This window comes from Pezoporus occidentalis, unplaced genomic scaffold (assembly GCF_034315485.1).
Source record: "Pezoporus occidentalis ecotype Australia unplaced genomic scaffold, CSIRO_AGI_Poc_V1 ctg122, whole genome shotgun sequence".
Taxonomy (NCBI): domain Eukaryota; kingdom Metazoa; phylum Chordata; class Aves; order Psittaciformes; family Psittacidae; genus Pezoporus; species Pezoporus occidentalis.
Window position 1 is genome coordinate 123,015 of NW_026913016.1, and position 285,617 is coordinate 408,631.

General features: G+C 42.5%; 9 protein-coding genes and 2 long non-coding RNA genes across 32 annotated transcripts in view; 4 read left to right on the forward strand and 7 right to left on the reverse strand.

The window, feature by feature from the left end:
- Window positions 1-35,421: 35,421 nt before the first annotated feature.
- On the forward strand, window positions 35,422-88,499 carry KPNA3 (karyopherin subunit alpha 3). 2 transcript variants are annotated; one of them, XM_062607315.1, is made up of 17 exons: window positions 35,422-35,563; window positions 55,234-55,278; window positions 68,416-68,505; window positions 69,052-69,081; window positions 69,180-69,232; window positions 69,322-69,417; window positions 71,615-71,700; window positions 74,547-74,633; window positions 75,022-75,191; window positions 76,266-76,310; window positions 78,878-79,009; window positions 80,295-80,423; window positions 82,087-82,191; window positions 82,327-82,398; window positions 82,497-82,659; window positions 83,183-83,277; window positions 85,774-88,499. In XM_062607315.1, exons 1-17 carry the CDS (start codon window positions 35,480-35,482, stop codon window positions 85,870-85,872), a joined length of 1,581 nt encoding a protein of 526 aa, XP_062463299.1. In that variant the 5' UTR covers window positions 35,422-35,479; the 3' UTR covers window positions 85,873-88,499. The 2 variants fall into 2 exon arrangements, with proteins under 2 accessions (XP_062463299.1, XP_062463300.1); XM_062607316.1 differs by lacking the exon at window positions 78,878-79,009.
- Window positions 88,500-99,438: 10,939 nt separating this feature from the next.
- On the reverse strand, window positions 99,439-102,115 carry ARL11 (ADP ribosylation factor like GTPase 11). The gene has a single exon (XM_062607320.1). The coding sequence runs from the start codon at window positions 100,768-100,770 to the stop codon at window positions 100,165-100,167; it is 606 nt and encodes a 201-aa protein (XP_062463304.1). The 5' UTR covers window positions 100,771-102,115; the 3' UTR covers window positions 99,439-100,164.
- Window positions 102,116-105,298: 3,183 nt separating this feature from the next.
- LOC134157894 (uncharacterized) lies at window positions 105,299-108,039 on the reverse strand. Its single transcript, XR_009962515.1, has 2 exons — window positions 107,906-108,039; window positions 105,299-106,592 (listed from the first exon to the last, which is right to left on the reverse strand). It is a non-coding gene; the product is annotated as an uncharacterized LOC134157894 (long non-coding RNA).
- Window positions 107,684-133,415, forward strand: RCBTB1 (RCC1 and BTB domain containing protein 1). Of its 4 annotated transcripts, XM_062607318.1 has the most exons (12): window positions 107,686-107,793; window positions 113,362-113,532; window positions 114,358-114,508; window positions 114,987-115,153; window positions 117,091-117,249; window positions 118,205-118,312; window positions 119,231-119,373; window positions 125,283-125,473; window positions 128,167-128,293; window positions 128,780-128,931; window positions 129,632-129,762; window positions 132,471-133,415. In XM_062607318.1, the coding sequence occupies exons 2-12, from the start codon at window positions 113,389-113,391 to the stop codon at window positions 132,609-132,611; spliced, it is 1,614 nt and encodes a 537-aa protein (XP_062463302.1). In that variant the 5' UTR covers window positions 107,686-107,793; window positions 113,362-113,388; the 3' UTR covers window positions 132,612-133,415. The 4 variants fall into 4 exon arrangements, 2 of the variants coding, with proteins under 2 accessions (XP_062463303.1, XP_062463302.1); XR_009962514.1 differs by lacking the exon at window positions 128,780-128,931 and having other exon boundaries at window positions 107,685-107,793; window positions 132,471-132,608; XR_009962513.1 differs by lacking the exon at window positions 132,471-133,415 and having other exon boundaries at window positions 107,685-107,793; window positions 128,760-128,931.
- Window positions 133,416-135,063: 1,648 nt separating this feature from the next.
- PHF11 (PHD finger protein 11) lies at window positions 135,064-156,470 on the reverse strand. 3 transcript variants are annotated; one of them, XR_009962516.1, is made up of 12 exons: window positions 156,348-156,470; window positions 155,641-155,753; window positions 154,461-154,596; window positions 150,426-150,533; window positions 149,553-149,686; window positions 144,682-144,728; window positions 141,879-141,937; window positions 139,766-139,832; window positions 138,645-138,767; window positions 137,351-137,422; window positions 136,876-137,096; window positions 135,834-135,964 (listed from the first exon to the last, which is right to left on the reverse strand). XR_009962516.1 is itself a non-coding variant. In XM_062607333.1 (11 exons), the coding sequence occupies exons 3-11, from the start codon at window positions 154,566-154,568 to the stop codon at window positions 135,825-135,827; spliced, it is 858 nt and encodes a 285-aa protein (XP_062463317.1). In that variant the 5' UTR covers window positions 154,569-154,596; window positions 155,636-155,753; window positions 156,348-156,458; the 3' UTR covers window positions 135,064-135,824. The 3 variants fall into 3 exon arrangements, 2 of the variants coding, with proteins under 2 accessions (XP_062463317.1, XP_062463316.1); XM_062607333.1 differs by lacking the exon at window positions 136,876-137,096 and having other exon boundaries at window positions 135,064-135,964; window positions 155,636-155,753; window positions 156,348-156,458; XM_062607332.1 differs by lacking the exon at window positions 136,876-137,096 and having other exon boundaries at window positions 135,064-135,964; window positions 156,348-156,455.
- Window positions 156,471-160,413: 3,943 nt separating this feature from the next.
- Window positions 160,414-167,979, forward strand: LOC134157899 (uncharacterized). Its single transcript, XR_009962517.1, has 2 exons — window positions 160,414-160,543; window positions 167,812-167,979. It is a non-coding gene; the product is annotated as an uncharacterized LOC134157899 (long non-coding RNA).
- On the reverse strand, window positions 165,672-183,169 carry SETDB2 (SET domain bifurcated histone lysine methyltransferase 2). Of its 7 annotated transcripts, none has more exons than XM_062607330.1 (13): window positions 182,852-183,168; window positions 180,214-180,336; window positions 178,696-178,761; window positions 177,801-177,903; window positions 176,980-177,546; window positions 175,619-175,738; window positions 174,251-174,393; window positions 173,590-173,818; window positions 171,891-171,978; window positions 170,222-170,330; window positions 169,142-169,470; window positions 167,850-167,938; window positions 165,672-165,913 (listed from the first exon to the last, which is right to left on the reverse strand). In XM_062607330.1, exons 1-13 carry the CDS (start codon window positions 182,862-182,864, stop codon window positions 165,796-165,798), a joined length of 2,097 nt encoding a protein of 698 aa, XP_062463314.1. In that variant the 5' UTR covers window positions 182,865-183,168; the 3' UTR covers window positions 165,672-165,795. The 7 variants fall into 7 exon arrangements, with proteins under 7 accessions (XP_062463314.1, XP_062463311.1, XP_062463313.1 ...); XM_062607327.1 differs by having other exon boundaries at window positions 174,251-174,420; window positions 176,980-177,543; window positions 182,852-183,167; XM_062607329.1 differs by having other exon boundaries at window positions 171,894-171,966; window positions 174,251-174,420; window positions 182,852-183,167.
- Window positions 183,170-200,885: 17,716 nt separating this feature from the next.
- On the forward strand, window positions 200,886-247,729 carry CAB39L (calcium binding protein 39 like). The gene is made up of 10 exons (XM_062607321.1): window positions 200,886-201,090; window positions 201,296-201,527; window positions 210,186-210,328; window positions 222,333-222,497; window positions 227,114-227,232; window positions 232,836-233,004; window positions 236,602-236,661; window positions 238,187-238,252; window positions 238,914-239,057; window positions 246,243-247,729. The coding sequence occupies exons 3-10, from the start codon at window positions 210,227-210,229 to the stop codon at window positions 246,420-246,422; spliced, it is 1,005 nt and encodes a 334-aa protein (XP_062463305.1). The 5' UTR covers window positions 200,886-201,090; window positions 201,296-201,527; window positions 210,186-210,226; the 3' UTR covers window positions 246,423-247,729.
- Window positions 247,730-256,889: 9,160 nt separating this feature from the next.
- Window positions 256,890-270,061, reverse strand: CDADC1 (cytidine and dCMP deaminase domain containing 1). 2 transcript variants are annotated; one of them, XM_062607322.1, is made up of 9 exons: window positions 269,884-270,061; window positions 266,772-266,866; window positions 265,066-265,243; window positions 263,647-264,225; window positions 261,708-261,757; window positions 260,514-260,683; window positions 259,792-259,981; window positions 259,096-259,156; window positions 256,890-257,819 (listed from the first exon to the last, which is right to left on the reverse strand). In XM_062607322.1, exons 1-9 carry the CDS (start codon window positions 270,059-270,061, stop codon window positions 257,746-257,748), a joined length of 1,575 nt encoding a protein of 524 aa, XP_062463306.1. In that variant the 3' UTR covers window positions 256,890-257,745. The 2 variants fall into 2 exon arrangements, with proteins under 2 accessions (XP_062463306.1, XP_062463307.1); XM_062607323.1 differs by having other exon boundaries at window positions 266,772-266,820; window positions 269,884-269,982.
- Window positions 270,062-277,624: 7,563 nt separating this feature from the next.
- On the reverse strand, window positions 277,625-279,779 carry LOC134157932 (motilin receptor-like). The gene is given in 7 exon segments (XM_062607404.1): window positions 277,625-278,598; window positions 278,601-278,666; window positions 278,669-278,728; window positions 278,731-278,807; window positions 278,809-278,878; window positions 278,881-278,973; window positions 279,725-279,779. Coding segments are annotated over 7 exon segments (702 nt in total). The 3' UTR covers window positions 277,625-278,317.
- FNDC3A (fibronectin type III domain containing 3A) overlaps window positions 279,185-285,617 on the reverse strand; it is a 125,514-nt gene continuing 119,081 nt past the window's right edge. For all 9 annotated transcript variants that reach the window (XM_062607337.1, XM_062607336.1, XM_062607338.1 and 6 more), the window contains 3 exons: window positions 285,091-285,257; window positions 284,379-284,506; window positions 279,185-281,681 (listed from right to left, as the gene is read on the reverse strand). In XM_062607337.1, coding sequence (XP_062463321.1) covers window positions 281,370-281,681; window positions 284,379-284,506; window positions 285,091-285,257 — 607 coding nt within the window. In that variant the 3' untranslated portion in view covers window positions 279,185-281,369. The remainder of the gene's footprint in view (window positions 281,682-284,378; window positions 284,507-285,090; window positions 285,258-285,617) is intronic.

The window sequence follows — 285,617 nt, forward strand, 5'->3', positions numbered from 1 at the left end:
CAATTCCCTATTTAGCCACGCAGGTCTCCTGGCCCTCTTCCTTGACTTCCTACGTGTCTGGGTGCTCCGATCTTGAGCTCGGAAAAAGCAGTCCTTGAATGTCAACCAACTATCTTGGGCCCCTTTACCTTCAAACAGCCTTGCCCATGGGATTTCCCCTAGCAATTGCCCTGCTAAAGTCCAGGGTTGCAATTCTACCTGGTATTCTACTGGTCCTACCACACAAGATCCTGAAGTCCACCATCTCGTGGTCGCTGCAACCAAGGCAGCCCTCAACCCTTACTGCTTCGACCAGACCCTCCTTGTTAGTGAGGATGAGATCCAGCAGCGCTCCTCTCCTGGTCGGCTCATCCACCATTTGCAGGAGGAAGTTATCATCCACACACTGGAGGAACCTCCTGGACTGTGGCTGGGTTGCTGAGTGGTCCTTCCAGCAAACATCAGGGAAGTTAAAATCCCCCACGACGACCACGGCCTGTGACTGTGAGGCCGCTCTCAGCTGCCTGTAGAAGGCCTTGTCAACTTCCTCACCCTGATCTGGTGGTCTGTAACAGACACCCACAACAGTATCGCCCCTGCCAGCCTGCCCCTTAATTCTCACCCACAGACTCTCAACTCGCTCATCATCTGTCCCCAGACAGAACTCAGTGCATTGCGGCTGCTCCCGCACATAAAGAGCAACCCCACCACCCCTCCTGGCTGGCCTGTCTTTCCTGAAAAGGACATAGCCCTCCATGACTATATTCCAGTCATGTGAGCTGTCCCACCACGTCTCTGTAATTGCCACCAGATCATAGTCTCCTGACTTAACACAGGTTTCCAACTCCTGTTTATTTCCCATGCTGCGCGCATTGGTGTACAGACATTCCAGGGAGCGAGCTGAGCACACCGATTTCACCCTAGGATTATAGGAGGCCTCCCAGTCTTCACCAATTCTGGAGTGCTGCCCCACTGGGGCAAGCCCAGCAACAACCCCATCCCCCTTCGAATCTAGTTTAAAGCTCTCCAAATGAGCCCTGCTAATTTGTGCCCCAGCATCCTTTTGCCTCTGTGAGACAAACCTTTCTCACTTGTCATTGTCCAGACTGGTGCCCTATAAAACCAGCTGTTATCAAAGAATCCAAAGCCCTGCCTGTAGCACCAGTCTCTAAGCCAATCGTTTATGAACTGAATCTTCCCATTCCTTCCCACATCATCAGTGGAAGATGGAAGGAGTGAGGAGAAGATCACTTGAGCCCCAGACTCTTTCACCATCCGCCCCAAGGCCCTGTAGTCTTTCTTCATCCCCCTCAGACTGCGGGAAGCAGCTTCCCCCTCACCTGTCTGGAAGACCAGCAGCGGGTAGTAGTCTGTCGGGTGCACCAGGTTGGGGAGCGCCCTAGTGATATCCCTGATCCGGGCTCCAGGCAGACTACACACTTCCCTATGATGAGGGTCAACTCTGCATATTGGGCCCTCTGTTCCTCTAAGGGAATCCCCTACTACAATGACCTTTCTTTCTTATCAGAGGCAGTCTTGAGGTGCAAAGTCGACTGCCTTTTCCTATGTGGCCTTGTGGGCTGGCCTTGCCCCACATTCTCACCTACCTCTCCTTCAAGATCCAGGGCCTCGAACCTATTACGGAGGGACACCTGGGGAAGCAGGGCAGGAAGGGGGGAGGGTTTCCCATGATGCTGAACTGGAACTCGCTTCCAACCCTCGTCGTCTTTTTGGTCCCCTACCTCTGCGCAACAGCTACAGGGCAGGGGGTGTCTCGGGCCATCCCCCTCTGAGAGGGCAGGGGGTCCTTCCCCTTTCGGGGGGTATCTCCCTGGAGCCGTTCCGACTGGCACGCCAGGGAGTTGCTCCACCAGTCGATCTCCCTTTCACACTCCCTGATAGTCCTCAGCGTTTCAACCTCCTCCTTAAGTCTTGCCACCAGGCTAAGCAGATCTTCTACCTGCTCACACCTCACACAGGTGGAATGCTGTCCTCCCTCCCCCGGCAGCAGCAGGCTCTGGCACTCCCTGCACCCAGAGACCTGAACAGCCACGGTTTGGGACGGGGTCTCCGTCTGAGTTGCTGCAGTCACCTTACTGCAAGCTCTCTTTCTGGAGACAACCATATTGGTTTGCAGTCTGGGACACCACCAACACGTCCTACTTGTTCCTCCCTGCGCCTGGCGGGCAGTGACACGGCGCTGCCCTCTCAGAGGCTCTTTCAAGGCAAGGGGCAGGGGGGTGGTCACCGTCACCGTGGGAACGCCCCCCGCCACGTGAGCCTCTCTCTCGCAAGGGCTGCTGTGGCTTCGGGGATCGGGAGATGTCGGGAATCGCGATGACTCCGCGCTATCCCCTCTGATTTTCCTCATCTCCGTTGACGCTCGCGGTCGCTGAGGCGTGCCGGCTGCGGCTCTAGCTGGGCTAGCTCCCATCAGCTCACTGACTCTGATCACCTTACAGTTTTCTGCATCCGTCTTTTCATTGGAGTGGTCCATGTTTTCCTTGCCTTTAGCCTTTATATCAAATGACGGTGTTGGGTAGAACTTTTTGGCCTGAAAGGAATGATGCCCTTGTCAGCATTATGGTATAAAGCTCAGCTGTATATAAAGTGCAGTTTTATCATCTCCCCTTCAAATCTGCTCTGCTTTGCTGCGGTTGGATACATAATCTAAGTTAAATGAAAATTCCTGTGTTTTGCTTCAGTTTCCCCAGAGGACAGTTTTGAGCGATTTTCCTGGTAGATATTGCTAGGGCAAAAGCTTCTGTGGTAGGCTGGACACTGGGTACCCACCAAAGCCACTCTGTTACTCCTCTCCTTGGCTGGATAGAGGAGAGAAAATACAATGAAAGGCTCATGGGTCAAGATAAAGAGAGAGAGAGTTCACCAATTACAGTGATGGGTAAAACAGATTCAACTTGGGGAATTCGGTTCAATGTATTGCCAATTAAATCAGAGTAAGATAATGAGAAATAAAGCCAGATCCTAAAATACCTTCCCCACACCCCTCCCTTCTTCCTAGGCTTAACATCTAAATTTTGTTACCTCTTCCCCCCCAGCAGCAGTGCAGGGGGATGGAGAATGGGGGTTATGGTCCGTTTGTCACACATTGTCTCTGTTGCTCCATTCTCCTGACGGGAGGACTCCTCACGCTCTCAAATGCTCCACTGTGGGTTCTGTCCCATAGGAGACACGAACTTCTCTAGCATGAGTCCTTCCCATGGCTTCTTCACCAGCTGCGTCAGCATTGGCTCTATTGGACAGAAGCTTCTGGCAGCTTCTCACAGAGGCCATCCTTAGAGGCCTGCTGCTACCCAAACCTTGCCATGCAAACCCAATACAGCTTCCAGACAGACTGAGCTCCAGATGGCTGATGTAGCCCTCCAAATCCTGGTTGGCAGGGAGTGGCTGGGACTGCTCTGTGGGGCCAGGAATGATGTCCCTCTGCTCTTCAGTAGGGGTGCTGTCCTGGAGAAGCTGTACTGCCAAATGTAGGAATTGCAGAATGCAGTGAGCAGCCTGCACTGCATCAGAGAAGATGAAATAGAGATGGGGAGGATTTTCTCTGAAACTTAACAGCTTGAAGAGCTTCAGATCCCATCTGCAGCAAGGAAGCAGGCAGTGTCTTACCTTGCACTATTAAGGTAAGCAAAACCTCTGGAGAAGGGGAAGGATGGAAGCCAGGGACTTATGGCAGCAAGAAGGTTCCTGCCCCACTTAACACAACTGCAAAATAGGCTCACTGCTCTCAGAGTTGATGAGGAGCTATACGTGTCTTCAAGCAAAGAACATGGTCCACTTAACTCCAAACAATGCAAGACTTACCAGGAATAAACAGTGAGTCATTGTAATGAGTGACTCCCAGCTGCAGGGGACAGAGGTGCCCATCTGTCAACCCAACCAATTGTCCAGACAGGTTTGCTGCCTTCTGGGAGCCAAGATGTGGGGTGCTGTGGAGGAACTACTGAAGCTCATCCAGCCCTCTGACTATGACCTCCTACTGTTACTCCATGTGGGCGCAAATGATACTGCCAGGGGCATGGGAGCCCAGGTGGTGGTTTCAGGCCTGCTGGTGAGGGGAGAGGGAGTGAGAAGGAGGGCACTAACAGGGCAAGCCAATAATTAGCCGCAGAACTGGTGTTGGCAACAGGGTTTTGGGTTTTATGTTTGTTTGCACATAAGCGTCTGCTTGGGAGAGGTGTAGGATAAAGCTATTTTTGCCAATAGGATGGCTGATTTCATCAGGAGAGCTTTAAGCCAAGAATGACAGAGGAGGGACAGAGGGATGGGGTGGCAGGTTAGCTGAGCAAAGGGCATGGGTGGTGTGATGGAAAGGGATCACAAAATCAGCAAAATAGGGTTTAGGATGTTACTTTCAGCACTTGCATGTAAGCAAGAAAGTGCCTACAAGTCACCATTATGGAGAAATCCCCAAGCTGTTTCTAGGAAGTCAGCAGGCTGAGATGCCTCTCTGAAGTATCTGGAGAAGGGTGATTAAAGATGGTGAAGGTATCAGAGCATCTCTCCTATGATGAAGAGGCTGGGAGAGCTGAGCCTATTTAGCCTGGAGAAGAGAAGGCTCAGGGGAGTCCGATCAATGTATATAGATACCTGAAGGGAGGGTGCAAAGAGGACAGCGCCAGGCACATTTCAGTGATTCCCAGTGACAGGACCAGAGGCAATGGGCCCAAACTGAAACACAGGAGGTTCCCTCTGAACATCAGGAAACACCCTTTTACAGTGAGGGTGACTGAGCACACTGGCACTCCAGTCCAGACTAGTTGTGGAGTCTCCATCCTTGGAGATACTCAAAAGCCATCTGGACATGGTCTTGGGCAACTGGCTTTAGGAGGCCCTGCTTGAACAGGGCAGTTGGCCCAGATGACTTTTGGAGACCCCTTCCAACTTCAGCCATTCTGTGATTATTCCTTGAGGTGATGCTGTACTAGTTGACACATACCATAATGTTTCTGTCATCAAGTTTGTCAGCTCTTCAAACTTGAACTGATTATATATGAATACAGAGATATACATACATAAAAGGAATGGGAAGGCGTGTGTCCTTTTTCCTTTTGATAGCTTTCAACAATGCCTTCAACAGTGGTTCTTTGCCATGAAAGACTACTGAGATGAAAGTGCTTCTTGTGGAATGATACTTCCCATGTTTGTGGGCAAAGGAGGAAGTATCTAAAGAGATTGTTATCACTTTATCTAACTGCACCCAGAAAACAACTTGGTTTTTTCAAGTCTGCTGTGTTTAAAAGTATTTAACAGTAGAAGCTGCTACCTTGAGCTTAATGTAGACTTCCTTTAAAATTCAGAGATGACTCCTTCAAGGCTGGTGTTTGAAATGGAAAATATTTTGATAAATGTAAACCATTCAAAATAGCAGCTAAATTCACAAAAAATATGAAAAGGGCTTGCTTTTATAGCTCACAGTGGTTAATTTTTCATCTTAGACAGAGATACGCATTTGTAATACCACACAATGTAACTACCCCTCTTGTGTAAGAACAGAAAACTTCTGGTTTTATAACTGGTGACACAGGGAAACTCTATAAAATAAAGGGTATGTGTGTGAATAAAAGATTACTACCATCTATTTATCAAAACGGGAAAGAGAGCACCGCTTTCACCTGAAAGTCAGTTTTGTGGTGATAGTTCATGAGAGAAGCAAGGGTCCATTGCACAGATCAGAAGATGGGCCACAGAAATAGAATGTGAATTAACCTGTCTCTCAGCATATCATTTCAGTATCTGGCAATAAACCCAGATGTTTTCCCAGGTGTGTTCCAAGTTCCATCTTTGCCCAGAGGAATCAGCTGCAATTCCTGTTTCTAGAAGTTGCACTAGAAAGTAGCTTTCAGGTAAGTTTTAGCAATATATTTACTAGTAGCAAATTCTTTTTAATACGAATGAATCATGCTTCCCAGTGAAATGGTTGAGGTATTTCCATTAATAGTTTATACCCAAGTATCTTCTTCATCTTTGAATGTTACAATTCAGACACTATTTCTTGGAGTGCAAAACTTTGTATTGAAAAATCCTGTATGTTTTCTGAGTGCTTTTGAGATTATACTGTGGCAGCAAGATACAAAGTCTTTCTTTGTGCATCCACAACAGAACTGACAGGGCACGTAATACAGGTTGCATATAGATCAGTTGAGTTGTTATTTTTTGTAATACTGAAACAGTTTATGGTGCTTTGGGGATAGATGAAATCGGGTAGTACTATTCCAACAAGCTTAAAATCCTACTTAGATAATATAAACCTAGAAATACTGTAAAAATTGCCTGGAAAGGTACTACTTCACAAAAGAATCATGCCAGGATATGGCAACGTAGAAGACCTGCAAAGAGAAACTTTGTGATGTGCACTGGGTCCTTTAAATCCCATTGAGAGAAGTTCTACTCCTAGGCCTACAGAAAGCATTCAGAGATGGCAGGATCTGCTATTCAGGTGCAAATGTTCCTGAGAATACAGACTTCCATGAGCATTCTTGCTGGTTTTCCTTTTCTTGGGAACGTACTGCCATGCATACAGCTGTGTGCAAAAACAATAGAAAGAACAGGGTCCTAGTAGTTGATGTGGATTTCTTAACTTTATCTGAGTAAGTTCTTAGTTTATTTCTGTAGTACTTACTCATCTTTGTTATCATTTTGTGTTGGTGTTGCTTTGTATACTGACTGTCAAGCTCATGGCTGAGATAAGGTTTCACAAAGGTCTATGATCAGATTAGCAAAACAGATTTTTACATGTCTTTCTGAATCCAGGCTTTACAGTCTAAGGATCCAGCCCCCCCAAGATACCTAATGTGTTAAGAGTCAACATGGCTTTTGGAAACAGTTAACTATTACCTCTTGCTGTAGTGAGAGACCTGGTTGCATAAATAGATCCAGAACTGTGCCACTAAGATATTTGCAGGAAGCCTGTGATAGAAGATTTGGTATACATCTAAGTACCTCTTCACTGCTCCTTTCTTTGCCTAGTTCCACAATAAAATACTTCTCAGGTTATTGACATTTTGGATATGGATTTCAAGGCAAAAGCTCAAAGGGCCAGAGATTGTTCTCAGATGCACAGTGTCTGACCTTTGTTTTTCTTGAGTCCTTCATGTAAGCTGTCTGATGTGGCAAATCTTGGTGTCTTAAATGTTGAATTTCTGCATGTTGAACATTTGCAAGAACAAATAGTAGGACCAGTTCCTTCCTGAACTGGCTTCTGTGAGAGCCCTGGTTTTCTCCCCTTTCCTCCCTCCCCCTTTAGCTTTTCCTAGCCCCTTTTCTAGCCCTGTGTTGGACCTAAGGAAACCCACCTGATCAGGCTGCCAAATGAGTCAGCAGAAGAGCTCTTTATCTCCCCATGTGGCCCCAAATGTCTGACACTTCCAGGGAAGAGGAATAGTTGCTTAGACACTGGAATTTCCTTTGCTGCAGTCAGGAGAGGTGGGCTGGGGATTGAATGAAAGAACATTCTTGTGGGGAGTCATCTGCTAAAATGCCAGAAATTCAGTGTGAAAAGAAGTGCATAAATAAAACTAAGGTCACTTTCCCTAATTCCATAACATGCCAAGAAGAAAATTATATCTTTGTGTATATGTATTTAGGTTGCATTGTGCCTGCAATCTAATTCAAGATAATGCAGGGAGAGCAAAAATAGCAGCCAAGTCACATCCATGGAAAACTCTGGCATGTTTAGCAGACAAGACAGTTCCTAGCTTCAAGAAACATGAAGACTTGAGTCATATTTCTTGGATGCGCTCATTAAATTGGCAAGCAGTACATGTTAAAATCCCCATTGTTGAGAAATCTAAATTCCCTTTTGCCTTAAAATATCTGCACTTATCAGTATAAGATGGCTTATGACCTTTCCATAAGTGAAAAAGAATTACACTGAATAATGCTTGCAGTAGTTCAGTGAGGATTTTGTGTGGAAAAAGGGCAGCTCTGGGCCAAAGTAAATTCTGGCAAAATCGAGATAAGCTGGTGGAAGCAGCTTGTTGGTAGCGTGCTCCAGACAAAGGCATCTTTTCCTGTCTGTGGATGGAAATGGTGCTTCCCACTCCGGGGGTGGGGGGGGTGTCAGGAGAACACATCTAGGGAGTGTGAGGCCATGTTCAGGCTGCTCATACCCTAATGCCTGTCACAGCTCCATCTCCATTGTCTGAGGAATCCTGTCTGAACAGTCTGAATCACTCATGACTAATTTGAATGTAGTAGTTATAACTCCTAAACTAAGCTCTCCTAGTAGGGGGTGTGAGCACACCTTCAGACATTACAGTAAAGGGAGGGCCATCTAATTATCCAAAGAGTCTGTATTTTGCTAGAGATTTCTTTAGGAAATTATTGAACTGCCTGTAACCTGTTTCCTCTCTTCTTACCTAATTCATAATCTTTTCTTCATCTGCTGTAAAAAGGCCCATTTTCCCACTGGTATTAAAACAAGTGAAGTGCCAGTGATTTATTTGTCGCAGGCTAACAATTCCCAAATTTTGGGAAACTTAGTCTCTTCTTAAAAAGTAATGGTCAACATAATCCTGTTGGCTAAAGCCCCTGCGGGAGATGTATGTCGCACAGCAAAAGAGCTCTGCTGATGCTGCTCGAATGATTTTCTCAGAGTGAGCAGTTGTGACAGATGGCCTTTTTTTCCCTTTTTCCATGTATTGCTGGAGCTTTTCCTTGCAGAGCCATGCTAGTTGGGATAAGGAGGCAAACTGAGCTGCCTGGAGGCTTCTCAGCAGGATCAGCACAATGAAAGTTGGGGCTTCAGGGACAGGAGCCAGAGCTGGACCAAATGGTGAGGGCAAAGCCAAAATCCTCTGCATTTGCTGAGTTTGCTGCTGTCCGGGTAAGGTGAGAAGGGAAGAGTCAGTGACTAACTGGTGGGAAAGCACACCTCTCCCGCTCCAGCAGCACTCTGGTAGAGCACTCCCCTAAATATTTTATCCCAGGTCACACAAAAAGTCTGAATCAGGTGAACCAATCCAGCTCTATTGGTGAGGAGAGGGAAGGGCTGCTATCCCCAGCTAACACAGTGTGCAAGTGGGGAGGAGCTTCTGGGCTAGTGAGTGTTAAACTGTCAAAAGCATTGCTTGTGGCTGCATCACTCCTTACTGCGTTCAGGAGGGTGTTGCCCTGCTTACAAAAAATATTCCAGTTTTACTGAAATAGCTCTGTCTTCGCTAGACGTGCTTCGCAGGATAGCACGCTGCTATTCCGGTACTGATAAAGCTGTCCTGTTGTGCAGATAGCCTTAACACCACTGCTATTTCTTCTCCTCTGTAGAATGGCAATCATAATATTTCTGTTCCCTCATCCTTTGTCTTCATCCCAAGAGCCAGGGATGTCAGATCCATCCCAGGGAAACGGGCAGATCCCCCAGGTTTTGCTGTCAATTCGGCTCTGCATCTGTTGCTCCACAATGAGCCTCCCACTGAGGGTGGTTGTGGGGGAAGGTAGACTGTGACCTTCTGTAGCAGTGATCTGCTTAGCTGTGCTTTATTGTTTAGTACCTTATTGTTGCTTTCAGGATTGCTCTGTAAGTAAGTAAGTTCCCCTTTAGGGCCATCTCTGTTTCTGCCCTTTGTTTCTCTTCCTTCCATATTTTCCTGTCTCTGAATGCACCGACACACAGTATTTATACCAGTGCAACCCCTGTTGCACTGATATAGAAGGATCTGCAGTTGCTGGTGTTAGCTTGACTGGTAAATTTCTTGGTGGCTTGGGCTGCTCTTAAGAGCCTGGAATCATTTTGCACCACAGTAACTTACACTGCAGCAGTTTCTGTGTGGTTCCTCTCTCAGTCTGTGTGATCTTGTCTTTGTGTGGAGTTGTGCTGGCCTGCAGCCAGGCTCCACTTGTTTGTGTCCATGCGCTCCAGAAACTATAACACATTCTCCTAGTTAGCTCGATGCCCTGCCTAGTCACAGTGCTTCCACCTGGTCCTGGTTTCCTTATCCTCTGAGGAGAGAAATAAGCACAAGTCCTGATTTCTCAGCAGAACTGCTTTGACCATACACAAAGATGCTACTATTGCAGTGGCAGAGCAGAGCTACAAGCAGGGTGGCACTTTGTGAAGAACAAACAGGAAGAGTTAAAACTGGCCTGCAAGAAGGCTGAAAAGCAAAGCCTGATCCAGGCACAGTGCATCTCCCAGCCAGTTAGCCACTTGCCTGGTGTGGGCTCCCTTTCCCTGTGCCACACATGTTCCCAGCCACAGCAGGTTAAAATAAGGGCAGCTTGCTCTAGAAATGTGGTTGTGCAAATCCCAGCATACCATGTCTGCATTACGAAGCACATGATGTATTCTGATCCCATGAAGGGTGCATTTAGACAATAGTGTAAATCACTAATTAATAAAAATTCTAGACACAGATTCTGTTCAGTATGTCTTGTCAAGGCCTTTTGTTGTTGTTTTAATTGGGAGACCTTTAGCAAGGCTTTTTATTTTCAGTCTGTATGTGTTTGAAAAGGTGCCTTTTATCAGCCACCGTTATCTGTGCTCTCTCACAGTTTGTTACCAAAACCCATCCAGTAGCAATATTCAAAGTCCTGAAAGCAGTGTCTTGCACAGCATAATGTTTAGGTGCTAAAAATGAGCTTGAAAGTTGCCTAAATGCTTTTCAAACTAGCACTGGAGAGGGACTCTTCATCAGGGCCTGTAGCGATAGGACAAAGTGTAACAGGTTTAAACTTAAATGGGAAGTTCAGGTTAGGTATAAGCAAGAAATTCTTTACTGTGATGGTGGTGAGGCACTGGAATGGGTTGTCCAAGGAAGTTGTGAATGCTCCATCCCTGGCGGTGTTCAAGACCAGGTTGGACAGAGCCTCGGGTGGCATGGTTTAGTGTGAGGTGTCCCTGCCCATGGCAGGGGGTTGGATCTTAAGGTCCTTTCCAACCCTAACCATTCTATGATTCTATGATTTTATGATTCTATAATTCTATGATTAATTGCTTATTCAACCTGGATGGTGCCATTAGGCAATGGTTAGTTGATGCCAGCTAGAGTCAGTAGCAAACAGCTGGCAGCAAGACTGCTTTTTCCCCTTTCCCAAGTTGGCCCATTCCCAGGGGAGTCTTTGGAAAGTTACTCAATAATAGCAGAGGGAATAACTGTTTCAATCCCAGTTCCTGGAAAACAGGCAAGGGCATATAGCACTTGTGCAGTTAGTTTCACACAAATTAACTTGAATCTTTTGTAACACTCAAGAAATATTTACATAACTGACTTCAAAGTCCACACTGGCACCAATAAGGGTGTCCATGTTCATCCTCTCCCTCATGCTGGCATTAGGCTTCCATAAAATCTCACAAGCTGTCCAGACCAGGGAACAGACTAATTTTTGAAACACTGGGGAAAAAAGCATGAACAGCAGCTATGTCAGCTCTGAGGAGAATAAGGGAAGAAAGAAAACGTCTTTTTTTTCCTAGGCAGAAGCCTGAAGTCCAGTCTGTGCACCACTTCTCTGCTGTTCAAGAAAAAGGCTACAGGAGAGGGGTGGAATTTCCCTCAGAAACACACACAGAGGTGTAAGAGGTGTAATTCTGGGCGCCATACACAGGTACTTTCGCATAATAACACATTTCACCCTTTTTCATGGATGCAAGTTACACTGCTAATACTTTTTGGCTGGAATATCTGCTTCCACACTCAGCAACAAGAAAAGGAGGCATGGGGATTATATAGTGGTAGAAGAAAGAAAGTAAAACTTTTGTGTTTGAACGGGGCCTGAGTGTCAGGAGCAGCACTACAATCTGGGAACAGTTTTGCAGAGCCGCATGTTTCAGACTAATTCTAGGCTGTCAGTCTGTGGCAGAGAGAGCTTTTGTTACTTTGGGTAATTCCTTTTCTCATGCAGTTTGAGGGAGCAGCGTCCTACAATTGAAAGCAGTTTGCTTTTCAATCTATTGAGAAACTAAAAGGTTCCTAATTCCAGTTCCAAGAAGCTTAGCTCTATGGCCACATGTTTCTTCTCAAAAAGGAGCATGGGCAAGCCACCTGCCTTACAGATTTTCAGGACGACTGTGGTAGGTCATGTAATGCATCCATCTGACTTGTAAGCCATGTAAAACTATCTCTTCTTAGTTGAGAAATACCTGTTTTCTTCAATGCATAAGTGCAAATAAATGCACACAAAAACCAAGGGACTCCAATGGAGGTGCAATTGCATCCTTTTAAAGATATTAATTAGTTAAAGCTAAAAGCTTGTTAAAACTTGGAACCAAAAGTGCTTATAAATTTTTTCAGTGCAGTCTGAACACTGGGGCTGTGCAGGATAAGGGAGGCTCCAACTCTGCGGAGCACCTTCAGTCCTGTAGCTAGGAAAGAGCTGATCTTGGTAACAGGTTTCTGGACCCAACATAGAGAATGGTCCTTCTCCCGTCCTCAGGAGTCACCTGTACGATGACACTGAGCTTTCCTCCTGCTGTGCAGGCAGAGAGCCTGGGAGTTACCTGGAAGTACAAGTCCTCCTGCCAACTTCACAAGGGGATGGGGAGTGACAGCAGCATGCAGGGACTTACTCCTCCAGCACTTTGCTACTACACAAGGCTGCAGCAGCCAAGTCGTGTAAGGCCCCAGCTTCATCCATTCCCCAAGTACGGCTCCTCCAGTGTACAGCTCCCTCTGCAGCACCTCCCTGTGGGAGGCCACCAACATGCCCTACCACGCACAAAGACATTGTTCTAATTAATATCTAATAGTCATAAATGGGATTGTGTATAGGTCTGTGGTACCATTTGAATATGTTGCTGTTGAAATCTGATTTCTAATGACATCAGTGATGTTAACAAAGAAGGAAAACTGTTTCTTTTTAGTTGCAGGAAACAAACAGCAATCGTGTCTGCTTTCAGATAAGTCATAAGATCTGGAAAAATATCTACTAGCAACATTATTTGCATTTGCAAGAAACATTGCTGCTTTGTCCCAGTATATTCTAATGAATTCTTTTAGTCATGGTAATCCCTTCGTAAATATTGAGAGTGACAGAGCACTGGAACAGGTTGCCCAGGGGGGTTGTGGAGTCTCCTATATTGGAGATATTCAAGGCCCGCCTGGACAAGTTCCTGTGTGGTGTACTCTAGGTTACCCTGCTCTTGCAGGAGGGTTGGACTAGATGATCTTTTGAGGTCCCTTCCAACCCTTAGGATTCTGTGATTCTGTGATCCCACAGTGTGGTAGTGGCATTTTAATCAGCAAGCTTTGTGGAAGGTGAAATGTCCGAAGTAAGTGATAAATTTGAGTTTCAAGTGTTCTGGGAAATAGGCTGTTTTGGGAGGGGGCGACCTTCACAACCACTTTTGAGATGAGCCCCATAAAAACCTCCTAAAAAGCCTCTGGAAATGAAATGAGCTAATGTAGCAGTCCCCATGAGAGGACAGACTTGCAGTCAGATGGGAACAAAGGCCACATGAGAGGAAATACAATTTAGTGGATGTTAATTCACACCTATAAACTACTGTGTATAAAAGCAGCTGGGATTCAACTCCCCAGTCCTTTTTCCAAGTTAAAGTCATGACAAAACATTTGCAGCAATAATGACTTAATCACCCTTTGAGAAAGGCTCCTGGGGGGAACTGAACAGGGGCAGGATTTAAGTCTGGCAGCAGCACCACAAGTCTGGCTACAGATGCCCAGAAAGGTGTTACTACTTCTGCTTCTGCTCCCACTGATACTGTAGTAGTGCAGCTGCATTGTGGAGTACACTTCTGTTTCAGCAATGAAATGGCACATAATCACTAAGGAGTCTTATCCTAACAAATTATTATTATTATTATTGTTATTATGGTTGCTCTCTGAGAAACCTATCTTAAGCATGCCAACGTCTCCAGTTTGCATGCCCTGAGTATGTACTCAATGTTAATCTTAAGTGATACATTCCTGGGTGTCCTTCAAATTTTCACACTAGTTTTTTTGCTTGGGAAGGGGTGGGACACTTGAGAGGGTTGAGCTGCAGCCTGCCCCAACCTTTCACAAAGTTCAGAGAGCCTGTGGTGCTGGGGTTCTTACCTGTGACGTGCTCAGCTCACCAGCTCCTCTTCCCTCCTGAAATCTGGCTCATCTTGGGCAATAATCAGTCCTTTCCATTTTTCCTTGTGAAACTCCCTGTAATGGCTTCAGAGCTTGGATGCAAACACCTCTGTTCAAAATGCAAAACGATAGGAGCAGATGCCTTTATAGCCAGCAAAAGGCTTGAAGAAGGGCAGATTAAAGAAACAGCAAAAATTGAATATATAACATTGCCACACAGAGAGGAGCTCTCTCTTCGAAATGAAGCAATTAACATGTATGGACTCATTCTGCCGGGCTGGGAGGAAGCAAGAGGCACGTTATTTAAACGAATTTCCATGTAGCCCATGATTATCATTAGGATTCATTCAAACACAGGCATTCAGTAAAGCTCCTGCTCTGTGGCTGGCTCTGTGCTGCCTCTCTATCAGTACCTATTGTTTCATAATCTCACCATACTCGACGCTTTTTTTATCCCAACCAAGTCTGCCTTGTTTATTACCATCCCCACTCACTAAGCCGAAGCGTGATAACAATGCACGGATTCATTCCCCTCTTTTCCTCATGTTAGCTGAAAGAGTGATGTCTTCTCCCCTAATTGCAGAGGATCTCTTCAACTTTGCGATTTCTGTATGGAAAGCTTGTTTAGGGGAAGGCGTGGGGATATACATAAACCTGAAAACTCCCTGACAGAGGAGATAATTGCTCAGAACCCTCCTAAACAGCTCTGCACAAGCAAGCTTCCACATGACAGACGGGAACCCTGCATATGCTCAGCAGCCATGGGCTCTTTTCCTCTGTCCCAGCCAAATGGCTTCCCTCTGCTAATAGCAGTGCAGCTCATGTGGGCTCTCTGTGGCCAGATCTGGCTGTTCCTGGCTACACACTGTCCAGCTAGATCCCATGTTGGCCTGCAGTCGAATGGGATAGGGATGCACTGCCAGGGGCAGAGCTTCTGCCTGCACAAGCACCAAGGCACCAGCACAGCATGTTTCCTGCAGGCAAGGAATCATCTGGGGGCAATTCCCCTCTCCTTCACAAGACGATGGAGCTTGTCACAAATACACAATATGCAACAGGGCAAGGGTTAACGGTTTCAAACTAAAAGAGGAGAGATTCAGGATGGATGTGGGGAAAAAAGTTTTTACAATGAGGGTGGTGAAACACTCTCAGGTTGCCCAGAGAGGTGGTGGATGCACCATCCCTGGAGGCATTCAAGGCCAGGCTGGGTGTGATTCTGGGCAACCTGACCTAGTGGAAGGTGTCGCTGCTCACTGCAAGTGGTTGGACCTTTGAGGTCCCTTCCAACCCAAACTATTCTATGATTCTGATCTCACAGTTTTTAAATTATTCTCTCCCTCTGTTCTGATTCAGAACAAAGCCAGGGTCTTTCTGTTGTTTTGGAAGCACTGACCTCACTGAGGGGGAATCTGGCTTCCCAAATGTCAGGGGAGTCCCCCTGCACTTGCAGCATCCTGTAGCAGGTGGGTTGCAGCATCAGGAATCCCATCCCTGCCCAAGCCCCAGCATGCTTACATCTCCCTTGGCACCTTCCCTTGCCCTTTGTCCTCTTCCACAAACATCTGTGTCTCCCAGCAGGGGCTGAGCACATCCAGCAACCGGGCAACCCCACTGCATGGAAACACAGACCATCACTCACCTCTTTCCTGATAGGAATATGTTGCAAAACCACCCCTCCTTCCTGCAGAAAGCTAGACCTTTGTCATCTTCCACAAAACCTCTGCATTTCTCCTATCAAAACCTTAAAACAATATTTTCAGGAGCAATTTGGTGCATCCCTCAGTGTGGATTAAGCCCACTGGAGCTGGGCTGTGTTTTACCTTTCAGCACACTGTGCTTCAAACGTGCACTCTTCACAGCGTCAAAGCCTCTCCACCCACAAGTGAAAGGAAAATGAAGCACTAGACACATAAACCACAAAATGTAACATAAACACATACATATTTCATATATAATGTGCCTATATAAACAAAAATTATTTAGCTTATATATCTATATATACACACATGTGGAGTATTTATACATGAAACATTGATACTCTATAATACAAATCTATACTTCTATACTATGTTCATGTATTTACATTTATAAAGATATAATATGGCTATGCAGTGTATTTGGGTCATTGGTGTTTGCTCAAATAAGATGTTTTTCAGACTGACCTTTTCCCACATGTCTGAGAAGAGAAGCCTGTGCCCCAAGGTGGATGTCTGTGGTTCAGGTACCGCAGGTGGGGATGGACAGAAGGTCTTGGAAGAGCTTCGACACAGTAAACAGAGAGACCTTTAGCAAGTGCCGGCCCAGAGCTTTGCTTTAGATGTCCCTTATGTGAGGGGAGAAGGTGCTTGCTCAGTTCACCCCACTTGCCTGAAGCTGTCCCTCTGCAGGTTATGGTAACCTTGTGGTATCCCAGATCTGACCAAGACAGGAGGAGGCCCATGTCCAGTGGGACAAGGAGCCGCACTCAGCACAATGAAAGGTCACCATCACCCAAAGCAGTTCTCTATGGCCCCGGCTCTCCAGCGTGGGTTTGGCTGGGCTGCAGGTTTCTGGCTCTTGCTTCTTCTGCTTTCTAAGTGTGAGGTGCATTGATACCTTGCCCTCAACTCTGAACCCTCTCCAAGCTTCAGCAGCAGCGTGAGCAGGATTTTGAGGTTCACAACTTTTGATTTAGAGTTGGGAGCTGTGGACTGAGCTAACCATAGCCACTAACTCCTCCTCTGGAGCAGGGCCTTGGAGTGTTGCACCACAAAAAGTACCTTCCACTGCAAGACAATCACTGGCTGCTATGTGACTGAAGGGATCTGGAATCATGTGTGACATGGCAGCTGGCCATGGCATCCACCTGAGGGTGCTGAGGGAGCTGGTAGCAGTTCTTACCGAGCCACTGTCAATCATTCATCAGCAGTCCTGGCTGACTGGGGAGGTCCCAGCTGACTGGAAGTTAGCAAAAATGATGCCCATGTACAAGAAGTACCAGAAGGAGGATCCAGGGAACACCAGGCGAGGTCCCGGTGCCAGGGAAGGTTATGGAGGAGATCATCTTGATGCTGTCACACAGCATGTCCAGGACAGCCAGGTGATCAGGCTCAGTCAGTGTGGGTTTGTGAAATGCAGGTGCTGCTTGACAAACCTGATCTCCTGTGATGAGGTGACCTGTTAGCAGATGAGGGCAAAGCTGTGGTGGCTGTCTACCTAGATGTCAATAAAGCCTTTGACACTGTTTCCCATGGCATCCAGCTAGCAGCTGGTCACAAGTGGTGTTTCCCAGAGCTCAGTATAGGATCCAGTTCTGTTTGATATCCCTATCAGTGATCTGGAAGAGGGGACTGAGTAGCACCCTCAGTAAGTTTGAGGATGATGCCAAGTTGGCTGGGAGTTGATGTGCTGGAGGATAGGGAGGCTCTGCAGAGAGATCTGGACAGGCTGGAGGGATGGGCTGTGGTCTATTGCGGTTCAATGAGGCAAAGTGCTGGGTCCTGCATCTGGGCCACAACACCCCCTGCAACGCTCCAGGCTTGAGGGAGAGTGGCTGGAAGGCTGCTCAGTGAAAAGGACCTGAGGTGCTGATTTGACAGAGCTGAACATGAGCCAGCTTGTGCCCAGGCAGCCAAGAAGGCTGACAGCATCCTCACCTGTACCAGCAGGTGTGGCCAGCAGGGCCAGGGCAGTGATCATCCCCCTGTACACAGCACTGATGAGGCTGCACCTCAAATCCTGTGTTCATTTCTGGCCCCCTCGCTACAAGAGAGACACTGAGGTGTTGGAGCAGGTCCACAGAAGGACAATAAAGCTGATGAAGGGCCTGGAGCACAAGTGTGATAAGGAACAGCTGAGCAAACTGGGGGAGGTTTAGTCTGGAGAAGAGAAGGCTCAGGGGGGACCTTATCACTCTCTACAACTGCCTGAAAGGAGATAGAGCAAGATGGGGGGTCTCTTTCTTCTCCCACGTAACAAGTGACAGGACAAGAGGAAATGGCCTCAAACTGTGCCATGAGAAGTTTAGACTGGGTATTAGGAAGAATTTCTTCACCAAAAGGTTTGCCAGCCATGGGATAAGGCTGCCCAGGGAAGTGGTGGAATCATCATCCCTGGAGGTAATTAAAAGATGTGTAGATGTGGTTCTCAAGGACATGGTTCAGTGGTGGACTTGGCAGTGTTGGGTTAACAGCTGGACTCAAAGATCTTAAAAGTCTTTTCTGACATAAGCAAGTCTGTGATTCTATGATTCTATGTGCTCACCTGTGTTAAAACAGCAAAAATGGAGAGTCACGAGAAACAAACCCAGGTATCTAAGAAGGGTTTTTACCTTCAGTTTGAGCCTTGAGAGCACAGCCAGCTGTGCTAAACAAGCCTTCCCATCCTAAGGCTGCTAGAGTTAATATAGGCAGACAAAACCCCTAAACAGAGCAAGAGAGGAAAATGTAAGAACCAAAATAGCAGCATTTTGCAATTTCTGTTTTCCGAAGCATGCAGACATACTCACGAGGACATCTTAACTCTGTCCTCCCTCCAGCAGAGGAAAGCCACAATAAAATACTAATGGCAGTGCCTTATTGTCACTGAGTGCTGATTTGCCCACCCCTCATTTTTTCATCCTTATCCCTTGTGAATTCTGAAGTTCATTTCCATATTTTCTGAAATTTCCATGCCTCATCTGGCACTGAATTTCACAGCAATTAACTCCCCAGGACACATCAGTTGTGGAAGGGAAGCCTGGGAAATAAGCCTGTCCGTACTTCAGGACATTCCTGAAGATGGACATTGCACAGCTAATGATTAATCATATCATGCATAATGAAAAGGATGGTGATGACTGTGCAAAGATTAACATATGGAAATGACACTGTAAATATTCTTCACTCAGCCTTTTTGCTTTTTGTCTTGATACTGCATTTGCTTCTTGGAATGTTAATATTGAGAAAGAATTAAACAGATTAAATTACAAATCCATCAGCACAGACGTATTGTGTTCCTGCATTTAGGGTGTAAAAAAGATACAAATAACTTCCTAATTATTTCAAAATATTTAAAGTAAAATAGCAAACAAGCATTAAATTAGCACTCCAGTACAGATTGATTGATGCTAGCTTATCCAGACTCAGGGAGATTTTTTGTTCCTTGGATAAAATGAGCACTGCAACGTGGCGTTGCCAAAGCATGGGCTGACTATGGATTCTTTGGCCCAGCTGATCCCACCAGAGTTCAGCTTTCAGGTTCCTAAATTACTTGTGCAATCCCAGCTCCTGTAATGGATTCACCTGCCACTCAATGTCCCAGTGTCTTGCTTGGGCCTGGCTGGCTCTTGGCATGAAATCCACAGCCCTACAAACTGCAGCGATGCTCCTCGTACCTGCACAAACCTGTCAGAGCTCACCCAACCCAGCATCTTGCAACCTGGCATGACCCAGCACATCAGCTCAGGACATCCATGTTCTCCCTTACTCCCTTACCACTTGACCTCTGCCCACCATCTCCTTTTGCAGCAGGCTACAGTAGCACCCTTGGGGAACAGGCACGAGGCACATTGCAGCCAACATGACACATCCCAGGCCATCATGCTGGCCTACAACTGGCCACCCCAGAGGGCTGCTCTCATCCCTGACACATTGCAGAGGACAGACAGCACTGAGGATGGAGGTGCCCAGCTGTGGGGCAGTACTCCGTTGCATCCAAATAACTGTGACTAGGAGGGGACAAGGGGACCAGCTGTGTGAACAAGTGAGACAGCGCAGCACTGGGTGACCCCTGTAAGCACCATCCAGGCAGCAGGTGCTCCGGGCTCCCTGTGGTGGCAGAGGCTAAAGAGACCTTCCTCCACCTTAAACCAGACTCACCTTCAGCACAAGGCTAACAGGGATGTAAGCAGTTAATCCCTGTGACTTTCTGAGTGCGATTTTACACAGCCCTGCCCCCTCCTCCTCCTTTCTACCCCACAACCTTAACATCATACAGTTTTCTTTCATTTCAACTTTATTTCAAAAAAAAAACAATTACTCTCTAGCCAATTTAAACAACTGTCAAATAACCTGCCATGACCAGGCAGAGGGGAAAAAATACCCTGCCCTCTCCTGCCAAGTTGCTTTCCGAAGCAATATCTGCTCCTCCAGCCGATTACAGGTGTCAGGTTGCTTCAGGATCCCTTGGTGTGTTTATAGGATGATCCATCAAGGAAACACATTACACAACTCTGAGCTCATAGGTTTATCCAGGCAACTGCCAGATCTGTGCCTGCAGAAATACAGCCTGGGCCATGGGCCCCCTTCCTAACATAGGGTGACTTTGATGCAGACCTGGGTTCGGATTCTTGGTCCATGTCCTGCCTGGAGACCTATACGCTGGAGCCTCTGCCTGGGCAGAGGTCCAAGTGCTCAAGGGGAGAAAACTTTAGAGGAGGAGGTAATACTGTTTAGGGCAGCACCCAAAGATGGATTTTAATTCACAGCAGTGTGGGAACCTGGAGAAGGTCCTTTTCTCTTGGGTAAGCCACAAGTTCTCAGCTTACTGAAGATAAAAGAGGTAGCATTATAGTTCTCAAAATATGGTAAAACTGTGTGATTTTGTAGAACTTCATTTCTTGTCACCCAGAAGAGGCAGTAGCTTTTCCCACTTTCTTTCCCCAACACACTGATGTTTACTGTGCACCAGAAACAGCCCTTGTGCTTCAGTGTCTTCCTTGTAAGCTCACCTAAAATCTAACACTGTCAGCAGTTTGCCATGTACATCACCACGAGACAGTCAGTACCCTGAAACAGTCATGCTGTTGCAAAACCACTTTGGCATATAATTCAGCAAGCGCTGCTGCTCATTTAACCTTTCCATCCTGCGTTGTGCCAAGAACTGCGAATGATTTTAAGAGGGTGACTCGCATCCCTCAGCAATTTCCAAGGACACTGTCTTCTGTTTAAAATAATGAATATGTGATTCATGGTCAGTAATTTCATTGTTTATATGTGCTTTTCTGCATTTAAGAAGTCCCTGTCCACGGAGGATGTGTGTTTGTGTTGAGGCTGAAGGTGATGGGTACAGCCCATACCATCCACACTTGCTCAGGCAGGCTGAAGGAGATAATCTGATAATCTTTAATCTTCCTACCTTCTCCCCAGATTAAATAGATACCAAAAGCTCTTGGGATTTGGCTTAAATCCGCTTCTGATCTGGGTAAACTGAGTTGAGATCAGGTATTTTTACACCATAGTGTGTGGTTTCTTACATATAAACCTCCTCGTATAAGGACAGCTTGGAGAAAGGAAGGGAAGGCAAATTAACGGTCCTACAATGACAAAGCTATTCCCATATTTCCTGGGGAAAGCTGCTTGAGGGCCCCATCGGAGCTGTCCAAAAAACCCCACACCAGCCAAACTCTCTGTGAAGAAACCCATGTGCAACAAAACCAGCACCAATGCCCTTTACAGGAGTTGTGCCTGCTAAAACTAAAGACAAAAGATGATGCTTGGAAAACAAATTACTTGAGCCTTAACTGGGCTCTTTTTTGCTGCAAGCAAAATACTGTAGATGAGAATGGCAAGAAGTGGGGTCTGCCAAGGTGATAAAGAAGGGTCCCTGGTGCCACCAAGTGCAGGGAAGATCATTGACCAGAGCAGGCACCAGGCCTTTAGAGCTAAAATATAGTTAAAATTCATGAAGCAGCATTTGGAAAGGCACTCACAGGGTGTTATTTTGAAGGGTATGTAGAGAAGGAAAGGTGGTGGCCAGTCTAGATCTGAAACAGTTCAACTTGCGCCCCTGCTTCATTAGCAGCAGGCATCTGCTGTGGGTCTCTTCCCCATTTTTGGCTTCTTGCAGGTGATTCCTTGAGCCATGGACAGGGCTGGTACCTTGGAAAGTCATTGCTGTATTAGACTGGTTTGGACCTACACTTGTGACAGTTATCCATATTGCTGCTGGCATTCCACATGTCTATCACTGTGGCATCTTTCATTGACATGACAGGCTTTTGCAGAGGTCTGATGATGATTTGCCAGAAATGCAACCTGGGCAGCAATTAAGGAGAGCTGAAGAAAGGCATCTGCCTTCTAATTTATTGCTTCATTTCTTGACATCCTTTTGGGGAATGAACTGAAATGTAGGTGCTAAATAATACTCACTATGAGGGATTTATTGCTATTTTAATCCTCTAAGTAACTTACAAAAACTACAGCACCAAATAACATGTGTATATTGGTCAAATATATCTAAGACGTGACATTTTAATAGCTGCATCTGTCTTCCTGAATTGCATTTCTACTGAATTTACAAAGTGTAATCGTATTTCATTCTCTCCCTACCAATATGGGTTTCTAATGATCTCCACAGAAATCTTATCATTTCTGCATTAGCTGTTAAACATAAAAGTTAAATGTAAAGTGAAGGTGAAGAGTAAGTGGCCTTCTTCCCTCCTCATAATTCACAAGGATTTCCCCGCGAGCTTCAGGACCCCATTGTATATTCCCAATGTTTGGTACCACTCAAAAATGGAACTCTAATTACTAGCAAACCACCAGCAGCACCTAACGAGAGCCTGAACAAAACCCCAAACATATTAGCTATCAAACCAGGTATTTACATCTAACTGCATCTCAGTCTTTTGAGCCTCCGTAGTAAGCACAGATGTTATTTCTGGAACTTTCCCCATAGCAACCTACCAGGTTTTGGATATAACAGCCATCGGTCACTGCAGGTTGAGCACTTTTGGAGCAGAGAGACCCCCTGTACTGCTGTCATGGCTGTAAGTTTAAATTAAAAAGCACAGTTACCTATCTTTTGTAGCCTGGAGCACTGTTACCTCTTCAGATACAAGGAAGCCGTATTCCTTTTACACTGCCAGAGCAATGCCAGGGATTCACCAAGCATTCTCTATACAACATTCAAAATATAATAATTAAAATCTGTGGCACTGACATAATTATCTGAACTCTCACTTATTACCAGTAAGGACAGAAATCCGATGGGAATTTTGGCAGAGCCGGCACTGATTTTCTGCCAGGGAAGGAATTCCCCATAGCCAGGAGGGTGGCTTTCAGTTTCAATTCCACTTGGCCTCCCTCTTGTTTTAATGCCGCCGTGCTGAGTGCTGACAAAGGACGTGGCAATGTGCAGAGCAGAGAGGCAAGAGGGAGTGCAGGGTCTGCCAAGGAGCTCTCTGAAGGGGACCCACCCGGGAGTCCCTCCCAATGGGGGCCCCTGTTGCTATCGTTTTTCAAAGGGGATGAAGAAGTCTTGCAGGGGGTTGGGGTTTACCATTGTTGGTTTTCCTCCCTGCTTGCATTTACCTTGGCAGCAGGGGAAACACTGAGTCATGTTGCTGCAGGGTCGCTGGAGGGCTTCTGGGAGGCCCTGGTGGTCTCTCATTTAGTCGCTGGCCAAGAGCAGGAAAACCAGCCTGGGAAAAGGGAAAACAAAACCCCAAACTCTCTCCCTATCGCTCTTTCCCCTGTATCAGTTCTCTGACCTGGTTCACCACCAGCCTGCCAACTGCCTCTACTGGCTCATGGTGGAGGGCTCTGGAGCAGAACCATCCCTTGAGGCTGGGCTGGCAGGAGAGGTACTGCCCAAAAGGCAGCACTCCTCTCCTCACCGAAAGAAATTGGTGTAAAATACCAGTTTCAGCTAAATTTTAGTAGCCACACGGGGATGGCTGACACCCAGTTCAACTCAGCCAGATTTTACATCGACTACATTGAATCACCATAAAACTATCTGCAAACAAATGCTTACAAAGAGCTCCCTCCCCTCAGAATTACTCCACACTCACTTTTCTTTTCATGTTATGTTGTCATCATCATGCTTTGGCTTACACAGAGCATTGCCAACACTCACAGTGTTTGAGGCTGCACTTGAAATCCACTGCAGCTTAAGACATGCAGTGAAGTGCTCCTTATTGGTTTCCTTCCTTCTTTCCTTCCTTCCTCCCCTCCTTCCTTCCTCCTTTCCTTCCTCCCTTCCTTCTTTCCTTTTCACTTCCTCTCCTCTTCTTTCTTCTCCCCTCTTCTCTCCTTGCCTGTTTTTCCTGCTTTTTATTGTCTCTGCCTGTTTCTTCATTTTCCTTGCCTTGCTCCCCCTTCCTCTTTCTTGTCTTGCTCTGCCCTCTTATTTTGCCTTGCCTTCCTGCCTTCCCCTCCTTTCTTTGCCTTGCCTTTTCCTTCCTTGCATTGCCCCTTACTTGTCCCTTTTCCTTGCACTGGGAAAGATAAATAAAAGCTGAAATATCCCTGCCAGGCTCACCCTGAAGACAAAGCCAGACTCAGGACTGGATTAGCTCAAGGCCCGCTGCTGGAAAGGAGTGGTTGGTGAGTCTGTTTCACCAGTGTGTCAGATGTCCCTGTCCATTGGTGGATGCCAGGACAGGAATGGCAGTCTGCTGCAGCGGTGCCTCTGGGCTGCAGCCAGGCACCCTGTGCAAAGCTCAGAGGTCACAGACCCCTATTTCCTTCAGCAGGGCCCTGGCAAGTCTGGTGAAGCAGCTGGCATTGCCCCATTCGTGGTTCCTTGGGTGCCTCAGCCAAGATCCATTGGGACACATCAGGGTGCCCTTGTGCCAGTTGGCCTGTGAGAGCCAAGCAAGGAACTGAAGGCACTTGCAATTAAGCAAGCTCCCTCACAGCTGGTGAGATGCCATTGTAGGAAGTGGTTGTTGTCACCCGCTCTGCTGGTAGTAATAATAATTGAGACAATTTAGAGCTGTACAGCTCCATTTGGGAGTGCTTCCCAGCTCCCGGCTCTGCATGTACCTCTCAGCCACGCTCTGGCTTTGCAGTGTGCCATGCAGAGCCTGAAGTGTGTGACACTAAGGGGTCCTATCTGCAGCTCTGCATCCTCCTCACTGCTCCCTGTCTCCCATCATGCCGCTGGCTTCTCTGAAGACACTGAGTGGTGGGCTTCCCTTGTGTCAACCTATGTTGGTTTTGTCTCATTCTCATGGCCCTGCACCTGTGAGCCCTGTTATGAGTCTCCTATGAGAAGTGATGGCCACCAGTGTGAGAACCACTTTCCTTTCCCACCTCTCTTCCTGTTCTTGAGCTGTTGCTCTCAGCTTACATTAGGGGACCTACCAAAATGCATGCACAAAGCTTCACAACCAACCTATGTGACCCATCAGCATGTGCTCCCATCAGCACTAACAGCTTTGTGAGCAGGAACAATGAAAAGGGAGCTTGAGGGGGTGAAAAAAGAAAGGATACATACAGTTATCACAGGAAATCTGCCTGCAGGGAGGGCACCCACGCCAGCAGAGAGGATGCCGAGGGGAGGACACTTCACTGGGGACCTCCTGTTCCTTCTCCTCCCAGCTGGCCATGTGGGCGAGTTTTCCTTTCCCTCTGTTTCTCTCCTTTCATTTTTATATGTTTCCCAAAAGGCAGCTATTACATTGAAGTCAATGCATGCCACCAGCTACAGACCCCATGAATAAATCTTTGTGCAGGTCCATCTAACTCAACATCCTCTGGACAACAACATGGGGGGAAGCAAATGGTCCCCATCTTCCCAAAGGACCCAGTGCACCCCCAGCCCTTGGCACTCCTGCACTGGGATCACATAGAGGGCAGGCTCCATACAGAGCTGAGCAACCAAGAGATGAGGTGCATGTGATACCTGATGGCCTTCAGGAAAAGGTCCATCCGGGAGCACCCTCACAGGACCAAATCAGGGTCTATATGAAAGGCAGAGAGCTGCGAGCAAAGAAACTGTGTAGCTGATTCTTCTTTTATCACACATTATCTTCAAACACTTAAGTTAGCATCAAAGATTAAAACCAATTCCTATTTTTAACCAAAACACCTCACAAGGCTTCCCATTTTCATTAACAGCTCCAGTCCAAAGGGGAATACATGAATATACAAAATGAGGTTAGGATCTACTTTCCTGCCTCTCCTCTTTCATGGCACAGTTTCAGCCGTGTTTCACTGGGAAGAGCAATGCCTAATGGGTTCCTGTGCACACGAACCACGTCAAGTATCATTAGAAAGCTATTCAGAAGCATGCATGCAGGCCTGTTTCAAAAAGTGATAATGTAAAAATAGCACTCCCTCCCTTGACACATCTGACCAAATAGAGCAGATCTCTACATGTGCTTGGAAAATAGCTACTTTCATGACCAAAACAAAACTCTCTCCCTGCAAGCACGCACCCATATGCTCGGCCTTACGCATGTGTGGCGTCTGGTTTATTCAGTCAAAATAGCTGCACACATTGTTATATTCAAGATTTGAGAAGCTATTGCCATGGGGACTGAAGATCCAAATAGATCCTGAGATCAGATCACAGGAGGTTTTAAAATAAAATTGCCATTTCTGCCAATAATCATGTGAAACCAGCTTCAATGTGTAAGCGTGGGGACTCGCGTTTTAGGTGACTTCTTACAAACTGAAGTTACTGAAACAAGAAGAATATTATATGTTGTTCATAACAGCCTTGTACCAAATGTATAAGTATTTAAATATGCAGAACATCTCCTCAAATGAGCAGGAGATATTGGCAGTAGACAGCTGTATTGGGTCTGTGGTGGTACCAGAAGCATAACTACACTTGAACATTTTTCCACCAAGGCATACAAAGGGAGTTGTCCCTAGTTCTAGATTCACATAGCACCGCATCTGTGAGTTTCTTACCTCTGCATAAGACAAGCTATTATATATATCTATATATATGTATATAAAATTATACCAGAGTAGAAACCAAAACTTGCTTTGCAGGACAGAAGTTATTGGAATCTGCCCTTATTTCTGCATAATCTCTGCGGTGAAGTGATCTCAGGCTGTGCTACCAGCTCTGTCAAATGAAGTGATGTCAGGGCAGATTAATACTTGGGTATGAGAACACGAAACAAAATCCACCTTTCTAAGGATGCTGTAATCAGAGCTGCATTAACCTGGGATGGAGACAGCCTGCTCTGGGTGGGCAGGGGGGGCAATGGTTGCACAATATGCTCACAGCATGGAAATGCATGTTGTGTTGGTGGACTGAGGTGAGCACGGCAAACCAGAAGCCCCCAGATGCACCTCAATAGATCTTTGCCTTGTCTGTCATAATTGTTTGTATTAAATTGTCTCTGTTTATACAAAAAAAATATTAATCTGATTTAGCAAAATCAGATCAAATACAAGTTAAGGCTTGTATGTGATAACCTTTAACAATGTGAGCACTAAAGATACTTTGGGATCACTGCAAGTCCATTTTGAGATACTTCTGCTAAAAAAACATAGGCCTATTTTCTGTAGTGCAAATGTAATCCTGCAGCTCTCAGGGACTGCATTTAGGAGAAAAAGTGTATTGCTAACAGGTGCCAAAATCTGAAACTGGTCATCATGCTTTAAGATCATGTGGTGGGTTGAACCTGGCTGGACACCAGGTGCCCACTAAGCTGCTCTATCACTCACCTCTGCAGAACTGGGGGAGAAAAAAACCAAAAGACTCCGACTACAGCAAAAGACTCATGGGTTGAGATACAGACAGGGAGATTACTTACCAATTACCATCATGGGCAAAACAGGCTTGACTTAGGGAAATTAATTTATAGCAAATAAGATCAGTAGGCTAATGAGAAATAAAACCAAATTTCAGAAAACACCTTTCCCCCACCCCTCGCTTCTTCCAGGCCTCAACTTCAAACCTGATTTGCTCTGCTCTGGCACCTGGAGAACCTCCTCCCCTCCTGCACTGACCTTGGTGCCTGCAGAGTTGCTGCTCTCATATATTCTCACTCCTCTCTCCAGCTGCAATTGCCCAGTTGCAGAGCAACTCTTCCCCTTTCTTGAATATGTTATCCCAGAGGGGATACCACCATCACTGATGGGATTGGCCTTGGCCAGCAGTGGATCCATCTTGGAACAACTGGCATTGGCCCTATTGGAAACATCTGGCAGCTTCTCACAGAAGCCACCCCTGTAGCTCCCCTGTAACCAAAACCTTGCCACCCAAACGCAATACACATGGTAATGTGCTGGCTATTCATATTTGTGCCAGCCAAATCCATCTGACTATAGTGGATCAAACCACCATTTCCCCATCCATCCATGGACATGTGTCAGTTAATGTGTATTACTCAATATCTGTTCAAAACAGCAGTGTCACAGCACCATGCTGTTTAGGAAGTTGGCAGAATGGCTTCACATTATGATTTGGAGGTGATGAAGGTCACTCCATCCACAGAGCTCCAAATCTGCAGTTAGGTTTCTCCAGAAGTGATCCTCCAAATGGATCCACCAAACCAGAGGCTACAAAAGAAGAGCCATCTTCTACCCTTGCACTGCTGAAATACAGAGAGCTTCTAATGCACTCTCATTGCCTGGGGCTGTCAGCACAAGGAGGTTTGTTAGCCTGCAAATTTGCAGACTGCTGGCATTCCAGAGACTTTACAAGTGTTCACTAAAATGAGGTTGTCTTGTCTGGATTGCCTTTGGAGACCAACTAGAGCCAACCAGGTCACTCACACATTTCATAGTCCAACTGTAGCCCTGAGATGGGCATACAGGCTGGTTTACAGGAGATTCAATACCTTTGGTGAGCACAGGCCATGGGTGTGTGTCCTGTCAGCTGGCAGGAGTGGGTGCTGACAGCACTGTCCACTGCTGAACCTCGCCAATACCAGGCCTGGCAAACACACCCAGCTCCACATTGATCATCCCATGTACACACTGTGACCACACGAGAATGTGCAGTACCATCACCCTGCTGCAAGTGATACTGGTGAGGTACAACCATAGCAGATTGCCCCAAGCACACCCACAGTCTTCAAAGAGAGTCCAGATGGTTTGTGGTAGGTGGTTCCTCCTCATGCTAGAGCTTACAGGCTGAAATATACACTGTGGCTGATGACAGTTGTCCCCATGAGCCCGGTGACCATCTCCTCATAGATGGAAAGAAACCTTCAGTCAAGCCAGGACTCTTGTAGGATGGAGTGCAGGTGGCTTTGGGTGGCTGAGGCCCAGGGCTCCAAAGGAGGCTTTTCCTCACCCACTGTGACAATATCCACCTTGCTGCAGTCTCCATAGGTCCTTTGAGGATCCTTTTTGTCTAGGGGATGCACTGAGACAGGCCTCTCCTGGCAGCAATGCCACAGCCTGGTAATGGCATAGCTAAAGAGCCTGGTTTCTTGGCCAGAAGGAACATGTTGGAAGCCATGTGTGATCATACAGCTGGCATAAGGTTATACCTGCACCATGCCCCCAAGGTTATAATACATAGGCTTGCACCATTACGGTTGTCACCCAGGAGTTCTGACTCTCCCCTCCTCTTTACCAAAGAAGAAAATCTCTCCTGATCCAGAGGGTGAGGAATGTGGCATCCCATATCTTGTGACTTGCATGTTTAAAGGAAATCTTTATTACCTCTGCAGTTTCCCAAATAGGATGACATTATTTACCTGGTTGCATACTACTTCTGCATTCATCTCTGTCCCAGACTTGCTTCCCTCTTGCCGTCTCTACTACCATATTCTATACATCCATAATGAAAAGAAGAAAATTCCCAATTATGCCAGTTAAATTATACACTTCTGTTGTATGGACAGTCACTCCCAGGTCCTCGGGGACTTTTACTGTATACTCTGCATCTCTTTGACTTCTCCTTCAGGTGCAGCATAGTCTGCACCAGGGACTTCCTGGTCCTTTTTGGCTCTGGGAATGGGCTTCAACCCATGCACCTCCAGGCTGCTTATGCTGAAAGCTCTGGGCCGTGGAGCAGACTGCCTGGAGCTGTTCCTACCACAAAAAAAAAAAAAAAAAAGCAAGCCATCAGGTTTTGCTGTTTGTGGCACAGCCCAGCCTAGCCCAGCCTCCTGAGCACCTGCAATCCAAGGCCAAAGCCTAGGAGGCTCAGCAAACAGTATCTCAGGAGCTGTGCTTGGTCTGAAGCTCTGGGCAGCAGGGCATTCTGGCTCCTGATCACCATCTGCCTTAAATGTGGGAAGGCTGTCCAGACCCTGTAAGTGTCTGTGACCCCTCTGGTTCCATGGCAGCCTGGAGCTCAGGCATCAGTACAAAGGGATGTCTTCAGCTCCAGGTGGGTGCCCGAGCCCTGAGCACATCCCCCTCCTCCTGGGGCTTGGGCTGCCTGGGCCCAGGGCCAGCTTTGACAGTGCAGCTGCCTGGCCTTGAATCAAAGAGCTGTTTGAGCACAAGCCTTGGCAGGGATTCACTCCCCTTATCTCAGGAACTGCTTTTAAGCAGGGCTCCTGCCCTTGGTTTCTGCCTGAGCTACACTGCAACTATCCCTGTAGCTGGCCATATGACTCACTGCTCTGGACCCTGACATGAGCTGGCACCTGCCTCATCACTATGGTCTTATCTGGTGATTGGGCTTTTGACTGACCTCAGCTGCTATTACTCAACCAAGCTCTTTGTCTTTGCATACTGTGACAGCAGACCCTTGTCCATGAAGCCCCCACCCCATGACCACCTTCCCATAACTCTCAACAGCAGCCCACCTTCTTGTGTGGAGCTGCCTGACAGTGGGAACCAGCAGAAGATGAGGAACCAGTGTGTACTTACTCTGGGGTTTCTTGTGAGAATAGCAGAGGAGGAAAGTGATGCTCTGTCCCAGGAGGAGCTTCCCCTAACTCTCCTTCCAATCAAACCATGGATAAAGATGCTGAGACAGCAACTTGGCTCAGACTGAACACAGAGGGCCTACAAATAACCAGGGGTTTTACAGTTCCTCCTTCACTAACAACATCCCCCAGATTCTGGAAGCACTAGCAGACCAGCCAGCTGCTCCCTCAATGCTTCTGTTCCTGGTCTGCAGATAATGAAGTATTTGTAAGTGCCAGCTCCAGGATCCTCACTGGCTCTTCCAAAGCCAGCCTCACACCAACTCCTTCACCAGCTCTTTGTGTCACCCACAGAAGTGACTTCTCCCAGCAGCAAGGGCAGCTCTCTGGGACTGATCCTAGCACAGACATCCTGAGAAGGGTCCTCATTTCCCTGAGCTCCGTACCAGTCCACCCCCCTCCTGAGAGCCCAGGGAAGCTGCCTGGATTTGCAAAGTGCCATTGACTGTGCTGTCTATGAGTAACAGGATATGGTGTACTGCTCAGAGAGGTATTTAAGAAGACTGCCGGTTCCTTGGAGACACTGTGGGAGGACTGGTGACACCCATAACCTACTGCTTTGAAGCTGGAGGACCACGCTGTACCTTGAGAGTATTCAGGTGACAAATTCATAGTGATGTAGTTCACTGAGCACTAGTTTTCTGCTGTAAGTATAAGGACTATCGCAGGTCAGACCAAAAGTCTGTCTTATTCAGTATTGTACCTCCAACACACACCAGTAAATGGATCTCTTAACGAAAACATAAGAACAGGAGAAAAAAGTGATGCTTCCCCTACCACTTTCCCAGCTTCCAACCATTTTCAGAGTAGGGGTTTCCTGACCTGGGTATATGGATCTTTGTACACAGCAACCTTCCATGGGCTTCTCTTTGGCGGACCTATCTCATCTCTCCTTGAGCGTGTGTTACCTCCTAGCATCCACAGTATTTCAGGGCAGCCTTTGACAAAGCTGGAGCCTTTACTAGGATTTACCTTGCATTCTTTATAAAGCCTTAGTTACCATGAGGTAAGAACGTAACTATTTTCCTATGAAGACAAATTTTTACGTCAGTGATAAAGAGAACTGCAAACATGCATTAACAGTCTCACCAAAATTATACATGTATCTTAAAACGAGTGTCAAAGGCATTGTTTGTAGGGGACTTTGCCTTAGTTTACATTATGAGTTACTCATCCCTTTTGTCAGAGAGCAACACCTGATGAGACTCTGCTTAGCAGGTTGCTGAAGAGCTATACAAGTGGTGGGACAGCGTGATCTGAACAGGGACCCCAGACATGCACGTGTCTGACCCTGCACTAGTCACTCTGCCTCTAACAGACACGAGAAAGCAAGGCATAGGAGTTAACATCTGCTGGCAGTTAGCACACAAACAGTGGCAAATTTTGCAGGAAAAAGCTTCCTCTCACTCTGCCGTGCCGACTGTAATACACGATTACAGCTGTCATGTCACCCAAGTCAGAGATGATCTGGGATCCCATTTTGAGATGGGCAAACAAGACACGAGACCCATGAGTGGTTAACTTAATGGGCTAAATAACAACCCTTGTACCTTTCTGTTATTACAAGTTGCATGATTTTACAGGCTATTCTTGATGGGTGGTTTGTAGCCAAGTCAGCAGCAGCAGTTTCAGATGACATTGCCAACTGCCAGTTGCCAGATGCCTTGCCAACTGCCCCACTCCTCTGCTGGGGAGGCATCCTCACCTCCTCCAACCCACAGGTCTTGGCTTCAGCTGCTCATGGCTGGGAACAGAGAGACTGAGGAGCTGACACGTTTTATTTGCCTCTCCTGCACATTCTAACACCTACTTGCAGGGTGGGACTGACAGCAGGCAGCATCTTAAAGTACTGCACCTATCTCCCCAGTCCTTCTTGGAGGGACTGCCAGTAAGAGCATGACTTGGGTTCATTACATTTCATCTACTTGCTGGTTTTCTTGCAGCTCTATTGACTGGTGGACATAGACAAAATCATTGACTGAAAAAAAAACAAGTGACTGACTAGCACAGTGGTAGTGCCCTCTGACTCTGAGCTGCAGGTGGGTTTCTGAGCTAGCCATGTGCACTTCCCAGAATATGGCAATATCACTTGCTGGGTTCATTTCATTTTGCTGAAGCCAGCCAGTCATCCCAGGAACAAGCATAGCTCAACTCTGTTCAGTAATGGGACACCCAAAGAGTTGTTATCACCCCACATCTTTGAATTATGAAAGATCTTTCCTCCCCACAGCTCTTTAAGCGATAAAATTTATGTTTTGGGGACACTGAAGGTACTCAATGACCTCAGTGGCCTAACCAGCCTCTTTTTCTCCCTTTCACTCCATCACCCACCCATTTCATCCCAGCCAGGATATCAGCCTGTGCATCTGGACCAGGGCTGCAGTAGAGCTGGAAACCAGCACTGCTGCAGCATCACTGGAGCAGGGATCTGAAGTAGAGTGCAGGGAGGCTGCTCAGGGCCAGTAAATCCTATTAATGTGTTCACAGCCCTGACATATATTTCACAGGTATTGGTGACAAAAATATGTTGATATGAAGCTCATATGGTGAGAAAGAATGGCCACCCTGAACCACACAGTTTGTTCAGTTTTAAAGTATCAAAATGTTCATTCCTTATATTTTAATACTGTCTGTTACTTACAGTGCCAAAAAGTAGTATTTGCTTAACTATATCAAAATATTTTTTTTGAGTACATGCAAGTTTAATTATCTAGTCAAGAGCTCCACCAAGAAGCTTTATTCAGGCAGTAAAACTAATCAAACTTTCATGCAGCTCTGTTTAAGAGGCATTCAATTCCTGAGTGTCTACTAAGACTAATGAAATGCGCTGCAGAAACTCTGAAAGGCTTATATCATGAATAGGAGAAAATGGGAAAGAAAAGACATTGCCACAGTTGTATCTATAAATCCTATCTAGTGGAATGGGTGTAGATTTATGGATTGGTAAATTGAGTTGTCCCAGTCTGGAGACACTTCATTTTTTTATTTGCAAGTCTTCCTTTTACCTCAGAGATTATGTTGGATGGAGCTGAACAAAGCTCTTTTGTTCAAGCAATGGGGAGCACCTCCTCCAGAGGATAACTGCAACAATCTTGCCTGGCAGGGATTGGATCGGCATTGCTCAGTTGTCCTATGAGGCCTGAGTAAGCCACAGCTGGCAGCTATGGCTACCTTCTCTGACAGGTAAACCAAAGTTCTCAGCTACTGAATCTGCTCTAGCTGCTCTCTTGAAGACAGATGGACAGCTGGATCCAATTCTCCTCCAAAAGAACAAGTGCCAGAGCCTAGAAGCCATCTCTGACATTCACAATCTTGACAAACACCAGTCACACCGGTCATGCCATTTGGGCTTTTGCTGCTTCTGGCTCCTTCTCTTCTACTGCTAGCAATAACGGTGCAGCACACCCAGACAAAGCCGTTAGGTAAAGGCATGTAGGAATGTGCACTGGAAGCTGAAACGAGAGGAATGGAAGTGCTACGTTGATCCCTCAGATAAGAACATTTGGCACACAGCTGAACGACAGTGAAGAAGAGCATTAGTCTTCCAGATTTTTATTCATCTCCATCAGGCTGCAAGCCTTGTTTTGCCAGAACTGTGAGTTACAAGTTACAGACATTTGAATGATATAAAGAGGGGCTGGGGGGAGGCAATTAAAAAGCCGAGCTGTCAATTAGAGGGAGAGACTCTGAGAGAAGTCTGTGAAAGGCTTATATATAGCTATAAGGGTCTGTTGCAGAAACTGATGTGGCATAAGATGAGCTAGATATGAACATTACATGTTTTTGTTGTTTTGTGGGTTTGGTTTTCTTGGATAATTTTCTTCCAAAGAAATAATTCTCTGCTTTGTAGAGGGTGTTAAGATCACTGCTGACCACTGTCTACAGCTACACCACCCCCACACATCCTCTTTACTAGCGGGGAAATACTTGGTGTGACTTTGACTCAATCTGCTCTGCCCAGGCTGCTATTGATCTGAAGGTCCTGAGTCTGTTTGCAGCATATACAACTACCACCACCGCCACAGTAGCAGCTTGGGGGGTTTGGATGCAGTGATTTTGACACTCTGGGGAGAATTTGTTGGACTGACAAGAGACCATTATAGCAGGTACAACACCCTAGGGAGGCACACGTCTATCGTGTGCACGCGTGGTACGGAGGGGGTGTTTGCAACGCACTGGATTTGCCTTCCACGTAGCTTGCTTGCATGGCGGGCAAGATGAAGAAAACTCAGGGCTTCACAAAACATCTGGATTTGCTGGGTGCGCGTTGTGAAGCATTTCCCAGGCGACACACAGAGATGTCAATGCGGTCATGGGACGCAGAGGGAGGTGTGTAGCAGGCGCCTGACACGCTCCTGGCAGACAGAGCTGCCAAGGACAGCTTCACAGTGAGTTGCGCCAGCGAGGTCAGCAAACGGTGCATCTGGGGGGAACAAAGCTGCAGCCAACCAGGGTGCGGGGGCTCCTGGAGGCCGGGGTTGCCCTGAGCCCGCTGCAGCCCCTGTCAGGGTTGATTCCCCAGGCCCCCTCATGCACACGAGGCCACAGAGGAGCCTTTGCGCTCCGTGGCAGGCCCTCCCCGCCGCCCTCGGAGAGCCACAACGTTCAACATTTAGCCGGATCCACTAGAGCGGAACAAGGGCCGAGGCGTGAGGCCGGCGCTGTCGCCGCCCGCTCCACGTGAGAGGCCGCCGCCGAGCCGGGACTACAGCCCCCAGGATACAGCGCGGCACCGCCGCAGTGCAGGGCGGGAAACGCAGTCCGCAGCCCTCGGCCCCGCCGGGGCCCCCTTGGGGTTGCGACGCGACGCGGGGCGGGGCGGGGCGAGGCGGAGGGGCCGCGCCGCGATTGGCGGAGCCCCGCGAGCCGCCGGGAGCCGCCTCGCAGGAGCTGGGAGCCGTCGCCGGGAGCTGCTGCCGCCGCCATGGCCGAGAACGCCGCCGCCGCTGCCGCCGGCCTGGAGAACCACCGCATCAAGAGCTTCAAGAACAAGGGCCGCGACGTGGAGGTAGGTGCGGGGCCGGCGGGGACCCGGCTGGGCCCGGCCTCCGCCTCCGGCGAGCGCGGGAGGAGGGGCCGGGGCCGGGGCCTGGCAGCGCTCAGGTCGCCGCCGGCGGGCGGCGGGAAGGCGGGGAGCAGCCGCCGGGGCCGGCGGCGGAGGGGGAGCGGCCGCGGGGATTTTTTTCCCCTTTTTTTCTTTTTTTTTTTTCCCTCCGTCATGCGGGCGCGGCCGGCGGGGGGTGGAGGAGGCGGTGGCGGGGGGAAGGGTTGGCGCTGCCGGGCCGAGCGCGGTCCCGGCGAGCGGCGTGCAGGCCTCGCCGCGCCCCCTCCACGGCTCGCCGGGATGCGGGGGGGCCCGGTGGGCCTCTCGCCGGCCGCCGTGCCTGGGCCGGGCCGGCGGGATGCACCCCCGTGAGCCCCCCCCCAGCTCCCGGCTGCCGCCTTCCTTCCCTGCCGTCCTTCCGCCCCCTTCCCCGTGCTCGGCGGGATCGGGGCTCGGATGGGGAGGACAATGGTGCCGGCTGCCTTTTGTGCCAGTCCCTCTGGGCGGTAACAGCGCTTCCGCCGGGGCGAGGGGCTTCCCTGACCGCCCGGCCGTGCCTCGCTGAGCTGCTGCCGCGGACGGGGGCCTGTGCTGGTGGTGGGAGCCGCTCTCGCTCTCCGATCGGCCTTCACAGAGTGCACTGGGCTGGCCCATTCTGCTTCCTGCACTGCCTTAGATCAACCCTTCTTTTTTTTTCCTCCTCTCTGTTTTTTAAATGCTCGTAGGCACATCAGTGATGGTGTGCTGGGTGTCTCCATCTAAATCGGGAAGGAGTGCGGTGCTTACTAAGGCTAATAGGGTAGTAGGTTACTCCTTCAAATTTGAGAGATGCTAAGTGGTTAGAAGCTTATTCCCTGGAGGTATTCCAAAGGTCTTCTGAATCTGTGTGTCATTCGCGGGGACATCTTCAGTTCTAGTCGCAATTGAAAAGGGAGGAAATCCCAAATCTTATGTTTAGGTTTCTGTAAGAGGAAAAAAAAGGAGGAGGGAGTTATTCTGAAATCAGACTAGGATTGGAATCGGATTAGGATTTGCTAGACTGAAAACCTAAATACGTGTTGGATTAGTTTGACTTCACCCCAGGGTGTTTTCCATGCTTCTGTTGATCTTATCACTTAAATTCACTTCTGTAATCAGCAGGACCGGAATTTTAGTCCTTTGAAAGCATGTTTTGTAATATAGCAGAATTCACACCTCTACTGCTATTGTTTGGGTGGGGACAATTTTATGCAGGTCAGGCTTAGCAGCAGCAGTGTCTTTAAGATGACATTCACAGCATAAAATAACCTTTATCTTAGATTTTGCTTAACTTGGTGACAGTTAATCTTTCTCACAGAAAATATTGTATGTAAAGAGTATGGTAACTTCAACACTTCGGGCTAACATTAGTAAATGTTAGAAAGGAACTAAAAATTACCCATCCTTCTGTTTAGCAGTTGCTTTTCAGGGTAAGGAGGAGGCGTGGCGGGTCTCTTTCTCCCCTTCTCATCCAGTGAGACTCTTCCTGCTGTTCCTCATTCATTTTGTCCTTGTCTCATCTCCCTGTATTGGTTACTAGCTTTGTTGCTGCTTTCTCAGTCATTGGCCTGAATCCATCAGAGCTCTAAACAGGGAAAGGTTAGGTATGTTCTTGCCTAGTGCGAACCGATCTGTCATCCATACTTGCTTATATTATAGCATGCCCGAGACTAGGGGAATTAAATATCCGCCTCTCTGGAGGCAGGGAAGAAGGAAATTGACTACCTAAGCTGGACCGAAATTAGTTATACAAGACCAGCTAAGGTAGCTTAGCTCTCATTTCCTCCTGAGGAGGAGCAATTATTTTGGAATAGGGTATTTGCTGTTACAGAGGACTATGTCCTCTGGGGTTTTCTTCCAGTGTGCTGACTGACTTCCTTTTGTGGCTGAGCCTAAAACTGGTAGGTAGGTAGTTCCAGCATGTTAATGTGGTTAAAGCTTTCACCCTTGCTTTTGAAAATGGTTAAAATCTAAGAAGCATCTTTCTTTTGTGAGCAGCAAAGAGATGAAACACAGAAATATGTTGAAGTTGGAAGCATCCTGTAATGAAATGTTGATTCATTAAAAGGATTGTAAAGTATTTGAAATGTGTCAGCATCTTTTAAAACTATTCATATCAAATATTTGAAGTTTTCTCTTACATGTTTTTGACTCTTCTGATCATGGTATTTCTTTAAAAGTTTGTTTTAGAAGTACCCTTCTAAGTAAACTGTAGCTATCTTAAGTCTGTAGAAGTAAAACAATGTAAGGTAACTGAAAGAGGTTAGATTTAGATTAGCTATTAGGAAGAAATTCTTCACTGTGAGGGTGTTGAGGCACTGGAGCAGGTTCCTCAGAGAAGCTGTGTCTGCCCCTTCTTAGCAATGTTCAAGGCCAGGTTGGGCATGGCTTTGAGCAGTCTGGTCTGGTGGAAGGTGTCCCTGCCCATGGCAGGGAGGTTGGAACCATATGATCTTTAAGGTTCCTTCCAGTCCAAACCAGTGTGATTCTGTGGTGGAGAACGGAAGAGCACAGCAATGCTATAGATGCATTACTTACTGTGCCTCTCTTTGAGATAGTGGTACACAGACTGACCTGCTGATTGGACAGTTTGTTTAGTGGAGGTTATCGGTTCTCCACAAAATGTTTCTTTTCTAAATCAAATATTATATGTAATTCCCAACTGTGAGCAATAACATACACTTGGTTTGGTCTCTGTGCTATCATAAGGAGTTTTCTGTAAAGATCCTGCCTCCAATTTTCTGTACCTAACTTTGGAAACCAGGAGGCATCATCAGTGCCATCATTGGCATTGATCTGCATCTACACATTTTGTCAAATTCCACCAAAGAGAAAATAAATGGTTGGTAAGATGGAGCAATAAATCATGGTCTGAAATCTAGATTATATTCTTTGGAAAGTCCAGAATATTGAAGCCGTAAGTTTGAAAACAGTGGCATTTGAGTCACCTTCTGCCTGGAAACAGTCACTGCCTTTGAACACATTAGGCTTGAATACATTCTTTAGTAATCTTGCTTTGGCTTCTAATAAATACTGGTGAGTTATTATTGATCCCCTCTGGGTGCATACTCTTCTGGCAGACCAAAATACTTGCTCCTTTAATTTGTAGTTAACTCATATTTTATTACTGGGTTTGCTGGGCCATATAATTATCTTTGCTTTTGGTTAGTGCAACTTTAAGGGAAGCGAAAGGTGAGTAAGTACTTTAGTTTTATGTTGACAGACCTCAGTGCCACATGCAACTTCTCGCTGTGCTTTTTCTAAGAGCAAAAAAATGGGTCTGTAGAGCAGAAGTGAAAGCTTCTGAATCCTTGACCTGCATAGCCTCACCCTACGTTTCCTAGTTTCAGATTTGGGTAGAATTTTCTTGGTTTTTTGTTGGCTTCCTCTCTTAAGGAGGCAGTGTTGGGGATATAGAACTGGAATTCTGATTTTTGACATATTAATACTTCATAAAGTATTTAGCCCCCAAAAGGGATGATAACAAAGTCAAATGCCAGAAGCTAATTGTTAATCCCTTAATGTGAGTTTTTACTCTTGCTTTTATTAGTGAGACTCTTCTATTTTTATAGGTACTGACATGTGATTAGCAGCAGACAGAGCTAACCTGAACCTGCAGAGCTGAGCGATAAGGAGCCAAGACACTAGTGGCTTCATCTGGACAAACAACTGCCAGAACAGTTTCTCCTCACAGCCTTCTCAATTTTCTATTCTCCAGGGGTGTGAAAAGGCTTTTTAGTTCCTCCCATATATCGAAGAGAAGGCTTTCCAGTGTTCCTCATAGGCATGCAGTTTTCCTAAGTCTCTGTGGGTTTCTTCTAAATGTATGGTACTGATTATTCCAATACAATTAAAGCTTTATAGGACAAGATTAAATAGGTGCAGTCAATTTGTTATGCCCCTTGTAACTACTCCATCTGTTTGTTTATCTTGACATCTAAGATAGCCTAGCTTTTAGAAAACCTAATTTGAACCTTCTGATTTTTTCTGTTTGCAGTTCTTCAGCCTAGTAACACCCTTAAACGTTTCGACTCCTGTAACTTCCTGGACTAGAAGTGTTACCTGTTTTTTATTACAGTAGCAGGTACCCATATGTTAACTCACTGGTCTGATGTTTAAAGTGACAGATCAGACAATTCAGCCTATTTATTTTTGTAATTAGTTAGCATCCCTCTCTAAAACTGAGGGAAAATTCTTGATGAATGGAGATGCTACGATTTGTAGGGCTGTCTGCATGCTTTACTTGGAGGGGTGGGGGGGTGGTGTGATACAGTGTGACTGTGGTCATGTAATTAGCAAAATGCTTACTGGATCAAAAGTAGAGCTCCATGTGCATCCATTTAGAAAAAGAATACTGAAACAAAAACCTCACCATCAAACTAGTGAGGAGTTAGTGTGTTATAACTGTTTGTCAAAACTGGGATTAATGACTGGGATTAAAATTTCATTTTTTGTTTACTTGTCATACCCTAATCACAAGTCAGAAGAACACAAATCCTTGAACTGCGTTGCTTAGACCATAGGATTAACCTCCTAAATTTGTTGAAGGCTATTTACCAAAAGGAGACATGACCACTCTGTCATCCTTCACCTACTCCTGCTCTATTTGATTTTAAGCTTCAGAGGTCTTGGCCACTGATGTCTTTTCCTCAGTTTACAGTTTCTTTTGGGGCAATTCTATCACCTTTTGCTCTGTGTCACCTGTGGGTCCAGGAACTTTCAAGGATTATTTTTATTCTGTGCCTTCAGGACCCCAACCGCAGCAGAGGCACAGGAGGAACCTGGGTTTATCCCAGATCTCCATCATCCGTTATGTCAGGTTCAGTGTAATTACTGTTGCTTCTTTGCTAACAGTGTGGATCTGGTTCTTGAGGTTGCTTGAATTTACTCACATTTTTTTTTTGTCATGCTGCTATGAATTTTTTTGCAAGCTGAGGAATATTCTGTGGAGATCAAATCTGTACAGTCTCTGGGCATCTAAGAAAGGTATAGGCTGACTTAAACCCATGTTCCTGTCAAGTGTCAAAAGCTTATTGCAGTGGAGGTACAATAGCTGCACAGTGCTAACAAATGAGCAGACATGCTGCTACCAGCTCATTTCTTGATTCTTTTATGTGCACTGACAAGTCTGTTTGCTGCCTTCCTGTACTTCCCTTCAGACATTACCTGAAACAAATAAAGCTTGTAGCAGTCCCAGAAAGCCTGTTACTCCCAGCTACTTTGGAAAAATCCAGTTTCTTTCAGGAGCTGAGTTTTGCAGATTGATCAGCTTTCTGCCTTTCACTTTGCTGGCACAGGAATGTATACCCACAAAAGGATGCCTGGGAGGCAGTAGGGCTGCAACAGCTGATTTAGGTTCGTTTAAGGTCCTGTGGACCTGCTGTCTCAATAGCCTCACTGGCTTCCTGAATCTCAGTAGGTTAAGTGAAAACACGGGTGTCAGGTAGGTTCCTGTTGAGAACTGGATTTAATATATGATCCAGTACTCTCATGCATTGTTTCTAAGCTCTGACTCCTGCAGCTTTATTACCCTTTAAAGCCAGTATATATACTCTTGGGAGAATACAGGTGTATATGTTTGTACCTTGGAAAGAATTACATGGGTAGGAAGAAGAAGGTAATGTGGGTTACTATTGCTGCAGAATGCTCCAAAGTTTAGTTTGCAAGTAAACATGCTGTGAAATGTTTGTGACTCTTGCCAGTATATCCATTTAGATATACTGTCTTAGATTTTCCCTGTCAGGTTCAAAATCAGTTGAATGCATTGCATTTTAAAATGCTTAAAGACACACACACCTTAAGAGGTTATTGTTCGTTTTGGCAATACCTGTGGAGAAAACAATTTGGAGATGACATCTCATGATAAACATAATCTTCATAAGCTGATTGGGATCTGTGCTTGCTGTACTGAGGCCAAATTATTGCTGTTTGTTTTTGCTAATCTCCCTGTAATTACAGGATTTGTTTTTCTTCGTTCTTGTGTATCTCCAACACTACAAGTAACTAAGAGTTACTGGTTCTTACACTACTTTAGAGATTGGTATCGCTAAAGCTTCTTCTATTAAACAGTTGATTTTTGAACTCACAAATTGTTGAAGTCTGGTCTAAGTTGTAGCATTAGCATACTAGCTTTAAGAGCTCTTTAACTATTTTTACATAAGTTTTTTGAGGCTTTCCTAATATTTGTGCAGTTCCAGCACAAATCTAAGCAGGACATTCTGTTCCCTAAAACTGTGTTATCTGAAAAGACAGTGATTAGGAGGCTATACCAGCTATGAGTGATCAGGTTCGTATTTATTGTGGGATTGGAAGTGAAATTAGGCATCTAATTTATAAGATTAGGCTAGAAGAAGCAATGAACTGGTTGAAGCTGGTGGGGTGTGTCATCAAGGAGTAAAGACAAATTATGAGTGAACTGACTTGAAATGAAAGAGAAATGTAAAACGCATAGATTTTCCAAGAATAGTCTGTCAATTGTCTATCAAAATACCCAGCACTGTGAAACTCTGATACTGAATTTATATTTCTGATTACTTCTGTAATAGTAGAAGCTGTGAGCTTTGCATTCCACTTCATAACATTTGACATGGGTAGTCAGAAGAGCTTGTTTCTTCCAAAAAATTAGTCCTGCATCCAAACTGTCTGTGCCTTGGACTGAACTAGTTGCAAAGCTATTTACTTTTTTATTTTACTACTCCCTTAGCTTGCTGAGCCAGCCCTTCAGATCTGGAGAAGACTAGTGGTGGCTCAAAGAGGTCAATGTGAAGGAGAGAAGGTATACCTTATCCAGTGATACTTAACTGCTGGATTGTTATCCCTTCCCAGTCAGATTGACACAATTAAATCTGCTGGGGAAGCTCTATATCATTTCTTATGGGCCAGCTGACACTTTTCTCCTTTCTCAGGTTAAGCAAATGTTACAGTCAGTTTTAAACTTGTTTTTTTGTGTGTTTAGTAAGTACAGCAACTAAAAATAGGAATATATATTGTATGAATGACTGTGGAACAGGAGACAAAATTCGTATCTTCCACATTCAAACACTTATTGAATGACTCATTTCCCTCATATTCTGCCATGTCTGACCAGCTGAGGATCTCTGGTGCATTTTTAACCTTGGTTTTGTCAGATTTATTAGCAGATGCATGTTGTGATGGAGGTGGTGATAGGTGATTAGCAGAACTGGAGGAATGGCTTCCTCATAGTTTGACTTGTTAGCCTTGATGGCGATGTATTTTAATGAGTGCTCAAACCCCATTGTGAACTCGCTGGTGTGGAACATAGTCAAAGCTTGTCTGCATGAGGAGAAAGTGGTTGGAAGGCAGTCAGACAGGGTGCTAGGGTGACTTGTGGCCAGGCTTTCAGAGATGTAGTAAGGGATTCCTGGCCAGGTGCAGTTCTCAGAACATCCCAGTCCTTTTTCTTAGTCAACTGCATTGTAAGTCAAAGTTGAAATTATGCAGAGAGACATTGTGTGTCCCTCTCGGGTAAGCAGAGGTCACCCTAACCAGCAGATACAGTCTTTGCATGCAGCTTTTTCACATCAGGGTCTTTTGCTTCTTTTCATGCCCACAAATGTTAGATGCAAAGTCAGTGGTAGTGATTTCTCTGCACCAAAAATCTGACTTGCAGCCAGATACAGAAGTGTTTCCACACCAAGAAAGAATCTTGAAATGAGAGAGCCCTGCTAGGAGTCAGCAGGATCCTGTTTACTGCTGTTCGTTCATCAGGAATGCAAGAAGAGCGTAGGCTTGTAGCAGGTAATGTTCATAATACTGAACAAACAGCAGTGAAGAGCAACATTCCAGACAAGAAGAGGTGTTTAAGGAGCTCTGACACATGCAGTCAATGTGAGGGTGTCTTTTAGCAGTTGAAAGTCTGGCAGTACCCTCTTGCCATGCGCATTGATAATAGGGGTATGGCTCACTTTATTTCTGTACTCAGAGTAATCTGTATTTTGGTGGACCCTGTAGCTGTGAGGTTCGAAGGAGTTTTGTACTGGTCCTTGTTTATTAAAATCAGACCACTTTTTGTAGTCTAAGCAACTTCTTAGGACTAGCTGATACCATTCTTATGAAAGGATGCATAAATAGGAATTCTGAGAAACTGAAGGTATCCTCAAGGAGAGATGTATGATACCCAAAATGTTCAAACGACAGAAACATGGAATTAAGGCTTATATCACATTATGAAAGTGAGGTAGAGGAATCTAAAATTCATGATACTGGAATGATTAAATCAGGAAGGTTGGTGACATGACTGGGTTCATAAAATACTGTGGGATGTTGCTGGAGTGTATTTTCTAATTCCTGATGTTCCATCTTCTTCCTGGGTTGTCAGCTGGGTTTGTTGTTTTCTCTTGCATCTTAAGCAGAACGATCTCTTCATAGGTTTAATTAGGCAGCTAGCGCATGTTTAATCTTTTTTTTTGCCTTTTGATTATATTTTTCAAAAACCAGAAAAAAATCTGATTTCATTTGGGCCATGTAATACTATACAAAAAAAACTTGCTGTGGTTGAACACAGACTAGCTCTCTAGGGACTTGATTTGTTGGGGTGTTTTTTTCATGCCACCCTGTGAATGTATGCAAATTGCAATGGGATTTTTTTTTCCTCACTTCACAGGGAGATGGTTATAAGAATACATCTTGGAATCGTAGAATGTCTGAGACTTTGATATGACAGTTGAAGACTGTTTAAGTATTTGGAAAGGGAGTGTCTTTGTTCAAACATAGATTTCACAAGAAGGTATCTGGCTACTGTTTAGCCTAGTAGGTTTTCTTGGGTTTTGTTTTTGTTTTTTTTTTTTCTTCCTAGGGGAAACTAGTATAAATATTCAGCAAACTGAAGAATGTCTGGTCTTGTGTGGCATTTGCCCCAGAAGTCTGAGGCCTTTCTGACCAAACACTTCATTTTGTAAGTAGATTCTTGAAAGTTGTTATCTACAATCTATAAAAGCTTTTACATTAACAAAAAAAAAAAAAAAAGAGGACACAAGTCTTTATGCTGATCCAGAGATCAAAATTTTAGTCTGATGTATGCACTGAGTTACTGTGAGCAGTCATCTTCATTTTGTTCTGTTTTCTGATTTCATGTCTTGTACGAAGTGAAGACAGTATTTTGCCTGTGAAGTATGACATTAAAAGTGGTGGATTTGTTTTCTGGTAACATCTATTAGAAAAAATCTGAACTTATACCTCTGAATTTGATACACAAGTGTAGACAATACTTCTTTCGCGGGCTCCTTCAGGACCACAGGTGGGTTTCATCAGGTCCCATACATTTGTGCACATTCAGGCTCCTAAGATGATCTCAAACCTGATCCTCTTCTACAGTGGGCCTGAGGTCTTCATTCTCAGTCCCTGCATATTTGCCTTCCAAGACTTGGGTGGCATGGTCATAGCATTTGCCAGTGAAGACTGAGGCAAAGAAGTCATTGAGAACCTCCACCTTCTTCATATATGGGGTAGCCAGTTCTCCCATTTCCTTCTGGGAAGAGCCCATATTATCCCTAGTCTGTCTTTCTTTGCAACATACCTATGTAAGTCCTTCCTGTTATTGATGATCTCCCTGTCCAGACTCAATTCTAACTGGGCTTTAGCTTTCCTGACCTGATCCCTAGCTTCCCAGACAGTGTCCCTGTATTCTTCCCAGGCCTCCAGGTAGCATTAAAGGTGGTGGATTTGCTTTCTGGTACATCTATTAGAAAAAAAACCTGAACCTATACCTCTGAATTGGGGTCTTCTAGGCTATAGAATAGGAATGGGACTCCTGCTCTTTTGCAATAGCAATCCAACTGTTCTGTTCTGCTTCTCTAGATAGGTCGGTGTACTTGCCCTGCTGGGTAAGGGAATAGGAGGGATGCTTAGAAATTCTAGGAGAGGACAGAGTTGTGTCGGAAGAGATCAAGCAGTCACATAGGTGATTTGCTTGTTGTCCCTCAAAGAAAGGATAAACTTTTATTTCTAGGAGATTCTAAATCATCCGCTGCACTGCGCATGCCATACAGGAAAATAACAAGTATCTTTTTAGTGTTCACACATCTGAATAGAAATTTATGTACTGACAAAAGCAGATTACTGTAACATAAAACTAAACCAAATTTCAAATCCTTATATGTGTTTAGAGTGTGTCAAGAAGCTTTAATCTTCTAACTTAAAAAGTGTGAATAGGAATCACTTGTAATTAGGCTGTCTTGGTTATCCAGTGGTTTTGGTGCTTATTTGGCATATCGCACTATTCAGGTAAGGCAGAGCTGGCATCATTGTAAAATTCAGTATGCCCTTCTGTTTTCAAAAAGTGTGGGGAAAGAAGACAGACTTGATACAGGTATCCTTCAGACCAGTAGCTTCTTTTGGTCTGTAGCATAAATGCTACACCATTAAGTTCAAGGTGGGCTCTTGTCAGACTGGGGTAGCAGTAGCTGCATTGCCACTACTCTTTGGAATACTACATGGGCAGGTTCCTTGCTGTGTTAGGACCATAGGACAAAAAGAGTACTTTAGTTGGTGATCATTGTTGCCTGCCTGTTGGTCTCCACAGACCAACTGTTGCACTGTGATGAGTTAGCTTGGGGTGCTGTGGGATTACCTGGGAGCTTAAGTTTGACTTCAAGTGGAGCCCATGTGACTGCATTATGGTCTTTGGTCTGATGTCAGTAAAGGTGTGATTAACAGTGTTAAGATCTACATCTGAATAGAAATGCTGTAAAACTTTTGACTAGGTATAGAGTCCTTAATTAATGCAAGAGCAGTAATTGGAAATCTACTAGATTCTGCCTTCCTTCCTTCCCCCATTTGAGTTTTAATATAGAAAGAGAATTCCAGCTCTTTTATATTGTATTAAATCGGCAGATAACATGTTGATTGTATTCTGGACTGCTTTGTGTCCTTCAGTATTGGTTCAATTTGTGTTGAATGCAGCCAGCTAAATTGCTTCAGGTCCAGTCTCCTGAGGGTTGTTTGATATGTCTGTACTTGTAAACTGGGTAATTGGTATATGGAAATTAAAACATGAGTGATCACATCTTGTTCCCTTGCTGGTGGTAGCTCAGTCTGCAGGTTAAACAAATGCAGAGTGGATATCGAGACCTCGAAGTATATGATTATGGAACAGCTGCTAAGAAAAAAAACTTAGCAATTGCTTTTCTGCCAAGATCTTATGGAGCAGTAGAAATATATAATGTGGATGGGCAGCTTTGTGTGCTTCCATAGAACTTTCAGGTGAGTCAGCACCATGAGCAACAGTGGTTGGAGGCTTGTGGCTTTCCACATTGGCATGTATGTCTGCCTTCAGCGAGTCATTACCCATCGCAAACTAAGGGAGTTCCTGGATGCAGTCTCATGCATCCAGTTTGCTGAGAGTAGCCAGGTTCAGATAGTTGAATTATCTTGCCACAGACTGGCTAACAAAAAGCAGCTGGTATTCATTTTAGGGGCCCCAAACTGGGGGTTAAAGAAAAATAAAATGGTGTGGCAGCTCTACTAAAATTTTCTTTCAGTGGCCTTTATTAACCCTGAGGAACATGAGTCCCAGACAGATTATGGCAGTAAAATACAGTAGCGTAAATACTGTGCTCTGCTCCTACATAAAGCCAGAAAGGAACTTTATAGTATTGATGTTCTGCAGCGCACAAAGAGTCTGGACCAAGTTCTGATACTTTCTGCAAAATAATAGAATATTTCCCTAAAAGAGGAGCAAATACGTTTCAGGTCAAATATTAATCAAACAGAGTAAAAGTCCCTTGGAGTTTTAGGTCAGGGTACAGGCATATTGTCAGCGTATTGGGATGCTTTGGTAGATCTGTTGCTTGTACTGTGGAATTCATGCCCTCTGCCTGCATTTCTAACTGGGTCAGCATCATTTAATATGGAACTTTGATAACAAAGCTGGAGGTGAAGTTGTTCTAACTTTGTAGTCTATACGACTGGGGATGGGGAAATCAGTTTTTCCTAGACAGTTTGGAGCTTTGTTGGGAATAAAGTTTTGTAATTGGGTAAAGCTTAAAATTCGGTGTGGGGAAGAAGAGTCTGCCTAGACCATAAATGGGGATGCGAGGGGGAAGGCTGGGTAATGATGTAACTAAAGGAACTAATCCATGATGTTACTAAAGGAATAAACCTAGCAAGAAAGGTTAATTTTGGCTAAATTGGTTTCACCTGGATGTAAAATCTTTTTTGCATGCCCAAAAGAAATAGAGGGGATCAGTGTACAGTGTTGTTTGGTTTTGTTCTTTCAGTTGTGATTAAGTCATTGCATTCAGACCATTGTGATGCTGTCCCAGAATTTCAGTTCAGTAGTCCCAGAATTTTTCCTTCCTGTATTGTGATTTGCTTGCAATTCTTGGAGTAAGCTGTATGCACTTTGAAAGTGTGAACAGGTAGAACATCAGTATAACCTTCTATCAGTGTCCCTTTGTCTCTTGTAGGTTTTGGCTGAGGCCAGCTGTACCAGAACAAGTAGAACAATATAATCAGCCTAAGCTTTAACTTTATATATACTAACAAATTATATTCCTGTGCAAATATGGAATATTTAACTTTGAATGTCAACCAAAGATGGGCAGCTGATGACCTTAATAATCTCTATTATTGTATACAAACAAGTACTTTTTCTGCCCACAACCAGCCCAGCTCCTGAGGCTTCAGCGTTTTCCTGTGCATTGCAGTGTTTCAAGTTTTTTAAAAGGTGTCAGAGAAAGAATAAGGAAAAAAGCCCAGTAAAGTGGTTTCTAAGGAAGAGCAGCATTTACTTCACCAGTGCAAGCACCTTCTTCTTTCACTGTACTATACCCATACCTATGTTGTAAATTATTTAAACTGTACTCTTGAGTATGTTCATATACAAGAGAGGAAGTATTATTTAAATCCAGTCCAGCTGTTGGAACTGCGCCAGATTTTTTTTTCTTTCAGTTAGGCAGGTGGAAATAGTCTGGAATTGGATTGCAAATGCCAAAGCTCTTCAGGTACTCTTTATGTTTAATCAAACTACTTTGCTATACCAGCTATGTATTCAGGGTAGCTCTTTTCCTGTAAGCATGTGTCTTCTGGTTTTCTCAGACAGGTTCCTGTAGTGTTGAGACACAAGGGCAGAAATAAAGAATTTAAATGACAGTTATTAATAAAGTTTTGTAGATGCAGAGAAGTTAGAATCAGTGAACTTGTTCTCTCTTTAATAGCTGGATTTTCAAAAGCAACTAAATGCACATCATACTAAAGCTCCTGAAAATGTATCTTTTTATATCCACAGAATAGCCAAAACTGGCATTGGTGTGTGGTGTTCATCTTGTCGAGGTGAGCCTGGCTTCTCCACTTCAGTGGGCTAGCTGGAGACTGATGGATGCTGGTTGGCTGCAGGAGAGCAGGGGCAGCCAGCTAGCTGCTTTCGGAGCAGCTGGCAGGCCAGCCATGCTGTCAGTGTCGATATGCTGGCTGGCATAAACACATCTGTTTCCTGCTTCTCTATCTCTGATGTTTTCTGGACTTGCTCCTGTTGCAGTGGAAGTGGTGTAAATGTGTTGATTAGGAGATGACACTCTTCAGGTATTGCACTTAATGGGGTGGCTAGTCTGGGTGAGCACCACACTGAGATCCAGATCCTGTTGTTAGAATAAATGGATTTTTAGTCATTAAATGATGATTATGCTTTAATCTTCCCTCTGACAGGGTTGCTATAGCTAAAAATGGTTAAGATTAATACCACTTACTCTTGCAACATTTGACTATTTTTTTCTGTACAGAGAATGTACATTATTAAACACCTTGTACGTGAAACTTAGTTTTTAATTTCATTTAAGAAGATTTTATCCTAGCATAACAAATTGAATGGAATAACCTGAGCTTCTCACTAGTTGTATCATTCGCACATTTAGATAGTTTGTGGTTTCTGATTTGTACTGTAACTGGGAATGAAGTAATCTTATCAAGTATCCAGAATTTCTTGCCTCTGAAAGTGATACACTTAAGGGAGTTTAAAGTGCTTATAATCCATTAAGATTGATTTTTAGGTACGAAGTAAAAATTTCAAATTAATAGAAACCTTAAGACTAGTTCTGCTATTTCATTGTGAATGAGATCTGATTTGCATCAAGTGGTACCAATGTTTAGATCTTTCTTTCGTAGACAGAAGGACTATTTTGAACACTTTGTCTCAGATTTGGTTTTGTCCTTTTCAGTTAGCCTGAATTTTCTTCTTGTAGTCTTGTATAAACTTTGGTAAGGTTTTGATGGGTTTGGTTGGTTGGTTTGGTTTGGTTTTCTTCATCCCAGGAAAAAAACACTATATTCTGTATTTGTTACAGAGGATTTTGGAAAGTGTTGTCTTGTTCTTATGTACATTAGATATGATTGGGTTTGGGATTCTTTGAAATTTATTTATTTATTTTTCTTTTACAGAAGCTATATGAGTTGCCTTTTCAGGTAGTTTAATGTATTATGCAGTTAAATGGGTCTTCTTATGTTAAAGGTTCAAGAGCCAGAGAAACTTGCTAGGCTTAACTCTCTCCTTAGAATCTCAGTGCTATTCAAAACTTCAAGGTAATCTTTTTGTTGTTGTTTGTTTGCCAGGAAGGTGCACATGGGCTGTCTTAAGACATCAGGTGGTAGTGTTAAAACAGTGATACTCGCTCTTTAACATGTAGCGAGCATTTTGTGTGCCTTTGTACAGGATTTCACAAATGGTTCTTGTGAAGTATGTGTGGTTGAGCCAGAGGGTCCCAAATGTTAAGTCACTTAAAATAGTTCTTTAAGTATGCTGGTGGTAAGGGCTGCTGTTATGCTGATAATTAAGAATTTCACAGGGTTATCTTTAGCCTTTGCTGTTTGATATCAAGAGGTTTGTGTACATTTTTGTGCTTTGTCATATACCAAATACAAACTGAGAAATCAGGAAAGCATTTCCCTTTCCACAGGTGGCTCTGAACTTATCTTTTAAGTTTCTTGTCAACTTCTTGTTGAAAGAGAGGTGCCAGAGCTGAAACACTGATCTGATGAGGATGGCTGTATTCCATGTTGCATCTGTCCATTGCGTGTGTCAAATGCATTTTTAGGGACTGTGGCATTTTTGAAGTCTTACTTTGGGCATTAACTTGGGGCTTTGCTTTGTTTTCAAGGTCTGGTGTCTCTTAAATATCGTCTTCTGTAAAATTAGCATTTGCGTGTTTACATTTGTGTGTATCACAAGGAAAGAAGGTTCCTTTGATGCTGGTAGCATGACAGCCCTAATGTGTGTGATGATCTTCTTTGTTGGCATTTGAAATTAATTTTGGTGTTTAACTTTGAGGGAACTTGGGAGTATTTTTCTTTCAAGTGAAGGGTGTTAGGGAGAGGTTCTTGGCATGTAACACTTTGTAACTGGCTTTGGAAAAGGATTCAGAAATTCAGGGTAGAAGTGAGAACACTAGTTTATTTAACAGCATCTCGTAGATCTTTTGGGTTTCTTTCCTGGTTTATTTTCTAAAATAACAAAATGCTGAGGAACTTGAACTTAGAAATACTTCTGAACATCTACTTTTAAATTGTAACGACTTAATGTATGTGGTGCATTACTGTGGTTATGCACAGCCTGTCAAACACACTGTTAAGTAATTGTTCTTCAGAGATGGTGAATGAGGGAGAAGAAATGCCTTGTTACAAAAGCCTTGGGAACCTGAGTTCGACTGGAGTATTGTGTAACAATTGAGATGTAGTGTTGTAGCAGAACTTCGTAAGTGTTCTGTGTTCTTGTGTCATAATAGTACATGCTGACTGTTACTCTTTTTTACTTCCTACCTTTATGTTTATGAGAAGCCTCACAGTTCAGGTTCTGCAGAAATAAGTTGCCATCATTTATAGGATTTTGCCTATGCCGAGTTTTCCTTTTCAGAGATTGGGAATGATTTTTTTTTTTTTTTTTAATTCAGTGAAACAGTTCAAATTTGTGTTAGGGGTGGTTTTGAGATGAGCCGTTTCAGTATGTTATGAAGTTACTTAAGCTTGAGTACATTAAGATGAGAAGTGACCAGTCAAATGCTGTAGGTGTAAAACAGTGTATTAGATCCATTGGTAACACCTCACCAGGCTTCAACTGTTGTTGCGGATGCAGACTTTAGCAGGTGGTTGTCCTCCCAGCTTGAAAGCTGGTAATGAATCTGTGGGGTTAAATTGCAGAAAAATTTTGTCTTTTCTCTCTGTTTTAGCTGACCTATATTAACTGGGAAAAATGTTCAGCCTTTCCACTATTGTATAAATCTCTTGTAAATGCCTATTGGTCCCTACAGGCTGGGGCTTACAGGTAGTTTAGAAGTATGGTATTCTGCTTACAGTGTTTCCTTAAAGGAAGGCTTGTAGTGATACATAAACTGCTTCTTTTAAATGCTTTTGTCTTATAATATGTTTACTGCTTCTGAAGCTTTAGGAAGGCACTGATAATCTGCTATATTTCTAAAATGTTTCATCTGAAACATAAGCTGTAAATGTATCCTCTCATATTGGGGGCATAAAGTGTCAGTGTCCTGCGGAACCCAGGACAGTCAGGTTAGAAATAACGTTAGCATACGTCTAGCTAAGAGCACTGGTCGTTATGAGACCATGGCAACCAAGTTTAACTGCCAGAATACACCATAGGCTCTTTTGGGAACTTCAGTCCCATATACTTGTAGGAAGATTCTAGTTCTAACTGTTACTGATTCTTGGATGATCCTGGTGACACCAGCATAGGCTGAGTTTTTAAAGATGCTGTGTCAGCAGGAGACTCTGCAAGACTCTGAGCCCTTAGTTCAGTGGTGGCCAGATAACACTCATCAGTTCTGTGAAGGCTAAATGATATCCCTAGTTGTCAATCTACTTGTTCTGTGAATGGAGAAGCAGCTCTGGACTTAGTAGTGAGTACTGCCTATTCTGCCTTTTGAAAGAGGAAGGAAAAAGAAAATGTACCACAGTTGTCTTGAAAGAGAAACTACATATAATAAGTTTAAAAGAAAATCTAAAAGAACAGCTGAAAGGGTAAACCCCAGGTAGTACGGAGGGTGCCTTAAGAGTATTAAAGTTCAGAAAATGTTTGCTACAAGTCAACAAAAATGTCCATGTAGTTGACAACCTTTTTTGACAACCTCCAAAGAGTGGTAGCTCTCTAAAGGAGGGGAAGGTTCTTATACATCGCATGTAAAACCATAATGGAGTAGTCGTATTTTGAAGATCAGCTTGATAAAAGCAGAAAAACTAGTAAAAAAATATTGAGACAGAACTGTAATAGGGTAGGTTCAGTGGGGCTGAAATAATGGAAGTATGAAACAAAGATAAACCCCTAGTTGAAAACCTGAATGAATTGTTAGCCTTAAGAAAGAAGCTTAGTCTTCCCAGTAGACCCCTTATAGATGGATGTCTCTGAGTAACTGTCTTTAGTCAAAGCATTGTTAGAGAAGGTTTTAGAGTGAATTGATGAAAAGAATAGTAATGTCTTGCCTGGGACTGAACTGTATTTGTTTTTTTCCTAAGCCAAAAATACTAAACTTTTGAACTGTTGAACACAAAATATGGTCATACTTTAATCTGCCTTGCTTCCAGAAGAATACTAGGTGGCGAATGTTATGGTTGACCCCCAAGAAGCTCCACATACAGTGTGATGTTTCTGCTCAACAGAAAATATCCTAGAGTCCCATCACATCAATAAATGAAAAAACGTAGGAGTATATTGTAACTAGAGAGTAAATTTAAAAGTAAGTTATGCTTTGCATCAATTAAGTCACTGGGATGCCAAATCTGGCATGTACTATACTGGATGTTAAGGAGAAAACGCTAATGGACACTTGGGTTAACTGCTTTGTAACACAGTGGAGTACCTCTTAAAGTTTAAGATAAGTAGGATTAAAGATAAGTAGGATAAAAGATTAAATTTAAGGGGGTGGTGTTACTAGTGGAAGGTCCTGTAAAGAACATCAGTGTCTAGCCCATTCAGAATGATCAAGAAAAGGAGGTATTACAGCAGAAATGTAAGGCAGCCTTGTCTTTCTTCCATTGAAATGCAGTTATTATAGGGAGGAAGTATTGAAAAACATTTTTAGCCTATTTAAGGGCATATTTAGTGCCCTTAAATTTGACACTGTTAAGATTATTAAAATATTAAATTCTAATAGAGTGGAAAGCTTGAATGACTGGTCTTGTTAGTTGCAGTGTCTGCTCAGGTTCTTCATCTGTTCATTCGCTGTCTACCCAGTGCCTTCCCATTCCCCAGCAATCCAGTCCAGTCATACTGAGCTTTTGCAGCAGGCTCAGAAGGACACAAGAACCAAATGATTTAGCAAAATAATGGAACTGGGGGAAGAAGTGTAGTTCTGGTAGATGCTGTGGTGCTAGTGTCCTCTTGCTGTGATGAGGACTTGCTTTGTTTAAGGTAGAGTATCTCGTGCTCGTAGAAGTAAAAGGAGAATATTTGTGTCTCTGCTTACTTGAGTGAATTGGTTAATCAAGCAGTGGATGGTGAACCAAGCCTTCCTGACTCTCAAATCAACCTAAGGTAATTAAGTAAATACTGCTAAGCAAACTGGTTGAGAACAGTGAAGCTAAGGTAATGTTCTAAGCACTGGAACTGTGCCCTCTCTGTAGATTCATGGTGTGAAGTCTGCTCATTTCATTTACCTGTGTTTGAGCTTCAGCATGTTCAGTATTTCCTTTGATGGCTTATGGGGAGTGCTGGTGTTTTCTGTGTACCGCTGGTCTTCACTGATACTTTTTAGCTCAGGGATGTTATTTGCCGGAACTCAGAAGGAACGTGATAGGTTGGTAGCAAGGATAGGACATAGAAAGTATTTTAAAAGGCTAATTTTAGTTGGTGTGGGTGACCTTTCTAGGCTGCCAGTGGTCATCCAGTCCTGATTTCCTCTGAATTGCATTCTGATGGTGCATGTCTTTTCCACTGACTGTAAAATGAACCAAGGAAGATTGCCTTCAGTAGGCTAAAATTGTTCTGTGTTAAACCTTGAAACCTCTCTTAACTAAGAGGCATAGCAGCATTGTAGGGAATGTGTCCTGAGTGCCCTGTATCTTTAAGGAGCTGAGGTGTTTATGGGCTGATTTTCCTTTACAATGTTCAGGCTGTAGGTCCTAAATAGACTCGGTGCCACTCTACTACTCTGTTTCCTTTTGCCACAAGCCTGATCTTGTTTGCATTCAGCTCAGTCATCTTCTGTCACTCGTGGTTGATTTTGGCCAGATAACTGGCATAGGTTATATGTTTAGGTTATGAATATGATCATATGTGAATATGAGACTATCTAACCTCTATTTACTGCTTCTTTTGATGTGCATGTATCAACAGCTGGAGAGTCATTCCGGTGAAACTCCATGGGGAAGTCAATGTTTTCTGCCCTTGGGATACTTACTGTGGTTATAACAAAGCTTTTTGTAAAATAGACAGTCTTCAAAAAAAAAACCAAAACAACAACCAAACCCACAAAAAACAATCAACCTACAAAAACCCAACTTGTGCATCTAGCCAGGAAAGATTGAGTTATAAATTATGCACAATTTTCCTTATCTTTTCTTATCTTTTAATGAATAACTGCACTTTTGACCTAGAAACAACTGATTCCAAAACAAAATAGTACTTTCATTACATACAAGTAATTTTTATTTTTTATTTACAGACTATGAGAAGACACAGAAATGAAGTTACAATTGAATTGCGGAAGGTGAGTCTGCTTTTATTTATCAGCTGTGTTACTTAGCTAAGACACCAGGGATTATTAGCAAAATCTTTTGCCATAAGCCTTATGGCCCCAAACTTACACAGAAAAGTTGTAAATTTGCAGATTGCTAACTGTGGATTCTAATGTTAGTTTTAATCTCCAACTCATTAAGCTCAGTACAGCAGAACAGTACTGCTTTACTCCAGTGAATCTCTTGGAAATAATCCATATTCAGTTTCTGTACCAATTCTCATATTATTACAGTGGAGCTGTCAGCTGTTCAAATGTTTAAAGTCTCCAAATGGGAAAAAGGGGGGGCTTAGCATTTAGAAAGAGTGGATGTTCTTTTGTTTTCTGGAAATTACTCCTTCTGTGCTATAGAGGGAGTTAATTTTAGGGTCGGATTTTGGTTATATTGGGTAAATACCAGTATAGCTGGGAAAATCACGAGCATGAGAGGTGATCTAGTTCAGTGCTCCACCTAAATACAGCATTTGTTGCACCCTCATCATTCATAACTTTTCCAACAGCCTTTCTAGGCACCTTAAAGGCTTGCTGTTGGAGGACATGTTCACAAGCTAAACTACTCTTGGCGGTTTATGTGAAGAGGAGTAAACTTTTATCTGCCTTTGGGTATCTTCATTATATTTGAGAACTGATACTGGCCCCTTCAGTTTTATCACGTTGAGACAAATACAGTTCTTTATCCTTTCCTTGAACATTCTATTTTCCTAAATTAGATTTGTTGCTTCTCCTCGGATCCAAATTGCCTGTATCTTTCTGGAAGCATGCAAGTCTGGAAGGATGCAGGCCACAGCTGAGGTTTAAGTGGGACAGTGAAAACCAGTTCTTAACACAGTATTCCTATTTATATTGAGTACATTGACAGACACAACAACATTCTATCCTGTTATATCCTTTGGCTACTTCCCACAGTACCACAAAGCAATGGTAGTTGTTTATGTTCTCCATTTGCATAGTTAAATAAATGCAGAAGTTTTAAACATGATTGCTTCTTGTCTTTTAAATTGCATCTGCTTTTCCCAAGCTTTCCTAAGTTGAATTCCCATTATGTTCCCCAATATGCTTCAAGGGCTCCTCAGCTTGGTATCACCCATGTTTTTTAATATTTTCATTAATGACTGGATGGAAGTGCTTGCTTTTGACATTCTAGATATAGGCCAACCTCCTTTGGGTCTCCTATTTGATGCACATTTCCAGTTTGCCAGTTGGATCATGGACAGTCTGAGTGGTGCTTGCTTAGAAATTCATACCCACCCAATTTCATCTCAATTTTTTTTCCATTATTTGTAAACAGAGAGAAGACAGAAGCCTTGCTAAAATCAAAGTGAAGGATTGTAAATACAAGTTATGTTGATAGAAATTAGCTCAACTTGACTTTGAGAAATGTTGTCTGCACTTAACCACATGAATGTGTAGGAGCTACCAAAAATCTTGTGCTAGTATTTTCCAGGGATCCTTCTGTTCTTTAAAAAAGAGACTTTTTCGGTTTTGTGTTGGTTTTGGGATTTTTTTCCCAGTTCTTCCAGAAAAACTTCAGTAACTCATTACAATATAAAAAGTAAGTATTAGTAAGCTTCATCCTGAGACTGTAAGAATTGGTTAAAGAAACCTAATTGGACCCAGATGACTGAAAAAAAAAAAAAAAAATCTTAGTTCTTACATGAGCATGATGTGTCACCTAAAAATTGTTCAATGCTTTCATATTTTCCTAATCAAACTAGCTGAAGATGTCTGAATGTGTTGAGTAGCTTAAGTTGGTTATGGCCTCATCAGTACTGGCAGATGCCTGGGGTGTGGAGAAACCTACTTTTGCATACACTGACAGGTACCAAGTGAAAAATGAAATTGGCCAGTTTTTGCTTAAAATGAGATTCAGGTAATGAATTTTGATAACTGAATTATCAGCAGTTGAAGATAATGCTGACATGTTAGAGGCCCTTTCTGTTCAGAACTAGTGTGTTGACTCTGTAAAACTCTATGTAACTGAAATCTGTCCTGGGAAGAGTCATTCATAACACTTAGGCTATGCCAGGTAGCAAAGCAATGCTGTAAAATATGGCTTAGCTAATGCAGCATATCCTCATTCATCTAATTAAATTGAAACCACACACGAGCATTCCAGTGCAGTCTTTGGAGAGAGTTTTGCAGTGCAAAGTGAAGATTTTAACTTTAATTCTCAATTTAATTGGGTTTTGTAAAGGCCATATAATTTTTATAAAGGCCATTTTTTATTTTTTTTATCATTGAGGATAGTCAGGGGCTGGAGCACCTCCTGTATGAAGACAGGCTGAAAAAGTTGGGCCTGTTCAGCCTTTCAAAGAGAAGGCTGCATGGAGACTTTACAGCAGCCTTCCATTATCTGAAGGGAGGCCTGCAAGGATGCTGGAGAGGGACTCTTCAGCAGGAACTGTAGTAATAGGGTGGGTTTAAACTAAAACAGGGGAGATTCAGGTTAGATATAAGGAAGAAGTTCTTTACTGTGAGAGTAGTGAGGCATTGGAACAGGTTACCCAAAGACGTGGTAAATGCTCCATCCCTGGCGGTGTTCAAGGCCAGGTTGGACAGAGCCTTGGGTGACATGCCTGGTGTGAGGCATCCCTGCCCACATCCTGGCAGGCATCCTGGCAGGGGGGTTGGAACTTGATGATCTTAAGGTCCTTTCCAATCTTAACCATTCTATGATTCTATAGCAGGTCACAGTTTCAAGGCCATTTTATTAAAGAAGCATGGTGGGCAGTGGGTCATACACATAAGGCAATGGATTGTTCAGTGTGGAAGGAATCTTATATGTGCCAGTAATGCATGGGTGAAAATGAGGAAGAGGAAGCCTGTGAGCTCCTAGTTGACTTTTCACTGAAAACTGCACATGCAAAGGTCAGTTACGTATTTAGAGGAGCCTGAGCTCTGGATCAAGAGTGATCAGCAGCTGCAGAACTCTTTAAGTGCAGGAGGTTGTGTTCTTCTGGAGTGTTTGCCGAACACTGTCTACTGCAGAGACCAGAAGAAACCTGCTATAATGAGAGATTCAGCATGTGAGTTGGTGGTTTGCAGCAACTGAACTGATGCTGGTAGGCAGCTGGTTTGCTGTGAGAACTCTGTGGCAGCTGTGAGACCATTGCTTCTGGTACGGAATTGGGACTGAAATATAAAGGGATATATTTTATTAAGCTCCAGCAGTGGAAAGGGTAAGCTGTAGTATCATTGCTTCTGTCTTCATCTCTGTAGCTAACACTGCTATTCTAGCATGAGTATGCCAAATTCAGGAAATATGTGTGGCATGACCCCAGTAATCCACCAGTGCCTCTTCAAAACAAAGGGGTAGGGGTATCTTCCCTTTTTCCCAGCTATTTACAGGCTAAGTGTACACCTGGCTTTTGAAGAAAATGAGCAAATTGAGCATATTTTTGATCTGTACAGTTGAAGCACTACATAGTCATGGGATTGTCTTTTGAATCATCGTGTGTATAAATATTAAATGAATGGATCTGATGAAGTTGCTTACATCTCTTTTGCAAGATGGAATAAATAAAATCACGGCTTTGAACAGTAGTAAACAATTTCCGCATGCATTAGTGTGAGGTGTTTATTCCTTTGAGATTAGACATCAAGGTGCATTTGCAACACATTCCGTGTTTCAAAAATGTATTGCAAATATTCTTTTATTTGCAATAGAAATATTTTTATTTATTTTTATTTTCACATCTTCACTGTGATGTGAAGATTCACTGTCTTCACATCGCATCTTTTACTCAGAGGAAAATTTACTTCTTTACTGACACCCCCCCCCCCTTTTTCTTTTCCCAATCACTTACTTGTTTAGCATTTGAGCTAATAAAGCTATCTGTGACATAAAAGGGTAGCAGTCATCTGGCATAATTCTGGCTGAGACATGGGTTGGCACTGTGAGCCAGTCAGATGACATTCCTGATGGTCAGGTGCCCTTTTCTGATTCCATATTGGCCTTGCTGAACATGTGTTTTATGTGTTTTGGGAAAGGACCTACTACATTTCTGGAAGATGGTCTTTGTCTCTGGCTGTATTGTTAGTACAGCAGAGGTTCTAAGAGCTTAAAAAGTAGGCATCTTTTGTCCTAGAGAGACAAGATAATGCAATTTTTGGTGATGGAGACTTAGGATTTAGAATTTAAAGGTCTTAATGTAGTATCTTGACAAAGCCTGGTTTAGAACGTTTATCACTAAATTTCAGCATCACAGAAACCCAAAGTCTGATGTGTTAGCAATAGGGACCCTGGAATTAACTGGCTAATTTGGCTGATAAATCTCGCTTTAAAGGGTAGTGAGGTGGATGGGTAATGGTTAGGATTCAGTTTAAGGTTTCATATCAAAGTGAAGCTTCTGCTTTAAGAAAGGTAGTCCTTTGCCAGGTCAGTGCTATGGTCATTGAGTTAGATGTCACCCTTCAAAGGAAGCTTTCATACTCCTGACCCCAGCAGAAACGGAAGATTCTGTCCACCTTTAAAGCCTGATAACTAACTGGAATCCTAAGAACTTCCAGGATTTCTCACAGGGTTTATTTTTGACTTCCTTGGCAAACTCAGCTGCCTCTGAGAGCTCATGAAAGCTCTAATTGCCAATTAAGTTTGATGCCAGGCAGAGCAAAACAAGTAGTGGATTCAAAAGCCACGGGCATATATCTTTTTTACCTGTTTCTCTGGCATACTGTACCTGTCCTTACTCTGATCTTTCTTAAATAAGATTGCTTATGCTCATAGTAGCTCCTAAATAAAGTAGTGAGTCTTGAAGAAAGGAGTCTGTGTTTATGTTGCTGGGAGAGCTAAAGTGGGGAAGAACCTTTTTCTGATTCTCAAGAAGTCTGAGAATGCAAAAGAAAACAACAAAAAAAATCCACATAAACTCGCTTTCCGTTTCACATGTTTCCAAGTTCAGTGTTATTGTATAGCTTTTCATTCACTCTGAAGTTCATTTTTCATGTGTAAATCTACCAGCTTCCAAGAAGCAGCTACAACCACAGGGAGACTGAAGGCACCATTAGCATGTTCTTCCAGAGGCTTCCCAATCCAGTGTTAGTAGTGCAGATTTTTGGGACAGAACTTGCATTTTACCCTGTCTTGACAGATCCATCTTTTTTTGATGGATCAAACAAAAAAAACCCCAACGCATTCTAGGAAGAAAATTGTATTCCTAATGTATTCTTCTGGCAACCTAGATGAAAAGGGCTATGAAGAAATTCCTTGGAGGCTTGCTTGAATCCATATTACTAAGAGCCTAACTTAACAGGCCTCAGTCTTCGCACTCTGTGCTTGGGGCTGTTGGGCCACTCACTTGGTGTACACGTACGTGTCTACTTATTTTTCAGTCAGCCTGCTCATCTTCTGAAAAAGATGTGCACTAACCAAACGGGAACATTGTGATTGCATGTGGCAGAGGAGTCAGGCACTTTGCTTGTGAGATAGAAGCAACAATAAATGGATACAACAAAATTCAGTGGTAAATGTGGCAGTGGCTTAATGTGATTTGTTGGCAAGGTTCACTTTTTTTTTTTTTACTGCATAGAGGACAAGGTTAGATAGAAGTGTCAGGTAGACCCTCCAGTTGAGTCATGAGATTCAGAGAGGACCCCCTTGCTTTCTAAACTCCTTCTCAGAGGGGAGTTTAGGTGTTACTGTATCTACTCCTAGTCCCAGATTCAGTTAAAAATTTTTGTCTATAGGAATACATATATATGCACAATCAGACTTTTATATCACTTAGTCAAGATCTCAGAGTTTAGCATGCTATTTAATCGCTATTGCAAAGGCCCACAAAACTGACTTAGGTAGGTTACAAGCCCCAGAGGAAATCTATTTAATAAAAAATCATTTAATACTCTGATAACGTCAGAAAAGTACAGTTTCTAGATACCAGGCAGAATCAAATACTACACAACCAACTTAAGCTTAAATTTCAGAGGCAATTAACCCAAAATGGTTTCCCAGTCCAGATGAGGGCTCCTGGCCTCGAGGAATTACCTCAGACAGTATCCCAACTCAGGAGTCCTTGGCTGCAGACCTGCTCCTCTGAGGAGGACTGACCCAAGCTCTTGCCCTTTGGCAGGACCCCATTTATATTCTAGTCAAATTTGATCTGTGATCAGAAATATGGTCTGAGGGTTCTTGGCGTTTGACCAAAGTGTGGGTCTAGGAATAGCAAGTTGTGCAACCCTGTTGTGACCAAAATCAGCAGATTTTGTGGTTACCTGAGCCAGACCAAAGTCAGCAGATATGTTAGACCTAGCAGATGTATTTTTATATTTCTTCAGAGACCAGAGTCAGCAGATGTATTTATTATCAAGAATGGGGGCTCGGTGGTCCTCCCATCAGGATGTGTGCAGCTGGCACACTGCTGCTTGTTGTTAGAAAGGTGAGTTAGCACAACTCAAAGGCAGAAAAGTTTGTCTTCTAACTGCATATTTAGCTATGCTGTGTATCTGAAGAACAGCCTTGGAATCTGTTTGACTGCCTTTGGGTGCAGGGGACCTAGTTCACTAAGTTTGTAGGATATAATTTTGATATCTGTAATCGCAGGATCATCAGTTGACCTGTTCAACCTTTTTACATGTTTACAGGAGTTTTCCTTAAATCTGTCTAGGTGTTAGTGAGTTCTAAGACAGTGAGTAGAGCCAACTAATAGTCCTTTCTCAACCATTAAAGAAATTAAATCTTTCCCAGGTTCATATTTAAGAGCTGTTATTAGAAATCCATTCAGGCTAGGTAGTCCTCTTAAGGAAACTTCCATTAAGAGGATATTAAGTAGAGGTTTTCAGAGGTTCCCTTGAACATGATGAGGTTGGAGTGGTAGACATTTTCTTCATGATGGACTGTGGCAGGTGCCTTCACCCCCCAAAACCAAAATTGGAGATTACATGTAAGTGAAACCTAGAAGTTCAGCTCAGTCTGTTACAGCAGTGGTATCTTAAAAGGGACATCCAAGTGACCTGAATCTGTCTCCAACACTGGTTAGTCTTTTGTAGGATATAACAGCAGAGGAAAGCTGATGTTGTTGTGTGAGTATAGCTAATGCCAGCCACCACTCCAGTTCCTAATGTTGAGATGTTCTTGACGTTCTGCTCTCTGTCCTCAGAGGACTCAAACATAAATATCTTAACTTTCATGCCAAAAGAACTTATTTCTACTAGCTGCTGAGTTCCTAAAACTTTCCCTAACCTGAAGAAACAGTTCATAATGATGTTTGTTACCTGAGGGCAAAGATTTTCGTGTTTATTTCTTTTCCCTGTTGACCTTGAAGCTTCCCAACAGAGTTGAGAGTTTTCACAGAGTTCTCCCGTGTGTCAAATGCTGAGGAGCATGTATGAATTTATATTCAGCACCTTTCACAGCTCCATTGGAGTATCCTATTGGCCATGTCATATAGTACTAGGTGTAATGCAGCACAGAGTGTTAGGGACATCCTCTTTGCCCACAAGAATTCTTCTGCTGTCGTGCTGTCTTTTGAACTTGTTTGCATTGATAGGCTTTCCTTCTTTTTTTTTTTTTTTTTTAATCCTGTGACTATCTTCTAAGAAGGTAACCAAGAATGACCAGGATCTGCAGGATTTGCATATTTACTGTTCAAGCAGTCTGACCTTCCCTCTGTCAGTGAAGCAAACAATGGGCATCGGTTATAGTGGGATCCCTGTCAGAATGTTGACATGCTTGAAACCAGTGGATAGCTGCTGTTTATAAACTATCAGGCCTTACTGTACATAGTACACATGGTTCAGGCAGTGGTTAAGGATCCTCCCTTTTGAAGATGTGCTTAGTTTCGTTGGTGGCAAGGTCTTACCTTTCATCAGGGATTCCAGCCTTTGAAAGGGCACTCCACCAAGCTTTGAACAGGATAGCTGTATACAGGTATGCTTATTTTTCTTCATTTTCACCACAGGAGCTTGCAGAAGAGGCTGGTGCTACGATTTAGGCAAAAACTTTTCAGTTTGTCACAGTAGGACAAAATGCAGACATTTTAAGGTCATGCCAAGCTGCAAATCATGTTCTTTTTACCTTATGCAGAGAGTTATTGGTCTATCAAATTACTGTTTACAGTGGTTTAGCTGTCTAGGAATTAGAAGCTTTTGCCAATGGACAGAGCTGTTTCAAATAGTCTTAGAGCCATTTTTTAGGACTGGAAGGTTTCGTAAACACTTTTGACTTTATAAGAAATGCTAGTAAGAATAGCTTTTCCTTACTAAGAAATTGTTAGTGCTTCTCAGTATTAGCCTCTCTGCTTCAGGCTGCTGTGGAAGCTCCTCTGTATATGTTCTTAACAGTTTTTCAGCCCAACCATCTGTAAACAGTGAGTAGCTACAGGAGCATTCTTGCTTTCTCTTACTTTTCCTGGCTAAGGTAATTTTCCCTGGAGCCTCTTGCACCATATGACTGGAGCAATTTCAGCATTCGCAGAAAACTGTAGCATCAGCCTGCTGTCAGTTATGACCTATGAAGTTCAGCTCTCTGTCTTAAGGAAGGTAGAATTTCTCAGCATTAATGTATACAAGCTTACTCATACTTATTTTGGTTAACTGTAACGTTAGGAAGCATTCTCTTAGGCATATTCATGTTGCTGAAGGAATTGCATAGTTATGTGCAGGTATAAAAAGCTCTCTAAGGAGCTATTAACTTGCATGCTAGAATGGGAGAGAACTAGGCTCTTGGTTAGCTTAATTGTGGTGTATATTGTGGCCTTCTTTAACACGTAGCTACAAGTGGAAGGCTTTTCATTGTTTCTCAGTCTTACCATACTAAGATTTCTAATTAGTCTGATTTAGTTTTGCTTCTGTCAAGAGACCCTGTCCTACAGTTGAACTTAAACCTAGATTATGTATGTATGATGAGCTAGAACTTGAAAGGATGTTCTTTTGTAACCATCTTCTCCATCAGTGGCCTCCCAGTGGGATATCTCCACTCCTGGTAGCTGCAGTACAGTTAGTTGGAATTACATTTAATTTTACCTCTGGGCATGCTGTCACCATTAGAACAGTCCTTCTGTGTCTGTTCATCTAGGGATTCATGGGACTCTTCTCCAGGTAAATGGAGTTTTTGGAGGTACCCACTGCATTGATGTATGCATGGACAATTGCTTTAGGAGAGAAACAAATCACTGCTTTGTTACTGTTCTTTCTAACTATGTGTTTATATACCACCTGCCCTCCTTTCCTTTTTGGCAAAGTCCCAGCAGTATTTCTGGGGAATTAGAAGAACTTAGAAGTGTTCATCATCCATTCTGTGACCACAAGCAGAGAGAATTTGTGCATGCTCCTCTAAATACTATTCAAGCAAATTATTTCAGCTAATGGTACTTTTATAGAAGCGCACTCACCATGAAGTGTGAATTGAATAAGGGTTACAGGCAGGTAGTCTTTGTGACGTTTTTCGGGTGAAGCGGCATGGAATAATCCAGTGCTTTGTCCACTGGCATGCTCTAGACTTACTGCCTGGTGTTTGTGGAAGGTGATTCTTCCAGCTGTTCGCCTGCTGAAGGCTGTGCAGCTCATTCCTGTCATTCTGTGATTATGCTGTTCAGTCACCCACTGTGGGACCCTTGCTTTGTTCCAGCTACATATTCTGCATTGTACGGGGGGGGTTAGACTAGATGAACTTTAAAGATCATTTCCAAATCAGACTATTCTGTGATTCGCTGCTGTATTCCAGCCTCTGCCATGCTGATGTTTCAGGAGGTTTGATAGAGGATCTCAAGATACATCTTAATTCTTGCTTTCAAGAATAATTGGATACCATAGCCCATAGTGGGGAGCAGTGAGGACTGACAGTGTACCAGTTTCTCTTCCGAAATACCAGGCTAGTTCTTAAAGGTCAGAGGATTCAATGGTGGGGGAATCTGCTAGTACAGGGGTGTGAATCACTTAAATGGGAGAATCTACTGTTTGAGCTCTTAAAAAGCTTTATCATTTTTACTGTCAGAAGAAACTTCAAAAAATAACAAGTGAGGTAATGTGACATTTCCTAACTAGAATTTTCTTTTCAGTAAGTGCAATAAAAATTGTTTGTTTGCTAGATTCTTGACTATTCTAGGTATTTAATCTTTTTAAATCAAAGGATCTGCAAGAGGCCTGCATCTAAAAGGCATTTTTACCTAAATTTATAAGTAAAGGTCACCTGTCCTTATTGCAGGATGTTGCAGAACACATACTTGAATGCCACTGATACTGAATCACTTTTTTGAAAAACAAGTAGATATCACCAGGTGGATTGGTGTGGACAACAATTCTTCCATCAAATATGTTTTAGAAAAAAACTCCCTGAATTTTCTGAGCATGGTAGAAAATCCAACCAGATACTTTAGAAGGAACAGAATTGGAAAAACCTTGCCTTGTAGCACAGTAGTTTGCCACTAGTGACAAGGAAACTTTACTCTTCCCAGTAAATGATTTGATTTGAAACATTTAACTTGCTTCAGCAGACAGTGGCAACAGTTCTGCACAAAGACCCTGATTCCTTCAGGGTGCATCTTGTCTGAAGTCAGGGAATATCTGCTGGACCAGTGTCTGCTACCCTTATAACTGAATATGTCTCCCTGTACATGCATATGACTTGCTCATAACCATGCTCTGTGATGACACCTCAGGGTAGGAGGAGGACGGTGTGCTGAGGACATCAGGACCTTCCTCCATCTTCAGTTCCTTCTCCCAGTATTGGCTTGTTTTACCGTAACAGCTCAACTGATCCAGAGGAGCCGTTCATCCAAGGCAGGAAGGAACTGCTTCCTCTGCAGGTGGATGTGTGTAGTAGCTTCACTAGGGAGAAAAGCCAACATAATCATGGAGAGGGTCCCTCTGGAAACTGGGTCCAGTCCCTGCAGTTGCCAAAATACAGGCTATGGTTTAGACAAACAGTAGGAAAAGGAATTGTACTTGGGCAAAACCAGATTGACTAGGGTTGGATGTTTTTTGTTCTTTGCTTAGTGCCAAGGACATGGTGTGGAAAAATAAGGGAAATACATTACATAGGTCTGTACAGTGAACCCAGCTGTCAGAGTGTACCTGCCTGATCCAATTTGTCTGCATAACACTAATTTCTCAGGGCTTAACTGCCCGCTCATTTCTGTCTTCCTTATCTCCAAAACACTTGACAACAAAATACCTCTTTAGCGCTTGTCTGTATGATGTGCTCTGAGTATGCTGCTATTACTGCACAGCTCAGGAAAGGCTGCCATAGCTGATCCAGGTGATCTTGGGCACTCTTTGAGGATTTAGTTTCTGTACTTAGACTTGACAAAAATTAAACTATGTTAAGTTTGTGGAATGTCATCTTCTGCATTCAAGGGTGTCCTGGGTTCAGCAGTAGCAATCGTTTTTCTCCTACTTAGTAGCTGGTGCAGTGCTGTGTTTTTGACTTTCAGCCTGGGAACAAATCTGATAACACCGATGTTTTTAGTTGTTGCTCAGTAATGTTTAGTCTGACCAAGGACTTTCTGAGTCTCATGCTCTGCCAGGAAGGAGGGGAAGCTATGAGGAAGCAGAGACAGGACACCTGACCCAAACTAGCCGAAGGGGTATTCCATACCACAGCACGTCATGCCCAGTGTATAAACTGGGGGCAGTTACGTGGAAGGGCTAAATCGCTGTTCGGGTCGGGCTGGGTATCAGTCAGCAGGTGGTGAGCGGTTGTATTCTCTTCCCTTGTTATTTCTCTTCTCATTATTATTATTAATGGTAGCAGTAGCGGTTTGTGTTATACCTTAGTTACTGGACTGCTCTTATCTCAACCCGTGGGAGTTACATTCTTTCAGTTCTCCTCGCCATCCCTCTGGGAGTGGGGAAAGGAAGAAGTGAGGGGGTGATCAAGCGGCTCCATGGTTCTGAGCTACCAGCTGGGCTTAAACCACAACAAAGGGTTATTTTGGTGCTTTTATATTGTTTAGCATCCTCTTATCTGGAAAAAAAAAATAACATATTGCTTGGGAGCCTTTCAAACTGGAAAAGTTGTTTTGAATTCTTTTTAAAATGTCTAAGGAACATACGGAAGTCCCAGAAATTTTGGACCTGAGGTTTCTGTTTTTTCTAACATGAAATATTGGGGACTTCTTCAAAATTTGATTCTGTTTAGAGGCTTTTTTGTATATTGCAAGCAGGGCATGATATAACACAATCTCTGTAGTCAGTACTGCTTGGTTATCAGATAATTGTTTGAAGACTGAAAAGCCTGCCTTTCCTTGGTTGTGTAATAGATTTATTTTAGGTGTTGTAGCTGTTTGTTACATCTTTTCAGTGTTTTGCTTCATTAACGATTGAAATCTTAATGTGCATATTAAAACAACAAAAATAACCAATCAAACAAAAAACACTGGAAGTTCTTCAGCTATGTATGCTGCATCATCATGTTTCATTGCCCTTACTGCTTTTTGTTGTACCTCTAGACATACCAAACAAAAGATAGTCTGAAATTTAGAAAAGACCATTTAATATTTTTGGAATACTTTTAGTGGCTTTTAGAATTTAAATTTGTCAAAAGCTGCATCTGGGTATGGTTACAATTGACGATTTTATTCCTTTCTTTCTAAATTAGGGCTTTGGATGTTCGAATGTTCTAATTATCAAGCTAGAAATGTTAAATAGGTATTTTGCCAGTGAAAAGGTATTCCTTAAAGGAGCTAGGGCTGGAGGTTGCTTTGTTTTTATTCTGAAATTAGGCTAAGGCTCACAGTGTGAGTGGGAAATACTCCATGTCTGTGTGTACATGGAGCATGCTGCTTTACACACAAGATGAAAATACATGTAACTGGGTAACTTTGAAGCAGGTTTAGCTGAAAACTAACCTTACACTGGAAAATAATTTGTTATGTATGAGTAAATGTTAGTGTCAAGAAAGATCTTTGTGTAATGTAGATGTCTGTTAGAAAATTGATCCCCAAACTGCAAGTTTTAATTCATTCAGATGTCATGGATTGTCATAGTTCTGTCTATGATTAGCAAGCTGTTAATTTTTTACACCTGTGAAATACTGCAAATTCTATTTGCATTTACAAATGCCTTAAAAAAAAAAAAAGCAATTTGATATAAACTGTTATTTAGAAAGGGGCCATTATACCATCATCCTGTACGAATAAGCGTTAAGTATCTTTATCTTTTGTTATGCCTTTCCAGAACAAAAGAGATGAGCATCTTTTGAAAAAAAGAAATGTTCCCCAAGAAGAAAGTTTAGAAGATTCTGATGTTGATGCTGACTTCAAAGCAGTAAGTTCTTTGATTCTTGACTCATTTTAAAAACTTTGGTGGTGTCTCAGAACAGTGTGTTCTGGTTTTACTTTAACACTGGAATTCTTGCAGTTATAGAATCATAGAATAGTTAGGGTTGGAAAGGACCTTAAGATTATCAAGTTCCAACCCCCCTCTGCCATGGGCAGGGACACCTCCCACTAAACCATGGCACCCCGGGGCTTTGTCCCACCTGGCCTTGAACACTGCCAGGGATGAAGCATTCACAACTTCCCTGGGCAACCCATTCCAGTGCCTCACCACCCTAACAGTAAAGAACTTCTTCCTTATATCCAATCTAAACTTCCCCTGTTTAAGTTTTAACCTGTTACCCCTTGTCCTATCACTGCAGTCCCTAGTGAAGAGTCCCTCTCCAGCGTCCTTGTAGGCCCCCTTCAGGTACTGGAAGGCTGCTAGACAAGGTTAGGAATTTATACATTGTTAAAATTAGTTTGATTGGATTCAATGTTTAAAAAGACTATAGCAACAAAATTGCTAAAACTTTTCTTTTTTTTTCTTTTCAAGCAAAATGTAACACTAGAAGCTATCCTGCAGGTATGTTACCTTTAACCTTTTTTTTTTTTTCCTTTTTTTTGGATTAGAAGTGCATGTTCAGTGCGTTTTTTGGGTTTACTGTGGTGTTTTTTTTCCAGAACGCCACAAGTGACAACCCAGTGATCCAACTGAGTGCTGTCCAAGCTGCAAGGTAAAAATAAATAAAGGCACAGAAATGTATTTCCCATGCACTTCTCATGATGAAAGTTACTTACTTTACTTTTACATCTAATTTCACAGAAAACTCCTATCCAGTGACAGAAATCCACCTATCGATGACTTAATAAAATCAGGAATTTTACCAATCCTGGTAAAATGCCTAGAAAGGGATGATAAGTAAGTATACTTTTACAAACGTTCACCTTTACCAAAAATTTGCATCCAAAACCACATCTCATTACTTCAAATTAAACTGTGGATTCATAGCACCATGTAATCTGGCATAGTCAGTCACATTCCATGATGATAAACCATAAATTGTCCAGGAGTGTTTATTCTGCCACTGAAATGTCAGTTTAATTTTTAGAGCTTGCATGAGCATATCCAACTAATGGGGAAATAACTAGATTTCTATTTATTACATTTCTCATTTGTTTTTAATATTTTGGACTTTCTTGTTAACTGTTTTTAAGAAACTTGTCTCAGACATATTGTGTGTATTTGTGTGAAGGCTGAGAATATGCCTGGTTGTGAAGAGAGCTCTTCTCTTTGCCAAAATGCACGTGTAATCTTTTTCATTAAGGTCATTAGCTTAAGTTTCCAGCTTCTTTTGTGCTCACTGCAAATTGGGTTTCCATCTGGCTCTGTGCTCCCTCATGTGATGGTAGAACAGAATGAGAATGCTGTCTGTTATGATTCTTTGTTGGAAAACAAGAGCTTTAGTAAAGGAGGTAGAGAACATTGAGCATGTAGTTGCACGGATTTAATGGCATGTAATAAAAATGCCATGTTCTACAGTCCATGAGCCTCTTCTTCAGATAAATGGGGATTAGCACATTTGAAGTAAATGTTTTAGCCTATCTTTGGTCTCAGCCAGCTATAAATATATTTGCAGTATTTAATTTTCAAGGTTATTTCTGCAGCCACAAAGGCTGGAAGCTTCAAAATTGCAAATTGGCATATTGGGTATGATTTGGTGGTTGCAAAAAAATGAAGCATGAGTATCTTTGTTTCTAGCTTGTCTAATAAAGCAGTTGCTTAGAAGGCAACTGGCAATGATGTTCAAACCAGATAGCATTTTAAAATGGATCATGAATGCCTGTCTGCTCTAGACATAGGATGTTTAGTGCTGTGAAATTTCCTCTAATTTTAATAGTTTGTCTAGTTTTTGTGTGATGTATCTTTGTAAATGTTTAATAGGCCTTTCAGAATTGAACTAAAATATTTTCTTAATCAGTTCTTTTAATTGTGATTATTATATAATATTCAGTAGAGGTAAACTCCGCAAAGACTTTCTATAACAGATTGTTAAAGCTATTGTTCATGTTATACCTGAATGCTTATCAGAAGGAGAAGAAAAGAAGGCCTGACCTAAAACTAGAATTTCAATGTGTTTGATCCTAGAATGTAAAGGTTTATAGATAGCTGCTGACTGGTACTATGTTTTTACACATTGTATTTACACATCTTGGGCCCTCCTATCAAATTCTTTCCCAATCCCATCCCTAATAAAACCTTAAAATACACAGAAAAAACTAAAAGGAAGCAGGTGCTATGACACTATATAAAACATAATTGATAAGAGACCCAGGAAAGCATGGAAATGAAAAAGTCATCAACCAGTAAATATTCTCTGCTCCTCCCAAAGCCACTTTACTGTTATGTTAACCACCGTAAGTTGTAAACTCTTTTATAGCTTCTAGAACCCTGAACCATTAACATTTGCTTGAACAACAGTTTTCATGCAAACTGTTTTACTAAACTGCTGTTTGCATAAACAACAGCTAATGGACGTCTTAGAAGAGATGTTCCCCCAGCTTTCATAATACTAGCAACTAATTTTATCTGCATTTAATAAGTCAGTTCTAATACAGGTATGATGCTGTCATTTGATACTGATACTAGATCTTTCCCCTGTCTGTGATGGAGCAGGAAAATGTCTTTATCCCAGTATACCAGCTTACACTTGATCTGGGTTGTAATGTTAGAAGGGCCAAGTTTTTATTAGTTGTGGTCAGACATGGTTAATGTATTGAGAACTAATGGCAGCAAGGCAGTTGCACTTTCTTCACTAAATATGAATGTTGTTTGGATCAGTTGGATGTGAAGAGCTCTGTTACCCAATAAAGAGGCATAAATAAATTTTATGATGAGGGATGCTAAAAACCTTTCATACAGGAGATAATTGGTTAGCTTTTTATTCTTACAGCTTTTTCCCTGCAATATCCAGGTTTAGATTTTTCTTTAACTTTTAGCCCAGTGGCACTGCTTAACTGTCTGTCTCAGAGTGAATACAGCTAGTAATCTGAAATGAACCATGAAATAATTTGCAGATCGTGTTTCAATTTATTACTATAAAATTGTTTCATTACAGTCCTTCATTACAATTTGAAGCTGCATGGGCATTGACTAACATAGCATCAGGCACTTCTGCGCAGACTCAAGCTGTCGTACAGTCTAGTAAGTATTACAATTTGTTTTGAGGGGTGGTGGATGTTGTGGAGAAAAGGGGGAATGGGATAGTTGGATAACAAATGCCATTTGTTAATCATTAAAATAATAAATGCATGTCTGTCCTCTTTCTCAAAAAATTTCTGCATTTGCTTTTAAAGATTAATCTGTTTGTCACTTACAATTAATAGTAAGGGTCCCAGACCTCATTTTCCAATAAAGAAAATAGAGAATGACAGGTTATATTGTATTATGACAAAAAACGACAGTCCTTTCTAATTCTTGTGTTGATTTCTGAAATCGTGTACCGTTAAATCCCCTATGGGATTATGCTGCGAAGTAATGCTTTCTACCTCAAAGATATGTTCATAAACCTTAATGAAGATGTTAAACATGTGTCGTTATGTAAGATTATGTAAGTTAAAATTTCCATCCTGTGCTTGACCATATGATTAGTGTCTCTTGTACACACTGAGTTTGTTGCGCTGTCTTTGTTTCTTGTTTAACCAGCCAGTGAGACTTCCATTATGAAAAGAGATAAGAAAGAAATTCTGAAGTTAATGAAAGATAAATTACTCAGATTAATTTTTCAGGATTATGTATGTAGCTTTTATGTATCAGCATCCTAATCTTAAAACAGTCACCTATATGCTAAATACAACGTTTTGTCATTAAACAGTGACACAATAGATAAGCAAATATATTAATTGTCTTGGCTCATTAATATTTGGTGGTTTTATATAGGAAAATGGTGACTTGATTATTGTGCTTTTTTTTTAGGTATATGAACTTGTGTTTCAAATCAAAATGCTGTTTTCTATATTTTAATTGCTAATATCTCACTGATTTTAAGATTCTGTATAGTTAAGCTATTGGAGCAATAAGAATGCTTATCAAAATGCGCTTTGGTTAAAATCCAAAGCCTTTAAAAAAAAAATAACGTCTAAAATTTATTTTAAAAAATCCTGATGTGATTTGCGCACCTGGTTTTAGATTGCTTTTCTGGCATCTAAATGTCTTTGAAAATCTAATCCCAAATTTTTTCATCCTTCCCTACCTGTTCATTGTTTCCTTCCAATGTTATCATATTTAAATGAATGAATCTAATGAAAAGGCTGTTTAGAGGCTTAGCTTTGCAGAAAAAAATCTAGAAAAAAATAGTAAAAACTCAAATTAGAATGAAAAAGAGCATTGCTGTCACCTGAACAATTGCTTAAAGTTCAGGCTGAGACATCTCTCTCCCAAATTCTGTTTAGCTAGTGCTTGAAAATAAGAAAATGGATAAAATGACTTTAAAGAAGCAAAAAGTATTTTGCCAGCTTTACTTCTGAAGAGAAAATGGAAGAAGTTTAGTCTAAAAGTTGCTGCTTTGGCTAGGAGATTACTAAGGGAAACAGCCTTTCCAGCTGCCATTAGGTAAGGGATGGATTGATGAAACAAAGCAATAGACCTTGCAGCTATAGAAGAGGCTAGTGCAGCCTAAATACAAAAGAAGGTGCCCTCCTGCAATCAAGAGGGACAGATGGCAGTTGGAAGGCCCAGCAAAAGAAAAATACTGTGTACACAGAATAGATCTCATCAGAAGACAGTTTGGAGCAGAAGTAATTAATTTTAAGAGAGCAGTAGATCAGATAACCTGCAGCTCCTGCTTTCTCAGACTGCCCTCCTGCCTGAGTGCTGATACGAAATAATTTCATTCCTGCTTTTGAAAGCATACCAGGTTTGCAATCTAATAAAAACTACATACTTGACCCTCTTCTCTGAAATATGTTGAATGCACATATGACTGAAGTATAATCTTGATAATCACTAAGAAAGAAGCTGGAATATTCCACTTGAGCTAATGGAAGCAGGATGATTGTTGAAAGAACAGAGAGTGTTCTTGAGCAACAGTGTGCTGCTGTCCCTCCTGACTTGTCAGTTACAGGCAATAGCTGAATTACTCAGCTAGGCTAAGGGAGGAATTTCAGGTTACCTTTATTCATCACTCTGTTTTTCAGGAAAATACATCAGGAGTTTTTGGCTTATTTTCACTTACATTTCCAACAGGATATTGATTCACAGTTGCTCACAAGTTGTGTTACAATTTCTTAAAACTTGTGAAGCTCTTCATACAAGAAGAACTTATTTCCATTCAATAGTATATAAATTGATCTGTTTACTTCACTCAGAAAGACTATAGGACAAGTATGATTATAAATAAAGTTTAAAAATTGCTGCAAGAATGGGTGTCTTGCAAGCAGTATGGCTTGTTTGAAGGGAAGTAGTCAATGGGAATAGTAGCGGGATGGTTTCTTAGCTCTATTAAATGTATTTAATTTAGCAGAGGCTGATATTTAAAATCAGTAACACTTCCTTAATCTGGTATGTTGCCTGCATTATATAAGAGCAAATTAAAACTTGTCTTAGGACTGGCAGATGGATGTAAATCTTCACTGCATATGGAAACTAACTATAGCCACCTCCTGGGAGGAAGCTATTTTCTAAAAGTCAAGCACATTTGCACAAGCAGGCCTGTCATTCTTTTACGTATGTATTGTGATATCAGGTTAACTAGGAAATCTGAATTACCAGGACATGAAACCTATCACCTACATCCCTGAGGCTCTTGCCTATCACTGAGAAATATGTGAAAATCTTTAAATGTGGAGAGCATTGTTTAATAGTGGCTTGTTCTCAAGTCTTTTTTTCCCTCTCTATAGATCTGATAGAAATGTTTAACTGAGGTTTTGTATGCTCTTCATAATAGAAACATGTATAAAGCATGGTAAGGAAAGTGGTTTTTATTAATCAATGAAAGTATTGCGCATATACCATGTTGCAGTAAAAACAAATCCAGTCTTTGCATTCTGCAGACGCAGTACCCCTCTTCTTGAGACTACTTCATTCACCACACCAGAATGTTTGCGAGCAAGCTGTCTGGGCTCTCGGAAATATTATAGGTAACTTTTGTCATTATAGTGATTTGAATTCAGGGAGCGTTTCTTTTCAGAATTTGACTTTTGAACATGGGCATTATCATATGAGACTATGTTTCCTCTGAATTCTGTGGCTTAATATAATTTTTCATGTGGCGAGAATTACTCATGTACATGTATTTTTCTAAAGAATGATATCACTTGCTACACAAATATTAACAGAATAAACTTTGTATCTTGTAAAATATACATACGTATCTATACCTATGTATATGTAATTGAACATGACCTTTTAGTAGTAGACGACTGGTGAGGAAACATAGAATTTCAGTATCCCAACATGTCATTGCATACATTTCAAGATTTTCCATTTTTAATGTAATTTATTTTACAACAATTTTCATTTCTGTAGGTGATGGTCCTCAGTGTAGAGATTATGTCATATCACTGGGAGTTGTCAAACCTCTTCTGTCCTTCATCAATCCCTCCATTCCCATCACCTTCCTTCGGAACGTCACATGGGTCATTGTAAATCTCTGCAGAAATAAGGACCCCCCACCGCCTATGGAGACAGTTCAGGAGGTAAAGAATTATGGGACAGATAATTTTTTATACTCTGGACTAGAGGCAAATGTTTTACATTGTCATACTGTAAATTTATGCATGTTTTTTGCAAGTGTTTTGTGCCATTTACCAATTGTTAAAGGAAGTAATCTGACCAATTTAATGCTTTTTACTAAGGCTGTAACAAAGGTATTTGTAACATCTGAAACAATAAGACTAAAGACTGGTAAGCCATATATTAAAATGGACACAACAAAAAAACACACTAGAAAGCGTGTTACTCAGCATTTCATGTTTTTATCATAAAAAGGCTACATGTGATTCCTTTCATAGAAATATTCTTACTGAAAATAAATTAGTGAATGTAGTGTACAGTTTGTGTTTCGACTAGCTGTGAACATGCAGCCAGTGTCAAGTCCCCCCTTGAGAAGAGAAGCATCTGAAAGTTCTTTTAAACTGGTGAACAGAGCAAATGCAGTGTTTATAGAGCAGACACAGCTAGTAAAGTGATGCTATTCGACTAGAACTAGAGTTGTAATGTACATGAAGTTCTTCTTTTTCAGATAAATTCCAATGTGTAGGTACAGTTCGTGAAGCCATGTGAACTATACTATTGTTAGCAACTAAAATTCAATGAAATTTTAGAAATGAAGCAGGGAAACTTTTACAAGTTTCACCAAATAGAAACCCCTGTTCTAAGCAGTCTTACCATGTCTCAGTTTTATGTTTTTTCCAAACATGAATACAAAAATAAAATTTTACTTTAGTCCAAGAGGGTCTTATTTATTGATATAATGGTAATGATTTTCATTATGTTCTATGGTAACAAAGCTTTTAAAATAGCAGGGGATGTCTTATCTCTATTCTTTGTTTCTTTTTCCTCTGTGTCTATGAAATACAATACTGTATTGTATTTTTACAAATTTTAAGTATATATATTTTTATACATACTTTGAGGAAATGACCTGCTGAAAGTTTGTGAATGCAATATGGTAATGCAGTCTCAAGCTAAGCTTTGTGACTGCAGTACTCGCATGTATGATTGTACAGCCAGTTTTATTCTACTGTAATGACTGATGAACTTCTTTTCAGATTTTGCCAGCATTGTGTGTTCTCATTTACCATACAGATATAAATGTAAGTAATTTTCAAAGTTTTAGCTGTCTAGATTCTTCATTTCTCTAGAGAGAGAATTCTGCAAGATTGCGTTTAAGTGGCAAACTTGGGGTTTTGTGTTAATGTATAATTAAGTAGTAAATGCACAATTTAATATGAAGAATAATATAATTGTAGTCATTCAGAGCATGAAAAGGAAAATGCAAATATAATTTCTGAAATATCTTTTCTAAAAGTGTTTTTTTTTATCCTTTACACTAGCAACTACATTTTAAGAGCCCCTGTTTTGTGGAATTGAGCACAAAAAATTTAAAGTGCCAGCTTTACCATCAGCTTCACTTCAGTTCTGACCCATTTTATAATTTTACGTAGACAGTATGTAATGCATGTGTAGAAAAAAATATATATTATTCCATTTAACAGTCCAATCAAACATTGTGATCATACAGATAAATCTGACTTTTGTAACCTGTTGGGTGCCTGACTTGCAACCTGTTTGGCTAAGGAAATCACATAGGAAAATATACTTCAATTAACAGCAATAAACTCTTGGTTTTGGCACCTTTGACAACTTTTCAGGGTTTTAATACTAAACCTTCACTACTTCCTACATTTCTGATCCATGAGTTTACATACATTTTCTGAGTAAAGTCCTAGAGGGGTGGACTTACCTCCTAAAGTCTTATATTGGGAGTTCAGGAGCAAAGATCTGTGTAAATAAGGGATACTGAGCTGCTCTTCTCGTCATCCTCCTCCTGTCAGGACTTTGTAATGTCTTTGACTCTTGCTCCTGATAATGATCCTTCAACTTAGAGAAGTAGGATTGAATCCTTGTGGCAGGTCTGGGGATAAAGCATAAGATTGGTGGAAAGGTCTTTCGTTACTTCCATGCTGTGGTAGTGGTGTTTCTGCTGCTCTTTTAATGCTGAAGTGGGCTTGGCTCCACAAAATATTTGCAAACAGTTTAATCTGGAATTTTGCCAGGGTTTTCCCAGTGTAATGTGAGTGGGAGATAGCAAATGGTGACTTTCCAATTCATAATTTGGACAAACTTGAATGGAAATTCATAGCAAAACCAAACATACATCTAACCTATATGCTTTTTTTCCCAGCCAAATTTGAAAGCTTTTGCAAGCAATGATTGTCTGAGAACTTTTTGAAGTAGATAAGAGACCATGTGATGCCAGGTTTTGACTAATCTCAATTAGGGTGCCCATCTTTCTGATCCTGAGAGTCAGGTGCTAGTTTGGAGGTACCAGTCTGGTCCCAGCCTCTCTGTACTGGAGCAGCAAACCTATCTTTGGAGATGAGTCAGTGATGCAGGTAGGTCAGCCAACAGTCCTGTGAGTGCTTCTGGCGGCTGCTGCTCTTGTCACCAGCAGGGCTGTGGGGCAGCAAATTGGTGAGGCACCATCTCTCACTGCTTCTGCTGTGATACTGGCTCCACTGCAGCACATTCTGCTGTTCCTGTGGCATTAGCAGGTGAGGGCAGCAGCAGGCTGTGTTGAGAAAGCATTAGGTCTGTACAGTCTGGTCCAACGAGCTGGGTGGAAGCAGCCTGTGGGTCAGGACTTGAAAGTCCTTCCTGCATTTCAGCACTATGGTATTTAGCTGTCTTAGTAGCTGGGAATTTTAAATGGGTATCTTGTTTTAAAAGTAGAGTAGATCTAGGTACCTCAACAGGTGATGTCCTCAGTGGGGTTCAGATTTCTCTTCCTGCAGTTCCTAACATCATCTCCAAGTGATTTGATATCCCTCTTTCTGCTGGCTTTGTTTCTGCATCGGAGACTACCTTTCAATTACTGCACCTTTTGTACCTTTCTTCTTTTTGAGGGCTCTCAAATCATCCTTATCAAGTCATCAGTGACTTAGTCTTTTTTTTTTGATATACCAAGATTGCCCTGCATGATAGTCATTTCTCTGTGGGTTTTTGCTTTGCTTGAACAGTTGTCACCTTACAGTAGCTGCTAGTCTTTTAGCTGAGATAAGAGCACTTTTCCTTTGCTGTGGATTTTAATGTTAGTACGAAGGCAGGAAAAGGCATACATCCAGAACAGTTTGCAGTTTCCCTGCAGAGCTGCACTATGGATCAGAAATACTAATGTGTAGATAGATGGATTAAGGACTAAGAGAATTTAGGTATTCTGTAATCAAAAGCACACAGTAACAAATTATAGTAATGCTAAGAGGCTGGGTTAGTATTTTCTTCAGAAAGTTACTAGCATGACTGCTTACCTGAGCTGGCTGTCTATCTTTGGAATGCAAATCAAGCCCAACAGTTTACCTTTGTGAGATGATGTATGCTGTCACTTTATGCACCAAAATATGGTACTGAATTAAAAAAAAATTGGGAGGACATATATAAATTATGGAACAAATGGCCCCTGTTTTCATCATGGTACATAATCTAACATTTTACAAGTTAGGTCTCATCGTAATCATGTTTGAGGTTTTGCTGTAAATAAATTGCATGCTCTTCCCCCTCCCCCCCCCCCCCCCATGTAGAATGTTTATCACTGAATTAAGCCTTCATTATGTGGATTTTACTGTTCAATGTGTAAACAAACCATGGTCTTTCCAATCTGTAGATTCTTGTGGACACTGTTTGGGCTTTGTCCTACTTAACAGATGGTGGAAATGAACAGATACAAATGGTGATTGATTCAGGAGTTGTACCTTTTCTAGTTCCTCTTCTGAGTCATCAGGAGGTTAAAGTTCAAGTAAGTCTGGTTCAGTTGCTATTCAATAGTCTTCTGTAAGGTACTTTCTAAGAAAGCGTGCCTTAAAGTATCTGTTAGTGAAGTACTGAGATGAACATTTATAGCTATATCTGTTACAGGTAAAACTGAACAAAAAGAGTTACCTACACTAGGGAAAAAACATTATTAAAATGAAAGACAACTTGAGCAAAACAGTTCTAATATAGTGAGTATTTTAATAACATAGTCTCATTTTAGTGAAGTGACAAGTTAAACATTAACTTGCAGTGTGTGACTATCAAGGGTGCCTTGCTTTTGTAGTCCTGAGATATTTAGCAACAACAGATTTTACATTTTCCAGAATTAAGTCACATGTGCTCTTTTCTGTTGCTGCACACATGGTTGTGCATACTCTTGTCTGAAGAGCTCATAGAAATCAGTATTTTGGGACCTGTGGAATGTTGGCAGGTGCTGAGTCCTTTTAGTAAAGTAAATTTCTAATTAGCTGTAAAAGGTAGCTTAACTGAGCTCATTTGATTGATTTCAAAGACAAAGGGAAACAAAAAATGTGTGCTTGCTTTTTATAAATGAACAGTTGCAATTGGGGGGGGGTATGTATCTGTGCATTTGTCACATTTGTTTAGTTTGTACTTTGGATGAGACTTAGCTGTCTTGAAATATGTCAGACCAGAGTTCACTCAATGAAAAGGAGTCTCTCCACTATTCTGTCACGTGTAAAGCATTTCCCTGGCAGTGTTCAAGGCAAGGATGGACAGAGCTTTGGGCAGCGTGACCTAGTGTGAGGTGTTGGAACTAGGTGATCTTAAGGTCCTTTCCAACCCTAACTATTCTGTGATTCTATATACAGTCCATTTCTGAAAGACAGCTGAGAGTCAATAAGAAGAAAAGTAGTTGTGGGGTTTTTAATTTGTAGTGGAGGGCTGAGTGGAGAAGTAAGCAACCTTAGCAGACATAGTCAAAGCATAGAAGCAGTTCATGTAATTGTAACTCAGATCAAATACATGATGAATTAACTTTCCTAATGGTTTAATATCCTTTTAATTTATAATGTTTACACTTGTTGAGTTGAGCTGCAGTGCATCTATTCAGTAAAGTGCTATACTGTGTACTTCTGTTTTGATGAAACAGTACTCATTTTGGGGATGTAGCTCAGAGGACGAAGTGCTAAATTGTATCTTGCAAAGTGTTTTTATAGAGACGTCTTCAAATGATCTTTGTTTTGGCATAAATTAACAGCAATGTCTTTAACATGCAATTTTTTTTCCTTCCCACTTTGGATATTCAGACAGCAGCACTGAGAGCAGTAGGCAACATAGTAACTGGTACTGATGAACAGACACAAGTTGTTCTCAATTGTGATGTTTTGTCTTATTTCCCAAATCTCCTGACGCATCCAAAAGAGAAGATAAACAAGGTATGATTTGTTTCTTCCTACCTTGATCTTTCTGTTTAAGACATAAAACTGTAGAATTACAGAAGGATTTCTTACAGCTGTTATTTCCAGCAGTGAACTATTTTGTGTAAAGGCACAGCCTTTGAGCCAGGTGCTTCATTAGGACTAAAGCCAAACAGCCATAGTGAGCATCCATGCATTAGTGTTGATGCCTAATGCTTTCTGAGAGGACTGATGTTTTTTTGCTTTGAAGTGTGATACTTTTTTTGTATTATAGTTGCATCATAGTTTTTCATAACTAAATATGTTACTTTTGGTTGAATCCAGTTTAATAAGACCGATCCAGTTTTTCCACTACCATTTCATAGCGGAGTTTGTTCTCTTGTCCATGTTCACATTCAAGGAAGTAGGGTGTGCCACTGTCCTTTTCTGAAGCTCTCCCTGCATTTCCTTTCCTTCCTTTTGGCGGAGGTAACTTCACTGCTGTAGGGACTGGATGGAATAGGGGGAATTTGAGGAAAGAAAATGATGAGTGACCTCTTTTCCAGAGCTGTAGTTTGTGTTACTTGCATTTGTTTATTTTTCATTGTGCCATCTTCCACTGCACAGATGGGGCTGGCTGAGGAGGAGGCTGGTTTTGTTTAGCTCATGTTGATTCCTCAGCTTAGGGTACCATTGAGGGGAAATCTGTTTGTAAGGAATTCATTTCTTCAGGCCCTGTCAAGTGTCAGGAGACCTAAAGAATTTATCTTTCAAAGTTCAAACTGCTGTGATTTGTTTCTGCCTGCCCTTGTAGCTTTCACAAAAGAAGGATGAAGGACTCTTTTGAGTGCCAAGGAATTACTTTTGTATAAGGGGAGTCTAGAAATTTTAAGTTTGTTGTGAGGTGCAAATACAAATAAAAGCAGGATGCACATCCCTAAAAATTGGAACCCATTATGTTTTTTTCATAATTGGCTATTTGCCATGTCTGGTTGTTTTTTATTTAAGATTGGAGCCTTTTTAAGATGTTCTGGATTGTTTTGACAGGTATCCCCCTTTGTAGCCAGGAGTTTGGAGCTGCTGTTAGATAGGTGCTAGCGTTATTGATGAACCACCTGAAGGAGATAACTGCTGGGTGAAGTCTCAGGACTGAGCGTCCTCTGTGATACTTGAATGAGCTTTGTGAGCTCCCCTTTGTGTTTCAGGAAGAAAATGGTAGTTGGATTTGGTGGTCTTTGTATCAGCACAGAAAGTTACTACTGAGCTGTTACTACTGACCTTTTTATGTGAGGTTTTACCAGTTTTCCTGCTTCCTTTGCAAAACTGACCGAAAGTTTAAAACATGGCTGTGACTCCAACAGTGCAAAGTGGATGTAAGGCTGAAGTCAGTATTGCTTTTGATGTATGAAGGCACTCCTTGTAAATAATAATCTGGCCCCGTAAACTAATCATGTCTATTTTAGATTAATCCTCTGCATTTTTTGTTTTCACAGTGCAATAAAAGTTTGTGTGCTAGAAATGCTATTTGAGGAGGAAACCTGTAGGTTCAGTTCAGTGATTGGTCATGGTATGATTTTAGGTTTTAAGGTTGTTTTGTATAGTTTGGTTGGGTTTGGGCTTTTTGGTATGTTGTTGGTTTTTTTTTTTTAATCTGTTGACTAGTTTCTAAAAGTGTTTTGTTTTTTGTTTTGCCCAATTGTAGGAAGCAGTTTGGTTCCTTTCCAATATCACAGCAGGAAACCAGCAACAAGTTCAGGCTGTAATAGATGCTGGGCTAATCCCTATGATCATACACCAGCTGGCTAAGGTCAGTCAAACTATCAGCTATGCAAGTTGTCATCCTCTTTTTATAAATCTGACATGAGGAGTCTGTGGTTTTTAATAATAAACTTGACAGATGTTTCCATGCTGATTTTAATGAGCTATTAATTTTATTTTTCAGGGGGACTTTGGAACACAAAAGGAGGCTGCTTGGGCAATTAGCAATTTGACAATAAGTGGGAGAAAAGATCAGGTATGTGTAGTAGGATTCCGAATTGTCACTAAAACATTGCACATGCAGCCATTTGTAAGAAACACAATGTTGAAAGCACTTTTTTGTTTATTATTTAGGTTGAATACCTTGTACAGCAAAATGTAATCCCACCATTCTGCAATCTACTCTCAGTAAAGGATTCTCAAGTGGTACAGGTGGTGCTGGATGGTCTGAAAAACATCCTGATAATGGCTGGCGATGAGGCCAGCACAATAGCTGAAATTATAGAAGAGTGTGGAGGTTAGTACTTATTAGGCTTTCAAAAAATTTAATTTGGCGGATGTTATTCTGTCTTCCCTTTGCTGCTGGTCATGTTTACTACAGCATTTTTTTACCATGGCTATTTGAACAAGTAAGTGAGACTGGTTTGGGGTTTTGTTACCTTGCTGCTTTAAACTCTTATGCAATACACAAAAGTAGCCATTTTCTTTTGATGATATACAGAAAGCACAATGACTGAAACAAAAGCTATGTAGTACGCATGAGTCTTAAATACGGAGAGTTTTACCTGAAAAGAGAGAAGATTCCATTATCCCTTCTTCATAAAATGGGATATTCCATGGTATACAAAAGTTCCCAAACTACTTCTCTTTTCTCTTAAGAGATAAAGATAGCTACTTTGTAGATAGTATTTGCAAACTGGCCTACATATTTTCTAGTATGTTTCAGTAGTAATGTTTTATTATTTTTCTTATTTTTTTCAAAGTAGTCAGTAACTCCAGTTTAAACTTATAAAACTCTTTTCCATTTTCTTTTTATTCAGGGTTAGAGAAAATTGAAGCCTTGCAACAGCATGAGAATGAAGACATTTATAAACTAGCATTTGAAATCATAGATCAGTATTTCTCTGGTGATGATGTAAGTATGCTAAAGACTGACGAGTATATGCGCTGTGCTGTTAGCTTAGTAAGTACATTGTCATTGTTCCTCAGTTCCGATTGCTGTGAACATAGGGAAGTCAGTTTTCCTGCTCCTTTTTCAGTACAGCTTCCCTTAATTGCAAGTCTTTGAAGTTTCTCGATACCAAGAATTTTCTTTAACAACATCAAGATGACTGCTCTGGTTTTGCCTAATAAATCAATTGACAGTGACCTAATTTTGTCACACTGACATATAAATTTACATGTAATTTCTTGAGATTAGAATCTAAACAGTTCTTTGGCTCTCTTTTTTACTTTCTCATACATCAGTCTGGAGGGAGGGGCGGATCCTTAGTTTCAGGTAGATTAGTGTATTTCATGTCTGTAATTGTTCAGTCTGGTTTCTGCATTGAAAAGAGTCATCAAAACTGTTAACAAAACTGTTAACACTTTCTGCAACTGATTGATCTAGACCATCTGATATTTTGTTGCACCCTGGTTAGGTATTTTGAGGCTTTGGGTTCTGGCTCTCCCTGCTACTGGCTGGCTGTGAGTGCCTCAGAAGCATTTCAACAAGCAATTTGAAGACAAATAATAATTATAAAGGCCTTCCAGGGTGTCTGTTGTTCTGCAGCCTAGCAGAGCTATGCCTTCAGTTCCTCTTAAATTGAACTCTCCAGATACCAGCTCTAACTTTAGGACTTGTTAATTTTCAATTCTTGGGCCCACAATGGGATTGCAAAGTTAGTCACCAGAAGCTGAGATATGCGAAAAGCTCCCTATGCTTGTAATGATTCTGTGAGCAGTGTCTAATAGTCTCCAGAATAACTCCAAGACTTCCGTAGCTAAAACCAAAGAGTCTAGTGGGGAGGGTCGAAAAATATCTCTTTTAAACACTAAAGGGAGTTAGTGCTCCCTTTTGTGCATTTCCTTCTTACTTAAATGCAATTTAGTTTGTGCTTGATCTGCTGAATTTAGCTCCTTTACTCAGGAGCAGGACTTTACTTCAGATTATTGTTTATACTTCTACCATGTTGGCTTTTAAAACTTAAAATGGTAGAAATTCCATGACTGGAAGATAGGAGTTCAAACATAAAACCAGACAAATTTTCAGGTGGTAATTACAAGTAGGAAAATAACCCATCTCATTTGAGGATTAGTGAAAAGACAAGGGAAAAAAAAAAAGAAAATCCAAATTGGTGGTAAGAGCCTGGTTATGTTATCCTGCTTGGCAGTGTCAAGATTGACTGCCCATGAGAATTCCTGCCTTCTGTCACTTCGGGATCTTCTGTATTCTCATGGGATTTTGCTGGCTACTAGATATCCCTTCACTTTTAATCTCATCTGCTCCTTTGCTGAGCCCTGTAAAGTGCACAGCTTTTTAAAGGACCAGCAATAATGGCTTCCTGACTTCAGTTTATTGTGTTAAAGGCCTGTGAATTTAGGTTATTTTGTAGTATTCCTGCAGAAGGCAGAAGTGCTGGTTTATCAACTGGCAAACATTTTGCAAAGCATTCTGAAACCAGATTTGATCTTCATTTGGGCATGACATGCCCCACCCTTGCTCATGCAGATTGTTGCTGTCACCAAAGGCCTTAATTTCACCCTCCAATTTAGGTATTGTCTCCCAAAATAAAGAGAAACAAAGATTTTTAGATGAGTAGTTTCTGACTCTGGACTGCTACAATGTCAGATCTCAGAAAGTGTGGCCCCCCCACAAAAAGGCTCTTAACCTTCTTCAGAATGACACACAAGTGGTTCCTGCAGCCTGGTTTGTAGAGGGGGCATGTTTGGAGGGTAGATGCAGCTGGTGATTGGAGGAGGATGGGTAGCGTTTTAAGTCCTGCATATTGATAATACTGATCATGTTATTTGCTGTTCTAGAGGTGGTAAATACCTGCATTCTAACAGCTCTGAGGAAGTTGGGTGAAGTTGGATACTGATGCCTTTCATTCTGTATGCATAGAGTAATGATGTACTTTTGGATTCTAAAAAATCAGATTGGCTATATAAAACTTCTCTGAAATGTGTAAGAATCCATCAGATTCTTACAGGAGATACTGAGTACTCTTTTAAGCTTTATATAAGTATTTCTGTCAGGTGCTGACAGAGATTATCTTCATGTTGAAAAAAAAATAACGGGAGAAGGTACAAAACCGATTTTGGAATTCACAACCAGTGATCAGCCAACTCCAGAAGTACTAAAAATTGGCATTGAAAATTGACTCGCACAGCTAAAATAGTAACTGTTTTGACCAAGCAGCAACCTAGTCTCTAACCATTACAATTTTTTGTTTCCCTAATAATATTAGAACAGATTTGATGTGTTGTTCTTTTTCAACATACCTGAGAAATGGGATTTGAAAAACTGATCTAATTTTATTGCAATAATATTTAAAAAAGAAAAAAAAAGTTTGGCATTTGTGAATCTCTTCTACACGTACTGAACTGTGCAGGGAATTGGCCTCTCATGTGTTTTTGTTGTATTTTATAGATCGACGAAGATCCGAGTCTCATTCCTGAAGCCACTCAAGGAGGTACTTACAACTTTGACCCAACAGCCAACCTTCAAACAAAAGAATTTAATTTTTAAGTCGAAAAAAGTGCAGCTTCTCTGTCCCACACCAGAATGAAGCACCACCAGATGGCTACCAAGTGAAGAAACAAAAGGCTCCAAGACACACATGCCTCTTCGTTTTGATGCTTCTAAAGCAAGCCATGTATCGGTCACTTTGCAGTTGCCAAACATCACTATCACATGGACTGTAAATGCATATGCATGATCTCTTAAACTGTTCCAGAATTCTTTTTAACAGTCCCAACCACCTTTTTTTGCCTTTCTCCTGGTGCCACATGCTGAAAACCGCAATCTGCAGTTTTGTTAAGAATATTCCATAGTGGTGGCACATTGGCTTTCCACGGAAAAGTAGCTTCTTTGGAAAACGGTGCGCTGTGGATCAAGACACTTTGGTATGATGCATACATTTTGGAAGACTTTACAGGGGCCCAGTTTCTCTGAGCCTCCATCATTGTCCTCCACAAACATATTTTCATATACTTTATGTGGAAGAATAGATTCAAAAATGCAAGCCAAATGAATTTCATTGGTGAAACTGAAATAAAAGTAACTTAAACAAAAACAAACACTTGGCAATTGATTAAACACTTAAGTTTAAAACAAAAAAACTACTTCAGCTATCAGTAATTGATGTGTGTTCATTAACTGCCTCAGAAACCAGGGTTGGAGAATGAACTGTAGATTTGGACTGGTAAAGCTTTTGCCATTATACCTAATTTTTGAGAACAGCGAGCCCTATTTGACCACTCACTTCAGCCTGTGTGTTCCTGCTGTTTTGAAGTAATCAAATGCTGTGCATGGTATTTTACCTGAGTTACAACCTGTTATGGACTTGAACTTCTGTTTAAGCTGAAAGCAAGAGTCCCAGACTGTAGAAAAAGAAAAAAATACTGTCCAAAAATGTATTAGTTAAAAAGAATCTTGCTTTCAACTTTCAGTAGTCAGTATATTTTGTTTTAAATTGATAATTGGATATGGTTGATTTATATTGGGTTTAAACTGTGGAGCTTTCATGTTTACTGTAATTTAGTCTTAAACTATTTTTTACTTAGTAATCAGTGCTTATGATGATGTGGTTGGCAACAAACCAGCAACTACTTAGAAGCGTCATAAAAGCTTCATTCTTGGAGTATTGGAAGAGTAATTCAGAAGTTAGTCTCAAATCTTATTCACATGATTAGAAAAAGATACAAACTGGTTGACGTGTGAGGCTGTATGGAAGCTGCCGCTATTCAGCATCAACCTGATGTGCAGCGCACATTAAATAACTTTACATAAGGTATGTAAGGTCATTGCTTTTGGAAAATTGTCTGACCCAGTCATTTTCAAAGGGATTTTGGTATTGCTGGGGTGAAGATTGGTAACTTTGAAATTCTGTAAGCTGTCACACAAACTGGTTTTGTTGCTGTTGTTTACTGGGTGTAATTTCCCAATGCATTGATGTGAAGGGATAGAAAAATCTAAACTAATTTAGTTATTGGATGTGGGTTGTATTTACTGTGATGAAGATAAGGACAGATGCCATCAGAGCTTTGTGGATCAGCTGTTTTTCCACTGATGAACAACGCATAGCAGGTGTGCATTCATTAAATATATATCTGCCAAGGTGGAGCCACTTTAAAGAGTGAGTTGTCTTGTATCTCAACTGGATACAAGCGTATGTTTAAACTGCAAGATTTTTACTTGCTAGATAATCTGTTTTAATATAGTGGTTTGGCCTCTGATTATTTATAGGTTTTATAAATTTTAGAATCAATTTCTCTTTAAGGTGGCTCAGATTTTTCAACTCTTGTGCACATAAAATTGAGTTGAAGTTCATTGTGCCTTTTTTCTTTTCCCAAAAGTTGAGTTGAAGCTTCATATGGTAACTGCATCCTATTCACACACTATAGTCTAAAAATCTTGAAACTGTGTGGTGTTCGCTAAAAAACTAAACAATAAAAAGTCAAAGTTAGGTAAGGTCACAAAGTTTTTGTGAAATTAGAGTTCCAGCAGTTGTTAACATGAACAAATATTTCCCCCCTTCTAATTCAATTTAGTCTCCCTGTATGCCATATAGACTGACGGATACCCTGTTCCGCCTGCACTAGCTTATTATCCTGGAGATGACATACAAATTGATACTGAAACAACAGTTTTCCACTACTGTGAAGATTTGATCCTTTTCTTGCACTCAATGCATTACATTAAAAGTGAACATCAGAGAACTGGGTAAGGCAGGACAAAGCATTTGCTCAGTTCTTTCTGTTGTGACCTTATCAGCTTTTGATTGGGATTGCACCATTTCATAGTTAATAAAGGAAACAAAGTATATTGCTGCACTTTTACGTTTTCAGAACAGTGTTTAAAATTGCATTGTTTTTATTATTTTTTTAAACTATCAGTTAAAATAGACTAAAACGTTCTTTCAAAGAGGCATCTAAATGTGTTCCTAATTTTGTATATGGGCTTAGGTTTTGTAACCAATAAAAAGCTGCTATCAAATACTATAAAAAATTCAAGAACTTATTTTGAAGATTCTGAAACTGCGTAGTCTTCACAGATTGACTTAGGAGTTTTTGTCTTTGACTAGGTATTAGTTAGCAGAACTCCGCATCAAAGTTTGAAGTATGTTATACAAGAATGAATAAAGTACACTAATGTAGTCATCTCTGAAACTTTGGATACTGTTCCAGTATGGAGTTTCATACTTTTTTAGAAGACATTTCCCAATCACATATACAAGGCTGTGGTAAGTGGGCTGCAGCTGATTCGTGTAACTATTAAATAGCAACTTCACTTTAAAGCTTTCACAGTCCTTTTCTACCTCCAGAAATGTCCTTTCCAGGCTCCCAGTGCTGATTCAACACTGATTTTAAGCTCAGGATGGTGTACAAGCAAGCCCAACTCCTGCTCAGCGTGTGTTGGGAGGTGTGCATCAAGAACAGCCTTAGGCAGGAGACTGGTCTTCCATGGTACTCCTTAGCTGGAAGGGATGGACAGCATCCCTCACCTCAGGCATGAGTGACCCCGTAAAGGGGGATGCTCAGAGACAGATCAGAGGTTTCAGCCTTGCACTGTCCAGCAGCCCCCTAATTAGTACTGCTTTAATTATACGAGAGCTGCACTGGAAGAAAACCTCTTGAACTGCTTGAAGGTGGGTGCCTGTGATTCTGTAGCTATGGCTTTGCCATCCTTGCTGTGTGTCAGTCGTGTGAATCACCCTCTCTCCATGGGTACGTTGATGGTGGAGATGAGCTTCCAGGGCTGTATTTAAATCTTTGCAAATGGTCTTCCAGGGGTGTATAAAGGATAAAGATTTCAGAAGAACCCAACTCCCATTTCCAAAAGCAGTTCAATCTCTTCCATTTTCCATCAGCTTTCAGTTGACAAAATGAATGGTCGTGGTTTTTGGCAACCTGTTAATCATCCAGTTAATCCACCTAGATGGTTTGACAGGCACTACCTTGGAATAAAGAATTTTAAGAGACATCTCATGTCCACTGATAGGCGTATTGTTTAAAAACCTTTAAAAATATCAGTGGACTGAATGGTAGTTCAGGCCCATTTTGTCACTCTAATCTGAACCATTACTCCCTCTAGATTCTGAGGGTGTTTCAAACCAGTTATTTCTACCAAAGCAGCCTAGTTGCCTTGTGTTCAAACGTCTACTTTACGGTGTAAAAAGTACTCCCTTTTGTGTCATAATTACGCTTCTATTCAAGCGTATATAGGACAACAAATTATGCCAAGCTGTTAGAAAGCACTTTTCATGATGAAAAGGAAAAAGAATAGAAAACTCTGGGCTCCAGCAGGCAAAGCCTTGGGAGATTTTGCCGCAGGGATTTGTGACGATTGCCACCATCAACTCGACAGCAGCATGGGTAGGGTTGAGCTGGGACTGCCTGAGCTGCCCAGGTCTGCTTTGGGTGGTGCGTTAGTTCAGACTGCTCAGGAAAACTACCTCGTGTTAAGATGTGGGTTACAAACTAGAGCAGCTTTGCACTGCCCTGATTGTGGTTTGTGCTGCAGAAGCAGTAACGGGCAGATAATGATCCATGCTGCTGGCCTCGACCCAGAGGTGTCCAGCTGCTGTTGCAGCACCAGCAGCTTCCTTTTTAAATGCATTCATGATACAGCTTGCTTGAGCAGCATCAATTTTATAAAGGAGCATAGGAGTTACTTTTCTCAACCTCAGTTTTTAAAATACTTGTTGGGGACATTACAGCCTTGTGTATTGCACCTAAAAATACTAACCCCATGATTCTTATGTTTTAAAATGAAGGCTAAAGTCTTCACGGCTCTCTGCCTTCACCTGCAGCAGTAACATAGGGTCAATGTCACTATGCAAGCTCAGGAGAAATGGCAAGATTCATGGAGGATTAAGACACCCTGTAGGAAGGCTCTACCCTGGACACAGCAAGGAAGCTGCAGGAGGAGGAGGTTAGCCTTCAGTCTGCTCAATGTGCATTAATCAGGGCTAAGGATGCATGAAGATGCGGAGGATGAATTAGCTGTCCTCTTTGCTAGATGGAGTCCTGAGGAAAACTGATGTTGGGTTTTTGTAATGTGCAGAAATGGAGCATGAGGAGCTCATGCCTGCATCTTGGTTATTTGCAAGGTGATCACCTGCAGTGGGTTTTTTTTTTCCCTTTTGGTGTTTTTTTTAACCCTACCTCATGAAGACACATGATCCCTCACACAGATTCTGTACAGGAAAAGGGAGGGTGAAATTGAAATATTTGCCAGTGGCTTCAGCAAGTTCAGTTCTAGGTTTGTGCAGGGAAATACTTATGGAAGCTGGTACCTCTTGCCCTAGGATTAGGGTTAAATAATATACTGCCTACATTGAAACTAAGAGATAAAGTCCTTCTGTTCTCCTTGCCATGGTGACCTTAGGTTACAAGGGAAGGACTGCAGTGAGGTCAGGCCCCATTCCTGTAATTGTGAGAGTATTTGACATTAGCTCTCTGGGAATGGTTTTGCATGGTCTCAGGCTTTGTCACTGTAAGCCCAGCAGCACGCAGGAAATCTGTGGATGAAATGTGGGCAGGAGTTGTCTTTGGACTTGTCAAATTCTCATGTTTAAATAAAATATATACAAAATTCCCAAAAAGCGTGTAGTTTCATCAAGAAAGGTTTTTGCATCCCTCAATCTCTGTCATGTTCCACACCTCTGAGCCGTTGCCTTCACTGCTTTAGAATAAATATTAAAAAATAAGAGGTTAGAAACCTATCTTTTTTCTGCATGTTTGGAAGCAAACAAAAATGGTTTCAACTGCTGCTAAAACACAAGCTGATGCCTGTGTCTCACATGGAATAATTTCTGTCCAAAGAGCTCGTTTGTGAACACTTACAAGAAGCTGGATGTGCAGACATGGTTGGACACGTAGCAATAACACTCACTTCCAGCTCTGTAATCTCAGCGTTTCAGAGCTCTGTGCTGAAATGTTTAACCCTTTGCTGAGAAAAGGACACAGTCCAAGGGGAGTATGTAGTGAGGTGGCATCTTGCTTCTGCAGCAGGGGCATGTTCCTGGCCACCCTGTAGATCAAACTGCTGGGGTTTTAAACCTGACCTCCCTGTCAGCAGCACAGAGCCGTGTCTGCACTGAGCTCTGCATGGCTATTGCTATCCAGGGAGGTGGCTTAGGGGAGCTCAGTCAGAGATCTGTGCTTGAAATACTAAAAACTGATGGAAAGGGGGGAAATCACTGCTTGTAATAGTCACTGTTTTTTCTGTATTTGGTATTTTAGTTAACATCTGAGCTCTTAGGAGTTTTCCTGACTGAAGCAGTTGCATATTTATAAATATATATATATTTATCCTATATGTATTTCTGTATATTTGTAGATCTCTTGTAAGCCTCCTGTAGATATTGGAAGATTGTCACAAGAAGAGGCTCTGGGGAGACCTTAGAACAGTCATCCAATACCTGAAGGAAGCCTACTAAAAAAGCTGTAGAGGGACAAGGGCATGTAGTAACAGGACAAAGAGTATTGGCTTTAGACTGAAACAGGGTAGGTTTAGGTTAGATATTGAGAAAACTTTCTTCACTGTGAGGGTGTGGCGGCACTGGCACAGGTTGCCGAGAGAAACTGTGGCTGCCCCATCCTTGGCAGTGTTCAAGGCCAGGTTGTATGGGGCTTTAAGCAACCTGGTCTAGTGGAAGGTGAACCTCCAGACCTGACCGGCATGTTCTCCTCTGCCTGCACCCCTGCCTGCCTTTCTATAGTTGGACCAGAAGCATAAATCTCTGCTCCAACCCAGTCTGACACTTGTCACCTCCAAAGCTCTAATGCTTTAAATCAGTCTGTTAGCATCAATGTCCTGTCTACTTGTTGCCGTGAGGAACAATCGCTCCCAGAGTGGATGAAGTGTTCTTACATTTCCCCTTAGGCCTTGGATTTTCATTACTTATTTTTTTTTGCCTGTGCTGGCTAACCACATTTGGATGTGGCAATATAGCTGTTTTCAATAGGCCACAACCACTTACACAGACAAAAACCACTTGGCGCCTCTGCAGTAATGCTCCACTTCTTTGCCTTGGAAGTAGGAGCAATATGTGCTGCTTAACCGAACCACTGGGTTCTGCAGTGAGTGGACAAGCTCATACAGGCCCATGTGAGGTTTGAAAATGGAGGGAAAAGACGTGGAAAGAACAAACTGGAGGTTTCCTCATTAACAAAAATACCAGCTGAGAGCAGAGCTGGGGCCGTCATTTTCCAGGGACATAGGATCAGGAGAGGGTCTGTTCTCCTCATAAGGACACGCACTTTACACCTCATTATTTTCTGGCTTTTGACAGTACTTAACAGTAGTCATTTTCTTTGGTAACAGTGTAAATGAAGACCAATGCTAAAAGTCCATCCCCCAACACAGGCAGTAGTTCCAGAGGTTTGGGTTAGTACGGAGTCCAGCACTGCACCAGCTGTAAGGTACCTGCATGGCACACCTCAGGGTGGAGCTTTCACAAGGATGCAAAAGCGGCTTCCCCCTCTCCCTGGGGGAAGGTCAATACCAAGGCAAAATATGACAGAGCATTCTCAAGGATGCCACATTATTTTTGCAAGATGGCATGGACCCGTCACTGGCAAAGCAAGGGAAGCTCAGCAGAGAAGAGCAGGAAAGTGGTCCTGAGCCTCCAGAGCTGCCCCAGGAGGGATGGGAACAATATCCACGCTGCCCCTGAGGAAAAATCTCTTCAAAGACTGCGCATGGGAATGACTGGGAGGGTTGGGGACATGAACTGGTGGAGATGGCTGCATGCAACACTAGGGCTTTGGGCAATACAGGCACCACAGCCTGGCAGGAGGGTGCTGTTTCAGTCCCTTGTTTCCTTCTGAGCTTTCCCCCTTAGAGAGACCTCTATTCTCCTGAATCTTCACCCTGGATGAAGCACTTGTGACTGCCTTCTATCAGATGCTGCTCTGTCTTCAATACAGAAAACAGCCTCAATGTTTTTGCTGCTCTTTTCTGTGCTCTACCTTAATCCCACAGTAAAAAAAAATGCCTCGCATTGCTATTTATCCCCCCAGCACCATCAGCAGAAGTAACAAATGACCTTGCTGTTCCCTCCCCTTGCAGAGCTGAAGATCCCATTAGGCACTTCTACCACTGCATGGCAGCTCATGTGCTGCTGCTGACAAGAAAATACTAATGCAGGAAAATTGTTGAGGAACAGGACCTTAGAGTCTTAACTCTCTGGGAAAGATCAGGGCCTTGGCCAGAGGGACAAGCCAAAAATGCCACAGATTGGCTTATGGCAGGCTACGCCCTATGTGTCCTCAGGGCTGCTCTGGCTTGCCTTGCTTCTGCCTGTCACTTTGATCTCATCACCAGCAAGCAGCAGTCTGTGAGATTGGGTCCTCCTGCCACCCAGTTCATGGCCACCAGTGTTCCAGCCACACAGCCCCTGTCGTCTTCCTCATGGGAGATGCATCCTAAATAAATGATTTCAGATTCATTTTGGTGCTGGAACGTAATGGAGCTTCTTGCCATTTTCTTGAAGGTGACGTCCCCCAGGAAAGAAAACAGGCACAAGGAAGGAGCTTTTGAGAACATAACTTACTGTGAATTTCACATCAGCACGTTGTACCCATGCTGCTGGTACAAGTCCTGCACTGAAAGTCATGTCAACCTTTTAAAAAGGGGGAAAAAAAAGTAAAGAGCAATGCAAATAACACACCTGTAAAAAAAAAAAAAAAAGCCCAGCCAAGCAACCCCTCCAGACCACATAAACCAAGGGCAGTGCAGGAAGTTTCAGCTGCAAAATTAAAGCTAGACCCAAATCAGGCTTCCTCATTCAAGTCATCAACTACTGACTCAAGAAAAAGAGGAACTTGGTGTCAGACTGTTTGGTTTCATCATGTCCTGCCTGGATTTAGGTTTATTTATACTTAGTATAACTAGCATTATGCATTCCCAGCACTGCACATCTCTGTATTCAGCAACTGAACCCAGCACATACAGTGCTTGGAAATAAGCCGCAGCCAATATAGCAGTACATGTTCCATGCTGTAGTTTCAGGACAAAGATTTTCCCAGTAATGGAAACGATCAGTGCTCCATGCAGCCACCCACTTCACAACCCTGAGCAACCACACTCTGAGTAAGTCAGGAGGAAGTTACGCACACACTAAGTTTCTCGCGTGTAACAGAGGTGAATAGCCTGACCTGGGATGTCAGCCCAATGCAGCTGGCAGTGAAACCTGCCAGCGAGGAACTTTTGCCTCTCTGCTGCCATGTTTAGCTCTCACACAAACTTAGCTTGGAAGGACCACTGACATTGATGCAGTACAGCAATCGGTTCTTTTGATGGTTTCTGAGAGGGGAGAATAAAAGAGCCCCCAAGTCCTCAGTGTTAACACTTCGACGCTTACAGCGTTTCTCCTTGTTTAGGTGATTGGGGTTGAGGTTAAGAGCCAAAAACTGATAGGCTCAAGGGCTCTGAGGAACACCTGTAACATGAGAAGCAGTCCCCAGGTTCCATCAAGAAGAATCATAGAGTTTAACAAACTTCCATTTCTAAACCTGTAGGATTCACATTTTCAAATTTCTCTCCTATCTTTAAGGCGAATCTTTCTTCTGTTAAATTTAGGCTGATATCATAGAACCACAGAATGGTTTGGGTTAGCTGGGACCTTAGAGATCATGCAGTTCCAACGAACCATCAGGCTGGCGTCACCTTTCACAGCAGTTGGCTGATTTAGCTTTCTTCTTCCCTTTTGTGTGAAGTACGAGGTGTGGGGATGACATGCTCCCAGCCACACACACATCGCTGAGGTCCTCGCCCAGACATCAGCCTTCACCTGGTGTTTTTAACAATACTTCAGGGGCGTAAGTCAAGCAAGTGCACCATGAGAAAATCAAGTGTTGGAAAGTTTAGATGAAGGCCGGTTAATTAACCTGTGGAAGGGTGCAGTGTCTCAAACAGTTCATCATTTGTCATAGTCATAATCACATGACTGGTTTTTAATACCATTTGACAACACTAATAATGTTATTTAAGATGTGGTGTCACATGTGGCTTTGCTCCTTGTTGTGTCTTAGTGAGTTACATGTTATAGGTGGTATTTCAGGGTTTCTCTAAGAGGAGGAAATTAATTTACAGCTGTTAGGTGCACTAAAGCGATAATTAAGACATTCCACTGCATTGTACAGCCTGACCCCTAACTAAAGGTTTGTATTTTCAATCTTTTTCATGTTGTGTTTGAAAAGAGAGCACTTCTTAGGGTTTTTCTTTAAGTTCTTATTGCCCTTTCTTCCACAGCTGTTTCCCAGGTCTCTGGCTGCTGCCCTAGCACTCTTTTCCCAGCATTACAGCAGGTCACAGCTCACTCTCACTGCCTGTTCCCTCTTTAAAGAGCTCACTGTCACCCATTTGTGCCTTCACCCTGCAGCCCTGGCATCACGTGGCTCCCCTCTGATCTCAGACCCCTCCGCAAGACCACGGTGAAACCCATCAGAGAAGCTCCATCAGTAAGTGAAGGTCAGGTGCCAGGTAGGTCCATCCACGAACAAAGAAATGGTGCCAAGAGCAGAAATCAGCTAATGTGCAAAGAGAAACCGCTTCGTGTCATAGAATAGCTGAAACACGGAAGTTGTGAAGAGGGGAAAGGTGAATCATCCTTCCTGTACTGGTGAAGGGAAGGGGAAGAGGTGAATTGTCCTTCCTGTGCTGGTTTTAACACTGGTTGTTGTTTTGTTGGGTTTTTTTCCAGCTTGCTGTCCCCTTCTCTCTGGGAGCAAATGGAAAACTTCTTGCCAAAAATTCAAACAGAAATCTGTGCTGGCTTTATAGTCATGATAAGGGTTTGTTGAAGCTGCTTTGAAAAGCAGCTCCTCAGAAAGGCTAGTAAATCAGTGGGTAATTAGCTATGCCCTTTCATAGGAGAAGCTGCAGCTGCCCAGTTCCTGGCAATGTTCGAGGCCGAGCTGGACAGGGCTTGGAGCAACCTGGTCTAGTGTGTGGTGTCCCTGCCCATGGCAGGGGGTTGAGAACTGGATGAGCTTTAAGGTGCCTCCCAACCCAAGCCAGTCTGGGGTTGTATGTGTCCATAAACAGTGTGAAAGATGGCTGAAGTGTCTTCCTTCAAAGAGGCAGCAGGCCGCAACGGCAGCTCCCACTGCAGTGATCCCCACAACACAGAAGAGGTCCCAGGACTAGAGGAGCTGATGGGCCTGGGCAATGGAGACTGCTCTGAGAGCTCCAAAGAAAGGCAGATACTTTCCAGTATGGCTCTTCTCAGTGGAGTGATGGCTGGAAAGAGTGATGCAGTTATGGATTCCAGTTATGTTACTGTAAAGGTTAATATATACCAAAGTGCCTCTGAAAGTGTTGGGTTGTTGAGCCTCTGTCCTTGGAGACACTCAAGACCGCTGCACCAGGCACTTAAATCAGGTAACCTGATTTAAGCAGGGCTTTGGACCAGATGTTTTTTCCAAACCTTGCTATCTTGGGAGCTGGCCATTTTGCCAATACATTTAGCTCATAGCCACCAGGTTCATGATCACAGAAAAGCAGACCACATTAACACTAAAAACTGACCAGCTCCATTAAAGAGAGCTGATGCAGCTGTAGGAAGCTACTAGCAGAGTCTGGAGGTGGGATGTCAGTTACAACAAGGGGGTGGGGGGGAAACAGCAGTGAAACTATTCCCAAGCAAATATTTGTTGCTGGGGTGGTGGGGCCAAAAGAACAAAAAACAGAAGGAAAAATAGAAGGAAATAAAAGAGAAGCAGGCTGCTTTTCTAAAGGTCTCCCTTTGGCTTTGAAATAGCCAACATCAGGGATAGCAAGTGGATGTAGTTAGCATCCAGAAAAGCCACTAAAGGGAGATCCTGAGCAACCAGAGTGGGTTCTGGGGCCAATAACCCAAAGGATGCTTCAAATTTGTGTGGAACCTGAAACAAGGAAGTCTCTGAAGGATTTTTCTTTTCCTGCTACTAAGAGAGAAACTGTGTTATTTTGGAAACTAGCGCAGAAGCTATGACATCTATCACATGGAAGATGGAGACTGTCTAAGGGTGCCCTCCTGGCTGGGGTCTGTAAGCACAGATGTTTAAGGGATTAATACTGCTCTGTGTGGCAGAGGTTCTCCTGCAGAATTGCCAGGAAAAAGGGGTAACAAACGTCCCTCCCCAGAGCTGGCTTCTTCCTGCAAATCTCCATGCTGCTCCCTTTCAACCAGGCAGCGGTATTTGAAACTGAAGCATTTAAGTACTGCTGCAGAGCGTCCCACAAGCTGTTGATTAGAGCAGTGCAGGGCTCATTAGATTGACTTGTTTTAACACGCTTTCAACGCAGGAGAAAAAAGAAAATAATTAGAAGTAAACTCTGCGTTGCTGTTTCAGATATTATGACCCATCATCGTTTTGACAGTCTCCAACAATGGCATAAATGAACTGAGTAATGAGACTGGGTGTCCAGAAAAGCCTCATTCCAGAAAACAAGGATGGTAAATCACATGACGCCCCATGAGACGGCATATTTTGCCAAATTACTGTTTCAGGGGAAGTGACCATTTTCAGTAACCAGGATGTTCCTTCATCAGTTTCAGGCATTCAGGGTTCCAGCGCCAAGAACAACCCCTTCTTCCCCACCTCCTACCTTGTTATTTTGATTTTTAATTGGTGGTGTCTACCAAAGACTGGTGGTTACCTCTATTAGCTGCTAGAAGGCCCTATTTTTTCTCTTTAAAGGGCTTAAAAAACACTCATGGGATAATGGGAAGGCTTCAGTGCCTTTTTAAATCACCATCAGACAGTCCTGTAGAGTCAAATGGTCAAACCTCATTAAGAGTAAAACATCATCAGGACAACTCAGTCTGAGTTTAAACTATTGCTGATCCCCCATGCTAATGCACAATACTCTGCCTTGTACCAGTGAGACACAAGACCAAAATACCATGAATTCAGCAAGATTTCTTTTTGGCATGACAATGCAACACAAAGAGTATTTTGTCTTGTGCCTCTGGGACTGGTGTTCAAAATAGCCAGATGGGCCACCAAGAAGATGCGGCTTTTTCATGTACCAGCAACCAGGCTGCACAGATGACCTGAGTTTGTTCATCTATGTATAGGTATTACCACTTGGTTTGTCTCACAAAAACTGCTTGGTCTGGCTCTGACAGTCAAACGCTCAACATGTGTGTTGGAGACTTGTGTGTTACAAATGAGCACCTACAGCAAGCCAAAGGCAGATCAACCTGCTGATGTTAACTGCAAAGATTTAAAGACGTGATTTTGTCCTTAGCATGCACACAGGTTTGTCATATAATGAATTATATGATTCAGTGCTAAGTATACTCATAACCATGATCACTTTGGCCAGATCAACATAGGAGCACTATTTTATAGCATATACTAGTTCTACATTAATACAGTTAAAAAAAAAAAAACAAGACTTTTTCCATTGTAAAGGATTACTTTTATTGAGATCATCCTATAAATGTCAGATTCTATTTCTTCATGACCATTTGAGCTCTCTTATTCCAGCTGCTGCCTTCTACAAAATGAGGCTAATAACAGCAGCAGTAACAGCTGGGTGATTAACTCCTTAACAACTGTAGAATGCTCTGGTATGAACAGAAGATTTTGTGTGTATTTCTCCTTGGTGTTTCTAGGTTGAATATGTTCTTCCTTGAAAGAAGATGACTTCTGCTGTCTGAAAACGTTGCGTCCTTTCTCCCCTTCCCCCCCGCCCTTCCATTCATTTCATAATGAAGTAGGGAATACTGTGACATTTCTTAATTTAAAAATGAAAAACCAGCATTTTGGGTACAGGGAGCCCTCAGGCGCATATTCTATGCAGGCTGAGCAGGGTTGGACAAAGACCACTACTGCAGTAAGGGACCCACCTAGCCCCACTGTGAGCTGCCAGGGGCATTTCAGCTACCCTGATGCAGCTGCGTGTGGAGGTCCCTTTGGTTGCCAACCTGCCTGTGCCCATAAATGCCCATGGTTATCAGTCATTGCATGTAGAGTGGTCTTGTCCAGTTCAAAAAGTCTGAGAGATGGGATTTCATCTTGGCTGTTCAGACCACCATGAGGATATTTAGAGGTTGACGGGCCATGCAGATGTGTTTCCAACATCTGGAAGTCAGGTTTAATTTCTTCATATTTAAATAAAATACAAGGAAGATGAGGTACCATTTTCATTAAATCAGTTTGGATAAAAGCAGCGAGTAGAAAAGAAAGACCCAGAACAAGAAATGCAGAAATTACATACACATCCTCAAACCGCATTACACCATCAAATCCTTACTTGCTTCCATGCCTTGAAGTTTATACCTGCAGATGCTGCACTAACATCAATTAGCTTAACATTTCAAGTCCTGCGCTTCTGCTGCTCCCATTTAGCCATTTCTTTTAGAGGCTGTTTGCTTTTCCAGCCAATGAACATGTGTTTCAAGCAAAGACAGAAGCAGCGTGGGACACATTCAAACACCCCCCTGTGGGGATCACCCCATCAGGATATCTGCATCTGGGCTGGGAGCCACAGAAAGAATAAAACTTCTTCTGTCTGTTGTGCACATCTCTGTTACAGTTTATATCGATCTGACAAAAAGCATCCCCACTGAAGCACTGGACATGCACACAATGGATGAACAGAGCCTGGCAAAAGCAGACAAACTGCAGCCGGTGATGAGAGTCCAAGCGACGGGGCCAAGAATGCTCCATGATGGGAGTTCTGCTCAGAGGTTGTCTTGGGTTTCAGTGGTGAGTGGCTGGGCATTCCATGGTGTGTACCAGCTGCAGATCTGCTCAGGTTAGGGGGTATCCAGCGGCTGGGATCCTCCATGATTGGGAAAGATGGTTCCGAGGTTCAGGTTTGCTCTGGAGCTTGCCTGCTCCCCACTGGCCCTGTGAAGGGCTGCTCTTGGGACGGGAAGCTCTGCTCCAGACCCCTCAGCAGCAATCCCAGGATGGCCAGGACTTCCTGCAGGCCCTGCCCAGTGTGGGCACTGCATCCCTGGAGCACCCAGCGGCGCCTGGCCAGCTGCCCCCAGCACAGCTTCTCCTCCAGCTCGGCTGGAGCCAGCACTCCCGGCACATCCTGCTTGTTGGCCAGCAGGAGGACGGGGATGCCAGCCATGCTGGGGTGGCTCAGGGCATCCTCCAGCGCTGCCGCCGCCTCAGGCAGCCGTGCTGTGTCTGTGCTGTCGAGCACGAAGATGAGGGTGTTGGTGTCCTCCAGGTAGTCAGGCCAGCTTGCCCGCAGGCTGTCTTGTCCGCCAATGTCCCAGAGGGTGAAGGATACACCACAGGGTGTCTGCAGAGACTCCACGTTGAAGCCAACCGTTGGGCAGGTCTCCACAGCCTGGCCGCTCTTGAGTTTGTACAGAAGGGTGGATTTGCCAGCCAAGTCGAGCCCCAGCATGACAACTCGAGCATCTCTTTTGCGCCGGTCTTTAGAGATCAGCTTCCCCATCAAGATGCTGCCGCAACTGTAGCACAAAAATTGCAGCCAAAAGAAGCAAGCAAGCGTATTTCCTCAATAATGTCAGTTAATAAGAGTGCTCAGTCCTGCCTCTCTGAGAGAGCACTTAGGTTTGCTGAAGACAGACACAGGCAGCTTGCTTTTGCTTGTCTTTGTAGCTAAAATGAGGTGAGAGCTATTATTTATGAAGTGTAGAACACAGCCAGGGAGCACGGTTTGAAACAGTTTTTATACCCCAGCTCTGCTGCTACTCACTTCTATTTTCATTCATGACCTGATCAGTGCAAAAGAGACCTAGCACTCTGCAGGAAGAGGTGGAGAGATGCTGGAGCAAGTTTCCCCTTCACCACGTCCAGAAATAAATAAGCTTTTGTTCATTGGCTTCTCAAGAGGAAATCCACCCCCGGCAGGACAGGAGAAGGAGGAACCCGGGTTTCAAACCAGGGTTACTCTGGGAATTTGCTGAATCACAGCTTAAGGGCGTGGATTTAAACATGAGCAACAAGAGAACTGACCATTTTTCTGTCAGTCTCGTGTTAAAAGTACAATACCAACCTCTGCAGCATCAGCTTTTGCTGCCTGTCGTGCAGAGAGAAATGACAGCAATTTAAAAAATGCACACAAGCATGTTTTTTAACGTCTTATTGAAATACAACCAGTAAAAACGCTTTCCCTGAGGTGAAAATCTAGAAGGTATTTACTACATTTTAACTTTTGTAAGTGAAGCCATGTCAGTCAGTGGCTGAGGGGGTAAAAGAATTCTTTAAAATAAGGAAAAAATGTTTTAACAAGGCAGCACACTTGAACTTTACATGCCAGAAGCAAAAATGTGCTGCTGAAACAGCTCCCAGAGTCACTTCTGCAAGAGCAGCACCAGGCAGAGTCCCAGCAAAGCTGGTATTTACCTTCTCTATTGGTTGGGGTTTGTTCCTAAAAGGCTGCTCAGAGTCATGCAGAACTGAAAGCAGCTGCAGATCTCATGTCATAGCGTTAACACAGAGCTGTTCTCCAGCCTCCTTTGAAAGGACCTCGAGTTAGAATGGATTCAGCTGAAAGGGAACTTAAAGCTCATATAGTTCAAACCCCTCTGCCACAGGCAGAGACACTTCCACTACACCAGATTGCTCAAAGCCCCATCCAACATGGTCTTGTGATCACTGGCAAACTTCATCAGGGTTCATTTGATCCTATCACCCACATCACTTACGTTACCATTGTCAGGCTTTTGGTTAGTTCAAAAGCTAATGTTCATTTACAGCAGTTGTTGCAAAGTAAGCTAACAGCATAAATGCACCACCACACATGTGATACATCATGCACTGTTCGTTTGCATGTGATCTTTTCTAAAACCAGTCTGTAAGTGCAAAAAGGGCAGGAGACTCTCTAAATAGGAGTAAAAAACAATAACTGCAGTGCATAGCACATCGTAGCCCTTCAGAGGACTCCTTGTATATTCTGAAGTGTGCGCTTCTGCTCAAGGGTTACCCACTTGTCCGTGTTTTCATTTTTTACATTAAGTTACATTGTCTGGCTCCTTAACCTGCTTGTTTTCCATTCTGGGAAAACCTGCCTGCCCATACTGCATTGTACTATAAGCTTAACACAGTTGGTATTTTTTATGTACCAATAGACCAAGTGAATTGTCTCTTGGTCTTTTCATGTTTCTCCTGCCTTTGCTACTTCTCATCTTCTCTGAGGCTTGACAGGTGGCTGTGTAACCAGTGTTACACCTGACCCAACATTCTTAGCACTGTAATTTCTTTTAAGTAAATGAAAACATAGATACAGGAAGCAAGGTTGGAGATTCTACCATCTGATAAATAATTGAGTATTTGAAATATGATGTGATGGAGTCTTTATTGCATCATTCTCTAACAGGCTACAGAAGCATGCTGCTTCTGTTAAAAAGATATAAAATAAAAAGAAGAAATAAAGACAGAATAAAGATTGCAACCAGGGTACAGTTTTACTGAAATTTGCTTTTCGGTTTTCTATGGCACAGAATAGAGAAATTCATGGGAAAATAGAGGCAACTCTATAGTCTTTGAGTTTTTTTTACATTCTCATACTCCATGTGTTGAATTGCAGCCTATTTTCTTTCTTCCTGAAAATTATCCCGAATATCAGGTGCAATTTGTGCCTACAGACTCTGCTCCACCCACAGCTATGTTATAAAAGCATAGTACTCCCAGTAAATAATACACAGGAACAATTACAAGTCTGTTTAAGAAAGAACAAAAGAAAAGAAAGTAAAAGCAGCCAAGATGAGCTCTGAGTGAGTCTCTTGCTGGAGCAGAAAGACCATATGCTAAATAATTCAGAAACTGTGTTCAGAGACGAGGACAGCCCCTACCCTAGCAGTGTCTTACATGGGTGGAACTAATGTTCTTGCCTCGTGTTTCATGTCTCTGAATTTACAGGAGCAAAGCCAGTGGTTGCTAACGTTCACAGTTCATAGAATTACAGGCAATTTATTTGTTTCTGTTTGTTAGGCATGCATCTCCCTGTATCCTCGATATTCATCACAAAGAGCAATAACCAGGACTAGTACTGAATCTCCCTCCTCCCCATGCCCTAATTATTCCAGTAACTGGAATTTTGTCTTGATCACTATATTCATTGTCAAAGCACTCTGCCCTCACACCAGAGGCACAGACGGGAGAAAGGAAGAGACTTTAAACTGCGAGAAGTTTCTACTGGATATAAAGAAGACATTTTTTATTATGAAGATGGTGAGGCCCTGGCACAGGTTGCCCAGAGAAGCTGCGGCTGTCCCATCCCTGGTAGTGTTCAAGGCCAGGTTGGATGGGGCTTTGAGCAACCTGGTCCAGTGGGAGGTGTCCCTGCCCGTGGCAGGGAGGTTGGAACTATGCTCAATACTGCATACATGCTGTTTTCACGTTAGAAACTAGTTAAGATACAGCTCTGACTATCTTGAAATGCCTTAATTACAATTCTACCATTATTCTTAATGTTTCTAGTTGAAAAGCAAAATAAGAGCAAAAAATGGGTACATCTACAAAAGTTATGTGTGCCAAAACCATCCTCTCACATATCTTAGTATTCACTCCTCCACCTGTTGAATGCAAGAGATATGAACCAACAACTGTTTTTTTTCATTTTCTTTTACTATTCCTTCAGTTGCAATCAAGAAGAACACCTACAGGGGCTATTGAATGGTGCTTAACCACACTGCCTACCTGCACTATGTATAGTACAGGTAATATCTGTTACTTCTACGGGAAGTAAAAATTATAGCTTGGAGGTATACTGAAAAAGCTCCCCTCTCCAGATTAGACTGGAGGAAATTGCAATACACAAATCCAGCTCCCCTTAAGGGGCCTTCCTTCATTCCAGTTCCACAGGAAAACAAAATATGTGATTAAAATGACAGGGATGTAAGCATGGACCTGAAAATGCACTTCCTACAACTTGCTAAGTTCCAAAACAACAGTGGAGTCTCACTGAGCGCTCCTCAGACTCAGGGATTCCGGATACAAGGTTTAATCATTTGTTTCTAGTTTTTATCTTAGCTTACATGTTTAGGACATTTTTATAATAATAAAGAGTTATTGAAAAGATACTGGAAATTATCAACAAGAATGAAAGCTACAAACTGATCTTTACTACATGGTGAAATGGATGAAAGCAAAAAAACCTGTGAAAATCCAGAGACTGCATTTTATCTGGCTGGCCACAGAGTGTCAATGTTACCCCACACATTTCTCAATGGAGAGACTATCAGTGGAATCAGCTCCTGCCAAACGGAGTCCCTCTTTTGATTAGGGGAGAACTTAAGAGCCCTGACGCCTTTGGCACCGTTTTGCAGCAGTATCACTTTGAAAGAGGTTTTGCTGAATAACAGCTGTTTGTGTAGCTTGGGTACCTGTTCTTACACATCCACAGAAAGTTGATGGTGAGGAATGCAGAACAGAGTTGGATTAAGATGCCAGCTCCATGCAGGTGACATTTAGCTCCAGATAGCTTATATATGAGATTTAGCTGGCACCATACCCTAGGGCTCTGCAGTTTGAGTGAAAACAGTTAATCAACTGGTGGAAAAAATAATGCTGAATGAGAGAAACACTTTGAATAATGTTCTTCTTCCAATATCCTTTAACGGATCACTGACAGTTGCCATCATCACTCTTCATTGTGGTCACTTATAGAGCTGCAGATACAGAACAGAGCTTTTAATCTACAACTGACAAGATTATAAATCCTCCTAAACTTGGATTTATCTATGACTACACACACTTTTGTGATATTCAGCCTGGACAATGGATAGTTAGGAATGAAACTACTGATTTAAGGTGCATTAAGGTTTGGGGTGTAATTCCATGCTGTGCTATTGTCCATTTTCAATCTCCAGTGTTCCCAGTTTGGTCACTTGAGAAAAGCACATCAAAGTCACCTGCTACTGTTACCAAGGGAGATGTTAGCTGAGACTATCAATATAAGAGAGAGGGTAAGGCCAGCATCTCAGCTGACCCACCAAAGTCAGCAAGAGTTACACACATTGTCTGTATACTGTCTTTAGCAATATTTCCTTTTATTCCACAAAACTTGTCTCTGAATATCATGGTTTTGTCTAGTTGGCGTATTTAATGCTTTCATAACATTTCCAGTTTGTCATAACTTTTCCAAGACGGATATAAGGTTTCATATCCCTTTCCTTTAAGAAAAAATGGTTGGGGGATGGTTGCTTTTTGTTATCATTGGCTTTTAAAAAAAGCCAAACTGAAAGACAAAGAACTGAAACTAGTTATTTGAGAGATTATAAAATTACTTCTGCTCCATACAGAGCAATTTTTTTAGCTGTTTCAGCCAATTGTAAAGTTCTGGCACAGTATAAACTGTCAACAACCACTGTTTAAGGACCTACTGCACACAGTAAAAACTGATTAGTGATAATTAATAACAACAAACTTAAACCCACATGAATAAAAAAACCTGACTGGAGGTTTGTGTTCCAGTACTTGCTAGAACAACCAGGTTTCTTGTGTATCGTAACTAAGCAGGTCTGTTCTACAGGTACTAAATAGGATCAAAGTTCTGTTTACAGAGCTCCACCTTCAACACCACTCCCTAGCACTGTCAGGAAAGGCAGCTGTTCTTGATCGATGATTCCTCTGTGGAGCTACAAACACAAGCTGAAAATAAGCATTGTGTATGTTCCCATTCTGGCCCTTCTAGGGCTTCCTGTGGAGGCTCTGATGACACTGTTCAACATATCTCCTTATTTATGCCTTCTCTTTCTGTTGCTCCAGAATTTGCACAGCCAATTCAGCACTGCTTTGCTGATGCCAGCTAAGGTCACACAAGAGCACAGCAAGCAGGAACTTAGCAGGGAACATCTCTTTTTGCCCCAGACCTACTGCTGTGCTTTCCTCGCTTCATATTCCAGGGCAGAATTTGCTCAGCATCACTGACTTCCTCTCAGAGGGATCCATCCAAACTTCATTCCTGGGTAGTGAACTTGATTTTTCTTTTCCCCTTTTTAAATCACAATTTCTTCTTTAAACAGTTTCCTCCTAATCTGACCAGCCCTAAACTGATACTTCCAGTGGGCCCTCCCCTACTGCTTTATGTTTCAGACTGATCAGTTCCTCTCCTGCTGCAAACTCCAGCTGCCTCCTGACCCTGTGCACTGTCAGGAAAATAAAGAAATCTTGAGAAAAGTGGAAGGCATTTCCTGGTAACAACTTTGTGTAGCAAAAGAGCTCTCTTGGGATGGCTAGTCTCCAATCTTCCCTTTCCTGGATACTCCCCCAGCTTTGTCTCCTACTTGATCCACAGGTGTAGACACAGAACTGTAACAAGACAAAATTACAGAATCATAGAATAGTCAGGGTTGGAAAGGACCTTGAGATCATCTAGTTCTAACCCCTCTGCCATGGGCAAAGACACCTTCCACTACACCAGGTTGCTCCAAGCCCCATCCAACCTGGCCTTGAACACTTCCAGGGATGAGGCATCCACAGCTTCTCTGGGCAACCAGTGCCAGTGTCTCACCAACACTCACTGTAAATAGCTTCTTCCTTACATCTAACCTGAATCCCCCCTATTTAAGCTTTAACCCATTACCCCTTGTATTATGTTAATGCTAAGTTGTAATAGGCACTTATGTACTGGCTAAGTATCTTTGAATGGAGACAAGCCTTTAAGTGCCTGTGTCAGAAGACAGTCAACACAGTCTATGGGATGCAGCTGGTTTCAGACACTACAGACCTGCAGCAGAACCGGCACATACCCCATCACAGCCCTGCTCGGCTCTGTCCGCGGAAGGAGGCCTGGGCTGCTTGCGACCTCATCTCATTCTCTCCTCGCCCTCACGCCAGTGAAGGTGTGGAGGCAGAAAGGTGCCATTCAGCCTCACCGCTAAAGGGAGCGGTGGCCGTGCCCGCCGGCCTGCCCCTGCCGCGGACCCAGCTACCGAGAGCAAAGACAAGCTCCCGGGCCCTCATGAGCGCCCTCAGAGCGATGCCTGCGCAGGGGGGATACCGGCCAGGCCAGGCCAGGCCAGGCCAGGCCAGGCCAGGCCAGGAGCCGCAGCTGAGGTACCGAGAGGACGGGACGGGACCGCCAGGGGCAGGCCCCAAACAGCGACAGCCAAACCCGCGGAGGTTGAGCGGAGACGTCACGTGGTCGCGCTTACCGCGTCCAATAGGCGGTGAGAGGAGGGAGGAACTGCTCATCGTCGGACACGTGACGGCGAGCGCGAACGGTCAAGCGGGAGGGGTCCCTCCCGAGGCTTGCCGTCACGTGACACGCCCCCCAGCCGCCCTCGGCCCCAGCCCGCCCCGCCGCTGTCACGTGCGTGGTGCAGGCTCCCACGCTGCGCGCCCAGTCGTGCCCGCTTAGCTCGCGCTGGGGCTGGCGCCGAACGGCCGTAACGGTTCCAACGGCCGGTAACGGTTCCAACGGCCGGTAACACAGCGGCTCTGGCGGGGGCGCCTCAGAGGCAGCGGGAGCGGCCGCGGGGAGTCCGCCGGGGAATGCCGCAGGGACCGGGTGAGAAGCGCTGGGCGCTGTGAGGGCCGCGGGTGGGCGGGCGCGGTGGGTCCTCGGTGAGGGGCGGCAGGGCCCGTGGAACCCGTCTGGAGGAGGAAAGGGTCCCGCTTACGTAAACAGGGCTCGGTTGGGGGTCATGATGCGAGTGACTTGGCGAAGCTTTCCTTCGGTCCGCCTGTGACTTCTCCCACACAGCTGTCTGAAAGGCTCTCTTCCTGCTTCACATAGCTCACAATATGTGCTCACAGTATGTTTTGGTTTGTTTTTTTTTTTTTTTTTTCTGTTTCGTGGTGTTTCAGTTTATCCTTCCCTTTGTTGTCTGCTTCCTGAAGGCTCAACATCTCTTCCCCCTCGCTGGGCTCGTGAAAAAACACGAATAGTGTTTTTTCAGTTATTAATACAGTTCTTCTAAATTTAATATTGAATTAATATTTACTTTATAAAAGGAACATTCAGAGTTCTGATGTACAAAGTTTAACTGACCTCGTTCGGAAAGCATGTTGTCATCTACTGATGAAAGGTAAAATCGTATTGAGTCATTTAAACTAGGGGTGGTCTTATGACAGAAATAAATGGAAATGTGTTTGAAACGCGAAGGTTTTTAGGAAAAACAGCGTTTGGAAGATGAAGTAGTTCTTTAGAGCCTTAATGTGAATGTTTTCCTTTGAATGCTCTCTCTATGCATTGGTTCGGAATACAGGTATTGCTTTAGAAGATGTCTTGTCCTGAGTGAATAGTTCAGTAAGTTGCAGTGATGGCTCAGCTTAAAAAAAAAAAAAATAAAAAGAAGGCACATTGTGATTGTAACTACAGTTTTGTTATGGTGTGTGGATGATTGCTATCTTACTAAGGGTTTTTTCCTATGGCTAGAACAGTCTTATGTTCAGTAGTATTTATTTGCGTAGTGTTTTTTACTTGTATCTCTTTCAGATGGTTACTCAAAGCAAATAGGAGGTTTACTTGTCAGATCAGAAGGTTTTTCGTTCCCTTGCTTGCTCATAAGAAGCATCCAAAAATAAATCGTGCAGAGGTTTGAACACACAGATTTTGTCATAGAAATCTTGCCTTATGTAAGGTCTAAGGAAAGTGAACTGAGGCATGTGATTTCAGGGAGTGCAATATCCTTGTGTCAGTAGGGAGAAAACCTCAATAATATGACTTGGGTCACACATCTAATTAATGTCAGTCGTATGTATTCTTTCCAAATTCTGTCTCAATACTGAAATATGAGATTAAAACACCAGACATAAACTGGAGAAAACATGGAGAAGATTAGTGTTACATCTAGGATTTTACTCTTTCTTGGTTGATGTGTACTTAAAAAGGTCAAGTGTGCCAGTTCTTTCGTGTTGATCTAAAGCCAGATATCCCAGCTTTTGTGTTCTCACTTCTGTTTATAATTCCTGTAGACAATTAGGAGAAATGAAGGCCTGACCCTGCAGTTTCTTTCTGTACTGGAGAGAATCTGCCCAGCCAGAATAAACTGCAGCACTGGAGGGGCTGAGGAAAGAGTGAGGCAAACAAACATGCAATTGTGTTGAAATAGTCTTTACAAATTAGGGGATAATCTTTGAGGAGTTATAGTTTTTTTTGTTGCAATGACAATGGGTACTGTTTAGCTGGTAGGATATTGTGGTAGGCTGTTGTTATCTTCAGTGTGGATTTGCGTAGCTGAATATAAACTCTTTAAAACTTCGTGTAAAATCATTTAACAAAACATTTTGTAACTACTGGTGGGTTTTCTAGTTTTGTTTTGTGTTGTTTTTTTTTTTTTTCTTTAAGGCAGGGATGCATGTTTGCCTGAATGTATTGTTGAGAATCAGCCTGAATGCCTTTTCTTTAAAAGGCAAACTAGTGAGAAGTTGAATGCATAGGAAGCAATTTAATACCAAATTTTTGAAGGGCTTATGTGTCTGAAACCATGTGGGTTTTTTAAATCTCGAGCAAATCTAGATTTTTTTTTCCCTAACCTTGTTGACTGCTCTGAGTTCAATTTCTTTTTATCCCACTGTACAGCCAGTTCAGTTTCCTTCTCAACAAGTCATCCTTTCTTGCTTTTTTTAGCCTCACTGAAATTCAAACAATCATCTTTGTTCCTGTTTGTATACCAAGATTGTTGGATAATTTTAAAGATGTCAAAGTAGTTAGAAGAGGGATTGCTGATATAAGTGCCCTCTGCTGGTTAGCTCTGCATTAGAGTAAAGGTACATGGTGTGTAGTTGTTTATCACTGGATCATGCAGTAGAAATGAAAAGACAGTTAAAGGCAGTGACATACAGTATTTCTGAAAGCAGCTAACTACCAGAGCACCAAATTTAAGCTTTTGAGTTTTGTACTCGTAAGGCTTTCAACTGCAGTTAACTTAAAATCTAGATGTTGATGTGTGACAGGTATGCCTCAGAGCTGCTGCTGCCGTGTTGCATATGGAATCTAAACAATAGCTTGAGAGTTAATACATTGAAACAGCTATTTGCTTACAGTTTAAAATAACCATTACTTTGGACTAAATCTAGTGCATTTGCTACTACATTTGCACATACAAACTTTCAGTTAGGATGCAGACAGTGCATAATATGTAATGTGGCAGGGTCCAGGCCTCTATGTGATTATCAGGAGACATAAATAATAACCTTAGCTCTCTTACTGATGCAGTACACAAATGGTGAGTGAAGGATGCTGTGTTTCTTTGTGCCACTGCTTGCAATGACCTGACTGAAGTCTCCTAGATCAGCCCTTCATAGCAAACGTTTGCCCAGAAGAAACTCTGCAGACACCTTTCCCCTTGTATCTAGGCAAACGTTGTGCAAGGGTGGAGTTTGAGTGTGATTGGTGTGAGAAGTTAATCACTGTATTGCAGAGTGTCTGCCCTTTTGGAAAGCATGCAGTATGTCTTAGAGGATGCTACAATTAATTAGATTTCTGTTTTGGTGGTGCTTATGCCTAGGTTGGGCACGCACTTTCTGTGGAAATGGAGAATAAGTAGTTAAAGCAGTGTTCCATGCACAGTTAAAGCTCAGGAACAGTAAGTCCCAGAACTTTCAGGTTTATGTGTAATTTCACTCATTTAGATATAAGCAGGAACAAAAATAGCTGCTGTTCCTAGTGTAAAAATGTTGCAACTGAATAATGACAGGTACTCTAACAAATGGCAGCATGTAAGGGCAACATTTAATAGTTGTAGAGGAAGGGGAAAGGGTCTGTGTTTAGGAGAAACAGTGAGTATTATATAAAAGGCAAGAGATGTCTTCTGTTTGTTTAAAGATTTTTGTGCTAAAGTTGGAGAGGTTTTAGGCTTGAGATCTATTAAAGAAACTAGGTTGGCAGTGACAGATGAGTTGCCATTAAAAGCCTTTTAAGGAAAACCTTTGAAATAACTTTGTAGGGTTGTAGTAATAGTTGAAATTGGAAATATACAGCACTGTTTTAGATAAAGCAGTATTACATAAGTCAGAATGAACTTCTGTGGATGAACATCTGTGGATGGAGTTCATTGCTCATGTCTTCAATCTGGAAATTCTTGTGTGCTTGAAAGCTTTTCTTTTATCTACGGGTATTAATTTGTCTGACAAGATACCCAGTTGAGCTTTGAGGCATAAAAAATGCAGTGTGACTTGGACAGGTTTGAGAAGTGCTTGGAAATGTTTTGTTGAAGAGGAGTGATTAACTGAGTCGTACAGTAGTGGAAAATAAGCCAAGCCGATTAAAGACCTAGTGCAGAGATCATTAAGAGGAGCACATTTTAAACTGGATATTAAGGATAGAATATATTCTCAGGGTGCTTTAGAAGTTGTTAATTTACTAGGACATTCTCCATCAAAATAAGATTTTTGTCTTCGTATCTTAAATTGATAGGATATGTTGAAAAGAACTTCTGTGAAGAAAATAGTGTTTTGTAATGTCCAATTTATGACAGTCTTGCACATTGCTAATTGTACATTATACAAGGCAAAATAAATAGGGAAAGTCAGAAGGAACAATTACTTGGTCTGCGCAAATGAGCAAGTCAGCACTGTCTCCTTTTAACTGATTGACAGTGTCATGTTAAGAGATTTGCCAAAGCAAGGTAACAGATCTTGGCACCTGGCGGCCTGAGTTTGTAACGTGACTAGAAATTAAGAAGGCTTAAGCGCATTGAGATCTGTTTAGCTGCACAGAACGTGCTGTGGTCTCGATATCACATAGACTTTTAAAAGCTGTTCTACAAATATAATTAGTATGAATGTGCCATCTGGAGACTTCAGGTGTTTTCAAGACCTGCTTCAAATCTGAAATGTAGCATGAAGGCAGGCTCTTAGTGGGAGAAGTGCCTGTAGAGTAGAGCTGGGTTTGTTGGAGCAAGGTTACAAAATCTAATCAGGAGACAAGTCTGGGTTTTGTTTGTGTTGGTTTCTTTTTGCATACAAATTTCCAATGTGACCCCAGTGTTTCTCAAACTTCTTAAAAATATAACAAGCCCCCTCCTTCCACTAAACATCTGCACTGAAAGACCTGTGCTTTGGGATTGACTGCTGGTTTTGAATAGCTTTCTGAAGCCGTGTCTTGGTGTCAGCAGTTTTGAAAATCATCAGAACCAAATGATTTATCTTTTTTTTTTTTTATGATTTACTGTAATTTCTTTCATGTCACTGACATTCTGTGGCATTCTCTATCTAGTGCTTTTAAGATCTCACAAAATTTGCTGATACTCTTGAGCATGGATCATAGGTTGGCAGTGGCAGAATCCCTTCAGGTTATGAGCAGTGTTACAGTTTTTATGTGCAGGATTGGAGACCTAGATAAGCTCTGTGTGCTTGTGTTGACTGTCAGCTTTATTCTTGACCTGGTGCAATTGTCCTAGGGAGACTGGGAAGATGGGGCATTGTGGAAGGATGGTTTGTATAGTCTGTGTTCATTGACAGATAATGTCTATACCCAGTTCATATTTCCAGCTTTTCATGTTGTCAGCTTGTTTTTAATAGATTATGACAATTTTACTTGATCAGTTCTCTCTGTCACTGCTTAATTGTACAAACTTGTGAGTTTATCTCATGCTTTTGTGCTCTCACAAATAGTTTTTGATCATAAGAAAAGATTTTGATTATGCAAGAGATGGCAGATTTATGTCATGTGCTCAACAGCTGCTTTATTTTTATTTGCAGATTTGACATACACATCAACAGCTCACTTATATGGCATATATAAGTTGTAAGACTACAATAAAATTCGTGAGTGAAAATTTTATAAATAGGAATCCCAGCTGAAATGCTCTCTGAAAATTCCCTCAGAAGTCCCCTATGCCACAGGGGGTGTCACAAAGTTTGTATGTTTGATTGTAGAACAGCAGATGTTCAGTTGTACCAATTACAATTTACTCATTCTGTTAAGAAAAGGCCTGTTCTTCGAGCATCCTACCAGTGACTTGCTATTTGTCCACCTTCATACATACATGATTACCTATTTCTTGCAGAACAGAATGTTATACTTTCAAAGCTGCAACACGTGTTTTCTCCCACTTAAAGGAAGTTTTCTTACTGCCTGCTGATTGAAGTGCAGAATACACTTTCTAATAAGTTTCTGTTTTTATTACAGCAGTGTCGTCTTACTTGTAGAAACATTATGACACACAGCAGCATCATGGTGGATGTAAGCAAGTGGCCAATATTTACCTTACTGTCACCTCAAGAAATAGCATCTATTCGGAAAGCGTGTGTATTTGGTACGTCAGCCAATGAAGCTATATACGTAACGCACAATGATGAGGTAAGGCTGTGATAAACTGGAACATATACCCTACAATTAGTTGTTTTCATAGTCCACTGAATACTTGTAAATGGCTTATCAAAAGCATTGTGTGAAATTTGTGTATTTCAAAATATGTTGGATGTAACTTTTAATTTCTTTTTTAGTCCTGTATGGGGACAATATAGATGGAGTATTTAGAAAACTTGCAAATGGCAAAGGCCAGGATGGATTACGTGCACTTTTGAAGACAGTCAGAATTCAAAAGAAGTTGTTGTAGCTTGAAATTAAGTGCAAGCGCTCCAGGTATGAAGATACGTAATTAGGTTATGGCTTGCTAAATAACAGTACAGCAGAAGATTATCTGTGGATTTTAATGATTCTGAAACAATGCGAGTTAGCATTGTGCTGCTGAAAGAGAACAAGCCAGGTGTTTTGGGGTGTATTAATGGGAAGGTTTCTTGTAAGAGTGGGTAGAGTAGGACTTCATTTTTTTTTTTCCCCTAAGTCCTGTCAAAGCTGCCTGAAGGATGAGCCTCTCACAGTACAACTGTGGCTGCTCTTTGCAAACTGCTTTTAAAAGAAGGGGCTGTCTTCCACTTTCACAGTTTAATACTTCTTATAGTACAGTTCCCACAAATGAGAGGCCTTCATGGATGTGAAGAATTTAATTTCATCATTTAACTTCCAAAGTGTCTCCATGCTGGCTCTTGAGCTTGTTAACTTCCGTGAGTGAAGTCTCTAGCCCTCGAGAGTCCATAGTTTCATGAAGAACTGGATATTGCCACATCTGTCCATACCTGAGTATAAATCACTTGAAATCAGTATTCCTCTTTTTTTTTTCAGGTATTTGTTTTTGGACTGAATTGCAGTAATTGTTTGGGAACTGGAGATAACCAGAGCACAATAGTACCAAAGAAATTAGAAGCCTTATGTGGAAAGAAGATTTCCAGTCTCAGTTATGGAAGTGGACCCCATGTTGTACTTAGCACTGAAGGTAGAAAATTAACATTTAGTATTGAAACATCAGTTACGGATTTTAAGTTCCACTTGCATTTAACAAGAGTGGGTTAACGTGTAATTGTATTTTGTTAATTAGGTAATGCACACTAAGGGTTTCTTATTGTTCTTAAGTGGAGCTAAAGGTACTCAGGAATAGGTAGAGCAAGTTTCCATTTCCATTATGTTGCAACTATAAAGCTTTACTCTTATCATTTATGACATACTTAGTCTTACCTGTGCACTTCCATGTGTTTCCACAATAAACCTAGAGGTTTATTTTGTGATATGTGTATAAAATAGTTGCATATGAAGTACACAGTTTTTTAGTATACAGATGATTTTTGCAATAGTTTTGCTCTTTGTTAATACCCTTTCACTTTCTTGTTGATGTTTTTAATCTCTTAGAATTCTGTCTATCTCAATTTCCTTGGAATTTTTGGTGGTTTTTATCACAAATGTCAATATTTTTGCAGATGGTGAAGTATATGCTTGGGGACATAATGGTTACAGCCAACTCGGGAATGGCACAACTAATCAGGGCATTACTCCTGTTCAAGTTTGCACAAATCTGTTAGTAAAGAAAGTGGTGGAAGTAGCTTGTGGCTCTCATCATTCCATGGCTCTGTCATTTGATGGGGATGTAAGTTGAAACCTGTTCAAATCTCTTAATCTCCTTCTTGATGTGAGTAGTGCAAGGGACCTTGCAGTCTGACATTTCTCTTTCTCTGTAGTGTAGTTACAACATAACTTTTTTTTTCTACTGTCTTAAACTAGGGTGTCCTTCTCTTCAGACCAGATTTGAAAACAACTCAAAGAAACACCCACCCACAAACCCCAACAAAAAAAACCCGTCCAACCACAAAAAAAAAATGGGATAAAAGCTTAATAAACTATTGTGTCTTGCATTTGTGGTGTGTCCTACAGGGACAAGACCAGAAAGCTGTGTCACAGGTGAAATAATAGTTTATAAAGTGCAAAATGTAACGCTGATTTACTTACAGTTCTGTTGTTTAAGAGGTATTATTGTGTTGTTTGTATTCACTGCTTACTTTGGTCTGTTTCTTGTAGTCTTCATGATTTCCAGGTTTTTACTGTGAAAGAATATTGCGCTACACACCTCTGAATACCTTTGTGTGTAGCTAATGAAAGAGAACCTGGTTTATAACCAAGTTTGCTTTGTTCTATTCGTTTACATGGCTTAAGGCTAGATGTCACGGGAAACACATAAAATTAGTTTCCAGTTAGTCAGATTTGAGCAATCTGTGCATATCTGATTTGAGTTGCATGTTACTGCACAGCGGAAAGCCTCGTTTCAGCTCTGCTTTAGCAAAAGAAGAGTTCTAATTTTAAAATCTTCCTAAAAATGAAAATGTAAACTACAGGTTTTTTTCATCCTGGTAATCTGAGCATGCCTCTATTATGGTTCAGTAGAGTCATAATGTAACAGTAATACAAAGTAGCAAATCAGTATTTGAGGGTAGGAAAGATGTGTTGGGTTAATTTAAGTGTTGTATTTGGAAGGAGAGCCTATTCTTAGGGAAGATCTTCATGCCATCACGTTTGACTTGGTTAAACCATAAAATCTGGTGTGTGTGCAAGAGGGAGAGGGTGTTCATGCATTAGTTAAACTAGTGGTGCCAGCTACTGTAAGTGACTGCTGTGGTGGCCATGCTGTCTCTTGTAATGAATGTCAGATGCTTGAAATGTCTGTGGAAGCAGGGAAGTTTCTTTGTATTTACCATGGAGTTGGGATTTACAGCTTGCTTGCCATTGTGGCTAGCTAATGTGCTATAAAACTGTCCTTAGCATACCTTTCAGTAGTTTAGTCTGTTTGTGCTCTGAGGTTTAATCTCTACCAGAACTGATTATACAGAAAGCAGCAAAATATGTTAAGTAGAGTTTTTCTTATAGAAAGATTTGGCTGCAGAAGCCCTTGTGTCTTGGTACATCTGGAGGGTCATTGAAGTCGTAAGTATTCATGGGAATACTTGTCATAATGTGCTGGTTTTGACTGGTATGGAATTAATTTTTTATTATAGAATCATAGAATGGTTAGGGTTGGAAAGGACCTTCAAATCATTTAGTACCAACTCCTCTGCCATGGGCAAGAGCACCTCACCCTAGACTGTGTCACTGAAGGCTCTGTCCAGCCTGGCCTTGAGCACTGCCAGGGATGGAGCATTTATCTCTTCTTTGGGCAACCTGTTCCAGTGTCTACAGTAAAGAATGTCTTCCTTATGCTTCCTTGTTCATAGTAGCTGTTATGGGGACAGTCCACTAACTATGTTCTCTGTCTTGTAATCTGACATATGTTTAATACAGAAATATGTTCCTTTGTTTTCCTGTTGTAGTCAGATACTCCAGTTCTGTAGCAAGAAGCTGAAAAAAGTCCTATGTTCATATTTGCTAGTTCAGTCATATTGCTGTTTATAATTTTCAGCTGTTGAAATTTGATTTTAAGCATTTTAGCTTGTTCAGTAGGATAATTTACTCTGTCTGATAATAACTACAGTAAGATTATAATTTATTACTATCATTACAGCTTAAATTGCATTTTTTGTTTGTTTTTATGGACAGCTGTATGCTTGGGGCTATAATAACTGTGGTCAAGTTGGATCTGGATCTACAGCAAACCAGCCAACTCCTCGTAGAGTTTCAAACTGTTTACAGGGTAAAGTGATAGTTGGCATTGCTTGTGGTCAGACCTCCTCCATGGCTATAGTAAACAATGGCGAGGTAAGCATTGCTGTGTTCTCATGGTCTCTGTTACCTGAACAGAGGTTAACCTTTGAACATGGAGAGATGCTGACATAGAGTGCTGAAGTTACAGAGTTGTATTGATAGAGTTATATTGATAACTTCTGTGAGATAAATTTAAGGAAAATACTGCTATTAACTGGAAATACTGTCTTCAACAGATTCTTTAACAGATGTCTTAATTACATTGATTTTTGAAAGTGTGCAGAGTTAAATAGTTAATCTTGCTGCAAGAATACATTGATATATCCTGATTCTTAAGCACATGGCTTGACTGCCAGCAATAAAACTGAACCCAGTGTTTGCACATTGCCCTAGTATTCTGCAACTGTTCTGTTTCACAAAGGTTTATGGCGCTATCTTGCTTCTAGGTATGAACTGTAACCTCAATCTTACTACATTTCATCAAACTTGGAGTGTAGCATTTCTTTATGGCTGGAGGGACTGTAAAAGTCCTGGGGTTGAGATAAGCTTTCATTGTACATATTTTTGTCTTGATATGTCCACTGTAACAAAACTAAAGTAAAAAACAGAGCCAAGCTGGGAACTTCAGTTTAAACTAATCCAGTAGCTAACCAGCTGATCAGAGTAACTAATTCCTTTTTTTATTTAAAAAATAAAGTAATAATGAGAAAGGAAGGTGTAGAAGTCCACTGAAATGTTGACGCTGTGGCAGAGACTTTGGTGTACTGCAAAATTTCTAGTGCTTTAATGACAAATATATTTTAAACACAGGATGCAAAAGTTGAGTGCAGTCAATCGTAGTATATTTAATGTCTTTCAGCCTTCTCAATACTACTCTTGAAATAATGTACAGTGTTTTTTTTTCTAAGATGTACTTTTCTGACTTGTGTTCGATACTAAGTCTTAAATGTTCTGTACTTCTGCTGAGGAGTGGCTTTATTTAATTTTTTCATTTTCCTTTTGCAACCAGGTGTATGGCTGGGGTTACAATGGTAATGGTCAGCTAGGTCTTGGAAACAACGGCAATCAACTAACACCATGCAGAGTGGCAGCGTTACATGGTGTGTGTATACTCCAGGTATGTCTAATGTGGGAATGAAAATGCATTCACGTTACTAGCATCTGCTAAAACAGTATTTTTGGAATCATATGCCTGCTTCTAGATATCACAGTTCAAATACTGATTTTTTTTTTTTTATCTCCTGTGAATTTTTTTAGGCTTATGAAAAGTGCAAGTAAGCTCTAAAATACTTGCTTTTGTAAGTGTTCTGAATGATTTAAAGTTAGCTAGTGTAACTATGAGTAAATTATGCTATGGATACATATTGCATTTTTGTTATAAACCTGAACGAAATGCACTAGGCAAAGACAAGAAAAGAAGGGGAGCAAGGTATTCAAATTATATTCTACATGAATAGTCTAATTAGTCCTTCAGAAGTGAGAGGGAAAAGGAAAATGAGTTGTGGTGTGGGTTTGGTTGTTTGTCGGTGAGTTGTTTTTGTTTTCCCCAGCTAAAGAATTAAACTAAAATTTGGGACTTCCCAGGGTTTTAGTAAGGTTCTGTGGAGCCTCATGTGATAACTTGGGTTGAATGGTTGTTGGCTGTTGACCTGCAGCTCTCGTAGTTTGTACTGTATTAAAAATATCAAATTCTGAATATATTTCAGAGTTACAAGACATAATGATAGAGTTCACCATTTGTGTGACGATTCTGCAACTGAAAGCAGCTAAAAGCAAGTAAAAGGGAGACTTTGCAAAAGTGTAGTAAATAATTTAGGAGTAACCAATGAACATTAATGAATTTGGGACTTTTCTGGTATTTACAGTTAATGTATTTTGTTAGCTTTAAATACCGAGAAATAATGCATAGTAGCGCTAAGTGAAGAATGCCTGAGAAATTTAACATCAGCTAGACAAAGGCAGTGCGTGCTATAATTGTATTTCTCATTTCTGATTTTTTTTTTTTTAGTAGTAATGCTTATATATTTACTTACAGATTGCCTGTGGCTATGCGCACACACTAGCACTAACAGATGAGGGCTTGCTCTATGCCTGGGGAGCTAACACTTATGGGCAGCTGGGAACTGGCAATAAAAGTAACCAGCTAAGCCCGGTGCAGATCATGATGGAAAAAGAAAGGTAATCTTGCTGATGCTGTTTCTGGATTGGTAAATCTGAGCATGTGTTATGCAGACTCTAGCACTTGAAGCATGCTAGTGTAGGGCATGGTTGATTGTTTTTCTATGGCAAATGTTAAAAGCATAGGAAAGAATGGTAATTTGTTGTTTACTATAGACTGAAAGCTTTTTACTATCTGTAATGATTATTGAAAGTAAACATGCTTTTTATTTACCTCATACTGAAAGATAACGAATGACTGTTAGGCTATTCTAAATATGGTTGCTTTGGTTAAAAATATGCAGTTATGAAATCAACAAGCCAAGCTTTTAAGCTATATTGAGGCCTATGTTTAACAAATAAAAAGAGGGGGGGGAGAAGCACTGTCTTTGTAAGAAGTGATATGAGGAAAAAACAGTTTTCTGAAAGACTGACAAACCATGTAAACACAACTCAATTTGCAAGGTTGCTAGAGCCAAGGACTGATAACAGTACTTTTATCAGTGGTACCAGTTAGTAGTTTATAGTTTCCTAGTTTTCTAGACTCGTAAAAGAATTGCCCTTACCCTTGTACTTCTTCTTCCAGCACCCTTGTCATCCTCATATTTAGGATGGCTTTTGTTCACTACAAGCTTGGACCTCAATCTCATTCTCTGGGCCCATGTGTATACCTATAGATTAATGTACCTCAATTTGGAAACCTCTTAATCCATAAATTCCTTAACCTGTAAATCTCTTAACTTGTAATCTCCACTTAACTAAGAAGCATTTGTGGTTGGTTTTTGTCCTCCATGTCTGAACTGTCCTTCTGGGAAGTCATTCCTATTTTTCCTGTTTCTCACACTTAAAAGCTGCACAGAACTGAGATGGTTTAAGAGCTTAAAAAGGGGTGGAGGTGGGAAAGAAGAAAGGAACCATTGCAATAGAAACCACTGACGTTAGGCTGGCTTGTCTGTGAAGGAACTGACACTAGCATAGCAAAATAGAATCATAGAATAATTAGGGTTGGAAAGGAACCTTAAGATGATCTAGTTCCAACCCCCTGCCGTGGGCAGGGACACCTTATGCTAAATCATATCACCCAAGGCCTCGTCCAACCTGGTCTTGAACACTGCCAGGGATGGAGCATTCACAACCTCCCTGGGCAACCTATTCCAGTGCCTCACCAAACTCACAGGAAAGAATTTCCTCCTTATATCCAATCTAAACTTCCCCTGTTTAAATTTTAACCCGTTACCCCTTGTCCTGTCACTACAGTCCCTAATGAAGAGTCCCTCCCCAGCATCCGTATAGGTCCCCTTCAGATACTGGAAGGCTGCTATGAGGTCTTCACGCAGCCTTCTCTTCTCCAGGCTGAACAGCCCCAACTTCCTCAGCCTGTCTTCATACAGGAGGTGCTCCAGTCCCCTGATCATCCTCGTGGCCCTCCTCTGAACTTGTTCCAACAGTTCCATGTCCTTTTTATGTTGAGGACACCAGAACTGCACACAATACTCCAGGTGAGGTCTCACAAGAGCAGAGTAGAGGGGCAGGATCACCTCCTCTGACCTGCTGGTCACGCTCCTTTTGATGCAGCCCAGGATACGGTTGGCTTTCTGGGCTGTGAGCGCACACTGCAGCTGGCTCATGTTCATTTTCTCATCAACCAACACCCCCAAATCCTTCTCCACAGGGCTGCTCTGAATCTCTTCTCTGCCCAACCTGTAGCTGTGCCTGGGATTGCTCCGACCCAGGTGTAGGACCTTGCACTTGTCATGGTTAAACTTCATGAGGTTGGCATCAGCCCACCTCACAAGCATGTCAAGGTCCCTCTGGATGGCATTCCTTCCCTCCAATGTATCAACCGAACCACACAGCTTGGTGTCATCAGTAAACTTGCTGAGGGCGCACTCAATCCCACTGTCCATGTCAGCGACAAAGATGTTAAACAAGACCGGTCCCAACACCGATCCCTGAGGGACGCCACTCGTTACTGGCCTCCAGCTGGACATTGAGCCATTGACCACAACTCTTTGTGTGCAGCCATCCAGCCAGTTCTTTATCCACCGAGTGGTCCATCCATCAAATTGTTGTCTCTCCAATTTAGAGACAAGGATGTCATGTGGGACAGTGTTGAACACTTTGCACAAGTCCAGGTAGATGACATCAACTGCTCTACCCCTGTCCATCAGTTCTGCAGCCCCATCATAGAAGACCACCACATTGGTCAGGCAGGATTTCCCCTTAATGAAGCCATGCTGGCTGTCACCAAGCACCTTGTTGCTTTTCATGTGCCTTAGCACGCCTTCCAGGAGAATCTGCTCCAAGATTTTGCCAGGCACAGAGGTGAGACTGACTGGTCTGTAATTCCCCGGGTCATCCATTTTCCCCTTCTTGAAAATGGGGGTTATATTTCCCTTTTTCCAGTCATCGGGAACTTCACCTGACTGCCATGATTTTTCAAATATGATGGACAGTGGCTTAGCAACTTCATTCACCAGCTCCTTCAGGACCCACGGATGGATTTCATCAGGTCCCATGGACTTGTGCACGTTCAGATTTTTAAGATGGTCTTGAACCAGTTCCTCTCCTACAGTGGGCGCAAGGTCTTCATTCTCACAGTCCCTGCATCTTTCTTCCAAGACTTGGGTGGTTTGGTCAGAGCCTTTGCCAGTGAAGACCGAGGCAAAGAAGTCATTCAGAACCTCAGCCTTCTCCAAATCCTGTGTAGCCAGTTCTCCTGAGAGCTTCCTGAGGGGGTTCTCCCTAGTCTGTTTTTTATTTGCTATGTACTTGTAGAATCCCTTCCTGTTATCTTTAATACCTCTAGCTAAGTTTAATTCTGACTGGGCCTTAGCTTTCCTAACCTGGTCCCTAGCTTCCCGGACCACATCCCTGTACTCTTCCCAGGCCACCTGCCCTTGCTTCCACTTTTTATAAGCCTCTTTTTTCCTTTGAATTTTCCTCAGGAGCTCCTCAGGGTCTCCTGGCCCTCCTGCTGCACTTCCTTCTAGTTGGGATGCAACACTCCTGAGCTTCCAGCAGGTGATTCTTGAATATCATCCAACAGTCTTGGGCCCCCCTGCCCTCTAGGGCTGTATCCCATGGAACCTTCCTAAGCAGGTTCCTGAAGAGGCCAAAGTCTGCTCTTTTGAAGTCCAGGGCAGTGAGCTTGCTGCACGCTCTTCTCACTGTCCTGAGGATCTCGAATTTGACCATCTCATGATCGCTGCATCCAAGGCTGCCCTGGAGCGTCACATTTCCAATGAGCCCTTCCCTGTTGGTGAGCACAAGATCAAGCATGGCACCTCTCCTTGTCAGCTCCTCTATTACTTACAGAAGGAAGTTGTCTTCCACACAATTGAGGAACCTCCTGGATTGCTTGTGCTGGGCCGTACCGTCCTTCCAACTGATGTCAGGGTGGTTGAACCCATGAGAACAAGGGCCTGTGAGCGTGAGGCTTTTCCTATCTGTCTATGGAGTGCTTCATCCGCAGGTTCTCCTTGATCAGGTGGTCTGTAACAGATCCCCACAGTAATGTCTCCCATAGCCGTTCTCCCTTTAACCCTGACCCACAGACTCTCTGTGGACTGCTCACCTGTCCCCAGACAGAGTTCCATACTCTCCAGCCTACCCCTAACATAAAGGGCAACTCCCCCTCCCCGCCTGCCAGGCCTGTCTTTCCCAAAGAGCCTGTAACTTTTCACTCCAACACTCAAGTCACAGGAGCCATCCCACCATGTTTCTGCGATGCCTGTTATATCATACCCCTGTAGACGTGCACACATCTCTAATTCCTCTTGTTTGTTCCCTATGCTATGGGCGTTTGTATAGAGGCATCTGAGCCGAGCTCCAGATGAAGCCGGCTCATTGGCTGGAGCCAATGAAATATTATTTTTAAAAGCACTGAAACAGAAATATGTATGTTTGCAAATAGAGCAGCTTTGTTTTCTTGGCAGTTTATTTCTCAAGTGAACTAAGGGGAGCTGTTGCATTTAGTGTTGTGTATGTGAACTCAAGCATGGAACTGTAATAATGCTGGCATTTGTTCAGGGACTCAAGGAGGGGGAAAATACAAAATTTCTGCTTGGCATCTAAGGGCGATGTAAGTCACTTGAACTTACTCATCTTGCTTGATGCAGCTCCCTTGGAAACAGTGCTGTAAGTGGGTGAGCTGTCATTTCCCATGAAGCATGTTACTGCTGCTTCTCCTGGTCTTTTCATTTATAGCACTCTTTTGTCATTTATATGTAATGCTGGTGACAGTTCCTTAGGAAGTGGCATATGATGCCATCTCGAAGAATATTGCACATATAGCTTGTAAAGAACTTTTAGACTTTGTGTTAGCTTGGAGGAGCAGTTATGAAGGTCAGCTTCCTGAATTCTGATGTGAAGTGTTTGCTTAACATGTTATCCTGTGCATGTACTGTAAGTATTCAGTACATGTACTATGTATGTGTTACAATACATGTTCTACTATACTTTTTAAGTATAGCATAGTTTGCCTTGGAAATAAGAATCTGTTCTGCTAAGGGAAGAAAGTTTGGGAAGGAAGTAGTTTAGGTGGACACTTAAGATGAAAAGTTGTCCCTGAAATAATTGCTTTATGATGTCTCTTGCAGAGATGCTGAAATACCATAATGTTGCAAACAAGTTCTGAAGTTGATAATGGTTTAAAATAACCTGTTAGTCTGTTATCTGCCATAAATAACTGATACATACACTGAAAGTTGTTGGAGATTCTTCCTGTGTTTTATCTTGAAAAAGATTTTGCACTTAAAATGTGGGCTTTGTGCTAAAAAACCTTTTCACCAAAAAGCCAACTCTCCATGTTATTGTTCTGTAAAGGAACAAACATTTTGATATGTACATCCGTAGATTGCTTGGAAAGACATTTATTTGTCCCAGTTGATCTGTTTCTGGCACAAAAGCATGAAATCCTCTGATGCAGTTTTAGCATGGAATAAAACCAGGAAAGTGTAACTTTTATTTTGAACTAACACTGGAACTTCCCCTGGTTTTTTGCTTATTGTGTAAACAGAGACACTGGAAACATCCTTGCAGTCCTTTTTAACGGAAGTGTGGTTCTTCTCAGTTCTTGTAATGTTTCAGATGGCAAGGTAGGGATTGCCTGAGCAGTGGGAGAACAGAATAGATAAGTGTGCATCAGCAGCTCTACTATTTTAAGGAACTATGTGAGGTGGGTGAAAATACTATATAGACTTCATTTGAAAAACAGCCATAGCTCTCAAGAATATGAAGTGTGTGTGTGTTCGCCTCTCCTCACATGAAGCATTGTCCATGTTCCCTGCTGAACTTCAGTGTTGAGGAAAGGAAACTAGCAGCAAAATAAGGAGGCAGAAATACAAGCAGTAGGTCACATCTCTGTCTAAATAAAAATAAGAAAAAAAAAAGGGGGAGGGGTTAAAAAGAGGGAGGTAGAAGGGTTTCTTAATAAAGCATTTATTGAAAAACACCAAAGAACTTAATGTGAGATGATTTTTACATCTGTTTGAGAGATGTTCTGAAAAGTGTTCTGTAAAAATCTTAGTACTAAAACTTTTCTGCTTATTCCGGAACTGGAAGTTTCATCAGCTCCATAAGCATTTCTTTTTGAGAAAAAGTGATGTGCATTGGTTTTAAAGGGGAAACCAGAACTTTGTTTTTTTTTCGTCTCTTTCCCATCTTTATGGAAGAAAAGGAGGAATGTCAGATGATGAGAATGACATCATTGAAGCAATACATAAGTATAGTAAAATCTACCAGCAAGCTGAAAATGTCATTGCAGTTTCAAAATATCTATTCTAACAGTATCACATTCATGCAGGGCAAAGAAAGATAGTACAGGAGTCTAGATGCATAGTTTGGTTGGCTGTTATTTTGGTGAGGTATTTGGAAAGTCACTTGATTCTGTACCTGTAAGTATCTTACAAGGGTTCTTCTGTTCACAGGGTTGTGGAGATTGCTGCCTGCCACTCTGCTCACACATCAGCTGCCAAGACCCAGAGTGGCCAAGTGTACATGTGGGGCCAGTGCCGTGGGCAGTCCGTGATCCTTCCCCACCTCACGCACTTTGCCTGCACTGATGATGTGTTTGCTTGCTTTGCTACCCCGGCTGTTATGTGGCGTCTTCTGTCAGTAGGTGAGAATAAACTCTAACATGGCAGCCAGTGCTGTAATCTCTTGTGTACATTAGTAGTGATTAGTACAGGATACCACTCCTGTTTTAAGGAGAACTGGCAACATGAAGGATTGAATCTCTCTCTTATGTTTCACGTTAGGAAAGTAAAGTAACAGAATTCCAGGTTTTCTTTTTTTGAGATGATTTCTCTCAACATGGTTTAATTTGACTTTTATTCAAAGACAGGCAGATTTATAAATAAAAGTCCCTCTAAAACAAGACCCTAATAGTTTCCTCTGTCGGAACTCTCTTTTTATGCTACCTCGGATTGCACTTTAGGATACAGTCTCTGTGACCAACAGATAAGCCCAGTCCTTTCTTCTTGATTATCTTTGATTCACATTCTGCTAATTCTTTTTTGACCCCAAATATGCTATAAAGTGCTTAGCTTGTTTTTCCACTTCCTTGAAAACATGACGTCTTCATGCCCAAAACGTTAAGATGTTTTCATTTTAGACCTGCTGCTTCAGTTCTTAAGATCATTTAGGAGCTCTAATCTGATTTCATATTGACAACAGATCCTAATTTTGTTAGTTCCTGTACAAAATTGTTTTTGTGGACAGATCACATCCTGAGTGACCTTTCTGCAGTCTCAGTCTTTAACCTTGCATGTGATTTGTCCTAACCCTGGTTCTCTACCTTTTCTAACTTTTCAGTTAGCCGTGTTATCACATTCATAGAGGTCCAGATAACAGCATCTCGTGTATAGACAAAAACTGAATAGTTTTACTAGAGAGAAAAGATTAGCTTGGAGTGATCTGCTTCTGGGTAAATCCAAGTCTTGTTTTATCCTACTCTTGCTTTCTTCATTTTCTAATCCTCTGTGATAGGTGTTAGTCTTGTCCTCTGTAGAGGTCTGATGGTTGTCCAGTCTGTTGCCTATTGCTGATAGTGAAGACTGTTTAAATGAATAAATCTCCCCATTTTCACTACCTTTCAAGTTCTTGGTTTTTATGAAGTATTCCCAGACTGAGTATAACAACATGTTTTAACTTTTGTATCTGCTTTTTAACTCCTCTCACCTGTTGGGGGTTATTCCCTTCTTATTCTGATAATCCTACTTATTGAATATTTAAACCAAAAGCATTAATTGTGGGTGTATTTTTAATCTCCATCTTCCCCGCCTTTTTATTCATACAAGTTAAAAAAAAAACTCTTTTCTTTCTATGTTTGGGGTTTTTTTGTTAGTGAGAGCTAACTCTGCATAAAGTTTGTTGTTCTGCTTCCAGTTATGATTGCTCTGCCAAAAAAATGAATCAGTCACTCAGGATTGGCTGTGGTGAAGTACGAATCTGCAGCCTTTTTTGAGGAATGAACTTAAGATATTTGGAGTGAAAGTTGATCTGCTGCATAGCTTAAGCTAAGATGATGACCTGGGAATTAAAATTACATGAGCAAATGGAGAGGGATTGGAGCATGGTTTAGTTAGCCCTGGTGAGCTGCAGGTTCTGTGGGTGATCTATGTAAATTGTAGAAGTGTGTGGTCTTTGTGGCACAAACATGACTTGTCTGTTACAGCAATTTGTTACAGCAGTATTCCTTTCAAAATGACAACTAATTCAGCTGTCCCGAATGGTGAAAGGTAATTTGTGGATTGTATATGGATGAATAATCTGCAGTCCTGTGGGACACAGGAGGTAGACCACATCCCATTATAGTGGAAATCCACTTATTTTTCTTTTCCATACTTTGCCTCTTAGAGGCCATATGTTTTGAAACACACTTTTAAGATGCATCAGTGTAAGCTTCAAATAGTGGCTTAAATTAGTTTTTCTAGAACTTCAGAGATCTTGTTTTAACCACAAGTCTGAGCTATCTTATGCTGCAACTCTTGTATGATTTCTAGAGACATAGAATGGGACCCCTGTGGGACCAGTGCCATGGGCCTTAATATGAAGGACTGTCAAAGAGCTGGGAGCTTTAATCCACTTCCAAAATTGCCAAAGTCCTATGTCCTTGGTTGTACCAAGCACACAGTATCTACTGTCACTCTTCTTCAACAGCACTGCTATTAGGTTTTGTGTTGCCATAATTGACTAAGAACCTGAGTATAATGGTGTCAGTGATAATTCATGCTCTTGAGCCTTGGCAAAGACCTTGACAGACAACCTGCAGGCTATATCCGGTCTGCCAGCACAAACAAGTGGCAACTGGTAACACATTTTCTTACTGTTTAGGCCACACCATGTCAATGCAGCTGACGTACTGTACACTGTGTCTCAAGTTGCAGGTGATGCTGTAGACTCCCATTGAGAGCAGTGTGCAGCTGCAGAGGTAGTTTGCAGGTTGTGGATCTGAGCTGACTAGCATGAGCACTAGCAGTGCGCTGTGAGGAGGCTGGCAACCTCATGAGTGGTGTCCAGGAGGAGAAAGTTCTCCAGGTGCTTTCCATGGTGTTTTGCTACCTCTGTGCAATGAGCTGGAACGGGAATTGCTGACCCCTGCTGCCTGTAGCTGCCTTGTAGCAGCCCTTGCCAACAGGAAATAGTACTGGATTAATTCATTCCTCCCATTTCAGCATTTAAGCCAGTGGAGCTCTAATACTGACCTATTTTCCTTAACATGCTCTTAGTTGAGCTTCTAGCATTAGTTAGTGATGTGTATGTTCTAAGAAGCTTAACATGTTTTTGTTTGTTTTCAAATTGTTTCTGTAGAGCATGAGGACTTTTTAACAGTAGCAGAGTCTCTGAAGAAAGAGTTTGACAGCCCAGAAACCTCAGACCTAAAGTTCCGTGTGGATGGAAAGTACATCCATGTCCACAAAGCTGTTCTGAAAATCAGGTAGTGGTCATGTTTCACAGCTCTTGGTTATTCTGTATAAACTCTTAGTATCACATCTAAGGTGGGGGGAAGTAAAGGATAGGGAGGGACTCCTAAACCTGTAATATATAATATCTATGTATTCGTAATCACTTTAAATGAAGTAATTGTGAAAAGAGTTGAATCAAAACTCTTGTCTTAAAATGGTCCATAGTCAATTTTCACTAAGCCCATCTGTTGTTCCCAGGATAATGAATTCTGTTAAGTTGGTCTGATTGCAAGGAATACATAGACATTTCTGTATCATAGATCAAATAAGAGTTTTATCTTGATGCATAACAATGCCCACAGTATTAGGAACCAAAATGTGGACCACTGGCTGTGATAGAGTATGGTAAAATATTTGTGAATATTGCAGAGTGCCCCAAATATGTATTTCAGGGGGACTGTAATGTAATGTTCATGTGTTCATGTAATAGTGTTCCAGATTATGTCTTTGTCTCTTAGGTGTGAACACTTCAGAACCATGTTCCAGTCATACTGGAATGAGGATATGAAGGAAGTGATAGAAATAGACCAGTTTTCTTATCCTGTGTATCGTGCCTTTCTTGAGTACTTGTATACAGACAGTGTGGACCTTCCGCCTGAAGATGCAATAGGTATTGCTTATGGTCCAATTATGTTAGAAAGCAGCATCCAGAAAAACTGAGGCAGGGAATGCAGTATGTATATATTAATACAAGCTTCTGGTCTGGTCTGGCCTATAATGCATTTTACTGGTGATTAATTAGCCTGTCTTAAAAATACTGTTGTAGCAAATGTTCCGTGGCAAAATTGGTGCATATTTAGAAATAATCTGTGAGCATTTTTTTCAAGTTTGGGAGAGAAATTGTTTGGGTTAAAATAGTTGAATATTTTACTAAATTGAGTCAGTTATTGTTCAGGGTAATATCAAAGAATCTCAGTAGATCCAACATAGAGGAAACTTGGACAGCAGTGCAAAGAGCAAGCTGTAATTCAGGCACAGATTTTTGTGATGGTAGCTTTTTGCTCATGTTGTGCTGCTTGTTCTGTGATATTTCCACTCTCATAAGCAGTTAGGTGTGCAAAGCAGGAGAACAGCTTGTGTATTTGGAGAGATTAACAGGATTATGGCATGAGGGAATAAAAGGCCTTTCTTCTTGTGTAACGGTAAAATTAATTTTCCTGAGTAGTGGCCCACTTGCAAAAAGCATCTTTCAGAGCCATAGAACATTGCACATGGAGTGCAGATGCAGTCTGTGCCCAGGAACATAAGCTGCTGTTCAAAGAGCAGAGATTGTTACAACGGACTAATGTACAATGGTGTTTTAATTGCAGGGCTTTTGGATTTGGCTACTTCTTACTGTGAAAATAGACTGAAAAAACTGTGTCAGCATATTATCAAGAGAGGAATTACTGTGGAAAATGCATTTTCATTGCTCTCTGCTGCTGTCAGATATGATGCAGAGGTAAACTTCTAAACTTCAGTCTCTTAAATAGGTGGCTGCTTTCTGACTTAAACTATGGAGAAAAGCTGCCAGTTATTTTTTCATTAAGCTTATTCCTTTACTATCTCAGATAATACTGTTTCCCATTGTCAGAATTTGAGAATGTTGAACTTAAAAAAACCCTGTATTTGCCATGAGAGATGTATCTTCCTCCACCCCCATAAACCAGTACTGAGAAGGTGGACTAGTACACAGATAGCTAAAGATGACTGAAGTTCCAGGCTGAGACTCGTTATCTGTAAACGTTTGCATTGTGTAATTTCATGGTAAAGGGTTATGATGCTGTGCCAAACTTCATGAATTACTGTTCGGGGGGGGGAGATGAAGATGACTAAACATTCGAAAACACTAACTCTGAAACAGGGGAGGGGTTTAAATACAAAACAAAACCACTAACATTGAGAAAAGCGTCTTGTAAGCCTGAAGTTACTAAGGTGTAAGGTTATGTGTTGTGTGTGTTGCCATATGGTGGTGGGTTTGGGGACTGAGTGCATTTAGGTTTCTTTTGTTGGCTTGTTTTGTTTTAGCTACCATTAAATACACTTTCAGTCTTCACAGTATGACAAAATGGCAGGATAAGAACTCCTTTGTGGGCCTGATAAATGCTGAGGACAGAGAACAAGTGTGTGAAAAGGGGGGAAGGCTAGAGAAACTTCTCTATTGCACCATGTCTGACTTCATTACTACATCGCTAACATGCTGCTTTGTGGACTAACCAGGATGTATTCCTGGTCTTGCTGTGGCTATTTGTGTTCAGCGTAGTATCTGTACATCATGTTTGCAACTTTGGTTGGCTTGCTACTTATGCTTATAAAGCAGTTTTGGTACTCAGTGTATCAGCTCATTGCGTTTTCTTGTACTTAATACCCAGTGATTGGCGTGAAAGTGCCCTAACTTATTTCAGAGCCTTGTGTGTTGCTTTTTTGATAACACCTTACCTAAAGGGCTGTGTTCGTGTCTGAATTGTAGCTTCAGCTCTACTGTGAATAACAATTTCTTTGGTGAGATTTCATGGAAAATAGGAAAATTTCCACATTTTAGCCTCAAAAGATTGTTTAAGGGATGGGTGTTCAGTGTGTGATTGATTCTGCTTTTAAAGTGTAGGAGAAATCCAGTTACTGTGCCTTGGCTGTACCTCACTAGCAAAATGAAGTTAGAACCATAGGCTTAAATGATACATCAAGGAGAGAATGGGTGACACCTAGGGTTTGTTTTTTAAACAAAAAGTGGTTTTTACGTGCAGTAATGCTGGATGGGAGCTTGAAATTGCTTGGGTGATGTAGTGCATTCAAGGAACTGCATCTGGAAGACCACAGTTAAAAGAAGCTGCTTCGCTAATTTGAAATACCTCTATGACACAAAACTCTCCTGTACTTTCTTTTGGTGACTGAGTTGAAGTGGCTAGAATTACATCATGTGTGGCTGCTTGTAGTAGCTCTTAAAATAATCCTTGGATGTACCTCGTGCCTTTACTCATTTAAGCCTATATTTCAAGGATAATTTGCTGGGAGTGCATCCATCTGCAAATGAAATTCAGCCTTTTTTTTCAATACAGAACTTTTAAATATTCCAGAATTACTACTATTACAATATGTTTATTGTATGCTTTTGTTACATTGACTTGGATATGATTTTTTTTAAATAAAGCAGTGCAAAATATTGTAATGTGTATGATGCAATTTTGTTACAAATGCTAGCTCATTCTGCTCTTTAAAACCAAGAAAACCATCGGTGTTCAGTTCTAATAAGCTTGTCTTTTTTCATTGCACAGATGCCACACAAGCCAGGATCTGCAGCTTCAGAATGCCTGGGTTTAGGCCAGGATATATTTTTGTATTGTTGTTGTGTCAAGAACTCTCACTGGCACACAGTTGCTGTAGTGTTCAGTATTGTGAATATTAATCAGTGGCTTAAAGAGCTCTGCAAATGTATTGTGCCTTCCTGCAGCGCCCCAGGTGCTGAGCAGCTGAGGAAGGGAGAGTTCTCACATGTGAAGTACTAGTTCTACAAACTTAAAACACAATAGAGGAATTAGAACAGGGTGGGGAGTTGCTATTTTGTAATTCTCCTTATAACAAGAGTCTGTTTCTAAGGCACAGAGAGGCCTTCTGCCTAAACTTAGCTTTAAAACTATCCAGTTAGTATATGCTTGCAGTGATCCTGGGGGACATGTAACTTCAAGGCTTTAGTTAAGCCCTTAACTAAGCAAGAAGCCAAGCAACCTTACAGATAGATAGATTTCAGTTACGGAACAAAAGAGCTGAATTTGCTAAATCCACAGTCTTGGTTATATATCATTACCCTGAGGTCTCCTGTTTGTATTGTGTTTTAGTAAATGTCAGTGAGTGCAGGTGAAACTCTTAAAGTGGGGAAACTTTTAAAATACATATTGCTCGTAACAGCTGATTTTTGTGACTGCAGCTACATAGTGAGAACAAGTTATGGCTACTGTGCCCCTTGTAACCATGATACATGGATAGAATTATTATTTCTGTTGCATTTACATAGTGACTGTTTGGGGGAAAAGCATTGGGAGCCACTGGGTTAATGTGTTGGGCTCATCTGTAAAAATAAAGCATATACAGGTGTTTGTGCCTAAATGTCATTTTCTGTGCTGGAGAAAGTAAAGATAATGAGATTTTTTTTCTTCTTTTCTTTTTTCTGTTTAGGACTTAGAGGAATTCTGCTTTAAGTTTTGTGTCAATCACTTGACAGAAGTGACACAAACCACAGCGTTTTGGCAAATGGATGGTCCTCTGCTAAAGGAATTCATTGCTAAAGCCAGTAAATGTGGAGCCTTTAAGAACTGAAATGAGGCTGTAAGTTATGGCTGTTTGCAGGGATTTTCTGCAGTTATAACAGCATGTTGTAACTGTACAGGTAAAATTGAGTGTTGCCTGGCTCTCATACCAGAAGACGTGAAAAGCCACAGTGGAAACAAAAATTTTCCATGCTCAAGAGTGAACTGTTATAAAAATGTCAAGCAAAATATTCACTTGCATTTAGCAAACCTGGATAGTGGAACGAGTTCAAGATTTCAGCTGGAGAGAGGACACATGGTGGTGTGCAGAAGCTACTAGCCAGCATTGAGGATGCCTCTTTAGCCTGGGAAATCAGAGTTCTAGCACTGCCTCTCAAGACTTCCAATTTCTTTGGGAGTTGGAGACTAGTCTGACTGTCACTTAAATAATTAACTCCCTGGGATTATAGAGAAGCAAATGGCATGGAAATCTCGTACTGCATTTGCATGATTGTGAATGACTTTGCCATTTGCTGCGTGTAATTAACCAAGCATCTGGTGCTTAGAAAAGTGTGCACAAATAATCCATCCGCAAAGCCTACACGAGTGACTTTGAAGAAAGGGGTAACTAGCAAATCTAATCAGAAGTCAGTCTCTGTATTTGAGTATACCTTAATATAAGCTGCAATGTATACTTCACATAATCTGTTCAAGCAATATTTATAATGGCTAATGGAAAAAATTTCCTCTTGAATGACTCCAGATTGCATCAGTTCCCTTGAAAGGGAAGGAATACAGTCTTCTGAAAGCAGGGGGTTTGCATTTAAGTGTTGTCTAAATGTAAGCTACATGTAATAAAATTAACTTTTTTTTATACCTGTCACTCGTGAACTTATTTAGCCTTTGAAGAAACTGGCAAGCTTTTTGTGTTACCTACAGCATAGAAGTTGCTTTACCTGAAAGAAGTTTGCCCAACCCCACAGCCTAGGTATGAATGACTGAGGCTTACCAGTTTCACTGTGCTTGACAAATACCTGTAATCTCAACTTCAGAAAAGGGTAGCTTTATTTGTAGACACCAGTGCTGACAAACTATGGCTCTTCCGTATGTGACTTCAACCTTACAGCACATATGTATGGACACAGCCTCCTATTTTTACTGAATACTTTTAAGGTGCTACATCTGCACCAACTACAGAGTAAAGCAGAGGATTTGGAACGTCAGAGTTGAAGTTCAGGTTAACTGCAGGTCTAAGTCTGGGGTTGTGACTGTGCAGAGCCTAGAAATTTGGGTGGTTGAGAGAGGCCAGGGAGCTTCTACAGCATGATGGAGTTCAGCCTAGGACAGGCTGACAGAATGCTTCAAAATGTGTCAGAAATGTTTCCAATAAACAACTTGTTTTGGATTGCAAATTCTAGGCTAAAGGTTGAGCTTGGCAGGGGGTGGAACACAAGAGTCCAGGACTTGTCCTCTAAGATGCTCTGAAGCTCATCAGTAAATAGTGAAAAAGAGCTCATGTGAGCTTTTAAGTCTTTTACTAAAAATTTGTATCTTTGCCCCCCAACAGCAGATAAATCCAAGCTCCATGTGTTGTGGTTTAAGCCCAGCCATAAATCAGAACCATGCAGTCATTCTCTCACTCCCCTTGTGTCCTCCCCACCAACTCCTGGAGGGACAGGAAGGAGAGTCGAAAGAATGTTAACTCCCACGGGTTGAGATAAGAACAGTCCAGTAACTAAGGTATAACACAGACTGCTACTGTTACCACCAATAATGATAAGGGAAATAACAAGGGAAGAGAATACAACCTCTCACCACCTGCCGACCAATAGCCAGCCCAACCCGAGCAGTGAACTCACCCTTCTGGGTAACTGTCACCAGTTTATATAGTGGGCATGACGTGCTGTGGTATGGAATACCTCTTTGGCTAGTTTGGGTCAGGTGTCCTGTCTCTGCCTCCTCCAGGCTTCCCCTCCTCCCTGGGAGAGCATGAGCCTCGGATAGTCCTAAAGTCCTTGGTCAGAGTAAACATTACTGAGCAACAACTAAAAACATCGGTGTTGTCAGCGCTGTTCCCAGGCTGAAAGTCAAAACCACAGCACTGCACCAGCCACTAAGAAGAAAAACGACTGCTACTGCTGAACTCAGGACACCATGTTAATAAGACTCCTGTAGGTGGGAGTTGCTAGTGAATCCTTGGTGCAAGCAGAAGGTTGTATTTCTAGCCCTGCACAGCCAGCAGGCCTGACTGTGTAAGCAAGTAAAAATACTGGTATTTTGTTGGGGCCATGGCCTCATAGTTCTACTTCAGGAGCTTAAGTTGTGAAAGTTGTTACTTTCCATCACCACCTTCATACAGAGCAGGACTTTTTACCAGTCACACAGAGAGTATAAGTGTTTAACAACCAACAGCTCACTCTGGATCTGCGACTGAGAGGCAAGGTGCTGCTGAACCATGGTGAGAAAACACACCCCTTCCTCTGGTGTGTCCCGTGGGGCAGGGGAGTATGACTAAACACAGCTTTCTTATAAAGATTTTATTTTGTTAACTTACCCTTTTGTAGCTAAACAGTGCTTTTTTGTATTCAAAACATTTTTTTTAAAGACAAAACAGATGGAAGTCGTATCCTTTCTTATTAGTGAAAGGAAGACAGTTTGTTCCTTGACCCATTTTACATGTTGTTTAGAGTATGACGCCCAACTGTTTTGGGTCTGCTTGCAAACACTGTTACAGCAGAACTAGTTATATGTTGAGCAGTCAATCAAGAATCACTGAATTAAAAAAACTCCTGTTTATAATTCAGAAGGCTTCTTTGAGTGCAAGTTCTGCTAATTTTATCTTCTTTGGAAAGCCGAAGCAGCAATATGATCCTTAAACCATCACTGTCCTGCAGACAGTGAAGCAGCTACAGCACAGTCAGAAGAGGGCTCCCACAGCTGAAGTGACTTTAACAAGTGTTGTTCTGTGGCAGCTGGTGGTCCCTTGTCTGAGAGGAAACCAAAGTCTTCACTGGAGGGTTTCACTGAGCTTTAGAAAAAGCTAACATTTGGTGTGTAATGCTCATTGCTGCAGGGGAAAATTTAAAGAAAGGGACAACTTAAAATTACCGCAAATTTATGTGAGGTATAAAAATGAGTAGAACACCCACTTCTTGCCTGTATCCCTATCTTGGGGTAGGGGTGAGGGCCAGAGGGAATTACTCAGACACTGACAAGATGGGCTCTATGGTTTCTACCATTAGAAAATCCTAAATATTAACACCAATACAGACAGACTTGGGGGTTATTCAGACATTGTACTAGATGTACTCGCAGTGTTCTCTTGGGTAAGAAGGTCAACTTCTTTCAAGTCCTGCAGTAGCTCAATCTTAGCATCCAGTTTTTTTCTGCTTTCCAGAAGTTCCTGGATTTTTTCCTCTGTTCCTATTACAAAAAAGAGTGTTAAAAGCTTTCATTTGTATGTAACTATTATTAATTAAAAATACATGCTATATATGCATTAACATTCAAAGGCTTAGTCTAACTGTCTTTCTGCAGCAGAAGCTGTAGTCTAACACCCCGTATGCCTCGTCTCTTCACAAAAAGATGGACTCTGTCCTGTACACAAGGACTAGCTGAAGTATCGGTATGTCAGAAGAAAACACAAAGCAGGACAGTCACCACTTTGTCACCCGTATACTGTAAGCTCACTGGTTCATTTTAAGAGCTCTTCTTGGATCAGTTTTGGAATCAACTTGATGTGTGTTTCCATTTTTGACCTTCAAATTAAAAGTAGGCTGGCAGTATCAGAAAAGAAGATTGTGAAGTACAGGAAGAACTGAGCCACTCATGTAGCAGGGAACTGGAGAGGGGCAACTTTTATGCACAAGAATCACAGGGTTGTGTGTATGTAGGTGCCAATATCAAGAATTTCTCCTGTAAGCTTAGAAAAGGATGAAATAATTGATGCAGCTGTGACAGAACCAAATGTCATCCACAGCTGCATCACACAAGAAGTTCTGAGCAGAGATGTGTTAATGCCCTCAGATGATGCACTGGTGGAACTGTCTCCAGTAACTGCAACACCGATTGCTCCTGTTTCCAGAAGGAGAATTTAAATGTGAGAACAGGAGGCAAGAGAGGAGCCTGGCTTTTTCCAGTCAAGTGAAAGTGAAACTGCAAACATCACCAAACATCACCTTCATGCACTGAACCTCAGCTCATTAAAGCCCATTTCCCTTTTCACAGAGATAAATTAAAGCAGAAGTTAGAAGAAGGCTGCTAACTGTCAGAGGGAAACGGAGTAAGAGACTTGACTTGCCTATCTGAAAAACAGTTTTAACCTTGGTGCTTACAAGAGCTGAGAGCAGAATCCACAACCCAGAGTTCCCTTCCACACTGGTGGTCCCGAGCAACTGCTCCTGCCCTTGTTTTCATTTCACTCCAACCACTCGGTCAAAACTGCCATCAGGTCCACATCAGTTCTGCTCAAAGCGTTTTAACACTCTGAACTGTGTTTAACACAACTGTGGAGGAGGAAGGGCAATAACCTGTAGATGCAGGATGGGTGAGCACCCTGCAGGAGAGGGAGATCTTTGAGAGCTCTGGAACTGTGACTTGCCTCCCCCTTCAGGTCAGCCAGCCACCTCTAGCACTGCTTCTAAAGATTCCGGTACCAGTGGCTTTTTTACAGTTGTTTAGATAAATGTCGGAAAAAAGTTCCTTGGAATTTTCATTTTCAATGGTCATTTTATCAAAACGCCCAGACAACCAGCCTCAGTGCCAAACCCCAGAGCAACTGCTGCTGCTCTGACAGCTGCGCTCACGTACCCGAATGAATATTTGTCAGTATATTTTCAAACAGTCCACAGTCAAAGAGTGACATTACTGTCTCTTCATACTCTACGGAAAGAGAGAATTTGATTTAGTATTATCAAGTAAAGGTTTACAGAACCCTCATGCTAATGCAGAGCCCTATGTTAGATGTAGCACAAACCAGTAATTACTTCATACTGACTGCTCAAGGTTTTAAGATCTCTTCCTTCTCATATAATCCATCTTAAGAAAGAAGGATCAATTTGTCAATTCTTTTTTCTTTTTTTTGTGTAGTTTCCATACAGAGAATAGGAAAGGGGACCTGCCTGTAATTCCCTTTTGGGTGTGCACCACCTGAACAGTCCATTTAAAAATGAGGAACAAGTATACACTTCAGTTATGTTTCATTCAGGACTGCATGAGTAATCGCAGGGCTGCCCCCACCAGCTCCTCCTGACAGACTGTGCAACGTGCAGGACAGCACTAGCATTGCTCAGTGTTAAAACACAGCCCAGGATGATGCCTCCATTTCATAGCTGGGGTTTTCATCAGAACACAACACAAAACACCTACAGAGTTTGCATGACTATTAAGACATTCTTAATGTGAAGACTGTGAGCCCCTAAACGTGTCCTGGACCTCACTGCTGCTTCCAGCAGCTGCTGTCATGTTACACACAAGCTGCTCATGATGAAGATTTAGCCAGGTAGGACTAATGCTCAGACATGCGTGCACTTTGCATTAATCAGCATTCTTTATCCCATGGTATTATTCATAACTTTGTAAAGCTGGGAGGACAACAGGAAAGGAAGGTTTCAAATGTTCTTTTTAGCTGTTGTGGACAGCGCAACACTGGAGTGGAATCCTCCAAGAACAAAGTCTTCATACAAGCTAATACTTAAAAGGATGAAACCGTGAAATACACATTAAGAGTTGACAATAAAGTTCTAACTAATCATTCAAAGACTTAAAATGTACATACTCAGGGATTTTTCTCTCAAAAGGAAGTGCTGATATTTACAGATACCTGGTGCCTCTCGTGAAGCTGTAAGAACGACACAGACTTACAACCCAAAGAAAACCTTCCAGTTTCTCCTCAGGACTTCTAAGTGCCTGGGAGAAGTGGCCTGGCTAAACCTCCCTATGCTTATGCCAATGGGCAAAAAGTGGCTTCAAAAATTCAAGTTGGAAGGCCTTGCTAGAGCATGCTGAATTATGATTTAATGCTGTGGAAGTATCCCTGGGAAGGTGACCCAGGGCCTGGCTGGAGTTCTGCTCTGAGAGCAGATTCTCCCCTGGGTCTCCATACCTGTTTCTGAAGTGTTGTCATCCATCAGTTTTTCCTGTGCCAGGTGAAGTGTGTCCAGCATTTCTTCAAATATGTCATCCAGGAGCCCAGCTTGCTTACATTTCCTAAGAAAGTCTACTCGCACTGTTGAAACACAAAAACACTTGTCAGAAGTGATCTCTATAGTGGCTTTTACTTGCTCACTTCAGAAACTAGAACTTTGGCTAAAGTCCCACTCCCAGAAACAACCATTTTGACAAATCTCTGGCTCCTTCATCTATCCACTCAGCCTTTTCCAGTGGGAACAAAAATGTGGTCAGACAAATGCAAGCATTGCACTGGGGGTAAAATTTCGCAAGCACCAGATTTAGCTTTGTTCATCCAAAGCAAGTATCCCCACAGACCTACAGGCACCATTCGCAAAGCTTCCCACTATCCACAGTATAGGAAACCAAGTGATTTGTCTTGCTTTTTTTTTTTCCTTCCAACGCTCAGGACCACCCTGTGGATTGAAAGACAGATAGAAAACAATGCAAGAAGTGAATCAGTCTTAGACTTGGTAAGAAAATTGAGGCTACTTCTACTCCAGGTGATCCAGGCATGAAACTCATTTATCACAGCCCACTTTAGAGGCCTGCTTTGTCAGATGTGGATTGTTAGGGAAATAACCACCTATTTTGTCTTCATCTCAAAGCAGCAGGTCAGTGACAGGTTTCGGTAAGATCCATCCAATGGGCTGTTCAAACAGAAAGTGCTGTGGGACAGCTCAGGGAAGTCTGCCAGTCTCTATTAGACTGGTACATTTTACTGGAGACTGTTGTGAGAAAAGAAACGTCATTTCACTTACACCAGATGCCCCATAAGTATTCCAGGATTCTTGACATGTTCCCTGTTCTTTATGGGGGTAATAAAGATTCAGAACAAAACCTGAGGCAGCACGTACTGTTCCAATACATGCCCATGCACTAAGCACAGCCATGGGAAGGTGAATAATCTCCACTGAAGCCTCCCAAGCAGCAGCATAATCCCAACATGCAATGGAGATACTTTTGCAGCATAGCTGCTATCACCCAGCTCCAAGCTCTGAACTACAATACAGCCCATCACAGTATCTCCCAGTTGTTCTATAAAGCAAGTCACACCTTTATGCCTGTTGTTTTTTCTTTTTAGTATTCGTAAACTGTTTTCTTCTGCTGTCTCTTGTGTGCTCTGCAAGAAAATCAAAATTACATATTTTTACATCATACTGACATTTACTGCTTTGTTTTTCATTACCCTGCCTCTACAATTGGCAGGGAGATAAAAAGCAGCCCGTATACCTGTGAATACAGTCAGCTTCTCTGCAAAGCTGGTGATACTCCTCTCCAGACATTGTTTTTAAAAAGGAAAGCAAAAATTGCTTCAAAGCAAAATCTCTTTCAGAAAAGCCCAACACCTGGGACACCAGCCCCCAGAATTATTGCATTGGCAAATAGCACAGACATGAGCAAATGCCTACTGCTGCCTCCTGGTGCAAACAATGTTTAGCTCCCTCAACCACTGGAATACCAGCAACCATACCCTGGGCTGCATCAAAAGCAGCATGACCAGCAGGTCAGAAGGTGATTCTTCCCCTCTGCTCTCATGAGACCCCCACCTGCAGTGCTGTGTTCAGCTCTGGGGCCCCCAACATATGAGGGACATGGACCTGTTGCAGCAAGTCCAGAGGAGGCTATGAAGATGATGAGAGGGCTGGAGCACCTCTCCTATCGAGACGGGCTGAGAGAGTTGCGCTTGTTCAGCACTGAGAAGGGAAGGCTCTGGAGAGACGTTACAGCAGCTTCCAGTGCCTAAAGGGCCTACAAGATATCTGGAGAGGGACTTCTTAGAAGGTCATGTAGAGTAGGACAAGGAGGAATGGCTTTAAACTGACAAAGGGGAGATTTAGATTACATATTAAGAAAAAATTCTTCCCTGTGAGGGTGGTGGAGTCCTAGCACAGGTTGCTCAGAGAAGCTGTGGCTGCCCCATCCCTGGCAGTGTTCAAGGCCAGGTTGGACAGGGCTTGGAAGCAACATGGTCTAGTGGAAGGTGTCCCTGCCCATGGCAGGGGCGTTGGAACTAAATGATCTTTTAAGATCCCTTCCAACTCAAACCAGTCTGTGACTCTGTAATTCACAAAAGGGGAATATTTTTCCTTCTTTTGGACAGGATGCAGTCATTCTCGGTTGTTTCATGTCATATTGCAGGACTACAAACAACCCTTAAGCTCTGCACAGAACTCCACCAGTGCAAACATGCACTGCTTACACAATGGTAAACAGTATATCCTGCAGGTATAAATCCTGAAGCCACTAAGCTTCTTATTTGCAGTGTTTGTATTGATTTCTGAGATTGCTAGCACTGGAGAGCAGCAGAAACAGCACATTACTGTGGGCAACTGGTGAGATGGATCTGTTATACCACTGGGAATGTATGTGGATTTACAGCTGAGAAATTCCTGGAGACAAATAACCTACCCTCAAGAGAGTACTATGTAAAAGTTGTCAAGATTGCCCACATCCCCTCACACAATCTCCCTTTAATCTCAAGCCCTGGGAAAGACATTTTTTTACCCCACGGAAAGCTTGATGGCAATTCCTCTAGAAAGGAGAAAGTCCCTAGAGTCAATGGAGTTCCCCATGCATACTGCTGTGGAGACAGGCCAAACAACAGCCTCTAAAACAACTACCCCTGCAACCAGATAGATGCTCTGCTTCACAGCTCCCGAACCCATAGAGGGCTGTCTTCACCAGCAGAGCTGAGAACAGTCTGATGGGCACTGAGAACATTCTAGCTACCCTGAGCACAGGCTTACAAACCACTAAATGTTGGTTCAAAAGGCCAAGTGTCTCATGAAAAGCAGGTGTTCATGCAGACTGTGTCAAGCTCTAAGCACATCTGAGGGGCACAGTACTTCCCAAGAAAAGTAGCCCCCAAAGGGAAGCTCTCTCCAGTCACTTCACGACCACAGCCACTGAGCCAGCCTGGTTCAGAGGCTTCTACTGCATTTACACAAAGTTACCCGAGGGCAGCACTGGCTCTGCCTGAAGCAGCTCCAAATGCAAATGTGTTTGACAGAATGACAACATGAGAACAAGGCAGCTGTAAAGGAAAATTTACTGCTTCTGTGAGGACATCTGTCTCTGAGCACACTGTCAAAACACTTCACTGAAGAAGCCCTTTGCTGTAGCAAAAGCGGGTTCCTGGTTTAGAACTACTTAAATTCAGAATTACCATTTGTTCCGCCATGGTGCAAGATTTCAGTGTATGTCTTCTCCTCTTATTAGCTGTATCTAGAAATCAAGAAACAACAAAGCAACAAACGTGTCAACCTCAGACTGATGACTTCCCATCATTCAAACTCTCTCTTTTCCCAAAAAGCTACAGAAGTCAGGCACTTCAGGTGGCAAGGCAAGAGTATGCTTCAGCTTCCCCAAATACCCAACATTTTCAGTGGAATTCACATCATTTCTATGTAAGAAAAATAACAAGCCTGAACCATTAAGGAGAAATGCCAGTACTGTTGCATTAGGTTATCACTTTGCCTTTTAAACTCAGTATAAAGCAAACCCCAGTTTTTAACATACCAGTTTCGATTGTGGCACAGTGAACACCGCAGCAGCACTACCACTAAGAGGTAAAAACTTCAGGTAAATTTATTAAAGATGACTCGTTTTTTCCCCAGTCAATTGTTGTTTAAGTTAATACACCCTCAAAACTGAGACTACATAAATAATTAAGTCAGGTGTCCCAAAGACATGCAAATGGCCTTAAGTTTCCCACTGATATAATGACTCTCCCAGAAGCCTTGTCAGTTTAGTAGTATTTATGCTACAATGTGTTTTCAGTGACGTGGCATGAGAACTCTGCAAAACCACTTGCTTTCACTCTGCCCTTTCTGTCAGCATGCACCAGCCTCTCTCCAACATCTTAGCTGGCAGTTGCTAGTAACAGCTACAGCATCACAAGCAGAGAGAGGTAACTGCAAGGAAGACATGGCAGGAGCAGAGAAAGCCAAAGAAGGAAGGGTTTAACCACCTACCAAAACTTGAAGGTTTTACATGCCCCTCTCCCATTTAACTATATCCTTTAGGCAGCACTTAGGTTTTTTTCCTGTTCCTGATTTGTAACAGGAAAAGAGGCGTGAGGAGTTAGTACAGGAAGGCTGTTGAAACAGGTTTGGGTTCTAGGTACTAGTGCCGTACATTTGCTTTTTTCATGGTCTGAAAGGAAATCTGCCTCTCGCTTCATCCAAAATAAAGCTGAACTATTTTGGAGCAGTCTAGGAGATGCTAGTGCAGGCACAAAGTGTTCCTTGCTGCACAGCATGACATCGTTGACATGTGGCAGGATTCTCCCGATGTTTGCTTTAGGGATGTCTTATAAAACAAAAGGAGCACAGTCGAAAGAGCAGCCCAACTCCTGATGCCCACAGTATTCTCCACTCTTCCACCTTTGTCAGCCTTTACTCTAGGTACATCCAACACTCCCAGTTAAGCAGAAGTTGGAGCCCATTTCAAAGTCCAAATTGCCCTCCCATTCTTGCTACAGAGATGCAAGGAAACTTCTCAGCCCCTAAGGCACCCTGTCCCCTTTCAACTACACAGCAGCGCCTCAACATTTCAGCACAGAAATGTGCGTCTGAACCAAGAACCAGGGGATGTTCCCTCACCCCATTTTCTCCAAGCTACCAGGGAAAACAAGACTGGAGAGGCAGCCCTTTTGTACAGCTCCTCCTCCCACACAACCCTCCCCCAGAGAAATGTCTGAGCTGCTTCACCCAAGTTGGATCCTGAAAGTCAAAACACTATCATGGAGCCACAGCGCTCACACATGAGCCAGGACAGCTACTACCAGCAGAATCCATTTACCCCTCATAAAACAAAAGGTCTCCAAATTAAGTGCCTCTGGAAGATCTCCTCTAGAGGATCCCTCTTCCAAATGAACAGCCCATGCACTATACAGACAGCACTTGCAGACACAAAGACCTTCAACTTCATGAGATTTATGCCTTCCTTCTGAAGGAGGTGGTCTAACAGGGCTGGACCTAATGCCCGGATCTCATCTTACACTGGACAGGCAGCAATCCTGGCTCTGTCCAGTAGTCAGGCAGGAGACCAGCCTGGACAGATCCAGCAGAGTGACAATCCTAAACCCAAAGGAATCAAATTCATTTTAAAAAGGGAGGGAATGTCAGGCCTCAGAACTACAGATAAATAAAAAGCAAAACTACTGAGTGAAATAAAGCTGCATTTGGTTAGTGAGCCACAGCAGTGTCAGGTGTTAAATGGACTGTATGGCTGGCAAAGCAGCCCCAGACCTGTGACTACAAGTTTAAATGACGATCACCTAACCCACCCCGAATGGCATGAGGGTGAAGCCAGGCCTTATCATGATTAGCCAAAGTCTGCTCCATTTCAGTGTGAGCACCCCACTCTTAGCATTGGTGCTCCCAGTTTGACTGAGCTTATCTTCAAAGTGAAGGCCAGGCTAGGACCCCACTCCATTTTGAGCAGGACTGTGTGCTTTCGGTTAACAAAGTCACCACTTCAGCTGGTTAATTCACTGCGATTCCCGACTACCTGTGAATCAGCAAGTACCAGGACTGCCCAATTCAGCGGCATTTCTGTAGCAAAGGAAGCAATCCTTAAACAGGGGTTGTATAACCCTTTTGTTACACTTAGAAAGCTGTTTGGGATCCTTCAGAATGAAAGGCCCTATTTAAAAAACCTACTGCAGTGAATAGAGAAGATGCAAATGTGAATATGTGAATGTAAATACACATTAAAAATCCCAAGGTGACCTCTCCTGTAGCAGCCCCTCTTTGCTAATCAAGTGCAAGCTTGTGCATCATTCATCAGCGTAACTCTCATGTCACACATGGATTTTACAAGCTGCTTGAGCCTACCTGCCTGAACAAGTCAGAATAATTCAATATAAAGGTGGAACAACATTTATTTTGTTCAAATAAGTAACTGACTTTAGGATGCAAACTTTTAAAACAAATTAAATCAATGAAGCCATTAAAGAAACTCACCATAGTGATTGGTCCTATTGCCTGGGTCATGTTTTGGGCAGAACACTCTAAAATTTAAGTTTAATTTTAAGAAAAAGAGAAAAAGTATTAATAAATATGTAAACAGAGTCATGCTGACTGATTTTAACAGATATTTTCCCCTCTTTTCATTGGAAGATGCTTAAAAAAGAATGATCAGGATTTTTGTTCCACATTGCCCACCTAGGAAAAGACCTGCCTTGAAATCCCACACATGCACAAGCTTGTATTTGTACTTTTAGAACCTCAGTGGACTCCGAGCACTGAAGCTTTGAATCATCAGTTCCATTATCCCACTCTGTGTGGACCTCCTTCGTGTTCCAATCCCGAGTCTGCCACAGTGATCGCCACACCAGGTGAAATGTGTCTGAGGTGCTCTTGTTCAAATGCCTTATTAAAATGAGATGGATGTTGTCAAGATGAAATACCATAGTACTGATACTGCTCAATTTTAGCTACTGCGGTTCTGCCCCTTTGCCCTGTCTGGCTCAGGCCAGGTCCAGAACCTCTTTAGATACATCTGCTTCCCAGTCAGCTTGAACTGGTAAGCCCTGCATGACATGCTGGCACTGCCACACTTGGAGATCTCAATGCCGTTCCCTTTCCCCTGCCTACGATGTGCTCCCCAGTCCTGTGGCAGTAGGGCACCCTGTTTGAGATCCAGTAGCTTAAAACTGATCAATCTATTTGTTCCTTAAAGACTTTGGTAATATATGAGATGGGAATGTTTTTTCTGGTTCTAGGAGAGCAAGGTGAACTCCTTTGAAGAGGAAAAATGCAACAAATACAGCTAGAAATATTCTTTATCTTCTGAATACAATAATAAACCAGCTTCTATAATATGCCTTTCTTACAGAAGGATCCCAAATCATTTTTTAAGCAAAACTGCTTTGTCAATAGTGTGATTTAGCTGATCTCTTCAATACAGATGTATTTGCCCAGACTAATGCTCAAGTGCTTGGAAGCAGTTTTTAAAGGAAACTGCTTTTACTAGGATATTTCTAATTATTGTAATTCCTTTAACAAAACAGAAGCAGCGACTTAAGAAACGCAGCCTGATTCCTTGAGGGGCCAGTTGTTTGGCATTAAATTCATTCTGGTGCACAAAAAAACCCAGATCTATGCATGCCTAACAATTCAGTCAGACAGCTGAGTATAGAAGACACCTTATTTACATCGCTGAATTTCCAATATTGCCTTTTGGAGGTTGTTTTTTTCCTCCCACCCTTTAACTCTATTCTTCTCAGTTAAAAACAGTCTTCCTAAGTACAAGAACATCTTTGGAAGGGTAGTATGTTTTAGTACTCCGGCCACTTTACTTGGAAGCACATCCCTACTACCATTTCTGCAGGATGGCAGTAAAAACAACAGTTATTTCCCACCTCTCGTTTTAGTAGCCACTTCTACAGCACTGAATGCCTCCTGGTTTTGATAATCACTGCTGCTCATCACAACAACAGCAACTCAGAATTTAAAACCACCATCTCTCTCGACGGAACTCTCTCTTTGGATACGTTTTTCATCAGCTCAGAAACCCACTAGACCAAACCATGTATTCAACCACTCCTTTACCAGTTAGTATCTAGACTGTTATCAGTCCCATTCATTTTCAACATCATAAGAAGTTCAGTCTTCTTTGGCCTGAGGCATCCTTTCCAAAGCTGCATGATGACAGCATTTATTTTGCGATCACAGAAGTTTCCCTCTCCCCAGCTATACTCTTTCATGAGCTTTGCAGGCTCCCAAAGACTTTAAGCATAAACTAACCATATAATCTTCTCTAAGGCTGGGCTTACAGCTTACCAGAAAGACCTATTTATTTTGGACTGAGAGCCCTAGTGAAGCAGCCAGGAGCACAAAAAGACCCATCTTCCACTGCTGCTGACTGCACTAGTCCACATCCTCCTGAAACAAGTACTGGTTAGATGGTCTACCAGATTAGTCTAGGACAAACATGGTGTCCTGGGTTCAGCAGTAGCAGTCATTTTTCCCCTTCTTGGTAGCTGGTGCAGTGCTGTGTTTTGACTTTCAGCTTGGGAACAGAGCTGATAGTGATGTTTTGGTTTGGCCAAGGACTTTGTGAGCCTCATGCTCTGCCAGGGAGGAGGGGAAGCCAGGAGGAAGCAGAGACAGGACACCTGACCCAAACTGACCAAAGAGGTATTCCATACCACAGCACGTCATGCCCAGGATGCAACTGGGAGTTAGCCGGAAGGGCTGGGAGACTGCAGGGTTGGAGGAGGTATCGGTCAGAGCTTGGTCGGGCTGGGGGGTGAGTTATCGGTCGGCTGGTGGTGAGATGATGTATTCTCTTCCCTTGTTATTTCCTTTATCATTATTATCATTGGTGGTAGCAGTAGTGATCTGTGTTATACCTTAGTTACTAAACTGTTCTTATCTCAACCCGTGGGAGTTGCATTCTTTTCGATTCTCCTCTCCGTCCCTCCGAGAGCAGGGGGAGGGCAAGAAAGGGGGGGAAGTGAGCGAACGAATTACCTGACTGGGTTTAAACCACGACAGTTCTTTTTTGGCGCCCAACGTGGGGCACGAAGGGTTGAGATAAGAACAGATCTGACTGGATTGATAGTCACTCGTCACAATGCTGATTTATTGGCTCTCAAGGTTGTTCCTCTTGATCTCACAGTTTCAGTATATGATATCTTACGTCCATCCGGTACTTGCTGTATTAGTGTTTTTCAAGTGTGGGGCTTGGGCTAAGGTTTTTATCCCATTGTACTTTATGGTAATGAGTTGTAATACAATAGAATCATTGATCATGAAACTGATCTGGCTTATGTTCCCAGTGTGGTCACCACCTTTATACTTTGGGAGGTATATGATGGAGGTGCTTAGCAATTACACATCTTTTTTCTCCTTCTCAGGTGCTCAACCTGGGAAGGAGACATCCTTTTACCCTCCTAGTCGTCCCCCCAGACCATTTACATTTGAGAGTTTTGAATTTTTTGAATGGCCTTTTAATGCTGTTGAGACTTGTTTGCTGATGGTGATGGGAATCACCATGCTAACACGCATACAGAGTGTGTTTTACCCACTACTGATTTCAAGAGTTAAGCAGATTCAGGTTTGGGTCTTGTCTGGGGTCAGACGACGATGTAGGAGGACTGAGAGATTTTCCCTGAGGCTGGACAGCCATGAGTGGCAGGGTGTGTGGGATAGTATGGGCAAGTATCTAGGTCAGTGGGCCCCTCCAGTACTTTGGAATTTCACTACCGAACAACTGCTTAAGGGGACAGTGAATTATTTTAAGCCTGGTGGGCCCAATGCACTTCAGGCCATCAGAGCAGAGATGCAACACAGAGATGGACTCATGATCGAGGGGTGGATTTAGCAATGGACACTATTGCCCAGGTTATTCACAAGTGTGAACACTGCACACAGTCTCTCCTGCTCTGGAAGACTGTTACAAGAGATGGAGCCTGACATCATGGACCAGATGGACTCAGCAGCTTTATAGGGGTATAGCTTTATAGTCCATGCACTTAGATAAGAGTGGAGTGATGGGTGTATTGAAAATGTGGGATCTGAGCATGACGTGAATGGTATGGAATAAGGGGTGGATAATGTCCTGGGTTCAGCAGTAGCAGTCATTTTTCCCCTTCTTGGTAGCTGGTGCAGTGCTGTGTTTTGACTTTCAGCTTGGGAACAGAGCTGATAGTGATGTTTTGGTTTGGCCAAGGACTTTGTGAGCCTCATGCTCTGCCAGGGAGGAGGGGAAGCCAGGAGGAAGCAGAGACAGGACACCTGACCCAAACTGACCAAAGAGGTATTCCATACCACAGCACGTCATGCCCAGGATGTAACTGGGAGTTAGCCGGAAGGGCTGGGAGACTGCAGGGTTGGAGGAGGTATCGGTCAGAGCTTGGTCGGGCTGGGGGGGTTAGTTATCGGTCGGCTGGTGGTGAGATGATGTATTCTCTTCCCTTGTTATTTCCTTTATCATTATTATCATTGGTGGTAGCAGTAGTGATCTGTGTTATACCTTAGTTACTAAACTGTTCTTATCTCAACCCGTGGGAGTTGCATTCTTTTCGATTCTCCTCTCCGTCCCTCCGAGAGCAGGGGGAGGGCAAGAAAGGGGGGGAAGTGAGCGAACGAATTACCTGACTGGGTTTAAACCACGACACATGGCCTGTGATCTCTCTTGCCTTGCACAGAGTCGGACATTAGGGTTTTGGTTTTTTTACCTCAGACTTTACTATAACTTCAGCTCTTTAAAAAGTCAAACTCGCAGTTCCTCAACCCCTTCACCTACAGCCTCCAAACAACTTGTTCCATCTAACAGCAACACAGGCAGTGCAAGGGAAGCAGAGACCAGGGCTCGCGTAGTCAGGACAAAAATATTTACTCGAGGTCTGATTAGTTGTGCTAATACTAACAATGTATTTGAAACAGAAGGTGGTGTTTGATGGGCATACAAAATTCTCTATCAGAATTTTCCTAATGTGAACAGACAAAGAAGTGCTCTGTGCTCAGAGCACATTTAATTAAGCTTCTGAGCCAACAGAAATTGAGAATTTGAGTGACATTAGTAAAAATCTTGGTCCTTGAAGACGGGCTAGCTAGCCAGTAAGGACTGACCTTCCTCAGTTTCGGCCTACTGATCATTCAGGTGTGTTGCAGGCTCAAACACTGAACAGATTCCCTCCCACTACTGTGATGTTTTCCTTTGAAAGGAAAACATTTCCCCTATTGCTTGTGAACAGAGGATCAAGCATCACTTCAAGAGAAGATAACATATTTCCTTTTAAAACAACACAATTTGTAAGTCTCTCCTCCTGACACCACCAGCAAACCCTTGACAATCATTTGTTAGAAAACACTTGGTTAAATACCGGTAGACTCCATTTACTTCATCTGTTTCTATGGCTGCATCGTCACAGAGTGCACAGAAGTAGTGGTAGCTTCTGCGACAGGCTCTTTCCTCACAGCCCACAGTGGCTCCTTTCTTGCGGCAGAAGTTGCACACCTAGAACAGGATGAGGTTCCACAGGTAAGCATTGCACACAGCTCCTGATAATCTTGCCACACAAGGCAAATGCTATCCTGCGGGAAAAAAATCAAATCTTTCATTGCAGTCGCCTCTGTGTAACTCGTGCAAGTTCACTCCTGCAACCTCCTATCCTGGTCATTATTTCAACCACCTTTTTGCTATCTTATCTCTATTTCATACTGATGAATTTCTAAACCGCTGCAAACGTGACTGTACTGGGCAATTTTTCCCCTCCCCTAAATCTTGCCCAAGGTTTTTTGTGCTTTCAGTGTGCTAGTGTATTTATGTTTTCCAGGCTAACTTTGCAATGGAAAGACTTCTACCCAGGATGTAAGGGAGGAGGACAGCTGAAGACAAAGCCAGTAAGAAAACCTCATACAAATAACCTTCCTTCTGCTAAAACCAGAAGGTGTTTCCCCTTATACTCATGGATTGCATAATTTAGTTCAGGCACTGCCTTAGTCCTTTACAAAATCTCTTAGGAAACTTAGACTAAGGACTTGAAGGCCAGGTATCCAACACAAATTTAATATAAAATTAACTAAATTTTGCCAAATACAATGTCAAATCAATGTTTCTAACTCTTAAATCTGCGATTTCCCCAATTTTAGTAGACCAAGTAAGTACTTTTCTGCATTTTTTTTTTCAAACATAAACTGACTAGACAACCTTCAGTACTTGGAGACAGGACTAAGTGTAGAGAGAAACTCCTTACCAGCCGCTTTCCTCTCTTGAGTTCTTTCAACACTGATGCCACATCAAACCTTAGATCCAGGTTATCTGGGTTATATTCTTCAGATTCCACAAATCCTGAAGAAAATAACTAAAAACAAAAGAGATTATATTAAAATTTAATAGAGGGATTCAGTCACCAGTGAAGAAAAGGGAGGAAGGGCACATCTTTTCTTCTTGAACTTGCCGTAACTGAGGCTGATTTTTCTGTTTTAAAAAGGCTTCACCTACACTGAACAAGGTGCTTAAACCTTTTACTAGTTAAAAGTAGCTCTTCTGTACATATAGGAGATTTCAAAGGAACTGAAAGCAAGCTAAGAAAAGATAACAAGATGAGGAAGTGAACTTAGCAAAAAGCGTGAATGAAGGAAGTCTGCAAGTCCAGGCTGGCCAGAGTAAGGAGAAGCTAGTCACCTGAAGGACCTCCACACCTTGAACATCTTGTTGTCTACCCAGCTGCTCCACCTTACAGCTGGGTGCAGTATTGCTCTGCAATAAGATTTTCATGCAGTCCAATGCTGACAACAGTTGACTGTAGGAGAAACCTAGGAACATTGTATAAAGCCTGGGAGAAACCCACAGAAAATGTATACATGTATATCTGGGCCACTTTCATTCCCACAGAAGTGCTGAGCCATGACAGTAAGAGAGGAAAGGGAAGTTCTTAGCAACGTTTTTCCTAATCATAGAATAGGCTAGGTTGGAAAAAGACCTTTAAGGTCATCAAGTCCAACCGTTAGGCCATTATAGAAATATATATATATATATATATATATACACCTATCCCGGCTTCAGCTGTAGCAGTCATTTTTCTCCTTCTTCGTAGCTGGCACAGTGCTGTGGTTTTGACTTTAGCCTGAGAACAATGCTGATAACACTGATGTTTATAGTTGTTGCTAAGTAATGTTTACTCTGACCAAGGATTTTTCAGTCTCATGCTCTGCCAGGGAGGAGGGGCACAGGAAGCTGGGAGGAAGCAGAGACAGGACACCTGAACCAAACTAGCCAAAGAGGTATTTCATGTCACAGCACATTGTGCCCAGTATGGCAACTGGGGGAAGTTACCTGGAAGGGCTAGATCGCTGCTTGGGTTGGGCTGGGTATCGGTCAGCAGGTGGTGAGCAGTTGTATTCTCTTCCCTTGTTATATCCCTCATCATTATTATTGGTGGTAGCAGTAGTGGTTTGTGTTATACCTTAGTTACTGGACTGTTCTTATCTCAACTGTGGGAGTTACATTCTTTCAATTCTCCTCCCCATCCCTCCAGGAGCAGGGGGGGGAAGAAAAGGGGCAGTGAGCGAGCAGCCGCATGGCTCCGAGTTACCAGCTGGGCTTAAACCATGACAATACCCTACGTATTATAGCACTGTAGAGCTAATTCCAAACAAAATTGAACTGCCCTTACATCAACAGGCAGGCATAGTCTGTCTGCTCAGAAGGTGATAGCTAACTGCAAAATCCCAAACAGCACAGAGAAGCCCAAAGCAGAGAAATTGGTACAATTGGGGTGGGGGGAGGGAGGGGAAGAGAAGAAGACAGAAAGAAAATGTTTCAATACTGGAGCAACATTATAGCCCTAACTAAACCCGTTGCAAAGAAAACATCCAAGTAACACTGTAAAACAGTGTATCAAATGTTCTCAAACATTCTGCTAAAAAAAAAAATACCCAAAGCAAGACAACGGTAGTAGAAAAAATGAGGAAAGCCAGAAAGCTGTTCCAGCAGCAATCACATCTCCTGCACAGAGTGACTCCCACAGCAGGAAAAATACGGCATCTATAACGGATTCTGCACAACAAGAACCAGCCCCACTGAGACCCTGGAATAAAGGGGAGACATACTTGCTGCAAGAAGAATGAACACATTCCAGATCACAGCATGCTTAGAGCTTGACAGCTATTTTTATACAATCAGTTTCTGGTACTTTTATCCCTTATTTTAAATAAGGCACAGACTGGGAAGTTTTTTACCTAGGTATATCAAGTGATATGAGTATTTTCCTGCAAAGGTATAAGTGTGGGAAAATCACTTGTGGAGCATGCGGTGGAGCTAGCGTGTCATGGTTTAAGCCCAGCCGGTAACTCAGAACCATGCAGCTGCTTGCTCACTCCCCACACTTCTTCCTCCTCCTGCTCCTGGAGACATGGGGAGGAGAACTGAAAGAATGTAACTCCCACGGGTGAGATAAGAGCAGTCCAGTAACGAAGGTATAACACAAATCACTGCTGCTACCACCAATAATAATAATGATAAGGGAAATAACAAGGGAAGAGAACACAACCACTCACCGCTCACTGACCAATACCTAGCACAACCCAAGCAGCAATCTAGGCCTCCTGGGTAACTGCCTCCAGTTGCTATACTGGGCATGACGTGCTGTGGAAGGGAATACCCCTTTGGCTAGTCTGGGTGTCCTGTCTCTGCTTCCTCCCAGCTTCCCCTCCTTCCTGGCAGAGCATGAGACTCAGAAAGTCCTTGGTCAGACTAAACATTACTGAGCAACAACTAAAAACATCGGTGTTATCAGTGCTGTTCCCAGGCTGAAAGTCAAAAACACAGCACTGCACCAGCTACTAAGGAGAAAAATGACTACTACTGCTGAACCCAGGACACAGAGAAAACTGGGGTCTAACAGAAGTTGCAGTAATACAGAAAACTTTTTAGTGTAAAATACAGTTGCCACTTTCAGGACTGTTGTAATGCATGGAATCTGCTCCACCATGGCTCCCTGGGTAATACAACCTGCTATCTTATAGGAGCAAGGGAGGGTGGAGAGGAGTGGAGACACTGTGGCCAGGCTTTGTTGTGCTCCCAGCAGGACTAGGAACATGATGGTACCATACAGATGATAAACTGCATAGCAGCTGTCAAACGGGAAATACTAGAGATGTCCATAGCTGAGCCAGCAACTGTGGCAAAAAAAAAAAAAAAAAAAAAAAAAATCACTTGCCTTAGGTAAATCTTGCTCATTATACCTCATTGTAATACCAAAGCACACTTCCATCCCAAAGTTCCCCACCTCCAAGGTACAACCACCCCTCACTCAGCATGAGCTTTGTATTTTTTATTGGCTGTATCTTTAAGTGAAAAGCATTTTACACGAATCGGTAACAACAGTATGTATGACTGGAATCACATCTAAACATAAAGAAATCATGTAGAAGCAAGCTGAAGATGGAGGAAAAGTCAGGGAAGACTCCAACATAACTGCTGGGATGAGACTATGGGCTGAACCTGTCTCCTCACCCATAAGGACACCCACTGGGTAAGATTTACACTCCATGCGGACTTAACACTTTTATTGGAGATTAGAGCTTGTCTGTGTAATGCTTTAAATCTGTTTTTGCAGTCAGGTATTATAACCTGCAATCCATGAACCTGAATTTGTCAGGATTTGATACCAAGAGTGTTATTTTGCAGTGTTAATACTTCATGGGAGCCAGCAGTCGCTGGCAGTGGGTAACACATTCATATGGGCAGACCCGCTGAGGGGTTGCCCTGATGCTGTTGGCACATTTTCCTCAACAGGCCAGTGGAATCACCCTCTGATCCACAGCAGGACAGGATCAGAGGTGAAGGGTCACTATAATGGGATGCTGACAGACTGGTCGGGCATGAGGGTCTTGGCTTTCCTGGAGCACTGACTGACAGAGCAAACACTAGGGATCGAGAAAATCTCCCCTTTCTCATGACTTTTAAGTAAGCACACAACTTTCTGTGGGCTGAGAAGTATCTCAAGAAGGCCTATTCCTACCGCTAGACTAGATGTGTGTCTAGAAACACTGACCAGGAACAGACACACATGAAAATGCCGCAAATCACTATGCAGCAGTGTCCTCCCTCTCTCCAACATTCCAGCCAAACCTGTTGCTTTCAATCTAATACAAGCTTGCTGATTTGGATAACCAACTTTTTCACTCAGACACCACTGCAGAGTTAAAAATGGACAAGCAGTGGAAACTACCACTTTAGTTCTTTTCCATTCCTCTTAGGTACCAACCAGCTCAAAGCCACTCACCAGACAATCCTGATGAGCTGCAATATTTCGCTCTTTGGCAATATACATCACAGAACCAGCCTCCCCATCTGAGCAAAACGCACATGTTCTTCTCACCATCTTCTCCATTATGCACAAAACACCTGGAGCAGGAAAACTGGGACAAAACACAAAGCAAACTGAGGCCAAGCAGGACAGAGGACAGCAGAGCTTGCTAGCACTTGTTCTCCAACTGCTCCTTCACCTGCATCCCCTGAACCTTGGTGCTTTGCTCATCCAGCAACAACTATGAGTAGAAAAGGCAAAGCCTGCTCTTAGGATAGCAGTGGGATGGAAACCAGCGCCCAGGAGCTTCAACAGTTACAGGCAGGAGGAAAACCAGCTTACTTCCTCTTGGAAAGCCACACACAAGTCATAAGGGGTAACACAAGAATTTTCAAGGTTGCTCAGCAAATACCTGATCCAACAACAGGTCCAAGGGCGGGCCAGCAAGTCACACCCTACGTGTTAAACCCTTTTTATTTGGAGGAGGACAATCATTCATAGCAGTGTCTTCCTTAAGCTAGTTCTGCTACATGAGACTGCAAGTTAACAGAGGAGAGAAAAACAGCTGTCCCCAAATTTCTCCAGTGCCCTCCATGAACTCACAAGGAGGAAACACTAATTCCTTCCTGTCCTCCACAGAAACAAGTAAACACCAATTCCTTACTGAAAAAAAAAGATGTAGCAAAGAAGCATGGAGAGGTTTGCAAGTAAAAGAGGGCCAAAGACAGAGTCAGAAACAGAAGATTTTAATATTCTCTCTCAATGAGGACTCACATGAGCCACATCATTTTCTCTGTGTGCTGGGATATCCCCCATGGACATCTGTTCTCTTTTTCTGGCCATATCACAGAATAGTTCAGGCTGAAAAGGACCTTAAGATCATCTAGTTCAAACCCCCCTGCCATGGGCAGGGACACCTCACTCTAGACCATGTCACCCAAGGCTCTGTCCAACCTGGACTTTAACGCTACCAACCCAAATCTTAATAATTCTTCTTCACACAGCCTCTCTTTTCCACCAGCAGCTGAAAAATGGTAAGGCCAGCTACTTATTTCACAAAACAGTCTAACTGCTTCTAAATAAGCCTTTACTCCTTCCCCCCTCCCCTCCCCCAGAAGCTGAGTGTCACTCAGTAGTAGCAAAAATTTTACTTTACCTGTGGTTTCTATGCAAGTCCACTGCAGAAATCTTCAACAACTTCCCACTATTACTAGGTGTGATACTCCAACCTGCCCTTTGCTGGAGACGTCACCTCTGACAGCACAAACTCTTGTAGGATAACGTAAGAAAAGTTTGCTTTTACTTTCAAAAAGTAAGAAGACTTGAAGTTAAATTATTCTAGTGAGAGAGGAAGCAAGGCCCAAGTACAAAACAGGCAGGAAATGACAAAGTCCAACACATGTCGTAACCTTTCTGTGGCTTTTAACAGCCAACCACTATTTTCATTAGTTCCCATCTCCCTTCCATAAAACAGAGAAGGTAGTCTCAAGTAAGAATATTAGAGTAGAAGAGGATTTATTTGGGGGGTTTTGGGTTTGTTTTGTTTTTTTTCCTTTAACTCTGTCATTGAGAATTTGCTTAATCTTAAAGTTACAGCAAGTGACTTAGCCTCCACACACATCTGTTTTTTTTTCCCTTGTCCTCCTGTCCTTTGTAAGCAAGACAGGATAGTAGCCAATTTCCAATACCCATTATGTCATCTCAGAACATAAGCACAAAATAAATACCACAGAAATAAACAGAAATGTATAGAAATGTTAGAAACAGAACAGAAAACAAAGACAGAAATAAATTAGAAAGCGGAACAAGCTAGAGTTTGAATGCTCTAGAACTCAGAAGTTGTTCTCTGCAGCAAGCTAATACCTGAAATTCATGCAGATACATAGGTCCTGCTCAGGCCCAGTCAGAGGATCCAGCTCCAGAGGCTCTGGGAATTTCGTGAAGAAGAGGCTGAAGGTTGAGTCTACTGTCCCTGGTGCTCCCACAGGCTCAGAAGAAATCCTGGTGCTGCAGAACAGAGCATGCTCAGTCAAGGTCAGCCTTGGGGTGGTTCCATCACCTCTGCAGGAATCTCGAGGCAGTGGAAAGACCATTCTTCACTAAGGAAGCAGCCAGCCTTCATGTGCTGCCCTGCTGAGCTCAGTGTCATGTCCCCCACAGGACCACTGCTTTAGCCCTGTCCCTTCCCCAGCTTTCTGCTACAGAGGGAGAGGTTACCAGGAGCTAAATGGGGCAGTGGATCCAGCTGGCTGCTCTCAAATGAGGAGGAAGAGCACATGGTTCCAGCTCCACACTCCACATTTCGCCTAAACAACACCCTTCTTTTGCAGGTCTTAAGTCTGCTCTTGAATTCTATTTGAGACCTTTCATTTGAGGATCTGTCTGAAAAGGTGAGAAACTGTTCCTTATTGAGCTCCTGCAGTAATGCTTGTGACAACACAGATCTGTTATACTTTTATTCTTTCTCCTGCTGCCTCTGTTTCAAGTTGAAGAATCTGAAACTACTTAGTTTTTCCTTGTACAGAAGAGGTTCCACCCCTGTCATTCCCAATCTCTTCTCTACTCCTGCTATGCTCTAAGAGGAAAAGAAAAATCTTCAAAAATGGTGGGCTACCATTTGCAGTATAAAGTCACAATGCATTCTGTATTTTTCAATTCTCTTCTTAATAAATCTTCATTTTCTATCACAGTTTAGACTGTGTTTCTGAGCACAGAACTAATGCTTTAGCAGTGTAGATCTCTTTCTGTGCAGAGATATAGCGTTTCAGATCTCTTTCCTAAGTGGTACTAGATAGTATGGAGGGCACCAGTGTTATGACTGTTGCTCCTGCATCATTTACCACTTGTCAGTGCTGGATTATTACCTGGTATTTTAATAGTCAAATCACTGGCTGTAACAAAGTCCTTCTGCAGCTCTTCAGAGCAGCTTCTGCTTTGACTGACACAGAAGCAGATTGTGGGAACCAAAGGAGACTAATTCATATGCAAGAGGTGGAGACCCTTCCACTACCCCCCACTAACAACCAAGCAAATGAAGCTGCAAAACAGAAGACAGGAGAAGCAGCTGATGGATAGCACAAGTCACAGCTTCTGGCTGCTCCTCTGGTACTGTGCCATTTCCTAGAAGGAGTTTAGGTTTTGTTTTGAACCCAGGACAAAATGGAACAAGAAATGAAACAGAAAGTAAAAAGAGACACAACCATCACTGCCAAGTGTGCAGGGACAGTGCCACTTCCAAATAGACCTTGCTAAACATTACCAGTTTGTCTAAGTATTTCTGCTCCAGAAGCAATCCTGAAAGCATTTGTGTACATAATACATTTTACACAGAAGGAAACTAAGGCACAGAATGTCACTTGGCATATCATAGTATTCCTGGAGTAAGGAAAAGAACCCCAGTCCTCCAGCTTCCAGTATGCTACTGAAACCCACTGCCCTATCTCCTGCCCTGTTCTGCTCTCCTCTTCGCCCCAGTGTGGTCGAGGATTTGATGTACCAGAGTATGGAGAAAGGAAGTCACACCCCCCTTACCTTCACTGCATTCTCCATTTGCATTTTGTGGGAACAGAAGCACAGAAGGTCATAACCTACACAAGCCCCCTCCCTGTTCTCCCTAAATGATTAGCAGCACAAACACATCCAGTTTTGCAAGGCTTCCAGAACTTACTATAGTGTCACTACAAGACCAAGACAGCCAACGGTCACTAGTGGTCACTCACCGGTCATTGTAGTCACTTACCCATTTCCATATATTCTCACCTTAACTAGGAGGGTTAGGGGGTCTTCACCGTAACCCCCTATAGGCACCTCTCAAGTGCTCACCATAACCCCCAGACACCCACCACTCACACTACAACCTTCATGTCTCACAGTGTTTCAGCTATCAGTGAGGCACGATCAGCCACAGTATAACATGGCTGTGTCTCAAAATGAAGTCACATAAACTCCTTATTCGTATAACATATTGCATTCAGATGTTCCTGTCACTGACTGCAAACTCCCTTGGCTGGGGTTTACATCCTGGAACCCATGCCCTACAGACTTTCTGTTGCATCTATAACAAAACTTCCTATATTTTTGTCACACTGTACCTTCGCTGCAACACCAAGATAGCCAATGGTCACTAGTCAGAACAAAACCAAAGAAATCTTTGTTATCGCCTTTCGCCCGTTAAAGGGGAAGTATTTTAAATACTATATATAACTTTTTAGAAAGGTATATGTCAACATATCTGATCCAAGTGATGAGTGACTGAAGAGTTCCTCATTAGATACAAACCCTTACCTTTTCACAAGATGACAGAATCATGGCTTGGATTGGAAAAGACCTTAAAGCTCACCCAGTTCCAACCCTCTGCCACGGGCAGGGGTACTTCCTACTAGACCAGGTTGCTAAAAGCCCCGTCCAATCTGGCCTCGAACACTTCCAGCGTCAACTAGTCGGGCCTGCCCCGGGCCCGAGCCTCCCGGGGCTGCTGCTCATTATATTTCCCATCCCGGGAGACTCATGGCCGGGCCGGGCCGGGCCAGACCTAGGCGTGGGGCACCTCCAAGACAACATCCACGGCCGCTGAGGTAAACCCGGGGTCGCGCTCACAGTCCCGCTCTCCCCCAGCTCCAGCAGGGCCCATTCACTGACACGCGTCGGGAAATGGGTAAGCCACCGAGGGGGCACCGTCCACCGTGTTCTCCAGTCCCCCCGTCCCGCTCCCGCAGCAGACTCACCGCGGGCAGACGAGAACCGTGCACACCGCTCGCAGCTCGGCCTGCACACACCAGATCGCTTCCCCACCTCGGCCCCTCTGCCGCGGAAGTGGGTGTGCTGAACGGCGGGGACGAGCATGCGCAGCAGAAGCGCGGAGCCAAGTGCGCCCAGCCAGGGCTGATGGGCTGAGGCTCCAGCGGGGGAAGGAAAGGAAAGGACCGGAGCTAGAGGAGCGCAGCCGCTCCACCGATGACGTGCTGAGGGAGGGGGCCCTCGGCCCATCCCCCGCTCCTTCGGGCGTGCCGGGATTCTAGGTTCGAGACCCGCGCCCGCCGCTGTCGGTGGCCGCCGTCGGGCAGCCATTTCCCGAGAGACTTCCCCCTCGAGGAAACGGGCATCCTACATCCTCCCATCGCCACCCGTTTGTTTTTGCACGTCTCTTAACCAGGGGAGGTAGGAATGAGTGAGGAGCTGGGTGTAATGGGGAGGTCACGATCAGTGCCCAGTGTGGGGCTCTCAGGGTGACATCTGTTCAAGCAGCTGATCCAGAGGATGCATAGGAAAGGCTGGGACAGGGCGCAGTGCCTTCCGCAGCCATCAGGCCTTTGGCTTAGTCTCCTCCACTGTGCTGGCTTCATACCTGGCCAGCACGCTAAGGACAGGACCATGACAGTGCCACCAGTCAGCACTTCCCTTTGTGCAGGAGGTCAAAGACGGGCTTGTCCCCAGGTGGCAGATATAAGACTACCGATCATGACAGGTCCTTGGTGCAGGGCGTTGCTGGTGCTTCCTTGCTGGTAAACCTGACAGCTCATGTATGGGCTGATCCTCTCCCGCTGCCTGTGGTGGCAGATGTCAAATGGACACCATGTAATGCAAAGCATAGGCAATAGTGGGAGCAGCTTGTGGCTCTGCAGGTCTCCACACACACCACTGGGAGATTCCCTCTTCCTGCTTCTCACAGGTTCTTCTGGAGTCATCCTCATGGCAATGGCTCCCTTTTGTGATTAACTTTTCCCCCTTTTATAAGGAGTTGGTGGGAGTACCTCTGTTCTTTATGTCATGTATTACACATTTTCAGCCTGGAGAAGAGAAGGCTGCATGGAGACCTCATAGCAGCCTTTCAGGATCTGAAGACGGCCTATAAGGATGCTGGGGAGGGACTCTTCATTAGGGACTGTAGGAATAGGACAACACACACACCACTGGGAGATTTCCTCTGTTTCTCACAGGTGCAATGATTCTGCAAGCTCTTTGAACAGCAGTGGCTTCAGGCAAAATCAGAACCACAGTATGTCAAACAGGGCCATGGGAGAGGAGAACTGAGGTTTCATTGTAAGCAGAATGGTTTACAGGTCTGTTGTCTCTGTTGAAGGTCCACTTTTAACAAGCTTAAACTATCCTCATGCATGGCGAGACTGTTGAGAAATTTGAGAGCATTGTATGTTGCAGCACAAGTCCATGTTTTTTAAACTTGAAGCATCCAAAACAAACGCAAAAACCAGCTTAGGGCCACAGGTATCACATTTTTCCACAGTTATGCAGCAAAGATGCAGCCCAATTAAAAGAGGAGTAACCCAAAGCCACATAGACATAAGTCATCTGTTGCCTCTTGGCCTCAGGGCCAAGCACTTGTTCTTGCTTCTCTTTCAGTTTGCCATATAGCTAGAGGCTTGAAATCTCTACTCCAAGGCTATGTTTTACAGATAGATAGGAACCAGCCTCAAGCTTGCAGGCCCTTGTCCTTATGGGGGACTTCAACTACCCTGATATCTGTTGGAGCAACGGTACGGCCCAGCACAAGCAATCCAGGAGGTTCCTCGATTGTGTAGAAGACAGCTTCCTTCTGCAAGTAATAGAGGAGCCAACAAGGAGAGGTGCCATGCTTGACCTCGTGCTCACCAACAGGGAAGGGCTGGTTGGAAATGTGATGCTCCAGGGCAGCCTTGGATGCAGCGATCATGAGATGCTCGAATTTGAGATCCTCAGGACAGTGAGAAGAGCGTGCAGCAAGCTCACTGCCCTGGACTTCAACAGAGCAGACTTTGGCCTCTTCAGGAACCTGCTTAGGAAGGTTCCATGGGATATAGCCCTAGAGGGCAGGGGGACCCAAGACTGTTGGATGATATTCAAGAATCACCTACTGCAAGCTCAGGAGTGTTGCATCCCAACTAGAAGGAAGTGCAGCAGGAGGGCCAGGAGACCTCCTTGGATGGATAAGGAGCTCCTGAGGAAACTCCGAAGGAAAGAGCCTTGGGTGAAATGGTTTAGTGTGAGGTGTCCTTGCCCATGGCATGGGGGGTGGAACTAGATGATCTTAAGGTCCTTTCCAATGCTAACTGTTCTATGATTCTATGACTCCTGGTGGACCAGTTTCCCTGGTCTTGCAGCCAGCTCTTCAACGGCAGCAGTTCTTGGGAAAACAGGCAGCAATTCCTCATACCAATCCTCTATGTAATGTACAGAAGAGTCTTAGCACTTTCCTACTCTTTCCTCAGGCAATGGACCGTGGAGTCCCAGCTCAGCTCCTCACACCCTTCTCCCAGGCAATGGATATTGGAGTCTTAACACAATTCCTCCCACATATCTCTGAAACAAAAGATAGGTGGAATTCCATCTCAGCTTCTCATACCAATCTTCGAGACAATGGACAGTGAAGTCTGATTTCAGATCAGTCTCCCACACATCCCTCTCCATGTTTATGACACAAAGAGAAGTCCTTGAGAAATCCAGTGTGCCTCATTTCAGTGTCGTGTTGTGCAGTCTGGGACAGAGATCCTTGCAGTGTGGTATGAGAGAGAAAAAAGCTACGTAAGGTAACACTTAGTGCAGATGTAGGAGGTGGCTCTGAAACGGAACAACAGATGGGTGTGCAAATATGTGGTGTTGGATCCTTGTGCAAAGAAGGTGATGTTGCAGACTGCTTGAAGAACCAGCACCAAAGATGTCAGCAAAAGTGGTTTAATTGAAGTAAGATCTTGTGAAAGTGAGATAAGACAAAGTTTGATAGCAAGGTTCACTCTGTTACTGCAGAGAGAGGATATAATAATGATTCAAAGTTACCAACACAAAAAACAGTGCAGTATAATACGAGGTTGTGTGTGATACAGGTCATGTACCAAAGATCTGCAGTTGGTAAGGGGTCTCTCAGCCTCAAGGAGTAACCTTGAGAGGTGTTCCAGTTCAAGGGGAGATCACCAGCATGCAGTCAGCTGCTTAGCAGAGAGAGCTCAAAGAAGGCTCACTTCAGGCTGTTGTGTTCATGGAATAAAGTGGTTGGCTTGCAGTCAAATTACATAATATGGAAAAGGTAAGCATGAGACTCCTTGTACTCACAACATTCTTTGCTCCTTGATAAGTGAGTCTTGGAAGAACCACCTGCTATTCACATGTTAATTGCACAGCTGGTGTTCGGTTTCCAAGCCCATATGCATCAGTGCTCACCATGACACCCTGTTCCTGTGCGGAGTTTCAGAGAACAGGCTGGAACTAGGGAAGTTTTTGGCTTGGTTATAGCTGAAGTGTTTGCTTCCTTCGGACACTGAACCAGAAGACCTCAACTTTGGTCAAGAGTTGAGAGGACCCATCACAGATGGATTTAAAGCTGACCCTGCAGTTCACCTTACCTTCACTTCCTGAATTTGTGGGAGGTCGTGCGCAGCAGATCACGCAGAACTGTGTGTTGGAATTTGCTAAGGCATTAGCAGGTTTTGTCATTGGATTTCCTGTTTTACAGAACTGAAAGAACTGCTGTTTGCAAGAGTTAGTGATGACTCAGATAATTGTATATGGGACAGAAAACTGCCTGTGAGAGACTGGCATAGAATCACAGAATAGTTAGGATTGGAAAGGACCTTAAGATCATCTAGTTCCAAACCCCTGCCATGGGCAGGGACACCTCACACTAAACCATGCTACCCAAGGCTCTGTCCAGCCTGGCCTTGAACACCGCTTGCCACAGCCTCCCTGGGCAACCCATTCCAGTGCCTCACCACCCTTACAGTAAAGAACTTACTCCTTATATCCAATCTAAACTTCCCCTGTTTAAGTCTGAACCCATTACTCCTTGTCCTATCACTACAGTCCCTAATGAAGAGTCCCTCCGCAGCATTCTAACTGGGCCTTAGCTTTCCTAACCTGGTCCCTAGCTTTCCAGACAACATTCCTGTATTCTTCCCAGGCTGCCTGTCCTTCCTTCCACCTTTTATAAGCCTCTTTTTCCCTTCGGAGTTTCCTCAGGAGCTCCTTATCCATCCAAGGAGGTCTCCTGGCCCTCCTGCTGCACTTCCTTCTAGTTGGGATGCAACACTCCTGAGCTTGCAGTAGGTGATTCTTGAATATCATCCAACAGTCTTGGGTCCCCCTGCCCTCTAGGGCTATATCCCATGGAACCTTCCTAAGCAGGTTCCTGAAGAGGCCAAAGTCTGCTCTGTTGAAGTCCAGGGCAGTGAGCTTGCTGCACGCTCTTCTCACTGTCCTGAGGATCTCAAATTCGAGCATCTCATGATCGCTGCATCCAAGGCTGCCCTGGAGCATCACATTTCCAACCAGCCCTTCCCTGTTGGTGAGCACGAGGTCAAGCATGGCACCTCTCCTTGTTGGCTCCTCTATTACTTGCAGAAGGAAGCTGTCTTCTACACAATCGAGGAACCTCCTGGATTGCTTGTGCTGGGCCGTACCGTTGCTCCAACAGATATCAGGGTAGTTGAAGTCCCCCATAAGGACAAGGGCCTGCAAGCTTGAGGCTGGTTCCTATCTATCTGTAAAACATAGCCTTGGAGTAGAGATTTCAAGCCTCTAGCTATATGGCAAACTGAAAGAGAAGCAAGAACAAGTGCTTGGCCCTGAGGCCAAGAGGCAACAGATGACTTATGTCTATGTGGCTTTGGGTTACTCCTCTTTTAATTGGGCTGCATCTTTGCTGCGTAACTGTGGAAAAATGTGATACCTGTGGCCCTAAGCTGGTTTTTGCGTTTGTTTTGGATGCTTCAAGTTTAAAAAACATGGACTTGTGCTGCAACATACAATGCTCTCAAATTTCTCAACAGTCTCGCCATGCATGAGGATAGTTTAAGCTTGTTAAAAGTGGACCTTCAACAGAGACAACAGACCTGTAAACCATTCTGCTTACAATGAAACCTCAGTTCTCCTCTCCCATGGCCCTGTTTGACATACTGTGGTTCTGATTTTGCCTGAAGCCACTGCTGTTCAAAGAGCTTGCAGAATCATTGCACCTGTGAGAAACAGAGGAAATCTCCCAGTGGTGTGTGTGTTGTCCTATTCCTACAGTCCCTAATGAAGAGTCCCTCCCCAGCATCCTTATAGGCCGTCTTCAGATCCTGAAAGGCTGCTATGAGGTCTCCATGCAGCCTTCTCTTCTCCAGGCTGAAAATGTGTAATACATGACATAAAGAACAGAGGTACTCCCACCAACTCCTTATAAAAGGGGGAAAAGTTAATCACAAAAGGGAGCCATTGCCATGGGGATGACACCAGAAGGACACCTCTGTAAGGACACTCTCCACCGATGACTATTGCAGGTTCTGAGGGACACCCTCCATAAGACATTGCCATGAGGGCAATTCCACCAGGACACCTCCAAGGGTACCTTCAAGGGGTGACTCCACCAGGACACCCACCTCCAACGACTACTACCGGCTCTTGGGGACACTGTTCCAATACCGACTACGAACACTGAAGGACTCCCACCAGCAACGCCGACAGATCCCCGGGACACCACTGGATCCACAGTGGTGACTCTCTCTCTGTCTCCCTCTGCAACCCAAATCCTTGCTTCATCTCCATCCGTTCTTCAATCTTTCCTGTCGCTATCCTCTTTATTACAATAATTTCCCTTTTTTTTAATAAAAATTTTCTTTTTGTAGTAAACCAACTGGTCGATTACAGTACTTGACCTCGTTTGTGCCTTAATTTCACTCGTGGGATCATGAACAAAACAGGGTCTGACACTGGGTTTTTCTCCAATTGGACTCTGACAGGATGCAGCCCCCAAAACCCCAGTTGTTTCCCTCCTGCAGCAGCAGGACTTGCCCAGCTCACTATGTAGCACAAAGCTCTGAAAATCTGTTCTGATTAATCTCATCCCTGCTCAAAACTATCTGTCCCGCTGCATCCATCAGGCTTAGGTATATTCTAATAATTCTTGGCCCCCAAATAGGCAGACTTCCATTTATAATGAGTGTCAGAAACCTGAGCTTTGCTGACTCACCCTTGTGGAAGGGCACAGAAAACATCAACCAACCGTTGCTTTACATCAGGCATGTCTCTGATTTTGGTGACAACGTGGCACAGCAGCCCGAGCTCCTCCACTGCGCTGAGAACTCTATTTGTGAATGGAAAGGGGGGGGGGGGGGAATGACAAGACTAGGAGCATAGGAAAATTTTGATGCCTGTTGTTATGACAAACAGTTCAAATACCGTAAACTAGAAAAGTGTCATTTAAATATAAATTTTAAAAAACGATCAGGTGAAGGGCATTTTAATTGAATGTAATTAGCTCCACAGACTGAATTGTACTGTTCACTGTGCAGTAGTCCTTCGAGCATATTGATCTCCAGTACATGTGTTGGCAGTAATAAAGCTTTGCCTATAGGGTTTTTTTCCTGCACTTCTGAACTCCACACTCACAGGAAATCTCTATCTCTGGCATGCTTCCAGCTTCATAACCATAATCCCATGTGAGTTCAGTTCCAGCTTTCACATGCCTAAGAAATAAAACAGTCAATTTGTTTGAACCAAGTGAACAATGCCATGCTTGCAATTTGTCACCAGCCCCTCACGTGCAACCCCTAAAATCATAGGGGCAGGAGCTTGTTGGGAAAGAGCCAAGAGATAAAAGGAATCTCTGGGACATGCATGCTGCTTTGCCCACCAGAGCTATGCAGTGTGCAAATAGCCACACCTAGGAGAAACAAATTTATCAAGCAGTGCAATAAGGTCAGAGCCTAAACAGCCTGGTTTAGCCTGCTCTAGCTTAGAGACAAATTCTGGGAAACAAAAGTAACAAAAACAAAACAACAAAACCTCCAAACGAAAAAAAAAAAAAAAAAAAGAGGAAAAACCAGAAGTGAATAAATCTAAATGAGAACACAAACAGTTTTGTTATTTTTACTTCGTACAGTGCATCACTAAGATTCAAACAGATCTCTAGATACACTGATGAGGAAGACTATCATCTCTGGTCTGACAAGCCAGGTTTTAATGCAATTGCACTATCTATATGCAGGAAGCCTAAGACTCAGAATTAAGCACATGCTACTCATGAACCAGCCACTCTGACACAGTACATGAAAGAGAAGAAATTTCTCAGGTAGGCAACTCGTTGCCCCATATGAATGCCGAATTAAATACCTCAGTCTAAGATGCTGAGTGATAAGTGAGGAAAACAACAATTAAATAGAAGTATTACAAAGAGTAATTCTCCAATATAAGGAACATTCAGTGAATTACAGGCAGCAGGCTGAGAACAAAGAACGAGGACTTTTCAAATATCACATAATTGCAACCTGGAACTTATTGCCTTAGGATGTTCTGGAGGCCAGAAACATCAAACAAATTAAAAGGTGACTGAGCAAGTTCGCAATTAAGCTAAATGATCCAGATTCAATCCTTAATGTAGAAAAGCTGCAAAAGGGTGATTGCCAGAAAGCAGGAGGCCCAGCCAGGGGAACTTTCCTTCAACAATCTTCCCTAAGTGTCTTTTGCTGACCACTGTTACCTCTCTCCACTGGCTTCAGTCCCCATTAAACAATTTTTTACCGAGTACCCGAGCAAGAAAGACTCTCGCTAAACAAAAGCTTTTTCTGGTACATCTCAAAACATTGTCTTCACAGTTCTTGGAAGCCCTCCTCACAGCGCAGTCCACAGCATCTGTGCTGATATGGACCATGGCTGCAAGACTCCACAGAGGATCAGTGCTCCCTGGGGTTTGTTTGGAATGAATTCTCTCCTCTATTGTAAGTTTTCACCTAGCACACCTGCTGTCACATGCATCAGCTAGCTTAATTCACACAATCTTTTCCCTCCTGGGTTTAGCTGCTGCCTTCTCATGTCTCAATGGTACCAGTTCTCTGTACCTCACTTCCTGTCATCCACTAAGGGAAGACGCACATCTTCTGCTTTCAGAGGAAGTTTTCACCATCATAATGCCACCTCCCCAGGACACATGTGGCTACACAAAGTCCTGCTTCTTTTGGCAGCTGCAAGGAGAAGAGCTGGAACCAGCTTGTTTGGCCCACAAAATGTCTCAGCCTTAAGACCCTGTAAGATCTAATCCTGCCCTACAGGACACAGATCTGCTGACCATTCCTTGAGACACAACACTGGAATCAGTGAATCCTGGCTTTTGTATGACCATACTGAATTAAACTTATTTTACCACTGAAAATTATCACTGAAATGGACCCATCAAAAAATCAAGCTTTCGTCTTTATATTTCAGTGCAAAACTGAATAATAACTCATTAGTGATAAACAGCTGTATTTTTTCAATGTTTAATGCTCAATAATAAGTCACCAATAAAAAGGTAGTTTTACGGTTTCATGATCCAAACATCTATTTGTTGTTATTATTTCCTAGTACCTAAGCACTGCTTTTTTCCTAGTGCCTTGAATGGACAGCATTCAACTTCCAAAAACTCACCTGTTTGTGAAGAACGCCACCCATGGGAAACTTCTGTTGTGAGTCTCTACAAAAATGCACTGTGCAAAGAGATTTGGGGAGCAGCTGTGCTGTAAAACAGAATATCTGAATTAGAAGCAGGGCAATACCTCATCATAGGCCAAAGAACTTATTTTGTATCAGATACCTGTCACTAGTAAAGGTAGTTTCTTCCTTCCCTTCTCCAGGCCACACAGAATCTCAATTACTCAGTGCCACTGCCACTAATGTTTGCAGAAACTATGCCTCTTTCAAATATTATTTCCATCATATTATGAAAGTATTTTTGCCTAGGAAAACCAAGTTATTTTATCAAGCTGTCCTCCAGAAATTTATGGATAGAATTCATCTTAGATTTAGGATGCACCACAAATACTCAGTACATGACAGATGCTCTTGCTGGCAGCCAGGGGAGCAGTACTAGTATCAGGGAGCAAGGAACAGATTAAATAATTGTGTATATTGGCAAAGAGATACAAGATGTGAAAGGTCATTCAGGTGCCCATAGAAACACGTGTATGTTCCTGGATGCAGAAGAAAGGTTTCAGCAAGATGTGCTACTAATCTTAACACCATATTATCTCTGCAAGGTGGAACACCTTAAATATATGCAAAGATTTTGCTGTAACACACATATTCATGCCAATGAAGAGAAACAAGTTACTTGCAGAGTACATGCAAACGTGTCTATGAACTATTTGTCTTAGTTGCTGTACTTGGCAATTCATTACTTTTTCTTGGCAAGTCAAAACTGAGAGTTATTTACCAGATATGTACACAATATGACAGACTACTTTCTGAACATACGATGGAACAGTAGGGAAATTTCCTACAATATCACAACACTTACCCTAAATCAGCAGAAGCTAGAATATACAATGGCTGGGAACAAAAACCAACAAGGCTGGGAGAAACCTTGTGGTTCAACAAGATGTGCCATTTGATCTCTGGACCCCCCAAAAAGGCTGTTCAAAAATTTGGGAGAAAGATGTCATTCACTATTGGGGAATATTTCACTCGGGTAACTAGTGGTGCTAAGAATGACAGCTAGTATGTAGTATGCATCATCTTAGGGAGGCACTAACAGCCGGTGTGACCTAGCCTGTTGTTCTGTCAGTTCAGAATGCAAGGAGCACCACACACTCTGCCTTGTCATGCACCTACCACATGTATATGTTTGCATTTATGTGCAAAAGTTTTCCTGTTTATGCAGGTGCATGATTTATTTATTTAAGCTAAGACAACCAAGAAAGAACATGCAACTTTTTACTTACATTAAGAAAACGACCCACGTTTCCTTCTTTTGTGGCATCCAGTACATAAATATTTCCTTCATTAGCATTTTTCAGATGCATCCTGTCACCATCAGCCTCCTCACAAAATGGGTCTTTCGACTGCCTGTGATTTTCCTTTTTGCAGTCAGCCTTTAGTGGTACGTTTTTGAATGGCCTCATAACACACATGTCATCCAGCACACCTGACTTGCCACAATCAGCACCCTGCAGAGACACATTCTTTCTTTTGCATTCTGCACTGTCCACATCAGCAGACTCAGTCTGTCCAATTTCCACTGGATGTGCTTCCTTTTGCTGTTGAGTGGATTCTGTCAATGGACACGCAAGTTATTTTTCAGTGACAGCCTAAACCTTTGCCTGGTTTGTCCCAGGACTACTACCCACCCAACCTTTGTTCTCCAAAATGTACACAGCTTCCTTTCTATTTACAAGTCTATAACACAGCTACCCTTTTCCATGTCCCTCATCAATCCTCCCACAAATAACTGATTCCTGCTGCAGTGCCTAAAGCACTTGCTCACATGAGTAAGCTAGTCTCTCATTCTTAAATCCCACTCCAGACTGACTTCTTCCACATAGCATTTTATCTTAATTTTATCTCCACCGTAATTTCTGAGAGAATCACAAACTGTTACTAAGACAGAGACAAGATGCAAGTAGTTTCAAACTGTCTTCCCAGCTTGAGGTCTCTCCACCCCTGAATTATACCCTCTTAGTTTTTTTTTTTTTTGTACTAGGTGTAACAGTAAGATTCACAAGACTGCCTCTCCCACAGTTGCACTGGATTTGAGAAGTTGCTGTCAGGACTGTTTGACATGACCCAAGATCAATTTTGCAGGCAAAAGACTGCCCTGTACCAGTTAATGCAATGTATCATGCAAAGCAGCAATACCTCCTGTACCACTGAGGTCTCTTAAGATAGCCTAAGCATTATGCAGACAACATCATTCTAGTCTGAGAAGAGGCCTGCCCATATCCAAACATAGCTTTCTACATTTCTACATCTACATGGGGCACAAATGTACTAAGACTGCAGTATTTATAGCTCTGCAAACCTACTTTCTTTTCCTGTCTTTGATCCACTGGTTAGTTTTGTTTTGCTTGACTGATGAATCTGAGAACTATTATCTTCATCTGAGGTGGCACTGTGCACCATTGTATCAATTTCCTTTAAACAGAATAAAAGATAATGAATAGGTTGTGATGTATTGTTGCTGTATGCAACTCTGGATCAACACAGGATAGCAAGTGGCTTTTAGGACTCCAGGGCTGAAGTTTCAAACCTACTGTAATGGCTATGGCTATGTTTCAAAAGTTACTGCAATCCAACATTTATCTTCATTTCAAATTATCATTCAGAATAACCTGGAAAGCACTTGCTGCTCAATAAAATATTCGAGTAAGTGCTTAGGTCCCACAGTCTCACCACAATTTAAATACATTTGTGTAAGTTGCTGAGCCAGAGCCCAAACAAACTTTTTACACCATTTCGATAAAATGAACAGATGTGACAGCATTTCTTGTCTCCCACCACAAAAAGGCAGTTAGTTACATGAGCTTGAGAATGGACAGTGCTGCCAAATGTTAGTGTGAAAATCCCACATGCATTTCTTAAGTGCAATGAAACCAATGACACCTACAGAGTAAGTTTCCCCAGATTCCCTCCTTTGCAAGTATTAGCAGGCAACACTTCACACCCATCAAAAAAACTCTCCCAGCTGCTGCACTGTATCACAAAACTGTGTCCAGCTCCTGAGATTTTCCTTCTCTCCCTTCTGTGTCATTTGTTGGGGAGACATCGCAAGAATATTATAACTCTGCAGTTAATTACAGGAGGCAGTGGAGGGGGAGTGTTTTAACACCAGCCAGCAACAAAACACCACACAGCCACTGTCCACCCCTGGTGGGATGGGGGAGGAGAACTGGAAAACTGTAAAACAGTTAATAATAATTTTAACTTTTTTCAGTTATTAAGAGTAACAATAATAATAGTAGTAGTAGTAGTAATGAAAAGGGAGATGACAGAGAGAGGAATAAAACCCAAGTCAGACAAGTGATGCACAATACAATCACTCACCACCTGCTGACCAGTGCCCAGCCTGTCCCTGAGCAGTCCCTCCTAGCTAACTCCCCCACTTTATATACTGAGCATGATGTTCTGTGGCAAGGGGGTTGGAACAAGATGATCTTTAAGGTCCCTTCCAACCCAAACCATTCCATGATTCTATGAATATCCCTTCCACTAGTTCAGGTGTCCTGCCTCTGCTTCCTCCCAGCTTCTTGTGCCCCTCCTCACTGGCAGAGCATGAGACTGAAAAGTCCTTGATTAGGGTAACTGCTACTTAAAACTAAAACATTGGTGTGTTATCAGCACTGTTCTCAGACTAACGCCAAAACACAGCACTGCACCTGCACAGGAAGAAAATTAACTCTAATCCAGATGAAGCAGGACAGGGAGAATGATTTAAGACTCTCAAGGCTGGAGTGTAAGTGAAGGGTGGGGAAGGGAAGGCTGTGAGAGTAGTTAATGCTGGTCTCAGGGAACATATTGAAAGATTGGTAATGGAGAAGGGATGGGTTATAGCTTCCAGCACACCAGTTTAACTCACAGTGTGATACAGTTCCACGAAGAAAGATCATTAGAACTATTTAAATGTGTAAAATGAAAAGGTCAAAATTAACATACATACTCAGCACAGTGAAAAATTAATCTATTAAAGCCTCTTACCACCTTTTTTTGCCTGTGATTATGAAAAATAACTGTTCTAGTTCCAGGCCTTCTTGCAGTGTCAAGGCTTAAATTCCTTGGATGAACCCTGTACAGAAAGGTCAAAAGGAAATTATAAAGACAAAAAGAGCCATAAGTATCTTTTACACATACATTTCTCTAACAATCTCTAGTTCATAAAGAACAGACTATGGCAGAGCCTGCTGTCTGGCCTTGGCCCAAGTTCTGTGACTATTTTGCCTTTAAGAACTGAGGACACAGATTAGATTATCAATAGCATTTGCAAAAAATCCCCATTTTTTCATACTTTTTTGAGAGATGAGCGACTGCTTTTACATCTTTTCCCAGTTCTCCTGCTGAGAACCTACAGACAAGAGTTTTTCCTTTTTTCTGCTACCACTTGCAATAGTTTTGACAGTGCAGCTTTCAAACAAGAAAGCAAAGATGTTGTGGGCACAAGGATAGAGAGGAAGACAGAGGGGGAGATGGGCAATATATACCAGATGTAGAAAATACTCTCCCACAGAACCTCACTCCACATCAGGAGAAGGTTGAGGAAGGATGGGAAGCAGTGTTTGGCATATACATTTAAAAACATCTAAAATCATATTAATTTGGATTACATTCAGAGTGCAGCAGAAAACACCACTTTCAAAACTAATCTTAGTCACGGTGCAATGTCTAGCAAAAAGTAACAGCTCTTATTTAAGAAAAGTTTCAATGTAAAACATTTAGATGTGTTTTCTTGCCACAAAAAAACAACATGGTACTTCTTTGGGCTACTGATAATGGCAACAAATGCTACTCTCTGAGGCTTTCTTAAGATTTCAACTCCTTTATAAATTGAAGAGGTGCAGTAGCTGCAAGAAGTTGTGACAATATTACATAACATTGTTTGTCCTTCTAAAGGCAATCTGTTTGAGTGAATGACATGTCAAGCTTAGCACACTGTCCTGAGTTCTACAATATTATCTACAATAATCATCTACTATGAAATAAGCAAGAATTTGCAGTCATTTATGAGCAGTACAGTTTTTACAAAGCAGTGTGGCAGAGCAAGGAACAAAGTCTAACAAAACAAGCTCCTGACTTCCCTCTGAAAAGGCTATTCACAAAAGCATGTGGTTATTTTGCAATAATTCAATTTTAAGAACCCTGATAGTCTATGAAACCCTGACTGTAAAATGAACACAGGATCAGAACTTTTGCATAAATCACTGCAAAAGTGAGGTGGTGTCATACACCTTAAAGGAAAGGTGAAGGCTCCCAGCAGGAAAGATTAAGTCACAAAGAACAAGAGGTTTAGAGACTGGGAGCAAAGGACATGACAATTGGTGGCTCATTTGTTATCAAATTCTTCAGTGATATCAAGTATCTTTAAATCATTTATCTCAAGTATTTTTTATTAATTCTTTCAAATCAGCACAGTTATGAATGCCCTGAACAGACCAAGTACACCCAGGAAAGAAACTGGAATTCTAAAAATGCCAAGTAGTGCACACAGTAAGTGAAACTAATATAGAGGAAAAACTGTCCCATTAAAAGAAACAATCAGGAATTAACAAAAAAGTTGAGAAAAAAATTCCAACAAACCACCCTCAGGTGAGGACTTTCAGCTGTACTTTAAGTTTTACAAAGGACTTTCTAGAACAGCAGAATATTAGTCTTGTTGTGCCTAAGTTTGGTTTGGTAAACTTACATGGTTGATTTATTTTCATTATCCACAATCTGAGACAAAGATCCTTGCTTCTCAGGAATGTCATTTTTGCCAGTCTGCACTAGTTCAATCACAGAGTTTGAACAATCAGTGTCAAGTTTTCTTTTTTTGGAAAAAAAGCCATGGCCTCTGTTATTCACAGCATTCTTTTCTTTCAGCTCTTGACCAGCATCTCCCAGTACTTGAACTTCAGCTCTGCTCATTAATCTGCCTGGGGAGAAAGGAGAGGGGGGAAGATAGATACATTTTAAATTGTTTGGTTGCTAAGATGGGTCACGCTTGCTATTGCAGCTCAAACTTACATAAGAACAACCAGCAACCACAAACATTATTTGGGAAAGCAAAATATGAATGAATTTATACTGAAGAAAAACTAGCCCTGGCACACAATATGCACAGACCTGTGAGGCAAAAATCAACAGTCTGAGATAGCCCTTGCTCCGGAATGTTTTTGATTGCCTTGCATCATCGCACTGCAGAGTTCTTCAAGGTTCTTCATCCATCTAACCATCTTACAAGTTAAGACTGTTGAGTCACTTCTCTTCCAACCCTGTACTTCCCTGTTCTCAAAAAAATTCCAGGGCACAGGCCACAGGATAGGGAGTATTACACTCTACATATTCTATGGGCCACCGTCTGTTACCTGAGTAAGTACAGACAAAAGTCCCCTTGTCGATATCATCTAGGCAGCGGACGCCCCAGCCTTTCTTCTCCGTGTTGAACACTTGCAACCTGACTTGAATGCCATGCTGTACAACTCTGTTCTGACACATCATCTTGTCACACCTGCACAACACACTACACTCATAAATTCTGTCAAGAGGAAGCAAAACAAAACAGTGTCAAAGAATGCATTACCAAAACAAAGTCATTACTATTAATTTCCCTCCTAAGCATTAACAAAGCAGTTGACTAAAACTGATTGTGGAGCAGTGCTCTGAAGCCTGTAAATTTCTTGATGGCTGATTCATCAATTTTAATAGTCTGTCAGCCAGATTTTGGTATAAGTAGACAAGAAAAGTAAATGCTACCTTTTTATTTTATAGGATTTAATCACACAGAAGCAGAAAACCCTGTGAAGCACCTTTGTTCTATGGTGGAACAGATTATAGCAGAGCCAACCTGTCACCTGTCTGGTGACTGTACCTGTCATAGGTTTTAGAATTTAATGAAACATTTGTAAAAAAATTCACAATTGTGTTTTGTTTGGTTGAGGTTTTTTTTCATTTGTTTCTAGGCTTACTGGCAGCTTTAATTCTGCACACCAACCATAAACTAACATCACAGCAACAAAGGACTGAAAGAGCTCCTTAAGCTTATGGGTTCAGCCCTTAGCTATTGCAGCAAGCTAGTTTGCACAATTCCTCTCCTAAACATCTGAGTTCCTGGCACCTTCCCTAGGCCATATATTAATAATCCATGGGACCTGAATAAGAGAAAGGGCAAATACTTGCAGCACTGGGATGGCTTTAGAGACTCTTGGAAGAGTCACATATAACCAAGTCTGGCAACAGCAGCTGGCTCATATTTCTTTAGGACTCTGGTCCCACTGAGCAAATGGGTAGACAAGACACAGGGCAAAAAACAAGGGTGGCTACTGCTTCCTACATCTTTGGCTGACACATGCCGTAATGCTCTTGTGATAGACCTCCTTCCCTTGTGGAAAGTTTCCCTCCTGTCTCCCTCCTCCCCTTGCCATGCCTGAATGAACCAGCGTATGTGCCAGATATTGCCTGAGCTCCTGGACCAGGTAATACTTCATCCTTTTCTTGGACCTTGAGCTAAGCTGTGAAAATTGTAGTTCCTGCAGTACGAAAGAGTTTTATTGCTTCCATTACTCAAGTCACATTAATTATTTTTCTATCATCCTGATCTGTCAGTAAATTGTAACAAAAATGGAAGGTTTCAGTAATCTAGACATCTAGACACTGCAGATATTTTAGTACAGTAACACACTACAGGAGGACAGTAAGAGCAAATGAAATAACAGTTAATAGTTGGTCTTTCTTACCCACTAGGAACAGGTCGCTCTAGTCTTTTGTAACTGTATCCATAGGATGTTTTACCACTTGGAGATAAAGAAGTTTTACTACAGCCTCTTGCAGTTAGCTGTAGGCATGCACATTTTGACCTTAAAAAAAAAAAAAAAAAAAAAAAAAAAAATCAGTAAAACATCCCAGAATATATTTGGAGCAGCGTAAATCAAACATACATCTAGACAATTTAAAAAGTACTTGACTGTACACACCCCTTTATATATACCTGTTTTCCCTCTCACCCTTGCCCCAAGGAAGTGAAGAATTTCACACTGTGGATTGGAGAACGCAGGCAACAATGCTGGTCTTCACCATCTCATGTCATGACAACTCCAAAGACCCGATGGATCAAATCCTGGACCCCAAAACTGCATATCAAAAGCATCTCAGCTCTTGGGAAAATTAAGTGCAAAGAATCATCATGCTATGTGTTTGCTGTTCCTCACTGCTCAGCTGAAACTAAGTAATTTTAATTACCGAATCTTCATTATACTCGACTGTGATTTCAAGCTTTATTTGGCTTATGGGCAATTATACTGCACACCAGCACATGCAACTGCCCTAGCTATCAATAATACAAAATGGATTCAACACCAAATAACACCTACAGGCATAGATCACACAAACACCCTTCAAGAAAGCAGACAAAATTATCAACAAACTCACATTTGCTAACTGTGGGAAGTTCCTACTGAGTATTATGTAGCCCAGAGTTACTGAGCTTTAGAAAAAGGCAGCAATGAGCAACAGAACATTATGTGTTCTGCGACCCCTAGTTTCTGTTTAGACAAGGGGAAGGATGAGATGCAGAGGGTGTGAATGGGGATGTTTCCTACTCTGTCCTCAGTAACCTGCTAAGTTCCAAACGATCTGGTCTCTCCAGCTGTCCCATTCATCTATAGGATAACATCCCAGCAGGAGCTGAAGCAGAAGTTGTCATGCAGGATCTTTCCCTGCCTGCTAGGAAAATGAGCTTTCCTCTGCTGGCACAAGACTGTCCCTCTCCCACTCCTTTCCCAAAGTTGAGAAATCTGCCTCCCAGCTCTATCAGAAGGAGTAGCACTGTTAATTTAGGAAGAAAGGGAAAGGAACACAGTAATCCACCTGCTGATCACCTCCTCCCCTACAACAGAGGCTGCATGGGTAGGAGCACCCAAGTTCTGCAGAAGACAAAGACACAGTGGTGTCAGTCAACACAGAACATGGCACAAGACAACTACCAGCAGTGTTGATCCTATGTTATTCAGCACTGTTTGGTACTGTATGCCTCCACACTTACACCACTACCCTACCATTGAGCCATCATGCACCACTTGACTGGAATTTTTCTACCTACCTATCAATGCAGCCATCTGTGCAGCCACATGAATCAACAAACATGCTGGATAAGTTGTTGAGGTAATATCCACGTGGCCACGATGCCCTCCGATATTTGAAATAAGGTAACCTTGCACAGTCAATATCGTTGCAGAAGGAAACAGGCACAGACTCGGCTCCATGGCTAATATCAGAATCAAACACAAGGGGTTCTGGATTTACAGTGTTCCTGCCCAACAGTACATATGTGTTGAAGGAGAAATAATCAACAAATAAGAAATTGCACTCAGTTTCAAACAAATAATTTTGTACATCTTGAAAGCTTCTTAGACTCCGACCACATGGAGCTTTGTAATTCACATCCAGTGATTTGGAAAGGCAGTCTGCTTTTGCATGGCGTCTTTGGAAGCGAAACAGGATCGGTATCTTAAGAGGATTTTCCCCCTTGTAGAAGCCTGCTGCTCTGTTGGCAAGACATGCACTAGAGCACTTGTGGTTCTGATACTGCAGGTGCGAAGGTAAATCTTGAATTTTACTAGATGCTTCTTTACTCCCTGAACCTGTTTTTTCCACCTCCTTCTTTCTGCTATTTGGAATAAAAAAGAAAGAAAGAAAGAAAGAAAGAAAAAAAAAAGCAGCAGCTTAGAAAACAAAACTACTCAAAATCTCGGGTTTTTCATGTAGGCCAAATTAAAAATACTTTCACTTTGAAAACTGGCAGTATTCAAAACTGAGTTGAAAATGATGAATTTAGAAATAAAAGAAAGAGATTAAAATTTCTCAAATGCGCTAAAGAATATGGTAAATAAGGAACTGGAATAAATGAATAAATACACTGACCTTTGAGAACCTTCTACAGACTTTGCAGTGTTGTCATCTGTAAGACGAGGCTGCAGTTTGGGTTTGGTTTCCTGTATGCCATCTCTGTCAAACACATCACTTACTGCAAAAATTTGAATGCAAGCAAAACCTTCATCAATCCACATTTCTAGTTATAATAAAACTTACTTTAGACACTGAAGAGATAGTTGCCAAAATACATTAAAACCAATACATTGCTATGAACTACAGCTAACAAAGAGCATGCTAGCAAGTGCCCTACAAAAAAGCCCTACTGCTTTTTATAATTTATACAAAAGTAATGTGTTTACATATCGATTCGCAAGTGAGTGACTAGCTGACACGAGACATACTCTTATACCTTCTGTCCTGCTCCTCCTCTCCCTCTCTTTCTCTTTTCTTTTCCCCCAAAGGGTAAAACTTAGGTGTGCACTGATAAACCTGAGGCAGAAATATATCATGAAAATATACCCCCTTTCACAGATGACCACGTGATTTGCTCATTTTGCTTTCAAAGTTCACGGAGACAACATGCATACGAAACACATATACATATTTCTTTTCATTATTTGAGGTGAAAGGCTGCTAGGGTATTACACCTAGTGGAGCCATGCACAAGATGAATCCCAGCTGTCTACAAGCAGAGTTATCAGGCTTACTAACTCAAACTCTCTTCACTTGGTACCAGCCATATACACATACACACAAACCACAAAAGTACAAACCCAGGTCCAGTACCTGAGGAAACTAATAATTACATTTTTTTCCCCTTGTAATGTTAGCAGGCTTCTCAGAATTATTTTACTGATTTCAACAAAGGGATATAAGCTCCTAGTGAGTAAAACAAGACAAATTAAATCCACACACCAAATAAATGTAATTGAGATGCACATACCATTTGTCAAGGTTAAGAGATCACCTACATTAGCTTCATTCACCAGTGCCCAAGCTTGCCAGCATTCTGTGCAAACCCCAAAACAAAACAGATATTAAATGCAATTTACGTAATGATAACAGGGACAATGATAATAGGGAAAACAAGGTGCAAGTCCTTTAGAGACACTTGTTTCCTCACAATAATAAAATAGAGTATTGCAAGACTGATACTATTAGAAACTTTTTGCACCACAGTCTTTAATTACTACAAAATTACAGCTCATATTAGTAGTTGTGAATCAGCACTGAGTATCTTCTGGCTTTTGGAAACCTGCTGGAATGTTTCCAAGCACACACAAAACAGTAGCAGTAATGGCTATAAGCACAATTTAGTGCAAGTTTTTCTCTTTACTTCGTCATCAGACTAGTCATCTTCTGGATAAGAAGAGCTAGATCTTGGCAGACTTACTACTAAATTGATGGAAATGGCCTTCAGATAGTAAGAACACAAAGAGACCAGTTCTGTCTCAACCTCTTACCCCATGCAATAAATATTACAAGGTAGCAGACAAATGGCAGCAAAATCCATGTTAATATTTTAGTTTGAAATTTTTACAGAAGAAAGCATAGAAAAAATGAGATTTCACTATGTTATAAATTCATTGTGTCATCTGGGGATTTCAGTTCAACTTTTATCTATGCACTGCTGTAACATTTTGTCACAAAAATCACAATGTGGCAGCTCAAATACAGAAAAAAAATGTGCTCCCAATTTAGAGCAAGCACTACAATGCAGAGTGTGTGGCTATACCTGTTTAAAAGCATATTACACTATCGCACATTTTCTTGCACAAAAAAAAAGTGTAATAAGATCCATATAATACATGTACATGGGCAACTTCATAAAAAAAAAAAGTTTTTTTTCACTTAAATAAGCCAGTAAAAAGAAACTTGTGTAATGCTCCAAGCTTATCAGACTTCTGATTTTGACGTAGATAAAGGAAATTTATTTCCCTGGAAATCACAAAGAATCTTTAATGAATCGCTCTCACATTTTTCTACTAATGTTTCAAGTTACAATGGTGTCTCTGACAGGAAATAACCCATGATCCCACCCCAAACCCATTCCATTCACCAAGATCAACTTGAAAGTCTAAACCTTCTGATGATAGACAAAACACAAGGCAGTTCAGACATTTCATTATTTCTCAAGAATTAATCTTCACTTGGTACAAGCCATACCAAGAATAAACATTATCATAAGTGTTTCTCAATAATAAACATTTCAGTTTTAGATGCCTAAGAGCCACATGTTTGAAAAAGTATACAGGCAAAAATGAGAAAACTGCAAAATGCACCTGAAATTATTAGTATTTTTTTCAAAGAAAGAAGGTATTTTTTAAAGTTCTTAAAAATGCCACCTAGCGAGTAATTTAAATTCAGATATATCTGAATTCTCACGGATAACACACAGCCCTAGACAGAGCAGGCCACAGCTCCCCAGCAGTCCAGCTTAACCGTCACAAGGATTTCAAACCTTGGTTTGTGGCAGTTCCATTCTTGATCTTTTCCTTTAGCAAAAGCAGCACATTTTGCACCTGCTCAAATATGGCATCCACTCTTCTACCTCCCAACTGTGTCCAAAAGGTCTTCAAATCACCTGAAATGCAAATTCCCATTTACAAGTCTGTACAGCTCCTGAGACGTCTAAAACCATCAGTAGCTGCTAGTAGACTTCTGAAAGGCTCACGCTCATTTAATTGGGAGGCACTTCTGAAAAAACAGGCAGGACAACTATCTTCTTCAGTAGGCTTAAACTTTCAGAAGTCTATTCCTAAACCTAGTAATGAAAGTGAAACAGAAGCCAAGTGACAAACTAGAACAGCTTCCAATGGCCCATGATGATTTTTCAAGTAATTTTCAAGGACATCTACAAAAGGTGCTCTGGAAGCCTTTCTCCAAACACCAGCAAATTAGTACCACTATAAATTAATCACCACTGAAACTCATAGAAGTAACACATGAACTGAACATATTATTAAATAAAAGACATCTGGATTTTGTTAACAGCTGTAACTCCCTTAGCTACACAAGCTATCCTGCCCCATCGATATTTTTGTTATGGTTTCTAGGGAAAAAAGGTTCAAAATGTTTTCATATAAAAGCAGTTTGATAAATTTTGTTGACCAAGTGATATCAGTTGCAGTAATTCAAGCAACCCTAATATCGTGCCTCCTTCCTCCACTAGAAATATTTGTAAAGAACATTTCGTTTAAAGAAGTGTTTTTTAAGCTACTGGTTCAGAAGCTCTTCTCTTCCAAGTGGCTGTACCTTTGAAGGTGGGGCAAGGAAGGCCGGGGCAGGGCAAGGCAAGGCAAGGCAGAGCACAGCAAAGCAAGGCAGAGCACAGCAAAGCAAGGCAGAGCACAGCAAAGCAAGGCAGAGCACAGCAAAGCAAGGCAGAGCACAGCAAAGCAAAGCAAGGCAGAGCACAGCAAAGCAAAGCAAGGCAGAGCACAGCAAAGCAAAGCAAGGCAGAGCACAGCAAAGCAAAGCAAGGCAGAGCACAGCAAAGCAAGGCAGAGCACAGCAAAGCAAGGCAGAGCACAGCAAAGCAAGGCAGAGCACAGCAAAGCAAGGCAGAGCACAGCAAAGCAAGGCAGAGCACAGCAAAGCAAGGCAGAGCACAGCAAAGCAAGGCAGAGCACAGCAAAGCAAGGCAGAGCACAGCAAAGCAAGGCAGAGCACAGCAAAGCAAGGCAGAGCACAGCAAAGCAAGGCAGAGCACAGCAAAGCAAGGCAGAGCACAGCAAAGCAAGGCAGAGCACAGCAAAGCAAGGCAGAGCACAGCAAAGCAAGGCAGAGCACAGCAAAGCAAGGCAGAGCACAGCAAAGCAAGGCAGAGCACAGCAAAGCAAGGCAGAGCACAGCAAAGCAAGGCAGAGCACAGCAAAGCAAGGCAGAGCACAGCAAAGCAAGGCAGAGCACAGCAAAGCAAGGCAAGTGAAGGTGGGGTGGGGCAAAGCAAGGCCTGTTTTCAGTTCTGGGCCCCTCACTACATGAGAGACATTGAGGTGCTAGAGCCAGTAGAGAGAAGGGCAACAGAGCTGGTGAAGGGCCTGGAGCACAGGTGCGATAAGGAACAGCTAGAGCAAGAAAAAAAACCCAGCCAACGGCATGGCTACTCATGCCAGCTACTGGAAAAAATACTTGGGTGCGTGTTTCCTCTACAAGACCTGTAGTGCTGCTAACCGACATCTTATACACTACAGAAGACAAAACTATTATTTTCTGGTTATCATTTTCACACCAGAAGTGGTGCCAAATATATACTACTTTCCCCTTCCCCTCCACAAATTCAAATTATCCTACATTCAAGTCTCTCCTCCCCAGAACTGGTAAGGTTCTCCACTTCAAGGAAGTCACTCAGTGATGCGAGAGGTGCAGAATGAACAAGAGATCAGGTAAGAAATTAAAATGGTTGTAGCTACTTAGTTTTCTAAAATTTGTACCAGTAGATACTACAGCAGGCATCAGTGGGAGGACTGTGTGGTGAAATAGCCATTCCACTTTCAAATAGCTATCCCACGTCTTGTCAGGACTTAGCTGACACTCAGATGAAACAAGCTCTGGGAGGAAATTCTTTTTTACTTAGGTAACTTCTTATCCCTCCAGCATGAAGCTGTCATGGGATGACCCATACTTTTCAGCACACTCAGCTGAGCCTACATAATCCCCACTGCCTCTTAGCTCTCATATTTATCTCTTTTTTAAATTAATGCTGCCAGAACAGCAGTATTGCAACTAAATAGATTTATTTAGGAAAAAAATAAGGTAAAAAAAAAACCTAAACGAATCCACTTCTCAACTGATAAAGTGAGATATCTGCAGTGTAATACCACTAGGGAGAAGTAAAGCAGCATTCTGCAACCAAACTGAAGAAACCAAATTTCTATCACCTTTAACAACACAGAGAACATAAAATGCACCTTACTTGTAAGTTAGCTACTTAATCTCTTCTATAACTGAAAAAAAAAACAAACCCCAAAACATATCCGTTCATTCTGGCACAGAAATTTCATTTCGTTGACAGGGAAAAGACTGCCCATTCCTAGACAGGTTTCTCACATGATCTGTCCATTGACTATTCAAAACATATCTGTTTTAAGGCTTACTTTTGTCTTCCATCTTCTGGGGCGGCTGTCTGGAGGGCTGTCACACTCTTTGTGGTATCACCCAGCACTGAGCCCAGCTCAGGCAGGAGAGCCCTGTGTTGATCTCGCTGTCCTCCAGCACCGTTGCGGCGGCCTGCTGACACGAGCTGCTCTGCCAGTCAGGCTGGAAAAGCTGGGCCAGCACTTGCCCTGGGCTGACATGGGGTGAGCCTGTGGTAGGGCCAGCCTCCGGTCAAGGCCCAAGCTGGGTCGGTCCTGGGATACTCGTGCACCACTCGGGGCCTTGCTCCAGCACCTCCTCTGGCCAACGCCTCTCAGCTCGTCTGGGGACTAAGCAGAGAAAAGGATGAAAGCCATGGGGTGCCACGCTGAGGCACAGGGGTACCCACACCCCGCTGCTCCTCCCGGGATGCGTTTCTCGCCGTCTGAGAACAGGCTGCGGCCTGGGAAGGGCCGTACCAGGCCGATCCCCCCCGGCGACTGACAGGCCCCATGTACCGCAGTGCTGCGCCCACAGGGGCAGCCTCCCCCGGGGCTTTGCTGCGTGTTAGCACGGTGCCGACCAGCTGGCCGGGGAGGGTGAGGGGAGGAGGGCCGGCTCAGTGAACGCTAGGCTGAAGGGATGGACTCGGACGTTTATTTGGGCTTGGTGGGGCCTGCGTGGCCTGAGGTGTTGGGGAATGAGCTCAGCGGTGGTTACGGGGCGCGGCAGCTTGCTGTGCTCTCCCAGTGCCTCTGGATCTTCCCACAGCTAGTGTGGAGTCCGGACAGTCACTAGACTCTTGTGAGAAGTTGTCTTATTCAAAGAGTCAAGAGAGGGCTGGAGCACCTCTCCTATGAAGAAAGGCTGAGGGACTTTTTACAAGGGTATGTAGGGACAAGAATAGTGGCTTTAAATTGAAACTGAAAGAGGGTAGACCTAGATTAGATATTAGGAAGAAATTTTTCCTTGAGGGTGGTGAGGTTGCCCAGAGAAGCTGTGGCTGCCCCGTCCCTGGAAGTGTTCTAGACCACGTTGGACAGGGCTTTGAGCAACATGCTCTAGTGGAAGGAGTCCCTGCCTGTGGCAGGGGGGTTGGAACTACATGATGTTAAAGGTCGCTTCTAACCCTAGCCACTCCATGATAGCAGTCGTAGCAGCTACCTGAGCTCATTGTCACACAGGTGGGGAGCATGGGAGAATAAAGGCAAGTTACTGAAGGGTGTTTGGGTCTTTGATTCCAGTTAAGAATATTTAGAAGGTAAATCTGTTACATAACTTCACTGCTGGCCCACCTGTTTGCCTTTGCTGCTTGCAGCTGTACCCTCTGAAGTGCCAAATTATGAGTGCCTTTTTGACTCAAAATGTGAAAAGGTTTACATTACCCTTATTTTTTTGAGCACCATTGCTATACAAGTGTTTGCTCTGTGGCTGTATAAAGTCTATATTGTTTAGGGTGGCAAAAATTAACCAGGTTTTTCAAGGTGGTTTGTCATTGCTTTATGTCACTTCTTTACCACCAGTGCATGGTGTTATCCTGCAGCTCTGAGCAAGCTGCTGGAGCATATTCTACCTCCCACAGTGGGGTCTTGTCAGAGAACACGCACCACTATGCTCCATGGTGGTCATGGAGATACAGGCTCCAGAGAACAGAGCGTGGGAGTGCTGACTCTGTCCTTGGGAGGCCAGCTCAAGGAATCTGCTGAAACGAAATTTATGACTGATTGAAATCAGACCTTTTCATTCATGCATCTATAAATGTACTTTATGTCAGTGTGACTGGAAATACAGTTTATTTTAGCAAGTGAATGTAGAGGACATGTAGTGGAGAGGTTAACACTGGTGTAGTCTGTGTTATTCCCTGTAAAGTAGCACTCAGAAGCTTTTATAAGCAACTGGGAATGGTGGAAGAAGCTGGGAGCACATGACTACATGTCTCAGAAAAAAGAAAAATCAGTAATATATTTTGCTTGTTATTTGAAGCAAAAGAAATGGGAAATGAGTCTTAAAATTAAGGACTATGAGGAGACAGTTTTGAAGCATACCTGAGTTTCCTTGGTTTTGCATTCATCTACAACAGTGAAATAGGCTTTCTGCAACACAGCAGCAAATTCTGCCAGTGAGCTCAGTTCTTTCAGACTTGTTAGGTGGCAGAAGCTCACAAGTGATGTTGATCTGGTATTGCAGTAACCTGCCCACAGCATTCCTTCAGCAGTGGTTTGAACTTCCTGGGGCTCTGCAGTCTAGACCTGGAGTGACTAACTGCACCAAAGGTGCGGCCAGCCCATTCCACATGATTATGGGTTTGCTAGCACCTTCGTTAGGGTGACACTGAAAGGGCTGACTATCCTGTGAATGGTGCTCTTGATGGAGTTGCTGAATTATGCTTGTGTCTGGTTGTATTTAGAGACTTCAAGTGAACAACTTCATAGGTGGGCAGACCACAAATGGCTCCTTTGAGTGGGAGGAGATGAAGCTGGTCCAAAAGGAGCTGTCTTGTCCAGTTCTATTCTCCAGTGATATTTTTATCGTCTTGAATGTGGTGGGGATTTGGGTGTTTCTTCATATGGCCACATAGGCTTGGGTGAGGTGCAGAGACACCAGTTGCACTCCAGAAAACAGTAAAGCAGTCTAAACCGTAGACTTTGGAAAGCCAAGGGCATTCAGAAAATGTTTCATAATTCTCATTTGGCTTATTGTCCTTTTGTGATGAGATTTGCTCTTTGTTTTATTGTGTCTTCTTAAATCATTAAATCATCAGTTGAGTACTTCTCTGTCACAGCCTTCCTCTTACCCTTCTTGGTGAGTTAACTTGCTCCCTTATAGATTAAGCGCCCACACCTTATTCTTTCAAAATACAACTTTAACATAATACTCTCTTTTATGACATTGATTAGTTTAAATATGGTCTATATGTAGTCTCTTGTTTTCATGCATGTGATCAAAATGCATGAAAAGATAACAGGTCAGAGAAAAGGCAATTTTATACGCATCATACATCATTGCTTCTTTACAGATGTGTTCAGTGAGGTATCCTTTGGTTTATCTTAGACATGATGTAACACATTGTTATTTATGAAGTCAGATTAATATTCCCTATAGGTACCTTGCTTACTAATTGGACTTACCACAGACTATTTACACGCCCTCAGTATCTTTTGTTACTCTGTTCTGCGATTCTATTGCTATTGTAGATGTGGTAGGTTTCAATCAGGTTATTTGGATGTTAATTTTTCCCAGACATTAGATCAAAGAAAGGGAAGATTTAGGGTTTCCAAAAAGCCTGTAGAATGATTTTATTCTACCTGTGGTGTAAGCATGTTTGCATTCCTGGCAATTTAAAGTCAAACGTCAGTTTGAGAAGTTGAGCTTCTAAAATCATACTGTTATGGTCCTAAGGGAATCTTAAAACACAGGCAGAGACCAGCAATGAAAAGGAAAGGGAAAATTTGTGTCACTGTTTAAACAATAGACTTCTTTCATGTGGAGGACCTAGATGTCTGTTAATTACCAGCTGGCTTGAGGGTTTTGGACTCTGGCCTAATACGATGAAACTCGTAACCATCCACTAGCTGGCTTATCCTTCAAGGCCAGCATTTGGAAACTGGTAATGCAATGGATTTAATATTTATAGACTGTTATGTAGCAGAAACGTTTTAATTTTTAGCGACATTTCTGTCTTACTATCTCAGTATTCATTGCCAGCGTAAGTTTCAGGCAGTTGCGTGAACACATAAAGTAAGGACTGGTTTAAATGTTAGATAATGTCAGACCAAGCAGAGCAGCATGCATAGTCTTTGCTGTGCCACAGCCCCACCACAATACACTGGTCAGGACCTAAAACTGTGTCCTCTAATTTTGGGTAATTTGGATGAATTAACAAGATCTGAAAGCCTGTGATTACAGTTGCACTTGAAAGAGCCTGAGGTCTCTGGACACCAGGCAGTGGATGTATGTGATGAAAGGAACCCAAAATAAATGGATGCCTAAAAACCTTTTTATCTTTATTTTTCCATGTGAACATAACTATATATTTATCTGAAATAAATTTTCACTTAAGCTAGTGGTTGCAATGTATTCTGATCAATTTGATGGGCTCTGTGGGTTTGCATGCAGAATGAAGTATGTGCACAAAGTATTTTCATTAAATGAAGATGTAGCAGGCAGAATTTTCTAAGCAATATTCAAGATTTAGTGAATTTGCACTGTTAGCACTCTTAAGAGATGTTCCGTGGAGTGCTCCACAACTTTTTGATTTGCTTTTTGTTTAAATCAAAGCACGGCTGAAGCTGTCCTTGTGATGCCAGCTGGTGTAAGCTTGATGGCTTAGTGCTGCTCTTGGTAGCAGCTGTACAAAGGCAAGGGAGGCAGTGCCTGGCATAGAATTGGACCTGACCTAACAAAAGCTGTCAAAAGGAGGCCCATGACAAAAGCTTGAAGTCATTACTGTAGATGAAATAGCTGGTTTCAAATAAAACCAAAATCTCTAAGGTTTCAAATATACTGAAAAGAATTGACTACAACCATAGAAAACAGGATAAATACATGTCATGGTGTAGAGGGTCAACAATAGGGAACTGCTCAGGGAATAATGGGTTATTTGGCTCAGCTAATTTTAGCTGAATAACTTTCATAATCTAATTTGCTGTGCAGCCACTTGGTATTTCTGCTTCTCTCAGGGAACTGGGGTAGCCCAGGTGCAAAACGAGCATCTGGAGATAGATGGATTGCTTCCTTATTTTATTGTCAGTGCCATTTATCCCAGTTTAAAGTGTTTGTGCCACTGCTGCTTTAATACGAGCAAAGTGGTGGTATAGGCAGAAGAACATTTACTGTATCTAGGTTACTGTGTATGGTCATCACTGCATGGCAGGGAGCCGACCTTACAGCTGCACTGAATAAGCAAAATGGAACTGTGGGCCCAAACCTTTGCAGCCCTTTTTCATAAGAAATGTCACGTAAGTGACCCTAATGTATGAATTTGGCACTTCTTTCACAGCAGTGGATACATATGCTGTTTGTTACAAAGTAATACCAAACCAGTTTAGGTTGCATGCAGACTCACATTAAAAAAAAAAAAACAAACCAAAACCCAGCTTTAGTAAGCTTAACTGCTGCTAAACAAATCGATTTCATGTGTATCTGCCCACCTTCCCCCCAAGAAATGTCCACCAAATACTGCTGGTTAGCTTACTTTAGTGTGCAGATATGGTTTCTGCCAAAGTTTATGATGAGCCAGTTACGTGAGTTGTGGTTTGGTAGTATAAATTTTAAGTGAAGGATTGTTTTTATGATGAATTGATTTTGTTGATGAACTCATAGCAAGGTGCTATAACCTTTGCATTAGGATATCATAATGCATGATTGCAGGCAGGGTATAGGAATGAGGAAGAAGGGACAGGATATTTTTTGTTGTTTACTGGTTTTGCTACAATGTATTGTAGGAATACTTTAAAATTGCATTCCCTCCTCCTCCAAAACAGTGTTCATGGGTGATGGATTTTTTTCTTTTCCTTTGTTCTTTTAGTACTGTAGCCTGATTGTCCACTTTAGAAATGAATAATAAAGGTAGTTCCAGAAATTTCACACCAGTTATGTTTAGCAAGTCCCTCCACAGTTCCTCTTTCTTCTTCAAAAACTGCATTTTTATGGGAAATGAGAGATTTAGTTTTTTCCAGCTGTTAAATGTTCAGGGTGCCCAGCATGCTGATCTGTCCCCCTCTGCAGTCTTGCCATTCCTAGAACTGATGTAAGAGAGGTGATGGCATTAAGGGCTAGACTTCCCTTTTTGGCAGCAATGTACTCTTTGAGCAACTTAATTGTGAAAAAACATCTATAAATTATTTTGTAGCATGACTTTAAGAAAACCTGATATCTCAGTAATGTTTGTGTCTTGTGCTTCCTGTTGCAAGAGGTAATAATTAAGATGGAAGGAAGAACCATTGGGTAATTGGGTTTTGAAATGTGGGGACAGTTGAATGGTCTTTGTTAAAGACCCCATGTCAATCTAGCATAAAGGTACTTGAACAAATTCATATGTACAAATTTATTGCAGCAAAGAATATAGTTCACTTGTGCTTAAGTGTGGGAAGAAGGTTGTGTGGGGCTTTTTAAATAAGAGAACTGGAGATCATTGCATAGGGAGAGATTAAAATTATGTGGAGAGTTCACTTCCAGAAGCTGTAGTGTTTAGAGCAACGTGTAACCTTCAGATCTTCGTTACACCTTTTTTTCATGTGTCAGCAGGGAGGCATGGCGATATCAGCTTTACCTCCTCAAGTGTACCTTTTCATTGTGTACTCTCTGCAGTACATTGGCAGCGAGGCAGCTGTCATTCACTTCTGCAGATAAGCAAAGACCGATTTGTGATCATTCACTACCTGTTGCTTTTGGATGCATGAGAAGCTGTCTGCAGTGTATGATTTATTTGTTGTAAGAAAGAAGGCACGAAATTGAACTTTATATAGTGAAGGCAGATTGGAGGATGGTTGAAGTCTTTTGTTAAGGCAAATATTGGGTATATCACAATCTGTGGGAAAAGTCTGTGGGGTTTGGGATTCTTTTTTATAATTTTAGTTTTGTTTGCTTTTTGAGTTTTTCTTTGACAGATTGGTTTAAGAAATGAGCTTAAGTAGGGCTGAACCTTCTAAATGCAAGTTTATGACACAGAAGTTGTGCTGACCTTTGGTCCTGCTCCTCATCTGCAGGCCATTAATGTCTTGTCTTTTACATTGCAATCCATGTGTAGGTCTGTAACTGCCTGAGACATCTGTGCTGCTCTGTTGCGAGTGTCACACACATCCTTGGGCAAAGTATAAAAGTAAAAGACAAAAGTGTTTTTGGTCAAAGGCAAGTTTGAATGAAGACAGGTTTGAATGAACTCCAAGGTGAAATTGGCTTGGTAGTCTGTAGGTTGTGCGTTATTTGGAAAAGGTTTTTCCCTTCAAAAGCCAGCATTAATCCAAGGAGATACATGCCCCTGTGATTCATCTGTGTTCCACCCTTTAGTCAGGGAAAGGAAGATGTTGCCAGAGGATTTCTTGAGTATCCTCATGCTATTCTAGTTCTTAGGCAACAGTTAAATGCTAAGAAACTCCATACACAGAGACGTTACACATATTTTTTCATCTCTCACTGAACTCTCTCCACCCTGTAAACTGAGTCTCTCCTCATCACTGCTCATAAAGTCTCATCACAATTCATAAGGTTATGGGAGAAGATGGCTGCAAAACTATGTGATGTTCCCATCTTTGAGGAGGAAAAACATGAGGGACTTGCAAGTCTTCTGTTATGCATGATGTGACATGCTATTACATCACTAATATACTTCTAACATCACTTACAAGAGTATCTCTCAAATTTAGGAGGGGGGATGTGAGAACATGAGAATATGCATAGCTAAATACAAAAAGATGTTTAAACAAAGGAAGAGTCCTGTCTTGATTTAGAAGTGGTTCAAGGGCAGGAGCCAATATATAGGAAGAAGTAATTTTTTATAAGGGTGATTAAAAAAAACTGTCCAGATTTTCTTTAGGATCTAGGGGTAATGAGAAGTTCTAAAAACACCAGGAACAAAAAGAACAGTGATCAGACATGTGTCTGATGGCTGAGCTAAAGCTGTCAACAACAATGCTGAACAGACAAAACTGTTATGTACATCTGTAGTGAGAATGAACCTGAATAAGACAAAAAACGGTATAACTACGAACAAGTCCATCATATTACAGCAGTAAATAAAGACTGAAAGAACACTTCTGAAAATGTGTTACAAATTTAATGGAGGCTGAGGAATTATTATTTTTTTTTGTTAATGGCTGTTGTAAAACTATCCAAAATTTTAAGTATTTTCATGTAGCAAATGCTATTCAAGATGGCCAATAGAAAACAGGTATTATAAAATGTCTAGTGTATCAGTTGGATTAAGGGTTTGATCTAGTCTGTCTGGAAACTGACTCCTAAAAATGTTACACTCGAAGAATCATTGAAACAAGATATGATTTTGTGAAGTTTGTTTGCAAAAAAGCCCCTGGCCCCAAATGAACACACAGTTGGATATTAATGCAAAATCCTTCCTGACAGTTTTCATCTAGGACAGGTAGAGTAGAAGAATGACAAATGGTGCCATAGCCTCCTGATTTTGAATTACAGAGCACGTTAGCTGACTTTTTTGAAAGATGGACTTACAGCTTTGGGATGTCAGTCACCATGGAAAAAGGCTGGATGCACCCTGGAAGGTGAGGAACAGTATTCAAAAAAGCCCCAGTACTGCAAGGTATCGAGGCTTACAGGCAAAAGGCAGTGGACAGGACACACGACACACTGTGGATGTAAGTGGTAGCCAACAGCTGATTGTAGTTGAATACAGTGAACACAGAATGGGAGATTTCCTTTCTGATATTCCTCACCTCACTTCTGAATTCACTTCAAGACATATTTTAAATTTAAAGACAGTACCGGTTGTAGGTGTTGGAAAAACGTGCCTGTATACTTAATGTAGATAGTGATGAAGAAGTAAATCCTAAGTTTGTTGAAAGCATTTGATCATGTACCTATGCATGAACAAAATGGAGAACAAATACAAAAGCTACAGTGGCACAAGGCAGAAAGTAAAAAATATGAACTTGCATAAAAGGAAAAATCATTTAGAGTGGCAACTAGATAAACTATTGCACTGGCTTGTTGATGAATGCCATAGGTTCTCCAGCACTTGAAATTGGTATCAAGATACAAGATCTTTTAAAAAGCTGCTCTTGTTCAAGAAGCTATTGTGCTAAGTCATATAATAATTCATGCTTTGTGAGAACCAGAGTAGATCTTTCAGTTTTTTAAATCCTTTTGGTAGTAACAATATTAATTTCTCGTTTTGAGAAGAGGAAAAAATCTCTTTCAAACTTTTATTTTCCAAATAAGATCTTATTTCTCAAGTCTATAGGAAGCCTATAGAATTTCAATTTTCATAGAATCATAGTTATGGTTGGAAAGTCCTTAAGATCATCTAGTTCCAACCCCCCTGCCATGTGCAGGGACATCTCACACTAAGCCGTGTCACCCAAGGCTCTGTCCAGCCTGGCCTTGAATACTGCAAGGGATGAAGCATTCACAACTTGGGCAACCTATGCCTCGCCACCCTCACAGTAAAGAACTTCTTCCTTATATCCAGTCTAAACTTCCCCTGTTTAAGTTTGAACCCGTTATCCCTTGTCCTATCACTACAGTCCCTAATGAAGAGTTCCTCCCCAGCATCCTTATATATATATATCATATATATATATGTCATTTGATATGTGTATCAAAATACATAATTTTGAAAAAAAAAAAAGCCAGTTCTGTGTAAACTGCCACAGCTTCTTACTACTTGTTACTTTTAAACTTCCTAACCATGTTATCTGTGTTTTTCTTTAAATAGAAAAACATAAAAATAGGTAGTGTGGTTGTTGGGTTAAAAGATGAAGTATTAAATATTAAATAGCTTAGGTTTACGACTTCGGTTGCTTGACTGATACGCAGCTTTTTGGAGACAGGTCTTTGTGTGCTGAAGTCTTTCAATGGAAGTTCTTACGCTTGTGAAAGTAATTCCATCCCATGATGACAGCTGGTAGAGACCGTCTTGCTGTGGTCATGGAAAATTGAACTGATCTGACTCTCACTAGGTGACCTTCTCACAGGATTCTCCCTGCCCTAAGAAAGCAAGCCTTTTCTTCTCTCTGGCACTGGGGTGGAAACTCCAAAACTGGAAATTATGCCAGACATCATTTTATGTCCTCATGAGCACTGCTCTTTTGAAAGAAATTATGTGGGGAGTTCTCTCTCTCTTATTTCCTCTCTCAGGCCTACAGCTCTTGACTACTTGAGTATAGGAATCTCTGCTGGATTTAAGAGATACGAGATTTTGTCTCCTTGTGATGTTAGGCTTGGACATGACTTTGGGGAATGTCATACAAGAGAAAGAATACCGATCCTGAATATATATCTATGATACTAGAAAATGTATTCTGCTAGTGTTCAGCTGACTCAGATAGCTTCTGACTAGGATATAAGAGGTATTGTTTTGCAAAGATACTAGATAACTTCTTGTGCCTGAGCTGATACAGCTTGAGTCTCCTTTTCCATTTGTGAAGCGGTACACCTCACTTTCAGTGCTAATTGTGATCTTTTGGGTTTTTTCTATTGGACAGTAGCAGTGTTTTACTCTTTAGAAGTACAGATTTTGGTGGCAGATAAAGTTATTTTATGAATGCAAAAGCACATGGGAAAAATTGTCAGTCACTTCCCCCAGGAAGAGAGCCAGTGTGTAAGAAAACTGTCCTGTTTCCAGAGGGGATGACAATGTTTGTAAGTATAGATCTGTATGCTGTGCAATAAAGGAGCTGTCAGATTTCATTCAGAGATTTGTAGCAAGTGATGTTTGCCAAGATTTCTGTCAGTATGTTTGACCTGACACAACGTATATATCTAGAGCTTGCCATTTATGTTATGTGCTGAGTTATTTTCTTCCAGGTATCCAGAGAGTGTCAGGGATCTTCACTGTTGAGGCTACCCAGAAGTAGAGTTTAATCAAAGCATACCCAGGTGCCTCAGCTGCTCTCTGAAACAGAGATTGTCCTGAAGAAATGCACGCTGCTGTGTGTTGGTCCTTATTCAGGACAGACTTCCTGCGCTAAAACAAACACCATAGTATCACCAAATGGTTTGTGTTGGAAGGGACCTTAAAGATCATCCACTTCCAAACCGCTGCCACAGACAGGGACACCTTCCACCAGACCAGGTTGCTCGAAGTCTCGTCCAACCTAGCCTTGAGCACGGCCAGGGATGGGGCATCAACAGCTTCTGTGGGCAACCTGTGCCAGCGCCTCACCACCCTCGCAGTAGAGAACTTCTTAATACCTAATCTAAATCTACTCTCTTTCAGTTTAAAACTATTATTATGTGTTCTGTCACTGCTTGCTCTTATAAAAAAATCCTTTTGCAGCTTTCTTGTAGGCTCCCTTTAGGTATTGGAAGGCTGCTGTAAAGTCTCTTCAGAGCCTTCTCTTCTCCAAATGCCAGCCTGCTGCCATTTAAGGAATTTAAGGAATGACCCTGGTTTATTAACTGAAACAAAAGAAATTCAGCCCTTAATTGGACACTTTGTAGTTGTATGTGTCTGACATAATTAATTTGTAATGTCAGTTGTTGGGCAACACAGATGGGGAGAACAGTGGATGGCATTTTAGTAGGCTGGGAAATGTGTGTGGTTAGATTTTCCATGTTGTGAAGTAACAATGTCAGACTTCATAGAATGCTGTACAGGGTCATTGGTTCAGGATAGTCAACTTTTGGCCAGCTTTTTAGGTAGACCCTGGAGGCCCCACTATGGGATGAGAAGAATATATGACCAAAAATCTGTGACAGGGGATTTAAGACAGCAGGTACCATTTATCACCTAAGATGTAGGGTGATTAAATTAAAGTAATGGTCCTTATTGTGGGCCAGAAGTAAAGCAGTGTTGTATTGTCTAGTGTTGCATTGACTGACCATGTATCTAGCGCATGAAGGCAAATGTGTTTGCAATCTGTCAGGTGGTGAATATACTTCATTGTTTGTCAGGAGGAATGACTTTGGGGTACTTGTGAAGACAATGTCTCCATGTGCAACTTGATGAATTATCAAGGTTCTCTATCCTGATCCTGTATGTTAAGCTAACAATGTTGCAGGACAAAGACTGATGAAGAGCAACCCATGAGGAGATCTGGGTTGTCTTTCTGCAGGGGAGCAGTGTAGATTGCCAGAGATTTCCTTGAGTGACTTTGGGCAAGTCGGTTTAGAGCTGTACTTGATTAAATATATAAGCCATTTATTGTGAAATGTGATAATGCATAGATTTCATTGTTTGACACTGGAAAAAAACTGTAGTTCTGAAAGCAGATGTTTAGGCTCTTGTAGCCTAATATAATTCTGATTTTTGGTTCAACTGCTCTGCTTTAATATAATTCTTAACTTGAATAAGAGTCTCAGAAGTTTGTTTTGTCTGTGGTACAGTTTCTGGAGATGTACAGAAAGAAAAGGACGCAGCAAGCTGGGCACTGCCTAGTATGTTTCTTTGGGTTCCATCACTAGTGTCAAAGCACCTTGTGGTGCTAACTGCATTCATTTTCCCACGGGGAGACTTAAGTGGCTTTTCCAAGATCATGCAGAAGTGTATGACACAAATAGGAACTGACTCTTGGTTTCTTTGGTCTGAACTCATCTCTTCATCTGTATGACACCCTACCTCTGTTATGGGACTTCGTGGTAATAGTTGTTCTGTCTGGGCAGTCAGTTGAAAAATACAACGGTTCTGCAGGTAAATTCTGGTCTTTGCTGCCCTGAAGAAGTAACTAACTGGAATGCAGTAAATCACTGATGATGCTGATTTCTTGTTTGATTCCCCATTGAGAGAAAACATCAGTGTCTGAGCTCTCTTGGCTGCTCAGTCTTGATAGTCAGAAGCAATGCGGAATGATCTGTTACATCTGAGTTTTGCAGATACAATTTCAAAGTCCCCAGAAAGAAGAATAGTTGCTCTTTTTAGGATCTTTAAAGTGAACAGGTGTGGAGCCATTTCTGTCTGTTTAGCATGATGATTTTGGATGACACTTCAGGAAACCTCAAAGGTGCTAATTGCCAGAAGCAGAAAAAGATTAGTCTTTCTTCTGGTATATATATTTCTTTTCTATTTTGCACTTGGTGTCAGCTGCTCTTGGGGATGGGATTTGATGGAGCTTTGGCTGATCTGAAATGGCAGTTCTGTCTACTGACATTCTTTGACAGTACATTTTAGAGTGCACATCTTTGGGTGTTTGCTTGGTGCCACCTCAGTTTCCTCATGCTAAAATGGGTGTTGTGGTGAGTGCCTTACAGGAGCGTTTAATTTGCATTTCAGAGTAAACTTAATTTTGTTTGTTTACAAGTTGTCTTGAGAGTATTTGATGAAAAATGCTTTAGTTTTCTATAGTAGCAGTCAACAGAGGAAAAAGCTTTTTTGTGTATATGAGCATGTTGGAAGGGCATGTCTTGACATGTAGTACTCCATGCTGTGTTGCTAACCTGTGCCTAACAGTAAGAAAATTGCTTGCTGAAGTTACGTGGAAACCAGCTACTAAACTCAGTATTTGCAAGAAGACGAAACAGTATCGGTATTGTTTGAATATTTCAGAAATGGGAGATGGCAGATAAATGCTCTTATACACATGAAAGGATTTTTCAATCTAATTGAGGAAAGTGCTAGCAGTGGTGCAAGGATTATCTTCCGGCATACGAGACAGCGAGGGTTTATTTGTATAAGTTCTGTTTGTTACTACTGTGAACAAATTTTTTTGGTTTTAGTATGCTGTGATACAAACTGTAAGATTTGTTCACATGGGATGAGAGGTTAAATTTTAGATCTTCAGCAAAGCTCTTTTTGTTGTTCCACATTTTTAATTCTGTGAATGGACCTTAAACACACACAGCCACTGAAGTGGTTGACTCTACAGAGCTGGGATAGAAACAGTTTGAAGAGGTGAAAGCTTTAATTATATTAAAAATACCTGCTTAGCTCTTCAGGGAGTTACTGAATTTGGAGGACTAGTTTCTGTTTGCGTATGTCTGCAGGCAAAAAGCATGGTGATGTCAGGAGTTCGCTGTTCCTCCACGCATGAAAGTGGGAGTACAAGTATGGTTCTTAATTGTGTTTTATATTGGGACACAGTAGATAAGGGGTGTGATTAACATGTTAGTAAGTAACTCTTCAGGCATAAAATTTTAATCTGTTTTATTTTTCATCTGTTGGGCTTTAGTAATCTTCTGGTTAGATGTAATTCCTGTTTAGGCATGGAAATTAGCATGGAAATGGATCAATTTTAGCTGATTTTCTCTAACAATGGAGCTGATGGATACCTTTAAAATACACTAGCCTGTAAATAAACTATTTATTACATATAGGTTTCTGGTAGAAAGGCCAGTGTCGATGTGTGATTGGTGGAATGATGTGCAAGTGGATAATATGTTCCTTAAAAACTCCTGAGCACTCTATAAAAGCTAGTCCAACTCTAAAAGAACCTACAAAACCTAAAACATCTTAGCAACTGTTTATTATTTGCGTTAATTAAAACTGGAAGGCAAAGGCAGTATATGCAGAAAAACGCTAGAGGGAGCCAGGAAGAAGAGGGAAAAACCACTGAAGATACGTTTGCATTTTTAGGAATAGCTTATAAAAAGCATCCATTTAAATCCTTCTGCTTACTTCAGCTAAAATGCAGATACAGGTCTGCTGCTGCCTCTGGCTGCTCACTGTTGCAACACGCTTCACTAAAGAAATGTCAGTTTTCTATTCCTGAGAGAGGCCGGAAGCTTTGCTTCTTTTTAAATGGCCATAGGGAAAACCACCTGCCCTTCCATGCATTGTACTCCCCTTTTTTTGCCTTGTTTTGTAGTTGGATGCACAGCCAAATGCTAATTTGCCTTCAGGTACTGGTGACTGTTTTGGGGGGACTGCTGTATAGATTCAGTTCTAAGTTTGTCTTTCTCTGTGATTCTGTGGGGAAAAAAATAGTGAGGGTGTTGGTGTTTGCCTGTTTAGGGATTGATTAGATGAAAAAGAGTTTTGACAGCATTAATTTGGAGTGGCCACATGGCTCTTGCAGGGGACCTGAGGAAAATGAATACCTGAGGTTGCAGAATAACACAGAAACACAAAGTTATTATAAAGTTGGTCTTATTTTACAAGGTTTTAGAAGTGCTGTTGGGCACACTTTTTATATCACTTTGTCATAAAGCTAAATGGCTTGAGTTAAAGTGAAGCAGTTTATGATGTAGATAATAGAAGTAGTTTGGTTTTAGTTCCCCTCCACCCTGATAAACTGCCATAATGTTGATATCTTGGGATCTGCAAGAGTAGGATGAAATCATGGGTAGGAGGAAGTGTCTTCAGTTTTCAGGTTTTGGAGGATGGGGGAACTTTTTAGTATTCTGAAGTTTCTACACTTGATATCCAGTATTACACAACTAAACCTCTTGCCATAGAAAACTGAGTTTTGATGGCCTGGGTCTTTGGCACTGACCAGTTTTGGGTTAAGGAAGGATGGATGATGATGATTATTATCATTTATTTATTGTTAGTATCTGAGCCTGCTTAGGGTTTTAGAATCATGGAAGTCATCTCAGAGGAGGTAGACAGACTTGAAGTGGGTGATTAAATGAGGAGAATTAATATATATGAACTATGTGTTTATCGCCTGCTGCTGTAATTTACTGCTATAACACTCATTCAGTTCCCTAATTTCTCTTTTCTAGTTTTAGAAAATAAATGGAAAGGGCAGGAATAATGGACTGACGTTTTCTTCGTCTTTATTAGATGGCATGATTTTAAGTTACAAAGACAAGGACGAGCATTTCTCAGAAGTACTCTGACTTAGCCTGAGGACTCTGCTCACTTTAAAGGAAAGAAATATAATGGAATTCAAATATGTGGAGGTTGGAGTCCTTTAGCAGTGCGCAGATTTTTTTTTTTTTTTTTTTTAGGGCACTTTGAGACTATAAAGACTTGTTGGCTGTTTATAATTACAACATTCCAGATTTGAGATGGCTACAAATTAAGAATTGAATAAAACATTTCTTTTGAAATATTTAGTAACATCTTGGCAGCAAAAAAATAAATAAATAAAAAAGACCAAACAGGTAAGAGCACTAAGTAATTACAGCTTAATTCCTTTTGGATAGTTCAGGGCTTTTTCCTGTCATCTGAGAATTAACTGCACTGGAGATGAAACGGAATATTGGAATAGCAGAGAAATGCTTTTTCCTGCCCCTTTAGCTGCTCTGCTTTGCACTGTTTCTCCTGCTGCAATGCAGGGGTGGGGGCAGGCATGTTTCTTGCTCTCTCGGTGTGTAGATGGCTACTGTTAAAGCCCAAAAGTATTTCCCCAGGTGGAAGACTGGCAGAGTTGAACTGTAAACGGAGCGCATATTCAATGTATTCCTCAGAACCTGGAAAACAGGCATATTTAGTCCAATACAGAGGATAGTAATTTTCTAGATAAATTTCTTACATTTCCAAAGGACTGCTTACTCAGAATGGCATGTGAATACTTCAGGGAACTCAGTGACACACAGATTATCCAGTAGGGCCCCATAATGTGCAACTGAAGCAGCCTTTTAGTGATTATTCAGTCTTTTTTTTGTGATTATTCAGCTTCAGGGTAGGACCCACCAGTGCTGAACTCCATGGGGCAGCAGAGGGGTGTTCTTTTTACCTGTTGAAGTGGTGGATGCTTTATGGAAAGGAAATAATTTCCCTCAGGAGAGTTAGAGGGAAGAAAGCTATTTGCTTTAAAATACACAGTAGAAATTAATGACATGGTGTGCTTCTTTTTGTTGCCTTAGGAAAAGCTGGTTCCTTCAGTAGTTGCCCAAGGGCACAGTTTTTATCATTTGACTTTTGCCATGACGTTTACCCAAAGGCCGTGGTACCCGATAAACAAGAAAGGCCCAACTGAGCGGGGGCAGAGCAAGGCGCCCAAGAAACAGAGCCCGGCACCAGGTTTTCTCCCTAAGTCCTTCACATCATGAAATGTCAGCCTGCGCTGGTTGTGCATGTGCCTGCTAAGCTTTGTGGAGAAAGATGGTGTTTTAGAGGGTGGCTCATCCTGCTCTGAGCTTGGCATCCACAGCATCCTTCACTGAGCTTTCTCTGGTGGTGGCCTAGAGAGGAAACCTGGCTGGGGGTGTCTGACATGAAGGCTTTAACTGTTTGCTGGAGAAATATTTCACTACTGGTTTGGAGCTGAAATAGCCACTTGGTGTCACTTGTTGCAGCGCATTTGGGCGCAGCGGGAGTAGTGCTTGTGCATCTTCCCAGTGCTGCTGAGGGCAGTCCAAAAACACAGGGCTGAAGTATCTTGATGATGTGAGGTAAAGCATAAGCACAAATGGTGGTGTGCTTCACAGATAAATCAAGAGCACAAATCTGCTAATCTGAAGTTGGCTTGGCACCTCCTGTGCAAACGCAGGAGCAGATGCAGGGAGGTTGAGGGAGCAGGGACTTCTGCCTCTGAGACCAGAAGGGTTGGGCAAATTGTTGATTCTTGTACCTTCAGAATGAGGATTTTGGATACTCCTGTTTGCCTTAATTGCTGGGATCACTAGCAAAGGATGATAGCCCTTTAAAAGGTGGCTGTTTTGTCAGTATTTCTCAGAAATGAGGTTTCTCATGCTCTTTTTGGTTGCTTGTAATGAAGGGCTGTGAGTAGCTGCTGCAGGTGAGCCCTAAATCAAGATATGATGCAACTATAGCGCTGCTATGCGTCGGGGGCTGAGATGAGCTCCTCAGGCAAATGTAGCATGCAGAATTCTTTTTAATAATGTAGGACTCTGACTGGGATTTGCCCTGAAGAAGCAGGGATGAGAGGTGAAATCACTCCTCAAACTGGTGAGCTCAGCAGAAATACATGCTGGGCTCTCATTCCTGCTGGGGCTCAGCCGAGATCCCATGAGGATGGGATTTAAATCCCGTCACCAGTACCCACGGTAACTGGTAAAGCATCCTCCTTTCCCTGCTCTCAGTGCCTCTTAGACAGCTGGAGGGGAGTAGAAGGCACTTGCCACTCCTTTGGGAATATATGGCATTTGCTGAGCAGTAGTTGCCAAGAGAGAAAAGTGAAGCATTAAAAATTCCTTTAATTGCATTCTGCTGTATTTGTGTGCTTGGTTTCAGAATACTCTTAATTGTATGATTCCCCCCCCAACCCCCAATACAATACCCTTTAAAGACATACTTTAGGCTAATGTTTTTCTTCAGTGGGATTTAAATTTTGCTTAGAGTATCCTGTAAATTTATCTGTGCCCCTCCAGTATTATCGTGGTAAAGTGTATGGATCTTTCTGTTACAATATATAGTCAGGCAGCTCAACTTGAGCTTCTCTGGGCAGGACTCCAGTGGAAGATGTGGTGCATGAGCATGTTGATTTTATTATTATCTTGTAACAACAACCCTCCGCTGGGCTCCCTTATTTGCATTTTCAGCAGGACGGCAAGGTGAATAATTTAATTCCAGCAGCCTCCGCCACGTGATGGTGCGGGGACCCGTCAGCGATGCCTTCCCTGTACCGGCGGACTTCGGAGGGGAATGGAAACTTACAGAAGTGATGCGAAATCATCGCATCTCCTCCCTTAACACTGGGGAAATCTCTCAGCAGAACAGTCGCATCTTCCTTTGCTGTGCCATGCGTTCCTCTGACGTGGAGGTTGGGGGGTGTGCGAGCCTGTGAGCAAGACGAGTGAGGGAGTGAGAAGCGGGGAGGGCAGTGGGGGAAAATGCACACCCAGCCACGGAGCTAGTTGGAGCAGGAACGGCGGGGAGCCGGAGCGAGGCCGGGACTCCGGCCGCAGGCAGCGGGGAGTGGAAATTTACAGCTGCTTCTGAGCGCCTGTGCATGCTCAAGCGATCCTTTCTGCTCACACTTTTCCAGAGGCTGACGGCCGCTTGGCAGAAGAGGAGCGGGAGGCTGAGGAGCGGGATCCCTTGTCTCTGCCACGTGTTGGTAATCAGCGTGGGGGAATAAAGAGAAATTAAATGGGAGATAACTGAAAGCGGCTGCCGGCGGCGTGGATTGCGGAGAGGTGGCAGAGCTGTCTTCAGCACCTGGCCATGGGGCTGCACAGGGCTGCCTAGAAGCCCCCACCTTCCCTCACACGGTAAGTGTCGGATGAGATTGTGTCCTCTGAGTGACAGAAAGTTAAGGGATTTAATAAAACTTTTCTTTTTCCAGTTAGCACCAACCTTTTCGTAACAAGCCTCTTGCCTGCTGGTTCTCGATAGTCACGCTGTTAGCTTTTTATAGCTTTGTAAACTGTGTTACCAGGAGTGGCTTTTTAAAGCAGGCAACCCTAAACAATGCTCCTCCTGTTACATAAGGCGCTGGCTCCGCGACCAAGCACTCTGTGTCCATGGAATATCTCTGGAAATGGCTTTATTTACAGTGCAGTTTCCAAAAATAAAATATCTGCAATATATCATTTCTCCTGCTCCTCTCTGCTGGCTGCCTGCAGCTGCAGACTGGCTCTTGAGATGCAGAGGAATGAGAGCGTGGCCACTTGCATAAGACAGTGGGAAGCAGTTAGAGATGAAGATGAACGTGTGTGTGAGCTCTTACAAGAAGCGGCGTATGTAAATTAACCATCTTACACGCATTAGGTCTTGTCAACCTGAAATGCGAATTTTGTGCAATGGGCGATTCACAAAGTTATTATCAGGCAGAGCTTTAAGTGACCTTAAAGGAAGTTTGTTTTTTTTTTCTGAGCAAATACTCTTTCTTGGGCTAATATTAGTAGTAAAGTGAAATTATTGCTATAGAAAATGATGCTAATGTGCTATGAAGCTATTGAAAGTAACACAGCAGGCTTGCTGAGAACATGGTCAAGTAATGCTGTGTAGAGAAGTAACTTTCAGTAATACCCAACAAAAAGCAAAACCAGTATTCACGTTCCTCCTGATGGGTTTAAAGGAAGTCCTATTCACTCTTGGCTGCTGATTATGTTATTTAAATTATATTACCAGTTTCCATTATTTCTACTGTTATTGTTACTACTAGAAATGGAAATTTAACTTGTTTTCCCTTTTACTTAAGTAAATGAAAAGCTGTTAAGTGCTGTTCTGTTAGAACTGTGTGTACTTCATAGACATTAGTTAAGAGACCTCTTTCTGCATGACTGAGGTTGTGGGAGTTTTGCTATGGACTACACTTAGGCATGGAATTTAATTCTTAATCTTTTAGGTTTGAAAGACCTCCATGGTGACAAATGGAAATAGGAATCCCAAATATTCTTGACTCTTGAATCCTGCAAACTTGGTGGTGTAAAGCCACTGGTTTCTTACATTTACAGTTTTATTCAACATAAAGTATTAATTTACTCCTTCTAGCTTCTTCATTAGCATAAGTGGGAGACTTGTGTAATCCTGTGATAGAGATGATTAATTCTGGTGTGAGTATGGTGCCACAGAATGCCACTTCTGCAAGGGTTTAGAGTATGAATGCTGCCTGGCATTGCAGTGTGCAAATGCTGTTTTGTAATAAATATTTTATAATAATAGATGTGGTAGCACAGGACTTGCTGCAATAAAAGAACACTAGGCATCAAAATCAAGCACTCAAAGATTTCCTAACTTTGTCATTTATCTGTACCAATGTACAGATACAGAGTGGATTATCTCTGTACCCCACTTGGGATACTTTCTTTATGTTTGTATCATCACAGATTTACACCCCCTTTTCTCATCATCACCGTCTTCTCATTCTGGGTTTGGCTGATGAATGCCTGAACAGTAGCAACAGCTCCAGCAGCCCTGTCCCTCTACCTTCCTTCAGTCCTCTTCTGACTCTCTTGTGTTGGCCCAGCTCTTTGTAAGACTGTGGGGAGAACTGGACTGGAAACCCTTGTCATCTTTTATTTCCCCACCAGGCCCCATGTGGCACTCCAAACTCCTGTACCATTCTAACAGAGGCTGTGGGGATGTGAGTAGATACGGAGCAGGATGTCACCATCACAGAACACAGCCTTTATCAGACTGTTGCCTCTGTGCCAGATTGCTGTTCAGTGTTTCATTCTACCCCTGTGTTTGCTGAAAGGCAAAGGTTTTTTTATTGAATGGTCATTCAAACACTCAATTAAAAATAAAATTATTAATTTCTTTGAGTGCCTCCACCACAGCATTTGAGTGGAGCATCACTATGAATGCCTTCAGTTTCATGATGGTATTGAACAACTATGTGATACAGGTATTCTCATTCTGTAGATGTGATCAGATTAAGGGCAGAGCTTTCTACATATTTTTCACGTCTGATCTTCGGGATGCTTGCCATCTGGTAAAAAAAAGACATTTGTGGTAATGGCAGGCATTGCTGCAATGTTTTATGTGTTCAGGTGAAGTTTCAGCCAATATCTACCTTCATTCCAGGTAATGCAACAAGTAGCCAACAGCAAGGCTTATGATGAGTAAATTCTTGACCTTTTGAAATAATCTTGTTGCCAGGCAGAGATGGCATTCATTCCCCTTAACCATAAAATTGCCCTTTCTTCTGTTAATCTTGTGTCTTATTTGCAATGTGCCTTCCAAAATCTGCAATTTGTTGAGGATTTGCAGAGAAGTTATTTGTTGTGTAGCCTTGATTCTTTTTGCATATCAGATGAAGCATGGGTTGTATGAGGGGACTGCATGGGAGAGGATGGATTGAGCTTCTCCAGGTGATCAGCACACATGGGAGCTTCCATACCCTGGTTTGAGTTTGTGATCTGTGATTGCAACAACTTCCCCAAATATAGCAGGATTAAGAAATGAGGAGGGAATAAAGTGTCTCTTCTATTATGTAGAAGCTGAATCAGGCAAAATTACGGAGAAAGTGTGCTAATTCAAATATATGGGTCTTGGGTAGATTGGGGTGAATGGGAAATTAAAGTGTCTTTTTCCATTCAAGAAGCTCTCACCCAATCCGAGTTATTGTTTTGATTCTGATCAGTAGGTCACTGAAGGTTGGGAGCTCAGACAAGACAGATGTCTGATACGTGACGGGAAGGAAATTTTTTTGCTTATTCATTTTTGAAGACCAAATGCTTGTCCAGAGGAACGTCTGCGGAGAGTGCATGGATGGGCTCACATGCTCTCCCATTCTTGCCTTCGTGGGCAGCAGGAAGCAGTTGTTACTGAGGTGCTTAACTGAGTCACTTTGTAGTGGGATGGGCTGGTGAGTAAAGTGATGTTGCTGTCTGCATTTTTCCTTCATGATGCTTACTAGCTCAGTTGCACTGTAATCTTTTGGGGAAGTATGAGATCAAAAGCAAAGACGTTGGGGACGATGTCTATAAGCAGAACTAGATCTCTTACTGTACTTTATAGTTGTATTAAAGAGCTCAAGTTACACTGTTGTTTTTTGGTTTTAATGCTTTCCCTTTATGAACAGATCAACTGGCAGAAGAGTTATTTTGAAAACTGATGAAGCACAGGTTTTGGTGTCAGATGATCTAGGTTTCATTCCTGACACAGCAACTGATTTGTCATTTTTTAATGTGGCCTTGGGTGTGTCTTCTAATCTTTCTGTGCTTCAGCTTCTCCCTTTGCGGACAGCAGGGTAACAGCAGGTATATGGGTTTTTTTTTTTTTTTTTTTGGAAATGTGATTTACTCTCAGTTAAATGTTTGCAGAGTTGGAGACCTCTGAGGGAAAGCATGCTCTGACTATGAAGGAATGTTAGGTTACCTTTGACAGTTTACTGAATACACTAATACTCATGTCTTGTTAATCTTGTCCACCTCTGGATTCAACTTGCTGCTTTAGTCTGTGAGATTATTTTCCTTTTTTTTCTGGCACACAGAAACAACCAAACATTTATAAAGTGGTGGTTTTTTGTGTGTTTCTGTAACCTAGAATAAAGCTAGTGCCATTTTTTTTTTTTTCACCCAAACAAACATGGCGTTGTAAAAGTAGGGCTTATAAAATATGCTGGACACTCCAGGTCTGATGGCTGAAACATACTGTTCATACTGATGGCAACAGCAGGCTTTGGAAACCATCGTTCCTCCTACAGTGTTGCCAGGGCCTTTTCCCCATGACCAGGAGAGAAAACCTCTGAGGCCAGGAGAGTCACTCTGGTATGGTACATCTACAGCTGTTTCCCTCCTTGGTCTCATAAGCTCCTCACAAAAGCACCAGTAAAAGAACATCATCACAACTAAATGTTTCAGAAGTTGGCTGGTATCCGTTACAAATTCAGGAGTGTCCACAATGCGTTTTTTGATGTTATAAAAACACATACTGAATAACCATTAAATGAAAAAAATTTTCCTAGAAAGTAGGAAAGAAAGGGGCTCATTCAGCCCTGTTCCTCACTGCCAGATGGCAGTGTCAAAAACTTATGAACAGATGCTCTGTAGTGTGCCTGGTAGAGTTGGTGATTTCAAAATCTCAAAGCTCCAGTGGTTGGAAGCATTTACATTTTCAGCATAAGTTTATTCATCAGCAGTTTATAGCCTTTTGCTTCTGCATAAATAAAGTGTTATTGTTATTTGAGGTGAGATAACTTCTTTGACTTCCCTGTATTTTTATTCTAAGCTTATTAAGGTGAGCACTTTTAGCCTCTTAGACATGCTGGTCTTCCTGTTTTTTTGGCCAGTCTAGGGTCCTTGTCTGCACCCTCTCTAATCTCTGTTGATTTTACTTGACTGTGGGTGTTCAGGGTTGCGTGCAATTTTCTGTATGAAGTTTCATCAGGACTTTGTACAAAGAGATGAATGCCTTTGTGTTTTTACTGGCAATTACTTTCTTAATTCATCACAGACTAGTATGTGTCTTTCTCCTGTGTGTAAAATCTGGGTGTAATCACCAGGTGTCTATCATTTCTCATAGTAAGTCCTCAGCTTGAAGCAGATACGCACAGAGTCATAGAATGGGTTGGAAGGGACCTTTAAAGGTCATCTTGTCCAACCCTCTGCCAGGGGCAAGGATGTCTTTAACCGGATCAGGTTGCTCAGAGGTCTGTCCAACCTGACCTTGAATGTTTCTAGGGATGGGGCATCTGCAGACTCTCCAGCCCTTCTGCTATTCAGCATTATCTAGTACATTCTACTCTTATTTTTTAATCCTATTTTTATTATCTCAGTCCTTGAGGCAATCCAGAGTCTCAGGTAATGATATTCTGGTCCTCTTCTGTGTTGATAATATCTTCCTGTTTTGAGTCACCACAATTTTGGGGTAGGTTCTTCATTCTTGTGCCTTTCTAAATACAATCCTGTCCTCAAATTGCTCTTACCTTCTCAGACAATCAGTTTCCTGTAACATGATAATTTTCCTTCAACCAGTTTATTTTCTACTATATTTAATTTGGTGTATTTCCATGTTACATGCATGGGTTCTACTGTGTTTTCTCTGTCTAAAAATATATTCATAAGGGACTGTAGTGCGAGCTACCTTTGGTAAGCCTGTGTTACATTCTTTTCACTCATCTCTCATCTTTGTGTTTCAGTTATTTTTAGACTGATTTCTTGAGAAAACAAAGCTTATGTGGTCAAACTGTCTGTCTCTCATCGTACTTCTCTTTCCATGTTAACTTTTGAACTTCCTGGCCAATTTCAGGCAACCTTGACAGAGAACTAGGCACTTGGGAAACATGGAGTTCCAAAAAGTGGACTGAAAATAAGCGATGAAAGGAATAGGGAATTTAAACCAAATTAGTGCCTCTACCAAAGAGAAGACCTTCCAAGTAAAGCTTAGAGAGCAGAGACTAATACAAGGAGGAGGATGGGGCAGAAATGCCCAGCTGTGGTAAGAACTTTAGCAAGACCTTGTGCTTCTTTGGTAAAGAATGCAGTCATGAGAAGCAAAGCGGGAGGAGAGGAGTTCTTGTTTTGCCATGTGCCTCATAGGACAACCAGCCACAAGACTGTGGAGTAGAGCTCCCAAATGTCAGCAAAGTGACTTTACTTCCATTTGCATCTACCTGTAATTATGAATAGCACATGTCCCCCTAGATTCCTGAAGCAAAAGGGACTGTAACCTGCAGCTGCCAGTATGTATTTTCTGAAGTGATGCATCATCTTCAGCCACATGTTGATGGGTTAAAACTGTGTCCAGAAAAGGGGTAAATCCAAAAACATTCTTGGATGTACATCTGGGGCTCTTCCCCTTTTTCCTGTGTCACTCCACTTGCATACAGCGGATGCTTCGCTTTGTATGTAAGACTGATAAATGAAGTGAAACAGAGACTTGGCTCTCTTCAGTGCAGGGATGACCTAAACAGTCTCTTGAGTCCCTTCCTGTCCTATTATTGTTGATTTTGCTGTTCTGATTAGGACACTGGTAGATTATGAAGAGAAAAGAAATGATATTTTAGCACTGAGCAGTGCTGTGGTGACTTGGTGGTGGGATGGGAGCTATCAGTGGAAAAGTGCTGGCCTGCCTGTTGGAGTTTTATAGCAAAATTTGTGACTATTTAACTACAGACACCATACTTTAGACAGCTACAGAATTTACTTTGGGGAGGAAAATGTGTTTATAATTTAAAGTCAGCATTTCAGTTAGAAATGTGGACTTCATTTTTTTAAAATCTCAGAACCTCTAGCTCATGTGTACTTCAATTTAAAAATCAAACTGTCTCCCTCTTTATTTTTTCTTGTCTGAGACTTCTAAAAGGGGAAGTTAGAAATACTTCTTTTTCTGAAATGCAACATGCCTGTTCAGCTCCTGCTCTCTGACTCTCTTCCATCTTCACATCCTCATGACATTTCTTCACAGATAATAAAATCATGGAGGATCAGTTTCTTCCTAAAGTGTGTTGTGTATTATTAATCTTCTAACTAGCAGCATGTGTGGGATTAGGGAATGCTTCGTGCTTCCTAGCAGCGTTGAAATGAATTTCTTTTATAATACTGGCATCCCAGTCTTTTCCAGTGGTTGTATGTAGCTGAACATGGCCAAAGGAGTTAGTTGTTAGTATACCCAGTCTTCAGTCTTGCACATTGTCAGGTTGAGGTGTGACTCTGCTCTGTTGCTAGCTGGATGGTACTGCCAAAGCTTGCAGTTGTGAGCTCCATGGGAGCAAGATTCCACAGGAGCCAAGGAGTGGAAGTTACATAGCCAAAACTGCAGGAATAAAAATGAGTTTGAACTGAACTGTGAGGAGTTTGAAAATGGAAATTTGAAAGCCATGAGCTTTCAGACAGTGAGCATGAACATATTCCTGTAAAACTGACCTAGCAACAAATGAGAAGCTATATACAAATTCCCCTGCTCTGGATGCTATAAAGGAACTTCTAGTTTAAATAAGACATTGAAAAATATTTCCTGTGTGTCATAGAAACTGTTCTTACGAAGATGATCTGCAAAAATATTTTTAAGTGTTTTTAATAAGATGTTAGATCAGACTGTATGGATTTTTTTTGTTTTTTTTAAAGTACTCATCTATGGTTTGAATTTTGTACTTGATTGGTTTATATGGCTGCTCTTTATAGTTGTAATAGACGGTATATCTAATCTGGGTATTTATTAATTCCATAGAACATTTGGGAATTAGTAACACATGGATGTATGGCATAAATGAGGCCATACTGCCTGATGGACTCTGTAGTGTGTCAATAGTAAAAACAAAGCATGAAAGGATTGGGATTTTTGGGACCACTGGGTTTTCTTCTTTATACTGTGTGTATTGTGCTCATTTAATACTTGCCTTTAAAAGCTCCTGTATAAAGCTCTTTTTTTTTAATTTATTTTTTTTTTATTTATTATTTAATTGTAAAAGTTGAAGAAGTATAAGGAGATTGAAGTGGTTTGTGTATATATGCACAACTAAGCTTGCAAATGTGTGCGTGGAGAGATGGTGATGGTTGTCTTTTGTTGTGGACAGGGATAAAGGTTTTTTCCCATCCCTTCTTTGTTAGTGTACAAACTAGAGTGCAGCCAAAATGGTGCTGTGCTCCCTGGAAGCCGCCTTAACCAGAGCATATTCCCATCTGTAGTATGTCCATTGACTTCAGCATATTTTTGTATTGGACCCTGAGCAAAACCCTTGAGAATTCACAACTTTATGCTCTGTAGAATCAGCAACTAAGCTATTTGTTTTTTTTTGTGTATAAATACAGTGATGTGGTATTTGCCTTTCCAGACATAAAGAGAAAGAATGTTTTAAACTAAACAAACAGAACCGTTTTCATTAAAATGCTTAATCTTTCATTTAAATGTCACACAAACATTTGTGTCTGTATTTGGGCCTGATTCTTTGTTTTTCATTTAATTCAGGCACTGTTTTACACAAGTGAGATCTGACCCACAGATTCTTGAAGTCTGTCAGGCTTAGGGGATAGCTTAAACTGCTTCCTCTTGAGAAGCTTTAGGCTGAAAAAGAAAAGCAGCTGAAGAAGGAGCAGTGGTGGAGAAGCTGGGGCCTTATCTTGTGGTGCCCTAAACAGAGGATGCTTTTGATATGCTGGTGTTACCTGCATCATGTGGAAGCTGGTGAAGTTTAGCAGAAACCTCTATCAGAAATCTAGTGGAGCCTGCCAGATACTCAGTGTCCAAAAAATGTTGGACATAGGCATAGACTCACTGGGGTGCTGACCTGTAGGTGAGCAGTTTCAGGAAACATTCAGCTCCTGCACTGGTGCTGAGTAGTAGATTTCCACTTGATAATGGTGGCTTGTGAATCCTGGATGAACTTGCAGTAACTGTACATGAGGAATTTTACTCCTCTACTGAGAAGCTGAAGCAAAATACAGTGCCTGAGGCATAAGCTTTTCTTGTTCACTATGTTTTTGTGTTTTTTATTTCATTTTCATATAAACTTTAAAAGCTATTCTTGTTTCTTGTTTGATTTAAAGCAGAACTCTTCTGAAGGAAGAAATCCAGGTGAAGAAAAACCATGCCTTTGTTTAGTAAATCGCACAAAAATCCTGCCGAGATTGTGAAAATTCTGAAAGAAAACATGGCCATATTGGAAAAACAAGAAAAAAAGGCAGACAAGGTATGAAATAATGTTGTTGAAGACCAGTAAGGTTGTTATGCTAGTGATAAAATTGTGTTCGCTCACTGCCGTGATTCTGCAAGCACTTGCACATGAATAGTTTTGTGTTTGAATGGTTCTGCTGAAATCAGGGGGCTTTTGCATAAGTAAAGTACACCAGATATGGGGTCAGACAGAAAATCTTGAGATCCAGGAGCCTTAGCCAGAATGAAGAGTGATCTACTACTACTTCAAACAGTACTGCATCTAATGAAACAGCTTGGAAGGCTATTTGAAAACTACAATACTGTTAATTGTTTTATTAGGATACCAAATGAGGCTGCCAGTTAATGTGTAAGTACACACTACCAATGAACCCTGTTTGCTTGCATAAAATGCCAAACCTGTATGTATTCAGGTATATATAAAAGAGATCTCACTCTGTCAATACTTTCCAACCTTCTGGGTGCTAGTGCTTCCTAAATGACCAGTGTGATCAGCAGGTCAGAGAAGATGATTCTGCCCTCTACTCTGCTCTCATGAGACCCTACTTGGAGTACTGTGTATATTTTTGGGTGTCCCCAACAGAAGAAGAATGTGGAACTGTTGGAGTAAGTCCAGAGGAAAGCCATGAGGATAATAAGGGAGCTGGAGCGCCTCCCATGCAAAGATAGGCTAAGAAAATTGGTGCTGTTCAGCATGGAGAGGAGATTGCATGGAGACCTCAGAGCAGCCTTCCAGAATCGGAAGAGTGCCTGCAAGGATGCTGGAGAGGGACTCTTCATCAGGGACTGTAGGCATAGGACAAGGGGTGATGGCTTTAAACTGATAGAGGGGAGATTTAAATTAGATAGCAATTCTTTACTGTGAGGGTGGTGGTGGGGAACTGGAGCAGGTTGCCAGAGGACGTTGCGAATGTCCCATCCCTGGCAGTGTTCAAGGCCAGGTTGGACAGGGTTTTGAGCAGCCTGGTCTAGCATGAGGTGTCCCTGCCCATGGTATAGGGGTTGGAACTAGATGGTATTAAGGTCCTTTCCAACCCAAACCATTCTGTGATTCTATGAGCTGTACTGTTCATGTTCTAATCACAGTGCTAAGTTTCTGCTGATAATATTGCTCTCCTCCAAGTCTGTGACACAGACTTGAGTAACTTTAGCCACTTTTCCAGTAACCAGTTGAGAAGATGCACCCCAGCGTACAAAATGCTCCCAGTTAGGAATTTGTGCTTACATAAAATCAAATAATTTTTTTTTTTTTTCCTGGCACCTGAGACTCCAGCCTTCTGTAGTATTACTGTAGCAGAATTATATGATTTTAATTAACAACAAACTAATTTTAGGTTAAAACTGAATGTCAGTGGAAACAGAAATAGCTGCTAAGCTAAGTGACATTAACACTGTTTTTGTGCAGCTGCTGTTTGTGTGTGCATGTTGTGCTTCCCCCACCTTGCGAATGAGGCAGTATTAAAACAAGCCCAACCCAAAAGGTAGGCATGGAGTCCTTCACACTATGAGTGAAATCCTCTTGAAACTTTTTGGTTCAAAGCAAATAGCTCAGTGTGTGTTAATTATGTAAGATCAGTCACACGGATTTCAGGGAGCCCTCTGGTATTTGATGTATCATGCTGAAATATCTTCAGTTAACTGAAAGCACTGAGGGAATTTGACTCTGAACTAAAACTTAAAATAAGTAACTAAATAAACCAACAGAAACTTCTCTCTGCAGAATTCATCTTTCGAAGCCTGATTAAAGAAGACATTCAAAGCAGAAGCTTTAGACTAGGGTTTCTTTTCTGTTTGCTCTGCAGCGTGACTCCTCTTGGTTGTGGTTTGGAGGATTTTTAGCTTTCAGCTGGTTTGTTTATTTGGGTGTCAGTGACAAAAGAGGAGAAATTCAGACTTAGAAAATCAAGAACTCAATGTGAATTTTTCATAAAAGTCAGAACAGCTGGTGTGTGTTTTCCTCACAAAGCAAAAGAGATGGAAGCATTCCCCTGGCATCCCTATTAGGGATGGAAACAGCTCATGAATTTAATGATGACACTTATTTTACAAGAGGAGGTTAGTTTTCAGTATTTTCTGCCATACTTTATCAGTATGGGATGGAGGCTGTTCCTGACAAGGAGAAAGGAGGAAGCGGGGGACAAGTCAGTTGCTTCAGCAGCAAGGCAGAAAATCAGCCTGTTCTATGATGGTATTCACAGATACGCTTTATGTGGCTTGTTGACCTGGGACTTTGCTTTGCAATGTAGAGGAAGCACACAGAAGGGAAGATGTTAGAGTCCTCAGCAATGCTACCTTTCATTGAAAGTGTTGCACTGAGCCTGTCCAGAAATACCTATTGAAAATAGATGTATTCATTCTCTTGAGTTTAGGGAAGTGAATGGTAAGAAGCATCTTTGGTGCAGTGGCAACAATAAACTTTAAAACTGGCAGGAAAAATAACTCTTGCAAAAAACAATCACCCCATTGCATCTCTTACTATCCATACAGTTTTGTTAGCTTAGTAAAACCATTTTTAAGGGTTGCTTGTGTTTTGAGAAGAAAAGGCAAGGAGGAGACTTTCAATGGCACACAGGTTTTCAAACCTTACTTAGTAAAACTGATGAATAACGTCTTTTCATGAGTATGACTAGAGAAATTTAAGTGAAACAAAAGCAAAGCAAAACAAAGCACAGTGCTGTACTCTGTGCTCTTCAAAACCTGGCAAGGTTCTAAAATTTACCTCCGGTTTGATTTCCAGAGGGAGAGGAAACGTGTCAAATTTTCATAAAAGGGCCCAGAAGTTTGGCTCCCTGCAAGAGCCAGAGACCCTGGATATCCCAGGGCTTGTTTTGGACCCTGTGGGCCTGTGAATGCAGAAGTTTGGGAATTGGGGCTCTCCAAGTTTTCGGGTTTCTGGCTTTTTGTCTGCTGCGGGAACTGGAGGGTTACTGTTGTGCCTGACCATAAACCCGAGGTTCCCAGGACTTCTAGGAGCATTCCTGATTCTGCTTCTGTGCAGAATAGCTTCCAACAAGGACTTGCCTCGGGTACTTAAACAGGAAGATTTATCCTGTGACAATTGAGCTGTTATTGTAGTACAGCCAATGTGGTATGTGGGCTGAGAGAGCTAAAAGTTGCTAATACAGCCAGAATTGGCAGAGAAGTGTGGCAAAGCCTGAATTAACTGCAGGGCTGGTGAAGAACCTCCTCATTTCCTTTCCCAGCTGAGAAATTCTAAGTTTGAGGTGAAAATGCTCTGGGCAGCTGCGGAGGCGCAAGGTTGGACAGGGAGGGGTTTGATGCTTCTAGCAGAACTTTGTGGGACTTTCAGCAGGAACCATCTGTGCCTTGGAGGGGCTGTTTTTAAATAGTATGTTATTTAAAATGATCATTCCTACCAAGTTATGCAGTATGCAGGTAGAAGGAGCTTTACAGCAGATCAGTTAAGGCTCTATGAGCAATGGGAGAAGGGGGAGGGACACAACTTGGTAAATAGGATGCAGAGAAGCCGATTTTAAGTGTAAAGGCAATCCTGCATATTTTCTGAGGCTCCTTGCCATGTGCACACATCATATACAGATGTTTGCACCCTTTCTTAATGATACTTTTTGTTATTGAATAGGACCCATTCAGATTTTGACTGAGCTCTCTTGACTGGACTAGCATCTATCTTCTTAGATAAAGATTGAATTTAACCGAGTTCCTCCATGTATCTTTTTTTTAACTATGAATGCATGTAGTGTTGCCACAATGCTTTTTTAAAACTCTCAGCTGAAAAATAGGCTAAGTTTGAATGTTTGGTTCTTTCATTTTATGGGGTTTTTTTTTGTTTGTTTGCTTGCATGGATATATGTGTACCTAAAGCTTTGACATTTTCTCAGCTACATTCTGATGGTTCATAGAGCTCAGGTTGAAAAGTGCCACCACACATGGATCCTTTCCTCTGAAGTGCTCTTCCTAATATCTTGGTTTTAATTTTTTTTAATGACATCTATTTTAAAGAAGATATTGCAGCACTGTCAAATCTAATATCTGGGAGATCAAGTAGGATAAGACAGAACTGAAAAAGTGGACTAAAGCTGCCTTGTCTTCTTTATCAGACGTCCTCATTCCTTCCAACATTTGAAATATATAAGGTGTTCTTGTAGCACGTACAATTGCTGTCATCCTGTTCAGGCTTGATGTGGTGAAGAACAATTAATTACATTTTATTATAGAATTCTATAAATGCTATAAAAAGTTAATCTCTGTCATGCAGAAGCAAGATGTGCTTGGATTTAATGAGAAATACCCATTCTGGAATGAACTAGAAAAACAGGGACATATTTAAATACCTAGGAGATGAAGCCTTCAGAGCTTAGACTCTGTTCCTTCTTTCTGCCATGAACTCCGGTAGTGTTTGGAGGATGCACTTAAATAGGGAGCAAGAGAGGAGAAATCCAGGTATCAAGCAGACAGATCTGCTTGAACCTGAGGAAGAACAGACAGCATGTGACGTGCTGGCCATGCCACTGCATTTATTACTGATATGGTGCCATGTCCTTTGTTAATGGATGTTGTAAAAAAGCACATTAATAGAAATGATGCCGGACCCATGTCACGAGAAAAGGGGAGTGACAACGTGACTTCTCCACATCTTGTGTTCATTGCTAAGTCTGGTCTGCACAATGCGTTGCAGATGGCATCTAGTATGTCATCGAAGGGTGTCCTTAAACACATCACTCTCACTGCTAACTAGACACCCTTGGGTGCGGCAGCTGTAACTCAGTGCCATCTGCAGTTCCTACAGGTTTGGTAACATTTTCTGAACCTGCCCTGCAGCAGAAGCCTGCAGAGTGGCACAGGCTTTTTAATTTAGTACAGCAAACAGATCTGGAGTCCATTGAAACTTGGCCCGATCTCTGTGCTTGGCCTAGGTGGGCTGAAAGTTTTACAGTTTCTAGCATAGCTGGTCTAAGACTTGGGTTTGTGGCAGAAGATGAACCCAAGTGAGTTAGAGCTGGTTTAGGTCACTGTGCTGTTTTCCCTGGCAGGCAGAACTGTAGGCTGCAGCACCTTTAGTCAGTGTTCAGAAACGTAGTGAAGCTAGATGTAAAATAACCTGAAGTGTCTAGCTTCTGCCTCTTTCACTTGCATATATCTAACAAGACTGCTTGCTCAGGTAGGTCACTGCAATCTGTCTTTTGTTTCATCTCTATCTACTGTAACAAATTTGATGCTGTTCAAAAGGGTCAGGAAGGCAGCACTTTATTAAGGCTACAGTTGAAAGACTGTAAGATTTCCAGACAAATTTTTATGTCAATAAATCCTGCCCTTTTACCTCACAATAATGAAGCCATTATCAGCTCCTGTTCACCTTGCTAGCTCCTGTTTTGATAAAATGACTGGGGACCAGGGTGCAGGATGAGGTGCGTGCGGAGGATGTGATGTGCATTTTCATGGAAGAATGGTTGTGAGACTACTGTGAACATGGATAATCATGGATGTGATTCTGCAGCTGCCAAAGTCAGTTGTAAAATTGCCTTCAACTTCATTGCTGCACACAGAAACTGAGAGAATGAGATAAGAAGGGCTTGGCCTTCCTTCCAGCTCTGCATGTCCTGAGGTTTTGTGGGGCATTTCATGTTTCAGCTTCTCTGTTCTGCTGAAGCCTGTTAGTGCTCTAGAGTTGGGAGAAACTCCAGATACAATTAGGTACTGGTGCTGAGAGTTAAAAGTCTCATCTGTTGCCTTTTTTTATAAGTATTTTTAAGGATTTTACAACCTCCAGTCCTGTGTTAAGTGCAGGATTACAGGATTAACAGTGGGAAAGGAATTTATGTTCAGGTGGGGCAAACCTGTCTTATTAATTTAATTATACGTCTTTTTACAAGGCGTTTCCCTGTTGTGCTTGCTTGGCCAAATTGTCTTTGCCAGCTTCCTTGAGTTCTATTATTTTGCTAAATGGCAGAGTTCATGCTTCCTGACCCAAAAAGTCCACAATTTGTTCCTGTATATCTGTTAAGCATGAAATTCTACCAAGAATAAGTCAGTTGGGATGACCCTGAAGCTACATAGATGTTGGATTTGCATTCTGCTAATGGCTCTTAAAGGGAGTCCTAACAGTTGCATGTAGAGAGAGTTGTATTGGCACTATTCTTTTAGGAGGAAAATTGGTTTGAATCACACAGAATATTTTTAAGCAAGATAAAGCCAAACCAAGGAGCTTTTTGCTTTTGGTTGTAATATATAGCATGGAATACTGGCAGGTCACTGAATCACGCATTGGAGTATTTAACATCACACTGGCAGGCATCTGTGTGTGTTACTTTCTGCTGCTGTGCAAGTAAGCAAGAGCTTAGAAGGAGATTTTTGCCCTGGAAATATACAAGGTGCATAAACAGAAGCTATACGATCCTATTTGCCATATTCTTATGAACAGCTGAGGATTTCTTGATCACTATGCAGATGACAGATGTCAGACATCCTATATTTTTCTTATGTATATTTGGTATCTGAGTTTGGAAAGGTGGAAAAAGTTCATGCAGTCTGCTTTTTTCTTCACTGTTATAGTTGGTCATAAATGTTATATTAAGTTCCTGGATGAGTAGAAGTAAGAATAAGCCCTTCTGACCTGTAACGTATGTACATATGTGTGAAACCTCTAACCTGTTGGTGAAACAGAGGTAAAATAGAGACAAGCCACTGAAAGCTTTGAAAAGTTGCAGTTCAGGTGTAGGAGCTTAGATTGTTGATTATTCAAGGCCTGATACTTTTCCCATTACCATTTCTGTAATCTTCTTTGGAGAGGCATAAAAAGATGCAATGCAGCTACATGGCATAACAGGAGATCCATCTGTCTCTGACAAGCATAACAGGTATGGACTGTGAGCACTTACTATGACCCTTTTAAAATAAACGTGAAACTGCCCTAAGTGGCTAAGGAGGGGAAGGTCAGGGTTGGTCAACAGAGGTAATTTTTATTAAGCTAGTTGAAATAGCTGAAAAATTTAAGTTGCTGAAATTGAGGACTGTTGGTAAAGTATCTCTGTTTTTAAAAGCCTGACTTTATGAAGTTTTGATTTCTGAAGCCAAAGCTCTGCTTTTTGTTTTTTTTTTGCTTTATCATGCACAAACAGTGTTGCAAATAAAACAACTTAGCCTTTGAGTATAGAAAGTCCCAACTCATGTGATTATGGAAATAAAAATTCAGCTTTCTGTATGAAAAACAGGTAAGACCTTTGTTTTAGCCTTCCATGCTCCTCTTTAAAATCTCTCTGGAAGATTTTAGAAGAACAGAAAAAAAGACTTGTAGGATTTCTTTGTAATCCCTTTGTGAAAAAAAAAATAAGAAATTGTGGAATACAGAGAAAAAAATTAACCATTATTTAGCATTCTTTAATAATGCTAAATTACTGCCCTAAGAATGTTGTCATGCACTTTGCCCCCCCTGTAAAGATTAGTCAAAAAAAAAAATAGATAAAATTCAAAAATTGCCTTCTAGGTCTGGCAAAGCAAGTTAAACTGAAGAACCTGGTATTAACACTGTGGGAAAGAAAGCTCAGCCCTGGAGTATGGAAATATTCCAGTGTAGGCATAGTAGTGCTACCCGTTCTGTATAATAAAGGCTGGACCTTTGGAACCAAATGGGCTGGTCTTCACATGCATGGTAGCTACAGAAAGGAGAGTCCTGATGTCTTTCAGGGAAGATTTGTTGTTTTTTCTTCATATAGAATTTCAGGGAATGATCTCTTCATAAGATCCTTTCTTTGTGTTATGGTCCCATTAAATCAACAATTATAAGACTTGAATCTATGAGGAAAACAAGCTTGAGAAAAGTATGCTTAAGTCAAGGTTTCCAGGTCTTGTTGTTGGTAGGTTTGAAAAGACACATTGATGCTCACAAAAAATCAACTTTATAAGGGGAAGTTGAACAACCTTATAATTTGACTTGGAGAACTTATATAGGCTTATCTATGTTGTCAGTTTTCCAGCTCCAAGTCTATTGTACATCATCTAGTCTAGCAGGGTTAGCAGAGTAATCCAAGGATTATTAGATTTCAACATTTACACAAAACATTTTATTTCAAAATAGATCCAGAAACCTCTTGCCGGTCACTATAAACAATGCTTTGTGGATAAAAAGTTACTTCTTGTTCAAATTAACTTGTTAGTCCTGTGTTGGGTGAAAGCAGAGAAGAAATGGCCAGTATTGATAAAACTGCCTTCACTGTGCAGGTCAGTATAGGTAGTGCTCTCCTTTACTGCCCTTACACAGCTATTGCAAATCAGCCTTGTAACTCGAGACTTAGCCATATACCCACCCTGAATTTTAGTGTTCTGTGGTGGTAACTGGATCATCCCAAGTTTGAGTGTTGTGAACTGAGATGCCTGTAGGCTATAAACCTGCAAGTTTCTTCACTGGAAGGATGAATAAGGCTGCCCAGGAAAGTGGTGGAATCATTGTCCCTGGAAGTGTTCAAAGACCATGTAGATGTGACCCTTAGTGACATGGTTTAATGGTTGACTTGGCAGAACTGGGGTAATACTTGGACTTGATGATCTTAAAGGTCTTTTCCATCCTAAGTTGTTTTTGGAGGTCAAGATCCTGACATCTGTGCAGTGACAGCAATGCAAACACTAAATTGATCTGTGTGCTGGGAATCAGCTTGCGTTTCATCTTGTGCTCTGTTGTTCCTGTTTGCAACTTTAACTGTCCAAAGTTCGGCATATCTCATTTTTGACATTTGCATGTAATATATATAAGCTGTTCTGTTCAGGATTCTTTGTTTAGTATTTTCCTCTCCCTGTTTTTTTTTCTCCTCTGTTCACACCAGCTTCTCTAAATATAATGGCATACATTTAGTCATAATGTAAAAGACTCATGTCTAGAAGCCAAAAGGAAAATCTGCTAGAAATAAGATTGTGCTTAATTGCAAGATTGAGGCAAATGGCTTAAAGTGCTTTGATATTTCATGAAACCTTTTCTTTTGCTCTGTAATTTCTGCTGAAGTGGCAGTTGCAGCGCTTTGCTATTGTTGCTTATGGAAAATAAAAAGTAGCATGGAAGTCGTGATAGGCTTTGGAATTTCTAGCAAATCTTTTTTTCCTGTTGTTACTGCAGTTCTGCTTGTGGCATTGCTGAAGGAAGGGTGCCTTGCTGAGGCTTTTGTTAGTTTTTGCACATTCTCCTAAAGAGGATAAGAATGAGTCTGGCTTCTTATGACAAAGCTGTTCTGCAGCTATGTTTCTGTCATTTGTATTATTTGTTGTTTGTTTTGGACAGATCTTGGGTCTTTGGATCTTGGAATGTCTTTTTGTTTTACTTTTTTTTTTTTTTTCTTCTGAGTCTTGGACAAGTTTCCATCCCAGAACCAGTGCTTATGTACTAGGATATTATTGTAAAAATGCTGTGAGATTAAGTGGGAATGTCAAAATGGAGGGTAGAAGTGGCTGTTATTTTAAGAATCTGTGTTTGGGATTACAGTTTTCCTCTGGACAGATTATGAAGGATAGGCACCAACAAGCTGTCCTTAAATTTGACCAGGAATGGCTTTTGGTGATGAGTTGAATGACAAACCAGACTATCCAGTGGATGTGAATGAGGAGGAAGTTAAACATGAAATGCAATTTGCATGAAGAAAAGCTGAGAAGATGAGCGGGTGGGATGGCAGATGATTAGAGAAATACAGCTGTGGTGCTCAGTTGTGCCCATCAACACCACAGTGTTCTGTAGTTTTGTTTTCTCTTTCATTTTGCTTTTTGCCCTCCTTTTTGAAAATTAAACCTAAAGTTGAGTCTTGCAGAGATTTTTCTATATATCGGGACTACTTATACTTGAAAGGAAAGGAATTAATGTGTTGTTTACCACAGAATGCCAGAGATTCACACCCTGCCCAGAATGGATGAAAAGCCAAAAATCTATGGGTTTTTCCTTTGATCTGAAAATATTTGCACAGCTCTTATAAAGATTTAGAGCTTTAGTTTCCAAGATAGCACCCCTGTTGTTAATCCCATCTGTACTCTGTGGGATATCTCTAGTGACATACCACTGACATTTGAGGTAAAAATAGGCTCTTTTGCTGAGTGATGGTAAGAAATAAGACTTTGCTGTGGTTAAAGTTATCACATAGTCATATTCATTTACACAGTGCTCATCATGACCTATCTCAACTAGCAGAAAACTGAGAGTAGGTACAAACAGATTGGGGGAGAGCATTTCTTTATTGTGTGCAAAATCAATCTTTGAATCTTCCAGGTAGGTGTAATGTGAAAGTGGCTTTTTATTGGGGTTTTGGTTTTGCTTTTTTTTTTTGTTTGTTTTTAAGGATTTCTAGGCTTTTTCTAGGATTTTTATTCACTGGTGTACCTGTGACTTAAATCTGTATTAAAGTGTTGGGAGATCAGCAGCACTTGAGAGATACCTCTCTGGAGCACTGTGGTTTTATTTTATGGAGATTAGTGGGGTGGTATGAAAGTATGACATTTTTCCTTTGAGTTTATGTGAGAGAGATACCGAAATTGCTGATCTGGCTTTGCATATCCTTTAATGTCCAGTTAGCTTTTATAGACGACTCCTGGGTTTTCTGTCCATGTCTTTATGTTTATTTTTTTCCCCTGCTAAACTAATGAAACACTAATTTCAAATAAAGGTTTTGCAATATCGGTGTGAAATGCTGTCCTGTCTTCAGCATCTTTAACCATCTTGGCTGGCACTTAGTTGTCATTCTCAGCTTTGCTTTCAAACCTGTCCATTACTTCCTTCTTACTCCCTGCCAAAAAATCTAACACAGGTTTGCTGTGGGTCATGCATGTATTAAATATACCCCTGCCCAGGAAGAGCTATTGCCTCCATAGCCCCATGGTTGAGGGTGGTGGGATTTAAAGCATGTACACATGTGAAAAAGTAACACCTTTGCTCCAGAGAATCTTTATTTATATGAAGTGGAACAAACCTGGGAGGAGAGTGTGGGCCAGACCATTTGGGAAATGGGCTGTTGTTGTTCTCTTTTAAACCTGCTGACTGCCACAAACACTAAGCTGTTACCTGTTTATATGTATTTCTCTTTCATTTTCCTGTTATAATCTTTCTGGTCAAGACATTCTGCAAGGTGATTCATGATTTGTCCTTTACATTAGATACCTGAAACTTTGTACAGAATTAGCATACAGTAGATGGGAGCAAAAGATTAAAGACTTATTTTAGTTCATTTGGAGGCAGCTGTGAGCTTTACTAAAGCAAATTAGAATCATAGAATGGTTTGGGTTGCAAAGGACCTTAAGAGCATCTAGTTCCAACCCCCACTCCCATGGGCAGGGACACTTCACAGTAGATCAGGTTGCTCAATTGTTTCACTTAATGAATTCACCAACCTGAGACTGAAGGGTCTGCGTGCTCAGGAGGCAAATCGCTTGTGGATGATGGTAGCTCAAACCACACTTGATGAGGAGAGATAGGTGGTGGCAGTACAAAGCTGGCAGGGTGTCCTGGTTTCAGCTGAGATAAAGTTAATTTTCTTCCTAGTAGCTGGTACAGTGCTGTGTTTTGGATTGAAGATGAAAGTGATGTTGATAATTCATGGATGTTTTAGTTGCTGCTGAGCAGTGCTTACACAGAGCTGAGGCGTTTTCTGCTCCTTACCTTACGCCACCAGCGAGCAGGCTCGGGGTACACAAGAGGCTGAAGGAGACACAGCCAGGCTAGGTGACTCAGCTAACCAAATGGGTATTCCAGACCATATGATGTCATGCTTGCTATATAAACTAGGGGAAAAGCTGGTCGAGGGCTGCTGCTCAGGAACTGCCCGTTTTATGCCTGTGGTCTGTAAGTGGTGGCATGCTGTGTTTAAATTGAAAGTAACTGTGCTTGTGTAGGACCTGCAGAATCCAGTGTGAATCCTCCAGCCTCAGGAATTACATAAAGTTGTTAAACCATTTTACAACAGATAACAGTCATTGTCGTTTAGAAGCTTTGGTTTTGAACTGCTTGTCTTTTAAAGTAAAATGCTTTTTTTCTTCTTCCATTTTTTTTTTTTAAACAAAACCTGTGTGCTGGCAAACAGGCATCAGAGGAAGTGTCAAAATCTCTGCAAGCAATGAAGGAAATTCTGTGTGGGACCGCAGACAAGGAGCCACCTACAGAAATTGTGGCTCAGCTGGCACAAGAGCTGTACAACAGTGGCCTTCTAGTGACACTTATTGCCAACCTGCAGCTGATAGATTTTGAGGTAGGTCAGCATCCAGAAACCTTTTCACCTCCTTGGTCTCAGTGTTGTCAGTGAGTAGAGCTGTATTTTTCTGAAGTCTAAATAATTTCATTGCATTCAAAACTGGTTTTCATGTGCTGTAGAAAGCAGCTGCTGTAGATTGGTCAGTGTCCTGATAGATACACTCAAATACTGGAAGTAAATGCAATGCATCTGATTTTTTTTATTAAAAAAAAAAAAAAGAGATTGCCATGTGTATCCAAACAAGATAGGAAATGATGCTGAGAATACTATTTATGACCGATGTTGTAAACTGTGGTGAACCTCCTTGGGATTGTGAACTAGAGACAGCCACTGTCTTTGAAGAGAATGTCCAATTTCGAAAGGGGCAGGCACAGGGAATAAAAATAATTGAAATCATGGGAAAATCTCATGTGACAAACACTGCAAAAAATTTGTGTGCTTTATTGAGAGAAAGGGAGGTAAAAAAGGTGTTGAAAACTGACTTTGACAGCAGCTGGCAAGGTAAATTGGGTTGCCCCCACTTAATGATTTGATTAAAAGAAGAAAGTAATATAACTTTTTTTTGAAATATTAAAATGAATATGTATGGGTATATAATTTAATTTCATGTAGTTATATAAAAAAATATACATTCCATAGAACTTTGCCAGTATTCTTGTTAAAGCCAAAAACTATGTAGAGAACTACAAAGACCACTGAACTTGCTTATAAATAGTGAGAAGAATTATGGTAGAAAATATTGCAGTGATTCAGGATAATTATAAACACTTTTAACTGACCTTTGACTGGTAAGGACTGGGAAGAAACTTTGTCACTGACAGGTCATTACAGTGTTCCTGTGGTCTATGGTCATCTGGGATAACGGTCCACAGGGACTGCTGAGTCCCATGATTTCTGTGTTTCCCAGATGCAGTGATTCATCACAAATGTCCCAGAGTTTCCGAACAGTGAGAAATCCCCAGCTCCCAGGAGTCAGACCCTCACTGCTGAGGTCTGAAGCAGGAGCAGTAGCCAATGTATAGGGCATGGCAGCTGCTGAATTTAAAAATCGGTTCCCTAGAGAGATCGTCTGTTGCTCCCAGGGCCGCTTCTTGTGGGAGTTACTTTCTTCTGAAAGTTTTCTTCTATTACTGAAGTTTTTGTTGTTTCATTTTCTTTCCATATTGTAAATGAATGAAAGGGAGACGTGGTAGGAAAGTTATGGTTTCTTTTTCCCCTCTCTTCCTCATGCCCCTAGTAAAGCCAGGGTGCCCTATCCCTGCCAGTGTGCAAGGCCAGGTTGGAGAGGGTTTGAGCAACATGGTCTAGTGGGAGGTGTTCCTGCCCATGGCAGGGGGTTGGAGCTACGTGATCATTAAGGTCCCTTCCACCCCAAACCATGCTATGATTCTATTTATTTTGTATTGTTTTTTGCAAGTTGTGTTAGTGGAGATCTCTTACTTTTCCTCAGGTCAGGAAGTTTGTTGGTTTGGGGTTTCTTTTTTTAATGTTAGAATTTATTGAGGTCCTTTAAATTGTCTTCTCCTGCTACCCCTGGTTACCGTTAAATGTCTTAATTACAAAAACAAACCCAAACCTCCAAAATCCAGTAGTTTATTTATTTAAGAAAAAAAGGGGGGGGGGAGAAAGGAGAGGAGATACTGTTAGCAAATATACCACAGAAGGGAAGCTACTGCATTTTTTTAGTTATGTGACAGTCTGTATTGCTTTTGTCAGGCAAAATATTCTGTATGGACATATTGAACCCACAGTCTTCAAATACCAGCACAGAATGAAATACCTGATGTGTTGCTGAATTACTTTTATTACAATCAATTCTAATAACTCTTACCGCAAAATAGATTTTTCCGTGATACAACCTTTCAGTCATTTAGCAGAGCTGATGTACATACTTTTTTTTGGCACAACAGTGGAAACTAAATGCCGTCGAACAAGAGGAAAGTAAGAGCATGTGTTTCTTTGTCTTAATATCCCCATGGACTTTTTCAGTGTATAAACTTTTCTGCTTTCATTTTGTTATGTTGATGGCCACAGTTGGTATTTAGGTTTCTTTGTCAAACAAGAGTTTCCTCACTTTAGAACATGCACATTATTTTTTTTATCTGTGTGTAATAGTAGAAAGCAAAATCATAGATTACTTGAAAATATGATTTCTGAAGGGAATGTTCATGTAGGTTACTTTGTTTTGTCCTGACTCCCTGCCTCCTCCTCACCAACCCTGCTGCTTGCTTTGATCCCAGTTTTGCACAGCTGTACTTCCCTTTGAAGATGTGCTTTCAAAGACCTCATGAAACCTGATGGCTGTTTAGAGGAGTGAGACCAGAGTTAGCACCCACACAAAGAAACAGGCACAAGCACAGACCTGACTCCTGTCCCATTTATGTTTCACCTGCCGGTATACTTACAGCATGTGTCTCTGGGGGCAGGTGCGCGTACACGTCCATTGCATGTCTGTGGAAGAAATGGGTTTATTGCTTCTACCACTCAAGAAACAAGATATAATTTTGGTGATGATATTATTATGAAGCACTAATGCTGGGTTTGGGCAGGAGATCAGAATCAAGATCAGCCTGGGATTTCTGAAATTTAAAGGATGAAATTTATTGTTGAACTTTGAAGAACTGAGGGAAGTGGGCATACAGAAAATGTCAACTAAAAAAATAGGTGTTGGTAACTGTGTGTAAGCCTAAAGGTTCACAAGCTGTAAAGCCACCAAAAGAAGCAGTAAATAGCCACAAGCTCAGGACTGGTGACATTAGAAACTTTCCCTTACTTTCTCTTGAAACATGAGCTAAATTATGATATAGGGATAATGCAATTCATTACTTATATAATGACATCCTTTGCAGGTTTTTTGTTCTTGTCTAGCCACTTTATCTCCATGATGCCTTATCTTGTGCTTCAGTAGCCATATGTATTTCATTATAAGGCAAAATTATACCGCAGATCCAAGTAGAAGTTTTCCTACAACCTTTATAGATGTCTGATGTTGAGGGAAATCTGCCTTGGTTCCATCCTATCTGCCTCCATTTTCTCTAGAAGAACCCAGAGAGACCAACTTCTTTGGCTTTCACCATCGCTGGTCTCTAGAAAACTTGGTATAATTGTGTGTGTGTATATATATATATATATATGTTTATATATATATATGTGTGTGTGTGTGTGTGCATGTGTCCTCTCTGAGATGTATAAAGAGATCATAGAATCACAGAATGGTTTGGCTTGGAAGGGACCTTAAAGATCATATAGTTCCAACCCCCCTACCTCTGCTATTGCACAGAATGCTGCAGTGTACCTAATATTAAGTAACAGATATAAAACTTGGCATAGCAGAGGGGATCACTTAATTTCTGGCCATTTTCACCTCACCCTTTCAATAGCTCTTCTCTGGGTTGATTTTGTCTTGGACTAACTGCTGAAGCCGCTGGGGATCACAGGATTCCAGGCAGACGTTACGGGTGTTGCAAAGGTAGGGGAGAATGGGATGACTTTATAAAGAATTAGCCTAATTAAGAGAATGTCCAAGGGTCAGAAGTGTTTCAGACAAAGGCATTTGAGCTGGCCTGCTCTGACTTGATTCTCCTATTTAATTCCTCGTGTCCTCGAGTCTCCAAGCCAGTTGGGTTGGAACCAGTAGGAAAGCAGAATATTTTGTGTTTCTCAGCAGTGATTTGTTTGTGGAGGTGAAACCTGGGATTTTCCCTCTGTGTGAAACTGTCTGCTTCTTGGCTTCAAACATTCAATAAGTTCTTTGCCATGGAATGTTTCTCCTCTTGAGGCAGATGAATGATCATGTACAACTTATAAGTAACCTTTTGCTTTAGCTTGTCCTGCGCATAGTGACCTGCTGTTGACTCAGTGGCTTGGTTACTGGTCGTTAGTAACTGGTCTCCCCCTCCCTGCATTTCATACATCAATTTGTCTCCTGTGGCTGTGGGAGAAAGCAGTGGGGGAGGAAGAGGACTTCTAATGCAAGATGTATTGGCAAACCCTGTGGCTGAATAGAACATAATTTGGAAAGACCTTCTGAAAAGCTGTTTGCACAGGAAAGCAAAACATGATTGTGTAGATACACGTATTCAGGGAAAAATTATGACAAAGTGAAGGATCTTACTTGTGACTAAAGCAGAGACATGTATGTGATGCAGCTGTTTTATTGGTAGTAATTATTTTATTTTTCATGGTGAAATAGTGGGCACACCTTTAAATTTAACCCTGTAACCCTCAAATTTGGAGGCTGCAGGAGCAATAATTATGCACCACAAAAGCATGTTTGACTTCAGTCAGCAGCTTGCTTTTTTGGTACTTTAATGCTGCTATTTAAGATAGCCAGTGACTTGTTTGACAGAAAAAAGAGGATGCACATCTTCATTTAGAAAAAGAAAGGTGTACATGGGAGTGGCAGGATAAGTAGTCTTCAGACCCACCCCAACAGAGGAAGCCTTCTTGTGGCATTGAAGACTTCCTTCAATGCCACAAGAGTATGAGGTGGAGAACCGCCCCCAAAGAAACTGACTTGTTTTCATTTTCATTTCTACTTTAAATAGAGGTTATAGTAAATGATTATTTTTTTATGTTTTTCCAGTTGAAGATATATTTTGCTTCTTTAACAGGGCAAAAAGGACGTTTCCCAGATATTTAACAACATCTTGAGAAGACAAATTGGCACACGCAGCCCTACTGTGGAATACATTAGTGCCCATCCACATATCCTATTCATGCTTCTAAAAGGGTGGGTGTTTTAATTTGATTTTCATTAAACAGCATTGCCTGGAACATGCTGGCACTGCAGCTGATATGCTTTGTCACTTTTAGTTAACAAAAAAAAAGAGATGTTGTTCCAGTTTTCTTACTTTGTTTCATACTGACTTTATTTCTATTTAACTGTCTACTTTTAATAACTGGATTTTTTTTATTTGGCCGTTATTTCTTCACCAAACTTCATGTTGGAATAATTATGTGCTGGTTGTTCTTGACTGCTCCCCACATGACTGTTCTTCAGTTCTTGCCCTAAACTCTTCTGTGGCATTGTTGATGACTGCTGAGTTTCATTTAGACCGTTTAGCATTGCAGGAGTGACTTACAGCAGTGTCTGTAAATAACTGGAGTCAAACTGGACGACTATGTTATAGAAGCAAAAATGCATGAAAAGAATAGTTGTGTTTGGGGGACAGGCTTCTCCAGCCCTTGTAGCCACATGTGAACTTCAAATTAATTCTGTAATGAACTCCACAACTTTCAGCATTAACCTTTGAGGGAGTCAGTGCTCAGCTGTAACCTGGTGGTTCCCAAGGTAAGTTGGCCAAGGAGGGCTGTAGTTCCATTCAGCTGTAGTTGCATTCAGGAGTGCCCAAGTGTTGGCCTAAAAATCCTGAGGTTTCTGTCGCCTTTACTTTTGACTAAAAGCACCTTCCATTCAGTGAGAAGCTTTGCTTTTCAAACCCTTGAAATCTACTGTTTTCTGTTCCATTTTCTTTTACCTTTAGGATTTTGGTTGATTTTTTTTTCCTAAATAAATGAGAATACATGTGATTGGGATTAAATAACTGATGTAGAAATAAGTTCATTTGTTAGCTGATCAGTATGAAACAGCATGGATTCTCATAATAGTTGTATGGTCACACTAGCAACAGCCTATCAACAGCATATCAAAAAGATGATATAAGAATGATTTTTTTCTTGCTTTTCTTGCTCCTGAGGTTGAAGATATTCGTGTTTACTATTTGCTCCACAGTCAGAGTTAGGAAAACACCTAATCACCATCTAAGGTTTGTGCATGACAGTTACAGCCCCAAGGGCAAAATTCTTTTCAGCCAGCCTCTCTCAGGGGCAGACCTGAGCCAGGAGAGGGATAGGCACGGGAGTTCTCTAAAATAGTTATTTCCTTCAAAATTGGTCACATTCCAGCACAGCTTAGTAGGGAAAAAAGTAATGGAGGGATCTAGTTAGTACCAGGGATTTCAAGAACTGTGAGCTCATGGTTGAACATGGTGGCAAAGCTCTTGGTTGCTGCAATAGGAGGTGTGGACTTGCTGCCTTCCTCACAGGCAGGGTAGTGGAGAGCCTAGGCAGGCGACCGGGCTGAGCTGGGCTTTGCTCTTACAAGTATAGTGATTTAGCTTTAATTTTGAAACTCTTTATTTGTTTTATGTTACTAATTGCTAGCTTCCTCAGAGAGGAAACCACTCTGCCAGTTAAATTCATTCTGGTTTCATTTGTTCATTAAAATTGACCATTTATATAAACCTCAAACTACTAGTCTCAGGACGGTGATTTTAATTCTCTCCATCTTCGTTAACTTGTACAACTGTTTTCAATTTCATAGATAGGTACAATCATTTTTTCCCTTTTCTCTGTCTTTGCTGTTTCGATTTTTCACTGATTTTGTTTTTGCACGTTGTGTATCGCTGCCATATGTCTGGGCTTTACTTAAAACTAAAAAATATTTTTGGATCTTGTCCCAGATCTTCTTTGGCATCTGTAAGAACTGAGAATATTAAGATGATAGTAAAGATTTTATGTTCTGCATATATGCTGCTGACAGACATTTTGCTGTAGGTGACCTGAGTCACTGGAAGGATTTAAATGGCATCACTTGGGTGCTGTTTTGGAAATTCCTGCTGAGTTGAGCAGTATGTCCATGTTAGTTTGGTCCTTGGACTCCTTGTTAATGATTTCTTGGCTATCTCTCCGCAGCACTGTGCTGTATCAGAATTGCCATTTCTGGAGTTTCTTGTTAGAAAGTGCTGTTGAATTAATGAGTAGTAGTTCAGAAGACAGACCTGAACAGCCTGGTGGTACCTGAGCAGCTGCTGCAGAACAGTGTAATGATGTCAAATGTGGTGCTGCATTACCTGCCTGTGTCCTGCTGCTGGGACTCTCTATAAATGATACTTAAAACATGTACCTACAGCAAGGCTGAGCCCTGAACACACAGCTTGCTGCATGCTGGTGGTGTGCAGTGCTTGTGTGCAGTCAACTGTGAGACTGGGAAACCCACACTTCATGGTAGACACTACCTCTTGAAAATGTGACTTGAGGATATGTTTTAATATTTATTTAGTCCTAAATGAAATATGTGAAATGAGAATCTTCTGAAAGAAAAGTGGCTTGTATGTTCAGTGTTACATGACATGCAAGAAATCTGGACAGAGACTTTTTACAAGGGCATGCAGTGACAGGACAACAGGGAATGGCTTTAAGATCGAAGAAGGTAGATGTAGGTCAGGTATTAGGAAGGAATTCTTCCCTGTGAGGGTGGTGAGGCACTGGCACAGGTTGCCCAGAGAAGCTGTGGCTGCCTCAACCCTGGCAGTGTTCAAGGCCAAGTTGGACACGTCTTTGAGCAAACTGGTTTAGTGGAAGGTGTCCCTGCCCGTGGCAGGGGGGTTGGAACTGGATGATCTTTCAGGCTCCAACCCAAACCATTCTGTTGATGATTCTATGATTCTATGACATTATCTGGAGAGAAACAAAAAATACCAATTCTACCATGACAATAAAAGAAACGGCACAAGACTATTGCGAAAGTTTGTCATTGTTCTACTTTTATTGGATACAAAATTTCCTCTGCCCGTTGAGAGTCAATTTCCAACACCATCAACAAAGGGTTGCTTTTTTGTTGCATAATGTGAGTGCTGTTGAGCGGGAAGGATCCTGAATCAGAGCTCCCGCCCAATGTTTCCTGCCTAATACTCCAGCGGCACTGCCAGCTTGAGATAACTAACTGTTCTTAGCTTTTAGAATTCATTCTACACCGGCTACTTCCTTCCAGCTTCTCAGCTTCAGAAAAACATAGGTCACTACTTTTTTATTTTTTCACTTTTTTGGTAGGTTAATTTACCTTCCTGCTGCATGAGGACTTACATTAATAGTATCTTATTTTCTCTGTGTGCAGGCTTTGTGTTCGAGTAAGATTTCAGATGGATACAGTGATTGATGTATATAGCGCACTCAGTAGATTTGAGAGAGTTTTTTTTTCTCTGGTGTCAGTGTATTGCATTAACCCAGAAATAACTTTGCTATTTTATATTTTAAAATACTTTAGGACAATGGCTGTAAAGGGCTTGAAATTTGTGGCATTTGCATTGTTTCTCTCAAGTGACAGATTGATAAGCTCCTTTGTGAATATGTATCATGCCACATGCTATCTCTAATGTACTTAGTCACTGTCTCGATCTATTCTGTGATGACCTCTTCATACCATAGTGCAGTTAAAGCTTTAGTGGTATTGTGGCTGAAGTTGCAGAATTGCCCTTGAGTTTATCCAGGCTTTAGAAGTTAGTGTAAAATCAGATTAGAATATAGCTATTTGTCAAGACCTTGTGACTCCCAGGCTTGATGCCTTCCAAATCTCCTGCCTGTGCTCCTTACCTTGTACCATCTTCTGCACTAGCCATGCAAGTGTGGTTCCCTTTGCACTGAGATACATCTCTGCTCTGTGTTGCTTCTTTCAGCCTCCATAGTAAGAGTTTTTAAATCTTTCAAGTCCATTATTTTATTTTCTGGTTGCCCCTACTAGTCAGTAAGTGGGGGTCTCTTTAGGTTGTAAGGTCATCTGAATAGAGCTCCTCAATATTTTCTTCTGCTTTGGGAATGTGTCAGTATAGAGCACTAATTGCTCATTAGCAGTGATTCTGGAATACATTTCGGTCATTCCTGCCTGGTGGGTTTGCATGTAAGTGTGGGTGCAGAGAACATGCCAGTTATGACTGGGCAGCTTGTAAACTTCTTCCAGGCATATTCCAGGAGCCAAACCCAACTTCCCTTGCTTATGTGAACAGCCAAAGGTCCATAACCCACTTCCAGATAATGGAGCATTTGACTAAGAATGATTCTGTTGATACTTATGTTTTAAGACGTTATTGTGCTGGAAACAATGTAATTTGCTTTTTTTTTCCAATCAAAATATTCCTTAGCCAACTATTAAATATTTTCCTGGCTGCACTCCTAAGAGCAACTCCTCCTCTTTTTCCTTAAAAATTAGTATTCCTGTTAATGGAGTTGAGGAGAGGTATGCCTCAATGCGAGACACCCGCGAATTTCCGTTGTCTAAAGAGTTACAAATTCATGTTTGCAAATGTTTCCCAAAGGGAAACAAACAGGGACTCGAGTGCCTGTATTTCCTTGAGGGTGGGAAGTTCCATTTGCCTGTTCAGAATAGTAGTTCATTTTTCATTAAGCCAGCTATTGTTGACATCAGGTTGAGTATGCAGCTCTGGTATGCCTGCAAAACACTACCATTCTTTTAAATTGCAAGCTGGTGGTAAATTTGAGGGCCCACTCACTTACAGCACAGATGGCATTTTGTGTTTTTTCTTCTTTTTTTTCTCTTTTGGCCTGGTGATAGGAATTAATTGTGCAAAGGAAAAACAATGCTGATAAGCTCTGGGCGATAATACACAGTTCTGATATAGTATAACCAGTTTATTGAAACAGAGCATGCTTTCTGTCCCCTTGGACTTCACCACTTTCACATGACTGAAGATTGCTGGAAGAAGTTCATTTTAAGTCCTTTCTTATTGTTGGATTTCGTCTTTTCTTTTTTTTTTAAATATGTTTCTAACAGTTTTGTTTGAGGTTAATTTCAGCTTTAAAGAAATCAGGGCTTTATAGAAATAGAAGATAATCTGAATTACCTACCCCTCTCTCTCCAAGACGGAGAAGTGTGCTGGCTCCTGGCTATAGCAATGCATGTGCCATAACAGAATTGTAACTTGAGGAATGAGTGCTTGTATACTGAACAAAGTCAAAGCCTTTGCAGGGGAGGGATTGGACAGAATTCCTTATGAACTGAAAAAAAAGTCTTCAGAGCTACAGAAAGCTTAATCCTATGTAGATTGCCTGGATAAACTCCTTCTACCTTCCCTGTTAGGTATTAATATTCTAGAGCGACATCCTCTATAAGAGAAGTGGGAGGTGATGTATGGTCATGAGGTGTTATATTTTTTTTCAGATGAACTGAGGAGCTCAGCATTAAATCTGAAAAGGGAAATTGTTATGTTGTATTGATGAAGAAGCTCTGCTGAAACATTATGCACTCTACATGGTCTTTCCACAGAGAGGACGTGAAATGCACATTTACACCAAAATGTGATTTGGCTTGGGAAGACAGACGTTTGTGGTGGAAAATGCTGGCAGCCTTATCCACCCCTCAGCTTTGGGCTGAGGTCCTGAAGCTGGGTGCAGTGCTGTGGCTGTGAGCTGCCACCCGTTTGTTGTGTCCCTTCTGGTGCACGCATTCCCTGTGCTACGAGGTTCCCTGTTGCTAGAAAAGTGCCTGTTAATCCTCGTTCTTCTATATTTTGATCTTTTCTGTTTCTTTTCATTCTTCAGATATGAATCCCCAAGTATTGCCTTACGATGTGGAATTATGCTGAGAGAGTGTATCCGGCATGAACCCTTGGCCAAAATCATACTTTTTTCGGAACAGTTCAGAGACTTTTTTAAATATGTGGAAATGTCAACATTTGATATAGCTTCTGATGCCTTTGCTACATTCAAGGTAAATTGTTTGATACCTGCTTCATAGTGTTAGTGTCAAAAATGACACTCTATCAGTAGTCATTGCTGGGTGGTGTGTTGCCTTTAAACTGGGTGTCTTTTTTATTGTTCAGTAAAGGATATAATTACTGCTTGGTGTGGTTGTAACAGGATTCACAACAGTGATCAAGCTAGCAGAGAATCTTTAATTCAGTACAGATTTACATTTCACTGCTGTTCTTCATCTTGACAATCAAAGATGCTTTATGCAACCATTTAAATGTATTACATACAGTTCTTGTAAAATACATGACCTTTTCTCTCCCTACCTTGCCCCAGAGACAAAATCACTGCCCATCGTGACCAGTAAATTGAAGAAATCATTTAAAATTCACTTGTGAAATCCTTGTAATTTTTGCTGTCCCTTCTGAGAGCAGCAGTCAGTTTTAGATTAATGCCATGCCTGTGGATTATTTTACAAAGTATTTGTGTGCTTACTTTTGTGACCCATGGTTCAGTGTAAGGACTGTACTGCTACAAGCTGAGTAGGTGGAAGCACTGTGTAGAGCCTGCGGTGTGCTGAAAATAAAGTTGGGTGAAGCCTGCCAGTTTTCTTGGAGTTTGTATGTGACCATCATCTTTCCTACATGGTGCCAATATGGTCTTTGAGCAAAACTGGTTGCTTAATGTACAGGGAAAATGAATTTTGTTCTGAAAAATAATTTAAGAAAGCTGGGAAAATTCATTTTAGGTAAAGGTTCTTCTAAATATAGATGCAACTCCTTTTTTCTGCTATCCTTGGGTTCTTTGCTGTCATAGAAACACATTGTTTAGTCTTTTCTCTCAAAGCTAATTAGAAACATGATTCAATAGATTTTAGGAATAACTGTAAGGGGAGTCATTGCTGAAATCTGGCCTTGGTTCTCACTAACCTACTGAATGGGGTAAAGATCTGCAGAATGGAGATAACGTTGCATTCTTCAGTAATGAGATGAGAAGAACCACCCATTTGTTAAGTGATAGCAGCATCTTTCAGTTATTTTGAGTTGTGCTGTTGTGGTGTTCATAAATGTTATGAAAATGGAAGGAGCATGGAAACAGGTAAAAATGCAGTGCAGGGCTGTATAAAAATGCAACATAACTGGGATTAAATCTGTCTCTGGCATTTTACCCTATTTTTGGAAAGTGTTTTGTCTGTGGTCAGAAAAAGTGCCCCTGCACTTTGTTCCCAGCCTGACAGAAAAGATTTGCATCCTTCCCCCAGGTCCTGCTTTAAGCAGGACAGTAGTGTGTGTTGGCGGTGATTGACAGTCATCATCCCAACCAGGAGGCAGGACTGGGACAAGGGTCATTTAAACTGCAGCAAGGACCACACACTGCTGCAACCCTCCCTACAAAAGAGAGGGATTGATGTCGTACATAGATCTCCAGCTGCAGAACTAACTTCTGTCCCCTGTGAACCCAGTGTATTTTTAGCAGGATTTAAAAATAGGATTCTACATCCTCACGTGTGCTGGAAAGAGAGGAGTGTGAGGGCAGTTCATCCTCAGACGTGGATCAGAGATCACTTTTTAAAATGCTTGAGGAAAAGCTATAAACTGCCCTTTTTTTAAAGAAACCTGCCCTTTAGCACCTGATACACGGTCAGTTCTGGAAATAAACCAGCTCTCAGCTCACCTCCTATTTGTCTGTTACTCTGAATAGCTGGAGCAGCAAGAAGTGATGTACAAGTGATTGAATTGTCAAATATGGGGCTACTTCATTTCTAATACTGTAAAAACAAGTGCTATAGTTACCCACAGAAGCTGTGGCTGCCCCATTCCCTGGCAGTGTTCAAGGCCAGGTTGGATGGGGCTTGGAGCAACCTGGTCCAGTGGAAGGTATCCCTGCCCATGGCAGGGGGTTTCGAACTGGATGAGCTTTAAGGTCCCTTCCAACCCAGACCATTCTATGATTCTGTGATTGCTCTCCTGCTGGATTACTGAGCTCATGTTTTCAGTTCTGTTGCCTCTGTGTTGTGTTGTGCCCCTGTGGTAGTGTTGCTACCGGGGTGTCTGGTTCAGAGCTGAAAGCCATGGATACTCTATGCACCAGAGGAGAGCTTAATTACATGTGCTTTAAAGTCTGAGGATATTTATAGTAGGGACATACTGGATTTTTTGATGATCTGGAGATGTACTTCTTAATTAAATTCAGCCAGGTGTGCTGCAGAGAGGAAAAAGAGCTGTTAAAAATGCAGAGGAATTCAGCTTGTGTTTAGAGATATAGTTAGCTGTGGAGGGTACAAGCAGCAGTTGCAAAGAGGGCTGATAGAATGCTGCTGCTCCACGCTTTCTCCTGATTTTCTATGAAAAACTCATTTTGGATTATATTCCATTTGTGCCCCCTATTGAAAACTGTTGTACTTGCCTCCAAAGTGCCCTGCGTAGATGCTCATGAATCATATATGTTGCACTCAGCCTTTTAAACTGCTGTCACTGCAGTCCTGCTGCATAAAGGAATGTATTAAAAAAGCATACTGGCTTTTATAGCACTCTACTTTCCCCTTACAATTGATGGCAAAAATAAATTAAAGGACTAGTATGTAAAGGATTTTTTTTTATTTGTGATGCTGTAGAGGATGTGTCTGTGCATCTGCTTCAGCTACTCATCAGCTTCAGTCTCTGGGTAGGGAAACCAAGGAAAACTGATAAAAAGATAGCAGAAACTGATCCACCAGAAAAACAGTGACTTGAATGGACTTCATCAGGCATTTATTGTGATCAATGTTATGTTTTGAAAGAGGCAATAAGATAAAAATTAAATGCCACAAACTGGCCACTTCATTTTTAGCTATTCATCCAGTAAAGAGGCTTGATTTCTTCTGTAGCTGAACACTTGCATCTCTGTCACTGAGCACCAGCATTCCCATTCTGTGGGGAAGGCTGCTTTAATTTAAATTTGAATTAGTTGGCCTTTTAGCATGGGAGGCATCCAATCCAGATGTCTAATATGCTACTGCTTGTATCAGGAAGCCCACCTTGGGCAGAAAAAGAGCTGCAAATAGGATTCATCCCACTTCCCTGAGAAGCTTTTCTGGGGAGGGAAAGCCTGGATGGCTAGCTTATATTGGCGCCCAGTTTTTAGGCTTTAAATAAATAAATGTATTTATACAGTAGTTGAATTTAAATCTTCCTTGTATTCTTGGAGATGAGCAATAGCAGTTGATTCAGCTTAGCGTAATTTCCGGCTATGGGATAGCATAGCCATATCACTTTTGGCTTTGGGACCATAGCTGGTCCCTCCATAAGAGGTGTCGCCATACTTTCTTCCTTTCCCCTACCCCAATTTATTGTAAGTATTGTGCTCAATGAGCAATGACCCTAAGAAAAAGTGGAAGGAAAAAGGAGTATAAAGAAAGAGTGTTATATTGATTCTGTTAGCATTAACTGAGTTCTCCTTAAAATCCTACTAGACACACAATGCAGTATTAGTTTTAAATGCTTTCTGACTATAGAAATCATATTGTAAATATCTTCTAAAAGGGGATCTAGTAAAAAGTTGCTAACACGGATTGGAGACTCAAGGAACAATTAAATGAGCACGCTCGCTCAGGTAACCTTTCTCTGTTCTTCCCCAGGACCTGTTGACACGACACAAATTGTTGGTAGCAGAATTTCTGGAACAAAATTATGATGCAGTAAGTACAAAGGCTACAAGAATTTTTTCTGTTCATGCTTAGCTGGAAAAAGTGCCCCTTCAATAGCAGGGGGGTTCATTCTTCAGGTAAAATAGTCACATAGGGCTGCAGAACTAAACACTGTTTTTACTAAAGCAGAATCCTCACAAGGCATTTGAAATATCCCCCTCTGCCCACACCTGGGGACATGCAGCAAGGTTTCAGGAGAACTTGCAGTTTAAAAGCAAGGTTTATTCCTCTCTGCATGCTTCATATCTCCTCATATGTAAATGGAACTGTAAACTTTGTATATAAATAGATCATGGGAGAAAAAAAAAACAACAAAACAAAATGTTTTTAAACAGTTTTGTGATATTCCAGCACTGGGAGGGCCGTACTGGTGTTATTTACAATACTTTGGGACACAGGGAAAGAGTTACTGGAAGAAGTTTTAGCATAGCTGGAAATGACAGGTACCTAAGTGGGGGACTGAGGTGACTGTGCCTCTTGCCATCCTAAGGCACTTAGCCCCTTGGTTAGCTGCTGTTTTTTACTTTGATTTTTTTGCCTCAGTTTTGAACCAGATGTAGGTCAGAAAAATTCCATTGGAATCAAGCAAAACTGGACTGATATGGATCATGCAATTACACTGTGGGTTATACTCTCATGTTACCCGAGTTATTCTTTATTTCATTGCCAAAGTGAAAGAGCCAAAGACTATCTCTTTCATTTTGGTTACCAAAAAGTTTAAACAAAGATCAGGCTTATTATTGCTGAGTCACAAATGCAGCTTAACTGGAGCAAAATTACTGTCTCTGCCAATCTTTCCTCTTAATACTGAAGCACTGCATTGGAACAGTCCCCATTCTGCATTTATTTAATGTTGAACTTTCTAAATATAAATTGTGGAAGGGAGCATATTTATTAGATGATCTTGGACAGCAGTGTTGGGGTTTTTTTGGTTGTTTGTTAGATGGTTTGAACATATTGTAGACTTCTCTCTCGGTTTTCTGGACCACAAGATTGCCTTGTCCCAGTCCTGCAAAGCCAGCCTGTGTTCAGCTCCTGGTGACCCTCATTGGGCAAGCAATTTTAATCAGTGGCACCTCACCAAAGGAGCTTTTGGCATATGCCGGTATGAGCTGCACCATCACCTGTTTTGAGTTCACAGGGCAAGTCATGAGTGCAGTATGAGTAGACATTATGTGCTGGACCCACATGTCCTGACGGCATTCACCCTCCTGTAAGAGAAGGCTGTACAGGCACTGACTTACTTCTGTCCTAGTTGGCTCACGCCAGCTCCTTTTACATCCAGTCCATATGCGGTATCCCTCTCTGTGGTATTTGGAAGAGGAGTGTTCCTGAGCATTAATTCACTTCATGATAACCAGCCAAGACAAAAAGGCCACGAGAGCTGGGCCTGGCATGGCAGTCATGTGTTAGATGGTGGCACTACTGCGACCTCTGCTGCTGCTCTGGGGTGGGAAGGAGCAGGAGAGAGGTTGGACATGAATCAGATGCATTTTGTGTTTTCTTGTTATTCTAGATCTTTGAGGATTATGAAAAACTCCTTCATTCTGAGAATTACGTAACAAAGAGACAATCTCTAAAGGTAAAGTCAAGTTTCTCAGCACTTTCCTTCTAAGTTTGAACTCCATGTTATGCAGGATGCATGTATGGCAATGGAGCAGCCATGTGGTCTCTAACAAAAGAAGAGATAAGTGCTCAAGTGCTCTTCTTACAATACACAAGAGCTCACTGTGTCTTTTCTTTCCTGGATCTCTGGTGAAGCATTGGGCCATTTCTATGGAATAAACACTGTCGTTTCTCCTCTGACCTCAAATCTGCACTTTGGTTTAGAACGTAGGTTAAAATGAACTTGAGAGTAATGTGATAGTCTCTGTTTGTCTGGTGCTGCTTGCTGCTACAGCAACCACGTCTGACGTGACCTGCAGATGGGATCAGATAGGCGTGTTAATGTAACTTTTGAATGAAGTGAGGGTGTCTTTGTGGGACAGCTGCACTGCGCTTACTTCTGTCCTAGCTGGCTCTCACCAGCTCCTCTTACACCAGTTGATACGTGGGATCCCTCTGTAGTATTTAGAAGATGAACATTACTGGGCATAAAGTAACTCACTCCATGGTAACAGGTTTAGTTACTTTTTCTTAAAGGTAGTGACATTGAAACCTCCTAGGCAAGCATTAAAATTCTTTGCATTCAAAAATAAAGTGTTAAACCTAAAAAACTGTTCTGTTTTTAATTGTGTCTATAGTTGCTGGGTGAATTGATTCTGGACCGACACAATTTCGCCATCATGACAAAATACATCAGCAAACCAGAAAATCTGAAGCTGATGATGAACTTGCTGCGAGATAAAAGCCCCAACATTCAGTTTGAAGCATTCCACGTGTTTAAGGTGAGCTAGTATGAGCTGCAGAGGTGGCAGACTTTCCCTTTTCCTCATAAAAATGTCTTTCAAGGTGGGCAAGAGAGAGCCCAGAGAAAATTAAGGCAAAGGTTGGGGTTTACAGTAACTTCCAGCATTTGAGAATGTCTTCATTGGAAGCCTTTTTATCACTCAGCCTCTGATTTTTGTTTGCCTTCCTTCAAGTGAGATCAAAGTAGCATCATTTTGGTTTGGGCTGAGGGTGGTCAGTCAAGTAACAATGAGGTGGATGCTACAGGTAACAAAATACACAGCTTCTAGGTAGTGTCCAGGGTACCTTCCCCAAATTCTTAGCTCATTTTATCTGGGCAAAGATTAAAAGCCAAAGTCTTAAAACTCTTCATTAAGACTAACAGTGCTGTGCATCAGTGGGAACACAGTTTGCTTTTAAAGGTATTAAAAAGATTTGGTAAATCTGAGCTTGAAATCAGTTTAATCCTTCCGTACTTTTGCAGTGATCATTAATGCACTCTCAACTACCAGACCCAACCAGTGTCCTTTTTTATGGTGATTAATGTTTAAGTGAAATAAGTGAAAAGTTTACCATTTTCCTATCAAAAAAGTCCTCTGCTCTGAGACACAGGATGAGTTGGATTGTTGTTATGCAAAACTACCTTTAATTTGGAATGAACACATTCATTTCAGACTATATAAACAGAGTTGTTAATGATTTTCAGTAGAGGACTATTAATCTATAAGGATATCCTTCCCCAAGATGGTTAAGAAAGATACCAGATCCCACCAAAAGGCATGCTACTGGAAAAAGGTTACATCACCCTCCACAAATACAGGGTGACTTGTTGGGTTTTGTACTTCTGCCATTTCTGATTTGGAGAAAAGCTTTCAGATCCTCAGTGAGGAGGCTTAGATGATGTGCAGCTTCTCCAAAAAGCTTTTAGTTTCCAAGAAAACAAGCTTCAAGGAGGATTAAAAAACCAAAATCCCTTCCTGAAATAAGCAGCTTGGTAAGCTGTTCCCTTGCTGACTTCCTCCATAGTCAGCTGAACTACTGTAACTTCTACTCCTTATCAGAAGGTATGTGGCTCCAAGATAAGTGAGAAGTCAAGCTCCAAACACTTGCAGCCTTTGAGATGCCTGTGAAGGGAAGAGATCAGAGGATTGGACTCTCAAAGCCACTCTGTGAATAAATGCCAGATTTTTATGTATGAAACCCATGAGTTGCTGTTCCTGAATTAATGATGGGCCTTGGGAACAGCTGACGTTGCTTAGTTTAAGAGGCATTTGAAAGGATTTGGAATAACTTGAAAGGACTCCAGTGTGCAACCATGTCACGCATTGCTGTTGCTTCCACTCTGCCTTCCCATTCCTCCTTTCCTATCCTTTTCCAGTATTTTGCGTCTCATTTCCAGTTAGAGTGGAGATATTGTAGACTCAGCCTTGCTTGACCACTTGAAATTGCTATCATGTGGACATAATGCTGAAGCCTTGGGATGCCCAGCAAAATGAACATTGTGTGGTGGTAATGTTGCGTGTCTTCAGTTCAAAGGGCCAGACTGTGGCTGGATACTAACCTTCATGGGTTTTTCCCATGTGCTACCCATCAGCAACGTTTAAGCAGTGCCATGGCATTCCTCATGCTATGTTACATGCATAGTGCTTGTGGGGAGATTGCAGACTCAGAGCAGAATCCAATCAGCTGGAAACTGCTCATTTATACCTACCAGCAGCACACTAGAGTAACTCTAGAGGTGCAGCAGGGCTCCCCTCTGGGGTCCTCAGGATCTGGGTTAGCAGGATGTAGCATTCAGCTTCTCTCCAGTGGGCAGAGTAGTTAAAGGGTATGTTATGGAAAACAGTTGTGAATTAGCTTTGTAGAGCATGTTAGAGAAGGCAGCTTTCCTCCAATTTCACTTCTTAAATTGAATTCTAACTCCTTGAGAACTACTGAAGGAAATCCTTAAATATTTAAGAGAATGAAGGGAAACAATTTTGGCTGGCTGTGCCCTGCTTTGTGGTGTCTCTGCCTCCTGTTTCTGGGTTAGTGTCTCTCAGCCCGGTCCTCTTGTCAGCTGTAATAACTCTGTGCTAATGTAACTGGAGGAGGAATCTTGCCCTCAGCTTTTAATCTCATAAATTTTAAACTATGCCTGCCTTTTAAAATTGTGCTTGCAAAATACCTGTGTGGTGCTGGTTGAAATTACAGTAGACTGACCTCAAAGATTTGAAATTAATGGTCTGCTGAGAAGTGGATACTTGTTGCTCTGTCTGAGCTGCCAAAAGATTTGGGTTTAAATTACCTGATTTAGATGTATCACCAGTTAGACAAAGTTGAAATGAAAAAGGGCTTGTTCTGTAAGCATCTAGATTCCAACACTCCCATGCCCCAGATGAACCCCCTCCAAAAAAGGCATGTGATTCTTACCTCCCTGAGGCAATTTCCAAGTATTAAAGATTCAAAAGTGTGAGCTAGAGATGAAAATGATGAGCACCTCTAGCACAGAAATATTTTGCAGGAACATTTTGTGGCTAGAAATGCCATTATTCCTTCAAGCTCTGAGGATATTTTAATTATCCAGGATGCTTTGAGTGGGAAATTGAAGACAGTGTCCACTTGCAGTGCCTCCTTCTGTTCTCCACTGAGGAGATGCTTGATCTTCCTCCTAGCTCCAGCTCCTGTTTTTTTTGCCTAAGCGAAATGGAGCTTATGCCTTGCAGCACCATCCTAAAGGCCTATGGCTGCTTTGTAAAGCTGGGTGTCCCAGACAGTGTATGCATGAGGATTAGCCAGTATTTAATCATCAGGAAAAGCTAACACATCTCACCCCTTTCCTCCTCCTCCATAAACTATCCACTGGGATCACCTAGAGCTGTAGGCTTTTGAGAGTCACCAGTTCTTGTCTGCATTGATTTCATTGGAGAGGTCTCGAGCTTGCACACTTTGAGGACTAAATATTGGGAAGGGCTCTCCAGTTCTTACAGTGGATTTGTGACAGTTTTTACTGAAGCCTGCTTTGAGTTTGCCTCCTGTAGGGGAGACCAGATCTTTCAGACATAACGTGAATGTGGTGCAGGTGTTCCCTTGACCTTACACATTTACAACTACAGGCTGGTCACAAGCTCTCTTGGCTTTCACGTAAACAATTAGATTATTTTGAGGAAAACACCCTGTAGCAGTGAATTAGGATTATGCAATTTACTTGTTCTTAAGCAGACATTTAGCAAGATACATTTTATTAAGATCTAAAAATAGAATGGGTACACTATGTTTTGTGACCTTAGTTTTGTGTTTCCATTCTCTTCTATGCCCATTACAGAACTACCTCCTGCAGCTTGCTCTGCAAATGGTCTCACATAATTGAACCATACTGACAGTTCCCTCTTGGTAGGAGGCTGGAACCACATTTGCGGGATGTGTCCTCTCTGTTTCTTAGCTGGAGAGTTCAAAGGGCAAGAAGTGTTATGTGAATCATTGTCCTATAAGTAACATGAACCATAAGGCACTTCTGTGTGCAGTTTCCTGACACAGTAAGACTGTGTGTGACCCCAGGAGTAAGTCTTAAAATACCCACTCCAGGGTATCCAACCTCTGTAATTACTTCTCCTCTGCTATAATCCCAGAGGGTGGTGGTGCCTGGTTATGAGTTGTACAGCAACAAGGTTGGATTCTGCAGTCAAGTGATTTTGACGTTTGAAGAAATACAGTATATGACTTGACAGAGAAGAGGGCAACAGTCCCACTTTGGACCACTATTGAAGCTTCAGAGTTGATTTTCCTTCTAGCCCTTTTTCAGATATTCACAAGATGGAACTGTACTGAAGCAGCTATTTTTAGAGTTGGGATTATGAGTACCCTATACTGTGTCTCTGTCTCATCTATCTGAATTAAATGCGCTGGTACATCCAACCTTTCATAATAAAACCATAGGTGAAACAAAATTCTCTGAAGTGTTTTAACTTCAGTTAAACTTCATTTTAGTAGAAATATCCCAGATAGCATTAATAATGATTTCTGTTGTCAGGGATTTATCTCCTCCTCTGTGACAATAGAGAGTTCTGAATGAGGAAGGCTCTTTTAAAAGTGAAGTCTCATGGTGGTCCTGCTCCTGAGCTTTGTGAAGCTGATGAGTTGATACTGGCAGAATTGATTTTGTTTGCTTAACTGAAGTATTGAATAACATTTCAGGAATTTTTTTGTGCTTTAACATTGTCTCTTCACAAGTCCCTGTCAACCCTGAGCAAGACTGGCAGTCAAGATGATCTTTGTTTGCATGGGCAGTTTTGACAGTTTTGCAAGAAGATTATAAATAATAAAGCAGGAAGATAAACAGGATACGATGTATTGAACTAAGTTCTTTAGTTTTACTATAGTCATACCAGTTGAGTGGCCTGTGTGAAATGCTGGTATTTACTAGGTTTACCAGTAGACCTTTCCAGTTCTCTTTGCAGACCAGGTAGCTTTTACAAGAGGAATGATTTCTTCATTTTGAGAGTCAGCCTCCACCTGTCCTTATAAGGAAGTCTAATATTCATTGAAGGGAGATGTTCAGAACTTCAAGGTCAGGCCTTCTTTAGAGGATTCCATTTGCATCACAATCAGACTGTTTCTGAAGATGTTGATCCTGCCAGCATAGGTGATGGTTTCCTCCTGGTCACAAGGGGGAAACTGTCTGAACTCCAAATTAAAACCTTTTAATGCAGATGTGTAATGGTTACTTTCCTCATCCCTGCCTGCAGGCTTACATACTGCTTTTCTCAAAGGAAGTTTGTCCAGACAGCTGGGAGGCTTATCACAGTCTGAATCCTGGAAGTACCCAGCCTCTATCAGTGTGGGGCATCAGTAGGTCAGCGCATGAGGAGCTGCAACATGGGGCTGCTTGAGCTGACACCATGAACTACCACAGTGTCAGCCAAAGCCAAACATTCGTACCCATACAATTTCAAGAATTGGGTTTCCTAGATAAGGCACAGGCTGGAAAGCTTTAAAGAACATTCAGCAGTGATTTACATCCCAGACCCCTTTTATTCCCCAGTCTAAGGGGAACCGATGCATCAATACCAGTATGTATTGCGTAGGAGGGGTATTGCTTTCGGATGCTGCAGGCAGCAACAGAATGATCAGCTACTGACAGTCCATCAAGTGTAGTGAGAGCTGTGAACTGGCTGTCTGACCCGCTGATAGATGTGTTCCTGGTAAGATGCTACACTTAGTGCTTGGAGTGTCACGCAGGAAAGCTGTTACTTTAAAGTGGCTCTCTGAAGGGATCATTGGGAGTTTGGGCTGTTGGTGCTATTTTAGAGAAGTTTTCAGTGGCAAGTAAGCATAAAAAGAAATCACATGAGATTAGCAATCAGATAATCAAGGAAAGGTGATGTGGAGGCCTGTGCAAAGACAGTGTGGATAATGGTAGATACTGTACGTCAAATACCATGGACTGGCCACTAGATCAGGGGAAACTCTGGAGAAGACTTGGGGCCTGGGAGCATTCACCCAGTGTGGCAGAGGTTGCAGCTCCTTCCCCAGAGCAGAGCGAAAAGCACCTTGAAGCAAGGACTCCTAGGAGTGATGTGAGCAGGAGGAATCCAGAGGAGACAAAAGCATAGGCTCCTGTGTCATCAGGATGCTAGGGTTTAAGAGTAGATGCATTACCTCATCTTTATGGAATAAAACAAAATAAATGTTTCGGCCCAGTCTGGGCAGAAGTATTTAGTGTGGCACTGTTGATGTGTGCCCAGCCCCATTCTTTCCACACATTCCCCACATGGGACATTTTCCAAACCATTTGTATAACATCCCCTAATCGGGGGGCATGAAGCTTAACAATAGGTCCAGTCTGAATCCTGTCCCTATCTGTAGCGGGTGTTATTTCTGAGGGCACGTGGCTGTAACACAGCTCCCAGGGATGGTGTGTGCATGTTCCTCATCATGTAACACAGCTCCTCCCTGCACAGCTGGACCTGGCCCAGGTTTTCATGTGGGCACAATCTCCACAGAAATAGAGGAACCTGCAGAAGAGCTGTAGGCGGGCGGTGGTGCTGCCTATGCTCGGCCAGACAACATGCCATTCTGTACTGTCAGCAGACGCTTGTTTTCATTCTGGTTTGGAGAGGCATGGAGGGAAACTGGACGTTTTCCAGTCCTGTCCATCCTTAATTTCTTCTTGTTGAGTAGAGAGTAACTGGAGTTATTTATGTTGTTGCACAAGCACTGGGGTGGTGTTTTGTTGTCCAGCCATGAAAACCTCAGCGCAAGGCAGACACAGGAGCCCCTCCTGGGGTGGCCAGGGCTGTGCTGTGCCTGTTCCCACCGCCAGACCTGCATCCTGGCTGCCAATCCTGCATCCCTGCAGCATCCCGAGGTCCCTGCGAAGAGCTTGTCACTGCTGGCCTTTACAACTGGCCTGAAGTTTCCTGTCGTCAGCAGGTGCGGTGCGTAAGGCAGAGACAATGTTAAAGAAACAGTGTTGTGGCATAGGGAGTTGTCTTCAGAGCTGGGAAACCCTGTGGCTTTAGGCATTTGTGGAGGAGAAATGAGAACATGGCTAGATTTATCCCTAAAACCCGCCTGTTTGAGAAGACCAGTAAGCCCACAGTCCTGGGCTGGCTGTACCAGGTGAGTATCTGTGTCTGTGTCTCCCTGCCTTGCCACCCTCCTCTGCTTGGCGAGGGCAGTGAAGGTGCCTGGTGCACCACGGTGCTCCTGCTGCTGGAAATTTCCACGCTCCCATGAATGGATTAAGCAGAGGGAAGCAGAGCCTCTGACATACTTTTCCAAACCAAAACAAAGCTGGCAAGTCTAATTTTAGGCCTGGTTTAGTATGGAAATCATATCAGTACTGACACAAAGCTTTTCTGTTCTGGTAATTAATTTCTGTGTATTTAAGTCTTGCATGTGGAAGAGGCTGAGAATTGATGGCTCACTCTCAGCAGCTGGGTTTACAATCAAACGCTTTCATCAACAAAGAGCAAAATTAAAGGGAAGCGATACCACACACAGGCACAGCTTTGCTTCAGCGTGCTGTTGAGCCAACATGTTTGTAACTCCTCTCTCTCTGCCTTGGGAAAAGGTGTGTAGCAGCAGAGTATCTGCCTGCCAGCGCTCAGCTGACTTGTTAGGACATAACTGACGGGGATGTTGTGACTGATGTTGCTCTCTCTCTCTGAGTCTCACTGTGCCTGGTTTTGTTTTCGTGTTAGGTTTTTGTGGCCAGTCCAAACAAAACGCAGCCTATTGTGGAGATCCTGTTGAAAAACCAACCTAAGCTAATTGAGTTTCTGAGCAACTTCCAGAAAGAGAGGACGGATGACGAACAGTTCACCGACGAGAAGAACTACCTGATTAAGCAAATCCGAGACTTGAAAAAGCCAACGGCATGAAGAACTCCTCTCATTTTCCACTGTAGGCATTAATCTTGTTTGTTAATTTCCTCTGTGTCCCTTAAATGCCACAATAGTGCTTGAGAAGGCACAGCAAGTGCCTGTTTTTTATTTTGTCTTTGTTCCTAGATGTAGGGGTTTTACATGAAAACTAAAAAACCAAAAATCTAGAATAATATATTCTTTTTAATCGAGACTATAATTATTTATGTCAATTTAGAATCTTGCTGTAATAGAAGCTGGTTTGATGGGTTTTCATTTGTGCTAGAGAAGAATGAACCTCTTTGCTTAACTTTATCAGCAAACTCAAGCTGTTGGTGAGTGCACAGAGTAGGTCTTCTGAGGACTGTAACATTGTTCCTTTGCACCTGTAATTGTGACTTTGTTCTAGTGCTGCACACACACAAGACTGTGAAAGAGTATGTTTGTCTCTGGAGTTAGCTGCACTTCTAGATCAGGTTCTATAGTCAAAACAGCGGTAGGTAAAAAAGCAGTAAAGGTCACGTTTTTGCTTTATTTTTTTGTGTTCTTTCATCTTTAAGGTTTTCTTTTCCCTTAGATCAGAGGCTCTCTATTCAGTGCCAGGGAATGGGGGAAGGCATCAGCCAGGTGAGCTGTTTCTGCCTGCCTCCAACCTTCCTGTATGCCATCTACCTTGTGCTATCCTCTCAGCTCCCAGGCAGTCTGATGGGGAGCAGCTCCAGGTACACGGTGCTGTTGTGGAGCACCAGTGAGGGAGGCTGTTTAGCACCAAAGGCCACTTGTATTCTGGTGTTTGCTGTCCTTGTTCACGCTGATGTGAATTCAGGTTCTGTGTTGAAGTTGTAAAAGATGAAACTGTTGCACTGTTAGTGAGTTAAGTTTAATAAGCTCTGTGGTCCAGTGTTTCCCAGGTGTGTCTGAAGAGTTTTTTGGATCTTGAAATGAAAATGTTACACTGATGATTTATTAGGAAGTGGAGTTTGAGAGCAGGGAGTGGAAATTTCTTGACTTTTTCTGGACAGCTTAAGTTCCGAGTTTTCCTATTCGTTGTGAGACAGTTATCGAGCTAAACCTCTAGCTAATGCTTCAGATAAAAAGGTGACCTGAACTGTAAAAACAGAACAAGACCTTTTCATTGTTGTGTATTGCGGTGAGTGATACATCAATTTATGTGCTTTAGAAAAGGGATGAAACGGAGCAGGTTGTTGACTCATGTTGGTTTTTTTTGGGATCTCGGATACACACAACAAATTTACATCCTAGTTGCCTGGAATTTAAAAAGAATAATAATATTTACAAGCTATTAAAAGCATGATTACTGATCACCTTTCTGTCTCTGTTTTTTCTCCTCTTGCTTTTCTGGATAGCCAGACTGCACAGTACTAAATTCATTCTCTCCTTTGCCAACCAGTGTCAGCAGATGGAGAGAGGGAGATGAGCACTGCCTTCAGAGCTACGGCACTCTGCAAGCATCACATCTGCAGCCCTGACTGGCAGGGGGCCTGCAACCCAGGCTGCAGTCCAGCTTAGCCTAACTGCGGTCCTCTCCCAGCCCCCTGGGCAGTGCTCACTATCAGCAGGTTGATAAAGGACCATCTCCAGAGTCACAGACCTCAGAGTAGTCATTTAAGTCTGATCCTCTGGGATTTGGAGCCTGAAAGTGAAGGGCGCTTGGCTGCGCTCTGAGCTCCTGGGGTGGAGCTGGTCTCCAGGGCTGGATTAACGCAGAGACAAGTGTCCATTGCCTCAGCCTCTGGAGTCACATGAGAACATCAGGCTTCCAGCCCGCACTTGGAAAAAACGTCTAATGGTGTATTGTTGGGGAATTCCTGCCCTTGAGAATGTGAGTGTGACCCATACAGAGGTGCCCAATGGATTTATGAGGGTGGTCAGCACTGTGAGCTGCTCTTGTCTGCGTGGTCTGGGCACAGAAGAGCGCTTGAAGACATCAAAACCTGGCTGTAATATGGGGAGGGAGGTTACACCCACACCCCAGTGTTTGATGCGGCCAGCAGGGAACAGAGCAACAGGCTCCATTCCTGCAGCCTTTCCCAGTGTTGAGCAGTCATCAGACTCACACTGGAGTAAGTGGCAAGGAGGGCTTCTGAAAAAGGGGTCTGTGTGCATGAAAGAGGAGTGGTTTTACAGTAAAGTGGCATGGGCCAGGCCCCTTGCAGCTAGCTTATCATGCAAGAAGCCAGTCCTGCATTAGGTATTGCCAACACACCTCAAAGTAATTGAATCTTCCCCAGGCTGAACTTGCTTAGCTCCTTGCAAGAAGAAAAAGAAATGGTAAAGATGACATTAAGCACAATAATAATACTTCACAGCAGGTGGGGATGCATCCATAATTATATGAAAATGAGGTCTTTTCTAATGCAACTTTGGAATAATGACAGAACTCTGAATTTCCTTTGGTGTATTCAATCATGGTGGTTCTGCCTAAGTGACTGCTCCCACCAGGAACTCATGATTCCCCTGAAATTAATACCTACGGGATCTGCAGCTCATCAGAGTGAGGACAGGGAAGAAGACTGTAGTCCCCAGAGAGAAAGAAGCCAGAGGATGCTTGGGCTGCAGTCTCTCCATTCCAGTCCCCACCCTGTATTCAGGAAGGTTTGGGTCATATGAATGAATCTCTGCCAACACGCTATGTACAATCCTGCTCGTAAAACCTTGATTGATACAGCAGAGTGCCAGGAATCATTGAACCATAAGCTTCTGTCCTGGGATTCGGGCAGCTTGTGCTGAAAAGAGAAAAATGTGATTAGAAGCAGTAGCAGCCTCCCCTTGTCCGTAATGGCATGTACACCAGCAGCGGTGAACCTGGCGGAAAGGTGCAGGACTCTGGCCTTCAAGAAATGTGGATGCCAAGACTGCTTGAGCCTCTTAATCTGCATATTCTGGGCATGAGATCAGCTGAGAAGGAAAGAATGGTTTGGGCCTCGTAATCTAATGATAGAAGCACTCCCATGAGGGAGGGGAGATCAGGATCCCATTTGTTCTCTAGTGCATGCTTTGCTCTTGTCTGTGAAATCGGAGCAGGGCTCGGAGAACCCAGGCCTCTTTCCAAAGTGTGCAGTGATGTTTGGTCAGAAGAGAGGCTTTTGCTCTGGGCCAGTGAATGCTTTATTTTTCCATCTGAAGTGGAAGCACTTTAACGTTTTGGCTGGAAGCACCTTCCTGCAGAATGTCTGCCTGGGGATGAAGGCTGTTATGAGGCAGAGGGGATATGTGTTTTGGTCTCCATGACAGGAAAAGGAATTGTATTTAGCCCTTCCGTTCTTCACTAAGCACTCTAGCCTAAAAACATGACCTTCCACTAGTTTTGGACTTGCATTTTGGTACCTGCCATTTCACCTGTGTGGAATTCATCTGTGTTTGCCTTGAACATCACCCACTGGACTTGTACACACTGCCTGCAGCTGAACAGCATTGAGCAGAGGGATTACGTAGACTGTGGGGATTTGTTGCATTTACTGCCAAGCAGTGAAAGCCTGTTTCATATCTCTTGTGCTGATGGAGCTGAAATGGCCACTTGCTTTCCTGTCAGAGCAGGTAGGTGGTGAGAATTCCATACATGTGCACCAAGTGGAGCAGCACAAGCTGTTAAGACTAGGCCTAAGGTGTCCCAGAGCCTCTAGTGAGAGGCTCAACCCCGTAGTCAGAGAGGCAACCACAGCTGTGGCCTGGGGAAGAGAAGGAGCTGAAGTCCCTGCCACCCAGCCCATGCTGAAGGGGAGCCTTGTCCCCAGCAAAGATTTCCACCCCTAAGCCCATGGTGTGTCAGGCCATGAGGCAACAGTGGTCCAAGCCAGCTCTGAGCACAGTTGGTGCTGGGCAGGCAACGTGGGACAAGGCTAAGGGGAAAGCCAGGAGAAGGTTAACAGTTGTGAGTGCGTGATTCATCTCTAAGGCAAGCACCTCACAGGGCTGTGACTTGGCCAAGCTCCCTGAGAGCCCCAGGGGGCGAGCCCAGCCCTCCTGACTCACAGCGCCTGCCTCTAGCTGGCCCTTCTTTCCAGGAATGTGAAAGGAGGAAAAACTATCAGACAACCACCCTTTTTCCCCTGGCATTAGCTGTGAGTGGCTCGGCAAAGCCCTGGTCAAAACAACTTTTTCCACCTCAGGCATCATGCAGCTGAAGGCTGTAATTCACCAGTGCTAGAGGGGCTCCATGCCTGGCTTTTGTCACCGTATGGCACTGGCAAGAGCTGGGATGGCTTTGCTGCTGAGCCTTACCCCCAGGAAACATCGCACTGCCCTGGCTGTCGGTGAGACTGCAGGTACCTGCTGTGGTGCAGCACATGAGGTATGGCCCGGTGCGTGTCCTGCTGTATCTCTCTTGTACGGAGGGGCCCAGAACTGAACACAGGATTTGAGGTGAGGCCTCGTTAGGGTTTTGAGAGTTGTTGGACACAAGCAGCACCTGACCACTAAGGTGACAGGTATGAACAAAGTCTTTTGGCTACATGACAGGCACCAGTCCAGTCACGGCACCAGAGCCCTCATAGTTAAAGCAGCAAAACCTACCCAAGTCCCCAGTGCATCTCTTCTGGAAAGCGCTGCCAGTCTGCTAATGAATGGAGTTATTTCTTCCAAGGGCACAGAGAACACAGGACCTCTGAGGCCTTGCCCACCTCTTATAGGCCCTTTCTTTCCAAATTGCAGGGTACATTACCTCCACTAACACACAGCTTTGGAGATGCCCTTCTCCTCGCTGGTACAACAGCTGCCTTGGCGAGGGGCTGGAGCAGATTTAAGAGTACCCCTGTTACAGCAGAGCTGCATCTGTCCTGAGCCTTATGCAAGCACACAGCCAGGGCTGGCCCCTCAGGGGTGGCACACCCAGGCACGGCCCTGCCCAGCAGCTAGCCTGCAGCACACAAACCTGGCCTGTGCTCATGGTCAGGTGCCCAGGGGACTCTGTGTGTGTGGGACAAGCAGGAGCCTGCAGGGAGCAGAGCTCCCAGACTGCCATGTGGGAAGCAGGGAAAGGCCTTCTGCCCATGTTAAAGCTGGGTGTGTGGGGAAAATGATATTCACAGCTGGACATACCTTGTTTCCAAAGGATTGTCAAGGGCAGAGCCGCAATTAGCTCATGGGATAGAGCAGGTTCTCCCTGTGGGCTGGCAGCAGTGGCTCATGCTTCCTGCCAGAGGCTCAAAGGAAAGTGCTACTAGGCCTGGCCCTGTGTCAGGCAAGAACACAGGATGTCCCCGGGCACAGCAGGCACTGCAGGGGGAGGAGTGACAGATGTTCATTCCAGCCAAAGACACAGCTCTCCTGCTATGACTCCTAGCCATGCAGCTATGCTCCTCTGCTTCTACAGGGCTTGTTTGCTCTAGCTAAATCTGTTTTGTCCAGTGACGGCAATGAATTCACTCTGCAGGTGAATTCATTGTATGTAAAGCATTCATACTGACTTATACACATAGTTCAGGTGTTTCTGAAAGGACACTGCGGAGGAGGGGATGTGTCTGTGCTGGCATTTGAATGGTAATGTCCTTTAGGCCTGTACAGATGCTTCATGGTTTCCCAGGTTGTTTCAATCCCTTATTTTTCCTCCAAGTTGGAAATCCAGCTGCCCTGGGGTAAAACTCACTGGCAAAGCTGTGAGGTGACCTCACCACAAAGTAAAGAGAGTTGAGCAACGAAGGTGAAGGAGGAGAAAACAAACACAGGCAGACTGCAAAGGCTTCGTTGTTCATGCACCTCTCTAGTGCCAGTGATCACCATGTTGCAGAAGTACCATCTCCATTAAAGTTGGAACAAGCCCATCCCTTCAGCAGTGCTGGGAATGCAGTGTCCTGTAGCTTCAGGAAGATCCCCAGTGCTAGGCCTGGCACCTCAGGAAAGCGAGGTGGAAAATTCAGGTACAAACAGACGATACTTGGAGCAGTGGAGATGATAAATGTCACAATGCAGAATACCCCAGGGGAAAAGCCGTGCTCAGCGCTTTCCTCTGCGTGCCCGTTCCTCCCGGAGGCTCGGTCAGGTTGCGCCGTGACGGATCAGGAGCTGCCGCTCCCCACACGGTCTCTCACCAGCCCCGCTCCTCTCCTGGTCATGCTCGGCGCTGCCTGCCGCGCTGGCACGCACACAGCGCATCAGCACAGCCGCCCTTCTGCTGCCCGCAGCCGCAGCAGGTCCCCGGTACAGCTGCGGTGAAACGCACGGGGCTGGGGCAGAGCCCCCCGGCACCGGCAACGCCCGCCCCCGGTAACAGCGCCCCCTCGCGGCGGCGCTCGTCGTTCCCGCTGGGCGGGAGGGAGAAGGGCTGAAACAGACCAGCCCCGGCTCACAGCCACGGAGAAACCCAGGAGCCCTCCCTGGCTCGGGGCTGTTGAGTCAGCCACAGGCTCGGCACGGCAGGGCAATGCCTCTTCTCACCAAGCGGCTGCAGGGTCAGCCGCCAGCTGCCAATGGCACGGCATGGCGCTGGGACACATCAGAAGAGGGCTCCTCACACGCTTCCCCTGCTCCGACCTCCTCACCCCCCTTCTGACTGAGATTGGTGTCTGCAGAGCTGCTGCTCTCACATATCCTCACTCCTCTTTCCAGCTGCAATTGCTCCTGTGCAGTAACTTTCCCCTCTTCTCAAGTACATACGCTACTGTCATCACTGATGGGCTCAGCCTTGGCCAGCGGTGGGTCCCTGCTGGGGCCAGCTAGCACTGGCTCTATGGGGCATGGGGGAAGCTTCTGGCAGCTTCTCAGAGAAGCCACACCTGTATGCCCACTGCTACTAAAACCTTCCCATGCAGACCCAATACAGCACTTACCCAGATCTATTAGAAATCAGCACACACTGTCTCCCTTCTGTTTTTCAGTCTTCTTTTCTTCAGCATCTCCAGGTAACTTCACTTACTAGATCTAGCAAAGCCAAACAGGTATTTGAAGTCTGGTTTGCAGGCAGAAAGGCCAAACCAAAAGAATCTTTTTAGAGGACTGCAAAGCTTTTAAGAGTAGTCCCCCCATTAAACATGGCTCTGGGAAGCCTGTCCCATTGCCAGCCCACCTGACTACATCCCACTGACTGCTGTCTGTTTACAATGACATTTCAGTTCAAGAGCACTCCTGAAATGCAGCTTCCATCTGTCCTTGCTTACTGCATGTGGCTCAGTGACATGAACCAGTCTTGGGGTGCACTGACTGGATTCATTTGAGATGCAGTTAAACAGGAAAACAAACTGTAGCAATAGCCCCAATGCACTCCGCTGGCTAACAGGCCTCCAGTTTGCATGCCTGGGCTAGAGCTACATGGATCTGAAACTATTTATGGGCCAGGCCTTCAGCATCACCTGCTTCATGCTACACTTGCTCCCCTTCAGCCACACTGCTGACCAGTGTAGTAGCTGCCTACGATCACTACCACGATCCCCCTCTATGGTGACTATGAATCAAGGTGCTGCGCATGCAGATGCAGTGATCCAGGGCAGCAAGGCAGGAGGTGCAGCAGGATGGATGTGCTGCTGCATGGTCAAAGCTCTACCCACTTCCGTCCTTTCAACCAAGAAATAGGCTGTGGAGGTGGTAGCTCACACAATGCTCCCTAAGGCAGCTCTGACTCTCCTGAGGAAGAGGGAACTGATGATCATTAATGCTCTCAGGACTAAGGAGGGAATCACAGCCCTTCCTCAGGGCTGGCAGGAGGCACAGTCTCATGTCGAAACACATTCTTCAGGCAGAGCAGGAGTTGATGCCACTTAGCAAACAACTGGGACTGCCAGAGCAAGGACAGCACCAGGCAGGTAAAGGGAGTGAGCATTTCAAAGCACTGTTTCAGTTACGCTTCTTCTAATAACCAAAAGCACTTAAAAATGCATGTCAGTACTTATTGTCACATTAATTTATTAGCAGAAAACGTGTTTTGCTGTAAGGCAGACAATTAACAGAAAATTTCTGTTCTGTCAGGAGGCCAAATTATTACTGATAGTTAATACGTACAATTAAAATGACTGCTCTGAAAGGAATGGAATAGATCCAAAATGCATATGGGAATTTCATACAATATATAAAATATATAACTTTTACATTTCATGATTTTAAGTGCATTGTAGTTTTAATGTAAGAAAGAAGCAAACATCTTAAGAGTTCATTTGCAAAATATGCACTGCAGGAGATGTCCCATCTCTGATGGCTCTCCCTGCTAAGCAGGCAACAGGCACAGTAGCGCCTACAGAGTCCAGGGGCTGGGAGAGAAACCCCACTCACATTGTTCCTGCTGGCCAGGATAAAGACCCTGCTTTGTAACCCCATTAAGAATTAAAGCAGGGTTATACTGATTATAGGAGCCTAGAGAAACTTGTGAGTCTCTGGAGGAACCTGCAGAAGTGTAGCAAGACAGAAATAAAGCCGGACTTGCAAGCCTTCAGCTGTACAAGCAGTTCTGAGTTTCACAGAAAGTTTTGTACAAAACCCCCTCTTTTTAACAAACAATAAAAAATAAAAGTTGAATCTTCACTCCTCATGAAGCACAGGTTCCAGCAGCATTCACTGCAGTGTAGTTATTTAATGTGTGTGATATTTGACTTGTATCTCAATTTACTTATCCATACCTAGGCCACTTGTGATGTTTCAGGGAGTTTTTATTTTCAGCTGTTCCTATAAAGACACAGACTTCTTTACCAGTTTTGACACCAGCTGACAGATCACTATAAAATCTGAAGGGATCTTAAACCTGCCCCTGTTTTTTCCCCTGCCTCTACCTCAAGTAGAAGAGCACTGCCAATAAATTACGAAAACAAGGTTTCAGTGGGTGGAGGGGGAGGACTTTTTACTCTAACCTGGACAGTGTTCTACTCCGTAGAAAAAGCCAAGAGTAATTATTCTAACAAAAGATGCTTACAAGAAGTGGGGAGCAAATATGCCAAAATAAAATATTTATGATTTAAAAATAGATTATAATCTTGCTTCTGAAACACCAGCATTTGACTCATATGGAAGTTACAAACAATGACACTATATAATTCTTGATGAGGGAAAAAAACTGTTCTTCTGAGGTTTGTACAGCATACAAACCAGTAACTTAACCCCCACGCCCTGAACTCTAAAGCTGACAGGTAAGGCATGGAGCTCTTGCAGCTGATCTACTGGTCCTAAATTCAGGACCTGGGTTCCTCCACAATAGATTACAAGACCTAATCAAGTGGCAGCTCAGCAATTTCTTCATGAGCTATTGTTAAAGAGCACTCTTTTGAGGTGTGATGTAAAAATGGATTTCAGCATCCTTCCCTTAGTTGACAAACAGGGTCGGATTTTTCTCCTCTACCCTCTCCCTGGTCCTGGGAAATGAAGCTGTATGCACCCTCCTTAGCAAGACTACAGTGGGGCCAGAGGTCATCCTGATGAGACTTCTGCTGCTAACCGCATGCACCACACTCAACCAGCAGCTCCAGAGTAGCTCTCAATCTAACTAGGCTCAGAGAAACAGCAGCTTCTCCAGCTCCAGTGAGACTGAATCCTCATGGTGGTAAGACAATATAAGCATTCCCCAGTTCTAAGGTCCAGGTACCCAAGAATGAAGTTAGACCACAAGCCTTAGGGAATCACAGCTCTTTGTTGCACATTAGAACTGTACATTAAATTACAGGACCAGTAGCCAAACTAAGTGAGAACAGACTCCATATAATTAATGCCACACTATGGATGCTTTGCACACTATCTGATCACAGCTTTGCTATCTAGTTCCAACCTTTTCCAAAGCCTAAAAGAAACAAACAGAATCTTCAGCAGCATCTTAAAACATTATTCCACTTCCTGGACTTTAAGGAGGGCAGCGAAGACACCTTGTGTGAAAGAACTGGGAAAAGGCCATTTATATATTCTACCAGCGGCAGCAGCAGAAGGTTTTAGGTGTTTGCACTCGAGGGCTCAGGGCAGGAGTGAAAAGAAAGTCTTGGAACATCTGCTAAAACAAACAGCTAGAGGTCATATTCAAGGCAGCATATTCAAAACAGATGGGAGTAAGGGCAGGGACCTCTCAAAGGATGCTGGGTACAAATGTCCTGGTTACCCATTACCCACCCAGCACCCCCTCAAAAGTGGCAACCACATTAGAATGAAGTTTCACTGGCTGTTTTTATGTCACCCTTGCTCCACAGATCATCAACAGTCATAGAATCGTAGAATAGTCAGGGTTGGAAAGGACCTAAAGATCATCAAGTTCCACCCCCCTGCCATGGGCAGGGACACCTCACACTAAACCATGCCACCCAAGGCTTTGTCCAGCCTGGCCTTGAACACTGCCACGGATTGAGCCTTCACAGCTTCCCTGGGCAACCTATTCCAGTGCCTCACCACCCTCACAGGGAAGAATTTCTTCCTAATACCTGACCTACATCTAGAACTTCTTCCTTATATCCAATCTAAACTTCCCCTGTTTAAGTTTGAACCCGTTACCCCTTGTCCTATCATTACAGTCCCTAATGAAGAGTCCACCCCCAGCATCCTTATCAGGCAATTCTGCTGGTATAGATCATCCTCTGTAAGAAATAACAGGACATTGGGTGCTTTATTAGCTTTTGTAGTCCTACAAGCCTGTTAATGAAGATGATTAACAAAACCTAAACTCTCAAAATCTTCACACTGTATGTAGGGGCCAGTGAGACGCACACAGCTGAGTTCTTTTAGGCCTGCATCCAGAAGCTGAGAAAAGCAAAGCTAATCTTTGCCTGCATCAATTCAGATGGGCTGCACTTCCGGAAGCAAACAGAGCAGCAATGCAGGTGCCACAAAACAAAATAGTTCTGCTGCTGTGGTAGTTGGAACAGTGTGAATGAGAGAGAAGCTTGATATTCAAACCACTTACTCAAAAATGATGGCCATTCCCATGGCTTCGTCTCCTTTATACAAGCAGACTGAGAAGTAAAAGCCACTTTCAGGAACAGTAATAACTGCTAGTGATTATTTATCTACCATTTCCTAAAAGATTCCCTTGATGATTGTACTTGAAAAACTAGGGCTTATTTCTGCATTCTGCTAGCCCAGAACTCGGAAATCCGTTCCCTCAGTCTGTACACCAAGCAAAAAGGTACCATTTTATTATTACTGTGATCTGCCAGCAACAAAGTTTCAGTCCTTTTTATGTTTTAATGTGTTAATAATGATCAGCCACCCAGTTACTTTCACAGAAAATACAAGCAGCAGGTTTTGGCCAAGAAGAACTTCTAAATTAAAAATACCTTCAGGTAATGCCATAAAACATTAAAGACATCATAAATAAACTTATTCTAAAATTCACTTTCCAAACAATAAATAAAACTCTTTCTATTTGAAAGTGCAAACAGGCTGCATTATAAAAAAAACACAGAGCAAGACTGCAGAAGTGCTTAATTATTCAATAGTGACCAAGACACAGTTTCTTGCTTTGGTGCTGCTGGTCATCTAGTGACTTTGTTTTCTGAACCCCATCTAAAGAGAAAAAATATTTTTAAAACATTAATACAGTAGTAAGTATAGCCTAAATACTCAACACATAATGGCCCACTGGAATAACACTGGGGATGGGGAGAGGGACAGAGATTGTCTTCTTCCGCTTACAAAGGAGCATGCAGTAATCATAGCAAGAGAAACACATCAAGGAAAGAAAGCAACTTGTACCAGTTCAGTATTGAAATGGAAGCATGCCATCTTGAAGAAAACACTCTTAGAGAAATGAGCCCTATCAAAGGTGAATCTTTCTCTAGCTAGGCCTAAAAACCATTAGCAGAGAGAGGGATAAACACGCTCTAACATTTTGCAGTGACTACTAATGCCACACACACTACTCTGAGCCCTTCCCTCGCCCCTTTTCCTGAGCCCATGAGGAAATTGCTAACAAAGAGAAGTCTCTGCTGATCTCTAGTTCACATTAGGAATTAGCTTGTAGTATGTGGTTATTCATGTGCTACAGACCCCACCTTCAGTCTTTCTTATGCTCCTAGCCTGGTACTCAATTCTTTGAGTAACTGCCAGGTCGCTATCTTTACACTCCGTATCTTTGTGCTTGAGGCACAAAAATTATTTAGCTTCTTTTTCCGCATTATTTTCCCCTCTGGATGAGAAACATTTTAAGGATTGGTAGCTGACAGTAGATGCCATTGGTGGGTCCCTTCTGTAGCACAAAAAGGCTTCAAGATAAGACTCGTCCAAACTCTATTTCAGAGGATGACAGCTTCCTTGCTACAGGAGTGCAGGTCAACAAGGATTTTGTGGCCTTTATATTATATATGTGTATATAAACACACAAAAACAAATGCTGATTGAAAAGCACTGGCATAGATTCCACTTCATAAAAGAAACACTCAAATGTTCTACAAAATGTGTTTAAATGACTTGGAGGAGTCCAATTTCTCTTGAAAAAGAATGGCACTCTTTATAGAGCACAGTATAAAAAGTCTTTACAAAACAAAATCTAAAACCCTATACAGTAGTCTGAAATTATCTGTGTCAAACAGCATATTGTTGACCTTGATAACAGCATTACTAGGTTTTGTAATGTGTGTACCAGTGCCAAGCATTTGTTAAAACAAACTTGTTTTCAACTTACCATTAGTTCATCTATTCAAAAAGCTCAGAGAAGTTTTCACAGCAAAATTTAACTAACTGAAATCAAGATGAATTAAGACTAATCAATTCAAGTTTGTTTAAAACGGGATCTCACTTACTGACTTCAGTCATGACATGAATTAATGAAAAAATTACTTACTTTCCCTGGCTGTGGGGTCATGGAATTCAAGGGCATTGGTGTGCAGTGGATTTAGTTGCCACTGGTAAAAGAAGAAGAAAATGTTTACTTATTCCAGAAGACAGAAAAAAGAGCAAAGGGAGAAGGATAAAGTACCCCATTGTTCTTCACTGTAAGGCATGACTAGGGGTGAGGCAGGGAATAAAGGACTCCACCTCCAACACACACTTACTTTGCAAATAAAAACCTATTAAGGGATGTGTGGTCATTTACTCCCTTGAGAAGGAGAAATGAGCTTGCTCAAACCACCAGTGCTGTTGTTTGCCATGGTGAGCACCCTGAGTGCAAGGACACTTAGCCACCTTCAAAACCCACTGCAGCTCTTTTGGGAGCTACTGGAAGGGCCTATGTAGTCACACAGTGATCTCCCACATCAGCTGCTGTACTGTGACAGGGAAGCTTGGAGAGAACCTCAGCGTGACGAGGCACTCGAACAACAGCAGTGAGTTAGAGGGAAATCTGCAAGGCAGTTAAACAGATACACTTGGCAGCACCCTCTGGCATATGGCACAGCACTTCTCCCCAGTGTTGTAACAGAGCAACCTCTCAATTCTACTCACTTGACCAAACAACACAAGAAAACACACCTCTTGCGCCCACTCCACCCTCCCCACAGTGCAGCCCAGTTTTTAGACTATAGTACATTTAGACACTTACTGTAAATTTGCTTACACCCTCAACTTCACCAAACTTCATATAGGATATGTCTGCTTTCTTTTTTCCAGCATCAACATCTCCTGCATAGATTTGCTTGATACCAGCGCCTTTGATTAAAGGGACACATTCATCACATGGACATTTTGTCACAAATATCATGCTTCTCTCATCTGGCTTTATTTCTTGACACCTACAGGCAGTCAAAAAACAGAATTTCAGATATCTTGATAGTTTTTAATAGTGACAAAATTAATACCTCACAAGAGCAAGCAAAGAAGTGTTACGTGATTCTATGATCTACTCTCAGAAGCCACTTATTCCTAACGAAGTGCACAAGTACACAACGATATCTAGTTTGGTTTTACTCTCTGTGAACAAAACACCCATCCCACCTCTCCACATACATCATTGTTGAAGCCTCAACAATTGCCACTCTTCCTTATTTCAGGTTTCCTGCTAGGACACCATGGTCCTGGCAGGAAACAGAGGCAGTGGCTTGTATCTGAAGGAGCTGCTATGCATCGGAGTGAATACCCTTTAAAAACCAATTCACTTAAGAAGTCTGAAGAAATCCTAGAAGCTGTGCCCATGCGCATCCAAGTTCTGCATTACAGGCATAAGCAAGACTGTGACTGCAATCCATACTTCATCACACATTCATTCGTCATGGCATTGTTTCTGAACCATCTCATTCTTCTCCCTGGTAAAAATAAGCCCATTACCTGAACGTTAAGGCATTCTGCTCCGCATGTATAATGTATCTGAACTTTCTGATTTCCCGATCTTTTTGTTTATCATCCATGTGTGGAAAATCAGCATATTCAGATCCAACAGGAAAGGCATTGTAACCACAGCCTACAAAATACATTGCTCCTGTTCCATCACAGCTTCTCTGCAACAGTAAGCAAACCATTAAAGTAGGAGACATTTACACTGAGTATTAAGTGAAAGTGTTGTGCAATGTATACTTTCACAGTTAATGCCAAGTTATGGCAGTTAAAAAGAGAACTAGGCTCTTGCTGATGGCTCTCTCTATGGAGCTTTTCCACTGAACACTGCACACAACACACTGCACCAGGCTTTAAGGGCTTTCCTTCTATCAGGTAGTATGGATAGCAGGAACAAAAATGAGGAAGGATTAAGTCCTTGAGCCTTTCTGCAATGTACAAAATTGGAATTAGCTCTTGATGTGCCAGAGACTGCTTCACCTGTCTCTCAACAGACCCAGTGCCCAGTGTGCTAAGTAAGCAGCAATCAGTGATTGAAATCAGGACAAAAGAGAAAACAGCAATGAGCAGCTGATGACTGAAGCGTTAAAAACCAATGAAGAGTATGTTGCAGCTGCATGAAGAATGAGGCTCCCTGGGACTGGTAACACGCATAATCAGAGACATAAAGGGATAAAAACTTTAGCTTGGATGGGAAAAAGCACTGTAACAATACCTGTAGAAAAATACCACTTTGATCCAAAATGTGCTAAAGCCACTATGGCATTTCAATGGCAACAAAAATCCTTCAGAGATTGTGAGGCTTGATTGTACTGAGAGCTCTCCAAAATAAAAGCTGCAAAGAGGGACCTGCAGAACAGGCACAGGCTGCCTGATCAGCAGCTGCGGCAAAACTCTGTAGCCAGGGCACCTGGAGTTAACTGACAAAGGCTAAGGAAGCAGGCACACTGGAAAAGTAAGCAGAGACACTGTGGTAGTTACTGAACTCATTTATACTTCCCCTTCATCTTGACAGCATTATCAAAGAAGCAGTCATTAACTTAGTTACTAAAGAATGAGGTTTCTGTAGTGCTCTCTGTGTGTGTATGAAAAACGCACGTGCAAAAACTTAAAGCAAAATAACAGCTCAAAGGAGATACAAGTGTATGAATTGTGAGTGCAAGAAAGAGGAACTTTTTCAATACTTACTGATTTTTCTTCTGCCCAAATAATAGCTCCAACTCCTGTTTTATGGTCCTCTAAAATACATAACATTTTAGCAGCAAATAATAAATAAAGCACTTCTGAATTACCTGTACATTAACATACAACATCCTAAAGTAAGGAATAATATTTATTGTTGCATCACGGACAGGAGAAAAGAAAAATTAAGAGCTTCTAAGTCATACATGTCTACTCCAAAAGCTGAGTGTACTTTAACTACAAGGCCAGCCATTCAACACTGCTACATACATTTGTTCACACCTGCTAAGGGACAACCAATACATAGACAAGTATATGTGCGCCAAGAATATATGTGGACAGGTTCACACGTGAGATGGCAAACTGATAAAAACCTTCTAGCTGTTTACAATTTAATTACTTAGTTTCTGCCATTCCTTAAGTTTATGGCTCTGTGGTCTGAACTCCTATCAAAATTAGCTGTATTTTATACCTAATTCAGAGACAAAATGTTAATAATCCTATTTTGGGGGGTGTTTCCCATCACCACCACAGGAAAAACAGAACTTCCATTATGTGACTTGGAAGATTTTCATGGAACTTGGAAATCTTCTCCAGTAGCTACTGATGAGAGTCTTGACCAGTAAAAATTGAGCATATCAAGGAGAAAAAAATGTTTCAGGTTTCCAGTGATGTAGAAGACAATTAACTGTTTCTATCATCCTTGGTCTCACTAACACATACAGTCACCTTAAAGAGGATCTTTCCTGCCAAAGATATGTTTTATGAGGGCTGACTTTATATTCTGCATACTTACTAGTCACTCATGCATATTAAGCCTGAATAGAAAACATCCTATAATCTTGCTCTCCTTATATCCACCTATATAATAATGCAAGCACCTAATATGTGTGTGTGCCGTTTATTTATTTTAATTTTATTTCAGGACTAAAGCGGAGTAAGAGTTTTCTCAAAATCCAGACCTGAACAGCACAGGTAAAACTGAATTTTGCTGCCTCAAGAATGAATAGTAAAGTTTGCTCATTCCACTGTGCTCTGTACAACAGCAGATGTACAAAAAAAAACCCCAACTGGTTCCATGAAACTTCCAAATTATTTGTAACAATTCCATCTCTTCTGCAACTTTGGGTGACCAGATTCACAGAGGGTACCAAGGGAAAAATAAAAACAAAAAAAAAAAGAAAAAGCTTTAAATATGGAATATGCTTTGTTTGCAAGGGTTTTTAAAAAGCAACTATCCTATCTAGATGAAAAAGCCAATGCTAACGAGTACTACTAAGTTTTAACTCTTCATAAGTCTTCATATTCTGTTCTCTGCAAGAAGGTACCAATTTACTGCATTGCTACCCGAACAGAATAAAGTAGCTAACAGAAGTCATCCGTATCATCAAAAGGTGGTCAATAACTATCCTTCTAGCCAAAAAGCCTGTACATCAAAATTCCAGCATCCCTGCAAAGAAACCCTCCATCAGATATAGAAGCATTTTCACTAATAAGATTAGAACTAAGAAACTTAATACAACTGTACTTAATGCCTTAGTGAAAGGCCTTTGTTTCACTCTTTTTTTCTGAAGAAGTGTACATAATCTGCTTGAAATATTGGCATGTATTTGATAACAGAAGCATCTTGTGAAGCCACAGTAAAAAGAGCCTCAGAGCAGCCTGAAGAATTCAAATGCCATTGTATTCTTTTTCTAGACAGGTGTTGGACATGTTGGCAGGGCAGGATTTCCTAAATACCTGCATTGGTTTTCTCTTGGAAAGCTTTCACTCACAATACTATGTACCCCTGTGGAGTTTTTACTATTACTGCCATTCCTGTTTCACAGATGTAGAAACAGAATTCAGCAGCTTGCTCAAGGAATTATTTGGTAGACTAAGACTGAAATGAGGAACTTGCTCTTCTCATGAGACCCATTCTTCCTGCAGTACTGTAACAACTCACCTGTCCGGTATGCAAGTAGTCTGGCTTGTATCATACAGTGCCTTGCAATTTCTTGGGGCAAACTCTGATGATCTGTTTCATTTGTTCGTTGTGATTCACTGTTGTAAAATCCAAAGCATCCAAAGACAGGGACACTGGCAGCCACTGTGGCCAAGACCAAGACAAGATCTTTCATATTTTGCCTCAGGTTGCTGAAGTATGGATTTTCACAGAGGTTCTCCAGTCCTATTGTCATCAATATTTTCTTGTGCATTTCCTCATTTGAAATTAGGAATAAACTTTCATACTCTTTTATTCTCTCTTGCCTACATGCAGTGTAAAAGTCAGCATTAGAGTCAGGCTGAGATTTTACTATTTTTTGAATAAAATCAAACTTGGTGGAAGTTTCTTCAACAAATTGCACCATGGAGCACCCCAAGGGCTGAAGCAGCACGCACACACGAGCACGACTATTTGACTTCAGTCTTTCTACTGCTTTGGCATCTAGCTTTGCATCATCCGTAGTCATGGGATTGGATGCCTCATTCTGCAAGCTGATTTCAGGATCTGCAGGCCAGTAAGAAATCCTGTTCACCCCAGCTGGAAGAGAAGATAATGCAGCAAAAGGAACCATACAAGTACAGTGGAACACAAACCGCATATTCAACACTACTGTTTAACCCTGGTTTTACTCCTTTAAGGCCCTGAATGCTGCTTGAGGGGTGTCTGGACAACAAAAATGCTACTAGATACAAGTATCAAGAGGTTATCTAACTTGTTAATCAGACTGTAGACAAAAACTGGAGTTTTCTAAATGCTAAGATCTTTGTGACAGTCTAATTTTGCATCTCAACTACACCAGATATATTAATACCACACAAAAAAGCTAGCACTAACAGAAGCTGTTTCTGAGAGTAAGAATCAATGCTTGCAGAAGGGCTGTCCTAGCAGATCCCATTTAAGGAAGTGAATAATCTGACTTGTCTTCATCTGACTTGGGAAAAGGAAAACCTTAAGTATTCCCTGTGATTCCTGCATAAAAGGCACCCTTTCTCTGGTTCCACTGACAAGCAATGGGAGGGCAAGGAAAAATGTAGCTATTTAGGCCTAATTATTAGGCTTAGGGTTGGTTGCTTTGGCAAAGTGCAACTGGATTGTCAGGATCTCAGCAGTGCATCCCAACCAAGAGACAAGCATCACCAATAGTAATAGCTGCACAGATAAATAGTGTCTCAGTAGCAAACCCTAATCTATTGATCATCAGCTCCAGGAAAATGTACATTCAATACTGTTTTCAGCCTTGTGGAAAATACCAGTGCAGGCCACACAAGTTAGGGATTTGCTTTCACAACTGGGACAGTCCAAAGAGAAAACGAGCTTTCAGATACTACCAGTCACAAGTGTCACATTTACCCCAAATCTACCGCAGTCATTGCTTACCGTTTACAATCATTTTTAAACAGGTTGAACACGGTTTTCTGGAGAAATAAAGGTCACAGTTTTTAAGTCTCGATCCATGTTTTATGAGTGCAATCTGGCCAGCATGCAAGTCTGTACTGGAACAATGAAGACCAACAATCTTCATATTTTTCACCACAACTAGGCCACTCTTCTTCACCTACAGAAAAATGCATTTCTATTATTTTACTTTTTTTCAACATCAGGTCCATAGCAATGTTACAGCTCCTCCTTAGGGAACACTGACCAACCAGGATCAGAGCATATGGCTCTTCATTACCAATTGTGATATGAATCATTAAGCAATCTCTGTTAACACTTCCCAAAGCAGTATTTTTGTGTGCATGTGTAGTTTCTACATGTGCTTTTTAATATCAGCATGCTGTGCCCCTGTCAAGCTTCAAACAGGGACTTGTAGCAAATTCATGATTTTGGTCATTGCTTTGCACATACCAAATTCCAGGCACAGCACAGAAAATTCTGTCAATTATAGCTGAAAAACCCTCTGAATCATCCAGCATCTGGAAATGCTATGAATTTAATTTCAATTTCTGTTTTAGCTTAATTTCTGTTTTAAGCTTAACAATAGCTTCTTTAGCTTTACTTCTGTCTCTTCATTTATAGAAATGAATCCAGATTCTAAAGAATATTCCATGGAAAAAGTCTACGAACCATAGACAAAAGCGCTTACACATGGATTCCCATGTATTGTAAGGAAACTGGACACAAGCTAGTTTGATGAAGCCAGTGAAACACATCTCATTATGCAGTTCAGCTGTTACCAGAACACTGTCACCTTGGATCTGTAAATTACCCGATTTCTTCATGGTTTCAGAAATGAGTCTGTACTAAAACCCTACAAGATAATCCAAGTCCCATTCCTAACTGAATTACTAAATTTGAACCTGCTTCTGAAGTCTGTATAGTGGCAGACTTAACCTATAGATACAGGTATATACTATAGGTATAGACTCATCTATACCTCTTTCAGACATACCAAACTCTGAAAATTAGGCCTGTCACTCAAATTCTTTTCCTGTCTTTTTGTGTCCTGGGTGATCCATGTGCCATGGATCTTAGCACATGGTTGTGCTCTGCACAAAGTAAGACCAGTTAAGAACTCTGATCACAGAACAAAACATGCTGCTCCAGGACACTCTGAAGTGTAACTGGCTACTATTTAGCAGATCCATTGTCAAGGACGGTTTCTTTTCACTGTAACCAAGGTAGTTATCTACAAGTTCTTGATCAACAAACATTTCAGATAGTTCTGTGCACCTCCACTCTATAACAGAACTCATCTACAATCATGAATATTTTAATTCTAAACGAGTACCTCTATACCATCAACCACGCTGTTTTTAAAGTTACAATCAGCATATGCTAAGAAGTGCCCAGTATACACCATGCCTCTTTTGTTAGGCTCTTCAAAATAGTCCCCATTTTTTAGCATTTGCTTCAGCTGTCAGGGGTACAGTTTTTCAGAAGCAGCTATTTAACCAGTCTGCTATTTTTCTCCCACCACTGGATTTTTTTCTCCTCCTAATAAATAACTGAAAAAAACTATTATCAGCAGATTTGTTTGGTTTGGATTTTTTTTCCTCTGAACTATCTGTCGTGTAAACAGCAGTTGTTACATGCACTGCAGGAACTGTTCAGAAAGACCAATTAACACTAAGCAGATTTACCTGTGATTTCTTTTGTTGCTCAGTCGAAGGAAAGAGCTCCATCCAGAGGCTGAACAAAGTAAAAAGATTGACTTTAGAAAGTCTTGGCATTTGACCTGTCATTTGAAGAAGAAAAAAAAATTATTAAAGAATATTTATGAAGATACCCCACATTGTTGTTGTACACCACAGCTGCTACAGAAGCTGGTTCATCTACCACTTCTGCTATTTACAGCAGCTAAACCCACACTGTATTCGTCAGGGCAGTAACTGTCAACTCAGAATGCTCACATCTGGATGCAGAGCTCAGATCTGTGCAACAAGAGAAAGTGATGAAACTTTCACTGAAATTATGTGAGTTAATTCGGCTCAGAGGTGAAGAACAGAAATCAAAGATCAGGTCCCACAGAACTTAAAGTGCTTAAAAGACTCAGAAATGCTTACAGAAACCTGAGACACAGCTTCTGATTCAGCTTCAGGCTCACCACAGATGCAAGCAAAAACATCCAGGCATGCATCATGATCTTACACTGACACCCGCAGCAAGAGTGGATGAGCCATTGTGAAACCTTCCAGTTACATCTGTTCTGCAGAAACCTACTTTTGGATTTTTAGTCTGCTTAAACTTTAGTTAGAGTTTTACAAAAAGTTAAACCTATTTTTCATGCTGTTACTTCTGACTAAATAATCAAAGCGGTAGCAAAGAATCCTTTCTCCACCCACTGCCTTGTGCTGTGTTGTTCTTCTGCTAAAAAACTGGACATGCTGAGAACCAGTGCTCAACATTACCGAGTATCCCACAAATGAAAATGGATGAAGTACTGCACCAGTGCTTGCACCATCCCAGAAGTAAAGCTGTCTTGACTCACACTTGGCAAGAAGTTTAATTATGTCTTCGAAAAGTTCCAGTCCCTACTTCAGGGGTGCTTAAAGAGAGCTGTAAAACCACATATTCTTCTGCAGGTCTCAAGTGTGCTCAGTAGTTTTATTTCCGTTTTTATCCCTTCCAACGAATGTTAAAGTTTGTGCAAAAGAGGAAGAGGCAGAGGTAAGAACAGAACAGAGAAAAACATTTGTTTAAGCAGTCCCACCAGTTTGGAAGAAACATAATCAGATACTAAGATTCCTTTGGTGGGGAAGAAGGTTAATTTAATGACATGTCTGTGAACCCAAACAATTAGGACAGCAGATAAACATGCAACCCATGACTGAAATACCATTTTCAGGCAGCATTTTAGCAGGCTTTTTTTCATGCAAAAGTGTGATTTTGGAAAGCAGCTATAGACCTCTCAGCAGCACCAGCTGATGCCACACTGCCCACTACTCCTTAGGCTGCCCAGCTACGCTTTCCCACTGTACACAAGCACTGCAAGGGGCACTGGTCAGCACAATCAGATGCGTGTGCTAGAAATGTACAAGGCAAGTGGCACACATGAAGATTTGTTGTCACTTGTCCTAATAATAAACTGTAAAAGTAAGTCTACAAGCCACATCTAAACAAGCAGATTTTTTTTGTCTTAGTCATTCTCATTATGGCCTCTGCTCATTCCTGCTGTAGCACACACATGCACACTTCCTAAATGGCAAGCTAAAATAAACAGTGGCACTGATACCAAGTCACATGTATACCATCATGTTTTCTAAAAGGGATTACGACTTGGCATAAGGAGTAGATTTAAAACAGAATACACCAGAAACAAGTTTGAATTACTGTTTGTTTTCTTGGACCTAATCTGAATGTGACCTGTCAAACACACAGGAAACAAACTGAAGAATGTGCCTGTTGTGAATAGACCTGAATTTATAATGAAGCAAAATATTATGATGAAAAAAGAAAGACCTGTGGTCACAGTTACTGTATCTATGTATCCACACCTTTATCAACTTAGTTAAAGGGTCCTGTAAATTCAACAGAGTGAAGAGAATACTGATTAAAGTGGCCTGGAAATAAGGTAGAAGACATCATACAGAATTTAAGCAAAACTGTCTATAAAAAGAGCACTCTTTCAATGTGCACTGAGTCTTCACAGCTTCCCTACTTTACACAGCTTCTCTGCTTCATACAAAGGTATGATTTTATTCCTCCAGGTTAGGGATCTCACCCAGTGAGAGGCAGGTTCAAGGGAGAGTGGTCTGTGAAGGCCAGCATCAAAAACCCTGCTATGCCTGCACCTGAAGGCTAAAAGGAGCAGGGCACTGTTCATCCGGACACGGTTCAGATACAGGATTATGCCATGGTTGCAACATAGGAGTCCCTAGTGCAAAGTCCGAAAGAAGTCATGTTCCAAGCACGGAACTAGTACTGTGCTTTGACATCATCGAGGAGGAAATCAGTGACGTCACACTCCTGTCTGGGGAAAGTAGATGAGAAACCGTTTCCTTTGCTCACTTGGAAATAGGATTTTCATTAAACTAGAATGAACACCACCCCCACCCCCAACCCCCTTTACCTATCAAGGAGACCTGGCAACCCTGTTGTGGTCCTCAGTCTGAGAGCTATATATACAGCCCATGGGTGATCTGTATGTATACCCCACTCTGCTAGGCCTGCAGCGATGGAATACATGGAATCTATCAAAATCTGCATTATTTTGACATCCCCTGCGCTGTGACTAAGTTGCTCTCTACTAAAATTCATGGGCACTGCTACGGGGTTAGTACAGACACCCCGCAGAAGGAAAGCATTTTAATGCAGACTGCATTTCATACACATTAAAAATACACGGTGTAGAGCTGGGAATAACTTTGGCAGAGGAGGAAACAAAACACAAGCACGTATGATCAGAAGGCCCTATGACTAAGAGCACAGGCAAGTAGGGGCGGGGATACTCTTACTGCCCTGTCTGTAACGGGCAGGAGCACCCTATGAAATAGCAGTTGAGGGGGGGGCCGCACGGCGCCGGGGAGGGCAGAGCCTCACAGCGCCCCGAGGAGAGGACACACCGCACGGTGCCGGGCGTTCCGAAACACCCGGCAGGCAAGAAGCGACCCGCGAGAGGCCTGCCAGCACCCCTGCCTCCGCCAGCCGTTACTGCCAGCTCCCCACCGCGGCGGGATCGCAGCTCTCTCCCGGCCGGGGAGGCCCCAGGCCCCCGCTCCGCAACCGGCCCCCCCCGCGGCGGGCACCACTCACCGGTCATGCTGTCGGTCTGTGTGCTCGCCGCGCTCACCCGCGGCCCCTCCGCCGCCTCCTCTGCGCCGTGCATCGGTGTCTGTACCGGTGGCGGTGGCGGTACCGCCCGCTGCCCCGCCCCGCCCCATGGTGACCCCGCTCCTCCCTCAGGGCGTCGCGGCGGCGGGGCCGTCAGCATGGCAACCGCCGCTGACGGGCGGGCCCCTCTGCCAATAGACACCGGGAGGGAGAGAGGAGGCGGGGCTTGTGTGATGGGCGGAGCGGCGGCTCCGGGGCCCCGGGGAGCGCGGCTCTGTCCGGCGCGGTCTGCTCTGTGCTGCGGTCGGAGTCGCCCGCCTGCACCGCAGCTCCGGTCTGGCCCTTGGTGGCCTCCCCGAGAAAATCCAAGGCCGCGGGCAAAAGAGGGATCCGAGGAACAGGCGGTCAGCTGCACGGCGCAGAAGGGGCTTCTGCATCCAGTTTGGGGAGCAGGGAGCTGGCAGCGTGAGGGTTTCTGTTCGAGGGGGTCATTTCTTTTGTACCCTGCTAATCGTCTCGCTGGTGTAACTAGCTTGGTGGAGTGTGGGGAGTCGTGTTCCTTTCTGCCGTTGCTGCGGCACGACTGTTCTTCAGCAGAGATGTTACACTGGCAAATCCCATCCTTTCATCTGTGCTATGTGCTTCCTCTGGGGAAGGAGAGCGTAGCTTCCCCAGGCTGGTTTGGTTTTGTTGGTAGTAACTTTCCAGTGCAGGGTTACTACAGTAATTACACCTCAGTAGGAAAGTGAGCAAGGAACTTAGCGCTGTAGAGTGAGTCTGAAGATGGGTCTCCTTTTCCTCTTTTAACATGTATGTTATGGGTGCTGTGATGAGACCAAAACTCTTCATTATGTATGAATTGATGTTTGGACTCTGCAAGACTGGCACTGGGATTGCTGCTTTTCCAAGGCCATGGTGAGGGAAAGGTTGGAAGAGAGCAGGATAGGAGCTGGTTGGTTGGTTTCTTTGGTTCCGTTGCTTTTCTTGGTTTGGGTGCTTTGTTTGCCTTTTTTTTTTTTTTAACCATCTTTGTCTTCATTTGCATAAATAATTGAGGCTGCACCTGGACATGGGGCTCCTGGGAATAAATCAGACGGGGCTCTTCTATTTTCATTGACAGCATTCGTCCTTACACTGTCACCAGAGGCAGCCGTGCCAGGCCTGGAAGCTCCCCAGACTCCATCCCTTTCCTAAGCGTCTGACCTGATGGTGACTGAGCACTAACAAAAAAGCATGGCAAGCTCATGAATGCAGTTTGCTGCGCTGATATTGTACTAAGTATGCAAAAGGAGTATTTATAAGAGGGATTCAAATGACTCTGCCAGGAAACCAGACCATTTCCATGGTCTGCCGCTGGGAGAAGAAGTCTTCTGCTGCAGCGCCTGAGGCTGAGCAGGAGCAGCCCAAGCCTGAAGCTCCTGGCAGAAACATGGTCACGCCATGAGTAGTGAGACAGGGTCCCAGCCACAAGGAACCTGTACAAGGCCCTGCCTGAACACCCAGCAGGCTTAGGGAGCAGGTGGGTGCCTGGGTGATCTTCCCTGGGAAAGGGCATTTCCTTCCCTCCTACTGCTACACCTCCTGTTTGCGGTACCTATGGAAATATCTGCCTGGCAAATGTTTACCTCCCAGCGCAATTCGTAGCCGGTGATAAAGGAAGTCATTATCAGGACACCACAGGCCTGTAGAAGAAGCTTCATGGCTGCATGTAAACGTGACAAAGCTTTTTTCCTCCCCAGTCTACATACATTTACTAGGATTGCTGTTAAAAGTAACTTGCTCAAACAGAAAATACCAGCTCTTCTTTCATTGTAACATTTTAATGACACTCTCCTCCCCAGCAAACACATCCCAAGCCAAGCCCTGCAGACAGCTGGTCTTGCCCAGTACGAAGCCAACAGAAGAAGAAAACTTAATGTGTGTGCAGTGAGCTACGGGTTTTTCTGTCTTCTTTTTTGTATCCAGTGACTCAGAGCTGTGGATTGTTAAATGGAGAAATGGTGGGGTTTCTAAAGCCCAGAGAAGGCTCAGATTCAACTTTGCATTGAGATGTCTGAGCTGGATGCCGAGTTCTGCCTTCCCGTGGCAGCAAACACCATTGCAGGGAGCTCCAGCATAGAGTAACCACCATGGTTACATCTTTGAAGCACAGACATGCTAATTAACAAGGGTTAACAGAGGGCAAGCACAGACATACCACCAGTGTTGCTCCTGTAAGGACAGCCCAGACCATGAGGCAGTGGAGACAAGCTGCTAACATTTACCAGACATTGCGGTGATGAGGAAGTGATAGGAATAGCTGAACTCTTACAGATATGGGGGATTAGTTGCTGGTATATAAATAAGAGACCTTATTTGATATGTGTGTTTCTGCTGGAAAACCGTGTCCCTACTCCAGTGTAAATACTCAACTACCTTAGCAAAATGTACTCTCTCGAGCTTATTAGAATCATAGAATCATAGAATCGTTAGGGTTGGAAAGGACCTTAAGATCATCAAGTTCCAACCCCCCTGCCATGGGCAGGGACACCTTACACTAAATCATATCACCCAAGGCTTTGTCCAACCTGACCTTGAACACTGCCAGGGATGGAGCATTCACAACCTCCCTGGGCAACCCATTCCAGTGCCTCACCACCCTAACAGGAAAGAATTTCTTCCTTATATCCAATCTAAACTTCCCGTTTAAGTTTTAACCCGTTACCCCTTGTCCTGTCACTGCAGTCCCTCATGAAGAGTCCCTCTCCATCATCCCTATAGGCCCCCTTCAGATACTAGAAGGCTGCTATGAGGTCTCCAAGCAGCCTTCTCTTCTCCAGGGTGAACACCCCCAACTTTCTCAGCCTATCTTCATACGGGAGGTGCTCCAGTCCCCTGATTATCCTCGTGGCCCTCCTCTGAACTTGTTCCAACAGTTCCATGTTCTTTTTATGTTGAGGACACCAGAACTGCACACAATACTCCAGGTGAGGTCTCACAAGAGCAGAGTAGAGGGGCAGGATCATCTCCTTCGACCTGCTGGTCATGCTCCTTTTGATGCAGCCCAGCTGCAAGCGCACACTGAAGGCGGCTCATGTTCCTTTTCTCATCAACCAACACCCCAAGTCCTTCTCCGCAGGGCTGCTCTGAATCTCTTCTCTGCCCAACCTGTAGCTGTGCCTGGGATTGCTCTGACCCAGGTGTAGGACCTTGCACTTGTCATGGTTAAACTTCATGAGGTTGGCATCAGCCCACCTCACAAGCGTGTCAAGGTCCCTCTGGATGGCATTCCTTCCCTCCAGGGTATCAACCGAACCACACAGCTTGGTGTCATCGGCAAACTTGCTGAGGGCGCACTCAATCCCACTGCCCATGTCAGCGATGAAGAAGTTGAACAAGATCGGTCCCAACACCGATCCCTGAGGGACACCACTCATTACTGGTCTCCAGCTGGACATTGAGCCATTGACCACAACTCTTTGCATGCAGCCATCCAGCCAGTTCTTTATCCACCGAGTGGTCCATCCATCCAATTGATGTCTCTCCAATTTAGAGACAAGGATGTCGTGTGGGACAGTGTCGAACGCTTTGCACAAGTCCAGGTAGATGACATCAACTGCTCTACCCCTGTCCATCAGTTCTGCAGCCCCATCATAGAAGGCCACCAAATTGGTCAGGCAGGATTTCCCCTTAGTGAAGCCATGCTGGCTGTCACCAAGCACCTTGTTGCTTTTCATGTGCCTTAGCACGCCTTCCAGGAGAATCTGCTCCAAGATTTTGCCAGGCACAGAGGTGAGACTGACTGGTCTGTAATTCCCCGAGTCATCCATTTTCCCCTTCTTGAAAATGGGGGTTATATTTCCCTTTTTCCAGTCGTCGGGAACTTCACCTGACTGCCATGATTTCTCAAATATGATGGACAGTGGCTTAGCAACTTCATTCACCAGCTCCTTCAGGACCCACAGATGGATCTCATCAGGACCCATGGACTTGTGCATGTTCAGGTTTTTAAGATGGTCTCGAACCAGTTCCTCTCCTACAGTGGGCACAAGGTCTTCATTCTCACAGTTCCTGCGTCTGCCTTCCAAGACTTGGGTGGTTTGGTCAGAGCCTTTGCCAGTGAAGACCGAGGCAAAGAAGTGATTCAGAACCTCAGCCTTCTCCAAATCCTGTGTAGCCAGTTCTCCCAAGAGCTTTCTGAGGGGGCCTACGTTCTCCGTAGTCTGTTTTTTATTTGCTATGTACTTGTAGAATCCCTTTCTGTTATCTTTAATACCTCTTGCTAAGTTTAATTTTAATAGGCCTTAGCTTTCCTAACCTGGTCCCTAGCTTCACGGACAACATCCTTGTATTCTTTCCAGGCCGCCTGTCCTTGCTTCCACTTTTTATAAGCCTCTTTTTTCAATTGAATTTTCCTCAGCAGCTCCTTATCCATCCAAGGAGGTCTCCTGGCCCTCCTGCTGCACTTCCTTCTAGTTGGGATGCAGCACTCCTGAGCTTGTAGCAGGTGATCCTTGAATATCAACCAGGAGTCTTGGGCCCCCCTGCTCTCTAGGGCTGTATCCCATGGAACCTTCCAAAGCAGGTTCCTGAAGAGGCCAAAGTCTGCTCTTTTGAAGTCCAGGACAGTGAGCTTGCTGCACGCTCTTCTCACTGTCCTGAGGATCTTAAATTCGAGCATCTCATGATTGCTGCATCCAAGGCTGCCCTGGAACATCACATTTCCAACGAGCCCTTCCCTGTTGGTGAGCACGAGGTCAAGCATGGCACCTCTCCTTGTCGGCTCCTCTATTACTTGCAGAAGGAAGTTGTCTTCCACACGATCGAGGAACCTCCTGGATTGCTTGTGCCGGGCCGTACCGTCCTTCCAACAGATGTCAGGGTGGTTGAAGTCACCCATGAGAACAAGGGCCTGCGAGCGTGAGGCTTTTCCTATCTATGGAGTGCTTCATCCGCAGGTTCTCCTTGATCAGGCGGTCTGTAACAGATCCCCACAGTAATGTCTCCCATAGCTATATTCCCTTTAACCCTGACCCACAAACTCTCTGTTAACTGCTCATCTGTCCCCAGAGTTCCATACTCTCCAGCCTATCCCTAACATAAAGGGCAACTCCCCCTCCCTGCCTGCCAGGCCTGTCTTTTCTAAAGAGCCTGTAACCTTTCACTCCAACACTCCAGTCATAGGAGCCATCCCACCATGTTTCTGTGATGCCTGTTATATCATACCCCCGTAGACGTGCACACACCTCTAATTCCTCGTTTGTTCCCCATGCTACGGGCCAATACAAGACCTCTAATAATAAGCTGAATAAGAAGGAGAGAGATATAAAACTAAAGAGGAAAAGGAAAAAAAACAATAAGCACAAGTGATGCACAAGTCAATTTCTCACCACCCCGCTTACCATACCTAGCCTGACCTGATTGGTTCCTTCTGCGTAACCTACCATTTTATATACTGTTCACAGCATGCTGTAGTATGAAATAGTAGTTAATACTAGCAATTAGTAGTTAACTAGTAATAGGATGGCTCGTTCAGGTCAGCTGCTCTGTCTCTGCTCCCTCCTGGCTTCTTCTGCCCCTGTTAAAGGTAATGGAAAGTCCTGGACTCTTCCAAAATTGATATGGAACAGCACTGAAGGCTCCACTCTGTTCTTTTTTCCTATGCACGGAGCTTAAAACTACATTGAAATTTTGGGACTTGAGAACATTTCCCAGAAACCAGTGCACACTTTGCTAATGTTGCTGTTTCATGGTAGGAGGAGGCTCTGGGATGCAGACCTCATTTCTCTTTCCCTAACACAGATAATGGAGGTGAAGCCAGGTTGCGAGGCACGCAGAGAGTCGTAGTGTGAGGTTGCAGATATTGGAGACTAGTCAGTCATGGAGCCAGGACTGAGGAGTGAATTGGACTGAATGATGATCCCACAGCCTGAAATCTCTGAAACTCAGCAATATGAATAGTCGTCACCTGTCGTGGTTTAAAACCAGGCAGGGGGCTCGTTCACTCACTCCCCTCCCCCCCTTCTTGCCCTCCCCCTACTCCCGGAGGGATGGAGAGGAGAATCGAAAAGAATGCAACTCCCATGGGTTGAGATAAGAACAGTTTAGTAACTAAGGTATAACACAGATCACTACTGCTACCACCAATAATAATAGTGATAAAGGAAATAACAAGGGAAGAGAATACAACACCTCAGCACCAGCCGACTGATATTTTGCCCCCCCCAGCCTGACCAAGCTCTGACCGATACCTCCTCCAAGCCGGCAGTCCCAGCCCTTCCGGCTAACTCCCAGTTACATCCTGGGCATGACGTGCTGTGGTATGGAATACCTCTTTGGTCAGTTTGGGTCAGGTGTCCTGTCTCTGCTTCCTCCTGGCTTCCCCTCCTCTCTGGCAGAGCATGAGGCTCACAAAGTCCTTGGCCAAACCAAAACATCATTGTTATCGGTTCTGTTCCCAGGCTGAAAGTCAAAACACTGCACTGCACCAGCTACCAAGAAGGACAAAAATGACTGCTACTGCTGAACCCAGGACATTGCCCTAAATTTAAGTAATTAGTCCATTTCCTAGAGCAAATGAAAAAAACAAATGTGCATGTGCGTAGCACCACTCGTCATACAGATTTTTCTAACATTCCAGGTTAAAAGTCTTAAATTTCAAGAAAAGGTTTAGTAGAATTTGGCTTGTCTTTTGGTACCAACTTATCAGCTGTTATTTTAAGTAACAATTACGGATTAACTGTTTTCAACATTTTCGTATCAAAGCAGACACTTAAGGGACCATAATCTTAATTTATAATTTGAAACATTCAGTTCAGTGGTAAATGAATGGAGCTGATATTCAGCATTTGGATAAATGGCTTCAAATTTCTCCTCTAAATACCATTATTGCTTCACAATTTTCAATTTGTCGATGCTGTTTAATTTTGATTCTTCGGGAACACCATGTCTTCTTTACGCTTTACACTTCCTGTATTGTTTATAAGGTAGAGACACTCCCTGAGAGAATAACGTGCAGATTAAAATCTGAAGTGCTTGGGGAAAATGTATCTAATGATCGGCATGGGATTTAATCACTCTTCTGAAGAACAGGGGATTCTCGTCTGTCATTGCTTTTAGGGACTGGAGATTTTAAGATGGCAACTGAAAAGTAGACATGGGTTAAAAGTTCACTTTTCAGTAACTTTGGTGTCCTTGCCAAGTTTGGTATGCTACCTGATTCAGGAATTCCAAGCTATATCTACATTAATAACAGCAGCAAATCCTTAGGAGAGCTTGATGTCATTCTGCTTGAGGGTTTCCAGTCTGAAGTGGGCAACCACATGAATTTCACCTGATGACAACCAGGAATTTCTTAATTTGTCTTTTAAGAATATTGCATCACTTATTCGACACATAGTGACAAAAAACCAAACAAAACCCACACCTAGATACCATTTCTTCAGCATACAGTGTAACTGCACATTGAGTAATATTTACAGAGATAGTTCCTGTGTCCTTTTACAAACTAGGCTGAAGGACTGCTCAGTTATGTTCAGGAAAGCTAACATCAGCTCTGGTTATTAGTCCCAGGTCTAATCAAGTGCATCAGTCTGCTCCTTCTGATGAAAGTTTTCCTGGAAAAATTAATCTCTGGGTCTTACCACAGTTTGACCATGAGCAGTTGTAGCAGTATTTTCTTTGAGCTCTTATCCTAGTCTCACGAGTAAGCAAGGTGAGAATTTCTTTATTTCCTACACTGATGTTAAGCTGATTACATCCTTGGTAAAAGAAGTTTCCCATGTAGCATGTAAAACCTTCATGAATGGCAGGGAAAAGAAATGACCAGGGCATTTTGTTGTATGCTTATTAATCAATAGTTGGATTTCTTTGTTCGTTTCTTCTCTTTCCTTTTTTCTTCCAATTGGTCCCTGTTTACAAAGTTTAAAGCCCCAGATCAGGCTATGATCTCCAACCTCCCAGAGCCTGACGTTATGTTAATGAACTTAGGACTAAGAAAATGAACTAAAAATTAACAGCATCCTACATCAGCAGGAAGTGCTTTGGTATTGGGTGATTTTTCTGCCAACGGCTCATAAGGGTTAAGCTGTTGGTTTTCAACCTGCATGGGCAACCAGTGGATTTACTCCTTGGAGAGCTACGAAAGCCACTAAGAAAATCAACCTTTTTCAGCAGCAGAAGTGTAATGCCTAGAGGCGCCCACTGGAGGAGGTGGTTGATATTACCTCAGTCTCTCTGAAGTTGCAGGCTACCTCATGCTCAGTTCTGCCTGGTGAAGTTCAGAAAGGGCTGTTTCTGTGACGGCAGTCACACTGCTGATGTGCAGCGCTACACCAGCTGAAGCCTTAGCTGTGAGGGAGCAAAATCCCTGCCACAGCGGTCCCTCAGAGCACTGGAAGGCTTGGTAGCATGGCTGGGATGTTCCCCTGCACCATCCCTACCCTGTGCAGGAGTGTGGGCTTCTCCACCACAGCTCCTGGCTGATGGAACCATAGAGGAGGACACTGAGGCAGATGTGACTGCCCCAGAACATGGTGGCCAGCAGGCTGGGATCTATGGCCTGTGGCGTGAGATCGCAGTCATGGCTGAAGTCAGTATGGTTGTCAGGCTGCTCCACACTGACCAGAAGAAAGGGGCTGGTAGAGAGGAAGGTGAAGGCCCAGAGGATGGCAATGGTGGCCTTTACCTGGTGGTTGGTGACAACCACCTTGGCCTTGAGGGGAAGCAGATGGTGAGGTAATGCTCCACGGTGATGGCAGTGATGTGGAAGATGCAGGTGCAGCCCCACAGAGGTAGTGGGTGAGGCAGCACAGCAGCTGCATGAAGGGCCAGGGCCAGAGGCCATGGAATCCATGGACAGCCCCAGGAGGGTGAGCAGGTCTGAGACAGCCATGCTGCTCAGGCAGACGTTGGTGGTGTCTTCATGTTGTGACAACATGGATGCCCGGCACTGCGGGGACATTACCCACCATGCCTACCATGAGGAGCCCCAGGCAGCCATGATGGGGATGAGCACCCACACCGACAGTGCCAAACACAGCCGCTCCTTGTGGCTCACCCTCACTGCTGCTCCCACCACCGCCCCACACACCACTAGGGGACATGGCCACCTCAGTCCCCACCAACACCCAAGGGGCAGCGTTGCCCCTCAGGCCTCAGCCCCTGCGCCCGCCACCCCTCCCTGTGGTCCCACTGCCCCGGGAGCTGTCACCATCAGCCCTGGCCCAGCCAAGGGCAGCTGCTGCAGAACGAGAGCGTGCTTCAGCGGTGGCGATACACGCCAAAGCACAGACCAACCACCACAAAAAAGAATGATACTTTTATTTTCCACAGATTTTTAAAGATACTTTGCTACATAGTTTATGTTATTTTCTATCAGACTATACAGGTTCGTCTTCATGGAGTCCGACGTTGTACAATTGTAAAGTGATATGTTTGGTAGTGTATCTATAACATTTTAAAAAGTTTAGAGTTTTTCTCTTTTTCTCTTATTTTTGGAATGTACAGTTTATGAGGTAAAATTAAGATTACATTAAAAACTGTCTTCAATGCAGTAATATGCACTGAGGCTCAAATGGCAAATACACTATTAAATGACTATCAAAAATAGGAGCTCATTTGAATTTTACTATGAAAAACAGAAGTCACTGCAGATTAACTGTAGTAACAAATCTTACCGTTTTAGACATTCAACCGTAAGAAATCTCTGGGCTGTTACACGCAACCTCATTTGCACTGCCAAACATGGCACTTTGAAGAAGGTTCTAGAAAACATCAGTTATCCTGTGGGAAGGTATCAGCCTATACGTACAAATGACAGCTTGGAAATTAAGTGTAAACATACAGTACATCTTAAAGACAGAACACTCTCGCCACGTGGAGGCCGAGTTCTTCGCCATTTCTTCTCTTTTGTTGTTTTAAAGGCAACGAAGCTCGGCAACATTATTCTACAGCACAGATCATTGGACGTAGAAACAATTACAATACATGCCCGTTCTAATATAAGAGAAATTCTTCAGAGATCTTCAAAGCACAAGACAGAGGTTCCTTTTTTTATTATTATTAAGACCAACAGAAGTGTTTAATACCATTAAAAATGCTAAACTGAACACAACTAGAAGTCTTTAATGATCCACTATCTTGTAACTCAAATAAATTAAGAGTAGCTAATTACAAAGTGTATAACAAATAATGTAAGTGTGATGAGACAAGGAATTTTTTTTTTTCTTTTAAAGATAGTTTCACTACAAGCTTTGTGTCACTGGCAATCATCGACATCCAGCGAGATGTTCAATGGGATACTTGATAAAATTCAGTCTGGTCATTCAAGAACTCACAAACGCAAGCTCACAAAACAATGATGAGTTATGCAATTGCAAAGTGCTCTAATGCAACATTAACTACATGCAACCAACAATTTGGTACAGTATCCAAAGAGACATTACATTAAACATTAGGATCTCAAGAAAAAAGCAGCTTTTAAGTTTTCTGGTGCAAATTACTATGCTTCATCTTCTGATTTGGTGCCCCAAAGAAAGAGAGAAAGAAAGAAAGAGAAAACAAAAAATAAAAGGCAGTGCTTGATTCTGGTGGATACGGCAAGTGGATGTTGGGGAAACAGCAAAAGTTCAGTGATGAATTTTATCTCAAAAACCTATTAACTAGCCAAAATCAGAGGGCACAGACAGCTGTATAAACTGCATCCAATCAAAGGTCAACTTTGGAAATGTGTTTTTCAATTAAAGTAGGAAGTCTAAGAAGTTCTCTCACACTCTCCCTTCTCTATTTTTGAGAAGTAAAAGAGGCATTTTTGTAAGTAAACATCAAATCCTGGGGGCAAGATAAACCACTTGTGCCATCCCCTTGTAGTCTTTCGAAAACATCTACTTGCAGTGAAGAACTCCACATTTATCAGTAAGAAGCTTCCTTCATGCATACTCTTCCATCCAGTTTATTATTTGCTGCCTGAGAAAAGCCCCTTCTGTTTTTCAGCATAAATCTTGCTTCCCAAATAATTAAGACAAATGAGGAGGTAGAAATACAGCGCTAAATTGCTTTCACAGCATCAGATTAATATTGTATACAGCACAAGTTTGTTAGTGTAAGTTTTCAATGCGATTACACATTCTTCCCTGTGACGGTAGCAACCCTTACAACAAGTGTGGGTCAGGAAACCATTCTTACACTGATGTTTACTGGTCAAACCCTTGTCATTAAACACACCTTGCCTGCCCCATACAGAGTTTGTACTGCAAGAAGGCATATTAAAGAAAAGATTGTATTTCTGTGGCTTGCATTCTAATAACATGTGTCAGCCTATACCTACCGGTAAGCATTTAAAAGTGGCCAAAAAGGTTTGCATCAGTCCCAATGCCGGTGCTAAATGCCTGTTTGTTTTTTCTTTTTTGTAAAAGCAAGAGAACAGAATTACTTTAGATTATGAGAAAGTAAAATGTAATGGGCAGTGTCCTAAAATAAACCTCTCTTCTTCACTTTATTACAAAGTATTGAATGATAACAGCAATCAGAATGGAAAAGATAGCAAAAAGTGCAAGGATGACAGCAGCGCACACTTGGTCGCTCTGTGACCATTGTGTCCTTGTGGTTTGCACAGTGTCCTTGGTGCTTGCCGGTGGTTCAGTCCTCTGAGAGATGAATAGCACTGGGGCACTGTAGGGGCCTGTCAGGTCCTGGTGACCTCCTGTCTCTTGGCACTGGCGAATGGCACACGCGCGGAAACGGTATTCACAGTTCAGCTGGAGGCCCGTGTATCGGAACGACCAGTCCGGACCCTTATAAATCTGGCATTAAAGATAAAACAGATACATCTAATAAAAACATCCTACGTACACATCTCTCTATGGTTTATTTATGGGGGAAGTAACTGTAAAAAGGGGGACTCCTCACCAGGGTTTTCACCCATGCAAAAGAAAACAGACAAAAAGCTCACAAGTGCAATTTAAATGCCAGGTAAAGGCTCCAGTCCCTTTGCTGAAACCCAGGAGAAGTACTACAAGAGCTTCTACAGCATGGTGAGAACTTGCTGAATTAACTGTTAGAAGACCCGGTGTTGGTTTACTGACCACTTCCAGTGTAAATACTACACCGTGGGATGTAACGTACAATATTCCATCAGAGGATTTTAGGTAATTAACTGTATCAAGCTACTACATTAAGTCTAACCCAATGCAACATACTTTATTGTAGCTACAGTATCCTGTGTTCAAAATACTATTAATTTATCCCAGTAAACACTGTTCCAGGAAAGCTCTAAGGAGTCCTCTCTGTGATTCTCAATTTCATCAGATCCTAAGACATAGATGACTTGTCAGGGTGTTCTCCAAGGGTTTCCCAGTCATCTGGTTAATGTGAGCTCACACTGAATGCCTAATTCAATGAAATCCAAATGCTGTTTTATCAAATTTGTTAATTTGCAGCTACATAAAGTCCTGTAGAAGCCAATGAAATGCCATCCCCATGCAGGTGCAATTTTCCATTTACAGGTGTATCAGTAGGTACCGAGCTCTTAGGTGGGTAGTGCATTAATTTCTTTCTTTAAATCCCTTCACACCTCATTATCAGGATACAGAAATACCACATCATGCAGAAGTTTTCCTTGCAGTTATCATCCTTTAGACAGTATTTTGCAAATGCAAACTACCAACCATTCAATGAAAGAAGCAGGAAATCTCTTCTGATTTTGTTGTTTGAAGAGCTCTTGCTGTGCCTGTGGCTCCTCACAGACTTAGAAAGCCCTCTGACAGCCAAGGCAGCTGAGCTTTACTGGAACCTACAACCTAGAGATTTCCCTTTCTCTCAGGAAATGGCTCTCACCCTGAGACAGGGCAGGTCATTGGGAGTGCAGCTTTCTCTAATTCTGCTCATTTGTATCATGTGTTTGGTAGCGAGCAAACAGGGCACAGACACACACAGCCTATTTAGAGTAGGCAGGGGTGACTGGCCACAGCTAGTTGTCCCCAGTGCCTTGCCAGAAATTGCCCTCCCCTCAAATGTGTTTGCTATAGTTTTTATAGGGTCACTTCCTAACCCCCTGAAAAGCTTGACTGATGTATATGGCTCAAACAGCAGATTACTAACTTATTTTGCCTTAATCACGTAGGGAGCAACTCATGAGCAACTTGGCTGATGGATCAGCAGGGAGACGACAGTGAAGTTTAGGCAGGGAAGTGGTAGTAAACATCTCAGAGCGAACTTCCAGGACTTTTTTATTTGTTCACATCGAAGAAAACTGTTACCATCATGTCTAAGTATCTTAAAGGCCACTTACATGGTGTTTACTTCTTGACTGTTCCAATTTTAAGTTTTGCAAACTTGTCTCCTCATTTTATTTTAATGTACTGTGCTGAGCTGCTCTGGAGAGCCAAAAGGACTCATGCACCTCAGTCTACTCTGTTATTTCCAGGCTTAAAGCGTAACCTTTAATTTCTTGCCCAGCTCATCTGGCAATGCACACTGCTGATCACAGGCTAATTTGACTCCATGTCCAGAAGCAGCACTGACCATACCTCTATTACAGATTTCATACTGCATTTTCAATTTTAAGGTTATGATAAAGAATATCCACATGTCAAGGTAACAAATACCTTGCAGTATGGTTCATTTTTTACTGAAAAATTTAACAAAGGGACACAACAGACATAGCACTGCACTAGGAGTTATGAATTATGAAAATATTAAGGCATATAATCTACCAAAGCACAGGTAAAACTTAGTACTGACCTGTAATAAAATTATAATAAACTAGAACTGTGTTTCCTTTCTGGAAGGAAACCTGATTGCTTAACAGTGTAAAACAGTTTCCAAGCCTGATTTCACGTCAATTATCAGGCAGTTTATAGGGAAGCAAAATTAGCACTGCCCATCCTCTTTTAAATACAGACATAATTGTAGCGTGGGTTCCCAGCTGTATCTTTGGATAATATCAAATGTGAAATTAAAACACACTCACCACTGCTTGACCCTTATAGTAACACAGCATGCCCTACTACTGAAATGGTCCTATGGTAAAAAAATAATCACTGAATTACATTAAAAGTTTCCCTACAGCTGAATGTCTACATTGCATAAGTAGGGGGTCTTTCTTACCTGCAGTTCTCTGTACAGAAGTATGACTCTGTCAAAGTCAAAACTTCTATAATACTGCTTACTGCCTTCAGACAGCTCTTGGTGCAAAGAGAGCCCTTTGACCTTTTTCTCACAAGTCTCATTTTGGTACCATTGGGTGGATGTTTTCTTTTTTTTCAGTTTCCTGAAATTCCTTCACCACCTGAGGTGAGGTGCAATTTAGTGCAATGTTTATATTCCTTACATCTTTTTTCTCTATGACAATGGTTTTAGGAGATACTACCTTTTATTACTTAGTAACAAAAAGTTAGCATGGTGCCGAAAACCATATTGTCAACACAACAATCTATAATCTAAACTAGTTACCACAAATATTAATGGAATTAAAATACAGTAACTGAAGCACATCATACCTGTTTGAATTCTGAGTCTTTTCCCACCATGACCTGAAGACAGTAGATAACGGGATCACCCTTCATGGGCTGCAGAACCTCCCATGTGATCTCACAAGTGTGATCATTTATCCTCTCTATTCTTGGCGCTGAAGGGAGCAAACAGAGGTGAAAGTGAGCTCCGCTTTCCCAATCACCTAACACTGTTATGTTCTGACCACTTGTGAAATCCTGTATTCTATCTGCTATCTTGTCTCAGAGAAACAAAAGATTCAGATCCAAACATGTTATTCCTGCAACATTTTCTGGAACTACAACTAACAATTCACACAGGTCTCTATTGCTTGTTTACGTATCACCCAACAGAAAGCACTGCACGTGTGTATCATATGCAAAAGAACCCCAACCAACCCATAGCTGCTATGCTTAAAATTATACTAAACATGGTAGGAAGAATTTTCACATCACCTTACTATAACAGCCTGGTCACTCTCTTCTGCTAAGCAAGGATTCTAACAAAAAACCTTCTTCTGTCAAAGAACTCATTAAGTTCCAAGTCTCCCATTTTTCGAGTGAATATTTTAGAAGTTTTAGGCAATGAAGGAACATTTCCTTACTGTCCCTATCTGCATCTGGAAAAGGGCTTAGCATCTTAAATACCCCACATACAACACAACACTAAAACCAACTTGTCATGCCCTCATCCCCCAAATGAAGAAAGAAGCACCTTTACCTTTCAAGGCAGCTGGAACAGATCTGGGAGTAGTGAAAACGTATTCTTGAGAAAGGGGACCTTCACCAGCTTCATTACATGCCTGAATACAAAATTTGTATGATGTTGACTCACTGAGCCTTTGTACTTTGTATGTATGACATGGTCCTCTGTATAAGGATACAAACCTGGAAACAGAAAGAGCAGCTTATTTTAAACACAGAAAGGACTTCCAAAAAAGCTACAGTTTAGTCTTGAAATCTATTCCCCCAGTTTCCCAGAATCTAATGAGAAGCACAGAAATTTATTGCAGAATTAAATGGTGTTCTGGCATTACTACACAACAATAAGCTGGTTTTCCAGGGCCAAGTTTTTATTTCTCATGTCTTTGAAATAAAAATCTCTTTTACACAAAGAGTACTACAGACTGTGTCTGGGCAAAAATGATCCTGAGCATCTTCAGAAACCCTTCCACACCTGAACCAATGGGAAAGGATAGCAGCTCTCTCTTTCAGCAAGCTGCGTACACTGCTTTTTTTTTTTTTTTT

What these genes read in the sequence shown, in the direction of transcription:
- KPNA3 (XM_062607315.1), top strand. Translation starts at nt 35,480, where the DNA reads ATGGCCGAGAACGCCGCCGCCGCTGCCGCCGGCCTGGAGAACCACCGC. An exon ending in CACTAGAAGCTATCCTGCAG is followed by an intron (nt 69,082 to 69,179) that starts GTATGTTACCTT and finishes TTTTTTTTCCAG; the next exon opens with AACGCCACAAGTGACAACCC. An exon ending in AGTGCTGTCCAAGCTGCAAG is followed by an intron (nt 69,233 to 69,321) that starts GTAAAAATAAAT and finishes CTAATTTCACAG; the next exon opens with AAAACTCCTATCCAGTGACA.
- ARL11 (XM_062607320.1), bottom strand. Translation starts at nt 100,770, where the DNA reads ATGGGGAAGCTGATCTCTAAAGACCGGCGCAAAAGAGATGCTCGAGTT.
- RCBTB1 (XM_062607318.1), top strand. Translation starts at nt 113,389, where the DNA reads ATGACACACAGCAGCATCATGGTGGATGTAAGCAAGTGGCCAATATTT. An exon ending in CTCTGTCATTTGATGGGGAT is followed by an intron (nt 115,154 to 117,090) that starts GTAAGTTGAAAC and finishes TTTTATGGACAG; the next exon opens with CTGTATGCTTGGGGCTATAA. An exon ending in ATGGTGTGTGTATACTCCAG is followed by an intron (nt 118,313 to 119,230) that starts GTATGTCTAATG and finishes ATTTACTTACAG; the next exon opens with ATTGCCTGTGGCTATGCGCA.
- PHF11 (XM_062607333.1), bottom strand. Translation starts at nt 154,568, where the DNA reads ATGGAGAAGATGGTGAGAAGAACATGTGCGTTTTGCTCAGATGGGGAG. An exon ending in GAAGTAAATGGAGTCTACCG is followed by an intron (nt 144,729 to 149,552) that starts GTATTTAACCAA and finishes CTTAAATTTTAG; the next exon opens with AGTGTTCTGCCCAAAACATG. An exon ending in ACTGACAAATATTCATTCGG is followed by an intron (nt 135,965 to 137,350) that starts GTACGTGAGCGC and finishes TTTTTGTAATAG; the next exon opens with GAACAGAGGAAAAAATCCAG.
- SETDB2 (XM_062607325.1), bottom strand. An exon ending in ACAGATGGCTGCATTGATAG is followed by an intron (nt 175,739 to 176,979) that starts GTAGGTAGAAAA and finishes TTTTTTTTTAAG; the next exon opens with GTCAAAATGTGCATGCCTAC. An exon ending in AATGAAAATAAATCAACCAT is followed by an intron (nt 171,979 to 173,589) that starts GTAAGTTTACCA and finishes CTTTCTGTACAG; the next exon opens with GGTTCATCCAAGGAATTTAA.
- CAB39L (XM_062607321.1), top strand. Translation starts at nt 210,227, where the DNA reads ATGCCTTTGTTTAGTAAATCGCACAAAAATCCTGCCGAGATTGTGAAA. An exon ending in TGCAGCTGATAGATTTTGAG is followed by an intron (nt 222,498 to 227,113) that starts GTAGGTCAGCAT and finishes CTTCTTTAACAG; the next exon opens with GGCAAAAAGGACGTTTCCCA. An exon ending in CTATTCATGCTTCTAAAAGG is followed by an intron (nt 227,233 to 232,835) that starts GTGGGTGTTTTA and finishes TTCATTCTTCAG; the next exon opens with ATATGAATCCCCAAGTATTG.
- CDADC1 (XM_062607322.1), bottom strand. Translation starts at nt 270,061, where the DNA reads ATGCTGACGGCCCCGCCGCCGCGACGCCCTGAGGGAGGAGCGGGGTCA. An exon ending in ACAGACCGACAGCATGACCG is followed by an intron (nt 266,867 to 269,883) that starts GTGAGTGGTGCC and finishes TTCAAATGACAG; the next exon opens with GTCAAATGCCAAGACTTTCT. An exon ending in ACTACTTGCATACCGGACAG is followed by an intron (nt 261,758 to 263,646) that starts GTGAGTTGTTAC and finishes TATGTATTTTAG; the next exon opens with AGGACCATAAAACAGGAGTT.